Below are 284,892 nucleotides of genomic sequence, written 5' to 3'. Positions count from 1 at the left end.
AGTGCGCACAGCGAGCAACAAGAGTAGCACCACGAATATCATTCCTAGGGAACTACACTCAGCATCCCAGCATCAAGCCGTGATAGCTTTGAACTGTCAGTGAACACCTGGCCTTTATCCCAATTGATTCTGTGAATCTGTTAGCAACTTGTGAACTAAGGTAATTGATTCCTCACATTACACCCTTTCAGCTTACGAAAGGTTTCATAGGAACACTCTACTATTGGATAGCGGAAAAAACCCGTAATTATTTATATACTTATACTTTTTAAACTCAGCTGTCTGAACTATGCATTAATTATGCATGTAGATATAGGCTAGGGAAAATATAACGAAAATTCCATATCTTCTCGAAATTAAAAAATAATAAGCAATATCTTACATCAGCCTTCTATTACTTAATGCTTACATCATTGTTAAAATCATATCCTAAATCGACAGCCATTGCAACACAATGAGCTTCTCCACAGAGACAGCACCAGGGCAAGTGAGAGCCAGATGGGCACTGGATGACTGTGACTCACGGAGGAAAAATAACTAAATATGGGAAAGGATATCCTAAGAGACCGAGAAGCACCATCATATGCATTCTTTGGGCAAACTTGCCAGAAGGAGCACAAGAAGTACCCAGTCACCTTCTCAGAGTTTTCCAAAAGTCCTCAGAGAGATGGAGGACCATGTCTTGCACTGTAAAGCTGTGCAAAACTTGTTTTTAAACTGTATAGTGTCTTTTGTGTATAGTTAACATACTACCAAATGTGTCTTTAGCTACCCCTGTCCTGGTGGTATTTTCAATAGCTACTAACCTTGCCTAGTACATTATGGAGGTTGTAAATTGGCAGAGAAATTTAAAGTAGGTTCTTGTTGGTGCACAGCAAAAATCAGTTATATATAGAAATGGTATCTTATTATCTTCAGTTGTCTCTGTTGCATCCTATATGAATTGTTGTTCTCTTAACTGAATACCACTTTGTAACTGTAAATATAAAAAGTTGCAGTTAACTTTGTTGACATTCTAAATCCTGCTAATACAATTTTCTTATTAAAAAAAATCATACCCTAAACCAATATTTTACTTTAGATAATGTTATCTGCTGCATGAAATAGTTATTCTTTTAAAATTTATTTTTAAGAAATAATTTATGTCACATGTAGTTACTTAAACCCTTAGGAGTTACTTCTTTCTTAAGTAGAAGCATGCCTTTTACAGTGAGACAGTTCGTGATTTGTTCTTTGAGAGCTTTATTTTAATAAGGTTCTCCTGTAACTGGATGATGACAAAGTTTGGGTTTATTGGGATTATTTTTCAGCAACCAATCAGCCAGCCAAATCTATGGAAAAAAGAAAAAAAAACCCTTACATTAATTAATGATTACATATTTCTTCAATATATACTATTTCAATTTAAAACAGTTTCCAAAATCACTTTAAGAATAATAAGAAAATGAGCATTAAAAATTGAAACAGGTGGCTTCCCTGGTGGTGCAGTGGGTAAGAATCCACCTGCTAATGCAGGGGACACGGGTTTGAAACCTGGTCCGGGAAGATCCCACATGCTGCGGAGCAACTAAGCTCGTGTGCCACAACTACTGAGCCTGTACTCTAGAGCCCGTGAGCCACAACTACTGAAGCCCATGTGCCTAGAGCCTGTGCTCTGTAAAAAGAGAAGCCACCACAATGAGAAGCCCGCCCACCACAAGGAAGAGTAGCCCCCACTCGCCGCAACTAGAGAAATCCTGTGTGCAACAACAAAGAGCCAACACGGCCAAAAATAAATTAATTAATTTAAAAAAATTGAAACAATAAGTTTTACATTATGCAATACTGTCAAGTATAGATCCAAACTGGAAAGGAAGGTAAAACTATGTCCATTCACAAATGACATGACCCTATTATATATAGGCAGATCTCCATCAGTTTACTGCACTTTGCAGATAGTGCATTTTTTTTTGTACAAATTGAAGATTTTTGATCACTCTGCATTGAGCAAGAGCAAGATTACTGGCACCATTTTTCTAACAGTATTTGCTCACTTTGTGTCTCCATGTCATATTTTGCTAATTCTCACAATATTTCAAACATTTCCATTATTATTATATTTGTTATAGTGGTCTATGATCAGGGATCTTTAATGTTACTATTGCAAAAAATTATGACTCACTGAAGGTTCAGATGATGGCTAGCATTTTTTAGCAATAAGGTATTGTTGCACACTTAATTGACTACAGAATAGTGTAACCATAACTTTTATACCCATTGGGAAACCAAAAAATTTGTATGACTTGCTTTACTGCAATACTTGCTTAATTGTGGTGGTCTGGAACCTAACCCACAACATCTCCATGGTATGCCTGTATTAAAAAATCCCAAAGAATCAAAGAAAGCTACTAGTGCTAATAAATTAATGTGGCAAAGTTGTAGGTTATAAGATCAATACACAAAAATCAGTTGTGTTTCCATATATCAGCAATGAATGATTCAAAAAGGAAATTAGGAAATCACATTCATTTATAATGGATTTGAAAAAAATATCTAGGAATAAATTTAACCAACTTGTGTCCTGAAAATTATAAAACATTGCCAAAAGAAATTTAAAAACCTAAATAAATGGAAAGACATCCCATGTCCATGGATAGATTTAATAACATTCAGATGCTAAGATGTCAATATTACTCAAAGTGATCTATAGATTCAACACAATCCCCATCAAATTTCCAACAGTTGTTTTTGCAGAAAAGGAAAAGACAATCCTCAAATTCATACAGAATTTCAAGGAGCTCCAAATAGCCAAAACAATCATGAAAAAAGAAAAAAATCAAGTTGTAGAATTTGTTCTTCCCAATTTCAATATCTTCTATAAAGCTACAGTAATCAAAACAGTGTGGCATATAGATATACATCTAGATCAATGGAATAGAATTGAGAGCCAGAAATAAACCCATATATATATGGTCAACTGATTTTTGACAATGGTATCAAGTCCATTCAGTGGAGAAGATATAGTTTCTTCAACAGATGGTACTAAGAAACTGGATTTCCACATGCGAAAGAATGAAGTTGGACCCCCTATCTCACACCATACATGCCGTGCAGCATGGTCAAAAAAGATAAAATAAAATAAAATAATAAAATGTATGGTATTGGCACAAAAACAGACACATAGATCAATGGAAAAGAACAGACAGCCCAGAAATGAACCCACACTTATATAGTCAATCAATCTATGCCAAAGGAGACAGGAAATACAATGGGGAAAAGACAGTCTCTTCAATAAATGGTTTTAGGAAAATTGAACAGCTACATGCAAAAGAATCGAACTGGACTACTCTCTCACACCATATACAAAAACAAACTAAAAATGGAATAAAGAATTAAATGCAGACAGGAAACCATAAAATTCCTAGAAGAAAACACAGGCATTATGCACTTTGAAATCAGTCTTAGCAATATATTTTTGAAAAATTTTATTAAACTATAGTTGATTCACAATATTGTATTTTTAGAAATATATTTTTGAATATATCTCCTCAGTCAAGGGAAACAAAAGCAAAAAAACCCAAATGGGACGACATAAAACTAAAACACTTCTGAACAGTGAAGGAAACTATCAACAAAATGAAAAGGCAGCCTACTGAATGGGAGGAGGTATTTGCAAACAATATACCTGATAAGAGGTTAATATTCAATATATACAACTGACTCATATAACTCAACATCAAAAAAACAAAAAATGAATTTAAAAATGGGCAGAGAACCTGAATAGACATTTTTCTGAGGAAGACAAACAGATGGCCAACAGACACATGCAAAGATGCTCAACATCGCTAATCATGAAGGAAATGCAAATCAAAACCACAAGGAGATACTACCTCACATCAATTAGAATGGCTATCATCAAAAAGAAAAAATAACAAATGTTGGCAAGGATATGGGGAAAAGGGAACCCTGGTGCACTGTTGGTGGGAATATAAATAATTGATACAGCCACTACAGAAAGCAATATGGAGGTTCCTCAAAAAGTTAGAATCACAACTACCATATGATCTAGCAATTCCGCTTCTGGGTACTTTTCTGAAGAAAACAAAAACACTAATTTGAAAACATATATGCACCCCTATGTTGATTGCAGTATTATTTACAATAGCCAAGATAGGGAAGCAACCTAAGTCAATATACGAACAGATTAAAAAGATGGGATAGAGGGCAGACAGCAGAAGCATGAAGAACTACAATCCTTCAGCCTGTGGAACAAAAACCACATTCACAGAAATATACACAAGATGAAAAGGCAGAGGGCTACGTACCAGATGAAGGAACAAGATAAAACCCCCAAAAAACAACTACATGGAGATAGGCAACCTTCCAGAAAAAGAATTCAGAATAATGATAGTGAAGATGATCCAGGACCTCAGAAAAAGAATGGAGGCAAATATCGAGAATATGCAAAAAAAGTTTAACAAAAATCTAGAAGAATTAATGTACAAACAAACACAGATGAACAATACAAAAACTGAAATGAAAACTAAACTAGGGCTTCCCTGGTGGCACAGTGGTTGAGAGTCTGCCTGCCAATGCAGGGGACACAGGATCGTGCCCCAGTCCAGGAATATCCCACATGCCGTGGAGCAGCTGGGCCCGTGAGCCATGGCTGCTGAGCCTGTGCATGTGGAGCCTGTGCTCCGCAACAGGAGAGGCCACAACATTGAGTGGCCCGCGTACTGCCAAAAAAAAAAAAAAACTACACTAGAAGGAATCAATAGCAGAATAACTGAGGCAGAAGAACGAATAAGTGACCTGAAAGACAGAATGGTGGAATTCACTGCTGCGCAACAGAAGAAAGAAGAAAGAATGAAAAGAAATGAAGACAGCCTAAGAGACTTCTGGGACAACATTAAACACAACAACATTTGCATTATTGGGGTCCCAGAAGGAGAAGAGAGAGAGAAAGGACCCGAGAAAATATTTGAAGAGATTATAGTCAAAAACTTCCCTAACACGGGAAAGGAAATAGCCACCCAAGTCCAGGAACCACAGAGACTCCCATACAGGATAAACCCAAGGAGAAACATGCAGAGACACGTAGTAATCAAATTGGCAAAAATTAAAGACAATGAAAAATTATTGAAAGCAGCAAGGGAAAAACGACAAGTAACATACAAGGGAACTCCCATAAGGTTAAGGTGATTTCTCAGCAGAAACCCTACAAGCCAGAATGGAGTGGCATGATATACTTAAAGTGATGAAAGGGAAGAACCTACAACCAAGATTACTCTACCTGGCAAGGATCTCATTCATATTCTATGGAGAAATCAAAAGCTTTACAGACAAGCAAAAGCTAAGAGGATTCAGCATCACCAAACCAGCTCTACAACAAATGCTAAAGGAACTTCTCTAAGTGGGAAACCCAAGAGAAGAAAAGGACCTACAAAAACAAACCCAAAACAATTAAGAAAACAGTAATAGGAACATACATATCGATAATTACCTTAAACGTGAATGGATTAAATGCTCCAACCAAAAGATACAGGCTTGCTGAATGGATACAAAAACAAGACCCATATATATGCTGTCTACAAGATACCCACTTCAGACCTAGGGACACATACAGACTGAAAGTGAGGGGATGGTAAAAGATATTCCATGCAAATGGAAATCAAAAGAAAGCTGGAGTAGCAATACTCATATCAGATAAAATAGACTTTAAAATAAAGAATGTTACAAGAGACAAGGAAGGACGCTATATAATGATCAAGGGATCAATCCAAGAAGAAGATATAACAATTATAAATGTATATGCACCCAACATAGGAGCACCTCAATACATAAGGCAACTGCTAACAGCTTTAAAAGAGGAAATCGACAGTAACACAATAATAGTGGGGGACTTTAACACCTCACTTACACCAATGGACAGATCATCCAAACAGAAAATTAATAAGGAAACAGAAGCTTTAAATGACACAATAGACCAGATAGATTTAATTGATATTTATAGGACATTCCATCCAAAAACAGCAGATTACACTTTCTTCTCAAGTGCACACGGAACATTCTCCAGGAGGGATCACATCTTGGGTCACAAATCAAGCCTCAGCAAATTAAGAAAATTGAAATCATATCAGGCATCTTTTCTGACCACAACGCTATCATATTAGAAATCAATTACAGGGAAAAAAATGTAAAAAACACAAACACATGGAGGCTAAACGATACGTTACTAAACAACCAAGAGATCACTGAAGAAATCAAAGAGGAAATCAAAAAATACCTAGAGACAAATGAGAATGAAAACACGATGATCCAAAACTTATGGGATGCAGCAAAAGCAGTTCTAAGAGGGAAGTTTATAGCTATACAAGCCTACCTCAAGAAACAAGAAACAACTCAAATAAACAATCTAACCTTATACCTAAAGGAACTAGAGAAAGAAGAACAAACAAAACCCAAAGTTAGCAGAAGCAGAGAAATCATAAAGATCAGAGCAGGGCTTCCCTGGTGGTGCAGTGGTTGAGAGTCTGCCTGCCGATGCAGGGGACATGGGTTCGTGACCCAGTCCGGGAAGATCCCACATGCCACGGAGGAGCTGGGCCTGTGAGCCATGGCTGCTGAGCCTGCTCGTCCGGAGCCTGTGCTCCGCAACGGGAGGGCCACAACAGTGAGAGGTCTGCATACCGCAAAAAAAAGAAAAGAAAAGAAAAGAAAAATCTTCCAACAAATAGAAGTCCAGGACCAAATGGCTTCACAGGTGAATTCTATCAAACATTTAGAGAAGAGCTAACACCCATCCTTCTCAAACTCTTCCAAAAAATTGCAGAGGAAGGAACACTCCCAAACTCATTCTATGAGGCCACCATCACCCTGACCAAAACCAGACAAAGATAGTACAAAAAAAATTACAGACCAATATTACTCATGAATATAGATGCAAAAATCCTCAACAAAATACTATCAAACAGAATCCAACAACTCATTAAAAGAATCATACACCATGTTCAAGCGGGATTTTTCTCAGGGATGCAAGGATTTTTCAATATACACAAATCAGTCATTGTGATACACCATATTAACAAATGGAAGAAGAAATACCATATGATCATCTCAATAGATGCAGAAAAAGCTTTTGACAAAATTCAACACCCATTTATGATAAAAACTCTCCAGAAAGTGGGCATAGAGGGAACCCACCTCAACATAATAAAGGCCATATACAACAAACCCACAGCAAACATCATTCTCAATGCTGAAAAACTGAAAGCATTTCCTCTAAGATCAGGAACAAGACAAGGATGTCCAATCTCACACTCTTATTCAACATAGTTTTGGAAGTCCTAACCACGGCAATCAGAGAAGAAAAAGAAATAAAAGAATTACAAATTGGAAAAGAAGAAGTAAAACAGATGACATACTATACAAATAGAATCCTAGAGATGCCACCAGAAAACTACTAGAGCTGATCAATGAATTTGGTAAAGTTGTAGGATACAAAATTAATGCACAGGAATCTCTTCCTTTCCTATACACTAATGTTAAAAAAATCTGAAAGAGAAATTAAGGAAGCACTGCTATTCACCATTGCAACAAAAAGAATAAAATACCTAGGAAGAAACCTACCTAGGGAGACAAAAGACGTGTATGCAGAAAACTATGACACTGATGAAAGAAATTAAAGATGATACAAACAGATGGAGAGATATACCATGTTCTTGGATTGGAAGAATCAATATTGTGAAAATGACTGTACTACCCAAAGCAATCTGCAGATTCAATGCAATCCCTATCAAATTACCAATGGCATTTTTCACAGAACTAGAACAAAAAATCTTAAAATTTATATGGAGACACGAAAGACCCCGAATAGCCAAAGTGGTCTTGAGGGAAAAAAACAGAGCTGGAGGAATCAGACTCCCTGACTTCAGACTATACTACAAAGCTATAGTAATCAAGACAATATGGTACTGGCAGAAAAACAGAAGTGTAGATCAATGGAACAGGATAGAAAGCCCAGAGATAAACCCACGCACTTATGGTCAACTAATCTATGACAAAGGAGCCAAGGATATACAATGGAGAAAAGACAGTCTCTTCAATAAGTGGTGCTGCGAAAACTGGACCGCTACATGTAAAAGAATGAAATTAGAACACTCCCTAACACCATACACAAAAGTAAACTCAAAATGGATTAGAGACCTAAATGTAAGACCGGACACTATAAAACTCTTAGAGGAAAACATAGGAAGAACACTCTTTGACATAAATCACAGCAAGACCTTTTTTGATCCACCTCCTAGAGTAATGGAAATAAAATCAAAAATAAACAAATGGGACCTAATGTAACTTCAAAGCCTTTGCACAGCAAAGGAAACGGTAAACAAGACGAAAGACAGCCCTCATAATGGGAGAAAATACTTGAAAACGAATCAATGGAAAATACTTGCAAATGAATCAATGGAATCAATCTCCAAAATATATAAACAGCTCATGCAGCTCAATATTAAAAAAACAAACAACCCAATCCCAAAATGGGCAGAAGACCTAAATAGACATTTCTCCAAAGAAGACATACAGATAGCCAAGAGGCACATGAAAAGCTGCTCAACATCACTAATTATTAGAGAAATTCAAATCAAAACTACAATGAGGTATCACCTCACACCAGTTAGAATGGGCATCATCAGAAAATCTACAAACAACAAATGCTGGACAGGGTGTGGAGTAAAAGGAACCCTCGGGCTTCCCTGGTGGCGCAGTGGTTGACAGTCCGCCTGCCAATGCAGGGGACACGGGTTCATGCCCCTGTCTGGGAGGATCCCACATGCAAAAGAGCGGCTGGGCCCGTGAGCCATGGCTGCTGAGCCTGCGCGTCCCGAGCCTGTGCTCTGCAACGGGAGAGGCCACAGCAGTGAGAGGTCCGCGTACCAAAAAGAAAAAAAAAAAAAAATCTACAAACAATAAATGCTGGAGAGGGTGTGAAGAAAAGGGAACCCTCTTGCACTGTTGGTGGGAATGTAAATTGATATGGCCACTACGGAGAACAGTATGGAGGTTCCTTAAAAAACTAAAAATAGAATTACCATATGATCCAGCAATGCCACTAATGGGCATATACCCAGAGAAAACCGTAATTCAAAAAGACACATGCACCCCAATGTTCACTGCAGCACTATTTACAATAGCCAGGTCATGGAAGCAACCTAAATGCCCATCGACAGATGAATGGATAAAGAAGATGTGGTACATATATACAATGGAATATTACTCAGCCATAAAAAGAACAAAATTGGGTCTTTTGTTGAGATGTGGATGGATCTAGCGACTGTCATACAGAGTGAAGTAAGTCAGAAAACCAAATATCGTATATTAATGCATATATGTGGAAGCTAGAAAAATGGTACAGTTGAACTGGTTTGCAGGGCAGAAATTGAGACACAGATGTAGAGAACAAACGTATGGACACCAAGGCAGGAAAGCGGTGGGTGGTGGGGGTGTGGGTGTGCTGAATTGGGTGATTGGGATTGACATGTATACACTGATGTGTATAAAATTGATGACTAATAAGAACCTGCTGTATAAAAAAATTAATAAAATAAATTCAAAAATTCAAAAAAAATGATGTGACATATGTACACACACACACACACACACAATGGAATATTACTCAACTGTAAAAAAAGAAAATTTGTCATTTGCAACAAGATGGATAAACCTAGAAGGTATTATACTAGTGAAATAAATCAGAGAAAGATAAATACCATATGATTTCACTTATGTGTGGAATCTAAAAACCAAAACAAATGAATAAATATAACAAAACAGAGTCATAGATAGAACAAAGAGGTGATTGCCGGAGAGAAGTGGGGTTGGGAATAAGTGAAAGAGGAGAGGGATATTAAGAGATATAAACTTCCAGTTACAAAATAAATGTCACAGGGATGAAATGTACCGCATGGGGAATATAGTCAACAACATTTCAATAACTTTGTATGGTGACAGGTGGTAACTAGACTTAATCATAGTGATCATTCTGTACTGTACAGAAATATCAAATCACTATGTCGTGCACCTGGAACTAATATAGTGTTGTAGATTAATTATAATTCAGTAATAAAAAAGGAATTCATACAAAACTCCAACAGATAACTGGACAAAAGATAAACAGATAATTCACAAAGGAGGAAATACAACTAAACATAGAGGGAAATGTTTAACCTCACCATTGTGTGAGGTTAAAACAACTGAATGGAAGTTAAAACAATTGAATTACCATCTTTAATCTATTTTTCCTCTCATCAAATCAGTCCCACTCCCACTCCAGTGTTTTTAACTTAATAAATAAATTTATTTAAAAAAAAAGAAAGCAATGTAAGAGTATGTATTGTGACTGAAAATATTCACATTAGAAATTATAATGCAAAACAAAATTAAGAAAATTCTGAAAAAAAAGAGTAATTGAAAGGTTTAGAACTGACTTTGAAATATATTACAAACCTATGACTTAAAGCAATGTGGTACTTACAAATGAACAGATGAAATTAACAAACCAAAAAAAAAAAAAAGAGAAACCCACTAAATGCATGTAAGAACTTAGTATATATTAACAGTGGGTTTTTAAATCGATGAAGAAAATACATACTGTTCAATAAATGGTTTTTGTCAATTGAGTAACCAAGTGGAAAATAAAATAAAATGTGGCTCTCTACCTCACTCCCTATAGCAAAAAAATATTCCAGATGACCAAAGACATATACGTGGGGGGAGAAAAAGGAAATATTAAAAAGTACTAGAAGGCAGAATGAGAGAATGTTACTTATAATCTTGAAACAGAAAACCTTCTTCAAATATAACAGAAACCTGGAAGGCATAAAAGAGCTCAACAAATATAGTACAAAAATATTAAAATATATCCTGGAAGTAGTATTAAACTGAGAAAATCTAGTAACCAACAAAATATGTTGGTTAAAATATGTTTAATTTCTTAAACATAGAGAGTACCAATACAGTAAGAAAAAGACCTAGACGATCAAGCGCTGGCAAATGGACAAAGGCCTGGGGTAGGAAGTTCACAGAAAAGGAAATGCAAATGGCTTTAAGTAGCATATACTAAAAGATACTCAAACTCACTCCTAACAAAAGAAATACAAATTAAGTTACGAGATAACCACTTTTCACCTGAGATTGGTAAAAAAAAAAAATAAAACCCACAAAACTTGAAAAAACATCAGGTACTCTCATTCACTTTTTAAATTTTAATTAATAATTTATTTTTGGCTACATTGGGTCTTTGTTGCTGCATGCGGTCTTCTCATTGTGGTGGCTTCTCTTATTGCGGAGCCTAGGCTCTAGGCACGCAGGCTTCAGTAGTTGTAGCTCACGGGCTCTAGAGTTCAGGCTTCAGTAATGGTGGCACATGCGCTCAGCAGTTGTGGCTCATGGGCTGTAGAGTGCAGGCTCAGTAGTTGTGGCTCTCGGGCTTAGTTGCTCCACAGCATGTGGGATCTTCCTGGACCAGGGCTCGAACCTGTGTCCCCTGCATTGGCAGATGGATTCTTAACCACTGCGCCACCAGGGGACTCAGGGAAGTCCCCTCTCATTCATTTTTGATCAGAGTATAAAATGGTACAACCACTACAAAAGGTAATTTGGCAATATTTATCCAAATTAAAAATGCACACATCGGGCTTCCCTGGTGGCGCACTGGTTGAGAGTCCGCCTGCCGATGCAGGGGACGCGGGTTTGTGCCCCGGTCCGGGAGGATCCCACATGCCGCGGAGCGGCTGGGCCCGTGAGCCATGGCTGCTGAGCCTGCGGGTCTGGAGCCTGTGCTCCGCAGCAGGAGAGGCCACAACAGTGAGAGGCCCGTGTACTGAAAAAAAAAAAAAAAAAAAAGCACATATCAAAAACATCAAAATAACATTCTTTTTGACTTAGTATTTTCATTTGTAGAAATTTATTCTACAAATAAATGGTATGCTGACAAATGAATGAAGATATTCACTGTAGCAGTTTATAATAACAAAAGAGTGGAAACAACCTGAACAACCATCCATATGTGACTAATTAATAAATTGTAGGGAATTCCCTGGTGGTCCAGTGGTTAGGACTCCGCCCTTCCACTGAAGGGGGCATGGGTTCGATTCCTGGTCAGGGAACTAAGATCCCACAAGCTGCATGGCCAAAAAAAAATTTTAAAATTTGTAGAAAATCCATAAAACAGAATGCCATAAGCTGTTCTTTTAAAATGGGGCAATTTTGTTTATGGTGCTATTTAATAATTTATAATACATATTAAGTATATAAGGTAAAAAGCATCAAATAGTGTGTTTAGTAGCTAGCATTTGTATCTATATGTGTTTTTAAGTACATATAAATAATAAGTATTTTATTTTATGCTTATATATGTATAGAGTTTCTCTGAAAGGATATACTAGAAGCTGGTAACAATAATTAACTCCAAGGAACAACTGGGTAGCTGAGGAAGAGGAATGGAAAGGAGAGTTACTTTTCACTATATATCCTTTTGGAACTTTTAAATTTTATACCATATTCCAACATTGCTTATTCAAAAAATTAAACAGCTTAAAAAATAAGTAAGTTTTTTAAGGGATAAAATTTTTTTTTAATTTCATGTTTTGAATTATAATTTGACTTTTTGATCTCTTTCCAAATGAAATAATCTCAATGTGTGAAAAGTGTTATACTCAGAGATGTTTATTGTTACAGTATTTATAATAGCAAACAACTCAAACAGCAAAAGAATGGTAAAGGTAACAAAAGAAACATCATGTAACTATTAAAATAATCTCTATAAGATATATACTTAAATATACCAATATTTATGGGATATGTGTTTATATGTAGTGATATAAAAAAATAAAATCTGGGCAAAGAAAAAAAAAACAGGACTAGTTTTTTTGAAACTAAACAGGATTAGTTTCATTGGAGATATAGGCTTTAAAAACCAAACCAAACCAAACCAAACCAAAACCAGTAATAGCAGCAGCTAATGTTTGAGCACTTACGCACCAAGCACTTTAAGAATTTTACATGCACTAATACATTTAATCCTAACAATATCCCTACTAGGTAGACAGTTGCCAATATACCTACATCTTATTGATGAGAATAAAGAGACTCAGAGAGAGGTTAGGTGTCTAGAGTCAGAGCTGAATCTAAGCAAGATGACTTGGGAGACCATGTTTAGGAAATGGAACCAGGAGTATCTTTTTCTTCTCTTCTTTACATTTTTCAGTAGTTTCAGGTTTCTTACTAAATGAAAATATACTATTTTCACAATGAAAAAAGACATATTAAAGAAATAACCTGTCAATCTTTTTCTTTTTGGTAAAAGTGGTAATGTTAGTGGGAAAGATTAAATCTTTTGTCTTCCAAAGGGGATTCCCTTTGAGAATGCTAACAAAGGCTAGAGATATTGTTTTGGTACGGCTGGTATTAAAATAACCTTCCTTGATTATCTCAGATGGGTGGGAGTATCTATAAAGAAGGACCCCGGCTGACACTTGGCCCTGGACAATCATCCTAGGTCCTCATACTCAACCGTTCTTCCCCCTGAATGAGCAATGTTGAGGCCTCTAGGTATGTGAATAAATGTTTTCTGTTAAAAAAATTTAGATTGCAAAAAAAAAAAAAAAAAAAAAAAATTTAGATAGCATGAGAAACAAAAATGTTGAACACAATTCAAGTAAATAATTTTATCATTTGATTATATAAATTATATACAAAAACAATGCTCAGCAATGAAAGGATGCAATGACTGAAAATGTACTTAGGAAGAATTTTTTTTTAAGAGTTAAAACACAGCAAGAAAATAAGTACAACTGACCCTTGAGCAACATAGGTTTGAACTGCGGGGGGTCCACTTACACGCAGATTTTTTTCCAATAGTAAATACTACAGTACTACACAATCCACGACTGGCTGAACTCAGGATGCAGAATCACAGATACAGAGGAAATGAGGATACGAGGGTCTACTATAAGTTTTATGTCAGATTTTTGACGGCACAAAGGGTCAGTGCCCCTAACCCCGACTCTCAAGGGTCAACTATAATCAAAAGTTATACAAAATGAAGTATCTAAAATGTATATATAAAGTTTTTTTAAATGACTCTCAATATGTTTCAAAGAATATAATATTTTAACTATGAAAACTATAGACAATATTGTTCAGTATGAATAAAAAGATTTCTTACAAAAGGATCTGCTGGTTTTTGCTTACAAAGCTCTGAAAGTCCTTTAAGCAGAGTTGGCATTACGTGCACATTTAAATAGTCCTTAGCAGCTTGTCCAACTGGAATGGGCTCAACAATCACTGCAAATACAAATGATTAAAGCTAATATAAATGATGAAATATTACACAATCATTAAAAAGGACACCTTCAAATAAATTTTAACAGCATGAGAAATACTTAAGAGTTATTTTTTTAAAAAAAGGAAACAGAACTATATACCTAATATTTTGTTCAAAAACACACAAGCACACACATACAGAAAATAATAAGACTCATAAGACTGGCAAAAAAAAAACCATCAAAATGCTGACAGTGCTCATACATAAGATTCCGATGATATTTTCAACAATCTCCTTTTCCGCATTTACATTTCCATGTTTTTTACAGTAAATACATAATGGACAATATTATGAAAAAGAAAAATATGAAGAATGTGTATAATCTAGGAGATTAATTCATCACAAAAATTAACTCCTGTCAACAAAATGGTAGGCATTTTGCAAAGTGTTACAGATAAACAGTGAATAATACATGCTTCTTGCTCTCTTACAGACTACTGAATATACACATAAAACCTATTTCTATAATAGTCTGAATATTCCTGCTGTTATTTTTCAGGTTTTAAAATAAATAATGTAAGATTTAGGGAAATTTTAGTGTTTTCAGCTTTTTTGAACACTATGTAGGTGAACCAGACTTGCAGTACAACAAAAAATATATTTCTACCAGAAAGAAATGTGTAACTCTTCATAGGTCTTTTGAGGTTGATCTCCATCAATGTGCTTTTTTTTTTTTAATAAAATTTTTAATTTATTTTTGGCTGAGCTACGTTTTCATTGCTGGGCGCAGGCCTTTTCCAGTTGTGGCAAGTGGAACTACTCTTCGTTGTGGTGAACGGGCTTCTCACTGTGGTGGCCTCTCTTGTTGCAGAGCATGGGCTCTAGGTGCTCAGGCTTCAGTAGTTGTGGCTCGCAGGCTCAGTAGCTGTGGCTCACGGGCTTAGTTGCTCCGTGGCATGTGGGATCTTCCCAGACCAGGGCTTGAACCCATGTCCCCTGCATTGGCAGGCAGATTCTTAACCACTGCGCCACGAAGGAAGTCCCAATGTGCTACTTTTGATAAAGATAAGAAAGCAAAGCGACTAGTCTCATGTGTTCAGATCTAAATCCTCACTGACTGAAGGCAAAGGAAGGTGGGAGGATAATTTCTGTATGACTGTATGTATATGTGTATAGGCTCAGTCTCAATGAGACAAAGACTAACAATGGGAGTCATTTGCCAGGATGCCATGAAGAGCTGGGAGAAGTCTCACAGGTATTGGGTAACAGGCTCCTTTCCTATTAGTCTCATGATAGTACCCTTTATTACACTGATTACTGTAATAATTTTGTTTCATTTTGATGATATAAATATTTGTCATCTGTCTCTTCTACTCTGTAAGACCATGTTAAGACAATGTTTATCATGTTCACTGGCCCCAGTTCCTTTTATATTATTTTAAACATGAAAATCTGAAAAAAAATAAAAATAAATTAAAAAATAAAAATGAAAATCTGATTATATCGCTTTCATCCTTAAAATGCTTCACTGATTCCTTCTTTTTCTGTTTTTTTTCTTTTTTTTTGTGCAATACGCAAGCCTCTCACTGTTGTGGCCTCTCCCGTTGCGGAGCACAGGCTCCAGACCCGCAGGCTCAGCGGCCATGGCTCATGGGCCCAGCCGCTCCGCGGCATGTGGGAACCTCCCAGACCAGGGCACGAACCCGCGTCCCCTGCATTGGCAGGCGGACTCTCAACCACTGCGCCACCAGGGAAGCCCCTGGTTTTTTTTTATACAGCACGTTCTTATTAGGTATCCATTTTATACATAGTAGTGTATACATGTCAATCCCAATCGCCCAGTTCATCACACCACCACACCCCCCGCCACTTTCCCCCCTTGGTGTCCATACATTTGTTCTCTACATCTGTGTCTCAATTTCTGCCCTGCAAACCAGTTCATCTGTACCATTTTTCTAGGTTCCACATATATGCGTTAATATACGATATTTTTCTCTTCCTGACTTACTTCACTCTGTGTGACAGTCTCTAGATGCATCCACGTCTCAATAAGTGACTCAATTTCGTTCCTTTTTATGGCTGAGTAATATTCCATTTTATATATGTACCACATCTTCTTTATCCATTCATCTGTCGATGGGCATTTAGGTTGCTTCCATGACCTGGCTATTGTAAATAGTGCTGCAGTGAATATTGGGGTGCATGTGCCTTTTTGAATTACGGTTTTCTCTGGGTATATGCACAGTAGTGGGATTGCTGGATCATATGGTAATTCTATTTTTAGTTTTTTAAGGAACCTCCATAATGTTCTCCATAGTGGCCATATCAAATTACATTCCCACCAAGAGTGCAAGAGGGTTCCCTTTCCTCCACACCCTCCCCAGCATTTGTTGTTTGTAGATTTTCTGATGATGCCCTATCTAACTGGTGTGAGGTCTTACCTCATTGTAGTTTTGATTTGCATTTCGCTAATAACTAGTAATGCTGAGCAGCTTTTCATGTGCTTCTTGGCCATCTGTATGTCTTCTTTAGAGAAATGTATATTTAGGTCTTCTGCCCATTTTTGGATTGGGTTGTTGTTTTTTTAATATTGAGCTGCATGAGCTGTTTATATATTTTGGAGATTAATCCTTTGTCCATCGATTCATTTGCAAATATTTTCTCCCATTCTGAGGGTTGTCTTTTCATCTTGTTTGTAGTTTACTTTGCTGTGCAAAAGCTTTGAAGTTTCATTAGGTCCCATTTGTTTATTTTTGATTTTATTTCCATTACTCTAGGAGGTGGATCAAAAAAGGTCTTGCTGTGATTTATGTCAAAGAGTGTTCTTCCTATGTTTTCCTCTAAGAGTTTTATAGTGTCCAGTCTTACATTTAGGCCTCGAATCCATTTTGAGTTTATTTTTGTGTATGGTGTTAGGGAGTGTTCTAATTTCATTCTTTTACATGTAGCTGTCCAGTTTTCGCAGCACCACTTATTGAAGAGATAGTCTTTTCTCCATTGTATATCCTTGGCTCCTTTGTCATAGATTAGTTGACTATAGGTGTGTGGGTTTATCTCTGGGCTTTCTATCCTGTTCCATTGATCTACACTTCTGTTTTTCTGCCAGTACCATATTGTCTTGATTACTGTAGCTTTGTAGTATAGTCTGAAGTCAGGGAGTCTGATTCCTCCAGCTCCAGCTCCGTTTTTTTCCCTCAAGACTGCTTTGGCTATTCGGGGTCTTTTGTGTCTCCATATAAATTTTAAGATTTTTTGTTCTAGTTCTGTGAAAAATGCCATTGGTAATTTGATAGGGATTGCATTGAATCTGCAGATTGCTTTGGGTAGTACAGTCATTTTCACAATATTGATTCTTCCAATCCAAGAACATGGTATATCTCTCCATCTGTTTGTATCATCTTTAATTTCTTTCATCAGTGTCTTATAGTTTCCTGCATATACATCTTTTGTCTCCCTAGGTAGGTTTCTTCCTAGGTATTTTATTCTTTTTGTTGCAATGGTGAATAGCAGTGCTTCCTTAATTTCTCTTTCAGATTTTTTTAACATTAGTGTATAGGAAAGGAAGAGATTCCTGTGCATTAATTTTGTATCCTACAACTTTACCAAATTCATTGATCAGCTCTAGTAGTTTTCTGGTGGCATCTCTAGGATTCTATTTGTATAGTATGTCATCTGTTTTACTTCTTCTTTTCCAATTTGTAATTCTTTTATTTCTTTTTCTTCTCTGATTGCCGTGGTTAGGACTTCCAAAACTATGTTGAATAAGAGTGTGAGATTGGACATCCTTGTCTTGTTCCTGATCTTAGAGGAAATGCTTTCAGTTTTTCAGCATTGAGAATGATGTTTGCTGTGGGTTTGTTGTATATGGCCTTTATTATGTTGAGGTGGGTTCCCTCTATGCCCACTTTCTGGAGAGTTTTTATCATAAATGGGTGTTGAATTTTGTCAAAAGCTTTTTCTGCATCTATTGAGATGATCATATGGTATTTCTTCTTCCATTTGTTAATATGGTGTATCACAATGACTGATTTGTGTATATTGAAAAATCCTTGCATCCCTGAGAAAAATCCCGCTTGAACATGGTGTATGATTCTTTTAATGAGTTGTTGGATTCTGTTTGATAGTATTTTGTTGAGGATTTTTGCATCTATATTCATGAGTAATATTGGTCTGTAATTTTTTTTGTACTATCTTTGTCTGGATTTGGTATCAGGGTGATGGTGGCCTCATAGAATGAGTTTGGGAGTGTTCCTTCCTCTGCAATTTTTTGGAAGAGTTTGAGACGGATGTTAGCTCTTCTCTAAATGTTTGATAGAATTCACCTGTGAAGCCATTTGGTCCTGGACTTTTGTTTGTTGGAAGATTTTTCTTTTTTTCTTTTTCTTTTTTTTGCGGTATGCAGGCCTCTCACTGTTGTGGCCCTCCCGTTGCGGAGCGCAGGCTCAGGACAAGCAGGCTCAGCGGCCATGGCTCACAGGCCCAGCTGCTCCGTGGCATGTGGGATCTTCCCAGACTGGGGCACGAACCTGTGTCCCCTGCATCAGCAGGCGGACTCTCAACGACTGTGCCACCAGGGAAGCCCTGTTGGAAGATTTTTAATCACAGTTTCTATTTCATTACTTGTGATTGGTCTGTTCATATTTTCTATTTCTTCCTGGTTCAGTCTTGGAAGGTTATACCTTTCTAACAATTTGTCCATTTCTTCCAGGTTGTCCATTTTATTGCCATAGAGTTGCTTGTAGTAGTCTCTTAGGATGCTTTGTATTTCTGTGGTGTCTGTTGTAACCTCCTTTTTCATTTCTAACTTTATTGAGTCCTCGCCCTCTTTTTCTTGATGAGTCTGGCTAATGGCTTGTCAATTTTGTTTATCTTCTCAAGAAGCAGCTTTTAGTTTTATTGATCTTTGCTATTGTTTTCTTTGTTTCTATTACATTTACTTCTGCTCTGATTTTTTTTTTTGCCGGCCTCTCACTGTTGTGGCCTCTCCTGCTGCGGAGCACAGGCTCCAGACGTGCAGGCTCAGCGGCCATGGCTCACAGGCCCAGCCAGTCCGCAGAGTGTGGGATCTTCCCGGACCGGGTCACGAACTCATGTCCCCTGCATTGGCAGGCAGACTCTCAACCACTGCACCACCAGGGAAGCCCTGCTCTGATCTTTATGATTTCTCTGCTTCTGCTAACTTTGGGTTTTGTTTGTTTTTCTTTCTCTAGTTCCTTTATGTATAAGGTTAGATTGTTTGAGATGTTTCTTGTCTCTTGAGGTAGGCTTGTATAGCTATAAACTTCCCTCTTAGAACTGCTTTTGCTGCATCCCATAGGTTTTGGATCGGCGTGTTTTCATTCTCATTTGTCTCTAGGTATTTTTTGATTTCCTCTTTGATTTCTTCAGTGATCTCTTGGTTGTTTAGTAACGTATCGTTTAGCCTCCATGTGTTTGTGTTTTTTACATTTTTTTCCCTGCAACTGATTTCTAATATGATAGCGTTGTGGTCAGAAAAGATGCTTGATATGATTTCAATTTTCTTAATTTGCTGAGGCTTGATTTGTGACCCAAGATGTGATCCCTCCTGGAGAATGTTCCGTGTGCACTTGAGAAGAAAGTGTAATCTGCTGTTTTTGGATGGAATGTCCTATAAATATCAATTAAATCTATCTGGTCTATTGTGTCATTTAAAGCTTCTGTTTCCTTATTAATTTTCTGTTTGGATGATCTGTCCATTGGTGTGAGGTGTTAAAGTCCCCCACTATTATTGTGTTACTGTCGATTTCCTCTTTTATAGCTGTTAGCAGTTGCCTTATGTATTGAGGTGCTCCTATGTTGGGTGCATATACATTTATAATTGTTATATCTTCTTCTTGGATTGATCCCTTGATCATTATATAGTGTCCTTCCTTGTCTCTTGTAACATTCTTTATTTTAAAGTCTATTTTATCTGATATGAGTATTGCTACTCCAGCTTTCTTTTGATTTCCATTTGCATGGAATATCTTTTACCATCCCCTCACTTTCAGTCTGTATGTGTCCCTAGGTCTGAAGTGGGTATCTTGTAGACAGCATATATATGGGTCTTGTTTTTGTATCCATTCAGCAAGCCTGTATCTTTTGGTTGGAGCATTTAATCCATTCACGTTTAAGGTAATTATCGATATGTATGTTCCAATTACTGTTTTCTTAATTGTTTTGGGTTTGTTTTTGTAGGTCCTTTTCTTCTCTTGGGTTTCCCACTTAGAGAAGTTCCTTTAGCATTTGTTGTAGAGCTGGTTTGGTGATGCTGAATCCTCTTAGCTTTTGCTTGTCTGTAAAGCTTTTGATTTCTCCATAGAATATGAATGAGATCCTTGCCAGGTAGAGTAATCTTGGTTGTAGGTTCTTCCCTTTCATCACTTTAAGTATATCATGCCACTCCATTCTGGCTTGTAGGGTTTCTGCTGAGAAATCACCTTAACCTTATGGGAGTTCCCTTGTATGTTACTTGTCGTTTTTCCCTTGCTGCTTTCAATAATTTTTCATTGTCTTTAATTTTTGCCAATTTGATTACTACGTGTCTCTGCGTGTTTCTCCTTGGGTTTATCCTGTACGGGACTCTCTGCAGTTCCTGGACTTGGGTGGCTATTTCCTTTCCCGTGTTAGGGAAGTTTTTGACTATAATCTCTTCAAATATTTTCTCGGGTCCCTTCTCTCTCTCTTCCCCTTCTGGGACCCCTATAATGCAAATGTTGTTGTGTTTAATGTTGTCCCAGAAGTCTCTTAGGCTGTCTTCATTTCTTTTCATTCTTTCTTCTTTCTTCTGTTGCGCAGCAGTGAATTCCACCATTCTTCCAGGTCACTTATCCGTTCTTCTGCCTCAGTTATTCTGCTATTGATTCCTTCTAGTGTAGTTTTCATTTCAGTTATTGTATTGTTTACCTGTGTTTGTTTGTACTTTAATTCTTCTAGGTCTTTGTTAAACATTTCTTGTGCCTTCTTGATCTTTGCCTCCATTCTTTTTCCGAGGTCCTGGATCATCTTCACTATTATTATTCTGAATTCTTTTTCTGGAAGGTTGCCTAACTCCACTTCATTTAGTTGCTTTTCTGGGGTGTTATCTTGTTTCTTTATCTGGTACATAGCCCTCTGCCTTTTCATCTTTTCTTTCTGTGAATGTGGTTTTTGTTCCACAGGCTGCAGGACTGTAGTTCTTCTTGCTTCTCGCTTCATTGATTCCTTACTGCACTTATATTCAAGACAGAATTCCATACGTTGGCCCACTGACTACACTATGTGTCCTCTATTTACCTCTTCAACCTCATCTTAGTGTCTCTTCCTCCAAATCTTTCAGTTTATATATGTGCCATGTACCATATTCTTTCCTGCTCATCACTTGAGCACTTGCTGTTCTTCTCCTAGAATGTTCTTCCCTTTCTCTGGTTAACCACTATTTATCCTTTGGATCTCAACTAAAATGTCACTCCTCAGTCGGGCCTGTCTTGTTACCAGTCTCTCATGATACCCTCTAATTGCCGTATAGTACTTACCACACAATAACTATGCAACTCTTAGATAATAACTATGCAATTATATAGGTAATTATTGTTTAGTGGCTATCTTTTGAACACTAAACTATAAACTCCATGGGAGCAGAAACCTCATCTATTTTTTATAATTTTATTTTTTAAAGTTTTATTGAGGTATAATTCCCTTATCATGATATTCTTCCACTGAAGTATACAACTTATTTATTTATTTTTTTTGCGGTACGCGAGCCTCTCACTGCTGTGGCCTCTCCCGTCGCGGAGCACAGGCTCCGGACGCGCACACCCAGCGACCACGGCTCACGGGCCAAGCCGCTCCACAGCATGTGGGATCCTCTTGGACCGGGGCACGAACCCGTGTCCCCTGCATTGACAGGCGGACTCCCAACCACTACACCACCGGGGAAGCCCCTATACAACTTATTTAATAAACTTATAATTGTGTGATCCTCACCGCAGTCCAGTTTTAGAAAACTTCCATCATCGCAAAAATGTTTCCTTGTATTCATTTGCAATTCACCACTACCACTCCCACCCCCAGCCCTTGGCAACCACGAAGCTTCTTTCTCTTCCTAAAAACATCTTTTCTGGACATTTCCGATAAATGGATCATATAATATATGGTCTTTTGTGCCTGGATTCTTCTACTTTGCATAATGTTTTGAGGTTCACCCATGTTGTAGCATGTATCAGGAGTCTGTTCCTTTTAATTGTTGAGTAGTATTCCATTGTATGGCTGTATGGCTATACTAAATGCTGTTTATCCATTGGTGAACAGTTGGATTGTTTCCAGTTTGGTGCTGTATTAAATAATGCCACCATGAATATTCACATGTGTTTAAGTAGAGTTATGTTTTCATTTTTCTTGTGTGGGTACATGCTGCCAGGTGTAGAACTGGTAGTGGAGTTACATGTCACGTAGATGTGTTAACATTTTAAGAAATCACCAAACTGTTTCCCAAAGTGGCTGTACCATTTTACAATAATGTATGGAGAATGCCAGTATCTCTATACCCTTGCCATTGATTATAGCATTCTAGTGGGTATGCAGGTGGTATCTCATTGTTTCATTTGCATTTCCCCGATGATTATGTTGAGCACTTTTTCATGTGCTTATTAGCCATTCATCTTCTTTTGTGAAATGCCTATTCAATTCTTTTGCCCAGTTTTTAATTCAGTTGTTTGTCTTAGTATTGAATTGTAAACGTTCTTTATATATTCTGGATACAAGTGCTTTACCTGATATATCATTTGCAAATATTTTCTCCCAGTCTGTCGTTATCTTTTCATACTTTTTAAATATATATATATATTTATTTATTTATTTTTGGCTGCATTGGGTCTTCGTTGCCGCGTGTGGGTTTTCTTTAGTTGTGGCGAGCGGGGTGCTACTCTTCACTGCGGTGCACACGCTTCTCATTGCAGTGGCTTCTGTTGTTGCAGAGCACGGGCTCTAGGCGTGTGGGCTTCACATGGGCTCAGTATTTGTGGCTCACGGGCTATAGCGTGCAGGTTCAGTAGTTGTGGTGCACGGGGTTAGTTGCTCCATGGCATGTGGGATCTTCCTGGACCAGGGATAGAACCCGTGTCCCCTGCATTGTCAGGTGGATTCTTAACCACTGTGCCACTAGGGAAGTCCCCTTTTCATACTCTTAATGATGGCTTTTAAAGAAGAAAAGCTTTGAATTTTAATGTAGTCCAATTTATCAATATTTTCCTTTATAGATCATACTTTTGATGTCATATTTAAGAGCTTTGTCCAACTCAAGGTAATGAAGATTTTTTATATTTTCTTCTAGATGTTTTCAGCTCTTATGTTTAGGTTGATGATCCATGTTGAGTTAAATTTTGTGTGTGGTGTGAACCAAGGGTCTAAGTTGTTTTGTTTGTTTTTGCATGCGGATATCCAGTTGTCTCTGCACCATTCGTTGAAGAGCCCACCCTCTCTCCATCAAATTTTCTACATACTTTTGTCGAACATCAATTGTACATAAATGTAAGAATCTAATTCTAGATTCTCATTTCTGCTTCATTGATCTTTATGTCTACCCTTATGTCAGGACCATACTGCCTTAATTATTGTGGTTTCATAATAGGTTTTGAAATCAGGTTAGTGGAGGTCCTCCAACTTTGTTCTTTGTTTTCAGAATTGTTTTAGCTCTTCTAGATCCTTTGCAATTCCATATAAATTTTAGAATCAGCTTGTCAATTTCTACATAAAAGCATTCATAGATTTTTATAGGGATTGTATTAAATTTATCAATCAATTTGGAGAGAACTGCCATCTTGACAATATTGACTCTTCCAGGAACAAGTGATGTCTATTTATTTAGATATTCTTGAATTTCTCTCAGCAACATTTTGTGCTTTTCAGTGCACAAGAATTTCACTTCTTTTGTTAAATTTATTATTAAATATCTTATTTTTGATGCTACTGTGAATAAAACTGTTTCCTTAACTTCATTTTTGGATTGTTTGTTTCTGTTTTTGCTGACCATTTATTATCTGTCTCTGACCACTTATTATTTGGAAGTTGGAGGACTTCCACTAACCTGATTTCAAAACCTATTATGAAACCACAATAATTAAGACTGTATGGTACTGACATAAGGATAGACAATAAAGATCAACGAAGCAGAACTGAGAATCTAGAATTAGATTCTTACATTTATGGCCAACTGATTTTCGACAATAGGGCTGGATGAATTAATGAGAAACTAAAAAGGGTTTTCATGTTTCTTACATAGATAAACTTTCAATGTACTTTTAAAAGCTTTTTCATGGCATAATTTATATACTGCATTGTATATTTATTTTTATAGACTTTTAAAATAGAGTCTTCTTGAAAAGAGCAGAGACATCTTATTCATCTTTGTATTTCTGGCACACAGTAGTTAACTCAATAAATTTGTTGAATGAATGGAACATAGCAAAGCTTTGAATCAGCCATCCCTATTAAAAGGGAAGGGAAGAGCACTAGCTTTTTCAAGGATTAGGAATATGTTTTAGAATATCTTTGTAACTTGCTTTAGTGACTCCTCATCATATAGGGTTTTGCATATAGTTCCTGACTGACTGCTAAGCAAGAGGGAGCTCATATCATCAACTCTGAGAACTTTCTCTCAAGAACTTCACATTCTCATAGCAAGAGATCTGCAAGGTAGTAGGTAATAAATCATTTATCTTTATCCTACAACTGCTGCTTCTCAAATGTCTAACTGTATCTAGAGGATTAATTAATGGGTAAAATCAATCTAAAATAACAGTTTAGGGATATAACCCTATGAGTAAGAAGTGCTTCCAAAAATATCTTCTACTTAAGATAAATGAGCTTTTAACTCTATTTTAGTTAAAAGCTAAGGAGGAAAAGTCTAATTCACTAGTAGGACTAAATCTAAAGATCTACCACATTAAAAAGACATCTCATGTTTAAGATGTGCTCCAAAATAATATGGAAGCAGGAAAAGTAGGAGCAGGGGTTATAGATGAAATAATACTGAACTAAACCAACTATACTTCAATTAGAGAAAAAAGAGACTGACCAAAATTGTTGAAGCTGGGTGATGGGTTCATTAGGAGTTTATTATACCATGCTATCTACTTTTGTGTAAATATTCCACAATAAACAGTTCCAACGAAAAAAATATCTTAATGGGATGGATACGACAGAAACTTCTGTCACAGAAATAAAGTATGTAGTAGGCAAATCCTTTTTGTGTACAGATATCTTTAAAACAGTTTTTGTTCAAAAATCTGAACTTTTAAATCTCCAAGACAATTTTCAATTTTCTTTGAATAAATCTTCAGCAGAAAATACTGAGGAACAGGTCTAAATTACTTAGAGAAAAAAAAAAAAGCCAAAAAAATTCAAAATTGCCCAATGCTTAGACTTTTCTTTATAATGAAAATCACCAAAACTCCTTTCTGCTCTAAAAATATTACTGAAAATAAACTAAAAACCTCAGTGCTGCTCCTTATTATACCCACTTATAAAAGGTTTATAACTTTCATAACAGGTTGGAAACAAAAAGAGGGCCTGAGAACTATTAATTTCATAAAACCATGAGTTTGTTAGACAAACAGTAAACTGTTAGAGAAAATGGCAAATCAGTCATAATTTCCAAAGAAGATTCTTTTTCAAGTGTAACAAATTTGACTGATGCATTTAGGGATAACTAAAAGGAATTACAACACAGAAGAAGAAAAACCCAAGAGAAAAGAAAGAAAAAAAAGTAAACTCTTCTCAAAATATTCCCTAGAGGTCACAATTTAGTTCTGAGAAAAATGTTTTCTACTCTTGGCTTCAAGTTAAGTAACTACAATTTGACAATATGACAGAATATACTGGAGAAAAACCCTGTTATCTTCCTTCCCAGCTTCATCTCCAAAATAAAAGAGAAAGCAAACAAGTAGATGCAACTAATTACTCATCTGTAACTCACCTGCAGGAAACATGAATCGCATTTCTCTTTCTGCTGCAGCAAAATCATTACTTCCATGAAGTGCATTCCTTAGCTCATCTGTGCCATAAATTGCCCTTAGACTAAAAGCAAGTTAGAGATGATGACCATCCAATCTGACATACTTTCTTTACTTTTTACATATGCATTCTATTTAGGAATTTTACAGAAGCATCGCCACTTCTCACATATGGAGGTCTTAATCTATTTTGAATTTAAGCATAAATCTATCTACATGAGGGTCAAGTATATTTAAATCTGTGGGAGGGATACACTGGAAAAATAAGAGTTACCTGGGTGAAAAAGAGGTGTTGTTTTGTGACAACTGAAAAAGCAATGCATTTTCAAAGTGCAAGAACTCAATGCCCTCTGGTTTCCAGACATTAATGATAATGCTGAAAATCTGAGTTTCTGGTCCTGCGTTACCAATATTCTATAAAATACCATACCAATTTTCCCATGAAAAATCCTACACCAGTGGCAGTTTAATTCAAGGATGAGAGAAAAATAAGGCTAGTCAACCATAAATCAAAATTCTCTGAGACCTTTTGTGGTATTTGATATTAAAATACACATTTAAGTAGTTAAAACACAAAATGGACCTCCCCCACCCAGCCCTCCACCACCACCAAAAAAAATCAGGTTATTTAGGAAAACTTTCAAATTAAAGGAAATTCCTATTACAATGAAATCAGATTTTTTTTTTCATTTTCATAGTTGGATTCCATTTCTCCCCCAGGAAAGTTACCTGTCTGGGTGTGTCTCCTTAGCTACTAAGCTATTACTTGGTCCCAAGAGTTCTTTCCAGTAAGAGATGGCTTTAAATCTAGCTAATATCATGGCAACAAGTGGTCCAGAACTCATGTAAGCTGTTAAATTGGGGAAAAACATTTTCCCATACTGTTCCACATAAAAGTTACTACAGTGCTCAGGGCTGAGACGCAGTTTTCTTCTCTAAAAGAGAAACAAAATCAACAAAAGCATTATTGACAGTTCAATAATACCTCATTAAGTCATTAATAACTTGAAATTAGTACCAATCTGACCACAAATTTGAGATTTATTTTTGTATTATGAACGAAGGGCAAGATAAGAAAATTAAATGTAGGCTGTAAATAAGAATTATTTAACCTACTTAAGAAAAACTATTCCTGTTGGGCAGCCTCTTTCAACATATGGTATGTTAATGACAAATTCATCATATCTCCTTCTTAAAGTAAAAACACGCCAATCATCAATATTCTGTTAATACATACTTTATATAAAGCAACAAAATTGAAGGGCTTCCCTGGTGGCGCAGTGGTTGAGAGTCCGCCTGCCGATGCAGGGGACACGGGTTCGTGCCCCGGTCCGGGAAGAGCCCACATGCCGCGGAGTGGCTGGGCTCATGAGCCATGGCTGCTGAGCCTGCGCGTCCGGAGCCTGTGCTCCGCAACGGGAGAGGCCACAACAGTGAGAGACCCGCGTACCGCAAAAAAAAAAAAAAAAAGTAACAAAATTGGACTTTAGAATATTCCAAATTCATCTTTCCCTATCTATTTGTGATATTTTCCTATTCATTGTGAAATTTTCCTACATATTTTCCTACATATTTAGAAATAGTACGCAGTATAATGATGCAGTAAACAAGTTTTTCACTTAAACATGAAAGTTGTATATTCTTTATTCTGGTTCTGCCATAAATATGTTGATTCACTATGATCTTAAGAATAATTAGTTAGCATTAAGTTTGTTAATTTGAAAGAATATGAAATGTTTGGGACAAATAAATGTTAATTTTGTTCACAAATGAGAAACTATATGAATTAATTATTAAATTTTAAAAACCATAGAAGCTGAGTCAGTCATTCTTCCAATTAGAAAGCATCACATTTTCCCTAAGAGCAACTCTTTGAGTATATCTCATTTATTTATTTATTTTTGGCTGCGTTCGGTCTTCGTTGCTGCACACGGGCTTTTCTCTAGTTGTGGCAAGAGGGGGTTACTCTTTGTCGCCACGCACGGGCTTCTCATTGCAGTGGCTTCTCTTGTTGAGAAGGCTCTAGGCACATGGGCTTCAGGAGTTGTGGCAGGTGGGCTCAGTAGTTGTGGCTCGCGGGCTCTAGAGTGCAGGCTCAGTAGTTGTGGTGCACGGGCTTAGTTGCTCCGTGGCATGTGGGATCTTCCCAGACCAGGGCTCGAACTCGTGTCCCCTGCATCGGCAGGCGGGTTCTTAACCACTGTGCCACCAGGGAGGTCCCTTGAGTACATTTTTTAAAAAATAACTCCATTACTACTGTTTATCAAATTCACTACAGGTGGATCAGGAGGGAAAGGGCTCAAAATAGAATACAGGGATTCAAAGTAGACATCAAGGAAAACTTGCTGCAGTAAGGATGATGAGACATGGAGATAAATTACTAGGGGAAGGCTAAAAATCTCCAAGATTAAGGCAGATATCTATCTTTCTAAAATGGGTTAGAGGGCTTCCCTGGTGGCGCAGTGGTTAAGAATCTGCCTGCCGATGCAGGAGACATGGGTTTGAGCCCTGGTCTGGGAAGATCCCACATGCCACAGAGCAACGAAGCCCGTGCGCCACAACTACTGAGCCTGCGCTCTAGAGCCCGTGAGCTACAACCACTGAGCCTGTGCTCTAGAGTCCGTGAGCCACAACTACTGAGACTGTGTGCCACAACTACTGAAGCCCACGTGCCTAGAGCCCATGCTCCGCAATGAGAAGCCACTGCAATGAGAAGCCCGTGTACTGCAACAAAGAGTAGCCCCCGCTCGCCGCAACTAAAGAATAGCCCAAGCGCAGCAATGAAGGCCCAATGCAGCCAAAAATAAATAAATAAATAAATAAATTTAACTAACTAAATAAAATAAAATGGGTTAGATTTTCCTGAGAGTACAGTGTGAATTTTACCAAGTGACCTACCTCTTAAAGTCCCTTCCAAAACTATCATGTGTCTTCAAGTTTCAGAAACTTGATAAAATTGCTTGGTTTGTAGAGAGGGATCTAAACTGCCCAGAGCAAGAATCTTGTAGAGATGCTTACTAGGTAAGTCAGCAATGCTATGAACAGGCTCTACTGGACAAACATAACATTCTCACTAGTCAAGGATCAGTTACAGTACTGTAAAAAAAAAAAAAAAAAAAAAGGTGCTGACATCTATTCTCATATTAAAATTCATACAGTCAAGAAATAGAAGAAATTTGAGAAGTTATAACAGTGCCTGATTTAGTATAATCCTTGATTCTATTATTTAAAATTAAGATATGCCAGTATTTGTGATTCTTATGCATATTGATTTGAGTGGTTTTTTTCCTGCACTGTAAGCCCTTATCTGCCATTATACCCCTTAACAAGCAAGGGAAGCTATATTCTGCAGGTATGCTAGCTAATGCAGCGTAATTTTAAAAATTAAGGGCTCATCTTAAACTAAAGTTGATACTGAATCAGTGATTCCATCAGTTGCTTTAAAATTAGATCAGATAAACTATTTTGAAATTTAGATTAATATTTTCACAAAGAGGGAATTCCCTGGCAGTCCAGTGGTTAGGAGTCTGTGCTTTCACTGCCAAGGGCATGGGTTCAATCCCTGGTAGGGGAACTAAGATCCCGCAGCCGCGGCCAAAAAATGAATAGAAATCAACAACAACAAATATTTTCACAAAGAGGAGTTATTAGTTTGTAACACAGGAAAGGCTGCCACCTACTGAAAGAATACATCATATTTTAGGAGTTTTTTCCTAGATGGAACAAGAAAGCCTCAAGTTCAAGGAACTCCCACCTATAATAGAGCCTACTTTTAAAGCATACAATACAAAGGACAAATGATTCCACTGACATGAGACACCTGGAATAGCAAAGTCATAGAGACAGAAAGTAGAATAGTAGTTACCAGGGGTAAGGAGAGGGCTGAACAGGTAGTTAGTGTTTAATGGGTACAGAGTTTCAGTTTGAGATGACGAAAAAGTTCTAGAGATGGATAGTGGTGATGGCTGCACAACAGTGTGAAGGTACTTAATTCCCCTGAAATGTACGCTTAAAAATGGTTAAAAAGGTAAATTTTATGTTGTGTATATTTTATCACAATTAAAACAAAAAAGAAGCATACAATATACCAAGGCGTTCTTTGGTTTGAAACTTCTTGCTGACTAGGGAAAGTGTTAAATATTAGCATTTACACTAAGTTTTTTTTTCTAACACTGTTTTAATTTATAGTTATCATTAACTCCTTAATTATTAAGTTTTTCACTAATTCTTTTCAAAATATGGATTTAAAAGACAAATTGGAAACTTTATATTATTTGTATACTTTGTTTCTTTCTCAAATTAATGAGTAACATACTTACAGGGCTAAAAAATTCAAAGCAATATAAAAAGGTTTATATGAAAAATCTCATTCCCATCCCTGTCCTAACCCAGCCTGTTCTTCCTCGCCCTCAATATGCAACCATTTTTTAATGGTTATTTATCTCCTAGTTTCATTTTGCAAATACCGGCAAACATGTATATTACTTTTTCTCTATCATAGAAAGTAGCTACACATTGTTCTGCATCTTGCTTTTTTCCATAAAAGGACACAGAGAGGTTTATAATTAGTTGCATAGTATTCAATTTGGTGGCTCGCCAGGGTCAATTTAACCAATCTTCTAATGCTGGGTTGTTTTTAATCTTTTGCCTGTAAATAAATAATGCTGCAAAAAATAACCTAGATATAGGTCACTTCATATTAATACATGGGTTATAGGAGAGATTCCCAGAAGAGTACTGCTGGGTTTAAGGGTATATGCATCTGTAATACTGATAGATAACTGCCAGATCCCCTTCCATAGGGGTTATGTCATTTACTTTTATATTCTTGCCAGATGGTATCTCAGCGTCATTTTAATTTGCTTTATTCCTGCTTAGAGATTGAGCATCTTTTCCTATGTTTCAGAAGCATTTGTTTTTTTTTCTGTGACCATCCACATGTACTGCCCATTTTCAACTGAATTTTTATCCTGTTCTAGCAGCTTTTTATATACTAGGGAGATTAGCCTTTGTGATATGAATTACAAATCTTCTTCCCAAGTCTTGTCATTTGTGTTTTGACTTTGCTTATTATGTTTATTTGGCCATGTGCAAGTTTTTTATATTTATACTTTTTTTTTTTTTTTGCGGTACGCGGGCCTCTCACTGTTGTGGCCTCTCCCGTTGCGGAGCACAGGTTCCGGACGCACAGGCTCAGCGGCCATGGCTCACGGACCCAGCCGCTCCACGGCATGTGGCATCTCCCCGGACCGGGGCACGAACCCATGTCCCCTGCATCAGCAGGCGGACTCTCAACCACTGCGCCACCAGGGAAGCCCCTATATTTATACTTTTATCAATCTTTTCCTTTACGGTACCTAGACTTTATTTTTTTTAAAGTAAATTTATTTATTTATTTATGTCTGTGTTGGGTCTTCATTGCTGCACATGGGCTTTCTCTAGCTGCGGCGAGTGGGGGCTATGCTTCGTTGCAGTGCATGGGCTTCTCACTGCGGTGGCTTCTCTTGTTGCGGAGCACAGGCTCTAGGCACACGGACTTCAGTAGTTGTGGCTCGTGGGCTCAGTAGTTGGGGCTCGCGGGCTCTAGAGTGCAGGCTCAGTAGTTGTGTCGCATGGGTTTAGTGGCTCCGCAGCACGTGGGATCTTCCCGGACCAGGGCTCAAACCCATGTCCCCTGCATTGGCAGGTGGATTCTTAACCACTGCGCCACCAGGGAAGCCCAAGTTTTCTCCTTTTTCTATTTTCTAAAAGATTCAATAGGCAATATGACACTGTATATTTATTAGAGAATAAAAAACTGAAATTTCAAATAAGAATGGTAGAGAAAAAAGGAAGATTAAAAATATTCCATTCTAAAGACGCAGACATAGAGAATGGACTTGAGGACATGGGGAGGGGAAAGGGTAAGTTGGGTCGAAGTGAGAGAGTGGCATGGACATATATACACTACCAAATGTAAAACAGATAGCTAGTGGGAAGCAGCTGCATAGCACAGGGAGATCAGCTCAGTGCTCTGTGACCTAGAGGGGTGGGATAGGGAGGATGGGAGAAAGACACAAGAGGGAGGAGATATGGGAATATATGTATATGTATAGCTGATTCACTTTGTTATAAAGCAGACACTAACACACCATTGTAAAGCAATTATACTCCAATAAAGATGTTTAAAAAAAATTCCATTCTATTTAAGTTTTTTTAAATTTGATAATGTTTAACAACACTCTATATTCATTTTCAAAACTACCAACTGCAGAACAAGTATAAGGCTTAAAACATTAAAAGTTTGTAAATAACTGGAAAAAAAAAAACCAACCAAAAAAACACCCAACAGGGGCTTCCCTGGTGGCGCAGTGTTTGAGAGTCCGCCTGCCGATGCAGGGGACACGGGTTCGTGCCCCAGTCTGGGAAGATCCCACATGCCACGGATCGGCTGGGCCCGTGAGCCATGGCCGCTGAGCCTGCGCGTAAAAACACCGAACAGTCAAGAGAAGACCAAGTAAATAGACTGTGGCTCATCTGTACAGAAGAGTATTACACAGAAGTTAGGAAGAATGAGATAGATTCACATGTAATGATCTGGAATGCTATCTGAGGGACTCTGTAAAGGGGGTCAAGGGAAGGGGACTGTCCTACTTTATGGGGGAAAAATGTTTGTAAATGCATAAAAAAAATCCTGGAAGAACAGGAAAGTGTTAAGTGGTTGCCTCTCTCTGGAGTTTAGGACTTGAGCTGGGAGAGGAGAGATGGAAGAAAAAGAAATTTTACTTCTCATTTTATATTCTTTTGAAATGTGAAAAAACTTTTGTAATATTATCACATATAACTTTTATACTTATAAGAATAAACCTAAATTTCATGCTAAATACTAAGGATATAAATGGGCTGACACATTTACATAAACATTTTTAAAAGGTAAAATCAAAGGTAATCTTGGACTTCCCTGGTGGTGCAGTGGTTAAGAATCCGCCTGCCAAGGCAGGGGTCACAGGTTCGAGCCCTGGTCGGGGAAGATCCCACATGCCGCGGAGCATCTAGGCCCGTGCGCCACAACTACTGAGCCTGTGCTCTAGAGCCCACAAGCCACAACTACTGAAGCCTGCGTGCCCAGAGCCCGTGCTCCGCAACAAGAGGAGCCACCGCAATGAGAAGCCCACGCACTGCGACGAAGAGTAGCCCCTGCTCACTGCAACTAGAGAAAGCCCGTGTGCAGCAACAAAGACCCAATGCAGCCCAAAATAAAAATAAATAATAATAAATTAATTTAAAAAAATAAGGTAATCTAAAATAACAGTTTAGGGATATAACCCTATGCCTAAGAAGAGTTTCCAAATATATCTTCTACTTAAGTGAATTTTAAATTCTATTTTAGTTAAAAGCTAAGGAGGAAAAGCCTAATTCACTAGAGAGAAAAAAAACATGATGATCCTGCCCAGAAGTTACCTGAACAATGGTGAATCCAGATCTGAGAATAATATCTTGTATCTCCTCCTCTTTGTCAACAATATCTGGTTTGATAATGGCCAGAGTCTTTTCTACATAGATCTGAGGTGGGGGCATTGATAGCTCCATTCTGGCTTTTCAGTGTACAATTTAAGAGATTCTTGACTGGTATCAACTGTAATGACAGGCACCCCCCACCAACCCAAATTTAATGTAATTGTGACTAAAGAGCATTATCAGGTGCTTAATTTTATTAATTTATAAAGCTGGAAACTGTCATACCTTTTTCAACAAGAAGCGTCTCAATAATACGATTTCTACTCTGCTTCTAAGTCCTGCGGTGGGTTTTCCTAAGCACTTTCATGGAGGTGGAGAGACCAAGGAGCAAGGCGAAAGCCTAGACCCTTGGGACCCAGGAGGAGACTAGGTCTGCAACCCTCCGCGCCGCTCACCGGCCCGCGCCACCCCCCCTCCCCCGCCCCCCGGGGAAGCTTAGCGTCAGGCCCGGTTGGAAAGGAGAATCCCTGACCCTCTGTGGGCTGCACCCCCAGATTCCTTCCGAATCCGACCCTCATCTGGGCACTCACCTCAGCCCGGGCTCCTGGAGAGTCACCACATGTTGTTGCTAGGAGACCGGAAACCCAGCTTAGAGACGGTGGCTGCAGAGGCCCAATTCCAGCAGAGCGCTTGGCAGCCCTTGGCTAGCTCAAGAAAGGGAACCAGCCACAGGCATTTTTATTCCCCTTGCACATCTTAAAAGCAATAGACGTTTTCTAACATTTTCCTCATAATTTATCTTACTTCATCCTCCTAGCCATTCGAAGGACACTTCAATTATCTCCACTTTATAAATGATGAGACAAATCATACACACTTTACCTCGTCCTACCCCAGCCCCTTCCAGACAGTGTATGTAAGAAAACCCACGTTAAATACCTTCCTTATTTCACCAGATAATGCTATCCCCTCTATTCCCAGCTTCTGTAAACATTAAAAGGCAATCTTTGACTTGTGAAATAACATTTATTTAAAGAGCAGTAAAAGAAGTTTCATCTATTTACCTCTAAATTAAGCCTATGAAACAAAGACATGGGCAATATATATGGCATAACCCCAAATCTCAGCTTTCTGTGTTTTCTTTATATTATGTCCACGGGCACCTTTAATTCTTTGGTTGTAAGTTAAGGCATTATTCTTATTGGAAAAGAAAACAGAGAAGTGGTAAACAAGTACTGGGATCTTCTCTAGGTCAGAGTCTCAATGAAAGATCCAAATTCCAGAAAAGTTCAGGGTAGCAGCTCCAAGTTAGCAAAATAGGTTTTCCATCATCCATGGGGCTTGTTAGTTCTCATTCCAGACTATTTAAGACTCTTCTTTCGTCTAACCAAATACTCAGCACCTACAGGGTCAAGGCAGACAACAAGCTATGAATCTTTATGGAGGTTTGAAAGCAGTTTTATTTCTTTCTCCGCAGAGATTCAACTACACTTTTTTTCTTTAAAGTAAGAAGCTGCCCAGAAAAGAAACCCTCAAATGTCTTCTTCTGGCTACCATATCTTACCTTCTATAGATGGGACAATGTGAACATATATTAATACCAACAGGTACAGCAACCAAAAAATGGACAGTGACTCCAGCCTCTGGTTTGCATGTTCAGCCCTCTGACTTGAGGCTCTGGAAGCAGATGCGCCCATTATTTATCTATCCCCAGGTCTCTTAAGAGCTCTTCACTGCTGCCTGCCTTCCTAGACTATTTTATTTCACTATCTATTAAAGCTGGTCCCACAGAGGCTCAGAGTTTTCCAAACCAGCAGGTACAATGTCAGTCCGCCAGGTCCTTGAATCACCTCTGAACATAAACTCTGGGAACGCAAGGTCACTTCAACACCACCCTTATTCTCACAGACTTTCTAAAATCAGATTCCAGAAACTACATTCCTTTTTCTTGCAGCTCTCTACCTACAGTACCTGAATCTGTTCCAAGACTTCTCGCTGCATCTCCACAGCCATACGGTACACCTGATGATCAGAGTCATTGTACATCACAGCATTCTGGAACATCAGCATCAGGTCCCTCTGGAACTGAGCCACGGTGCGAATACGTCCCTTAGACAGGTTCCTTTTCAGGCTAGTTAAGTCCATGGGTCTACAGGTGGCCAAGAGAAACCAGAGGAAATCAAACCTTCATGTGGAACATGTGGTGACCTAACATGCTCTCCTGAAGAACTAACCAGCTCTTAATGAAAACAGTAGTAAAGATAACAATCCCCATCAGATAATAAAATAGCAATAGCAGCTAACATACGACTGCTTACAATAAGCCAAGTGCTATGCTAGATACTTTCTATATGAACTCACTTGATCCTCTCAATAAACCTATATGGTAGGTACCATTGTCACAATTGGCAATGAGGAAACTGAAATCAAAGAAGTTAGGTACTTGCCCAAAGTCACACAGCTTAGTTTCCAATTCAGAAACAGCCTGACTCCAGAGCCCACAGGCTCAGCCATTTCACTTTACAATTGGAGGTATCAAAGTTATAAAGAGCTCCAATGATCAGTTTGTCACAGGGTAGTTACTGACCGATTGTTTACAATGTGTAGTCATATACTACGTATTTAATCAACTGTTTTTACTGTATCATCAAAAGCTCAGAGGTTTTTTTTCTTCTTTCATGGAGATGAAAAGAGAATCAAGTGAATATTAAGGTAAATATTATATAATGCAACACAGAGAGTGGGTATATAAAAGGCGGCACAGCAGCGTAGAAAGAGGACTGAACTGGGAGGTAAGACTCTGGGGTTTAGTTCTAGCTCTGCTATTCACTGTTGATCACAGACAAGTCATGACCACCTCTGAGTCTTAGTTTCCTCATCTACAGAATTAAGGAGTCTGTCTCCAAAGGTTCTTTTCTGATCTTTTATACACTACTAACACACACTGGTTTATGACAGCATTTTAGATGAACTATGCTATAAAAATCCAAAATACTGCAATCAACCAGTGTTTATAACATCCATTTGGATTACCATCTTTGCCTTAGCATACCTATAACTGCCTGAATGAATACAGTGTTCCTTTTAAAGTTTTGCTCTGAAATAACAGTGCCAAAAACTACCAAAGGCAAATGTAAGATTATAATAAATGGATCATACTACTTAAAAGTCAATACTGATAAAAGCCTCTTTATCCTTTTGTTCCCTATATTCTCAAATGAGGACTGAGCTTACCTTACAAAACTTTATAAACTTGTTCAGCTGTAAAATATATCTTGAGCTTAAGTAATGTAAATGAAATAAAGAAATAATCTAACAGATGTGAAATAAAGTATGAAAAGACAGATATAAAAGCAACCAACCTTTCTTGACCCCATTTCCACTGACCTTTTCACCACATCCTTGTATCCTGGGGCCTGCCTTTCTGACACAGGCTTCAGAAACAGACTGCTGAACCTGTTAAGGGACAAACCCAGAGAGGATGAAGAAACCCTGGAAAGTCACCCTAAATGAGAAGTGTGGCTGTGAATACCAAGAGTGGCTTGGAGTCCTACCTGTGACTGGCTATCATCTTCCAGACTGGCAGGAGAGTCTTCTTAAATAGCAAGTGATCCTGAACAGGGTCACTATGGCCTAGATCAGACCTATAGGATAAAGCAGAGCAGAAAACAAACAGTAACTTCACAAATGGTATTCTGTTCCCCCTAGATGCTTGATAAGGTTTCCTCAACACATAGTGCTCCTAGTTAACATCTGAAGGAAATAACACCACAGGAATGAAAACATGCTTTCACAAAGGACCCCAGACTCTATAAATATTCTCTTACTGATCAGTATTATCAAATGAAGTGGTTAAATTCTTGTAAAGTGTACTAAAAATAGGCAACTGCCTTTGCCTTTTGGAATCTTGCTGATTTGCCCTTTAGCACCTGTGACTTTAAAGAACTGGTCTATAAAAGTAGTCTTTGTTCACTGATGTCTCCCAAGTTCCTGGTACATACTAGGTGCTCAAATAAGTATTTGATAAATGAATCTGGTCCTGTTTTTTTATGCAGAAATATGCCACATTAAGAAGTATATCTCCCATACTTCCAGAGGAAAAAATACTTGGTTTCATATCCCAAGGAATTCTCTTACACTTCATCTGAATGCTATGCAATTTAAATACTTTTCCTTTTCACTCTCCTCTGTATAGTAATCTTTAAAATACCAAGAAAAATCCATTTCTCCTCATGGTCCTTCCTTCTCTGGGCTAAACTGCCTAATTTATTTAGTTTTTCTTTAGAGGTGCAACTGCTCAATGTTTTATTTCATTTTATAATTTTCCCAGTTGGCAAGTTTTCTATTTACCCCAAAGTTAAACATCATGTTACACTTCACACTTTATACACTGCATTATTCTCTCTAAATAGGCTCTCTTCACACCTAAGGTTTCACACCCTCATTTTGCTTTATGTACCACATTGTGTGCATCCATTTGAGCACAACTCATACCTTATCATTCTCCAATTTGAACAGCTCCACGTAACTATTCATTTTCATGATGCACTATCTCACCTGTATCTAAGTTACATACCACAAAAATCAATTTTTCCTTAAGCCCAGAACCCTATAAGAACAAGGGACTTAAAGCCCAAAGCAAACCTCTTCCTTTGTCTCTGATCAGTCAGTCAGAATAAACAATAGGTCCTTGGTACTGATGCAATTTTGTTCATATAGCCACAGAACAGGTATTTATTGTTTCCATTATGTGAAAGGTACTACAATAGGTTTTGTAACTTCATAATCAATCACCTTTGCAATATTTTAAGAAACAATCCCTTGCTTACCTTTATTTCCATCTATTTGGAAATGCATGCCAAGCAACTACAAGTGAAAGTGTGGGAGTGGAAAGGATATGCACTTAGACTGGTACTCCAAAGGTTCTACTTTACTCCTGAGAGTCAGTACAGACTAAGGAAGAAGCCAGAAAAGAGGGGCCTAGGGAATGTCTATCTTTCAAAGTAGTTTTAAGGTTCCCTAGTAGCACAAATAGCACAAGAACTCAAATGCCTATCTCCCCTTAAGCGATCTAGCCAAGCAGACTCAATTACTAATATCTACTGCTTTCTAATAAAGATTTCATGTTTAACCTAAATTCTAAGATAAGAGTGTGGTGTTTGCGTTTCAAGATGCTGAAATGTCATGAGATAAAACATCCCAGATTATTAAAGATTTCCCGTTTTGGGGATAGTCATCATATGCCATCTGCTCATACTCACAAACGGAGTTATAGAAAAGCAAAGGAAGCAATTCTTCAACAAGCTAGGTTTTTAGCTGCATTCTATTTGTGTAACAAAAATTTGTAATCTGCTATTTACAAAAATATATATGCATGGTTCAGTTGTATACCTTAAACAAAAGAAGGCTAAAATAATTACTGGTTTGCCTCCCCACAGATAATGTGGGTGGATCTGGGATACATCAAAGAAAAAAAAACAGTTCATACTATCTTCTCTCAAAACTTAGACACAAAACTAGGCCCAGAAAATGAACTATTTGTTACATAACAAAAATAACTTTGTTTTTCTGATTTAAAAAGAAATTCACTTTACTGAAAAAAATTAAGATTCTAAAATGTGACCTCTGGCCCCATAGTTATTTATGTTAAAATCAGATAATTATATAAACAATTTCCCAAGATGTGTGAAAAAGGAACAAGGGCGATAATAACTTAAAAATAATTTTTAATTTCAAGTTAGTAGGAGATGTTTTAGTATTTTTAAAAGTATAGTTTGTATAATAGTAGACTTGAGTGACAATCTGACTCAGCAACGTTTCCTGAATAAATACAGAGAAAAGGATTACTTATGAAAGAGATTCTTAATGTTGATAAAACAGTCTTGTTTTATAAGATGAAAGCATATAGACTGCTATTTATACAGTAAAATTATATTTAATTATATTACTAGTGTTTTCGAGCTCTAATTCTCTACTTTTCAATTTACAAAAGTAATCAATGTCCGTGGCAACAAATTCAAGTAGGCGTAAACAGATGTAAAAGTATTAATCCTAACAACATGGGATAAAAGTCTATACTTACAGCTTTGAGGAGGTAGCATGGCTGAAAAGGATATCCACCAGAGGAGTCTCCTGGATGCTGAAGCTATCATCACACTCACCTGAAGAACGCTGGTCTTCCATCTCTGACACATACCCTTCACTCTGGTCCTGCTCTTTGGATTCTTGCTGAACCTCCCCCTGGGAATGCCAGGAAACAAAGGAAAGTTTAGAAAGAGATTTACTGTCTTCAAGGTAATTTTTCTTGCATGGGGTAAATGAAGGCTGATCTTAAGGTAAGAATAGGCCAGTTATATAAAGCTATAGAATAAGTTGGAGAAAGGTGACTTAACTAGACCTAAGACAAAGAATTCTTAGAGAACTCTGACTCTGTATCCCAAGAAAAAATGAAAAAGCAATATACTCTATTATAGATAGATGTTGTTTTCTTTTAAAACTGTCATTATTACTTGTGGCCCTGGAGCTAACTAGTCTAGCTGGCCAGATAATATTAATGATAATGGTATTCTAAATTTTACTGATTGCTTACTATGAGCCAGGGACTATGCTAAGTGCTGCACGTGAATTATCTCATTTAAAACTCACAGTACACCTGTAAGGTAGAGCACTATTATTCCATTTCAGCAGAGAAAACTGAGGTTCTAAAATGTTCACTAGGGCTTCCCTGGTGGCGCAGTGGTTGAGAGTCCGCCTGCCGATGCAGGGGACACGGGTTCATGCCCCGGTCCGTGAGGATCCCACAAGCCGCGGAGCGGCTGGGCCCGTGAGCCATGGCCGATGGGCCTGCACGTCTGGAGCCTGTGCTCCACAACAGGAGAGGCCACAACAGTGAGAGGCCCACATACCACAAAAAAAAAAAAAAAGTTCACTAACCTGCCTAAGCCTACACAGCTAACTGATGCTAAAACCAGGATTTAGACCCAGGTAACTGAACTCTCTGGAGTTAGCCTATGTTCTCTAACCATTCTGCCTGCCTCTTTGTGCAGAGGACTGATCAGACAGCTGGTTTAAGTTATTCACTTACCTCTTCACTCGCTGTGGGTTGTTCCTGAAGTGCCCAAATATCTGAGGGAGGTGGAGCCACCTCTGGCCTTCCATTTTCTCCCAGTAATGACTTCTCAGTTACCAAGGGGTCTACCTTGGCTGAAAGCTCTTCAGGCTCTTTGCAGGGCTCCCCCTCTCCTTCAGTAGCTTCAATTCCCCTCGCCTCTTGTTGTCTGGTGCCAGATGAAGGGCAGCAGCCTTCACCTGATTCTTTTTTGCTAATGCACAACGGCTCCATTAAATAGACTACCTGCAATCATAGTTTACTGTTAGATGTATAAGAACACCAGTGGAAATCATCATCTACATATCAATAATGCCACATCATAACACTACTACCACTGTGACTAAGTTTGAGATGGTAAGGGTTAATTGATTCATTCAGTCATTTTAAATTTATCAAATATCTTATATACACAGGTACTGGGCTAATTGGTTGGGACCTAACAGTAAACAAGATAGACATGATTCTTGCCTCAAGGAGCTTATGTTCTAATTTTTCACCTCAAGTGTCAACTCAAATCAACTGGTAACGACTGTCTAAAAAACTGCTGAAAACTTTGTCTGCCACAAACAATGCAGATAGAATTGGCAATATGTGAACAACTGGCAAGACCAGATTCTTGCTGGTCTTGACCTAGGTTCTACTGAATATGTAGAGTTGCCACATAAATATAAACTCTCTGTCCAACTCTTTATTTCTGGTCCTCAGCCCTTCACTAGGGAAATACGAACACTGCAAAATATTGCCTGGAAGTCTTAACATTATAAGCTTCAAGGGGAGTTTGGGCAAGTGTCACCTCCCATGACTCTGAAAGAATGAATTACAAGGATACTCCTAAAGACAGGCCTATATACAGAAATCCCACTTCCTCTGATCAGGCTCCTAATGACTGGGATCTTAGAACATTCAGTCAAAAAGTACATATTTGGCACATGTTTTGTATCAGCACCAAGTGCTGGAGACACAGAAATGAACTCAGTTCCCGCCTATGTGGACCTTATATTTTAGTAAACAATAATGAGAGCGGTAGATATATGGGTAAACATTCTCTTAGGAAGTTGAGATTCTTCCCACCTTTGGAAATAATGGCTCCCCATTACCTCAGAGATAAAGTGGAGGAGGTTCTGGCGGCTGACTTGCTCCGCCTCTTCCTGAGATTCCTCACTGCCACCATCCCCCACAAGCAGCTCACGAGGTTCTCTCCCTGGGCTGCTTTCCTCTAGTTCCTCAGCCCCTGGCTCCTCAGTTTCCCTCCAGCTGCCCAAATCAAGATCCAAACTGGAGTCCCATGAGCTGAAGAGTGACCTGCAATCGTTGCTCAACTCAGAGTCATTGGGATAGTCTTGTTCAGAATCCAACCAAACCCATTCATGCCTCATCTGTAAATACACAGAAAAAAATGCATTAAATTCACTCAAATCAGTATTCCTAAGGCATTTCCATCTCCCAATTTTGGTAGAAAGATAAGGGGTCAGAAATTTTTTTCGACTCAACATTAGGAAGAGTAAAAACTAGCTGAAGGGAGACATCAAGAGAAAAAGTGATCCGTCATTGGGAATAAAGAAAAAGCCCTATGTCAAGCAGTATAATAGAATTATCACCCAATAATTATTTGTTGTTAGATTTCCTCATACTCTAAAAGAGAAAAAACTGGAGCACTGCTAGCTGAAATGAATGCCTCTATCCCAAACCACCCTTAAACTCAACTGCAAGGCAACAATTTTGATGGACAAGGGATCTTTTCCTCAGCATACAGACATTTTTAACCTATCAACCATTAAATCCTCAATGCATACTAAGATACCTGTGGCATCCTTCTGGTCATATCCAGCTCTCACTTCTCAGAAAGAGAACTGCAAATCAAGTTTTAAAAATATCTTTCCTTGCTTTCAGTACACTGCACTCCTGGTTTTCTTAGTCCTTCATCCTCTCCCTTTTACTACTTTAATACATCCATCTTCTATGTTCTTGTTTGGGCCTCTGCTTCCTTAATATGTCCTTAAAAAAATGTAGCTACTTTGAGGTTTCAACTTTGATCTTTATTAAGGTGGCTTCCAAATCTCTCCACCTTTACTTTTTATATGCATTCTGGTCTCATTTCTCCATGTACCCAAAGGTCAACTCCCTTAGGTGCCCTACCATCTCCTTCAACTCAACACTTATAAAACTAAAATCACTTTTCTTTCTGAACATCTCCCAATAATTTGCTTCTCCCCAAATTCCTTATGCCGATCATCAACACTATTTTCTTAGTCCTATTTTGACTCTTTCTTCTCTTATATTCAGTAAACAAGTCCACTTGCCAATTTTCTTCCACAATAATTTTTCTTAATGCCCATCCTTTACATCTGAATAAATGTGATAGCCTCCTGGTCAGTTTCTCTATTCTTAATCCAACCTGCTCTGAATAGTCTCCCTATTCAATGCTTTACAATAGCTATCACCTCAAATTTCTCAATCTGTCACTCAAAGCCCTCCATAAATCAAGCTCTATTTTGTCCCCTTAGCCTGGTACCTGTAATTCACTATTCTTTAATATGATTCCTAATTACATTAGTCTCCTTATTTCCCCCACCTCAGATGCCTATACCTTAATTTAGCTTGCTAAGCTTGTAAATCACGTTCTCTACCAACCCAAAATCTACATCCTTTAATGGACCTCTTCCTCCACAAACTTCTCCAACTTTTAGGGCTCCGTTGCTTATATCACATGCACGTTTGCAGACTGCTTTGGGAATGTACTGTAATTGTATTTAATTTTCTAACTCCTGGATTGATTGAACTATCACTCACAAAGACGGTATCTTCTACTTCCTTAGGATCCTAGCAAGCTTTATAGTTTTACTTAAGCCAAAAAGATCCGTGACTTACAATCATAAAGTTCTATATCTTTCTCAAGAAGGCTCAAAATACTAGACAATACCCTATTAATCTCCATCTCTTTTTAATAAAAAGCTCACTAGTTCACTTCACTGATTTAGTTTTTATTTAGTAACAGAAGTTGGAATAAACTCAGGTGATAAACTTGATAACAGAGTTTAGCCTTCAAATAGTAATGTTATGAATTCTAAAATACACAAGAACCCTACACACAGAAAGGAATAATAATATACTATTCAAGAAATACCATGTGCAAAGACAGCATAAGTAAAAAAAATGCCGAGGATAAAGATGCTACCTATATCCATGCTTTAATCTTCTTTAAGCAATGACATAAACAGAGAACTCTGAAAACCTTAAGTTTTACCAAACATTGAAGAAAGGCTGAATAAGGCAGTACTTACAGCACAATGCAGTACTTTTAAACATTATAAACTCAATCTTGGTTACTTACCTTCTCTGACCTGTAGTAGAACAGTTCATATTATAAGACCACTTTCCCCCCAACAATCTCGTTCCCACAAATGACGAAAGTTTCTATACAGAAGAAATCACAAGTTTCACACACACATTCACACACTCAAAGAACACACCAAAGGCTAGTTTTCTTTTCTTTCAGAGTTTATTGTGTACACATACACTTCACAGGTTTTGTTTTTTTTTTAAGTCTGTACACTTCACAAGACAGTACAAACTAGCTACAATCTGCTAGCAACACATCAGGACATTAACACATCCCATAATTTTTGCCCTAAAACAGGCAATTGTGCTACTCCAGCTCTCTGAGAGAGATTTTTCCAGCTCATGTCATGTGGCCCAGACACCTCCTCTTCTGTAACTTCCACTTCTGGAACTTCCACAAGCCCAAGCTCTATCTTTACTTCTATTTCATGTTCAGCTCAGTGCAGATACTCTGAGGCTTCACTTTTTCATCTTCATATCTGCTTCAATGGCACAGCGGCGCCCCCTCGTTCCCCCATCCTAGATGACAGGCAGACAAAGAAAGGGAGCATGAGTGAGTTAGCTATGAGGTAAGAGAAAAGGTGCAACAAGAATGCTGGGGATTTGGTTTTGGGGGGGAAGTGGGGGGAGAATCAGCAGAAAAATCCAGGAAATGAGGGGCATTTATCTGTCTTCCCACAGAGTGGGCTAAAAAGCACCTGGTAGTAGTGTGTGAGAGGAAATGTAGGACAGAGTACCTTGCTTCTGCCCACCATAGAGGTCACTGGAGTTCACCTGGGGTCCCACAGAATGACTATCAGTCATCCCACCCGGGCCCCAAATCATGTGCAAAGGAACAGGAAGAGTAAAAGATGGGTGGGAGAGTCAGAAAGGGCAGTGGATAGTGAGATTCTTGGCTAACATACCTGTCCAGCTGTTGATCCCTATAAGAAAGGCCTTTCCTGCAGACTGACCCTGGCACTAGTTCCCTAGCACCTCCTGAGTTGTTTTCCGTGAGATCAGGACAATCAGAAGGCTTCTTTCCATCTGCTGCTCTCTCCCTGCAGCCCAGCTCCTTCCTCTTGTGCAATACTTTGCTGTCTTCAATAGATAAAAGATTCTATTAACCAGCCTTGCAACAACCAGCCAATTGCTTGGGGATTCAGAGTCACTGTTGCAGGCCAGTAGGAAAGAATGGAGATTACGGACTGTGGTACGGACTAAGGCCTGTAGGTAAGATGAGCTAGTGAACACTTTTGCTGGGCCAGGCCATTTTTACATTTCTAACATGCAAGGACTCTAAAATTCTTAGATCTCATGAACACAAGTTGCCTTTGAGGCAACAGTAAGTATAAAAATACCACCCTTGCATTTGTATAACACTTCCTTTTTTTTTTCAAGCCATTTTATCCTCATTTTATCCTCACAACATCCCTGTGAGGTACGCTGGACAGGCACCTCATTATATTACCTCCAGCACACAGATGAGGAAAACAAAGCTCCAAGAGATAATCCAGAGTTTTAAGATCATGTGGTTTTCTAGGCTGATATCCTTCCATTACATCATGACTTAGTGCCTCATAATGAACAACAGAGAGTCAGAGTATTGTTCAAATCACAGAGGAAAAGATTAGAAGTCTTTAGGCTAGCTTTACTAAGCTTATCTCTAATTCCACCAGCCACTACTGTTATGTAGTGGTCACTGTTACTGAGATCTTTATCTTAAATTTTACTGAATGTTTGTGTATCAGTCATCACTCTTGCAACTTAGTATTAGAGGAAAAGAAAAAACCCATGTGCTGAGTATCTGTAGGTATGAGGAACACTTTTTAAAAGCCAGCTAGCAGTTGCTGCTCTGAGCAATCTTCTATTTGTAAGAAAAGAACTGTCAAAAGGTGCAGTCAAGAAATGAGGAGAAGGTGCATCCTAGATCCTTACCAATAATACCTCATTTCAGCTCAGTGAAGTCATAAATGGTCCCTACCCAGCCCACACACACACACATGCAGAAAGACAGGAGTGCAGAAGAGAGAGTTTCTTATTCGATGACTTGAATAAACAGAAGTTTAAGACATTGCCACAGTCTGCATGTTCGATTTCCCTCTGCCACCCACCCCCAGCAAGAGCTGAGAAACTTTGTGGCAACACCACCCCTTGCAGCCATTCAATACTTACAAAGAGAGAGAGAAGGAAGGCAGGAGAGCCCATGGGGACACTGTCCTGTTAGAGGACAAACAAACACTGATCAGGTTCCACGGAAACTCTCAGCTGCAAGCACCCCAAACCTCAGGACAGAGACACAAGCACCACACACACAAAGACAAAAATTTTTAAACTCAAGAATAAGAGGAAAGAGATCCAAAAGCAATCTGGCCATTATGCCTCTGGAATAGGAACTGATGGTCCCCAAATGCTGCAAGCTATGTCATTTCTCCCACCTTGTGAGCACTCTCCGAGAGGAGATAATAATTCATGCACTCAGCTCACAATTTCTCCCATGTGACTGGGTCTTCCAGTCACAGCAGGTTTCTTCAGTGTTTGGATGGGAGCAAACAACTACCATTTTAAAATCTTTATGTCTGTATACCATTGGAATGTAGAAGCCTGGAAGTACCAAGTAGTAACATAAGGTTCCTTGGATGCTTCAAACTTCTATCACTGGAACACTGGCACACAGGCTCTTCCTTGGTCTCCTCACCTTCTCTGAAGAATCCTGTTTGCGGGTAGAATCTCTCCCTCGAAGACTTTTAGCACTGATCCCAGATTCAGATGTCTGCATAATCAACTGTGTGGCCAGGAATTGCTGTAGGGAGAAGAAACAGAGTTGGCCCTAGAGACCTGATCCATCAAGGAAGAATGAAGACACCTTAGGCTTTGTAAATAGGAGTACAGTACTGTTCTGCAAACAACATTCAAATACGTCTTGAATGATTAGGAGTTTTAGCACATTAGGTTTTAGTTCTAGTTGTGCATGCTAAGGAATCGGAAAATGCCAAATAGCTCTAATTTTTTGTTGTTGTTATAATATAGCATCAAAATCTCTATGCTCTTACTCTATAGCACAGGGAATCAGTATCTTGTAATAATCTATAATGGAAAAGAATCTGAAAAGAATATACATAAAAAATTGGGGTGGCCAAAAAGTTCGTTAGGATTTTTTTCTGTAAAATGTTATCTGAAAAACCTTAACTTTTTAGCCAACCCCATAGATATAAAACTGAATCACTTTGCTGTCCACTTGAGACGAACACAACACTGTAAATTAACTATATTTCAATTTTTAAAAAAATCCTAAAAAACAAATCTCTATGCTCTAAGAATGAGAGAGAATAAAACTAGATGAACCAAAGCAATTTAAGTAATCAGTAAGCAATTTAAGTTGACTGGCAGACTGCAGAGATAGACAACATCCCTCCAAGTTCAATATCCCAAAGGGTGCCTGGTAATGTAACTACAGGATAGAAGGAGGTTCCCTGCAATGAAAAGGATCGTCTACCATGTACACAATTCATATCACTTAAAAATATACATTCACCATTTCACAAAAATTTTATTAAAAAACTTCAGGAAACAAGATATTTGCCCAAGAAAGGCAGAATATTCTCTCACAACTCTTTTACCAAACCAGCATGAGAAAATCATCATGAATCCAGCAAGAACAAAATTGTATCTTCCTGTGTCCCTGATGGCTATTCCAAGCAAAAACCACAACACCTCTTCCTAACATCAATACAAATCCTTCTCTTGAGTATTTTAAAATTCTCAGGATCCTCAAAGTACCTGGATCTGCTCCAAGACATCTCGCTGCATTTCTACTGCCATGTGATAGACATCGTGGTCTGAGCTATTATACATCACAGCATTCTGGAACATCAGCATAATGTCACGCTGAAATTCAGCTGTGCTGCGGATCAGTCCATTTTCAATGTTTTTCTTAATAGTTGACAAATCCATAGGCCTAAAAAACAAAGCAGGAGGAAATGGGAGCATAGAGGGGAAAAGGACTCCACTGATCTCTGAATATACTATTACCGTATGCATTTCCTCATATATACCATTAGTCCCAGCTACCAGGACTCAAACACCAAGCCCTAAAACAAGTACTTAACCCCAAAACCAAATTCAGCCTATATAATAAGTACTGAGAAAGGTAATAAAGGGGGTTAATTCTTTTAGACTCAGTGATCCAGTCAGTGAAAAAATTAGTTTAGCACTTGGTCATACTTACATCAAAAACATCTGCTTTAAACTTTGTCTAAACCAAAAGTCCACTAAGGGGCTTCCCTGGTGGCGCAGTGGTTGGGAGTCCGCCTGCCGATATGGGGGACACGGGTTCATGCCCCGGTCCGGGAGGATCCCACATGCTGCAGAGCGGCTGGGCCCGTGGGCCATGGCCACTGGGCCTGCACATCCGGAGCCTGTGCTCTGCGGCGGGAGAGGCCACGGCGGTGAGAGGCCCGCATACCGCAAAAAAAAAAAAAAAGTCCACTAAGACTGGACAACTTACAATTCAGGCCTAGTCAGCGTGCTGAATGGATCATGGCTTACCTCTGTACAATGCTGTGGTAGCCAGGTGCTATGTCATCTGTAACAGGCTGCAGGAAGACATTAGCATACCTGTCCAAAAAGAATATGGTGCAATTACTGACTTATCCTCCAAGAAGCACAGGTGAGGGAACTTGATCTAAGCGGCTGAAGGTTTAAGAGCCAATGCCATCAGTCCTGTATAAGCATACTCAGACTTTTTTCTAATTATCAACAATGAAGAGGAGCAGGAGAAAATGTTCCTACTACTTGGTAAAGCCCACTCACCTATGATTAGCTGCGGCTCTCCATACAAGCATGATGGCTTTCTTCCAGATTTTCTGTGCCTGAATAGCTTCCTGATCCTCACTACAGACAGAGCTGAAATAAAAGAAATATGGGAGTCCCACTTGGCATAAGTCCAAAAAAAATGTGTCTTAATTACTTCTTGTCAGATGTTTGTTCCAGGCCAAGAAACAGAAGATGAAAAAGTAAGACTAAAGAAAAGATCCTCTCCTACTTCTCACCTTCACTGCCTTGACCTCAAAGAAAGAATCGCAGATACTCACAATTGTGAAGAAGCAGGGCTGCTGGGGATGGAGTCTGCCAGTGTGTGGGACTGCAGCGTAGCATTGTGTATGCTAAAGCCATCGTCACTCTCACTCACAGGGGGCTCATTATCCATTTCTGACAAATAGCCTTCTCCTTGATCTTCTTCCTTAGGCTCCTCTAGGCTGGCCGCTTCACTGACTCCATCTTCTTCCTCATCCTCACCTGGGGCATCCTTAGACATAGTGTGCTCCAGTCAACAAATGGAAAGGAGAGCAAAGCTATCCAGCAAAGCATCATTAAACATGATCTGTCTTTTGGGTTAGATCAGTTCTAGAAAATGACCTCACACTGTTTCCTGACTGAGCTCTCTATCACTTATACTATCATCTACTTAAAGATACTGACTGATCAAGTAACTTAGAACCTGGACAAAGAATAAGACCCAGGATCTTTTTAAAAGGAAGAAAAAAAAAGCTACTTACTTAAGACTAAGCTAAGAGGCGTTCCTTCTTTCCCCTTGCTCTTGAGAGGAACTCTGACCCTGGGTACAAAGTTATCAAAAATAGTTTTTATTTTGTGTCTCATCTGATGGAGCAAGCTCACATCGCATTAAGTCTGTTTGTTACTACTGCTTTAGTAATTCTAATAAGAAAACTTTGGATGACTTTCTCTGAATAGTATAATTAATAATCTGATTTCTATATGCTCTCCCTGGCTCTGATATCCCTACTCACTCCAAATCACTCTGGATGTATCAAAGCTTCTTTGTGCATTATATGCAAAGAAAGGTCTGTGTGATATTCACAAACTCTTTCAATTAGGAAGCACCTGTTGCCATAGTACTCCCACTATGCCTAACTGTCCACTGCAGCTTTTCCCCATGCAACTCCTTAACCAGTCTCATCTCAGAGAATAATGATGTGAGTTTACTGAAATTCATTAAAAGGTAGTGCTATAGGGAAATCTAGTCACACAGCAAGAGGAATAAAGAAAAGTCTGAAATACCTTTATCTGGCTTCCAAAAATAGTCCCTGATTCTTCTTTCAATGAGTCTGCAGAGGAGAGAAAGACTACCTGAAGATTTTTCCACCTTAGCCTTCCCCTTCCTATGGACAATAGTCCCCTGCAGCTCTCCTTTCCATGCTGACCTATTCTACCTCCTCTACTTGCCCACAACCCACAAATCCCTCAGAAGCCAAAGCAAATGATTTAAAGTTAGTTATAGAGTACATATTTCCTGGCTTTATTATTTACCTGACATTTCAAACTTGTGCTGAGTCTCTGACTCTAAAGGATCTTCAATGGGATTTGAGCCATGTGATGGAGACAACATGCTTTCAGGGGATGCCTGAAGACCAAAAAGAACAAATACCTTAAGTCCTGGTAAATCACTACAGCTTATACATTATTCTTCAATGATAATGAGACTATACAAGAAATTCTAAGTCCTCCTACCCATGTAATATGATTCTAATGGTCACCTTAATAGAACAGGGTTAAGTATATATAGCACTGATCATACCTATGGGCTTTGGACACAGCAACATGTCAGAACTCAGGCATGCAACAGGAAAACCAAAGGCCTAAAATGTCACTTCTTACCTAAGATATAACCCTCCACCCCCTGCCCCCATCCCCCAAGCCCCTGATGTTAAATACCTCTGTCTTCACTGTTGAAATTGGAGTTTCATCGCCTCTCCTACTGGAAGCATCTGCTTCAGTAATTTCTCCAGTTGCAGTACTTCTGGGTTCCTCATCTAAGTCCTGACTCCTGAGTTCTGGTGGCTCCATACTCGTGGCTGGAACAACTCCAGATACTATTTCAGCCCCTGAAATGCCTTGCTCTGGTTCTGCAGGTTCCATTTTGATCTCAACACTGGGTTCCCTGATGTCCACCAGTTCATGGATTCCTTTGCTTTCTGTTTCTTCAAAGTCCAGCCTCTCTTGCTTGACCGTCATCTGTGGTGCAGGGAGAGGTACTGGCTTGTCCCGTTCCTGCTGCATAGGGTGCTCCCAGGGGCCAGGCAGGGATTGGGGATCATCATTCTCTTCACAGAATGACAGTGCTGCTTCCACTGCTGCCACATCCAGCACTTCAGGATGATCATCTACCTGTCCCATAATACAAACACTGTTGAAGCCACAAAAAGAAGCCCAAGTCCCTCAATTCATTAGCACCAAATGAGATGGCCTGAATCTGAAGCTTCTCTCTCCATCTTCTCCATGTAGCAGAAGCAACCAATGGACAGGTACCTGTCTGGTGCAAACCAGTAACATAGGAAAGGCTGCGTAGATGACTAGTATGTCAGCATCAAAGGGCTTTGGGACTACAGAGATAGAGATGGGAAGAAGCAGGAGAGTTGTTTATGTAATTCTTACTACAAGAAGCAAGGAGAGGCTGAGGAGAGAAGCCTATGTAGGACCCATGAGACATTCTCTGGGGCTTTGCTGAATAGTTACCTTGTCCTCAATGATGGCAATGATGTCCCCAACAGTCTCAAAGTCTAGTTCTTCACCTGTGTAAGACACAGCAATATCCATCTTCTCAGCCAGATCTAAATCTTCCTTCCCATCAATGCTAGGAGCCTTTGATCCTCCAGGGGCCTCTGCTACCCCTGACCGGAAACACTCTTCTTTGATAGAATTGATGATCATGGAGATTTCACTGCTATCCATGGAGACAGTCACAGTATGTGGATCCCCCACAGCCTCCATGGGAACACAGGTATCAGGCTGACTCACTGAATAACAGGAAAAGAAAACCATCTCAGAAGCTTATTTGGTACCAACTGCCCACCTGGAGATCACACCAAAGCTGTGGACAGATGTCAAGCACCCATACACTTAAGCTCAGTAAAAGTTATCTTACATCTGCCCATGTTTTCTTCTCCTCAATTTTATCTAGAAAGGTGAAAACACATTCTCAAGCCCATTCATATATGTACACTTAGCCCTTTTGCCCCAACACATAAATGCCCACCCACTTCTTCTCACATCCTTGTTTTTGTAAGAATAAAGATGCACATGTCCACAGAGAACAGAAGCTGATGCTCTTGGTCGCCTTTCTCTAACTGAAGCTCAAAATGAAATTTTGGATCTAGTTGCTGCTCAGGGCGTGGGTCAAGGACGCACCTGGAGCTACACTCTCAGGAGTGGAGACAGCCGGAGCAGAGGATGGTGCTGGCAGCGCAGGCATCATGACAATGGTAGCTTGGGACACAGACTCTACAGGGGGTGGCACAATTTTAACTGGAGGTTCACTGGCAACAGTAGTGAAGGAAGCAAGAGGTGTGGTGAACTGTGTAGGACCAGCTTCTAAAAGCCGGGAAAGAGTGGGAGCACCTAACAGACAAAGAGGTACACAAACGAGGTAAGAAGAAAGCACATGAGCAAGAAGCAAACAATAGCCACTTTAAGACTCAAACCAAGAAAATTTTTAGTCTCAAAGGATGAAAGTAACTCCTGTTAAATAAGCTCATTATCTATATCCTTATTTTTTCAAACCTTACTTAAGATCTTCTGCCAAGTTAGGAATGACTCAAAGCACTAGAATACATAACTCACACGAAAAATGAGTGATAATTTAAAAAAAAAGGTATGAATAAATCTGTCCCTTCTGCTGAAGTTAAGCATGCTATAAACCACCCAAATTTAACACCACTCAAATACTAAAATCAAATGTTTGGCAATTTTTAAAACTCTTTTTTGCTTTACGTTTTCTACCTCATTTAATTCTCACTACATCCTTGTGAAGTATATATATTGCAATTAATTAAGAGGAAACTGAGGCTTAAGAATTAAGTTACCTATCCAAGGTCACAAAACCAGTGTGTGGCAGGCCTGAGACTCTTTAAGTCTAGTGTTCTAGTTCCAAATCTTATCTGCCTATGCTATAGTCTCAGGTATCCCTAGCACCCTTTTGTGATTTTTGCACCTTCACCATTAACTTCACTATTCCTCTCATTCAGTATCTACGCTGTGGTCATCCAGGACAATCAGTATTTTGAAGATGACATGGATTTACAATTTCGAGCACCACGTGGTTTAACAGGTAAAGTAGCTCCAAGGTTGGGCTTTAAATCTAGGATTCACAGTTGATTAATAACAAAGGCTAGAAACCAAGGGCAGTCAATGCCATGTTCAACATCTCTAAAATAAAGTCGACAACGGAAAAGTAGTGACTTACCTGAGGCAGCTGGGGAGGCTGCAACAGTGTTGGGTGTTTGCTGCATCTCCCCACCATGTATCATGGGAAGGACCCCGCCTACCTCCAGGAGGACACCTGTACTGTTCAGGTGGCCAGAAGCCACAGCCATTTCACTCTCATTGACCTACCAGGGAAGAATAGAGGTGAAGGCTACACTCAAGCTTTCCTTTATTACCACTTCCCAAAAAAGCTCCAGCAGTTGGCCAAACTTCATGAAACTAAAAGTTAATATCCAAAGAAAATGATTTCAGACCCAAGGGAAACTCTGATTTTCAAAACTTATTGACAAGAGTTCTCTGGAGAAGAGAACCAAAATAATTATGGCTTCAGATACCTCAGGACCCAAGGATACTATCAACTATTTTGTTTTGTTGTGTTTTTAAATTAACATTTAACTAGGAGATCTCTTCCTCTTTTGAACTTTTTTTTCCATGTTATATTTTAGGTCCCAGGCACTCCCTTCCAAATTACTTAATCACCACAGCTCTCAAACACCCACAGAAGTCTCCATACCAGTCTGGGGCTAGTAGGCAGGAGGCTGCCCTTCTTCAAGAGCTCTGACAGCAGAGGGGAGGGGGGTGGAGTTGCTTTCTGTCCAAGCATCTTTTTCTGGGGTGAATCATCTGTTACTGGGGTCATGGGGGCTTCTAAGGGTGCAGAGCCTGGAGGAAGGGTGTCAGGAATTCCAGGAAACGAGGTGACTGGGGTACTCGGCAAAGTCCCAGGGGTTACCTAAGAGACAACAGAGAACCTTTATCTGACTTCTCAAACTCAGGAAGGTTCCCTACTCATCTGGATGGGTTAGTGTGTCTACCTATTACTTTATTAGTCCTGAGTGGAACTGCCCAGAAACCCTCTACCCGTCTTGCTCTCAACCACACCTTTCTTCCCCACAATTTTTTCTCTTCTACTCACTCAAACCCGAAGTGACTCAATCATTCCACCCAATTTGCCTTTTATAAACTCCTTACCCACTACCAATATTATATTTACATAGAAATCAGCCTATATTTCAGCAGGAATTTCGTAAGACCAGTACACTTACAAGTAATTCCTTAAGTTAGTCTTTTACCTATCTCTAAAAATGTCAAAAGCCTCAATGTTTTTAGGTCCATTCTTATCTTAGAGCACAGAACATGGTAAATTATGTCTTTAGAATTCAGACCAAGAGAGGAAATTGCCTCTAAGCCAAAAGTGGTTTCCTCATCACTCAGCTCTCTGCTGGCTTACTGCCCCTTTGCTGATCAATTCCTGTGGATGGAAATATACTCACCCCAGAGGTGGCCTCTTCCATAGTGGTTGCAGTCAAGTCGGCAAGTGGATAATCACCTCCTGGGGAGGCAGAATCTATAGGAGAGCGAACCATCACAGTAGGTAACCTCCGAGGGGGTGTTTTTACTGCTTGACGGGCTAGAACATACAAAAGAACAATTTCTGTCTTCAAGATTAAATAAATAAAGCTAGACTCTGCTATTATATAGTAAAGGACAAATAGGGATGTTACATTACTAAGGCAGCATTAAGAATCTGGATTAGAAAGCTTTCTTTACAAGTTTTTAGCCTAATTTTTCCTATGAGCAATTCTCACCCTAAGCAAACTTGTGTACCCTAAAGGTCCTTGGAGTAGGAAAGTAGTTTAAACATCCCTCAATATCCTCTTCAACAACTTAAGATTCTGCTTTTAACAAGAGGGAAAGACCTCAATGGCTCAAAGCATGTATTCCTAGAATTACAAATGCTGAAGTTCCTCCCCTTATCCAATGACTAAGTTATTCTCAATCTTTTTACAGGCTTTGACTTCTAAAACCTTGTTTACGTTCAATATGTTATTATCAGGCTTTTGTGTCTTAAAAGAACACAAGGTCTAGTGAGATCTCATCAGAGCTCACTTTCTAAGAGTTTCTTCCTGGACATAAAGGGACGTTTTTATTCTAGTAAAAGAGAAGATGACAGAGAAAAGCATGCAATTGGAATTAGTAGATTCTGTGTTAACAAACAGTCTTCAACTGTCATCGTCAGGCAGTAGTGTATAGTCAAATTGTTAAACAGTCACTAGGTTCACCTTACCCTGATAAGCCGCATCCGTAGCCTTCCTCTTTACTTCAGCCTCCTCTTCCTCCAATTTCTTTTTCCTAAAGAGGAAAATAAGGGTTAGATCCTAGCCGGCTGTAGCTCCTTCACAGTGCCCTCACAGGGAAGTTTTTTTGCCAGGCTAGCACTTTCTAGAGGAAAAACCTAAAAAATAAATAGGGAATTTTGAGTATACTGCCTAACTACCAAGTTCTTTACCCAGGCAAACTAGAGCCACTTTTAAGTTAGAACTAAGTTATGTTCTCACACTGAAATATTCTATCACATTACCTTCTAGGACTCACTACCCCCTCCCAGCCACCAGGCCACTCTGCAGCTTTCCCTTTCCAGAATCTCTCAAGTCTAAAGGGATGGCAGACGTAGGAAATAAGCCAGATTACTTAAGAAGTAAAGAGGATAAAAAGAGAAAAAGGAGTACAGATGGAAGAACAGTATAATATAACCCACATCGCAATGTCATTGCAAAGCTCATCCAGTCTGCTGTCCATGTGCCCAGCTTGAATTAGTTCTGCATCTCTTTTCAGCCGTCTGTAGGATGAGAGGTAGGTAGACTGGGTTTTTTAATCTATTTAAAAAATTCTGACTAGTATAAGCCAGGCCGATTTGTCTCTCCCAACCATTTTGCATTCTCTGATAAGTACCTATATTTTTCCTGGGTTTCCTTTATCACTTTCTTTAGTTCCTCAACTCGCTCAGCAGTCAGTTTCCGAACAATGACATCTTCAACGGTTTCTACCACTTCTCCCTTTTCACCCCGTTTCCGTCTATGGAAAAATTTAAAAAACAAACAAAAACAAAACAAAAAAAACACATTTGAATAAGAGAACATTTTTTCCTACTCCCACTTGCTTTCTTTGAGCCTTCTCCAACATCTAACCAGAGATAATTTCTAACTTTTATCACACCATGATATAAACTAAAAAAACCAGACTTCCACAGTAAATATTCTCCACTAAAGAGATTTGGCTCAAGTGCCTGGCTTTGTACTCACTTTGGGGTCTCAGTGGTCTCTAGGAGCTCCGAGTACTGGGAAGCACAATGCTATGGAAAAAAGTGAAAATATGATGAGTAAACCTAAAAAGAAATGACCTTTCAAAGTTTCAACATATTAGACTAAGGTTTAGACAGGGGAGCTATATTTAAGGTAGGAGTAGCTTCTAGGAGGACAAATTACTTTGCAATCAAATTAGTTCAAAATAATCAATACCATAACACAGAAAAGGGAGTCTTCTGGCCAGGAGTTTGTCTATTTGAGGAAAGACAAGCTAAGAGCCAATATTTATACTTAATATCTACTGAGTAGTTACCGTATGCAAGGCACTGTGCTAAATGCTTTCTAGGTATTACCTCAACTAAATACTTTCAACAATCCTGAATCAACTTTTATCCCTATTTTACAAATCAGAAAACTGAGGCTCATGGTTCAAAGTTTTCAAGTGGAGTCATATTAAACCCAGATCCATCTAATGTACAAGACTGGTCTTTTAACTATTATGCTACACTGACAAGAATAGTTTGTAATAGTGTGGGCATACTGGATGGATCTGCAAATATTGAGAAAAAGGAAAAGTATTCTCAAACTATTCTTCATGGTACAAAAGCCTTGTGATTAAAATGGTAGGACCTGGTCACACCGGTCAGAATGGCCATCATTAAAAAGTCTACAAATAATAAATGTTGGAGAGGGTGTGGAGAAAAAGAGAACCCTCTAACACTGTTGGTGGGAATGTAAATTGGTGCGGCCACTGAAGAAAACAGCACAGAGATTCCTCAAAAAACAAAAAATAAAACTACTATATGATCCAGCAATCCCACTCCAGAGCATATATCCAGACAAAACTATAATTTGAAAAGATACATGCAACCCTATGTTCATAGCAGCACTATTTACAATAGCCAAGCTAAGACATGGAAACAACCTAAATATCCATCGACAAGTGAATGAATAAAGAAGATATTCACAGACATAGAGAACAGACTTGTGGTTACCAAGGAGAAGGGGGTGTGGGGGAGGAAAGGATGGGGAGTTTGGGATTAGCAGATGCAAACTATTATATACAGGATGGATAAACAACAAGGTGCTTTTGTATAGCACAGGGAACAATATTCAATATCCTGTGATAAACCATAATGGAAAAGAATATGAAAAAGAATATATGCATGTATAACTGAATCACTTTGCTGTACAGCAGAAATTAACACAACATTGTAAGTCAACTATACTTCAATAAAATTTAAAAAAGAAATAAACGTAAGAACAAATAAATAAGATACTTAAAAGACCAAAAACAAAAAAGGCAGGACCTGGAAGGGAACCCACTTCACACCTCAAAAAGTACTCTAAAAGAACGTTTACTTGGGAACTTACTTTTTGAGAGAACCAGTCTGGAGGGCGGCCAGGTTCTGCAAAGGGCTTGATTGCTCTGCTAACTGATACCCTACAAAATTAGAAAAGCCTTATCACATACCAAATTGAAAAAAAAAGAGAGAAGGTATACTGAGAGTTCAAGGTTTAGAGTACAAACTTTGGAGTAAAAAACTGTCACTGGGAAATATTCTGCAATATGTGACTATGGAAAATGACACAGCTACTGAAAAGTCATTTTAGAGGGAAAGCGTCATTGCTAAACAGTTTTCCTACATGATGTATTTCCTGAGTGAAGTGAAGCTATTAGGACCTAGTAAAGTACCATTTCTGTTCATTTGGGAAAATATTTTTATGTTGATCTTGGTTCTTTCAGAAAACATCTGTCATTTGGGAAGCAACCTATAAAATATTCCAGCCCCCAAAAGTTATCTTTTGATCTATTAATACAACTCTTAGGAATATAAGAAAATAACAAAAGAAGCAAGCACCAGGAAGAAAGCACCATGTAGACTTGACCAGACTGATGAACAGTTAGGTTTTTCCTAAATGCCTGCAAGAGGATGTTTAACTTATGGCACTTCATCTCTAGAAAATATTAAACAACCCATAAAAATAACTATGAAATATAAAATATATGGTGATACAGAATGTATTTATAACATAATATTAACTGAAAAAAGGTGACACAATTTTCTGCTATGATGCACTCGTATGACTTTTTTAAAAGTTACAGGTATAAAGACAAAGGAAGAAACAGGCAAAAATGAAAATAGACTGAAATGGTTTGATGCAAGAGCGTGAAGGGGCTTCAACTGTGTCTATTTCTTTAAAAAGATCTGAAGGAAACATGACAAAATATTAAGATTTCTTAAATGCAGGTACCAGATACATGGGCACTCTATTACTCTCCCTACTTTTCAATGTGGCTGAAGTATTTCACAACTTTAAAAACAAAAAAGTTTTGAATTTTGTGTTGGGATAATGGTTTCAGAGTTTTTTCTTTTATAAAAAATTTACTTTATCCCTGGTGGCGCAGTGGTTGAGAGTCCGCCTGCTGATGCAGGGGACACGGGTTCGTGCCCCGGTCCGGGAAGATCCCACATGCCGCGGAGCAGCTGGGCCCGTGAGCCATGGCCGCTGAGCCTGAGCATCCGGAGCCTGTGCTCCACAACGGGAGAGGCCGCAACAGTGAGAGGCCCGCGTACCACAAAAAAAAAAAAAAATTTACTTTAACATTGTTATATGGATAGCTATCAGCAAAAAATAAAGTTTGATCCGTAAATTACACCTTTCTTTATACCAAGAAAAGCCCCCAAATCGAGCAAAGATTTATATATTTTAAAAAATATAACCATAAAAGTACTAGAAGAAATCAAAGGAGATTTTATAACCTCAGACTAGGGAAGAACTTTCTAATTATGTCACAAAATCCAGGAGCTATAAGAGAAAATTATTAATAGACTACATTTTAAAACTCTTCATGTAAAAATATTACATTAAGCAAAGCCAAATAGCAAAGTGGTTTAAAAAAATGCACCTCAAAATAGACAAATGGCTAATCTCCCTAATATATAAGGAGCCACCCCACCCCCCCACCCCCAGTCAAAGAGAAAGACTAATAGTCAAATAGAAAAACAGGAAAAAGCAGTTTACAGAAAAGGAAATAAAAGTGGCTCTTCAACACAAGAAGATATTTAACTTCACTCATCACAGGATAGATGCAAATGAAAGATATGAGAACTATTTCAAAGTTTGATCTTATACCGTCAAAGATCAAAAATATATAACACCACATTCTGTGAACCAGGCCATAGAAAAACAGGTACTATGACATATTACCAATGGGAGTATAAATTGAAACAAATCTCTGAGTAGGGCAATTTGAAATACTTACCAAATTTTATAAACATATATATTCTTTGACTCAATAATTCTACTTTCAGTTTATCTTAGATACAATTCATACATAACTACTCAAGGCTATATTTATATGAGCAAATGTCCATCAACAGAGTTCTAGTTAAATAAATTATGGTACTGCATAAAATATCATGCAGCTGTTAAAAAAAATGAGCTAGATATTCATATTAAGATATACAAGGGTCTATAAGATACAGTACTAAGTTAAAGAAAAAGTAGCAGTGACAAGGTAAAGAACACTGTGCATAATATATAACCAGTTGTGTTTAAAAAAGAGAGGGGAAAAGAAAATATTTATTTGTTCATGTATACAAATTTAATGGCAGAGAAACACACAAGAAACTGCTAACCCTGGGAGATAAGATACAGTGATGGGAGGAAAACACTGTGTACCACTTTAATTTTTATTTATTTCTTCACTTATTTTTGGCTTCTTTCGGTCTTCATTGCTGCACGCGGGCTTTCTCTAGCTGCGGCGAGTGGGGGCTACTCTTCGTTGCAGTGCACAGGCTTCTCACTGCAGTGGCTTCTCTTGTTGCGGAGCATGGGCTCTAGGTGTGCGGTTTTCAGTAGTTGTGGCACACGGTCTCAGTAGTTGTGGCTCACGGGCTCTAGAGCACAGGCTCAGTAGTTGTGGTGCACAGGCTTAGTTGCTCCGCGCCATGTGGGATCTTCCCGGACCAGGGCTCAAACCCGTGTCCCCTGCATTGGCAGGTGGATTCTTAACCAGTGAGCCACCAGGGAAGTCCCAACCATTTTGAATTTTGAACCTTATGACTTAAGTACCTCCTCAAAATATAAATACAATTTAAAATTTTTAAGTTTTACTTGTGTTCTATTTTTTATATAAAAATATAAGAAAATATACAGATTAGATTCTACTTCAATTCAGTTTACTTGGTATTTCGTTTAAAAATGAGTTCAGTTTATATTTGAGTTATATTTAAGTTCAATCTGAGATTTACCAAATTAGTGTGCTTCGTTTTGTCGCAGGATTTACCAGCTCGAGAACAGTTGCTACCTGGAAGATCCTGGTTTCATCTTTGAAAACTTATTTGAAAAATACATAAAGGGGCTTCCCTGGCGGCGCAATGGTTGAGAGTCCGCCTGCCAATGCAGGGGACACGGGTTCGTGCCCCGGTCCGGGAAGATCCCACATGCCGTGGAGCGGCTCGACCCATGAGCCATGGCCGCTGAGCCTGCGCGTCCGGACCCTGTACTCCGCAACGGGAGAGGCCACAACAGTGAGAGGCCCGCATACCGAAAAAACAAACAAACAAAAAACATAAAATTGTTTAAGTGTTAAGTGTGACCAGCAATGGTGCTTTGGTAAACTCATTTGAATGGTTAAAGTAGTAGAGATATACCACACAAATGCAAATTTGTATATTAAGTAATCTGAACACTTAAGACAATTAAAAGGTGTCCTTAGATCCTGAGGGAAAAAAGAGGGGGGAAAAAAAGGACTAATGTTAAAAATGAAAGCGTATGTCCTGGTAGCAAAAAAGATTGGAAACCACACACAGTCCTATTTTCTGGTACTTAAAAGAAATACTGAGTGCTAAAACAATTCAATAGGGAAAGAATAATGTTTTCAACAAATACTGAGTCCTGGGACAGTTGCATACCTACATGCAAAAGAGACTCCTGCTTTACAACCTACACAAAAATTAACTCAAAATGGATCAAAGACCTAAATGTGGAGAGTTGAAAGTTGTTAGAAGAAAATATAGACATAAACAGTTTCTTAGCTACGACACCAAAAGCACAAGCAACAGAAGAAAAAATAAACTCATATCAAAACTAACAACTTTTGTGCTGTAGGCAATACCAACAGATATCAACAATACCAAAGAAAGGCACCACACAAAACAGGAGAAATATTTGCAAATCATCTATCTAACAAGGGATTTATGTCCAGAATATATAAAGAATCTTAAAACTCAATAATGAAAAATAATCCAAGGGATCTGAGCAGACATTTTTACAAAAAAGACATACAAATGGCCAATAAGAACCTGAAAACATGCTCAACAACACTACTGGTCATCAGGGAAATGCAAATCAAAACCACAATGAGATACCATTTCATACTCATTAGTACAGCTATAACGAAAAAAGAAAACAATAAATGTTGTCAAGCATGCAGAGAAATTGGGGCCCTCATTTATTGCTGGTGGGAATGTCAAACAGAGGGGCCACTTCCTAGTTTGGCAGCTCCTCAAAAAGTTGAATAGAGAATTACAATATGATCTAGCAATTCCACTCTTTCAAGACAACTGGAAACATATCTGCACAAAATCTTGTACACAAATGTTCATAGCAGCATTAATTATAACAGTCAGAAAAATGGAAACAACCCAAATGTTCATCAACTGACAAATGGTAAACAAAATGTGGCATACCCACACAAGGGACTATTAGTTAATCAAAACAAGGAATAAAGGGGACTTCTCCGGTGGTCCAGTGGCTAAGAATCTGCCTTCCAATGCAGGGGACAAGGGTTTGATCCCTGGTCAGGGAACTAAGATCCCATGTGCTGCAAGGGAACTAAGATCCCATGTGCTGCGGGACAACTAAACCCGCGCGCCACAACGAAAGATCCCGCATGCTGCAACTAAGACCTAATGCAGCCAAATAATATTAAAAAAAAAAAAAAAAAAGGAATAAAGTACTGATACATACTCCAACATGAATGAACCTTGAAAGCACTATGCTAAGTGAAAGAAGCCAGTCACAGACAACCACAAACTATATGATTCTATCTACATGAAATGTCCAAAGTAAGTTATCTATAGAGAGACAAAGTAGATGAGTGGTTGGTGGGGAAGGGGGAGGGGAGATGTTAGAGAGGTAAAGAGGAGACTGTAGAATAACTGCTAAGGGATAAGAGGCTTCTTTCAGGGGTATTTAAAATGTTCTAAAATTAGACTCTAGTGACGGTCTTACAATTCCAAATATACTAAATTCTGTGAATATACTTGGTTAATTTTATGGTAAGTGAACTATATCTCAATAAAGCTGTTAAAAAACAAATGTTGCTTAAAGGTTAACTTATGGAATCCACCGGTATAAAAAAAAAAAATACCCGACAGTTTCTAATCCCCAAGAAAGCAGATACCTTACCAATTTTGATCTCCACTCCTCATAACGGAAGACGCTAAACACAGCTTCTCTCGGATGGACCATGGCTCTGTAGGGCCAGTACTCAGCAGCTTATGTTCTGAAAGGAGAGAAGACTTGGAGACAACCACTGAGACACTAATTCTAAGCCCCAAAGGGAGGACTAAAAGCCTAACACAGAACATCCCAACCTGTAAGGACAAAGTGAGCCACTATCACCAAATCTTGATTTTCACCTCTCTAGTAAACACCACCACTAGGGTGACGCCTATTCATTGCATGAGAACTCCACTGAGTATATGGCAAAACATTTTTTCTTCAAATGCCATGGTTACTCTATTTTTTTTTTTAAAAGAAAGTCATTAATTTATCGCAGTTCTCCCCAGAGACCCAGTTTTAAGAATGCTTTACTCCAGGGACTTCCCTGGCGGTCCAGTGGTTAAGACTCTGTACTTCCACTGCAGGAGACAAGGGTTGGATCCCGGATGGGGGGGAACCAAGACTCTGCATGCCCCGCGGCGTAGCCAAACAAGAATGCTTTATTCCAATTTGGACGCAAGGGCTATTTCCCAGGATTCCGAGCGGCCAACCCCCACACCCAACCCTGCACTGCCCCACCTCCTTCTTAGCATAAACTTGTTTACTTCTCTCAGGAACACCCACTACCCTTTAGCTGCTGCGCCTAAAAAACCTTTTCACTCCGTGAAACAGGGGGAAATGGCTGAGATGCACGAAATGCAATTTCCCCCCAGTGGCAGAAAAAGCTCACGGTTAAGATACCCCATTTCTCTGTGAGTACAGGCCTCACAAACGTTCGTCAGAAAACGACTCTTTGAGACGCCGGCCATTCCATAAAGCTGTTGTGTGGACAACATGTCTGCCCACACGTCCGAGCCTCTGAGGAACCTTTTTTCCTCTCACTCCGCGGAGCGCCCAAACATACAAGAACTCCCTGAGGTGCTTCTCTCAAAACTCCGCGGCCTTACTGAAACACAAGACTCTACGCTTCTAGGCCCCCAACCATTGGCCTTCACAACGCCGGTCGAGGACAGGTCTTTGACGGCCCTGGGCCCTCAGGCAAATCATTGCTCCTACTCTCTAAGAGCGTGACAGAAATCTGTTGCCTGGCCTTGGCTCTACAAACACCTTCCACACAAGAGCAGCGCAATTACTTACTGCCCGTTCCGGTCGCCATCTTGGCCCCGAAGTCTCAAACCCCTGAAGGAAGACCGTCTGGTAGGGCTAAAGCCCGCGGGATTCTGGGAAATCGAGTTCCGGTGTTTGTTCGCGGTGCGTCATGGGAAATGTAGTCCCCACCCCACCCCACCCCACCCCACCCCAGGATGAACAAGCGCCCTAAACTAGGTCTCCTGTGAGGGGATGGCGACTGAAGCCTAAGGATTGCCTTTAGGCTTCTTAGAAAAGAAATGCCTAGGGTTCAAGAAAAACTGATAAACCGGAGTTCCGGTGGGCCCAACTCCAAACTCCGACAGTTGGTAACCCGTCCTGCATTAGAGCAGAGAGGTCAAGCCGTAGCAGTTTCCCGGTCTCGCCCGCCCCCTTGCGCCGATTGGTAGGTGCAGATTTCGCTATCTGATTCGCTGAACGAAAGCAGCGCGTAATTTAAAACATTGTATCAGTAACAAAGGTGCACCTCGTGGGCGGAGTTGTGCTCTCAGGCTAGGAAAGTCCAGGTTCGGCCGCGGAGTGAGAGTGAGACGGTACCGTAGAAGTGTGGCGTCTTCGGGTGAGTGTGCGGCTGTGCTTGAGCCCAGCTGAGGTACTTGCTTTTGCCCTGGCGGATTCGGCTTTCAGAAAGCGGAACTGCCGCCATCCCTTTTTTTCTTAATACCACTGTCCTCACTGTGGGCCTGGGGGGCGAGGTTGGAGCAGGAGCCTAGGGCTACTGACACCGCCTCCACGACACCGTTGAGCGAGGCACCCTACTTGGAGCGTGGCCTTATGCTTTCGGAGCCGGATATCTGTTCATTCCTGTTCGCAGTCCGAAATGCTGCCTCAGATTGGATTAAATGATTAACTCTTTCTCTCATTCCCTTCCCCTTTGCTGGTAGTTTAAGGGAAAAGGGAGTAAGAATTCAGGCAGCGAGACTAGATTGTCCTGGGGCCAGGGAATTGTTTCTTACCCAGAATTTGCCGCCCCTTTTATCCCTTAAGGTTCTCCTCTCTACCCACTCTCGTCTCTTTTTAGACCTAAACTGCCCCTGCTGAAATGTCGCAAGGGATCCTTTCTCCACCAGCCGGCTTGCTGTCGGATGAGGAGGTCGTAGTCTCCCCCATGTTTGAGTCCACAGCTGCAGATTTGGGATCTGTGGTACGCAAGGACCTGCTGTCAGACTGCTCTGTCATCTCCACCTCCCTGGAAGACAAGCAGCAGGTAAAGGAGTTGAAGAGTGGCTTGGGCACAGAAAGTGATATCCTTAGCCTACTAGTTGTCCATACAGAGTAGCATGAGATAAAAAATCCAGCAATCCTAGGGTTTGAGGGATCAACTCAAAATTAAGAGCATGACAAGTAAAAAATGTACAGTTGTGTGTCCATAAGAAAACTATTAATTGCATTGCATTAACGAAACATCCTCAAATGCATACTCTCAGTTAATCCTATGAGGGAAGGCAATTGTTGTGTCTTCTTCGCCATGAGTCCCAGACATTTTAAATAATTTGCACAAGGTCATATTGCCATTAAGTAGGTGGAATGTAAATTCAGGTTTTAATATCAACCACAGCTTCCATTTAAGGAGCTTTTCTTTCTGCTGAGCTGAGGTTTCTCAGCTGCAGCATTATTGATATTTGGGGCCAGATAATTCTTTGTTATACAGGGCCGTCCTGTGCGTTGTAAGACGTTAAGCAGCATTCCTGGCCTCTACCCACTAGATGTCAGTAGCTGCTTACCATTTGTGACAACCGGGAAACCTGTCCTGACATTACTAAATGTCCCTTGAAAGGGAAATGGCCATGGTTGAGAACAACTCTACTCAGAAGTCTCCCCTTTTGTAGAAGTTTCATGAGAGCAGGAGCCTTGTTAATGTTCTTCACTGTGGACTACCAGAGCTCTTAGAATTTCTGGGCCAGAGTAGACAGATCTCTAAATATCTGTTGAATGAACGTGGTGGGTGCTATTATTAACCCCACTCTACAGATGAGGAAACTGAGGTGAAAAGAATTTAAAGAACTTGTTCAAGATCTCATAGTTACTAAATGATGAAATTGGGACTCAAATTCAGGTATGTCTGCCTTCAGGGTGCTTAACTACTGTCTTTTGCTATATCACACACTGATTTTCATACCAGTTAACTAGTTCTGACTCAGATACTCTGTGGTAAGCCAAGTTTTCAGGATAGTGAAGAGACAAGGAAGGGTGATTAAGTACTGAAAAACTCCATGTGGGTTGGAATGATTATGGAACCCAAGTAATAGCACAGAGTCATATGAGGTGGAATAGAGGTAGTGTTAGCATGATTCCCAGGAAATATGCTATATTTGCCCATCTGCTCAGAAGTAACTGTTGAGATTAATCTGTGATATTGGCCTGGAATTCTGCCACAGGTTCCATCTGAAGATAGTACAGAGAAGGTGAAAGTATACCTGAGGGTCAGGCCCTTGTTATCTTCAGAGTTAGAACGACAGGAGGATCAGGTAAGTTTCTGAGGAGGGAGGATTCAAGGTGGAATGATACAGCACAGTAGAGGTTCCCAGGAATGTTTCCTTCTGTGACAACTGTGTTTTCCCCCTTCTCAGGGTTGTGTCCGTATTGAGAATATAGAGACCCTTGCCCTACAGGCACCCAAGGACTCTTTTGCCCAGAAGAGCAATGAGCGAGGAATTGGACAGGCCACCCACAGATTCACCTTTTCCCAGGTATGGAGTTACTGACATGTGAACAAGGAACCAATACCTAGGGGCAACTTTATTCCCTCTTTAGAAGGAAAGCTTTTTACTTGACTGTGACTCCTTATATATGCAGGTCTACAATCTGGGGGACCCTTGTTATGTGCTAGTCAGTGTGTCGAGTACTGTATGTGCATTAATTCCCAACAACTCTATTGTTATTATTATCATCATTGTCCCTAATTTCCTGGTAAGGATACTGTGGCTCGGTGAGTATAATGTTGCTGAAGCCATGTAGCTAGTCATTGGTAGAGTTAGGACTTGAGTGTAGATCCATCTATCTCCCAAGCCCATGCTTGTGACCATTATGTTGTTCCATTTTGTGTGCAGCATTGGACTTAGTGGATAGCATTCCATAAGTATTTGTTGATTTGGATGAAAAATGGACTGGCAGAGAGTATTTAGGCAGCAGCTGGCAGCAATGCAGGAAGAAGTTGCTTGAGTAGTCTCCAGAGCCAACCACCCAGGAAGGGATGTATCTCTACTGGCTCTGCACAGAGAAAAGTGGGAAACGAAGGATGGGCCTCTGAGAAATTGGGTATGTCTCTAGATCTTTGGGCCAGAAGTGGGCCAGGAATGTTTCTTCAACCTGACTGTGAAGGAGATGGTCAAGGATGTACTTAAAGGACAGAACTGGCTCATCTATACATATGGAGTCACCAACTCAGGGAAAACCCACACAATTCAAGGTGAGTAATAGGCCTCACAGAACTGCTGACTGTCTTTGCCTTTTGATGCTCTGAGTTGGGGAACAGCACTTACTACAGCTGTCCACCTTTCACATGCCTCCAGGTACCATCAAGGATGGTGGGATCCTGCCCCGGTCCCTGGCTCTGATTTTCAATAGTCTCCAAGGCCAACTTCATCCAACACCTGATCTGAAGCCTGTGCTCTCCAACGAGGTAATGTGGCTAGACAGCAAGCAGATCCGGCAGGAGGAATTGAAGAAACTAGCCCTGCTAAATGGAGGCCTCCAAGAGGTAAAGTGTTGGTGTTCACAGAGGCAGGGATGGGGGACAAAATCTCCAGAAAGTTTTGTGCTTATGTTATCCCTGGACTCCTCCAGGAGGAGCTGTCCACCTCCTTGAAGAAGAATGTCTACATTGAAAGTCGGATGGGTACCAGCACCAGCTTTGACAGTGGCATTGCTGGGCTCTCCTCCACCAGTCAGTTTACCAGCAGTAGCCAGCTGGATGGTATGTACCATGACTGGGCTCTGTGCCAAGTAACAGTAGGAACTTATTCTCTACTCCCCAAAACTTCCAGGGGTACAGACCAGAGGTTGCAACCTGAGCTTCACCTTCTGAGGCCCCTGCAGGCCAAAGGGGAGATGGACTACTCTTGAGTTGATGCTCTGTACATTGGCTTCTTCCCCAGAAACGAGTCACCAATGGGCACAGCCAGACACTGCCCCAGTAAGTGTCCCTGCAGATGTTCGCTTCTCCATCTGGATCTCCTTCTTTGAGATCTACAATGAACTGCTTTATGACCTGTTAGAACCACATAGCCAGCAGCGCAAGAGGCAGACACTGCGGCTGTGTGAGGATCAGAATGGCAATCCCTACGTGAAAGGTATGGGAAAGCAGGGAGGCTGGCATGAACCCTGGAGGGGACCTTGGGAGAGACTAGGAAAAGAGTTAGGTGCTTCCCTCTTATGTATGCCCTTCTTTCCTTGGCCTCTCAGATCTCAATTGGATTCACGTTCAGGATGCTGAGGAGGCCTGGAAACTCCTGAAAGTGGGTCGTAAAAACCAGAGCTTTGCCAGCACCCACCTGAACCAGAACTCCAGCCGCAGGTTGGTGGGTTATGAGTCAGCCTTTCTTTCAGTGTGTTCCAGAAAACATTAGTCCTCCACCTGGTCACAGAAGATATGCAGTGACTTTTCTCTCTTTCTTAACTTCCAGTCATAGCATCTTCTCAGTCCGGATCCTGCACCTTCAGGGGGAAGGGGATATAATCCCCAAGATTAGCGAGTAAGTTTTTCCATTTAGAAATTTGGGTTCTTGGCCATAAATGGTAATTGGGGGAGGGGACGAGAGTGGTCCTCAGGGGAATTACTTCCGTTAGATTCATGCTCTCCTTCCTTGGGTACAGAGATTCTTCATGGGTCCTCCCCTCCCTAAAACTATACAAAGGGCTAGAAAGCTCATAACATGTGGGATCCTTATGTCAGATCCTGTCCATCATTCAAGGTTATCACTCTGTGATCTGGCTGGTTCTGAGCGCTGCAAAGATCAAAAGAGTGGTGAGCGCCTGAAGGAAGCGGGAAACATTAACACTTCTCTGCACACCTTGGGCCGCTGTATTACTGCCCTGCGCCAAAACCAGCAGAACCGGTAAGCTTTTCACTGCAAGCCAGGATGGCCTGGAGCTCTGCAGTTTGCTAAGAGACTTCCTGGTCATCACTGGGGCTAGTGCTAGGATACCCCCAAGGGCTGGAGTTCTGCTCACAGCTCTATTCTCTGATTCCCTGCCAGGTCAAAGCAGAACCTGGTTCCCTTCCGTGACAGCAAGTTGACTCGAGTGTTCCAAGGCTTCTTCACAGGCCGAGGCCGCTCCTGCATGATTGTCAATGTGAATCCCTGTGCATCTACCTATGATGAGACCCTTCATGTGGCCAAGTTCTCAGCCATTACTAGCCAGGTGAGAAGCTATAGGTGTGATGACTGTGCTCACTTTGGGCTGGTACCTGTACTTAAGGAAGCTACTAGGGACTAGTAATGGATTCAGTTAAGATTTTTCCCCCTCACTAGCTTGTGCATGCTCCACCTGTGCAACTGGGATTCCCATCGCTACATTCATTCATCAAGGAACACAGTCTGCGGGCATCTCCCAGCTTAGAGACTGGAGCTAAAACAGACCCATGCCTTGATGATGATATTGAAAATGAAGTTGACATCTCCACATATGGCAAGGAGGTGAGAATGCAAGAAAGCTTTGGTGCAGCAGCTTGATGGCGATACATTTTCCATGCTACCTTCCAGGTGGGCCTGTGCCTTTTTAGGGCATGGGCTTCTAGTGACCTCTGACCTGTGTTTCCCTCCTAGGAGCTTCTACAGGTGGTGGGAGCCATGAAAGCACTGCTTTTGAAAGAACGGCAGGAAAAGTTGAGGCTGGAGATGCAGCTCCGTGATGAAATTTGCAATGAGATGGTGGAACAGATGCAACAGCGGGAACAGTGGTGCAGGTACCAGCTGAGTAACCCCTCTTGTTCTGTCACTTAGACCTGATGGTGGGAAGCAGAGACTAGGATGGAGTAGTGCCTCAAGATCTGCTCTCCAAGCTCACTCCTCAGAATCTTCACTCACTTCTCTCTTCTCCTCTGACAGTGAACATTTGGACACCCAAAAGGAACTACTAGAGGAAATGTATGAAGAGAAACTAACGATCCTCAAGGAATCACTGACAAGTTTTTACCAAGAAGAACTTCAGGTGAGTTGCCCTAAATCAGTCCCAACTAGCTGCTCAGATTCCCATCGCTACTTGCCTGAGATAAACAGATTATATAAACTCTCATAGGGGTAGGAATATGTAATTCACCTTTCTATAGTCTCCTTAGTGCTTTGTACTTGTCAGTCTATGTTTGATTAATTGATTAAGAGTTTGATTGGCCAGGAAATGGTGTAAGTGCTAACAAACAGGATTTTGAGGCCCATGTATCACGGAAATTTTTGTTCATTGTTCAGTCATCTATTCCTGTAGGGTTCGTCTGACTCTGAATGGAATTGTGCTCTCTGCTTCCTTCTTAGGAGCGGGATGAGAAGATTGAAGAGCTAGAAGCTCTCTTGAAGGAAGCCAGACAGCAGCCAGTGGCCCATCAACAATCAGTGTCAGAACTGTCCCTACGGCGGTCACAAAGGTTGGCGGCTTCTGCCTCCACCCAGCAGCTCCAGGAGATTAAAGCTAAACTGCAACAATGCAAAGCAGAGCTAAACTCCACCACTGAAGGTGAGGAAGGAGACAGGGCAGGAAGCATAAGTTTCAGGGAAAAGCTGTTCTTCAAACTTGGGCCTTCTGGTGCCAGCTCCAACATAATTTCCTTAACTCCAAGCTACATCCCCCTGACCTTTCATCCTAGGATGCACACAGCATCACTTGTTATGTTTGCTGCAAGCTACTGTTAATTCAGTTAAAGAGATAAGTCCAAGGCTAGAAAGCCTACACATGTAAGGTTTTTGTTTCCTTCTCTCAGAGCTGCAGAAATATCAGAAAATGTTAGAACCACCACCCTCAGCCAAGCCCTTCATCGTTGATGTGGACAAGAAGTTAGAGGAGGGCCAGAAGGTAATTACCTTTCTCTGTTACCAAAGCTCTCACCTAAGGCAATTTCCAACACTATATCCCTGGTTCATATGAGGACAAGATGTTTTCTCTGCAGTCCTAGAGAATGGCTACCTCATTCAAATGACTAGCCTTTCTAGTTTTACTTCTCTTCAAATGGTTCTCCGACTCCTCCAGATCACTGGTTGATCTTGGCCACAATTTGGTTCCTACTCCTCCTTTTTCAGAATATAAGGCTGCTGCGGACAGAGCTTCAGAAACTTGGTGAGTCTCTCCAGTCAGCAGAAAGAGCCTGTTGCCACAGCACTGGAGCAGGAAAACTTCGCCAAGCCTTGGCCACATGTGATGACATCTTAATCAAACAGGTTAGGGAAGCCTATATACTACTTTCTCCCATCAGCCCACTTCAGAGTATACGTGAGAAAGAGAAAGGTAAAGATTTTTAGGCTAATCTTATAGTGAGGGGAGTTTCTCTTCCTTGCAAAATAACCATTCACTAAGTACAAGGCATTATGTTAAGTAATTTGTAGGCTTTTTCTGTTATATAACAACCCTAGAGAGGTAGATACTATCATATTTCATCCAAGATGCTTAGATTATAAGAAACAATTAATTGTAAGACAAAACACTAACAATTAAGCTATGACACTGTCATCAGTAAATGCATCCTGATTCCAGATGTATTCAAATGTGAAAAAAAAAACACCATCCTAGGCTTATTTGATACCTAGGAACTGAGGCTCTTGGAGGTTAGGTAAAATCATTCAAGCTCATACCACCTGATGTGTTAGAAAAGGTCCTTCTATTCAGTGCTATTTGTTTGGGTCTTAAAGAAAATACCCTCCTATTCAGTTAAAAGCTCTGACCATAAAGAGTTAATCTTTGTAAAAAGCAGTTTTAGTAACTAGTAGTGGATAGTGTGTATTACCTTGCCCTCCTGTTTCTCTAATAGATTAGACAGAAATGTTTTCTATAACTTTGTTGATCTTCCTTAGGATCAGACCCTGGCTGAGCTGCAGAATAACATGATGCTAGTAAAACTGGACCTTCGGAAGAAGGCAGCATGCATCGCGGAGCAGTATCATACTGTGCTGAAACTCCAAGGCCAGGCTTCTACCAAAAAGCGCCTCGGTGCCAACCAGGAAAACCAGCAACCAAACCAACAGCCCCCAGGGAAGAAACCATTTCTTCGTAACTTACTGCCCCGAACACCCACCTGCCAAAGCTCAACAGACTACAGCCCTTATGCCCGGATCCTGCGCTCACGGTGCTCCCCTTTACTCAAATCTGGGCCTTTTGGCAAAAAATACTAAGGTTGTGAGGAGAGAGCATTGCCCTGAGGTGGGTCAGCTGCTCAGCTTAAGAAATAGGTTTCTTTAAAGCTTTACTATATATATACCTGGAACTCTATCCAGAATGCAATATTCAGACATTAGTTTTTCTCCCTTTTGTAATATAATCACCTATGTATTCTTACACTTTTTTACTTATATGGTTTCTATGCACACAAAAGTTATATTAAAATAAAGATATTGTTCACATTTTAAATTTGAATTCTAAATTTAGCATAATCATTGAAGTAAATTATAAAAGGGGCAGAAAAATTGAAAATCAAGTATCATTCGGGCCCCTGGGAACTTTGCACAGGAATGGCAGTGCAGACCAGCAACTGGTGCACAGCTAACCCAAGAAAGCTTGGCAAGAAATTAATTCAAGGGACATTAGATATTCTAAACCTTCCTTAATATAAAATGAAGTGTCACCAATAAAGATGTTAAAAAAACCAAAAAACAAAAACAGGTTAATTAACTAAATGATTAAAAGGTTAATAAAAAAGTTATTCATAAAAAAATAAAATAAAATGAAGTGTCATACATTAGGAGATGAATGGGTAACAAACTTGTTTTGGAACAAAAATAAAGGAAGGCTGGGCCCTGAGCTCAGAATAACCCATAGCATCTACTGTACAAATTCATTACAGCAGGCATTATAGTCATGGCATATTACCTCCTACTGAATGCACAAGCACAGGCCTGAAACTCCCAAGAGCATAGCAAGAATGATTACTTTTACCTTGTCTAATAGATGAAGGCTAGAGAAAAAACATTCTTGTGGAGATGGGGGGGGGCATGTGGGGGGGAGACAATTATGGCAAAATATTTATTAAAACAGACCGACTCTAAGAGTTTATTTTTATCTGTACAATCACAGAAGTTATCACACCCAAATGTCCATGAAACTCTCTGTAACCCTGCCTCCTTGCTGTGCTTTAGTAGGTGTATAGCTAACTCTATAGACATCTTTTCCCCTTAGTAGGGCCATCAGCAGTTCCACACTCAGTGAGAGTCCTTTTGCCCCTTCTTTTGTTCAACTCTAGTAAGTTACTTCCAATTTGAAAGCTTCTAGGAGATGCCTCAAAACCAAAACGCCAGGGCTTCCCTGGTGGCGCAGTGGTTGAGAGTCCGCCTGCTGATGCAGGGGACACGGGTTCGTGCCCCAGTCCGGGAAGATCCCGCATGCCGCAGAGTGGCTGGGCCCGTGAGCCATGGCCACTGAGCCTGCGCGTCTGGAGCCTGTGCTCCACAACAGGAGAGGCCACAGCAGTGAGGGGCCTGCATCCTGCAAAAAAAAAAACAAAAACAAAAAACGGCAGAATGTCTTCCCAGTAAGAAAAAAAGTATACCTTCACCCCATTTAAACTTAATCTCTGATATCAGAATAGTCATGCTCAGCAAATCAAAGAATGATGAGTCATGTCTATCCAGTGCCCTGACCTTCCTAGGGTATCCAGTGCCCTACTATCAGCAGAGGGTAGAGTTGCAAGCTTTTCTCCCTTCTTTCTTCCTTGCCTCTCTAAAGAAATCTCCCACTCCCAGCAGCATTTAAACTTTGTCCCTGTAGCCTTGCCTGTGCTAAAGTGCTGTTAAAGGGATGTTTTGGGGGGGCAAAAAGGTCTGGGGAAAAAGGCCAAGATCTATAGCCACTCTGAACAGAAGGGAGATAGAAGTGCTTCAAACTGGCAAAGACAGACTCTGTTCCTGCCAGGATTCTTCTGTCAGTCTACTGTGCAGGTGATTCTATAAACTCCCCAAGGAGCTGTTTCCATGTGTACAAACAAAAAGAACTAAGGTCCTTGGAAGAATAGACGTGGCTGTTCTTTACATGGAGGTAAGGCTTAATATGGGTCTGGCAATGTTCTGGCTTGAAAGTAGCCAACTATGGTGTTACTGAAGACAGGTTGAGTGGAGAAACTCTGCGTGTGGGAGTGTTGTTAGCAGACAGTGAAGCAGGGAGGAAAAAGGGGGCAGGCATCTCGGTGGAGGGAGTCTCGCCTTGGTTCCGAAGCTGTAGGATTTGCCGGAGCAAGGCCTTACCTTCTTCCCGGGTCTGAAACAAAGTCAGGCAAATGTGTCAAAATATGTCCAAGGCTTTTCTCAAAAACAGTTTCTAAAATACTGACATACAAAAAAAAAAAAAAAAAAAGAAACAAAGAATAAAATACTGACATACAAAGTTCCACAGAACAAGGTAGCCTTTCCAGTCACCCTGTTTTATTTTTTTTTTAATCTTTATTGGAGTATAATTGCTTCACAATACTGTGTTAGTTTCTATTGCACACCAAAGTGAGTCAGCCATATGCATACATATGTCCCCATATCCCCTCCCTCTTGAGCCACGGCAATCAGAGAAGAAAAAGAAATAAAAGGAATACAAATTGGAAGAGAAGAAGTAAAACTGTCACTGTTTGCAGATGACGTGATACTATACATAGAGAATCCTAAAGATGCTACCAGAAAACTACTAGAACTAATCAATTAATTTGGTAAGGTTGCAGGATACAAAATTAATGCACAGAAATCTCTGGCATTCCAATACACCAACAATGAAAAATCAGAGAAATTAAGGAAACAACCCCATTTGCCATCGCACAAAAAGAATAAAATACCTAGGAATAAACCTGCCTAAGGAGGTGAAAGACTTGTACTCAGAAAACTATTAAACACTGATGAAAGAAATCAAAGATGACTTAAACAGATGGAGAAATAGACCATGTTCTTGGATTGGAAGAATCAATATTGTGAAAATGACTATACTACCCAAAGCAATCTACAGATTGAATGCAAACCACTCACCCTCTTAACCACCTTCCACTTTCCACCCCCAGATCATAGTAAAGTCATGTGCTAGAACCTAAAATCCAAACCTTTTACTAAAGAACCGATACTCACATCATTGAATGCACAGCACTTTTGGGCACAAGCTGAAGCTTCATCCCACAGCTTGCACTTAAAATAATACTGGGCCAGATAGCGGAAAGCAGTGCTCTCCTCCAAGTGTTCCACTATTTCCTAGATAAGGAAATCAGGAATGACTGAGGTGACAAGAATAAGATCAGCGACCCAATTCTCATGCTCATGACACATACCCCACACGAATAGATATCTTGGATATATTTGATGTAACATTGGGCTGCCTGTTCTGACTCAGTCAACTGTTCATGAAGCCTACAAAAGAAATTGGTCTTTAAGTATAAATCATATCTCAAAGCAAGCTAGTGATAAAAAGTAAAAGCACACAGTTAAGATAAAAAAATGATAATACATAGACAAGTACGAATTTTGACATAAATGACACAGTGGGACCCAGAATAGTATTAGTGCCCAGAGGTGGTGGTTACTTCATCAAAGCTTAGAATCATTACTCTGCTACTGGTGATGGAGGAAAAGTTAGTAAACACTTAAGCTGGATAATATACCATTGCAAAAATTCCCTGGTAATACCCTGAGTGAGATTAAAAAAGATACCAAGCAATTCAGATTTTTTGTAAGAATCCAGAAAAGAACTGGCAGGAATGAAATTGCATTTAAGAACCTCTTTCCTTATCATTTCTGAGTTATTCCTTATTTTCCTGGGCCTTATCAGGAGGAGATTAGTACCTAGTTTTCCTAGACTGCTCTGACATAAAAATTTCATTTCTTTCAATTCATTCTTGAATTTTCCAAATAGGAAAACAATTCCTCTTCAAAGAGAAGTAGCATTCTTTTGAGTCGAGATGGCTAAATTTCCAGATCAGTAATCATACACTGTGCTACATCCCCTCATTCATGTAGATGATGGATGGGAAGCTCTAGAATGTGCAGGACCCACCTCACCAGAGAAGCCAACAGAAATATCACTAGCATGTCACTCTTTCACTCACTTTGCCAGTTTCACCAGAGCCATCTTTTCCACATCTCCCACGGCGTAAGCTCTCCAATAGCACTGTCAAAAAAATAAATAAACCGGTCACTTCAACCACTGCCCCATGTGCCATGACTAATCACATAGAGACTCAGGTCCTGCAAGCCTCCCAGAAGTTCAGACTTGGAGAATACAAAGCATTTTTACTAGATCTGATAGGTCCAGGCTACATACTAACATTCCCACTAATGATGTCAGCCCAACTTTGCTTTATACACCCTATGTGCCTATAAATATTCAGACTTCCCTATGTAGATAGATCTACATGAAGGAAAATTAAGCACAGATAGCTCAACCCCTCATCCAAACAGCAGATTTCCACACAAACTCTTCAGGACCCAATTTCAGATACCTTTTTGGCTTCCACTAGTTGATTGAGTTTCTCATAACATTCTCCTAAAGCGACCAGCATACGAGAATCATTGGGCCTGAGAGGGAAGAGAAATAGGAAATCCAAGCAAAAACTGAAGTCCTCCCTTGAGGAACCACCACCACTATTTCAAAGCTATGAAGGGAATGGGCTTTAATCCAATACTTCATGTAATTATATTATTTTGTGTTCACAATTATACAATTAACACGTTAGTAGAATACACTACATAAAAATGACCAAACAACATATGGCATGTTTAAACTCAGGTCTCTAAGAGTCAAAACCATTCACTGTGATTCTTCAATAGCTATCAAAAGAGAAAGAAGAGTGTCAGCCCTTCCCACAACAAACACATCATCAAGTGGCCCGACTTACCGAAGCTGGTGGGCCCGTCTATAATAATAAAGGCAATAAAATGGCATCTTAAGGATTTCATAGGTCTGCCCAAGGCCATACCAGGCTCTGTAGTCCCGCTTATTGACCTCAATAGCATGCCTAAGAAATGGAAGAGAGACTGGTAAGAGAGCAGAATCAAAGTTAGCGACTTGCAGGCTCAATAGAGACTCCTAAAATCACAACAATCTGCTCCATCTCCCCCTCCAACTAAATGCTCACCTATAAGCCTGAATAGCAGCAGATGTGTTCTTCATTTCCATGTACTCATGTCCCATCAGCGTCCAGGCACCAAGATACCGAGGATTCAATTTCAGTGCTCTCTGGAAATACAAGGCTGCTTTCTCATGCTGAGAACGCAAACTATAATAATTGCCTAATTGAAAGACAAACAAACAAAATATATAAATAACTAGAAAGGCAAAAATAAGTCACTAAAATAGGCAGCATTCCACAGAGTAGGCATGAACCATAACCCATTCCCCCGAAGTCCTTGCAGAAAAGCCAAATTCTACATATGGGCAACATCATCATTCCCTTGGAAAATATATTTTATCTATTACACATTCTGGTGTTTTTAAAAAAAAAGTTTCCTAACACCACAAAGATTTTCTTCATTTTATTTCCTCTCAATATAGCACTTATACATATATTTCCTTAAAGAAGGGTAGGAAATTCCTAGAGTATGCTTTAGATTGGTGGTTTTCCAACTATCTTCCTAGGTTTCTAAGGAGGTACCTAAAGGATTAAAAAGGTAGCACTCTGAACTCCCCTCTTCCACAAGAATCAAGGAAGTTCTATTATCATTGGTCTTAAAAAGAATATATGAAAGATTTTAAGATTCTATAAAAACTTTTATTTGAAGAAAGGGAATAAAGGCCATCTTTCTTATACTAACTAGTAAATGGATAAACGAAATGTAGTATATATCCAGACAACAAAATACTTCTCAGCAGTAAAAAGAGAAGAACTACTGACATATGTTGCAACATGGACAAACCTCGAAAAAGAGCTCAGTGAAAAAAGCTAGACAATAAGACTAAATATTTCAAGATTCCACTTATATGAAATTTCCAGAAAATGCAAAACTATATAGATAGAAGGCAGATCTGCTGGGGATTGGGAGTAGGGCTGACTGCAAATAGACCCAAGGGAACTTTTTGGGATGATGGAGTGTTCTAAACTGGATTATGATTATGGTTACACAACTGTATAAATTAGCAAAAACTCAGTGAACTGTAAGCTTAAGATAAGTAAATTTTATGTTATGTAAATTATCCCTCAATAAAGCTATTTTTAATATATACCAATAAAATGGACAACCTAGAAGAAATGGACATATTCCTAGAAATGTATAAGCTCCCAAGATTAAATCAGGAATAAGTAGAAAATATGAACAGACCAATTACCAGTAATGAAAATGAATCAGTAATAAAACAACTCCCAACAAAAAAAGTCCAGAACCAGATGGCTTCACAGGTGAATTTTACCAAACATTTAGATAAGAGCTAACACTTATCTTTTCCAAATTATTCCAAAAAATTGCAGAGCAAGAAATGTTTCCAAACTCATTCTACAAAGCCAGCATCACCCTGATACCAAAACCAAAGATACCACAAAAAAAGAAAATTACAGGCCAATATCACTAATGAACATAGATGAAAAAATCCTCAATAAAGTATTAGCAAACTGAATCCAACAATACATTAAAAGGATCATACATCATGATCAAGTGGGATTTATCCCAGGGATGCAAGGATGGTTCAATATCTGCAAATCAATCAATGTGATACACCACACTAACAAAACGAAGAATAAAAATTATATGATCATCTTGATACAGAAAAAGCTTTTGACAAAATTCAACATGCATTTATGATAAAAACTCTCCACAAAGTAGGTATAGAGGGAACATCAACATAATAAAGGCCATATATGATAAGCCCACAGCTAACATCATACTCAAAGGTGAAAAGCTAAAAACTTTTCCTCTAAGATCAGGAAAAAAATCAAGGATGCCCACTTTTGTGACTTTTTTCAATGTAGTACTCAAAGTCTTAGCCACAGCAATCGGATAAGAAAAAGAAATAAAAGGAATCCAAATTAGAAAGGAAGAAGTAAAACTGCCACTGTTTACAGATGACATGATTCTATACATAGAAAATCCTAAAGATGTCACCAAAAAATTACTAGAGCTCATCAATGAATTCAGTAAAGTTGCACACTACAAAATTAATACAGAAATCTGTTGCATTTCTATACACTAATGACAAACTACCAGAAAGAGAAATTAATGAAACAATCCCATTTACAATCACACCCAAAAAAATAAAATACCTAGGAGTAAATCCAATTAAGGAGTTAAAAGACTGGTACTCAGAAAACTATAATACACTGATGAAAGAAAATGAAGACACAAACAGAAAGATACACTTTGTTTATGGATTTGAACCATTAATATTATTAAAATGACCATACTACCCAAGACAATCTACAGATTCAATGCAATCCCTAACAAAATACCAACGGTGGGACTTCCCTGGTGGTCCAGTGGTTAAGACTCTGTGCTCCCAATTCAGGGGGCCCAGATTTAATCCCTGGTCAGGGAACGAGATCCCGCATGCCACAACTAAAGATCCCACATGCCACAACTAAAGATCCCGCATGCTGCAACAAAGACGCCACACGCGGCAATGAATATTCTGTGTGCTGCAACTAAGACCCAGTGCAGCCAAATAAATAAATAAATATTTTTAAAAAAATACCAATGGGATTTTTCACAGAACCAGAACAAATAATCCCAAAATTTGTACGGGAACACAAAAGACCTTGAACAGACAAAACAATCTTGAGAAAGAAGAACAAAACAGGAAGCATCACATTCCCTGACTTCAGACTATACTACTAAGCTACAGTGATCAAAACAGTATGGTACTGGTCCAGAAACTCACGCACTTATGGTTAATTAATCATGACAAAGGAGGCAAGAATATACAATGGGGAAAAGACTGCCTCCAATAAGTGATGCTGGGAAAACTGGACAGCTACATGTAACAGAATGAAATTAGAACATTTTCTCATACCATATAAAAAAATAAACTCAAAATGGATTAAAGATCTAAATGTAAGAACAGAAACCATTAAAACTCCTAGGAGAAAACAGAGGCAAAACACTCTTTGACAGGAATCATAGCAATATTTTTTTGGATCCATCACCTAAGGCAAAGAAACAAAAGCAAAAATAAACAAATGTGATCTAATTAGATTGAAAAGCTTTTGCACAGCAAACAAAACAATCAACAAAACGAAAAGACAGGGACTTCCCTGGTGGCACAGTGGTTAAGAATCCACCTGCCAATGCAGGAGACATGGGTTTGATCCTACATGCCGTGGAGCAACTAAACCCATGCACCACAACAACTGAGCCCGTGCTCTAGAGCCCACAAGCCCAAGTACTGAAGCCTGCGCGCCTAGAGCCCGTGCTCCACAACAAGAGAAGCCACCACAATGAGAAGCCTGTGAACCGCAACGAAGAGTAGCCCCTGCTTGTCACAACTAGAGAAAGCCTATGCACAGCAACAAAAACCCAATGCAGCCAAAAATAAATTAATTAATTAAAACAAAACAAAACAAAACAAAAAGACAGCTTACTGAATGGGAGAAAATATTTGCAAATGATATCCAAAATATATAAACAGTTCATACAACTTAATATCAAAAAAACAAACAACCCAGTCAAGAAATGGTCAGAAGACTTGATAGACATTTTTCCAAAGAAGACGTACAGATGGCCAATAGGCACATGAAAAGATGCTCAATATCATTAATCATCAGAAAAGCAAATCATGGGGCTTCCCTGGTGGCGCAGTGGTTAAGAATCCGCCTGCCAATGCAGGGGACACGGGTTTGAGCCCTGGTCCAGGAAGATCCCACATGCCGCAGAGCAGCTAAGCCCGTGTGCCACAACTATTGGCCCTGCGCTCTAGAGTCCATGAGCCACAACTACTGAGACCATGAGCCACAACTACTGAAGCCCGCGTGCCTAGAACCCGTGTTCTGCAACAAGAGAAGCCACCGCAATAAGAAGCCCACACACCACAACAAAGAGTAGCCCCCAACTAAAAGAAAGCCTAACTAAAAGAAAGCCCATGTGCAGCAACTCCTAGAAGAAAACCGCAACTAAAAGAAAGCCCACGTGCAGTAACAAGGACCCTACACAGCCAAAAATAAATAAATTTTTTTTTAAAAAAAAAGAAAAGCAAATCAAAACCACAATGAGATATCACCTCACAACTGTCAGAATGGCTATCAACAAAAAGACCACAAATAACAAATGTTAGTGAGGATGTGGAGAGAAGGGAACATTTGTACACTGTTGGTAGGAATGTTAATTGGTGCAGCCACTAGGGAGAACAGTATGGAGGTTCCTCAAAAACCTGAAAATAGAACTACGATATGATCTAACAATTCCACTTCTGGGTATATATTCAAGGAAAACAAAAACACAAATTTGAAAAGATACATGCACCCCAATGTTCACAGCAATATTATTTACAATAGCCAAGATATGGAAGTAACCTAAGTGTCCATCAACAGAGGAATGGATAAAGAAGATGTGGTATACATACATAATGGACTACTACTCAGCCATTAAAAAGAATGAAATTTTGCCATTTGCAACAACATGGATGGATCTGGAAGGTATTATGCTTAGTGAAATGTCAATTTGAGAAAGACAAACTATCTATTATCACTTATACATGGAATCTAAAAAATAAAACAAATGAATGAATATAACAGAACAGAAACAGACTCACAGATATAGAGAACAAACTAGTGGTTACCTATGGGGAGAGGGAAGTGGGGAGGGCAAGATAGGCATAGGGGATTAAGAGGTACAAACTACTACGTGTAAAATAAATAAGCTACAAGGAAATATTGTACAGCACAGGGAATATGGCCAATATTTTATAGAACTTTAAACGGAGTATAATCTATAAAAAACTTGAATCACTATGTTGTACACCTGAAACTAATACTGTAAATCAACTATACCTCAACTTTTAAAAAAAAAAGAGGGCTTCCCTGGTGGCGCAGTCGTTAAGAATCTGCCTGCCAATGCAGGGGACACGGGTTCGAGCCCTGGTCCGGGAAGATCCCACATGTCATGGAGCAACTAAGCCCGCAAGCCACAACTACTGAGCCCGCGTGCTTAGAGCCCATGCTCCACAACAAGAGAAGTGAGCGCACCGCAACAGAGTAGCCCCCGCTCGCCACAACTAGAGAAAACCCGCGTGCAGCAGCAAAGACCCAATGCAGTCAAAAATTAAATAAATGAATAAATTCATTTAAAAAAATAAATAAATAAAAATAATAAAAGTAGAAAAAACAATTTGAGATATACCAAGACTCTGAGGGATTTTTCATGAGATATTGTTGAGTGAGAAAAGTAAAATACAGAGAAATGTGTGTAATATGATCCTATTTTTGTAAGCAAACAGCCCATTAAACCCTGCATATGTGTATGTGTATGTGTATGTTTCATGTGGTATGGGACATGCTAACACAAGTATGTTAAAGGAGGAAAGGTGCAGTGAGGGAAAAAAAACCTGCACTTTAAAAAAGTTTCCGTTATGTATAAATTGCATGTGCATAAACTAGATAAAAAGATGGATTTAAATGTATATATACTAATTTACAGAGATAATGATATACTGTCAAATGGAAAAAGCAAATTGCAGAGAAATTATACAATTCCACTTTGGTAAAAAACAAGTAATAAGATTTCTATATATGTGTTTGTCTTTGCTTTTAATTTGTCTAGATTCAGCTGTCAGTTTGATTCAGGAGAAATTATTTATAACAATTGTCTGTATCACCTAAGATCATTCAAGTTCACATTCACCTGGGAAAAAAGCAAGATGGAGGGCTTTATGTCCTATAAAAGGATACCTTTGCTTCTGCCACTGACTCAGACCCAGAGACAGAGGAATAAGCAAACTCTAGGCAGATTGTCCAAAGGTTAACTTCTGTAATAGAATAGGAGAAGTGAAGTAGTGGTAGCAAGGGTATAAGCTTTAGCTGCTAAAGGAGTCAGGATGAAAAGGAGGTGTTAAGGAAGTCAGAACAGGCAAGTTCTGGGCAAAGATTAAGTAGATGAGATTTTCTGACCAGTTGGAACAGCTAAAATGTACTGAATGATTACAATGTGCTGGGCAACTTACATTGTTAAAAGTGCTTTTTATATGTTAATTTACTTACTCCTCACAACTAATACATGGGAGAATGTTCTACTGTTATTATCCCTTTATGGATGAGGAAAGTATAGCACACAGAAGTTAAATCCAATGTCACACAGCTAGTTAGTAACAAAACCAAGATTTAAACTTGGGCAGTTTTGTTCCAGAGTCCAAATCTTAACCATGCTATACTGTAATATATACATATATAAATACATATACGTATTTGTTTGTGTGTATGTGTGTGTGTGTGTGTGTGTGTGTGTGTGTGTGTGTAAAGCTGCCTCTCAGAGACTGGGACTCCAGAAAAGATGCAGAGGAAGCATTCAATTCACATCAAGACATAACTGCAGAAGCAAGGACTAAACAAGTAGGAGATTCTTGCCATCACTCTATTCTTAAGTTGTTTCATTCTCTTTCAGGTCTTCAGTTTCTTCTCGTCTCTCTCCACCCTTCTTTCTCCTTTGTGAAAGCTGAAATATATTTTTTGTCATATCTAATGTTCCTTTTTCTTGATTTTTAAGATAGGTGGGCTGAATTCAACAAACATTTATTGACCATAAGTCAGGAACTTCGCTAGGCATTACAGATACACTGAAGAACAAACAGTTCATTAAGAAGTTTACCAATCAAACGATTATTTAAAAAACCAGATGGGAATTCCCTGGCAGTCCAGTGGTTAGGACTCCGCACTCTCACTGCCAAGGGCCAGTGTTCAAACCCTGGTCCGGGAAATAAGATCCTGCAAGCCACGAGGCATGGCCAAAAAATAAATAAATACATAAAATAAAAAAAAAACAGAAACTCCTAAAGCATTACTCTTCATATGTACGTATCCTTTGATTTTGTTTTGTTTGGTTTATTTTTTGCGGTACGCGGGCCTCTCACTGCTGTGGCCTCTCCTGTTGCGGCGCACAGGCTCCGGATGCGCAGGCTCAGCGGTCATGGCTCACAGGCCCAGCCACCCCACGGGATGTGGGATCTTCCCGGACCGGGGCACAAACCTGTGTCCCCTGCATCGCCAGGCGGACTCTCAACCACTGCACCACCAGGGAAGCCCATATCCTTTGATTTTAACTGGCTTTAAGTTAGTAAGCTAAAAAAGGAACAGTTCATTATCTCCCCTACCTCTATTTCCTTTCTTCAGGTGAAGGACACTGTTATCAATCTGGTTACCCATTCACCAATTCCTGTAAGTTCTACTTCCTAAATATCTTCTAAATCTAATCGTCTCTCTTCATTCCTCCTGCCAATACCTCAGCTTGGGCTCTCATCATCTCTAGACTGGATTATTGCAAAAGCCTCCTTGTTGGTCTTGCCCTTTTTCTAATCCTCCCAGCACACTGTCTCCTGTTATCATTTGAAAATGAAAATCTAAAAACATTTATCATTCTCTGGTTTAAAATCCTTCAGAAGACTTCTCCTGCCTTAAGAATAAAATCCAAACTTTTAGTAAGGCACAAAAGGCTCTTCAAGATCTGGCCCCGTTCATACATTCCCTCCTCCCACACCATGCTTCAGGACACTAAACTATTTCAGGATCACTGTCTGTTTCACACTTCAATGCCTCTGCACTGCAATACCCTTCCCAAGTCAATCCATCTCCTCCTTTAGTGAACTCTTTCTCTCCTGCCCATCCTTCAGGTATCACCTTCTCAAGAAGCCTTCCCTCATCAGACTGGATTAGCTACTTTTCCTACATACTCTCTTAGCATCCTATGTTTACTTCAATCATAACCCTCAACCCACTATATTATAGTTGTTTCTTACTGGTCTTCCTCAGTAGGTAATGAGGTAGATACTGCAACACAAACCACCTATCTGGCACTCAGAAGATGTTCAAAAGATGTTTTCTGAATAAACTGGAGTTCCATCCTCACTTTAACAGACTTTATACTTCATTCTCAATGCTCTGATATTGAAAAGATTATTTGTTCCTCTTACCTATGTTCCCATAGGATTTTTCTTTTTTTAATATTTATTTCCCATACTACACTACAACTTCCTAAAGGGCTGGAAATATTTATTGAATGACTGAATTGAAATTCTATCAGTTTACTAACAACATCCTAACATACAAATGTATGTTCTCAATGCAGTGTCACCAAAGACCCAGGAACAGGGTCTTTCATCTCCAGGAAACTTAGGCTTTCAATCACAACCAACCAAGTTTACTTTTATCCAAGAGTGGCCATTCATCTATTTATGTCAACTGATTATCAGGTCACAGTAGTGTGGCCAAGTACATAGGGTCATGGTTCTCAACCAAGGATGATTCTGACCCCAAGAGGTTATTTGGCTTTATCTGCACAACTGGGGGAAGGAGGTTACTGACATCTAGTGGGTAGAGCTGGGTATACTTCTAACACCCTGCAATGTATAGGACAGACCCCCACAAAAGAAATTATCAGCCAAAAATGTCAATAGAGCCAAGAGTGAGACACCCTGATACAGAAAAAGATACACTCTCATCTCTTTTCATAGGATTGGAAATTCTTACAAACATTTTAGTAATATTAGTAAGTTTAAAATACACAGGCTTTTTTTTTTTTAAATACACAGGACCTCCCTGGTGGTCCAGTGGTAAAGAATCTGCCTTCCAATGCAGGGGACATGGGTTCGATCCCTGGTCAGGGAACTAAGATCCCACATGACATGGGGCAACTAAGCCGTGCGCCACAACTACTGAGCCTGCATGCTGCAAACTAGAGTCCACGCACTCTGGAGCCCGCACGCCACAACTACAGAGCCCATGCACTCTGGAGCCCACGCACCACAGCTAGAGAGAAGCCCGCGTGCCACAGCAAAGAGCCCACGCCGCAAAAGAAGATCCTGCATGCCTCAACAAAGACCCCGCGTGTCGCAGCAAAGAGCCCACACCGCAACAGAAGATCCTGCATGCCTCAACAAGGACCCTGCGTGTCGCAACTAAGACCCGACACAGCTAAAAAATAAATAAATAGGGGCTTCCTTGGTGGCGCAGTGGTTGAGAGTCCGCCTGCCAATGCAGGGGACACGGGTTTGTGCCCCAGTCCGGGAGGATCCCACATGCCGCAGAGCGGCTGGGCCCGTGGGCCATGGCCGCTGAGCCTATGCATCCGGAGCCTGTGCTCCACAACAGGAGAGGCCACAACAGTGAGAGGCCCGCATACCGCAAAAAATAATAATAAACAAATAAAATAATAATTTTAAAATACAGGGACTTCCCTGGTGGTGCAGTGGTTAAGAATCCGCCTGCCAATGCAGGGGACACGGGTTCAAGCCCTGGTCCAGGAAGATCCCACATCCGCCGAGCAACTAAGCCTGTGCGCCACAACTACTGAAGCCCACGTGCCTAGAGCCCGTGCTCTGCAACAAGAGAAGCCACCACAATGGGAAGCCCACGCACCACAACGAAGAATAGCCCCCGCTCACCACAACTAGAGAAAGCCCGCGTGCAGCAACAAAGACCCAACGCAGCCAAAAATAAAATAGATAAAATAAATTTACTAAAATAAAAAACCCACATATATATATAAAAAATACACACGTTTTTGATCCAGCCTTTCAAGGAACTAATTATACAGAAATAGTTGCATAAACATGCAAAAATAAATATATACATACAAAGATGTTTCCTGAAGCAATTTTTATGTTAACGAACACTAGCCACAACTTATACAACAGAAAACGATTAAATAAAAATAATGGCACATCTTTATAATAAAATACTAAATAGCCATCAAAAATAATACAATACAACTCTACATGTACTAGCATGGAAAGATGGAAAAGATATATTGTTAGGTTAAAAAAAAGGACATTACAAAGCAGTGTGTATAATGATACAGTTTTTGCAAGCAAACCATACACACACACATACACCATTTATAGTACTCACACAGAAAAATATTCTGGAGTCATATCCACCAATCTTGGGGATGGGATTACAGTGATCCTTCACATTCTATTGTATATAATTTTGTTACCTTTTTTTTTTTTTATAATTTATTTTATTTATTTATTTTTGGCTGCGTTGGGTCTTCGTTGCTGTGCACGGCATTTCTCTAGTTGTGGTGAGCGGGGGCTACTCTTTGTTGTGGTGCGTGGGCTCCTCATTACGGTGGCTTCTCTGTTGTGGAGCACGGGCTCTAGGCACGTGGGCTCAGTAGTTGTGGCACATGGGCTCTAGAGCACAGGCTCAGTAGTTGTGGAGCAAGGGCCCAGTTGCTCCGCGGCATGTGGGATATTCCTGGACCAGGGCTCGAACCCGTGTCCCCTGCATTGGCAGGCGGATTCTTAACCACTGCACCACCAAGGAAGTCCCAATTTTGTTACCTTTGACACTTATTTTTTTTGGCTGTGCTGTGAGGCATGCAGGAATGCAGGATCCCAGTTCCCCGACCAGGCATCGAACCCATGTCCCCTGCAGTGGGTGCACGGAGTCCTAACCACTGGACCGCCAGGGAATTCCCTTTTTTTCTTTTGACACTTTTATATTATTGTTATTTTTACATTTGGATTACTCACAATAAAGATAAAAAAAGAAAAAAGATGGTGACTCTTACCAATTACACAGCATGTTTCTACACGATATTTATCAATCTCACAGAGGTTGTGAGCCAGATAACTCAACTCAGATTTCATGCTCTGAAAGAAAAGAAAGACGATCTAAGGATGAAAAAGGAACCCCTACATAATTGTTCTTGTAGCTAATGCTACTAGGTGACAATCCAACCCAGGAGATCAAAGCACAAAAGAGCTTAAGTCCAAGCAAAGGAAGGAGCTCACCCTGACATAAAGAAGGTTGGAGAATGTGTCCATATTTTCAATCCTGTAAGGGTCTTGTTTCCTTAGCTCATTAAAAATAGAGAGGGCTTTGTCGATATCTGCAGAAAGAAGACAGAGAGTTCAGAAAACAACACAGCACTACCTTCAGGGTTTGATGGTATTTCGTTGTCCTTATTCACTCACCTCTGATATTGTGATAGGCAACTGCAATTTGGGAAACAATATATGAGCTCTTAGAGAAGCCCACATCAATGAGATTCTGATACTTTTGCAGGGCCTCCTCTATCAACTGCAACTCTGTGTATATATGAGCCAGAAAAAACTCTTTCATCCAGGTGTCTGGCAAAGACAGGAACTTCAGCTGGCAGCAGGAGAGAGAGGAACACACTTAATATACTTTGACCTCTCTCCCAAATGAACATCAAGGAACTATATTGTCTAAAAGAATTTAACACCAAAATTTTATTAGAGTACCTAATAATGAACACAGGGCAGTTCAATTAAGTGAACAGGACTTACAAGCACAATAGGGAGGAATAGGGAGGAATGGTCTAGCTGGGGACAGCTTCAAAGAAACGACAGGATTTGAGGCGAGCCTTGGAGGATGGGTAGAAACTGAATAGAAAAAGGGAGAGGAAGACAAAAAAGACAACGTTCTAGGTAAGGACAATAAAAATAGAGGAAAAACAGTCATAATGAGTGTGGGTAAATAGAATGAGGCAACTAGCTCAGTTTGAGGGGAGGCTATGTGTTGGGAAGAAGTGGAAAAATAAGACTGAACTGATAGGGTGGGTCCTATGCTGCAACAGGAAATGGGATGCAACAGGAAACCACTGCAATTTTTGACAGGAGAATGACATGATGACATGGGTGCTTTAAGAATAAGTTTGGAAACAGTATGTCAGATGGCTTGGAAATGGGAGTATAAAAATGGGAAAGCTAGATAGAAAGTATTTATTACTTTTAAGTAATCCAAATTTGAGATGATAACCAAGACAGCAAAGGAAACCAAGAGAAAGAGATGCAGACAAGAAGGTAACCATGGCAATGTCTGGCGACTGACTAGATAAAGGGAAATAAGAGAAAGGGAAGAGACAAAATATGACTCTGAGGAGTCAAGACTGGGTGCATCCTGAGAAACAGAGATACAACTGAGAGTCCATCAAGTTGGGAGGAAGAAAGAGAATTTGGTAGGCAAGATGAGAAATTTGGTTTTGCATATTCTGAGTTCAGAGATAAAACAAACTTTTAATGAAAGTCTAGTAGGCAGTTAGAGATAGGTAAATACAAGTAAACCAAGATTGAGATTTCAGACACAAATGTAGCAGCATGTATCACTATTGGGGAAAATCAACCAGCCCTTGGTCCTTTAGAGCCTACAAAAGGAAGTGTGTTGTTGCTTCTATTAACTACTGAATAACAGCAAAATAAACTTTGTAGACAATGTTCTCTAACAATGACTAATAAAACAATGCAGTTTATAAAGCAATTTCATATACATTATTTCATTAATTAACAAATCTCTAAATCTCAACAGAGACCTATGAGAGCTCAGAAGAAACATTAAAAATGTTTTTAACTCAATTCTTGATATCAGAGAAATCATTCCTATAGCATCTTTGGAATTAGTAGAGAAACTATAATAACATTTAGTCTATAAAACAAGTTACAGTAAAACTTGAATGTGAAAACATGAATATGAAAAGATACTCTAAGTCAACTGAATGCAAATGCAACAGCAACTACCAAACAAGATCTAGACATCAGTCTTTCAAATAAAGACCTAAATCCCAACAAGAAGAGCAAGGAGCAAAGTACTATAGTACTTTCTGTGTGAGTACTATAAATGGAGAAGGAGCAAAGAGGTAGCTATAATGAAAGGTTTAGCAAAACTTTCTCCCCCTACCCCATTATTAAAGAATTACATAAGACTTGAAGCAGAAGATTTTTCACATAGCTCATCTCAATTTACCATCTCCTTGTCTGTAATCAAGTTACAGAGCTCTAGCCAGGCTCCCCAATGCAAAGGCAAAACATGAGTAGCCTCCACAAACACATCAATGGCCTCTTTCACCAAGTCCAGCTTTCGAAGCACCACACCATACCTAGGAAAGAAGGGAACGATCACAGAAGTTAACAACATCTCCCCTCTACTCAGAAGAATATCTCACATAAGTTCCAAATTACTATAACACTTACAGATAAAGGCCAAATCCATCAAGCTCCCGAGCCTGGTGTTTTTTGCTGAGCTCCACTCTCAATTCTCTGAGAGCCTCATTTTTCACTTGACCTTTCTCCAGTGGGCCTAGGAAAGAAACAGAGTTTCTGATCTAAGGGTAGACTGCTGTTTTTCATTTCATAGACCTAGATATTCCCTTTGGCATCAACCAAAGTTACACCTGGAACTTCCAGCAAACACTCACAAGTGGCCAATGACATCTTTTTTTTTTTTTTTTTGCAGTACATGGGCCTCTCACTGTTGTGGCCTCTCCCGTTGCGGAGCACAGGCTCCAGACGCGCAGCCTCAGTGGCCATGGCTAACGGGCCTAGCCGCTTCGCGGCATGTGGGATCTTCCCGGACTAGGGCACAAACCCATGTCCCCTGCACTGGCAGGTGGACTCCCAACCACTGCGCCACCAGGGAAGCCCCCTCCAATGACATCTTACACAGTCCATTTACTTTATTATAGAAACTGCAACTGATAAGTGGTCTGCAGTCATATTTTGTTAGGCCCACACAGGTTTTTAAAAATCTGAATTAATTGTCAATGCTGAAAACTCAGAAGCCTCAACTAAAAATCTAAATTTCCAGGTTCAGGTTGCAGGGAACAGGTTAGGGCCAGCGGAAGAAAGCCCCTGACAACACCAGGCCCACATTCCCATAGGGCAACCCTCAGAGGGAGTTGGGTGACAACCAGCCAGTTGTGCTCTCCAATTTGCAAACTCCTCCTCAGTGGACTCCTCCTCAGTCCACTTCCCATGTTTATATTACCTGCCTGGCTCCTATAGGCATTATAGAGTTTGTTTTAGTCCAAAAGGTAAGAGAAAGAAATTCATACCTAGGCTATCAACTGTTTCATCATCCTTCTTCTTTTCTCCAGACTGTAAGAGAAAATCAATAAATAGGTCTTTTTTCCGCTTATTCTGAAACCTGTAGCAGCCTGATTCAACCAAAAAGTCCAACCAAAATGACATCTACTATTGGTCACTAATTTTAAACAACTATTCGGGGGCTCCCACTGGCCAAATCTGGAATAATCTGAGTACCAAAATGATAAAGTGAAATAATGAATTATAAACAATTAAAAATACAGGAATTCTTGAGTCCATACTGATACTAGATAAATGCATAAATAAGTGGAGAAGGGGAAGACAGACTCTTGCTTAGAATTTACTACTCAAGAGAGTGCTGGAGTAGAAAATCATCATTTTGCAACATTTTAATAAAGAATACTTCAGGCAAAAATTAACAATGAATTTCTTGACTAATGGTTATTTAGGTTTTTAATTTTTTTGTCTATTACAAAAAACCCTTCAATGAACAGCCCTGTACATATATATATCCTTGTGCACACACTGAAGTATTTCTATTGGACAAGCTAAGTTTCTTAAGGAAGAATTGTTTGGGCATAGTATTTCAAATTGACATAATCTGCCCAGAGCAGCGGCCCACACATGTCGGGGCGTGGGTTTCATCTCCCCATACCAAGGAGTGGGTGGTGGGCTGAGGCCCCAGTGGTTCTGGGTGCCAAATCTCACCCACAGGCACGCCAACCAAACCAACGCCAAACTACTTTTACTCCTGAAACAGAGTGTCTACTGCCCCATACCTTTGTCAATAATGAATATTACCAATATTTTTATATTTTCTTTCGTACTATCATTTTTTTTACTTTACTTATGATGTCTTCTTTATTATTGCTAAGTATTTATAAAGTACATTCACCAAGTAGACTTTTGCTAAACTATTTGAAGATTAAACTTTTGCTACTGGGATTCTAAATATGGATGTTTCACTGACAGCAGAATGACATCTTAAAATGGCCCTCACCAGATATCTAGAATACATGTACAGGAAATAGGCTTTCTTGCTATTGCAGCCATGCAGGAAATGTGCTGCCCGATCATACTCTTTAACGTCAAAGTAGGCCTTGGCCAGGGTGTAAGCATCCATATCCTGAGCATCCTCCTAAAAAAGAGACAAGTTAATGTAAGTGGTTAGGAACAGGATAACAAAAGTTCAAATCCAAGAATATTCATTAATTTCAAGATGTAAGAAAAGATAATTATTTTCCTCCTCCCAAAAACCTAATACTTATTTATTAGTTTATGAAGTAAGGTCACAGAACATTTTTTCAAAATAAAACCTTGGGGACAATATTAAAATTTAAAAAACTAAACCAATGCACTCAGAAACTTTTATTGTTTCTGCAAATGTTGTGGGAAATTGCATATGCTTTAGTGTTAGGGACTTGGATTTAAATTCTGACTGCTTGATTTCCTGGTTTCAAGACATTAGTAGGGAACTTACTTAGCTTCTCTGAGTATTCACTTCTTCATCTGTAAAATGGAGCCAGTAATACGGATTTGATATGAGGAAAAAGTGAGAAAGTCATAAAAAATGTCTAGCATTAATATGTGACATGCCTTTCCTTCGGCAGACTTTTAAATTTCCACATAAATGCAACATGCTGTGGAATTACTTATACTTTTTGTATTTCAACAAAGTTTTGACATGTTAGTATTGTAAAAACCAAAAAAACACAGCTATAATTCTCTATGTAAAAAAAAAAAATGAAATGATGCACATTTGAGGTAAAAACATACAATCCCCGCAAATTCTAAGGATAAGTTGATTAAAACTTTAGTAATTTCATTCTCCTCATCCTTCATGTCCAAATATTACCAGCACAAAACTGGAACCAAAATTATGTTCAATATTTTCTTCATTGGATGAAAATGTCCTAAATATGGCCATTCAGCTTAGGATTGTGGTGGCCCTTTTCACGTACACTCACCATTTACTTATTTCTTCTCCTGCCTCTCTCACCTGCATTGTATCTTTTGGATTAAGGAACATTCATTGTTTTTAAGTGTGTGTGTGTGTGTGTGTGTGTGTGTGTGTGTGTGTGTGTGTGTGTGTATGTGTGTGTGTGTGTGTGTGTGGTTGGTGGGGGTGGTAATCAAGAAATGGCATCTTCAGGAAAAATAAAATGGATTATGATAAAGATCTTTCAGATGACACAGACTATGTAAACATATATACTATAGATCATACATAAAATGTATTCCTATCTCATTTAATTGTCTCAATATCCCCACAAAGTAAATACTATTATCCACAGATGGGGAAAACTGTGGCTCAGGAGGTTAATTAAGTTGCCAAAAGTCACTAGTATGGCTGAGATTTGAACCCAGAGCTGTCATCCAAAATCAGTTTCGTGCTGTTGTACTGGGCTGGCCAAAAAGTCCATTCGGTTTTTTCCATTAGATGGCTCTAGTAGTGCTTAGTTGTCTTTAACTTCATTTGAAACAATTTTGTTAGAGTGTATTGTGACAGCTGTCACATCAGGGTTTTTTTTTTTTAATATTTATTTATTATTTATTTTTGGCTGTGTTGGGTCTTCGTTTCTTTTTTTTTTTTGCGGTACGCGGGCCTCTCACTGTTGTGGCCTCTCGCGTTGTGGAGCACAGGCTCCGGACGCGCAGGCTCAGCGGCCATGGCTCACGGGACCAGCCGCTCCGCGGCATGTGGGATCTTCCCAGACCAGGGTACAAACCCGTGTCCCCTACATCCGCAGGCAAACTCTCAACCACTGCGCCACCAGGGAAGCCCGGGTCTTCGTTTCTGTGCGAGGGCTTTCTCTAGGTGCGGCAAGCAGGGGCCACTCTTCATCGCGGTGTGCGGGCCTCTCACTAACGCGGCCTCTCTTGTTGCGGAACACAGGCTCCAGACACACAGGCTCCAGACCCGCAGGCTCAGTAGTTGTGGCTCACGGGCCTAGTTGCTCCGCGGCATGTGGGATCCTCCCAGACCAGGGCTCGAACCCGTGTCTCCTGCATTGGCAGGCAGACTCTCAACCACTGCGCCACCAGGGAAGCCCTCAGGGTTAATTTTTTTAAAAACTTATCAAAACTGGTGAACTTCTGTGTAGCCATTTTAATATTGAAGATAGAAGGAAAAAAGCAACATTTTCCGCATATTATGCTTTATTATTTCAAGAAAGGTAAAAATGCAACTGAAACGCAAAAAAAGATTTGTGCAGTGTATGGAGACGGTGCTGTGACTGATCGAACGTGTCAAAAGTGGTCTGCAAAGTTTCGCGCAGGAGATTTCTCACTGGATGAGGCAGCATGGTTGGGTAGACCAGTTGAAGCTGACAGCAATCAAATTGAGATGTTAATTGAGAACAAGCAACGTTATACCATGCAGGAGATAGCTGATATACTCAAAATATCCAAATCAAGAGTTGAAAATCATTTGCACCAGCCTGGTTATATGAATTGCTTTGATGTTTGGGTTACACGTAAGTTAAGCGGAAAAAAACCTTCTTGACTGTTTTTCCGCATGTGTTTTTCTCTCTTAAATGCAATGAAAACGTTCCGTTTTTAAAACAATTGTGACGGGCAATGAAAAGTGTATAGATACTGTACAATAATGTGGAACAGAAGAGATCGTGAAGCAAGCGAAATGAACCACCATCAACCACACCAAAGGCCGGTTTTCATCCAAAGAAGGTGATGTTGTGTATATGGTGCAATTGGAAAGGCGTCCTCTATTATGAGCTCCTTCCGGAAAACCAAACAATTAATTCCAACGAGTACTGCTCCCAATTAGACCAACTGAAACAGCACTTGATGAAAAGCCTCCAGAATTAGTCAACAGAATACGCATAATCTCCCATCAGGATAACGGACAACTGCATGTTTCTTTGATGACCAGGCAAAAACTGTTACAGCTTGGCTGGGAAGTTCTGATTCAACTGCTGTATTCACCAGACATTGCACCTTTGGATTTCCATTTATTTAGGTCTTTACAAAATTCTCTTAATGGAAAAAATTTCAATTCCCTGGAAGACTGTAAAAGGTACCTAGAACAGTTCTTTGCTCAAAAAGACAAAAAGTTTTGGGGGCTTCCCTGGTGGCGCAATGGTTGAGAGTCCACCTGCCGATGCAGGAGACACGGGTTCGTGCCCCGGTCCGGGAAGATCCCACATGCCGCGGAGCGACTGGGCCCGTGGGCCATGGCCGCTAAGCCTGCGCGTCCGGAGCCTGTGCTCCGCAACGGGAGAGGCCACAGCAGTGAGAGGCCCGCGTACCGCAAAAAAAAAAAAGATTAAAAAAAAAGATAAAAACTTTTGGTAAGATGGAATTATGAAGTTGCCTGAAAAATGTGAGGAGGTAGTGGAACAGTGAATACGTTGTTCAATAAACTTCTTGGTGAAAATGCGTGATTTGTATTTTTATTTTAAAACCGAAGGAACTTTTTGGCCAATCCAATAAAAACCTTTGACGCTTCTCCCCGTTATGAATACTATCTAGGTTGAGCTAGAAAACCTAAAAGGCTGAAATCTTAAGCAAGGATTGTTTACTAATCTCTCCAGCTTAAGTAAGAGCACCACTAAGTCTTTCAAAACTCAGCAAAAACATACAGATAAAATCGCTTAAAACACCCAGCTCTTTGAATGCTTGAATTTCCCCTAGGATGTTAAGCAGTATGCTCCCTTCCGGTGACAGAGCACTCAGTATCTCTTCTGATGATGGGGAGCACTCAATGTGAAGACGTGCTTACCTCTGTAATAGGCGGCGGCGGCTGCAGCTCGGACAGAGGCAACGCCGGGAGGGAGAAGGCCAACTCCGCAGACCTGGAACACCCACACAAACTGAATCAGCTAAAGACTCCCAAGGCCGAGGATCCAAGCCCGGTCCCCTCGGACTCCGACATCTTACCATTTGCTACTGTGCAGTAGGCCCCGCTCCCGGGTAAGGCCCGCGATAAGTAGCAGCTGCTTTTTAATTTCCCGCAAATTTGAGAAATCGCCGCTCGATGACAGGGCGGGGACCACGGCAGCCGACACTGACACCGGGACTACAGAAGAGCTGGCAGCCATTTTCCTGTCTTGGCCACCCCAGCCAATCACCAGCGAAAATACTAGCTGCCCCTCCGCACCAAAAAAGTCTGTCTGTTATTGGCACGCTCTTGCTCCAGAGAAACCAATCAGAAATCTTCCTTCTCGTAACGTCAGTAAGAGGCGGGGAGGGAAGAGGCAATTACTTCTCCGATTGGCGAAGAACTAGTGGGGCGCGAAAGTTAGAACAAGAAAGAGGGGGGATAGCCACGACTTCTGGGCGGGGCAGAGAGGAATGAGTGATTGGGAAGGTGGCTTGGGAAACTAGGGTTGGGAATAGGGGCAAGAGAGTGCAGAATGATGTGATTGGACGAAAGATAAGAGTGTAGTTCTTGGGTAGATTCTGTGCCGCTGGATGACATAGTGGTGTATGTGTGTAGCAAGGATGTCTGGTATCCTCTAGATTTTTTCTTAAAGAAGTAAATTGTATGGCCACAGGTGGAGAATTCTTCCTCTTTACCCACCTTTTTCTTACCCCGGGGGAGTGGGGAGAGTAACTAACATTTATTGAGGGCTTACCTTATGACAGGTTCTGTACTTTTACATACATAATCGGGTTTAACCATTAAAACAGCTCTACGATATTGTATCATCCCAGTTTTATAGGTGAAGAAAACGAAAGCTCAGAGAGTTTGCATCACTCTTCCAAGGAGAGTGTTTAGATTATAACCCAGCTCTGACTCCAAAACCCAGAGTTCTTAAACACTACATGAACATTTTCAACCTGTTTTGTTTTTAACCCTTTCATAGTAATATATGGTTTTACCAACTCCCTTGGGAATGTTTTGAACCCATTCTTTGGGTGTTATATAGAAGTGATTTTAAGTAAATCATGTTGTTTAGATTAACATGTATTATTAAAGATTGTATTCTAAAGTCGACTTTATCGCAACATACTATACAGTGCATGAAGGCAAAATTCTACTTTTTTCTTGTTTCATAAGTGTTGCACACTTTGTATTTGTTTTAAATTTATAATTTAAGAAAAAATGATTTGTTAGCAAATACAAAAATTACAGTATATCATACATCTACTCATGTGTATCTATGTATATATATTTGTATATATATACTGAATATAAACTGAATAAATACTGACACATAGAATGAAATGTAACTGTTTATGGCATTATAGATAGATAATGCTTTTATGACTTGTTTAGAATTCTTATATTTGCCCTTTAAAATGTTATTGTTTATTTTTATAATTGTCTATAATTTTATAGTTTTTGTTTTGTTTTTAAATAACAAGAAAATAGAGATGATTTCAATATGCTTTTGGCAAGCACTTATTTACAAACAACACATTTTTAGTGTAGCCAGTCTTTTGTCCCAATGAATGAAAAGATAAATTGGATATAATTGTCACACAATTTTTAAAAATAAATTTATTTATTTATTTATTTATTTATGGCTATATCGGGCCTTTGTTGCTGCGCACGGGATCTTCTCTAATTGCGTCGAGCGGGGGCTACTCCTCGTTGTAGTGCGCGGGCTTCTCATTGTGGTGGCTTCTCTTGTTGCAGAGCACAGGCTCTAGGTGCATGGGCTTCAGTAGTTGTGGCACGTGGGCTCTAGTAGTTGTGGTGCTCGGGCTTAATTGCTCCACGGCATGTGAGATCTTCCCAGACCAGGTATCGAACCCGTGTCCCCTGACTTGGCAGGCAGATTCTGAACCACTGAGCCACCAGGGAAGCCCATTGTGGGTAAATTTTTAAAGTATATATGACTTAAAATAAAACACTACAACAGTCAAATCCACCACGGAGGCTTCCAGCGTTCAGCTGAGTAATACAGCTGACCCTTAAACAACATGGGTTAGAACTGTGAAGATCCACTTATATGAAGATTTTTTCAATAAATACGTATACGTGGGCTTCCCTGGTCTGGGAAGATCCCACATGCCGTGGAGCAACTAAGCCCGTGCACCACAACTACTGAGCCTGTGCTCTAGAGCCCGTGAGCCACAACTACTGAGCCCATGTGCCACAACTACTGAAGCTCGTGCGCCTAGAGCCCGTGCTCCACAACAAGAGAAGCCACCACAATGAGAAGCCTGCGCACCGTAACGAAGAGTAGTCCCTGCTCTCTGCAACTAGAGAAAGCCCGCGCGCAGCAATGAAGACCCAACGCAGCCAAAAAAAAAAAAAGAAGTTATACTCAGACTTTTGACTGGGGGGCGGGGGCTGGCACTCCTAAATCCCATGTCGTTCAGACGTCAACTGTAAACTGTTTCATGTTCCTCTGATCACCAAGAACCACTTCACATTCATTCTTTCATTCACTCAAGACCCAAACTGTTTCCTTTTATCAGGAGAAAATATTTTAATAATTATCTTATTTGTTAAATGTTTAAAAAATGAAAGCCATAATCACCACCTTTAATGATGTGGACTGCCCAACACGTTTGTGAACTCCTTATCTCTACTTCCTTGCCTTTCCAACACCACCAATCTCAGCCCAGTTCAAAGGTGTTTTATTTCCAAGCTGACATCAGTCCTCCTTTTACATTTCTTCTCTCTCCAGGGGTACAATGATGGTAATAATGAGTTCTTTACTGGGAAGCAGTTGAGTGGAGAGCTGTAGAATGTGGGCCCTAAGCCATATTACCTAGGTTCAAGCCCTAACTCCACCATTACCAGTATTCCCAAGATCTTGAGAATATCATTTATTCTATGTCCTTTAGGTCATTCAATGATAAAATGAGGACCATAACAATAATTCCTGCTATTCAGTTGGGGTAAGAACTGAATGAGATAATCCATGTAATATAGTTAGAGCAATTGTTAACACAATGAGCACTGGATACATGTAAGATATTCTTGAACACTTACTCTCTGCTGGGATCTTTGCATATCAGATCACTAATTTGCAGGACAACCCTGCAAAGCAGTTTACAGGTATGATACATTTATATCAGATACAGTATATAAGTATGCTTATACATAACATACAGTATATAAGAACAGTTTAAAGAATAATACTAAGGGACTTCCTTGGTGGTCCAGTGGGTAAGACTCTGTGCTCCCAATGCAGAGACCCGAGTTCGATCCCTGGTCAGGGAACTAGATCCCACGTGCATGCCAAAACTGAGAGTTTGCATGCCCCAACTAAAAGATCCAGCATGCTGCAATGAAGACCCAGCGCAGCCAAAAAAGAAAGGGAGGGAAGGAAGGAAGGAAGAAAGGGAGGGAGGGAGGGAGGAAGGGAGGAAATTAAAAGAGCACACATGACCCACTACTTCGATTAAGAATAGAACAGGGCTTCCCTGGTGGCACAGTGGTTGAGTCCCCCTTCCGATGCAGGGGACACGGGTTCATGCCCCGGTTCAGGAAGATCCCACATGCTGCGGAGCGACTGGGTCCGTGGGCCATGGCCGCTAAGCCTGCGCGTCCAGAGCCTGTGCTCCGCAACGGGAGAGGCCACAACAGTGAGAGGCCCCTGTACCGCCAAAAAAAAAAAGGAATAGAACATTACCAGTTCCTAAGCAACCTAAATGTCCATTGAAAGAGGAATGGATAAAGAGGATGTGGTACATATATACAATGGAATAAATTAGTCATAAAAAAGAACAAAATAATGCCATTTGCAGCAACATGGATGGACCTAGAGATTGTCATACTGAGTGAAGTAAGTCAGACACAGAAAGACAAATATCGTATGATATCACTCATATGTGGAATCTAAAAAACGGATACAAAAATGAACTGACTTACAAAACAGAAGTAGAGTCACAAATGTAGAAAACAAACTTATGGTCACCAGGGGATAAGGGGAGAAGGGATAAGTTGGGAGATTGGGATTGACATATACACACTACTATATATAAAACAGATAGCTACTAATAAGAACGTGCCGTATAGCACAGGGAACTCTACTCAATGCTCTGTAATGGCCTATATAGGAAAAGAATCTAAAAATGGATATATGTATAACTGATTCACTTTGCTGTACACCTAAAACTAACACAACATTGTAAATCAACTATACACCAATAAAAAAAATTTTTTAAAGAACATTACCAGTTCTTTATTTTTATTTATTTATTTATAAAAAATTTTTTTAAACCAGAACACTTAATGCATGACTAACCGTTGAAACCCATAAGATGAACTGTATGCTGCAACAGCTGCCCTCTTGGGTTTAGGTGTTGCTCCTTCACAGAATCCATGCCTGAATCCACAGCATACAATTTTTAGGTGCCTCATTCACTGGTCAAGGCGATATTTTGCCTTTTAGCCTTGGCACTCCATTATACTTTCTCTTCCTCTTGGCCAGGTAGCCACATTTGCCACAGGTTGACTTCTGAAGGTGGGAGGCGGCAAAATGTATGCACCTTACTGTGACGCTTTCTCAATGATGACATTCCCTTCCTCACCTCTTCTGTGGCCAAGACCAAAGAGATTACCAGTTCTTTAGAAGCCCCTCCAGTGACACTATCCTTCCTCCTCCCCTCCCTTCCCTTTGCTCTTTCTCTTTTCCTTTCCTCCCTCTGTACATTCTTTCGTCCATTCTCCTCCTTTTAAAGAATTCCCTCTTTTTTTTTTCTTTCCGCACTCTGCTATTTCACAGCTATGAAACCTAGAGCAACATACTTAATTCTTATGAACTTCAGTATCCTTATCTATAAAATGGGAATAATAAGAACAATACCTACCTTACAGGCTCGTGGTAAAATTTAATGAGATAGTGTTTGTGTGAGGGTTAAATGAGATAATCTATGTGAAACCTTAGCACAGACCTTGGCATATGGTTGGAAGTCAATAAATAGTTGTTTATATATTTATTATCATTTTAAAATCATTTCTTCTCTGATGGAAGAATTCTGTGGTATAATGGAAATAGGCCTTTGGAGTCATAGAGACCTGGGTTCAAATTGTGGTTCCATTATATACCAGCAGTGGCTTAATGAAAGTCACTAAACCTCTCCATCTATAAAATGGGGGTGATGATACTAATGGTCAGTAATTGACCACACAGGGTTGTTGTGAGGATCAGAAGAAATGACACATAAAGTACCCAGTAATCAGTTAAAACCTTTCCCTTCCTCTCTCCTTTTCTTCCTCTTTCTTTGATAAATTTTCTTCCCAACAGGGGTATTAAAAGCAGCTGTGTGCTTGTGCAGTTTCTCCTAAACTCTGGATTCAGCTCGGCAAGTGTTTAACAAGCACCCACTAGGTGGCTACAAACACCTTCCTGGCTGGTGTGCTGTTATGCCTAGGACACTAATCCCCTTTGAGAAAATGAAGTTCTAGGATCATCTCTATTCCTGGGTCTGGACCCCTGGGATAATTTTTTCAATAATTTCTAAAAAGAAGAAAGAATAAGAAGTTGCTGAATACAACTCTAGGCCCTAACCCCAAGCTTGTCACACACGACAGCTTCAGTAACAACTTTATCCAGTCATGTGCTGTCCCAACTAACATTCTCCAGCTGCCCTAGGGGTTTGTAATACAGTGAAGGTTGACACACCTGAGGCCTTTCCCAGAATAAACTCCATTGTCTTCTCCTACTATGATCCCAGCTCTGGCCAACAGATAGAGCCATTTCCTCCCTCCCTTCTCTTCAAACTGCCTAAGCAGAAAAGATGTTGCTCAAAAGATTTGTGGTCCAGGAATGGGAGAACTGTGGCCATCACCAGACACCAGAGCTAAAGAAGGGTGAGGGCTGACTACTACCAGGAAGAATCTATTACATCTAAACTGGTGAGGACAGAAAGAACAGTCAGTTCCCATCAGGGTTTCAGCCCTACGGATATCTGGAACCGTTTAGTTTTTTGTTGGGGCTGGGAGAGGGCTGTCCTGTGCATTTTAAGATGTTTAACATCCCTAGCTGCTAGCCTCTAGATGCCAGTAGCATTCCCCTCCCCAACCAAAAATGCCTGTGACAACCAAAAATGTCTCAGACATTGCCAAACGTCCCCTGTGGGGCAGAATCACTCCTAGTTGAGAACCACTGGTTTGCAGCCACTAATAGTGTTGGGGCAATGGTCTACATAGAATAGACTCCTGGGGACCTTCAGGGGATGTACTCTGAGGGCCACCTGCCCTGACAGCCCAGTTTCCAATGCTTGGGAGTTGGGGGAAGGCCCTTAAAACAAGGAAACTAGCCCTCACCTGTTGAGTAAGAAAAGCTAAGGGGGTCACAAAGAGAAGGGAAGAGAGCAAATGTGGAGTTGAAACCCTCGTGGTTAGGATTAGACTGTGAGGTGTGGTTTTTTTATTTTTAATTAATTATTTAATTATTTATTTATTTATGGCTGCGTTGGGTCTTCGTTGCTGCGCGCGGGCTTTCTCTAGATGCAGCGAGCAGGGGCTACTCTTCGTTGTGGTGCAAGGGCTTCTCCTTGTGGTGGCTTCTCTTGGTGCGGAGCACAGGCTCTAAGCGCGCGGGCTTCAGTAGTTGTGGCACGTGGGCTCAGTAGTTGTGGCACACGGGCTTAGTTGCTCCACGGCATGTGGGATCTTCCCAGACCAGGGCTCGAACCCGTGACCCCTGCATTGGCAGGCGGATTCTTAATCTCTGCGCCACCAAGGAAGTCCCTATTTTTAAAAAATATTTATTTTATTTATTTGGCTGCGCCGGGTCTTAGTTGCGGCAGGTGGGCTCCTTAGTTGTGGCATGCAAACTCCTAGCTGCAGCATGCACGTGGGATCCATTTCCCTGACCAGGGATCGAAACCGGGCCCCCTATATTGGGAGCATGGAGTCCCAACAACTGCGCCACCAGGGAAGTCCCCAGGTGTGGTTTATTTTAATCTCTAAAGATAAAGAAACTGAGGCTCAGCGATCAAGCAACTTGCCTAAGGTCAAACACCTAGGAAGTGATAGAACTAGATTTCAAACCCAGGACTGTCTCCAAAGCCTTATGCTGCAACTTTGGGACTCCTGGAGCCTTATTTATTCATTCATTCATCCATCTGTTCATTTAACAGCTACTTAGTTTCCACTATGTGCCAAGCTCTGGGAATAGAGTGATAAACAAGATAGTCAGTCCCTACATTCATGGACCATGTTGTCTAATGGGAGATAAAAATGACAAAGAAACAATCATACAAGGAATTAGTCAACAACAGTTATAAGAGCAGTGAAGGAAGCACTTAGGGAACTAGACCTGTGCTAGACTATGGCCAAAGATGGCTCTAAGTCCTTCTATCCCTAGATACATGCCCTTTTACAAGGTGACTTTTCATCAAGAAGTGAGTCTATTTCTCTGCTGTTGAATTTGTGCTGGCCCTATGACTTTCTTTAACCTATTGGTAAAACAAATGCAGTAGAAGTGACATTATATGACTTCTGGGGACCTTCAAGGGATGTACTCTGAGGGCCACCTGCCCTGAAAGCCCAGTTTCCAATGCTTGAGAGTTGGAGGAGGCATCAAGGGACCTTACAGCTTCTACTCTCACCCTCTTGCTGCCCTGAAGCCACCATGTAAGGAAGCCCCAGGTTAGCCTCCTAGCTGTCTCAGGCATTCTAGCTGTCCCAGCTGTTTCCACCATTTTGGCTGAGGCTCCTTACAATGAGCAAGGCTATCTAGGAACAGCTAGCAGCCAGTCAACCCAACAACTGACAGCGGCTGCAGAGGTCACCCAGGCAAGACTGAGCCCAGTCAAACTGCAGAATCATGAGCAAATGGTTAAGGGAAGTTTGTTATCCAAAGACAGAAATCCAGTTGAAGGTCCTAACCTGATCTGGGGGTGGGGAGTGGGTCAGGGGAGGCTTCCTTGAAGACATAGGTTCAAGCTGAGACCTGGAGAATAAGTGGGAGTCAGCCTGGTAGAGCATGGGGGAAGAGTATCCAGGCAGCAGAGACCACCATTTGAAGGCCTTGAGCTAAAAATGGAACTGTGTTTGTCTGAGGTCCTACGCAGGGAATGGTGGCACGAGATGGTCTAAAGAGAGAGGCAAGCCCAGCATTGCAGGCAATGACCAGTGAGTGAAGTGCTTTACTTACCACCCACCACCCATCTCCATCTCCATCCTGGACCGACTTTTTATCACATTCTGAATACATCCATGGGCTGTGTCAAGCATGTAAATTTCATCCACTGTGTATGTCAAAGAATTAAAAAGTTGAAAATACAGATGCACATTAACCTGCCTCCCAGAAGCTTGCAAAAGGTTGAGTCACAGTCTTCTGGGGATGAATGATATGAAGATGACAAGGCAGCCTGAGCACATGGTAAAAAATGTATTTTTAATAGCTGCGATGACCGTCTAAGCTATTATGGCCCCATCTTCACTGATCTCAGCTCATACTTAAATGGAAATTTACTTGAAAAGCCCTTTCTTTGTATAATGGGAAGGCAGGCTTGTCCAATTCCATTTCCCCAAGGTAATAGCTCCAGGATGTAATGGGACGCCTCGCTACCAGCCCTGCTCATCGGGGGCTCAGAGCCTGGGTACCCCCCCTTCTCAGTGTTCTTTATCCCTATTACTCAATAAGGTCCCCCCTAAGGATGCCTCACCTCCAAGGTCAATGCTGAGAACTGTTAGGAGGAGGGAGAATTGACTGGGCTGATATCACTGTGTTGCTCATTCTCTTTGCGATGGGGGAAGATGATACAGCGGGAGCTCCTTCTGCAGGGGCAAAGAGCTAAGCCTGATCACAGCAGGCTTCCCATCAGGCAGGCTTCCCTCAGGACAACCACAGGACCCCACACCCAGGCTGTTCATTGGTTCCAGCCACCCGAGGGAGGAGGGCAGGAGTGGGGTGGCTCTGTCCTTATCCAACCTAGCAACTCCTGCTTTCTCTCCTATCCCAAGAGGGTCCCACTGCGAAGCACTACAGAAGAGGGGATCATTCACTTTTTTTTTTTTTTTTTTTTGCGGTACGCGGGCCTCTCACTGTTGTGGCGTCTCCCGTTGCGGAGCACAGGCTCCAGACGCACAGGCTCAGCGGCCATGGCTCACGGGCCCAGCCGCTCGGCGGCATGTGACATCCTCCCGGACCGGGGCATGAACCCGTGTCCCCTGCATTGGTAGGCGGACTCTCAACCACTGCGCCACCAGGGAAGCCCCAATTCACATTTTTTTCACTACAAAAGTGAATATTTACTTAGGATAATAAAATAAATCATACAAAATTACACATTAAAAAAAATGACAGGGATTTACTTGGCGATCCAGTGGTTTAAGACTCCACGCTGCCATTGCAGGAGGCGCTTGTTCGAGCCCAGATTGGGGAACTAAGATCCGCGTGCCGCGTAGTGCGGCCAAAAAAAAAAAAACTGACAAATCCCATAAGCATTACAAAATCCGAGGGGGGGAAACATGTTTTTATTAATTAACTTCCTGACATACCTCCATAATACATTTTTTCCTACATTTTAGCCTGCAATTTTTTTTCTTCAAATTTGAACCCTTTCACTTTACCAACCCTGACTTACAAGAGCTTCCTTTTGTTTTTCTTGCTCTTGTTTTTTTTGTTAAGGTATAAGAAACATACAATAAAATGTGAAAAGTACCCATTTTCACATGTGAAAAGTAATTTGATCTTAAGTGTACAATTCAAGGTTTGTTTGTTTTCTACATATGCACACACTCATAAAACCACCACCCAGATCAAGGTAAAGAACATTTCTGACAGGTGTTTACTCTTAATCCAGTTCTATTACCAATACCTTTTTTTTTTAATTGACTGAGGTTCAGGTATTAGGCTATGAGCTTTATGAAACATGATATCATTTGATCCTCATAACAAAGTACCACTATCATCTCCATTTTACAGATGAAGAAACTGAGGCTTCAAGAATTTAAATGCCTTGCAAAAGGTCACCCACAGAAGCAGGGGCCAATGTGGCACTCAAACCCGGATCTGCCAGACTCCAAGGCTCATGTGCCTAACCACTGCTATAGCAGGGGGCATCTACTGGCATCATTTCAAAGTAACCTACTGCCTCCCCCATTTTTGTTTTATTTTACTTATGTTCTCCAGGAACCTCTGGGCTTCCCTTTAAAACTTGGATGGAACAAGCTCCACTTTCAGCATACCCCCTCCTGTGAGCTCATTGCCTGGCACCCGCCCCCTGAGGAAGATATCAGAGGACCCTCTACCAGCCCACTGTTTCTGGCAGCACAGTGACCACTCCACTGAGCTTGCGGCCCCTCCTGAGAAAACAGCTCCATTCTCACACTTCCCAGGGTCCATGAGTGTGGAAAGCACAGCTCAGACCCGAGAATGCTCTTTATCTGGAGTTGGAATGGAAAAGTCACTCAGTCTTTGAACAAGTCCTGCTTCAGCCACTTCCTAGTCAAGTAACCATGAGCAAGTTGTTTTATCTCATAGAATGAGAGTTTCCTCAACTGGAGTAGGAGGGTACTAAGAGAAGCTCGCTCATAAAGTTGTTCTGAGGATGAGATGAGATCATGCCATGCAGACAGTCATTCCACAAAGATTGTTGCATTTCCAACAGGCAGGGGGTCCAGTGTCCCTTCACACTTGCCACATTACCTGCTGGGTCCAGGTCAGGAAAGGATCAATCACAATAAAATTACAGAGTGGTGGCAAATAAAAATAAGAAGTAAGGGAGAAGAAGGGAGCCAGGAAGATGAAAGATCTGGGCAGAGAGAGGGTGAAGTACAAGCTGAGAGTCTTGAGCTGGCACCTCAGACTCAGGAAGGAGCCCTCCCTGGGGCAGCCTGGCACTGAGCATTTAGGCCTTCCCTGTCTTTGGATAGCCTCCCAGACAGCTCACAGCTTGCACCTGCCTACTCCAAGGCCCACCTGGTTGTTGGAGGCTAATGAAATCCCCCTTTCTCGCTTCCTTCCTGCTTTGCCCTCCAAGCTAAGGCTGGTCCCAAGCTGACCCAAATCCAGTAAACATATCTCCACGGTGTTGACCTCATGCTGAGGAGGCATCTGGCTCAGTCCCAGCTCTTTCTGCCAGGGGACACACAGAGACATGCATCCCATCCTCTAACACCCTCCCCCTGCACCCCCCCTCAACACTCGCAACCTGGGCAAGAGAAATGCATCTTCTCTGCTGCCTCTCTAATTTGAGAAGGTAGACAAGAAGGCTAAACCCACTCCCACCTACACGGTCTGAAGAAGACTCATGAGTGCCCATTCGTTGAGCAGCACTAGGGGCCAGGGGACGGGGGTACGCACTTGCCCTAGCGCACTTGCCTTAGTAAGTGCTAACTGCTATGCCTAAATTTCTCTAACCCGTACAACCCGGGGAGAGAAGTGTTATTTCCTCCTTTTTACCCATGAGGAAACAGGGTCTGAAAAGTTAACAGTGTGGCACAAGGTCAGTGGGTGGCCAAGCCAGAATCCAAACTCAGGTTTATCTCTAAAACCTAGTTGTTTTAACTCATACATTTCGATCTAAATTAACTTTTTGTAGTAAATGCTAATGTTCCCAGATCAGAGTTGAAAAAACTAAGTCTCAGAGAAATTTAGCAACTCACCTGCAATCACACAATTATTCCTTTGCCCCATAACTCTGCAATTACATGATGATACCTTTGCCCCATTAACTCTCATTTGCTAATCTCCTGCATCCCTGTTGACTGCCCTCATGGAACCTGTCATTTCTTGCCTCAGGTTGGAGATGACTGGGTGAGCATCCTTCCTCCCAGTCTGCCACCCAAGGTGCCTAGTGAGTGCCTAGCTGTTGGCCTCCATGCTTAGTCAGTCCTTGCTACTTGAAATTGATCCCAAATGGCTGCCAGAGCCTCTCCTCAGCCTCTGCCTCTGAGGGTCCCTTGGGCCCAAAGAAGTGTGATGACCTCAGATTGGGCCAAAGGCAATAACAAGGAGCTGCCGGCATCAAGCCTGGGGTAGCAGACAGAAGGCCCCAGAGCAAGTCTGATTTAATCCTGTAATGGAAGGTGACTCAGATAAGGCTTTTATCAACCCTTCCTAGGCTGTGGGGAAAAAAGGACCACCCCAGAGTCATGGAGAGATGCTTTCCACTGTCCTAGGGCTGCCCAAGGGTCCCTGAAGGCCTGGCCCCACTGGAAGGACCAGGGGAAAGCAGAGGTATCAAGGGGCACTTGGAGGAATTTGTCTCAAATTTTCAGGACTGAGGGAACAGGAGGGAGAGGAGGAGACTTGGGAATTCATATGTTCAGGCAGAGAGGATATTAAACCCTAACACTTAAAATAATAACAATAACAATAATAACCGCTATAATTTATTAGGCATTGTACTAGGCTTTTAAATGCTTATGCAGTAGGTACCATTATCATCCTTATTATAGAAGAGAAAATCAGACTGAGGAAGGTAAGTCACACAGTTACTAAAACGGGAGAGCTGGGACTTCCACCTAAATCTGCCTGATTCCAATGCCCTCTGGCCTCACCATGACGCAGATGGATGGTACACAATCACTCTTACTCACACACGTCTTCACTCCTGGAACCTTTGTTTGTCAGCACCTCAGGCACTTCGCCTCTTCCTGGAAGAATTCCAGGAAGCTTTATGTAACCACAAGCTGCAGCCTCCCCAACACCATAAAGGGGAGAAAATACAGGATAAAGCTAGGTGAGATGACCAATCAGGAGCAGAAAGGCTACACAGCCCCCACCTCTGAACCCCCAGGGGCAGCCATACCAAAGGCAAAGTGGTATCTGGCCTTCTGCCAACTGCTTTCTCTGTCCCTCGGCCCCTCCCCCAGCCCTAAGCTCCCTACCCTCACTTCTCATTTTTTTTTCCTAGATCAACTTTACTTTCCAAGCCCCTACTCCACTCATCTTGTTCATTCAGGAACACTTCTAAGTACTCATTGTTAGCAATAGACTAGGGATTCACCTCCCTTGCCAGAGAGAAACACATACAATGCAATATTAATAGCAATAATAGCTAACACTTACTGAGCACTTACTATATGCCAGTCACTTTTCTTTCAATTTGAGCTTGAAAATGTAGGCAGAACAAGCAGTAGCTTTTATGTCAATTACAAGGAGACTAAGTCAGACAAGGGGAGGAATCTAATGTTCCATAAGCTTTCTCTGCATGGAGGCCCAGTACCCTCAGGAGACAGAGGAGCATGGTAACAAAGATCATGGACTCTGGGCTCAGGCCACCTCGGGTCTGAGGTCAGCTCCATTACTGGCTAGCTATGGATTTGTAGACAAGCTAATTCTCTGAGTCTCAGTTTCTTCCTTGATAAAATGTAAATAATAGTACTTATCTCCTAAGGCTGTTGAGAGGATTAAAGAAATGATGTTTGTAAAGTGTTTAGCAAACTCCCTAACCCATAATAATCAATCAATTTTTAGCAATTATTACTTATTAAAATAGTGTTAGGATGAAATAGCTAAATTGCAAACTTTTTTAAAGCTCTTCAGACCTAAGCAGGATTTTTTTTTTTTAATTGCATGGTTGTAGTTGATTGGACTTAAAACTACCGTGCTCCTTGGGACTAAGAGGTCAAGGGCTTTCCACATCATTCTGCCTGCTGTTTGGAAGCATACTTGGCAGGAGCTGTTGTAACAGAAGTGGTTTGGGGCAAGCACCTATAGATCTAATTTTCTGGGCTTGAGCAGAAATTACCACTGGGAGAGCCGCAGGGGCAGCATTTTTGGATTTGTTTGCTTCATACATTAGTTTGCTAGAGCTGCCTAGCAAACTAATGTGGTAACAAAGTACTACAAAATGGGTGGCTTAACCAACAGAAATTCATTGCATCACAGTTCTGGAGGCTGGATGTCCAAAATCAAGGTTTGAGCAGAGTTGGTTTCCTCGACGGCTGTGAGAGAGAATCTGTTCCAGGCCTCTCCCCTAGCCGGTGGTTTGCTGGCCATCTTTGGTGTTCTTGGCTTATAGTATCACCACCTTGATCTCTGCCTTCACCTTCACACGACATTCTCCCTGTGCGCTTGTCTATGTCCAGTTTTTGTCTTTTTATAAGGACACTAGAGGTACTGGATTCGAAGCCCACCCTTCTCCAGTTTGACCTCATCTTTTTTTTTAATTGAGGTGTAGTTGATTTACAATGTTTCTGTAACAGCAAAGTGATTCCGTAAGTTATTACAAGATATTGAATATAGGTCCCTGTGCTATACAGTAGGTCCTTGTTGCTTATCTATTTTATATTATATATACTAGTGTAGATCTATTAATCCCAAATTCCTAATTTATCCTTGCCCCCCCTTCCCCCTTCGGTAACCATAGGTTTGTTTTCTGTGTCTGAGTCTATTTCTGTTTTGTAAATAAGTTCACTTGTATCAATTTTTTAGATTACACATATAAGTGAGATCATATGAAATTTGTCTTTCTCTGTCTGAATTACTTCACTTAGTATGATCATCTTTAGGTCCATCCATGTTGCTGCAAATACCATTACTTCATTCTTTTTTATGGCTGGGTAAAAATCCACTGTGTGCATGTGTATATATATATATATATATATATATATATATATATATATGTATAAAACACATCTTCTTTAGCCATTCATCTGTAGATGGACATTTAGTTTGCTTCCATGTCTTGGCTATTGTAGTCCTCATCTTAACCATATCTGAAATGGCCCTGTTTCCAACTAAGGTCACATTCTGAGGTACTGGAGGTTAGGATTTCAACATATAAATTTGGGGGGATGGTGCAATTCAACCCATATCATGTTAGAATTTCTTGACTAAGCTCATGACTTTAAACTCTGGAAAAAAATTTAAGAATTTGTGGGTGTTCATGTTGACCTTCTAAGTCCATGAACCCCTCCTCTCCACCCTTCTCATCTACCTACTTTTCAATACTTCTACCCCAGAATTAGAGTCCTCTTCAAAATCACCATTTTACTTTCCAAAGCTTTCAAACTCCTTTTCAGTCTGTGATGACCATACTGAGGGCTCAGTAATTATCCAAAAATTATTTGTCGAATAGGCACTAAGCTCTATGAAAACCACAGCAATCAAGACCCAGTACCTGTCCTCACAAAGCTACTGAGTAGATAGCAGAGCATTTACTTTAATTTTAATTTAATTTTAGAGCATTTTCCTTTTTAAAAAATAAATTTTATTTATTTATTTATGGCTGCTTTGGGTCTTTGTTGCTGCACGTGGGCTTTCTATAGTTGCAGCGAGCGGAGGCTACTCTTCGTTGCAGTGCGCAGGCTTCTCATTGTGGTGGCTTCTCTTGTTGCGGAGCACAGGCTCTAGGCACGTGGGCTTCAGTAGTTGTGGCACGTGGGCTCAGTAGTTGTGGCACGTGGGCTTAGTTGCTCCGTGGCATGTGGGATCTTCCTGGACCAGGACTCAAACCCATGTCCCCTGCATTGGCAGGCGGATTCTTAACCACTGAACCACCAGTGAAGCCCAGAAAAGTAGACAAGGGGGCACCTGGATTTGAACAGGGGACCTCTTGATCTGCAGTCAAATGCTCTACCACTGAGCTATACCTCCTCTCATTTTCCTTTAAAATCTGGCTCCAGCACCAACTTTTGTCACATTTTCATAATCATTGTAGCTAATAAAACATTTATGGCTTTTAATCTGTATGCCAGGCAGCAGGCAAAGAATTTGCATTCACTACTTCATTTAATACTTGGATCAATGATATGAAGTGGGTACATTATTATCCCCACTTTACTGACGGGGATAATAGACATTTATAATTATATACTCTCAGATAGCTTTTCCCTGTTTATTTTTTTTTACAATTTTCTTCCTTTTTTTTTTTTTTTGGCCACACCATGCGGCTTAGTTCCCCAACCAGGGATTGAACCCAGGCCCTCAGCAGTGAAAGTGTGAAGTCCTAACGACTGGACCGCCAGGGAATTGCCTTCCCTGTTTCTTTAATTAGCTCAGTGTAAGTCCTCTAACCCCACCCATCCTTAGGTCCTCAATATCCCTTTAGACAAAGTGAGAGAGTGGCATGGACATATATACACTACCAAACGTAAAATAGATAGCTAGTGGGAAGCAGACGCATAGCACAGGGAGATCAGCTCGGTGGTTTGTGACCACATAGAGGGGTGGGATAGGGAGGGTGGGAGGGAGGGAGACGCAAGAGGGAAGAGATATGGGAACATATGTGTATGTATAACTGATTCATTATGTTATAAAGCAGAAACTAACACACCATTGTAAAGCAATTATACTCCAATAAAGATGTAAAAAAAAATCCCTTTAGAAACTACATGATCATATAATATAATTTTTTTGAGAACTTCCAGGTGCTGTTGCAAATCAAACATTTTGAGCCTTTCCATATAATGACAAAATATTCAAGAAAACATGGGGGAAAAAAGTTTCTCAACTAGTTTGTTGATAATTTGATTCATAACTGGTTTTACTGATTTGTGCTTACTAGTTAACTGAGGTATGGGTGTGTTTTGAGTATATAAGCTCATTTGTAAGAAAACCATTCAAGTTTTTAAAGAAGTGTGTTTTACCTTATAAAGGGACAACATTGCCCTTATCCTAGAATAGTCTCTTTGGGTTGCAAGGAAAAGAGAGGCACTCATGCTAGTGTAAGAAAAGGTGAGTACTAATGGTTGGGTGTGTATACTGCATAGACTTCAAGGACAGGAAATTAGCATGGCTAGGCCTTATGGAACTGAAAAAATCATCAGGAACAAGTCCATTTCCATCATTTTCACATAGACTAAAGCTAAATGGCTTCTTCTTTGTATATGTCTCTGTACTTCTCCGTATCAGTTTCCTCAGCTCATCCATCAGCTGTACTAGTTCTGGAGTCTACATGATGCCCCACAATTGACTGCTTCAGTTCCCAAAAGAGGAATCTGATTTGTCTAGCTTAGGTTAAGTGTTCACTTGTGGTCCAACCAACAAATGGCCAAGGGGACAGGGTCATATGGCACAAACATGGCTGCCCAGGTCTAGCTATTTGGCAAGAACTATGATTGGGAACAGTTCCTAGAGAAGTGGACCATAGATGACAAACCAAAGTATGAATACTAGAGAGTTCTGAAGACTATAATGACCTAGTTGACCAGACTCCCTATTTTGTTCCAAAATATTAGTTGGCAGATAAATTTGTGAACAATTCTAACATGGCTACCATTTCTTAAGCTCTCACCTTAGTATCTTATTTAACTTCACAACCCTTCCAGATAGGCATTATCATTCCTGTCTTACAGATGAGAAATCTGAGGCTCAGCAAGATTAAGTGAGAAGTAGTCACATCACGGTGAGCTAGGATTGGAACCTGAGTCTATTTGACTCCAAATCCTGTACTCTTAACTTCTAGGAGTAGGAGACTTATGCTATTACAGTAAAAAGCAGTTTTTTAGCTACTGTTCTAGCTTAAAACCATAACCTCAAATATATTTGTAAGGTCTACAAACGTCTTTAAATTGCATTTACATCAATGACTCATATGAGTCCCTAGCAACCTGTGCAGTAGTCAGGGCAAGCTCAAATGAAGTGCCTCGAATTCTTCTTATCACATTGTAGATTCACCTTGCCTGTTGGACCAGTGAGTGAGAAGTAGTAATCAGACAGCTGACTTGGCAGCTACAATCCACAGAAGATGTGTACATCGAATGTTAGATGTGAGCAAATGCTTCTAAATCAATTGGACCGCCCTAGAGATTTGGCTGGCAATGAATGAGAGTGTGAGGTGCTTTTGACACACGCATCCAGCATATGATTTGAGCGAAAATGTCCAAGGGCAAGGTGGGACTCCCAGCCCCAGGCTCTAGACTGTGGTAGCTGAAGACCTAATCTGCTGTCTGCAACTGGATTGCATCAAGGGCAGTTTCTGGTCTCCTGGTTCTCCCGAGTCATTGGGAGTTGTGTGGGTTAAGAAGCTCCTCTCCCCAACTCCCACCCCCACCTTTAAACACACTTCTCTAGCAAAGTTTGGTCTCTGTAGCCCCTTTGCCGGTAATAGGAGATGGTACTTCTCCCCCACCCACCAAGTTCAGAAAGGAAGGCACAACAAGATTTCTTGTTCACTGAGAAAACTACCTCCTTTACATTTGGCTTCTTTTCCATTGAGATCAAAAGTTGCAAATCAATCAGGAGAAAACTGCCCTCGGGACTGTTGAGCAGACATTTTCACTCAAATCAGATGCTGCATGTGTGTGTCAAAAGCATCTCATACTCTCATTCATTGCCAGCCAAGTCTCTAGGGAGGTCCAATTGATTTAGAAGCATTCACTGCACACATCTGTGGATTGTAGCTGCCAGGCCAGCCATCTGATTACTACTTCTCACTCACTGGTCCAATGGGCAAGGTGAATCTACAATGTGATAAGAAGAATTCGATGGAATGAAAGACAGAGCAGCTGTCCTCCACACTCCAGGATCAGCAAGCTGAGAAAACTGAAGGTACTAAAAATTAACCAGGTTTTGAAGCTATCATTGAACATTTACCACATACCAAGGGTTTGGCATACATTAGTTCATTTAATCATCAAAACAACTCTGGTAACTAGATGTTATTAATATCTTCATTTACAGGTGTAAACAATATTTTAGCTATGGAAAGCAGAATTTCTTAAACATAATAAATTATGAATAGGCTTTATGAGTGGATCATCATCTCTAAAACTAATTTCTCTCACAAAAGGGACCTGGGAAGAGCTCTCTGGGCAGGGTGGTTAAATGGTTATCACTTTTACTGCTTTGCCCCACTATCATCTTCTGTAAAAAAAAAACTTTAAGTGCACTTCTGTAGTCAGACAGATCTGGATTCCAATCACGGCTCTTAGAGTAATCAGGAAAGTGAACTCACTCTTAGTATTTCAAACAGAGGGAATTTATTTATTTAGTTAGTTAGTTAAAAAATAAAAAGAACTTTATTATTACCTGTTACATCTCCTATATTCCCCTCCTACCCCCTCCAAACAGAGGGAATTTAATACTGTGGCCACTCAGGTAATGGAAGAACCGAGAAGCCAAACAGGGGAAAGTGAGGTGACCCAGAGATTAGCAAGAGCAGGAAACCGCTACCATCCCTGGTCTGGAGTCCAAAGTAAGGGAGATAGAGCCCAGAAGCTGCCAAGGCTGAGGGTCCCCTGTTTCCTCCTGTCCTCAGCCCCCTAATCTCGAGCCAGTGGCTCCCATTGGCCAAAGCCAAACAAAATTCAGCGACAAGGAAGCCTGGGAAATGTTGCCTGCTCGGAGGTGGGTTTGGGGTAGAGGGGTCAGGGGAACCCATTTGTGACACGGAGTATCATAAGGGGAGCAATGGATATGAGGGCAAACAGGCAAATGATGGACCCGGTTCTTGCTAGTATCAAATTCCACCTTTATAAAACAATTTCTGTCTTACAGTGTTGTTGTGAGAATTAAAGGAGCAAATCTAAAAGAAGTGCACAGTCCCTGGCACATAGTTTGGAGGCAGCTCTAACTAATTTTCCCCAGACAGGAAAACAAGATTCAGACAGATGAGGTGATTTGCTTAAAGAAAGAGCCTGGGGTTTCTTTGGCGGAAACTGGTGTGATCTTGGGCCCGTCACTTTATTTCTTTGAGCCTCAATTTCCTTACTCTACCAACTCACTGGGCTGCTGAGGAGATTAATTCTGTCTGCAAATATTGATATTTACTAAGCACCTACCATGTGCCAGGCTCTGTGAGTGCAGATAAACAAGGCAGACTCACACAGTCCCTGCCCTCCTGCAGTTTACAGTCTGGTTGGGGAAAAGACATGATAAGAAAGTTGTACAGACCACCATGAAATGACGCTGTGATAAAGGCCATGAAGAAGTCAGTACTGGAAGGGTGGATTACATCGTGGCCTGGCCTAGTCTGGGAAGGTCAACTTGGCTTCCTTGTGACTAAAGTCAGTGGGAGGGGGCCTGGTGAGGAGCCAGCCACCGTGCCCCCTGCCTCCCCAGGGTCAGGCTACAAAACTCGCCTGAGAGGACATCCCGCATCCCACGTCCGGCATTCCCCCACCATTCGCAGGGGCTCCGGGCGGCGTAGGCCCTTCACAGCAAGGCACCGCGTCCCTCGCGGGGCCGCCCAACCTAGGCGCATCAGTTCCCGCGCTCGGCGGCCCCGCGTCCCGGGCAGCCGCTGATAGTGCGCTAATGCGTATCGAATTTTTGTTGAATTCAGCCTGCGGCCCGCGCAGAGAGCGTGGCAACAGCGCTGCCAGAGCTTCTTAATTCCCTTTGCTTCGATCCCGCCGTTAATGACATAACCTTCTCCTCTAATTAACTGACAACTGCATTAGGCGACGCGCCTCCTCCGCACGCCGCCTGCGGCTTCCCCACCGCGGAGACCGAGCCGGGGCAGAATCCGCGCCGGGTTTCACTCGAACTAAACGGGGAGACCTGCTATGGGGGTGGGGAGGTGGGGGGATAGTGTTTCAGGATAGGACGCCCCAGCCGCCCTTATCACTCAAAAACGTATGCTGTTGTTTATGTTGTTGTTTACTGTGTGCTAACATTGGGCCAAACACTTAACATGCTTTAGCTTACTGATTCGCTACCACGACCCAGGAAGCAGATAAATTGGGGTTCACAGGTGAAGGAACATAGGCGATAACCAAGGATTGTAGCAAGCGAGTGAGGGAGGCAGGACTCCCACCCCTCCTACCCAAGCTTGTGCCCTTAACTCCTAGGCTACCTACCCTCCAACATGTAATTTAGACTACACTAAATATGAAATATAGTAAAGGCGAAGTGCTGAGCAGACTAGCTGACACATAACAAGCACTCAATCAATTTTGGTGGCAGGATAACTTATTGAAATGCTAATTTCCATCTATCCTCTTCTGCCTCCCCTCTCCCGGTTGGCCATTTCAATCAAGTGGTCCCGGCAGCCGAGGAAGCAGAGGCAGCTGCCTGTGGTCTCTTGCCAAACACAGGAGACCCAAACTTTGTACTCTGTAGAATTTACAAAGGGTTTCTCCTCCCTATCCCTCATTCAGGCACATGCACATTACATGCTGGAACCAGAGCAGGACTTAACTTCAGTTTCATTTGTAAAACAGAAGTGTTACCTTTAGCTCTAAGATACATTTTTCCAAGCCCTACTACCTGCAAGCATGATATACTAGGGGTTTTGTGGCAATGGTATTCATCTGGGCAGGACATGTTCACATGCATTACAGATTACTGAAATGATCCGGCTGTCATTCACTGTTCTCTCTTCACCTTGGTTTCTGTGCCTTTATTTTCATTTTGTTGTATTGTGTATTTTTTATAAGCCACCTGAAATCTCTTCTGGGCTGAAGGAGAATATGAAAAAAATACATTTAAAAATTAAACACTCATTTTCCCAGTCAGCCACTCAAGTATTAGCCTAACTTTTCCCCTCTGCACAGAGGGAATTGCGGTTTTTTTCTCTGTGACTTGGCTCTCTGTGTTGAATCCCCTGTTTGCGTTCAAAGGGAAAATTAATGAGGTAACTTCTCAATGCCTCAGTTTTATCATCCTAGAAGGGAGAATGGTCTCTATTTTACATGGTGGCTGTTGAGTGACAAGGAGCTATTTTTGCGGCGGTCCTGCGGGACACACAGCTAATGAATTTGCAGGGGTGCTGCTAAAGCAGCGTTCCATAGAGAAAACTTACAGAAATGGGAAGAGTAGCAAGTGTGCGGCGAACCACTGTTGCCTATTGAATTCTGGCATGACTGTGTCGGACCCTGGCGAGGGACCCACAGCCTTGGGCTAAGCGGCAGGGTTAGGGAAGCCCAGACCCCTCTGGGTATGAAGGGTTCCGATATAACTGTAATATGACAGAGTAGAGCCTTCCTGGTTATAATTAAACTGGTGTATGTAAAGACGCTTCAGTTACTCAAGCATTATACAAAGGAAGATGTAATGGTGATAACAGTCCTATGTTGCCATGCATACCATACTCCTACACGTCTTTAACACCGCTCCATGTTGGGAGTTTCTGGGGCCATTTTCTATCTAGCATAGTACACGGTTTCTCAAACTCTAATGAGCATGCCAGTCGCCCAGGGCTTAATTAAAATGTAGATTGTGACTTCAGTAGGTCTGGGCAGGGCCTGAGATTGTGCATTTCTGTTAGCATCCCAGATGATTCTGAAGCTGCTTCTCTAAAGAAGGTATCAAGCATTGTTCTGTTTGCTCTGTCGCAGGAGCACACCTCATAGCCTTTAAACTCGGCCATCTTTGCCTGGTGTGCTGGCATCTGTTTAGGGTTGCCAGATGAGATGTGTGTGTCCCAAACATACTTGGCTAGAAATGATTCCTTGTTTATCTGAAAGTCAAATGTAACTGGGCTTCTGGCTAAATCTGGCCACTCTAAGGCCCCACGAGCCTCTTCCCGCTTCTAGTTTGCTTCCTCTAATCTCTTGTGGGAGGGAGGGTTGAAAACAACTTGAAATTACAGAGCTGCCAAGAGTAATAAGTCCTCAGTTATTTTCTACCTACACTTGCAAAAAAAAAAAAAAAAAAAATTAAACAGATGGTACTTCCCTGGTGGCACAGTGGTTAAGAATCGCCTGCCAATGCAGGGGACACGGGTTCAAGCCCTGGTCCAGGAAGATCCCACATGACGCAGAGCAGCTAAGCCCATGCGCCACAACTGCTGAGCCTGCGCTCTAGAGCCCATGCTCCGCAACAAGACAGGCCACTGCAATGAGAAGCCCACGCACTGCAACAAAGTGTATCCCTCACTTGCCACAACTAGAGAAAGCCCACGTGCAGCAAAGAAGACCCAATACAGCCAAAAATAAATAAATTAATTTTAAAAAATTAAACAGATGAAATAGCAATGTAAGTGTCTGGCCAATATTCATTAAGTTGAATTGGCATTTGAAAGTGAGGAAACTGAGGCTGGGAGAGGTTCACAGAAGTGTTCCAGCATGGCAACAAGAGAAACGTCTCTGTCTATGCTTCATCTAGCACCTCCTCTCTTTCCTTCTACTTGCTGGGAGTCACCTTCCCACCTCAAGCTCCTGAGATCTCATACTGTCCACTTCCTGCAGGAGAAAACTGGATTTAACAAGTCCCTGACACCCAACACTGAAGTAAATATTAGATCAGTATATCCCCAGACAGCCATTTCTTCTCCCTCTCTGACAAACCTACCAGACACAGCTTTTTGGCAATAGGGCCCATGATTTTTTAGATCAAGAGACTGAAGCTTGGCAAGATTAAGCAATTTGCTTGAATTCATCCAGCTGATAAGTAGTTTTGCTGAGATGCAAAGGCTGAATCCACTTTCCATTGTGCTCTTTTCACTACAACACGCTTCCATTGAACAGCTAGAGAGCTGCGTTCCCTAAAACACTCCTGGCATGCAATTCCTGAAGAATTAAGTGTATTTGATTTGGCCTAAGAGGGGGTTCATTTCTGGGCTCCTTCACCACATCTCCCTCTCTTCTCCTATGTGCGGGAGGGGAGTGGAGGGTAGGCAACCAGCCTGAATTAGATGGTCTCTTTCAGAAGACACAAGGAGGCTTTGTGATGGAGGCTCTTAAAGGGCACAGGCAGACTCTGCCTGGGGCAAAGTTGGGGAATGAGGCAAGTCTCTTAAATGCCAGGCCCACCACCACTGAGAGGGAGCCATGAGACATGGAGAAATGAGACTGCCTCTCTTCTGATATCCCACAATATAATACGCTCATCTCTCAGGCTTTCCTCCCTTCCTAAGAAACACTTCTATGCCCATTTCTATCTGTTGAGCTTCTCTTTGTCCCTTGAGGTTTCTACTCAAACACTGCCTCCTCCATGAAGTCCCCCACAATGAATTAACTGCCTCTTCCTCAGGAGTCTCACAGACCCTTAGATCACATGCACTTTCACAACAAGCACAAATCCTGCTTCAAAAACACTTGCCAGTGATTAGCTGTGTGACCTTGGGCAATAATTCATTTCTGGACATCTGTTTCTCCATCTGTAAAATGGGGATAATAGTGTATGCCCTCAGAGGGCTGTAAGGAAGTTTAAATTGGATTACTTACGCATGTGAGACAAAGAAAAAATATTAACTATATATATTCATGGTGTAAATCTCTCCTCTGAGGATCATGTTGTGAGAAGAGATTCTGTGGAGATGGCTGCTTTGTGTATACAATACAGGGAGACAGATGGGGAAAGAGCATTTCAAGTTTTGCTGTGTACTTTTTTCAAAAGACTGTGCAATAGTTATTAAAATTTTTTTTCAAATATTATGGATGCCAGATGATACCATGAGGAGACAAGCCCATGAGGCAACTCAGCTTTAAAAAGGATACACATGCAAAGCTCTCAGTGCGATGTTCAACACATATCAAGTACTCAAAAAATGATGTCTCTATTATTTGTTTATCTCCACCACAAAACTTGTCTTCATTTCTACGCCAACCTACTGCCTGCCATACCCAGTCCACAGTAGGTGCAGCAGGAAGGAGTCTCCACGGGAACCCCAAAGCCAGCCAAAGTCTGGGAAGACCGGACTCTTGGAATGAACACCCTGACACTTCAGTTGACCACAGCAACTGGTAAATCAGCATGGGGGCGGGGAGGGAGGGAGCAGCTATTTGCTGGTATCCCTCTGTGGGGGATAGGCTATCCCTTCCTGCTTGTCACTGTTCCAGGCCAGACAGACTCACTTCATCCTCTCACCCACACACTGATCTCTGCACCCTGGGACATCACCAAGGGGTCCAGAGGCCACGGAGCTCCCCATGGCCAGGGACACCAAGCATGCCAAGCCAGAATTCTGCACACCAGTTTCCCAGGACTCCTGCCTGATCCACAGGGCCTGGCTTTCACAACAGTAGCTCTGCAGTTGGGTGTGTCCCCAGAGGAGAACCCTCCCCCTGGACAGTGTGGTAGGGAGTTGAGTGACAGGAAGACCTGACAACACCTCCCCTCAAAGAACTTCAGTCACAGCAGACTACTTGTCATCCTCCCAGCACTCCCTGCCCTTTCTAGTCTGCATTTGCCCACTCTGATTTTTGGGGTGCCCTTCCCCAAATTTCTGCCTGATAAACCCTACTCATGCCAGGTCCAGTCCAAATACCTTCTCCTTGGGGCTTCCCTGGTGGCGCAGTGGTTGAGAGTCCGCCTGCCGATGCAGGGGACACGGGTTCGTGCCCTGGTCCGGGAAGATCCCACATGCTGCGGAGTAGCTAGGCCCATGAGCCATGGCCGCTGAGCCTGTGCGTCTGGAGCCTGTGCTCCGCAGCAACGGGAGAGGCCACAACAGTGAGAGGCCCACGTACCGCAAAAGAAAAAAAAAAAACAAATACCTTCTCTTCTAGGAAGTCATGCTTGTAGCTTAAAAGAGCTCTCTGAACCCACACTCCTCATCACGGCCTCTGTTGAAATTTAGGTAGTGGTGTCTCACCCCAACACTGGACAGACGTGACGTGGATCAAAGATTGCTCCTGGGAGTCAGGGAGGTTGAGGTTTGATTCCTAGATCAGCCACTTGTTAGCCCTGTAACCTTGGACAAGCTGCTTAGCTTGGCTATATCCCCTTGTAAAACAAGGAAAATAAAAGAGGATACTTCCGAAAAGTAAATGAGACAATGCTCTTTAAGCCATTAGCCTGGTGCTTGGCACACATTAAACTCTTAATAAATGTTAGTTATTATTATTGTCTCCTTCACCCCCACAACTCTCACAGTATGTCAGATAAGCCCTGACCAGCTCAGCACCTGAGGGTGGAATTTTATTGGACCAAGTCTCCCATGTGAATAGGCATCCTCCTGAGAGAAGCAAAGATGCTGAAAAGAGACTGGAATTTCTGAGAACCCAAGATTCCATGAGAGGAAATGAGAGTGAGAGCCTATGACTGTTGGTAAGAGGGGCTATAGAGGCAAAGATGGAGGGTTATCAGCCAAGGAAGTGGCTGTGCTTTTGTTGGGGAGAACAAACCTTTTCTTCTACCCTCTTAGGGTCAGTAACTGGAGGCCTGTGAATTAAGCTAACAAAAAACATATTAACAGGAGATAAGGCACAATTTTTATTAATATTTACCTGCATGTGAGTTTACAGAAAAGAATATAGGACTTGGGGTTGGACTAGGGGCCTTATATACCCTTTTAACAAAGGATAGAGGGTTTGGGCCCCAAGGAACAATAAATTGTGCAGAAGTGACTAGGAAATCTATGGGGGAAACTAATGGAAGATAAGGGCTATTTTAGTAAGGTCTGTCTATGCAAACTTATTTTGGTGTTGACTCCTCATCTCCATTTATGCCCCTTCAGGCACGTAAGGCGAGGGCATAGAACTCTTCCTGTTGGTTCTTAATTGCCTTCAGGTAAAAATAATCCTTATGCCAAAGTGGCATATTTTGGAGTGGCATATTCTGATCCCCTTCACTTTGCCTTACTCTTCAACTGTTGGGACCAGAAATCTAGCAAGCCCCACAGCAGCAAAGCCTCCTTCTGCAGCCATAAAGAACTCCATCTAGCTCTCAGGATGGTTCTCAGACCCAAAGGAGCCACAACAGGGCCTATGTTCCTACATTCCTATCCCTGAGGGCATCCAAGAAGGAAGCTCAGAGAAGACACTCCTAGACCAGGAAGGAAGCCACAAAAGAAGAAAAGCTGGACCTTGGGTGATTAAGATCTACCTTAATTCCCTGCCAAGAGTCTATGCTCTTGGAGTCCTGCTGAGACGCACTGCCTTCTCTGAGAACTGCCCTCCACTAACAGGCCTGGGGCCCTGTAATTACTTTAGTAGCATGTGGATCTATGTTTCTTTTACCCAGCTGATAAGCCTGGGATGGACACTTAACCCAGGAAAGCCAATCTAGAACCTGTGCACAGACAATCAGATTTTCCATGAATTTGGAATTGGGATGGGAGGTCATTTAGTTGAAAATGCTGGCCCTGGAAGGTCATGCAAAGGAAGTAGGTCTACAGAAAGAATGAAGTAGATGGCCCAAGATGTCTCGGTCTTCAACAGACAGGGCTCAAGACTGGTTCCTGACTTTCCAGTCCTATCCCCGGCAAGGGCCCAGCTGAACTTCCTGGGATTCAGTTGCATGACATTCCCTTTTTACTAAGTAATTCCAATGTTTCTGTTACTTGCAGCCAAAAGACCCTTGACTAAGACACTGACTGTCTCTGATTCCATGCCTGGTCCAAGGTCCCTCAGAGTCTGAGCTACAGACCCAGAGCTCTGATTTCCATCCTGGAGTTCAGAGCTTGAATAGCGAGTCTCCCAGAAGCAGCCCCACCCAGAATTCAGCCCACAATTGGAGGCAGAGCCAGCACCATCACTCACCACTGTTCCAGGCCAGGGAGCAGAATACATAGTACCCACAGATCCCCTCCTAGAAGTAATAATAGTAATAGCTGCCATTTACTGAGTGTTCATCCTGTATCAGGCACTATGTTAAGTGTTGTAATTATTTCCAGTCTTCAAACAACCCTGATTGTTTTAAATATTTTTACTGTTATCTAATGTAAATATACGTGGAGATCAAAATGAGCATACATTCCTCATGCTTATAAGCTTTTATAGAAATAAGAAGCCAAAAAAATTGCCAACCAAAACCATTTAAATTGATATAAACATCAGTTGATATTGCTAATTTGTTTTTTGACTGAAATTAAATTGCTGATGTTGTATTTATTAAAAACAAAAGCAAAACAAAAACTGCAACCCTTTAAGTACTCCTACTGGGATCCCTACTGGAGATAAGGAAATGGTGGCTCAGAGGGATAAAGAATATTTGCCAAGGTCAAACAGCTGAGTGTTAAAATCAACCAGGAAAACTGAAAAGTCCCAAGTGCCTAAAGCTGAGGTCTAGCTGCCAAAGTCCTGGGCTGCCCCTTCACCAAAATGGCAGCTCATGAATGCACAGGAACAGACCTTGAAAAATACAGCCTGTTACAGAGCATTGCTAAGGTTTGTTGAATGAATACATGATTGAATGGGTGAATTGGAAGATAGTTGTTTAAAAGACAGTCTGCTCCAACCTGGCCATGCAGAGACCTGTAATTGAGCGCTCTCTGCTTATCACTGCTGCCAGCAGCCCTTCCCACCTCATTACCCAGAAACTAGTCTAATGGCATTAACCGTCCCGGCCAGCCAGGATACCATTAAAAGCTTCAGTCCAGCCACTGTGTGCCCCCACCCCGAGTCTTGGCTCTGGGCCCTAGGCTGGGAGAGTGGTCTGGTTGTTTACCAGGAATTTGGACCTTCTTCAGAGAAAAGCACAGATGACCTATTAGTCTAATTCAAGCACTTAGCAAGGAATGACTGTACCATTCACCCCCCCGCCAGCCCCAGGATAATGGAGCCAAAGCAAATGGAGAGGGCTTGACGGTTCAGAGATCTTCCTGGGAGGGGAGGAAGGGGAAGGTCCACCCAGTGCTGCACTGAAGTTTGCAGGACAGCAGGTTGGCTGGGCACTTCCTCGGCAGGGTGGGGTATGTGGATACAAGAATGTTTAGGGGGTGCTTTCCCTACTCCACCCACCACTCGGGCAGCTCTTCGGCACATCCTACCCCCAGTCACCTCCTCACTGCCTTAAAACTTGGCTCAGAGAAAAATAGGAAGATAACCAAATACCTATCAATTCAGAACCAGTTAAATAAACTATGTATGTAGGAATATGCATTCATACAAGTCCATGTTATGCAGCTGATAAAAAGGACGATGTATTCTGAGCTCTACTCATGGATGTTGAAAAGTGTCTGTGACTTACACTTTGATAAGCAGTCTCTGACCTCACATATATAAAATTATACATACCCATAGTTTCTCAAGTGCACAGATGTACAGGGAGTAGTTTGGAAGTTTGAGAATGGGATTTTAAAGATTTTAATTTTCTTCTTTATAACTATCTGTACTGTCCAAATTCTCTACAAAAACCATATGCTGTAACTGCTAACTTTTTTGAGTTCTATTTATCAGGCACAATGCTTTCACATGGATTATCTCATTCCTTGTGAGGTAGGTGTTTCACCTTTTCATGTTACAGATGTAGATAGTGAGCCCCAAAGAGGTTAAGGCCAAGGTCACATAGCTAGTGAAGAATTAAATGAATTATGAATGTATTTGCACACAGTAGGGGCACAGTAGTACTTGGCACACAGTAGGGGCTCAGTAAATGAGGGTTATTATTACAATTATTGTACAGTACTCATCACACTGCACTGTTCTTATTGACTGCCTTGTCAGTTCCCCTGCTCTGATATGTAAAAGGCTTGAAAATAGGATCTGCAAATAGCATTACCTTGGAATCTCCCACACCCAGCACAGTGTCTTGGAGAGCCAGCACTCATCAGATGCTTTTGGAAAGAGTGAGTGAATGAATTAACAGACAAATTTCCACAGCTCTATAAATATATTTTCCCAATACTTTGCATGGGTAGCTGTTTCCTTATCCCAACTGGATTGCACATGAGTTCAAGAACCAGTCTCTCCTTTCCTCCGGCCCCCATTATGGTATGGAGCAGACCGATAACACAAGCAGGTGCTCAAACGCTGTGGTTGACTATGGACCCTCCCCCTTCAGCTGCTGTGGCAGATCCCATGCAGCATGCCCAAAATGGCTGGAGCTGGAACAGGTACCCAGTCCACAGCCTCACATAAGTTATTTTTCTTCCAACTCCATGTCAAGTACACAGAGAGGCTGAGAGACTTGCCTGGGGGGTCACATAGCATCTGGTGGCAGGGTTGCTGTGTCTCCTAGATCACCTGGCCTGTGCTCTTGTGTCTGTAACACCCCTAGTTCTATATAAATTCACAGCATGAGACAACGGGAAAAGAGAAAAGTTTTAAGTTAAAATGTTTAATCATGATCCAAGAGGCTAAGGGGACTTTGGGACAGTAGCAGGAAGAAAGCAAGGCCCATATGCTCTAGCTCGTGATGCTCAAATGTTCTGCAGGATCCCTGGGAAGGCAGTAGGTTCCCATTCCCCATTCAGAGGAGGAGACAAGGGGCCAAGAGTCTTGCTCCAGCTTTCCTCACCATGAGGAATGTCTTTCTAGGTTGCTTCAGAACACCCAGCCCTGCCTACCTGGAGAATGCAAGAGAGCGTGACTGATTTGTTAGAGCCTGGGTGATGCTGGTGGGCAGAAGAAAGGGGTAAGGAGAGAGCCTGGTAGAGCTGGACATCACCAGAAGATATGGCTAAAGTCCTAAGGAGGGGCAGCCTGAGTCAGAAGTGAAGGGAATGACCCTGGCAGTCCAGTGGTTAGGACTCCGAGCTTTCACTGCCAAGGGACCAGTTCAATCCCTGGTCGGGGAACTAAGATCCCAAAAGCCAAGCGGCACGGCCAAAAACAACAACAACAACAACACAAAACAAAAAAAGAAGTGAAGGGAATGAGAACTAGGCTAGTCAGCTTCTACTGTGGCCTAATCTGGAGTCAACTGGAGGTGTGGGGTAACGTCAGGGTTGCCATGTTGTATACCAAACCTCCTTCTTGATGCTGTCCTTTCCTCAACCCTTGCAGGCTGCAGGTCAGCTGGGTGTGGTAAAGGAGAAGAGGGCCCCCAGGGAAGTCCAGCTACCAGAGGCTCAGGAGCAGAATCAAGGTAAGTGTACAGGAGAAAAGAGAGGGCACCCAGGGCTGTGGCCTCAGAGCAGGGTTTTTGTTCTGTGGAAAAAATAAAATGGAGTCAGCTCCACCCTTTTCACCACCTTAGCCTCAGTCAAGGCCTGTCCTCCTCCCCTGAGGTGTCTGCTAGAGGTCTAAAATATTCATGACCACAAGGAGTTCACCGCCCCCATCCAATCTCTTGCCTGCCTTGTCTGGGTTTCCCCCAGCTGGTCCAGTAAAGGTAGGAGGAGTGTATCAGAGGAGGCCCTACCTGGCGTTCCATCATGGAAAAGGTAGAGGCTGTCCAGTCCTGGGAGAAGAGTTGGCTGTGAAAACGCATCTTAGCTGCAATGGCCTCCACTGAGGAGAGGAGAGAAGGAAGACTGAAAGCAGGCAGATGTTGGAGATCTCTCAGGCTCCCAAAGAAGGAAAGGGAATGTCTCAGGGACCCTGGGATATGCAAGGGTGGGTGAGTGGCAGCTGGGAATGGGATATTATCTCATTCTGCTTGCTATTCCTTGAGCTGAAGAGTGTCCCTAGGGCCCAGGCAAGTGAAGAGGCAGCATGGCCGGGGATGGGGGTGGGTCACTAATAGAATGGGACAAGGCAGAAAGGCTCAGGTTGGGGAGATGTAAGCCTATGCTGAGAAGGGGGCTGCTCCGTCTGCAGGAGATGGATGGAACCAGTGGACCACAGAGCGGACCCTTTCCCTCTCCCTGGGTCAAGCTGAGCCAGCCACGGGGGCTGGGAGCAGGTGGAGAGCACTCACTGAGGCAGGGGTTTCGGGAGAAGGACTCTTCCAGCTGCTCACACTCCTCCTGCAGATTGCCACTGCCTCGGCAGGTGCAGCTTAAGGCAACACTGGCATTGACGTTGCTGACAAAGTTGGGAGTCATGGCAGTCCCTATGGGGTGAAAAGAGGATTGTCAGTGCCTAAGCCAACCCTACCTTCAGCTCCCATCCTCTCCCACCTGTCTCAGGACCACTCCATGGGGGTTCAGTCTCCAGAGCATTTTCACCCCCCCCCAGGCTGGCCAACCTGTAGGCTTCCTAAACATGCCCCCCAGCCTCACCAATCAGCCCCATGTATGCTCGCAGACATTTGGACTGCTCTGTTGCACAGGTCCCTAGGATGTCCATGGGATGGCAGTGGGTCTGAAAATCCGCCAGGCGCGATCTGGAAGAAGGGAAATTTTAAGAGTCCCTGTTGATGGTGTGGCCTGCAGCCTTCACCTTGCCACAGTGTCACCTTGCTGCCCCTTTAGTTGAGATGCCCATCTTCATGCCTAATCTGCCTCTGCCTTTTTCAGAGCCTGGCCCATGGCGTCCTCCTCAGTGAAGCCTGCTCCTGTCACAATTAAATGCACCATCACCCCAGCCTCCACAGCATATCACTCTAAATTTGGGCTCCACAATCCCTAATTATGAGATCTCAGGCAGTTTCTTCAGTTTCAATTTCCTTGACAGTAAATAGAGATGAAAATAACACTACCTTGAGGATTTTTGTGAGGATGAAGTAAGAGAATACATGTATAGCATTTAACACAGTGCCTGGTATACAGTGAGTGTTCAGTAAATGTTAGATATTATTATTTTTAACACTCATCCTACAATAGGTAAAGCTGGTTATCTTCAGGGGATGGAACGATGAGTATATTTTTGTGTGTATATTTGTGCACTTTTCCTTATATTTTGCTTTGTGTTAGATTGGTGGTTTACTTATCTGTCATCCCCACGCAGTTGCAAACTCCTTGAAGGAAGGGACAGTATCTTAGTCATCTAGCCCAGCACTTGTTATGTAACAGTAATAGTAATATTGGGTTGGCCAAAAAGTTCGTTCGGGTTTTTCCATTAAAAACCCAAATGAACTTTTTGGCCAACCCATAGCTCCCAGCATAATAACAGGCAGCATAACAGAGCCTCTAGGAGCACAGGCTCTAGGCCAGACTACCTATGAAGGAAATCCAAACCTCATTAACAAACCTGACTTACTACCTAGGTGAATTTGAGCAAGTTATTTAAACTTTCTCTGCTGTGGTTTCTTCATTTGTAAACTTAGGATGATAAAAAAAAATAGTAATAATAGCAACTATCTTATAGGGTTCTTGTGAAGCTTAGATAAATTAATAGATGTTAAGTACTTAAAATAGTACTTAGCCCATAGTAAGTAAGTACTCAGTAAGTGTTAGTATTATGATTTTTGAGAGCTCCATGTAATATCTTACAGAAGAGGAAGTGGGACTCAGAGAGGGAAAGTAACTTGCCCAAGGTTATACAGAGAAGTAAGTGGTAGAACCAGGTTGCAAAACAAGGTTGGGGTCTGATTTTGTTTACCTGGAGAGAAAAAAGACTGGAAGGAAATGCTCCCCAAATTATGGTAGATTACCTCCAGGTGACAGGTTTTGAGTGATATTTTAACACAGTTTTATATTTCCTAAAGTTTTTACACTCTCTCTATATAATTTTATTTTATTTTATTTTTTTATAAAAGAGTTTCAGAAAGTATCCAGGGTAGCTACATGGTAAAGTCGGTTCACGGTGCCTTGCGGAGGGGTGGGGGGGGGAGGGTGGTTCAGACCCAGCCCTGCCCAGGAAGGAGGCGCCGAAGGAGTGGTGTCCACCCCGTCTGCCCGCACCCAGCAGCCGGCACCTGCACAGCGGGTCGGACAGGCATATGTGCCACAGCTCCAGGCAGTTGGGGGCCTCCGATGGCAGTGAGCAGCTGGGGGCGATGGTGTTGCGCCGGCGCTGCCCGCAACCCTGGTCGGTGGGCGCGCACGGGCACAGCAGCAGGCCCTGAGCGTGGGGCTCCGACGCCTTCTCGAAAAAGGAGCGCAGCTGCCTTTGGCAAGTGTGGCGCTGGCAGCGGGACCCGGAGCACGCCTCCCCGTACGCCTTGCGCAGCCGGTCACACTTGTCATTAAGAGTGCACAGCATGGCGAACTTGAGGCAGAGGTCCGAGTCTGGGGGGAGAGGGGCACCAAGTCAGCAGTCCTCTCTGCAGACGTGCAGCCCAGCCTCCCCAGGAATCCCGGCAACCCTCTGATTTCACAAGGACGGTAGTGTGAAGGCACTCCTGTCAGGGAGGACTGCACCGAATAAGGCCTTTCCCTCTACCCACAAACAGTATCAGGTATTCGTGAGCCTCTCCCATCCTGCTCCTCAGCTTGCCTAGGTTTAAAAAAAAAAAAAAAAAAAGCCATATACATCTAATCAAACCCTTTCCTCAATCCTATGCAATGAGTGAGATCCCATGGTGGAAATTGTAACCAAGAGGCCCTACAACATTCTAAAGTACTTTCTGGGGAATTCCCTGGCAGTCCAGTGGTTAGGGCTCCCCATTTTCACTTTGCATCCCTGGTAGGGGAACTAGGTTGCATCCCTGGTAGGGGAACTAGGATCCTGCAATCCTCCTGGCACAGAAAAGTACTTTCTGGATTGTCCACAGCAGATGCAACCAAATTCTATTTAGGATTTTGGTTCTGCATCTGTCTATTCTGCCCATCTTTCATTGACTGATGCATGCATAAAACCCCCCATACTCTGAGTCTTGGGAAATTATGGTGATAGTTCTATTAACAGAATATTCCAGCAGTCAGAACAATGGAATAACTGGAATAGGTTATTCCCAGATTCCCTGTAACCTAGAGTTTGTAATACATAAATCTATGCTTTTCTCTCAAAATTCTAATACACAGTACTGACTGTACAACAAAGCTCACATCTTTCTCAAAAAGAGAGTGCATGTGTGTGTTCCTTTCCAATTAATACAACAGCCTCACTTTCCTGAAAAACATGCATCATATTAGTCCTTGCCAGACAGATGGCTCCCCACCCTGAGTCACCCCTGAGGAGTCACGCTCTCTCTCACCATTTTCCCTGCCCAACACCTCGCCCATCCCATTAGAATGGTTGAAAACAAGCAATTTCCTAGTCTTCAGGGACAAAAAGCTACTTTCCTGGCTGCCTCGAATTAGGGTAAATACTCCATTTCAGCACTTTTTTTTTCTGGGACTGCTGCCACTCCCACCAAAGCCTTTGTAGAGATCCACCTTTTGGAACCAGGGCGCTCTAATGGGCTCTCTTGGAATATCTCCCTAATAACTATTGCTCTGTGTTAACTCGTGAGACCAGATCATGCGGCATAGCTCAGACTCTCACCCTGAGAGTGCTTCTTTAGTTACCTGGCAGGCCACAACTCTCTCCCTTCATTCTCCCAGCTTGTGTTCCCCACCAGCCACCCTTCCCTCAGGGTCCAGGCCCTCCCATACCCCAGCCCCAGCTTGCCTTCCACACCTGGTTTGAGCATGTTCAGTTTGCTGAAATTCATTTTCCAGGGTTTTCTGGTCACTGTATCTTCATAGGGAGAGACATCCAGCTCATAGTCACCTAGAGACAAGGTGGGGAGCACCAGAATCCTGAGGATGGGGCTGGGGGTGGGAGCAGGAGGGGTTGAAGCTGCTGGAGAAAAAGAAGTAGCACAGTCTCTACCTAAATAGCTGCATGCTGGGCAGAGGAGAGAAAAAGAACAGGGCCATAAAGGTATAGGCTAGGCTTGACAAATAAACTGGGTTTAATGATAAGAATAATAAAGCTACTGTTTGCTGAGCACACTGTTTACTGGGCACTATGGTGCAAGTGGAAAAAAATATATATATATACATACAATTTCACTTAGTCTTCATAGAAGTCTTTGGGTAGGTAAAAGGAAACTGAGGATAAGAGAGGTTGATTCACTTGCTCAAGTTCACATAAGCTAGTAAATGGAGCCGGGATTTGAAACCTGGATTACCTGATTTCAGAGTCTCTGCTCCTAACTACTACCAGTATCACCTGTGGGCACATAAGCAGGCAAGGGGACTCTGTCTTGTTTCCTCTTGCTATTGGAGAAGGGGCAGTAGTGGACTCTGTTCCAGGCCTGACCACTTGGCTATGGAGATGCATTGCATGCTGAGGTGATGCAAATGAGACTAGATCTGGAACTGAACCTGACTGAGAAAAGCAGAGAAGGGAGAGAAATTATCTGAAAGGAAACACATCTCTTTCAAACACCCCATGGGGCTGTGGGCTCCTTAAGACCTTATAAAATCACTAGGTCTTATAAAATCACTGCATATACAACATTGTTAACCAACTGTACTTCAGTTAAAAAAACAAGATCACTGCATAGCTCATACACATGGTAGGTGCTCAATAAATGTTAAAGACAGAGGTGAGCTTGCAGGGATGTCACCCAATAGGCCTTTGTGAATATGTCTTTAGGCGGGAAGGGATATAGATGATATCAAGCCAACAGGAAAGGATGGTTTGGATGCTTAGGAAGACCTGGGAGCTCCCAAAGGAAAAGAGGTGGAGACAAGAGGATTCAGGGAGAAGTCTCAGTGGAAGTTCTAAAAGAGAAGTGATTAGGATGAGGAGTGGAAATCAGGGAACAAAGAGAGTTTGTTTCCAATTGCTTACTGTCGGAGGATTATACAACCTCACCTGTTGCCTTGTGACTTTTAGGCCACCTATGAGAGGACTGTACTTTCCCACGCTACTGTAAGGCTTGGCCATGTGACTTGCTTTGGCCTGTGGATTGTGAGCTAAAGAGGCATAATCACCTCTAAGTTTCAAGAACTATCATGTGGTCCTGCTTGGCTCTTTTCCATCTACCATCCTGGATCCTCAAATGAAGAAGGCAAGTGGAGCAAAGACAAAGCCAACTCATGGGACTTCCCTGGTGGCGCAGTGGTTAAGAATCCTCCTGCCAATGCAGAGGACACGGGTTCGATCCCTGGTCCAGGAAGGTCCCACGTGCCGTGGAGCAACTAAGCCCGTGCGCCACAACTACTGAGCCTGTGCTCTAGAGCCCGCGAGCCACAACCACTGAAGCCCGCATGCCTAGAGCCCGTGCTCCGCAACAAGAGAAGCCAGCGCAATGAGAAGCCCGCGCACTGCAACGAAGACCCAATGCAGTCAAAAATAGATAAATAAATAAATAACAAAATTGTCCTCCAAAGCCAACTCATGGAAGCCCACAGCAAATGTGTAACATGAACAAAAGATATATTTTTGTTGGTGAAAGCCAGAGATTTGGGGTTGGTTGCATAATTTAGCAAATTCTTATTAAAAATGTAATTGGTCATATAATGGAATCTAAAAAAATAAAATGGTTCTGATGCACCTAGGAGCAGGACAGGAATAAAGACGCAGACATAGAGAGTGGACTTGAGGACACAGGGAGGAGGAAGGGTAATCTGTGATGCAGTGAGAGAGTAGCATTGACACATATACACTACCAAATGTAAAATAGATAGCTAGTGGGAAGCAGCTGCATAGCACAGGGAGATCAGCTCGGTGCTTTGTGACCACCTAGAGGGTTGGGACAGGGAGGGTGGGAGGGAGATGCAAGAGGGAGGGGATATGGGGATATATGTATACATATAGATGATTCATTTTGTTATACAGCAGAAACTAACATAACATTGTAAAGCAATTATACTCCAATAAAGATGTTAAAAAATGTGATTGGTATCTAGAAATGGAGTGCTGAAGTAACAAAAAAGGATCTAAAATAAATGGTATTGGCTTTGGGACTAGGTAGTGGGTGGTGAATAAGCTGTTACTGGGGGCTGGGAAGATGGCAGCCCTCATTATGCAGTGGCAAAGCATTTGGTAAAATTGTTGCCTGCAATAACTTGGAAGGAAGATGATGTACTGAGTGAGCTTGTGCTTTAAGGGGAAGAAGCTGAGAAGCTGAAGATTACTAATATGTCTTGAATGCTGATAGCCACACTTGGCATGGTACTACGAGAAAGATATACACACAGAGAACTGACCAGTTTACACACAGAGAGGAAACAGAAAAGAAAGAATACAGAAATTCTAGGACCTGCAAAATTAAGAAATGCTACTCCTCATATTCAAATAGTAAAAGGTAAAATTGAAAAATGCATTGAGTAATAAGGTCAATTACAACTCAGCCCTGGGCCAGAGACCAATTCAAGTTTGTGGCTATCATGCCCTTTGTGGAGATCTCTCACTGATTAAGACAGTATCCGATAAATCCTGCCTGTTGGACAAATGTTCTCAGGGAAAAAATACTAAGATAGTGGCTCTCCCACAGAAGCTTGATAAGGGCAAGGTACCTCTAATTAGGTCTCAAAAGAGATATATGTCTTGAAAGGGATTATAGGAAAGGCTACTGGCACATGAGGTGACAGAAATCAGACATAAAACGCAATTATGTTTTGAGAGAGTTGTACTGCTAAGAGCCACCAGCCTGGATTAAAAGAGACTCTAACTATTTGAAACTTAAGATGCTCCAACGTTCCTCAGGTAGGAAGCAAGTGGAGAATGCTACTCAATCCCTAAGGAGGTCATAGTCTCCAATGCCCTTTCCAGATGTAGCCCAAGAAAATAATGGGAAACGAAGGACCTCCCAGGGGGCTGGGAAACTCCTGGGCTTTTGCTCCCCAGTGAGCAAAAGCAGGGCCTTTAATTAAAGAGCAATCCCTACTCCCAGGGAAGACAGCCCTTGCAACAATTGTGTGGCAGGACTTCAGAACTGCTATGAATCAATGTCTGCTGTGTGCTTCCCATTACTCCTCTTTCTACCTGAGAGTTTGTTGTGCTTCTCCTGTCCGCATTCCATTACTATATATTGAGTATAGATGGGAAAAGGATGACTTTTTAAAAAAATTTATTTATCTGTATTTTTGGCTGTGTTGGGTCTTCATTGCTGTGTGCGGGCTTTCTCTAGTTGCAGCGAGGGGGGGCTACTAATTATTGCGGTGCACGAGCTCCTCATTGTCGTGGCTTCTCGTTGCAGAGCATGGGCTCTAGGCGCACGGGCTTCAGTAGTGTGGCACGCGGGCTCTAGAGTGCAGGTTCAGTAGTTGTGGCACATGGGCTTAGTTGCTCTGTGGCATGTGGGATCTTCCCAGACCAGGGCTCAAACCTCTGTCCCCTGCATTGGCAGGTGGATTCTTAACCACTGCGCCACCAGGGAAGCCCAGCAGATGACTTGTTAGTGCATAGGTTTCTAGATTAAGAGAAACCACATCCAGACCTGATATAGAAATTATCACAAGATCCTAGACTTGGAGCCTGATGTCCTGCTTAGATAGAATTCTTAGGCACCTTCCTTAGAAAGTGAGTAGGTATATTTTGCTTGTGAAAGGGAGGGAAATGAATGTTTTGACCAACTGGTGGACTATGGTAGATTGCATTATTGTTTACAATTATTTTTGTCCTCCCTGTAAGACTATACATCCTCAGTTATTGCCATGTGATTTTCAGTGTGCCCTGTGGGAGGAATATACTTCCCCTTCCCACTGATGTCAGGTATGACCACGTGATTTGCTTTGTCAATGGAATGTGAGCAGAAGTATTTTATGTAACATCTGAGCAGAAGCTTTTAAAGGCATCAAATGGTTCTGCCATTGTTCATTTCCCTCTGCCATGAGAAGGGAACATCTCAGGTAGAGGCTGTACTGGATCCCAGAATGAAGAGGACACATGACACAGCCAAGACAGAACATGAGCAAGAACTTAACCTTTGTTTTACAAGACCCTGTTGCGTTACTGCAGCACAGTCTAGTAAAAGCTGACTGATACGGAAGGGGATCTCCAGAGTCAGAGGAAGCTCCTCTCTTTGGCTCTTCCAGTGCCTTCCGTCTTTTATCATCTCTTGTCTGGTTAATGAATATCCTCTCTGTTAAAGGCTGGACCAGGACACTGCCTCCCAGGCTCTCTGAACCTATGGATTATGTTGTATTTGCAGCCTGTTTATGAGTTAAGACCATTTCCCTCCATTTCGTCTCCATATCTGTCTGTTCCAGGAGCTCCCCATGTTGGGCCTTAGCCTGGTTCAGAGACCTTCCAAGAGGCAGCTACATGTTTCCAGATTTAAAAAAAAGGGGAAAGTAGTGAGAAGGGAGGGCAGTACTGTGGGGCCCAAAAGCGTACTGCCAATTCCTCCTTCCATTTCTTACTGACGTCAAATGCAGAGCTTCATTATCATCCCTGTCAGAATCTACCATGCGGCCCATATCCAGCAGGATTAAAAAACAACTCCCAAGAGCCATCTTCCCTAGCTTAGCCCGCTCTAGGATGGGGGCCTCACCAAGGCTACGGGCAGGGTGAACGGTCCAGTAGATGTCCAGGCAGGTAGCTTGGTTCTTCATGCGCCGATGGCATGTGCAGCTCATCAGAGAACTATTCCTGAGTTGCTGTGCTGCCTCCATGCAGTCCTCAGGGACTGAAGGCTCCTCTGCAGGTGATGAGGTGCTTATACTAGAGGCACAGGAATTCAAGTAGTGGTAGGTAGCATTGCAAGTGGGATCGGCCTGGCACTTCCTCCTGGCCTGGATACAGCTGTTCACGAGCCGGCCTTCTGTGGGGAGGTGGTCCCCTGTGGAGGGAGAGAGATCATATAAGGTCAGAGTAGCTGTCTGGGAGAACCTAGTAATAAGGTAGGGTGGAGGGATTCTGGATGAAATCTTTAGCAGTAAAGTCTTGGGGCGGCACAAAGGCCTTTAGCGGGGAGAAAGAAGTCCAGTAGGAGTAGAGGGTCTGCAGCTGTCACAATATGGACAGAAGAGATCAGGCTCAAGAAGAGAGGGGGGTTTGATGAAGACAAACTGTTCAGCCTCCTGGGAGGGGGAGGGGGACATTATTTGAAGCTGAGCCTGATGGCCCAGCCAGGCACTGGGAAGAGGGCCCTGAGCAGAGCTATGCCATGGACAGGGATAGCATCATAACCAGAGAGCTGAAAATGTGCATGGGAGTGCTAAATGACACTTAGCAACAACTCTGAGTCTTCCATTAAAAGTCACTTAAGGGGGGCTTCCCTGGTGGCACAGTGGTTGGGAGTCCGCCTGCCGATTCAGGGGACACGGGGTCATGCCCCGGTCCGGGAAGATCCCGCATGCTGTGGAGCGGCTGGGCTCGTGAGCCATGGCCGCTGAGCCTGCGCGTCCGGAGCCTATGCTCCGCGATGGGAGAGGCCACAACAGTGAGAGGCCCGCATACCGCAAAAAAAAAAAAAAAAAAAGTCACTTAAGGGGAATTCTCTGGCGGGCCAGTGGTTAGGACTCGGCACTTTCACTGCCGGGGCCCAGGTTTGATCCGTGGTCAGGGAATGAAAATCCTACAAGCTGCGCAGTGCAGCAAAAAAAAAAAAAGTCACTTAAAAATACCTTACAGTGGGAACTGGTTGGGGTTGGGGTGGGGGGCTTTTACAGATTCTGTCACTCACTCAGGAATATCAAGGTTGGTTATAGTTCAGTTCTGGAGAAAGGACTTAGGGTCCCTATCAAGTGGTAATAGCACACCATCACCCCCCAGTTTTTCAAGGCAGAACATCTAGGAGTCATTCTGAATTCTTCTCTTTCCTTCACATTCTATGTTCAATCCAGTAAGTCCTGTCAACTCCACTACATATCTGGAATCTGTCCACTTCTTTCCACAGCTATCACCACCTCCTTAGCTCAAGCCACCATCAACTCTTGTCTGAACTAGTTGAGAGTCCTTATTGGTCTCAGTGATTCCACCTTCCAAATTCATTCTACCATACCATTCAGCCATCTTTTTTTGTTTTCCAGCTTTATGGAGATATAATTGACATACAACATTGTTTAAGCTTTAGGTATACAACATGATGATTTATGTATATATTGTAAAATGTTACCATAGTAAGATTAGACGTGTTAACAATAAGATGTGTTAAAATTAACACATCCTTCACTTCACATAATTACCTTTCTTTTTGTTGTTGCATTCATCTTTTTTAAGAATTTTTTTAGGTTGGAAAACATTTTTATTGGGGTAAAATTCATGCCTGGTGATCATTCTGAAATGTATAGAAATAGCAAATCACTATGTTGTACACCAGGAACATAGTACTGTAGGTCAATTATACTTCAAAAACAAACTCATAGGAAAAGAAATCAGATTTGCAGTTACCAGAGGCAGAGGGTGGGGAGGGAGAACTGGATGAAGGTAGTCAAAAGGCACACACTTTATTTTTTTTATTATTTTTTTAAACATCTTTATTGGAGTATAATTGCTTTACAATGGTGTGTTAGTTTTTGCTTTATAATAAAGTGAATCAGTTATACATATACATATGTTCCCATATCTCTTCCCTCTTGCATATCCCTCCCTCCCACCCTCCCTATCCCACCCCTCTAGGTGGTCACAAAGCACCGAGCTGATCTCCCTGTGCCATGCAGCTGCTTCCCACTAGCTATCTATTTTACGTTTGGTAGTGTATATATGTTCATGCTACTCTCTCACTTTGTCACAGCTTACCCTTCCCCCTCCCCATATCCTCAAGTCCATTCTCTAGTAGGTCTGTGTCTTTATTCCCGTCTTACCCCTAGGTTCTTCATGACCTTTTTTTTTTTTTCCTTAGATTCCATATATATGTGTTAGCATACGGTATTTTGTTTTTCTCTTTCTGACTTACTTCACTCTGTATGACAGACTCTAGGTCCATCCACCTCACAACAAATAACTCAATTTCGTTTCTTTTTATACAAACTTCATTTTAAAAAGAAAAAGAGAAAGAAAAAAATTCATGCAACATAAAATTAATTATCTTAAAGGGTACAGTTAAGTGGCATTTAGTACATTCACCATGCTATACGACCATCACTTCTAATTCCAATTCATTTTCATCACCCTAATAGGAAGCCCATACCCATTAAACAGTCACTCTCCATCCTCCCTTTCCCCTAGTCTCTGGCAACCACTAGTCTGCTTTCTGTCTCTACACATTTACCTATTCTAGTATTTCATGTAAATAGAGCCATAAAATATATACTCTTTTGTATCTAGCTTCTTTCACCTAACATGCTGTTTCCAAGGTTCATCCACATTGTGGCATATATCAATATTTCATTCTTTCTTATGAATATTTCATTGTATGGATATACCATATTTTGTTTACCTAAATGTTAGTTGATGTACATTTGGGTTGTTTCCACCTTTTGGTTATTGTGAACAGTGCTAAGTGAAGAATCATGTACAAGTATTTGCTTGAATACCTGTATTCATTTCTCTTGGGTGTATACGCAGGAGTGGAATTGCTGGGTCATATGTTAATTCTATGTTTAACTTTTTGATGAACCATCAAATTGTTTTCCACAGTGGTTGTCCCATTTTACATTCCTATTAGCAATGCATGAGGGTGGTTCCAATTTCTCTACATACTTGCCAACTCGTGTTTTCTGTTTTTTGCTCTGTTTTTATAGCCATCCTTGTGGGTGTGAGGTAGTATCTCACTGTGGTTTTCACTTGCATTTCTCTAATAACTAATGATATTGAGCATATTTTCATGTGTTTGTTAGCCATTTGTATATCATGTTTGGTAATAAATTAATTAAAGTATAACATATAGAAAAATACATAAATCAAAAATATATAGTTTAATTTCAAATTATATACACCTGTGTAACCAGATCCCCAGGTAAAGAACCAGAACATTACCAGCACCCCAGAATCCATCTGCCAGTCACCATCTTCCCAATGAAGTAAATATAATACAATATCCTGATTTCTAACATTAGCAATTTGTTTTGCCTGTTTTTCAATCATACAACATGTGCTTTTGGTGTTTTGGCTTCTTTTGCTCAATATTACGTTTCTAAAATTCACCCACACTGATATGTATAGTCGTAAATAGCTTATTTTCACTGCTGTATAGCAATCCATTGTGTGAATATAACATAATTCTAATACTGACTAGCATTATATGGGATCAGCTCTTAAAAACTGTAAATCAGATGATCTCATTTCTCTGCTTAAATCCCTCCAACAGCTTCCATTGAACTTAGGTTAAGATCTAGTTTATGTGCCTTGGTTTACAAAACCTTGTAAAAACCTGGTCCCTGCCCACCTCTCTAATCTTACCTCCTGCTCTCTCTTCCTCTCCCACTTCCCTCCATCTGCACTGGCCTTCTTTCTGTTTTGAATGCTCTTCCACCTGATCTTCACATGGCATGTCATCTCACAAAGGCCATCCCCAACCAACCAATGTAAAATAGCCCCCCAGCTACTCTAACACACTGTTGTTCCAATTCTCTGCATAGCACTTATCACCACTTGATTTTTTTTTATTTTTATGGGGTTTTTTTTTGCGGTACGCGGGCCCCTCACAGCTGTGGCCTCTCCCGTTGTGGAGCACAGGCTCCGGCCGCGCAGGCTCAGCGGCCATGGCTTACAGGCCCAGCTGCTCCGCGGCACGCAGGATCCTCCCGGACCGGGGCACGAACTTGCGTCCCCTGCATCGGCAGGCGGACTCTCAACCACTGCACCACCAGGGAAGCCCAACCACTTGATATTTTTTTACTTCATTTTTTACTATCTCCCCAGCTAGACTTCCATGTCTATCTTATCACTACTCTGTTGCCAGTGCCTAGAACAGGGCTTGTTCTTTGTAAGTGCCTACTAATATTTTAAAAATGACCACATAACAGAGACATTTTATGAGCCACCCTGATAACTTCTCTGGGCCCCTTCTCTCTACTTATAATCAAAGAGTCCCAAAATTAGGAGGGGCCTCTGAGTTTAGGTAGTCCAACCTTCTCTTCCAATCACATAATAATCAATTAGATTACTTATTAAAATGCAGATTTCTGAGCCCTAGCACGAACTACCAAATCAGAACCTCTGGTGATAAAGCCTGGGAATCTGAATTTTAGTAAGTTTACTGGAGAGAATGATGTAACCTAAAGTTTGAGAATTGGTGCCATATCCAATGTGTAAAAAAAGACAGGATCAGTAGTACTGATTTTTCCTTTTGCTTCAGGTTCCAATACGCCTCAGCATGGCATTATTACTCTTTTAATTTAAAATTTTGGTATTTTGTTCATAATGGATTTTTGGTATTAATTTTGATTTTTAAAAAGGGGGTTGGATTAAACCAGAGTTTCTCAATGCACGGGATGGGGAAGAGAGAGGATGGGCCCATTTGGGGGGTGTATCAGAATTTCCAAAGGGAACGTGTGGTTCAAAAAAGCATATTTACAGACCTACTAGAGAATGGACTTGAGGATACGGGGAGGGGGAAGGGTAAGCTGGGACAAAGTGAGAGAGTGGCATGGACATATATACACTACCAAATGTAAAACAGATAGCTAGCGGGAAGCAGCCGCATAGCACAGGGAGATCAGCTTGGTGCTTTGTGCCCACCTAGAGGAGTGGGATAGGGAGGGTGGGAGGGAGGGAGACGCAAGAGGGAAGAGATATGGGGACATATGTATATGTATAACTGATTCACTATGTTATAAAGCAGAAACTAACACACCATTGTAAAGCAATTATACTCCAATAAAGATGTTAAAAAAATCACATAAAAAAGCATATTTGACAATTTCATATGTGGAAGATGAACAAAAAAACTTTTTTTAATGCAACTAGTTTTTTTATTAAACTATTTTATATTGGAGTACAGTTGATTAACAATGTGTTAGTTTCAGGTGTACAGCAAAGTGATTCAGTTATACATATACATGTATCTATTCTTTTTCAAATTCTTTTCCTATTTAGGCTGTTAAATAATATTGAGCAGAGTTCCCTGTGCTATACAGTAGGTCCTTGTTGGCTATCCATTTTAAATATAGCAGTGTGCACATGTCAATCCCAAACTCCCTAACTATTCCTCCCTCCAACCCTTCCTACCTGCTAACCATGAGGTCGTTCTCTAAGTCTATGAGTCTGTTTCTGTTCTGTAAGTTCATTTGTATCATTAAAAAAATTCTGAAATTTCAAAATTTATTTAAGGAAGACATGAGATTTTTATCTTTATCAAAAGGGGACATGGATTTAAACAGTTTGAGAAATGCTGAATGTTTAAGATGTTACTTCTGGTAGGTACCCAGAAAGTGCTTGCTGAAAGAAATGTAGCAGGTCCAAGTCTCATTGCTTTAACTGGACTAAATATTGAGTCGTAACAATTTTCAAAAGTAAACCTCTCTCATTTCTAAGCTGACAGTTCACCAAGTGTGAGTAGTAGTAGATTTAAGGGCATTGCAGCTCAACAAAAGAAGGTGGGGGTCACGTTAAGTTTCATCATTAACAGGTGGTAACTTGTTCCACTAAATTGGTCATGAGGAAGGTATTTAAAATTTACCCCTGATCCTGACATACAGCCATACTGTTAGGGTTAGTGAAATATCCTGGGCAGTCCAATCAGATCAGTAAAGTCTTGCTGCTCTGATTTACTAATGAAGTCAGTCTGGACAGACCAGTACTTTCCTTCCTTCCTTCTATATCTGTCTCTCAGCCAAGATTGCACTTCTGCAGTCCTACTTTGTGGACTGAGGTCATGTGTAGATATGTGGTCTCTGACTCACGATTCCCTCCAGGCAGGCTCTGGACAGGAGCCCCACAATGAGATTCCATGCACCCATCCCACTCCCAAAGGCCACGTGCATGCTCCTTGGGGGGATGGCATAGTTCTAAAACCCGGCCTTTAACTATGTATTCCACAAAACACCTATTGTGGATTTATAACAGGGCAAGGCACTGTTGCTGGGCAGCTTGCACGGAAAGGCCATCTTGCCCACTAGTGAGTTTTCCCCTCCAATTTAAATAATAATAAAGTATATCCTGAAGAGAGGGTTTGTTGATGGTGAGCAATACTCTCAATCACACAACCAAATAATGATGGTGGCAAGTTTTGGGAAGCAGTTTTCAACCTTAATTTGTGACGTCAGTTGTGTTTGTTTGTTTGTTTTTTCCATGAAAGTGCAGAGTGCTAACCACTGGACGGCCAGGGAGTTCCCAATGACAAGTCAGCCCTAACAAATACTTCTCCAGCTTCACCAGTACCTAGTATCCACTTCCGCAGTCCTTACATGGGGTGGAAGAGGTGAAGCCCATGTGGAGCAAAAGGCAGTCCTGCTTCTGACTCTCCCCGCCCCCTAGAGATGCTGTAGTGGTAGTGGCCTAGCTGCTGGCTGTTCTGTGACTGTACAGACGCACTTCAAACGGGGGAAGAGGGGGAACGAGGAGCGAAGAGATGCTTGGGTGCCCTGGTCATGGCTGGCACTCAATCTACAAGTTAAGTCACTGGACGAGGTGTGGAACCCAGCCCCTTCCTGACACCCTGGGCTTCCTCCTCCAGTTCCCCAGGCTCGGACAGACGGACGCCCCGCACCAGGCAGCAGTGTGGGGCCTGAGACCTCTCTGGGCACTGGTGCCGTGACCCCACCTACATGGTCACCACCACCACTCACCACCACCCCAGCCCCCGCCCCAGCCGGAGTGGACTCCGCGGACGCACAGACGACACTCACCCGCTCGGAGCAGCAGCGGCAGCAGCAGCAGGAGTGCAGGCAGCATTGGTCGTGGGCTCGGGGGGCGCGCCATTGGCGGGGTGCGCTAGCCGACTGTCGGCGTCCCACGGCGCTCTGCCTGCACCAGGCGCTGAGCGCCCTCTCCCCTCGCGCTGGAGCTCTGCGAGCGGGGCTCCTCCGCTGGCGCCTCCCACCACCGCCTCCTGCCCCGCCTCGCGCGCGCGGCGCCAACACGCTCCCACCAGGGTCCCGGGCGCCGCCCTCCAACTCCAAAGTGGACGGACGCACCACGCCGACTCTCCTCCTGGACCGGCAGGGCTGGGGTGAGGGCGAGCGAGGGCACGCGATCCGGAGCGGCCGGTCTTTGGCTCTGAAGAGTGCTCCACCCCAGCCGGCCCACATGCTGTCAGCCGCCAACTTCGTTTAGAGGAGGACTTCTACCCAAGACAGTGTGGAAACTGTCAATGGAAACTCGCCATCTCTGGGGTCCAGATATTTATTAAGAAAAAAAGCATCCTGTCTCACTTTCCGGAACCCCCTCTACCACCAAGGAACAACCAACCCAAATGAAATAACAAAACTTGAACAAACGCACAAGGGCACTTACATTTCAAGTATATTTTTTCTTTTAGAATTTGCACATCTGTGATTTCATTTCGCCTCGTAAATATCTTCAAGGGTGAGATTCGGTTGTTGTTATTAACCCCAAGATTCTGCAAAGATGGATCCCAGACAGGTGAAATGGCTTTGCTGGGAACAAACCTGAGGCCAGATCCCAGGACCTTTGCTAGACTAGACTCCTCCAAAATTCAGCCCCTTCAGTGTCATGAGGGAGGATGGAAGGATCAAACTTCCCTCAGACTAAATTGTGGAGATCTCCCTGGACAAAAGATCACTGAGAAAGGTGGCTAGAGAGACCATTTAGGAGCCTCATCATTTTCAGATTATGGTTAAGAGACCAAGCTACTCTACCAACATTAAATACTTAGGAGAACCCAGGACTTCTACATATAAAGATAAGGGTATTTATTAGACTAATTTATTGAGTTGATTCCCACCTGCTCCCAGGATAAAGACAGAGGCAGAATGACTTGGTAGAATGAGAACTAAACAGTACTTAGAGAAGACGGTAATGAAAGGAATTGGAGGGTTTCCTCCCCTAACCTTCCAGCCAAGCCCTCTCCTACTTCCACAGCCCACCTGGCAGAGGGCCAGGAGGGAGGGTACTGAGAAATGCAATATAGACCTCTGAGATTTATTGGCTGCTGCTTCTGAATATGGCCATCCTGCTGTGGCCTCTGGGGGGCATTTGCCGATGTAATCAGCCCAGAAAGACAGTCATTCCAGCCAGGGTGTAAATCACCCTTCACAAAGCTAGGAGAGAGACATGTGGTCCTAGATAAGGAAGGAGACTGATGCGGCCTCTTGTGCCCTTTTCTCCCTTCTCCTGCCCAGGGGGAGCTGATTCCTGAGCTGTAATGCACTTTAAATGGAGTTTGTGCTTCATTTTAATCTATATCTGCCCTGCCAGTCTTACAGGAGAGCTGTGAAAGTGAACATCTGGCTACTCAGCTTTTGTACAGGGCCTGTTTCCCCCCAGTTCCACCTCTGTGTACCTTTCCCAAGTCCTTCCCTCCAGTAAGATTAGAAAACCTGTGGCTGGGGAGCTGACAGCCCCCACTTTCCACTTCACTCTGGCAATAGTTTCAAAATGGGATTTACAAGGCAAAAGGTAACAATTTCAGGTGGTTGGGATGCTAGGAAAGGGTGCTATGAATCAACAAAGATGTGGGGTGTTCAAGGGGTGTCACTTCTGCTTACTCCTTCAACAACCAAGGCAAATCAAGTTTGGGGTAGGAGGGTAACTTTGGAAAAGGCATTTGCTCAGGGTGCCTACTCAGTGGGTCCACTCAGTGCTCTCCCCACGAAATGGACCAGGAAGGCAGGAACAAGGTCAAGCCAATGGGCTGAAAGCAATATCCAATTCCACCTGTAAAAGGCCAGCCTCTTTTTGAGAGTAAATGAGATACTTGGAGCATATTCCTGTCTGGGCACTGCGCTGGTGAGCTTGACATCACTGGGCCTTTAATGAGGATTGGTAACCAAGACTAGTGGAGGGTTGTGGAAGCCTCTGCAAATACATATGACTCCAAGACTAATATTGACAGATCCTCCAGCACACTGTCTCCCCACCAACCATGTCCTCTGTGACTTGCCAACACCTGCTAGATAAGCAGCATTGTCATTGGGAACCTTGTGGGTAATGACAAATGAGCCAATACTTTCTACAAAGATGTTACTCAGCCATCATTCAATTCAATAATGTCTTTTGAGATTGATTATGGGTTCAGCTTTGTGCCAGGTGCAGAAATGATTGAGACACAAACTGCCCTGGGAGGCCTTACAAACCACTGATTGGGGCTCAAAGGTCCAAAGACTCTGTACCTAACTCCACTTTCATTTGTAATCTTGGTTTTCTGCCTTCTATCAAGCCCTCTCTCACCGTTGAGCTTTCATTCCTGTTGCTATCCTTAGCTAATCCAGGTGTTAGCAGTTTAGTGAAAAACAGTTAAGAGAACAAGCTTTACAGACTACCTGGTTTCAGATGCCATTTCCAACACATGCTGGGTAATCTCGGGCATGTCACTTAATTTTTCTGTGCTTCAGTTTCTTCATCTGTAAAATTAATAGCAGCATTCACTTCATATAACCATTGTGAGGATTAAACAAGTATACGCTGAGTAAAGGGTTTAGCTTAGTGCCTGACACATAGTGAACACAGAATGATATCACCCCAGGAGGCAGGCAGGAGTTCATTGTTCTATGAACTCAGCCACCCCCTACCACCAGACCTACTGCTTTGGAGCTAAGGCTAGTTCTTCTTCCTTTTGCTGAATATGCTAGTGGGCCGGAGTGCTTGTAGGGATGGGAACAAAAAGAATCATTTTCTACCTTGTCAGTTTCTTGAGGGCAGGAACTGTGTCCTATTATTGAATGCCTGTGGTACTTAGAATTGACATCCCTAGAGAGGAACTGGTGTTTCCCTAACATTTGCCTGAACTGAGTGGGGAAAGAAAATCGTCCACGTCTCCCACTTTATATGCCTGGTAAGGAAAGGGAAATGCTTTCCTCTCTGTAGCAGAGGTCAGCCAGGTCCTGGGGCTGAGAATCAAGCAGGAAGCAGTATTCAGACCAAAAGGTTTCCATTCTTTATTACTTGACTTCATGATGAACGAATACCAGTCAGTGCAAGGACACCAGAGCAGAGCTAACCCCCTATATAGCCTCGTGTGGAGGTTCCTGGGCTGGGGTCTTAGTGTCTGCCCTTAGCCTCATTTCGCAAACCCCAGCAACCCTATGGCCCTGACTTCTCAAGAACCGACAACTGAGGCTCTTACACATGTAACACCTGATACAGTGCCAACTTAGAAAGACAGATTGTTCATTGATGAGGATTTGGTAACAGCAAAATCTATTAACGGTACAGACTCTAGAGCCATCTCGGCCTGGGTTCAAATCCCAATTCTGCCATTAATTAACTGTGGGATTTTAAACAAGTTACTTGGGCTTCCCTGGTGGCTCAGTGGTTAAGAATCCACCTGCCAATGCAGGGGACATGGGTTTGAGCCCTGGTCCAGGAAGATCCCACATGCCGCGGAGCAACTAAGCCCGTGCACCAAACTACTGAGCCTATGCTCTAGAGTCCGCGTGCCACAACTACTGAAGCCTGCGTGCCCAGAGCCCATGCTCCACAACAAGAGAAGCCACCGCAATGAGAAGCCTGCACACCGCAACGAAGAGTAGCCCCCCGCTCGCTGCAACTAGAGAGAGCCCGCATGCAGCAACAAAGACCCAATGCAGCCAAAAATAAATTAATTAAATAAATTAAAAAAAAAAAGTTACTCAATCCCTCTGTTCCTCAATTTCTTTATTGGTAAAACATGCATAATAGTGAATACTTGCCTCACAGGATTGTTGTGAAAATGAGTTTATATATAAAATGAGTTCATGAAGTCTTGCATGCAGTAAACAACTGAAAAGTTGTTAGCTACTATTATTATTGTTCCTGAAAATAACATGAATTAAGTGATGCGGTACCTATACAATGGGAAGATATTACAAGAAACTATATGGGAAAATGTTGCCTTTTAGGCAAATATAATTTTCCACAAAGTAGATAGCTGATTAAGCCCTAGTTTTATGTGTTGCAACTCAGAATTTCCATTTAAGATTACTGAAATGTGAACACTTGTACACCAGTCTCTTCCCAGGTAGTGACTTGCTTCCACCTTTTTGGGGAGAATTATCAGGAAATGACCCACTAGGTTAGGCAGTGAGTCAGGGACCCCTCATCACACTTGGAAGTGGAGGTGCTTCCACCAGTTTCCTGCTCAGGCAACTAGAAGTTCCTGCTTGGTGGGGGGAAGTGTGTGGAGTGGGACAGGGAAGCAGCATCTTTCCCTCAGCTATTTCCACCTAATGTAGCAGAAGCTTTTCTTTCCTTTTTACCCCCGGCCCTTCTGAGCTCTGAGCTCAAGGGCTTAGGCAGGTCAGAGAGGGAGCCTCCCTCTGGACAGACATGCTCCAGCTAGGAGTGGAGGCTGCAGGCTGCAGTGGCTGGCTTAGAGAATACAGCAGTGCCCTCTGCTGTGAGGCAAGCATGCAGCATTCCGGGAGAACAGCACTTGCAAACCTTGCAAAAATCAATCCAGTCACTCTGGCATACTGTTGGGCTGCCCTATGGCTAATGCCCTCCTTCCCTCCCACTCACTTTTAAAAAGTCTCCCTGCTCCAGAACCTGGGAAGATATCATTTTTGTCTCCATTCTATGTCAGTCTAGGCTTCAGAGCCCTTTGTCCTTTTCTAGTCCTGAGCTATCACTACTACTAGGTTAATGCCAGAGAAGACAATGTTCAATTAATTCCACGGCCACCCAGGCCAAGTAGGGCTGTACCTTACTACACAGACAAAAGCCTACTCATCTTAAAGAGCTCTAAGAAAGGAAAGCCTGGGATAATACTGAAGAATGCAATTTAAAATATCTTTCTGAAGTCTAACTGATCTTGCTTGGTACTTTTCTTTTATTCCTATTTTCATATAGCACGGATCTCTACTTCCAACCATCCTAAATCCTAAACTTGTCTATGTGAGACATGAAGTGGAGTGGAGAAAAAAACTTTGGAAAATGGGAAAAGTCAAAACTCCATTGAGGCTGTAGATAAGGAACCTTTTGAGCCCAACTCAGACCTATCCCTTGGCCTTAGAGAATGGCAATTATTTTGGTTTTCTGAGCCTTGATACCATTGAGTGTTGAGTCTGGGGCACACTTTTAGGCAACTCATACTATGGAATGGTCTAGGAAAGGAAAGCCTGGAACATTGCTGAAGAATGAAATTTAAAAGGTTTTCCTTAATTCCAGAGCTGTGGTTCTCAAGCCTTTCATGTATCAGAATCAACTGAAAAGGAGATTTTTTAAAACCCAGATTTCTGGGCCCTAACCTCAGATGTTCTGATTTAGTAGGTCTGGAGTGGGCTGTGAAAATTTGCATTTCAAGCAAGTTCAGATGATGCTGATGGACCAGGGCCCAAACTTTGAGAACCATGGTCTGGTGAAAAGCACCTAGGCCTTAGCTATGAATAGAGATGGCTACATCTTTGTCCGAAGGAGTTTAATGTGGTGATTACTTCCTTATACACATCTTCTAGGAACAGACTGGGCTCACAATCGCATTTCTCATTCTTCAATGTTTATTTTCCCATTTTAAAAAAAGGTGAGAGAGGGAAACAAAGAAGGAAAATATAGAGAAAGAAGATGGGCAACTCTCTCTCGCATAGCCAGAAGCCCATGGGGAAAAAGATGTGGCTGACCTCTGAGGAGACTCAAGCAGTTAGGAAGAGGAATCCAACAGCTCCCTGAAGCAACACAAATCTCTATGCAACCCAAGGCTCCAGCCTTATAGAGCCAGCTCTAGGACTTCCCACCAGCCAGGAGCTCTACTGACACCTAACCAGTCCCCAGGCCTGGGATTTCAGTAGTTTGGCAGCCTGTTGGTTTGCTGACATCTTTTAACATCTTGGGTTTAGCTGCATAGAAGATGGCCTCTTTCTGCTTAGGGTTTCTACAGTGTCTTTTGGTGAGTCCTAAGCAGCCAGTGGGTGATCTGATATCATGGGCTCACATCCTTCACCAGCAAGGCAATCTGTTCCTGCAGCTGCCGCTCCCCTTCCCATGCTTTGCTCTGGTTTCGACACCTCAGCAGCTCAGTCTTATGGTCCTGGTGATGCATAGGGCAGTAGCTCTGTGGTTCACACAGCTCCTGAAAGGCAGGGGACAGAGTAAGGGATCCTCTTGATGATGCAGTCTGCCTACTAGGTATAATAGAGATGCTGCAAGTAGTGGCTAAGAAGAAGCAGCAGTTTCTTCTCAGAGGGCTTTGCAGGACCTGGGAGCTGCATGCTAAAGTAGGCTTCCCCGAGTTTGGGCTCCCCCATTGCCCCATGTGCCCCATCCTTTACCATATATTCTGGAAAGAAGTCTCTGTAGCCCCCTTTGAGGATATACAGCTCTGGGTAGTACAGTGCAGGATACTGGTTCACAGCCCTGTCCTCTTGTCTCAGAGAGCGGTACCTTTAGAGAAAATCCAGGGATGGGTGGGGTGGAAAGAAGCAAGTTCAGGATTCCATGGGCTATACACTGGGGAAGGGGAGGACTTTTGCTAACCCTCAAAAGGAACTCCAGATCTATTTTTGCAAAACAAGGTCCAAGTAGCACCATTCTTTCTCCTCTGCTCCATTGGTACCTAATTCCCAATTCTTTTTCCTTCACTGCTTCCAATCTTTGAATTGTAGAAACCCCTTTCCTCCACCTCCTTAACATTCTTCAAACTTCAGTGAAAAGTATTCATTGATTCAGTCTCTGTCTGAACTGACCTGGGAAGGTTCTCTGGCTGTAAGTCCCTACTCAAGATCCATTTCCATCACCCACCCTACCCTGTGTAGACACTCACATGCGGGGACCCCTCTCTGAGGAGAATTCACAGTGGAACACAATGATTATTCTTTTCTGAGTATCCAAAGGGACAATGGGTTTCTTCAGAAAGAAGTTATACAGTTCTTCTTGACTGTACAAGTTTAAAGCTCCCTGTAAAAGAATTTTATTAAGTATTTCCTTAAGGATCTGTGAACAGGGCCAACACTTAGAAATAACTGGAATACCATCTTGAAATATTTGGTTCAGGAAGGCTAGACTATAAGTACTTTCAGAGAGGCAATCTACCTGTATCTACCCCCAGGGCCTGGCATGGAGCTTGGTATGTAGTAGGTGCTCAATAAATGTTTATAGAATGGAGCTGCCTGAAGTGTAGGGATCATTGTGAGGAATGTCTGTAAGCATTAAGTGTTTGCAAAGTGCTTCTCAGTCCTTGGATGAATGTTTTTACTTCCAGGTAGGAGCTCTTGGCTCCTATAGAAAGACGGGAGATTGGTCTAAGAGGGAAAGGGAAAGTAAATTGCTCAAAGTACACAGAATTAGAACAGGAATGAGGACTGAGCCTTGATGTGCTCCAAATATATAATATCTGCCCTGGTTCTAGAGTTCACAGGACCCTTTGTCCAGACTTCTCAATAAAGAGCTATCCCCAGCCCCTTCCCTACTAAGTCCTCAATGTAACCTTACCTGGATGTGTCCTCCCAGGTACTCATATGGATAGCGGCAATCGATGATATAAAATATCTCTATCAGACCCTGGAACTTCCCCAAAAGCAAGGCAGCCACCTGCACAGAAACTATGATTGAATATCCTGCTTCTTCTGAGGGAGAGAAGAGCCAGTCACACAGTTCCTGATTTGCACAGCATTCCACTGTACGCCCAGCCTCCAAAGTCCCCCTATGGTTGAAATACGGCAGTGATGCAGCCCCACCCCACATGAGAGGATAAAATAGGAAATGGCCTTTTTGGAGAACCAAAATAGCTGGTATTACCAGGACATCAGGGAAAACCACACTCAGGCTACTTATTTGGAGGCAGGCATGGCTGCAGTCAGCCTCTGAGAAGATACCCAAGGACTTCTGTAAGGGCACAGGTAGCAGCTAGAGCTCCTGATTTTACAAGAAGAAATGAGAAATGATTCCCCACCCTCCGCTGTAAAATTAGAAAGCAAGTTTCCCAAAAGGGATATGGAAGGAAAGGGGTGATATCCAGAAGAGGAAACTTAAGCTCGTGTAGTTATGTCAATTGGTTCAACCTTTCTGGAGGGGACTTTGTAAATACTTATAAAAATAAATACAATTACACTTTCAACAATTTCTTTTCTAACATCTTAAGTAAACAGAAAAGTACATAAAGATAGGGCACAATAATATTCATCTCACCATTGTTTCATATTATCAAAATACTATGAATAGCTTAAATACTCAATAAAAGGGGTTTAGTTAAATAAATTAGACATTATCAGTATAACAGAATATTACATAGCCATTAAAAGGATAATATAGATATCTTTTTATTGCTATAGAAAGATGTTTACAATGTCTTACTAAGCTAATTGCAAAATTACATGTTTATTATGATCCTATTTTTATAAAACTTATGCCAGAATAAAATGTGTAAGGCCATAAGGAAAGTATTATTAGTGCTTATTTCTGGTGGTGAGGTTATGGGTAGAGTGACCAAATAATTACTGCACAAACTGGGACACTTTTGAGAGTGAAAGAGAATACTATTAATAATTACCCTACACTAATAGGCATAAACGGGATTGCAACATGTAAACCAGGATGTAAGTTCAGCCTAACTGGGTGATTTTTACTTTTTTCCTTTCCCCGTCCTCCTTCCTTCCTTTCTTTCATAACAATTATATATCATTTGTTTAATTAAAAACAAAGGTGCATATAAAAGAGAGTCCTTTAACACAGCTTCAGTTGAATAAAGAGCCTATATGAGTGAACACAGAAATAAATACAAATGGAAGTGGGGATTTTAGGGACAGAACAGACCAGATGGTAGCTTATGTAACCAGTTACCATCTCCAGAAATCTGCTTACTGTTTCTGGGTTGACGTACTTCAGATCTTGGTGTCTCCCTGACACGGTCGGCAGTGCACATACCTAGAAATACCCAAGAGCTGAAATAATAGCAAGTTCTCTATACCCAAGTTTGAGATCATGACCCATATATTGTCCTTTCCAAATGACATTTAAAACCTCAGATGCCTTCAGAAATCAATGCTCTCTATAACATGCATATGCAGCAATTTCATTTCTAAGAACTGATCCTAAGGAAATAATTACGGATAGGTACAAAGTTTTAGATTTAGCTACAAATATGTCCACCTTGGTATAGTGCATAAGGAAAAATTGTAGAAGTAAATATCCTACAAGAAAGGATTTATCAAGAAATTATGGGCAGCCAAAAAAGAAAGAAAGAAGTACTGTGCTGCTATTAAAAGTGATGAAATGATGAAGCAGAACTGTTTACTGACATGAAAAGATGTTCCTGATACATCAAATGAGAGGGAATAAAAACCTCAGCAGATCACAAAACAAACATAGAAAAACAAAAAATGTATTTGTGTACATGAATGTGTGTTTGTGAAAATACATAGAAAAAAGTCTGCAGGAATATACACCAAGAAAATATTAAATAAAAGCAACAATACTATGACAAGATTTGGGGTAGATTTCATTTTCCATCTTTTCTGTAGTGACCAAGTATGATTTACATAATTTTCAAATATATTAAAAAAAAAAAAAGTAGAAAGCCTCATACTTGGGACTTCCCTGGCAGTCCAGTGGTTAAGACTCCACGCTTCCACTGCAGGGGGGACAGGTTCGACCCCTGGTTGGGAAACTAAGATCCTGAATGCTGCACAGTACAGCTAAAAAAAAAAGAAAGCCTCTTCTTATCTTCCCCACTGCTCTGGATATTCCCAGAATGAATAAGGAATCCTTTCTCATGAAAGGTTTAGGGCCTAGATCTACCACTACAGCAATTTCAGGTTATCAGTGAGTACTTGGTGAAGATGCATAATTAATTAAACCTAGTGTCCTCTGCAAGCAGAGAAGATTCAGATCCAAAATACAGGATGAAATATAGGATTGGTGTAACCAAACTCACCTTGGAGAAATCACCAATCAGAGGCCCCTGGTTAGAATCTTCCTCCAGCATCTGAGTCATATTAATGTCACAGAGGGAGACCATTTTCTTTATACCTAAACCCTGAAGACAACAAGATTCCCCCCACCCCCAGTCCTCATATTAAAGGTTTAAAAACCATGGGATGGAAGGAGTAGAGGGAGACATTAAAAATATGCATACTCTTTGATCTAATAATTCCACTTGTTTTACTAAGAAAATAAACATATGTACAAAGATTTGGCTGTAAGGATGTTTACAACAGAGAAAAATTTCTAATAAATGATCAATAACAGGATCTTGATTAAACAAATCATATCCACACACTACAGATTACTATTAAGGAATAAAAAGTATATTGTAAATTTCAGTGACATGAAAATATGACATGATATCATTAAATAGGTTAGAAAACATGTACTTTATAATGCCACTTTAATAAAAGAAAAAACATTTGCATTAAAAAATGTCTGAAAGACTATACATCTAGTATTAACAGTAATTATCTCTGGTCTGTGGGATTATGGGCATTTCGCAACGGCTTCTTTTTGCTTACCTGCATTTTCCATTTTTCTGTAACGTCATACACTGATTTTATAAAATAGCCAAATGTATTGAGATTTTTTTTAAAGATAGGGATAGGGAATGAGGGCTAAGTTTTTCAGAATTTGCTTCCCACCAAACAAGTGTGCTCTAGGATGCTATTTCTCTCAGAATGCATATAAAACAACAATAAATGTCCTTACCAATCAAAGTTCCCTTGTACTTTCTCAGATCTTAAAAAAGAGGGTTGGGAAGACAATACAATGACATCATTTCCAAAATTATACTATAATATAACATATTTATTATTAAATATTTTATATATGGATGCAGATGTAGAAAAGAAAACAGGAAGATGGAAAGAAGAGATAAAAGTAAAAGTAATGAAGAAGACCAAAAGATGTACTAAAGCAATCCCCATGCCAGAAAAGTGGAGAAAACGAGATAGAAGATTAAAGAGACTGTCTTCTTAAAAAGTTTCTTACCTTCCTGAGCTCTTTGTGGCTAGAACAATATTTCTTTTTTACTTTATCTGGTATTGTGTTGTCCTTGAATTTTACCATCTGCTTCAGTCCTGGACTGTTCAAACTGTCTGGCAACGAAGAGGAGCGATACAGGCAGCTCCTGTTCACAGATGCCTGTTTGGAAATATGAAACCCCAAGGTTCTTCCTCCTTAAAGTGTGTCTGCAGGCCAGCATTGTGAACATCTCCTGGGAGCTTGTTAGAAATGCAGAATCCCAGATGTTAGGCTTCAGCCCAGACCTGCTAAGTTAAAATCTGCACTCTAACAAGATGCCCAGGTGATTCCTAGGAACACTCAAGTTTGAGAAACAATGCCCCAGGTAAGCAACCTGTCTTCCCCTCCTCATTAACATCTTTCTCCTCAGACTGCATGATGTTCCATCTCTCCTAGATGTTTTAAATCCAGCCAAATTCTCGACCTGACCATCTTATATATAACAATTCTTGTAGAAGAAAGCAAATGCAAGCTTAGTTCCTCCAGTCATATGATAGTTTCTCTATGGGATCCTAAGACCCTGACAATCAAAAAACAATTTTTCTTTTCCAGCTGTGTTGGGTCTTCTTGCTGCAAGCGGGCTTTCTCTAATTGCGGTGTGTGCTACTCTTCGTTGCAGTGCGCAGGCTTCTCATTGCAGGGGCTTCTCTTGCTGCAGAGCACAGGCTCTAGGCACACGGGCTTCAGTAGTTGCAGCACATGGGCTCAGTACGCAGGCTTCAGTGGCATGTAACTGTGGCATGCAAACTCAGTAGTTGGGGCGCGCGGGCTTCAGTAGTTGTGGCACGAGGGCTCAGTAGTTGTAGCTCGTGTGCTTTAGAGCACAGGATCAGTAACTGTGGCACACGGGCTTAGTTGCTCTGCAGCATGTGGGATCTTCCCGGACCAGGGATCGAACCCATGTCCCTTCCATTGGCAGGCGGATTCTTTTTTTTTTTTTTTTTTTTTTGCAATATGCAGGCCTCTCACTGTTGTGGCCTCTCCCGTTGCAGAGCACAGGCTCTGGACGCGCAGGCTCAGCGGCCATGACTCACAGGCCGAGCCGCTCCACGGCATGTGGGATCTTCCCGGACCGGGGCACAAACCCGTGTCCCGTGCATTGGCAGGCGGACTCAACCACTGCGCCACCAGGGAAGCCCTGCAGGCGGATTCTTAACCACTGTGCCACCAAGGAAGTCTAAGATCCTGACAATCAAGATTTAAGAACCCCGACAAAACCGAAGATGACAAGCCAAAAAAGTTAGCCTGGGTGAAAAAGTACTAAGAAGCAAGAGTATATAGTTGTCCCTTGGTATCTGTGAGAGACTGGTTCCAGGACTACTACAGATACCAAAATCTAGGGGCGCTCAAGTCCCTTACTTAAAACCATGTAGTATCTGTATATAATCTATGAACATCCTCCTGTATACTGTATTTTATTTATTTATTTTTTGGCCATGCTGCACGGCATGTGGGATCTTAGTTCCCTGACCAGGGATCGAACCCATGCCCCCTGCAGTGGAAGTGTGGAGTCTTAACCACTGAACTGCCAGGGAAGTCCTTCCTGTATATTTTAAATCATCTCTAGATTATAATACAGCTAATACCTATACCTATACCTAATACCTATAATACCTAATACAATGTAAATGTTATGTAAATAGTTTCCTGTGTGGGCAAATTCAAGCTTACTTTTTGGAACTTTCTGGGAAAAAAATTTTTTTTTTTTAATATTTTCAATCTGTGGAGTGAGAGAGAAAAAATGTCATTCAGCCTTCTTAAAGGGGATGAATGGGGAAGAAATATAGCAAAATAAGCAGCATGCAAGGAAAAAGAAAACACTAGAATCTAATATCAGGATGACCATTACAGGATTGATACTATGAAGCCCATCAGGAAAAAAGTAGATTAAATACCATGAAGAACTAGTTTGGGAGTTGCTGGCCCAGGAATAGACTTAATACAGGAGGATGGACTAATTGTCTCTTTGAAAGGCATGATATGTGTGTTATATACCCAGAGGCAGGGGGATATATTAAAAGACCTCTGATGGCAAGTTTCAACTAATTCAAGATTCTTATCCTCTGTTTCCTTCTTTATACACTCACCTCACTAATTGCCATGGATTGATTTAGGAGGGTGCTAGACCTCCTAAATAAGAGATAAGAGAGCCAAAATTAGAACACATATTGGTAATAAATGGTTTCTAGGAGAAGAAAACATGAACATCAGTATTTTACTTTACAATAACTATATCTACACTACAGTGTTTGTCACACCCATGGTCCTAAGGAAAACTCCATTGTTCATGGTACCAGTTGAAGGTACAGTTCACATTTGATATACCAACATTCTATACCTACCTTTTCCTTTGGACCCCTGCCAGTCATCTCCCTATGTCTCCACAACCCTACTCCAAGCCACTGGTGACTGGACCATATTGCTGACTGAACACTCCTATTTAGTGGTCAAGAATATGTAAACATAACCTGGGCCAATCAGGTTCCCTCTCTGATAGTCTAACTTGGAAAATATCAAAATAATTAGGCAGCAGCAGAAGCCAAAGCTTTATTGAAAGGAAGAAGCCAAGAGATATAGTCAAAGGCCATGACGCCAATGAATGGATGGATGAACCAAAGGTATGGTGGTAGAGGAAATGTGGTGAAGAACTGAGGAGTAGGCTACCCAGCCTCCATGACAGACTTCCCTTCATATAACTTCAGTTTTGCCCTGAGAAGAATGCAGGAGGAAGCCAGATCAGAATTTCAAATTTGCTGGCCTTAGTGCAATCTTTGTTTCTTTTAACCAAAAGAGCCTCTCTAGAACACACTGTAATTATTAAGCTAAGGGCTCATTTTAAAGAGTTTGAATTAATTATCTACTAAGTGAAATGTATCTATGTATTAGTATTACATCTAAGAAATCTTTGCCTAACACAAGGTCACAAACATTTTCCTCCTGTTTTTTCCTTCAGTTGTTTTACAGTTTTAGGTTTTATATTTAGGCCCATGATCCATTTTGTGCTAATTTCTATATATGGTGTGAAGTATAGATTGAAGTATTTGTTTTTCAGATGGATTTTCAATTGCTCCAGCACAACTTGTTGAAAAGACTATGCTTTCTCCATTTAATTGCTTTTGTGTCTTGGTTTATTATCAATTGACCATATATGCATGAGTCTGTTTCTCGAATATCTATTCTGTTGCACTGAAGCTTTAGGTTTTTGGTAGCTATTATGATGGTGATAACGAAGGTGATAAACATCTCTTTGGGTTTCATATTGTCCAAGGACAAGAAGCCAGAAATAAATGATAGCAAAAAACTACTTTAACAAACAGAAACAGCCACTACTGTTTTGACAGATACTTTCCAATACATTTATATAAAAACAAATGGCAACTTATTGCAAGGAGTATAAGTGGTAGGTCATAGAGGAATGATGATGATGACACTTTAGATTTGTCTAGCCAGTTAGAAGTTTCCCAGTTACCAGAAGCTAGTGAGGGGAGATCCCAGGACCAGCTGTCTTAGATCTACCAACTAATGACTTTCATTGTTTAAGGAATCAATGAACACTTTCCAAATCTGGGAGTTTTAAAGCATTGCAAAGGCCAGAAAGGAGAAAAGTTCAATTCTACTTGCAGATTTTATTAAAATGTTAAATTAGATAATTATTACTTTGTAAACTGAGGAGGCATCATCATTTCCTCATGGCTTATATGCTCTTCAGCACACATAGTCTTGGCTTCTGTCTGTACCGCTCTACTGCTCTTGTCAAGGTTATCAACAATCTTCTTGTTGTCACATCAGACGGTCACTTCTTTAGCCATGTATCATCCTGAATTTCACAGTGCCTTCCACTGACTTGGCTAATCCCTTATTTAGCTTCAATGGCACAGCCTAGTTTCTTAGTTTAGTCCTAGTATAGACAACTGTTTACTAAAAGAACTGTGATGCTTCTACCTCTCTGTTGCTCCTTCTCAGTCTTCTTTGTCAAGCTTCCTCACCTACCAAACCTCTAACAGATGTTGGATTCAGGGCTAGGACCGGGCCCTTTTTCAATCTCCTCACTCTTGCCACAGGTGACTTTTTTCTACCCATGAATTTAAACTTTCCCTCTATGCTGATGACTCTCAAATTTTTCTCTCAAGACTTCTGCTCTTACTTCCAGACTTCCACATTCACATACCTGTTTGACAATTTTTAAGTACATACCAGGTGACACAGCAGTGAATCAGAGAGTGGAAGAGACAAACAAATAAATATACTCTGTACTTTCATGTAGTGAAAAGTGCTGTAAGTAAAAAATAAAGAAGGATAAAAGACAGGAAAAATATTGGGGTTAGAAGTTTGTCGGGAAAGGCCTTTCTGTTAAGGTGACATATGTGGAGATAAGAGACCGAAATGAGGGAGAAAATCATGTTTGCCCAGGGGAAGAGTGTTTCAGGCTGAAGGAACAACAAATGCCGTGGTGAGAATAGCAAGGCCAGTGATGGCCTCATTTAGTATGGTTCCATTTTTAGAAAGCTCAAAAACTGAAGCAATACTATAAACCAAATAGATCTAACAGACATCTGTAGAATACTGTACCCAACAAACAGTAGAATATACATTCTTCTCAAATACACATGGAACATTCTCCAGGATAGACTATATACTGGGACATAAAACAAGCCTCAATAAATTTTAAAGGATTGAAGTGATACAAAGTATGTTCTCTGATCACAATGGAATAGTTAGAAATTTATAATAGAAAAAAATCTGGAAAACTCACAAATATGTAGAAATTAACACACTCCTAAATAACCAGTGGGTCAAAAAAGATCACAAGGGAAATCAGAAAATACTTTGAGATGAATGAGAATGAAGATATAACATACAAAAACTTAGGTAAAAATGCAACTAAACCAGTGCTTAGATGAAATTTATAGCTGTAAATATCTATAATAAAAAAGAAGGAAGAATTCAAGTCAATGACCTAACCTCCACTAAAGAAGAAACTAAATCCAAAGCAAGCAGAAGGAAGGAAATAAGACAGATTAGAGCAAAACTCAGTGAAGTAGAAAATAGAAAAACAATAGAGAAAAACAACAGAACCAAAAGTTGTTTCTTTGAAAAAATCAACAAAATTGATAAACCTTTAGCTAGACTGACCAGGAAAAAAAGAGAAAAGACTCAAATTACTAAAATCACAAATGAAAGAGAGGACATTACAACCAATCATATAGAAGTCCCCTTCTATATGTGGTCTTCCTGGTGGGGACTTCCCTGGTGGGACTTCCCTGGTGGTCCAGTAGGTAAGACTCTGTGCTCCCAATGCAGGGCACCCAGGTTTGATCCCTGGTTGGGGAACTAGATCCTACATGCATGCCGCAACTAAGAGCCCGCATGCCACAACTGAAAGATCCCACATGCCTCAACTAAGACCTGGCTCAGCCAAAATAAATTAATTAATTAATTAATTTTTTAAAATCATAATGGTATACTATGAACAATTATATTCTAATGAATGAGAAAACTTAGATTAAACAGGAAAATTCCTAAAAAGGCAAAAACTATTGTCAAGAAAAAAAACAGAAAATCTGACTAGACCTGCAAAAAATAAAGAGATTAAATTAGTAATTTTAAAATTTCTCACAGGGACTTCCCTGGAGGTCCAGTAGTTAAGACTCCACGTCTCCAGTGCAGGTGGCATGGGTTCAATCCCTGGTCAGGGAACTAAGGTCTCGCATGCCATGCGGCGCAGCCAAAAAATAAAATAAAATAGTTAAAAACAACGACGACAAAACAAAACTTCTCACAAAGAAAAGCTCAGGGACTTCCCTGGTGGCCCAGTGGTTAAGAATCCTGCTGCCAAACTGAAGGAGAAAAAACATATGATCATCTCAACAGATGCAGAGAAAGCTTTCGACAAAATTCAACACCCATTTATGATAAAAACCCTCCAGAAAGTAGGCATTGAGGGAAATTTCCTCAACATAATAAAGGCCTTATATGACAAACCCACAACCAACATCGTCCTCAATGGTGAAAAACTGAAAGCATTTCCACTAAGATCAGGAAGAAGACAAGGTTGCCCACTCTCACCACTATTACTCAACATAGTTCTGGAAGTTTTAGCCACAGCAATCAGAGAAGAAAAGGAAATAAAAAGAATCCAAATCGGAAAAGAAGAAGTAAAGCTGTCACTGTTTGCAGAGGACATGATACTTTACATAGAGAATCCTAAAGATGCTACCAGAAAACTACTAGAGCTAATCAATGAATTTGGTAAAGTAGCAGGATACAAAATTAATGCACAGAAATCTCTGGCATTCCTATACACTAATGATGAAAAATCTGAAAGTGAAATTAAGAAAACACTCCCATTTACCATTGCAACAAAAAGAATAAAATATCTGGGAATAAACCTACCTAAGGAGACAAAAGACCTGTATGCAGAAAATTATAAGACACTGATGAAAGAAATTAAAGATGATACAAATAGATGGAGAGATATACCATGTTCTTGGATTGGAAGAATCAACATTGTGAAAATAACTGTACTACCCAAAGCAAGCTACAGATTCAATGCAATCCCTATCAAACTACCAGTGGCATTTTTCACAGAACTAGAACAAAAAATTTCACAATTTGTATGGAAACACAAAAGACCCCAAATAGCTAAAACAATCTTGAGAAAGAAAAACAGAGCTGGAGGAATCAGGCTCCCTGACTTCAGACTACACTACAAAGTAACCAAGACAGTATGATACTGGCACAAAAACAGAAATATAGATCAATGGAACAGGACAGAAAGCCCAGAGATAAACCCACACACATATGGTCACCTTATCTTTGATAAAGGAGGCAAGAATATACAGTGGAGAAAAGACAGTCTCTTCAATAAGTGGTGCTGGGAAAACTGGACAGCTACATGTAAAAGAATGAAATTAGAACACTCCCTAACACCATACACAAAAATAAACTCAAAATGGATTAGAGACCTAAATGTAAGACTGGACACTATAAAACTCTTAGAGGAAAACATAGGAAGAACACCTAGAGTCCATGCTCTTCAACAAGAGAAGCCACCCAGTGAGAAGCCCAAGCATGCAACAAAGAGTAGTCCCCGCTCGCCACAACTAGAGAAAGCTGCGTACGGGCACGAAGACCCAACGCAGCCACGAACAAACAAACAAATTAATTAATTAATTTAAAAGAAACTGAGGCATAGCAAGATCATATGACTCACCCATACAGGTAAAAGTGGCAGAGTCAAGCTATGAACCCAGGCAGTCTGGCTCTAGAGTCCATACTTTTTAGCCCAATATGCTCTATTGACTCCCATGCTCTTGACTTTTCCCTCTAACCCCAAATAATCTCAAAGTCATCCTTCAATCAGGATTGGGAATGGTGGTCAGAAAAACATAATACCCAAGGCTAATTAACCCTAATTTTCTTTCAAGAAGAATATATTCAAATATACTTTGTGAAATAAGAAAATATATAAAATGACTTATTACAAAGCTACAGTAATTGGAACTATGGTTCTGTAAAGATACACCTAGACCAACGGAATAGAATAGGGAGTCCAGAAATAAACCCTCACATACACAGTCAAATGATTTTTGACAATGGTGCCAAGACCTTTCAATCAGGAAAAGACAGGCTTTTCAACAAATAGGGCCGGAAAAACTGGATACTCACATGCAAGAGAATGAAATTTGACCCTTACCTTACACCATAAGCAAAACTTAATTCAAAATGGAACAAGACCCAAATTTAAGAGTTAAAACTATACAACTCTACAAAGAATTTCTGTGTGGGGTGATGAAAATAAAATTGACACCTCTGTGCCCTAGATCTCTCCTTTCTGATCCTTGAATGATGTTATTCCTGTTATGTATCTACCTCATTAGACTCTTTCGTGGCTATTACTCCTTCTTCACAAACTTTCTCTCTGCTTTTAAACTTGGAGTCACTAGCCTTCATTTTTTCCTCTATGCAGATGGTTCTGAAACGTACATTTCCAGCCCTGATGGTTCCAATTCCTCATTCAGTATTTCCATTTAAGCTTCCTGTTACTGTCTCTAACTGAAATGTCCAAAACTGAACACATCTTATTCCCTTTGAATTCACGTTTCTTTTCAAATTCATTACAGTGTCACCATTTCTCCAGTTACTCAGATTGAAGTTAAAAGTAGTACCATCCCAAACTCCTAGGTCCCTTTTTCCTATCACTCTGCCATTCACTGCACTTTTGACAATCATTATCTTGTTTATTGACTTACTTGCATTATCTATCTTCTTGACTAGAAAAAATACAAATAGGAACTACATGAAAATTAGGAATCTTGTCCATCTTAATCATGACTCTGTTCTTAGTTCTAGCACAGCACCTGGTGCATACCAGCTTCCTAATAAATACTTACTGAATATTGTTAACAGCTTATACTAGTTTTTATTAACAATAATAAAGTAGGTATATTATTACAAACTGCTTTTAATACTTTATCATATTAACAATGATTCTCTTGTGGAAGTGTTTATTATCATTATGCTCTCCATTTTATATTTGAGAAACTCAGCCTTAGAGTGGTTAAGTGTCTTGTTCATGGTCATAACACTACATAAGAGAATAAGGACCAGAATCCAAGGGTTCTAACTCAGCTATATCATATTACCTTGTAAAATGAATAAGTTTAAAAAACACACCCCCTGGACTTCCCTGGCAGTCCAGTGGTTAAGACTCCATGTTTCCATGTTTCCAATGCAGGGGGTGCAGGTTCAATCCCTGGTTGGGGAAGATCCCCCATGCCACAAGGCAAGCCAAAACAAAAAACACATATTTGTTTCAAAGAAATGGAGTTGATTCAGAAAATCTAACTGCCTCAGAAACTATCTTTGATATTTCAGTACATCGCCAATAAGCTACAGGCTTCAGATATTCCTCTCAATGATATGGGGAGGATAAAAGACAAAAATATATATTGTAAAATACTTAAAAAATCATGCTAAGTATATCCCATCTATTACTATTATTCTGGAGGCATCACTTACACAAGATTACATTGATGGTGATCTACTCAAACTGCTAACGAACCTTCTCACCCAGCAGTAATAACAGTCCCATGATGACCTGATACCCTATCAGTCAGGTAGCCCTTAGAGTATAGAGACCATGTCTTCTTGATCTCTGCAGACCTACCACATAGTACAGTGGCTGCAACATATTAGATACACAATATTATTTATTCAAGAATGAAAGAATTTAGGACTTCCCTGGTGGTCCAGTGGTTAAGAATCCACCTTCCAATGCAGGGGACGCAGGTTTGATCCCTGGTTGGAGAACTAAGATCCCACATGCCGCAGGGCAATTAAGCCCATGCACCGCAACTACAGAGCCCACATGGTCTGGAGCCTGTGCACCACAACTAGAGAGAAGCCCGCATGCCATAACTAGAAAGAAACCCACCCGCCACAATGAAAGATTCCGCGTGCTGCAACTAAGACCCAACGCAGCCAAAAACTTAATTAATTAAAAAGAATGAAGGAATTTGAAAAATGCAAAAACACCATCAGAGAGTACTTTACCTTGGCCTCTTCTTGATCTTCCAGAGAAAACTCCATCAATTCATCTGAAATCTCCTCTGTCTGGTTTTCTCCTAGCTCTGGATTTTTATCTAATTTTGAAACTGTAGTAATAGGACTGTCCAGATGTTTCATTTCACTTTCCACCAAGTTTCCATTGTCCTACGAATTATATTGACAATATTAAAAACTATCCAGGACCCTTACCTTACACCATATACAGATATTAACTCAAAATGAATCAAAGACCTAAATGTAAGAGCTAAAACTATAAAACTCTTAGAAGAAAATAGGAGGAAAGCTTTACAACCTTGGATTTGGCAATGATTTCTTGGATATTACACAAAACCACAAGCAACAAAAGAAAAAATAGATAAACTGGATTTCATCAAAATTAAAAACTTTTGTGCATCGAAGAATACTATCAAAAAAGTGAAAAGGCAACCCATAGGATAAAATATTTGCAAATCACATGAATACTATCAAAAAAGTGAAAAGGCAACCCATAGGATAAAATATTTGCAAATCACATATCTGATAAGGGATTAAATTCAGAATATATAAAGAACTCCCACAACTCAACAACAATAACAACAATAACAACAATAGCAACAATAACAACAGAAGGAAACAGGACTTGAATAGACATTTCTCCACAGATATACAAATGACCAATCAGCACATGAAAAGATACACAACATAACTAGTCATTAGGGAAATGCAAATCAAAACCACAATGAGATACTACTTTGTACCCATTAGGATAGCTACTATTAAACAAACAAACAAACAAAAAACCCCAGAAAATAAGTGTTGGCAAGGATATGGAGAAATTGGAACCCTTGTACATTGCTGTGGGAAATGTCAAATGGTGCAGTCGCTATGGATAACGGTATGGTGGTTCCCCAAAAAAATCAAACATAGAATTACCGTATATGACCAGTAATTCCATTTCTTGGTATATACCCCAAAGAATGAAAGCAGGGGTTTGAAGATATTTTTATACGAATGTGCACAGCAGCATTATTCACAATAGCCAAAAGGTGTAAACAACTCAAATGTCCATCAACAGATTAATGGATAAACAAAATGCAGTGTATTCATATGACAGAATATCATCCAGCCATAAAAAGGAATGAAATTCTGATGCATGCTACAATACGGATGAACCTTGAAGACATTATGCTAAGTGAGATAAGCCAGAAACAAAAGGACAAATATTATATGATTCTACTTACATGAAGTACCTAGAGTAGTCAAATTCACAGAGACAGAAAAGAGACTAGAGGTTACCAGAGGGAGAAAAGCGCAGTTATTATTTAATGGGTAGACAGCTTCTGTTTTGAAGGATGAAAAAATGCTGAAATGGATAGTGCTGATAGTTGTACAACATTGTGAACGTACTTAATGCCACTGGGTTGTACACAAAAATATGGTTTAGATGGTAAATGTTATGTATATTTTACTACATTAAAAAACATCACACACACATATACAGAAGATTATGTAGTAATTTACCATGCTCCACGTCTTCCCCTATTCCAAGGAATCAAAAATCTGAAACATGATCAGCTTCATCTACTTAGCATGGGATATGTTAAAATGGCTTTCCCAAAGTGTTGAGATTAGAATCCAAATCTCTGGAGTATCTTAAGTCCATAGTCTATTAAAAACAAGTGATGCTGTACACCTGAAACTAACACAACCTTGTAAATCAACTGTACTTCAATTTAAAAAAGAAGAAAAAATCACAACAAGTGAGTGCCTGGGTAACTTAAGACTCCAGTAGCAAAATGGACAAAGGACACAATCACTAGAGAAAATATATATGGCTAATAGTCACATGAAATCATTACTAATTATTTTTAACATAAAATAAAACATTTTACCCATCTAATTAGCAATTTTTTTTTTTTTTTTTTTTTTTGCGGTACGCTGGCCTCTCACTGCTGTGGCCTCTCCCGTTGCGGAGCACAGGCTCCGGATGCGCAGGCTCAGCGGCCATGGCTCACGGGCCCAGCCGCTCTGCGGCATGTGGGATCTTCCCGGACCGGGACACAAACCCATGTCCCCGGCATTGGCAGGCGGACTCTCAACCACTGCGCCACCAGGGAAGCCCTAATTAGCAATTTTTTTAAAGTGATAACAAATTATCCAAATGAGCCATGGATTGCTCCTGAAAACATAAATTCTTAGAACTTTTTTTGGAAAGGAATTTGGCAATATGTATCAAAAATCTTAAAAAATATTTAAACCCTTTAATCCAGTAATTATGTTGTCTTGGTACTAATCCTAAATAAAAAAATTTTTAACATAGGCAAAAATTTGTGCTCAAGAACTTACATGATAGCATTATTTGTAAAAGCAAAATGTGGATACTCCTAAGTGTCCAACAATCGGGAAGTATTGTACGTAGGTGTTAGAATAAAAGCATCCCTTAAAAAGTAACGTTTACTAAGAGTTGTAATATTAACTTAAAATAACAGGATATGAAGTTATATATATGATATGACCTCAACTTTGTAAAACTGTACACATGGTTAAAAGATTGAAAGAAATGAGGTAAAATGTTAATAGTGGTTTTTCTCTATGAGGTAGCTATTTTCTTTTTTATATTTTCCTTTATTTATTTATTTTTTTAACATCTTTATTGGAGTATAATTGCTTTACAATGGTGTGTTAGTTTCTGCTTTATAACAAAGTGAATCAGTTATACATATACATATGTTCCCATATCTCTTCCCTCTTGCGTCTCCCTCCCTCCCACCCTCCCTATCCCACCCCTCTAGGTGGTCATAAAGCACCGAGCTGATCTCCCTGTGCTATGCCGCTGCTTCCCACTAGCTATCTATTTTACATTTGGTAGTGTATATATGTCCATGTCACTCTCTCACTTTGTCCCAGCTTACCCTTCCTCCTCCCCGTATCCTCAAGTCCATTCTCTAGTAGGTCTGTGTCTTTATTCCCATCTTACCCCTAGGTACTTCATGACCATTTTTTTTTTTCTTAGATTCCATATATATGTGTTAGCGTACAGTATTGGTTTTTCTCCTTCTGACTTACTTCACTCTGTATGACAGACTCTAGGTCCATCCACGTCACTACAAATAACTCAATTTCGTTTCTTTTTATGGCTGAGTAATATTCCATTGTATATATGTGCCACATCTTCTTTATCCATTCATCTGTTGATGGACACTTAGGTTGCTTCCATGTCCTGGCTATTGTAAATAGAGCTGCAATGAACATTTTGGTACATGACTCTTTTTGAATTATGGTTTTCTCAGGGTATATGCCCAGCAGTGGGATTGCTGGGTTGTATGGTAGTTCTATTTGTAGTTTTCTAAGGAACTTCCATACTGTTCTCCACAGTGGCTGTATCAATTTACATCCCCACTATCTGTGAAAGAGTGTTCCCTTTTCTCCACACCCTCTCCAGCATTTATTGTTTGTAGATATTTTGATGATGGCCATTCTGACCAGTGTGAGATGATATCTCATTGTAGTTTATTTTTATACCATTTTCACAATGGGCACATAGTACTTTTAAAACCAGGGAAGGGGGGGCGGAAACACTTAAAGAATAAAGGGGAAATTTTTTAAAAGGCCTAAGAATTTTTTCTTCTCCTTAAATTTAAATGAATAAAAAGATCAGAGGATATCTCCTCCCTTTCCCTGCTCAAAGGTTACTTCTCCAACCTCTTTTCTCACCCAAGTCAGCTTTGAAAAATTCAAAGGGACATAAATCCAGATCTATCATCCTCTACCCCACAATACCTCAGTTGACTCTTGAGGAAGATGTCCAGTGACTCACCAGCAGAAAAAGAGGAGACCTCAGGTTCCTGGGTACCCACCACTCCAAGGGCTTTGAAGTGCTGTTTTCCTGCATAAGAAAAACTACATTGGCTGGAGGAAGAGAAGTGTCAGCAGACCCTGCCAAAAACATTTCATCTGATGAAGCCATGAATAATCCTTACAAAACACAGTATATGTAACCAAGGTTGACCACGTACCCTGAAAATACAAATTATGGTTTGGATTTGTTATGGTGTGTAGATCTGCTCTGGAGCGTACTAATTTTATGATCACAAGCCAAATGAAGGGAGGAAAAAGGGAGCCTGACAGGGGAAGGAATGATGAGATTTTTAAAAAGTGATTATAAAGGGAGATTAGAAGGACTGTAATTCAAGAAAAAGCTGATTAGAACAGCCAAAAACATGGGCATAACTTAGGCAATGTGAGCAAAGAAGAACAGCAGCTATCTTTTATAGATACTGACCTGGCGGAAAGGATGGGAGGCAGGGAAAAGAAAAAAGATGGCTAGAAAATGGGATTAGTTGAAGGGATTAGTTAGAGAATTATCTTAGCGATTAGGTAGCTTTGGAGAGGCCAGTTTCAACTTGGAACTGAAGGATGGTCTGAGACTCAGAGGAAAAAGGACAATGACTTCCTCAGAATAGGGGCTAAGAAGCTGGGCTAAGGGGGAAATAAGAAGAAATTAAGAAACCTAGACTTGTATATGAAGCCATGCAAAGAATATGTGAACAAGTTATGTAAGTTATCCCTATCTGTTTAAAAAAGAAAAAAAGTCCTAAATTCCTTACACTGCAATCAACTGAACATGAGTAATAATGATGAACTGCTGTGGAAGACTTGGAGCTAGGATCAAACCTTAAAGGGTAAAAACAAAACAAACCATAAAGAATTTTTTTTCCATAGTGATGCAATTTGCTTGTCTAGCATACTGAGGCACAAACAGCTCTAGGTCTCATAATGATACTGATGAGTTAGTTGTTCCACTCAAAGGAAGAAAACTGCTAATGGATCTAGGTTTCCATTAAAAGACTCACATTCTCTTTATTTGCGGATGAGCTACATATTGCATCTTTCTTCCTGTGGCCATGGTCCAAAGCATTCGGAGTGCTACAAAGCAGCTGTGCCTACAAGAGATTGTTTTCTGAGAACATCCAGCATCCTCAAGCCACAGGTAAGCTGGAAGCCCTCTGCTTCCCACCTGACAAACTCAGACCCAAGAAAGATGAGTTACTCACTGGGCTGCATTTTACAAGGTGTTGGTGATAATTCCTGTAGATAAAAAAAACTGCCAGTCAGTTAAACCCCAAATAGGATTTGGTTATTCTTCAGTGGCTTGGGACATCCCACTTTTCCTTTCTTCCATTCTAGGAGACCTGTACCTAGTTGATATGTCTTTTCCAATAACAATATGTAGGGTGTTCTCTGTGGTAAATATCAAGACATTGAGTGACATCCTGGGGATAAGGACCTCATTTCACTGGCATAACCATATATATAGATATGCATCAAAGATGATGAGTTTGTCCTACATCTTATGCAGACACAATTTACAATTTACTAATTTTTCAGCATTGACTATTGGGAGTTAATATTTATTTTTTTATGAATTTCTATCCTCCCTTTCCAGATTTTATCTAGTTTACCTGGGTTAGGACATATAAACAATTCAAAGAAAATACAGGCAATATAAAGTAAAATTTTCACATGTATTGATTAAAAATACTCATGGAAAGCCTTCCCTAGTGCATGAAAGTGGCACCTAATTCATCTAAACATCGAAGAATAATACTATAAAAAGATTAAAACAGTCAAATGGAAAATTTATGATAAATTTAAGAAGTTGAATTAAAATTACTTTTCAGTCCTGAGTACTCTGATTGAACATTTTAAGATCTCCAACACGGGACTTCCCTGGTGGCTCAGTGGTTAAGAATCCGCCTGCCAATTCAGGGGACACGGGTTCGATCCTTGGTCCAGGAAGATCCCACATGCTGCGGAACAACAAAGCCTGTGCGCCACAACTACTGAACCTGCACTCTAGAGCCCACGAGCCACAACTACTGAGCCCGTATGCCACAGCTACTGAAGTCCATGTGCCTAGAGCCCGTGCTCCACAACAAGAGAAGCCACGACAATGAGAAGCTCATGCACCACAACGAAGAGTAGCCCCCGCTCGCCGCAACTAGAGAAAGCCCGCGCGCAGCAACGAAGACCCAATGCAGCCAAAAGTTAATTAATTAATAGATTAATTTTAAAAAAAAAGATCTCCAACAAAGAATCTTCAACAGTAATAATAATAAACATTATAAAATGTATGGTATGCATTAGATACACATTTTCATTTAATCCTCACAGCAGCCATTTATGTAAAGTGCTATTATTATCTCCATTATTATTATTTCTTTATTACAAATAAAGAAACTGAGGTCCATTGAAATTAAGAAACTTGTCAGAGTCAGCTGGTGAAGTAGTAGTAAGCCACTGGAATTCAGACACTCTGATTCCAGAGCCTGCACTCTACACTTTCAACCACTAAGATATATATACTCCATCTAAGTGCAGTATACCATTCTCCTCCATTCTAAAGACAATGCTGATTGTATGTGATGGTTAAAATGAATAGCCTTAAAAAAAAAAAAAAAAAATGAATAGCCTTCATTTTCACAACACAATTTAGATCTTGGAAACTTAAAAACATTTCAAGGGAAGAATCTAGGCCCCCAAGTCCACTTACATCTAAAGTGAAACATTCTCTACTCTACAGAGTCTGCATAGGATAAAATCCCCAGGCCAGTGTTGAAAAGGCTTTAGCATGGGGTTCATTTCGCAAAAGAACTTACATCCCAGCTAACTGTATTTCCTCAGGTCCTGTAGAATCCAAGTGACCTGCAATCAGATGTGAAGAGTTATTCTTGTCCATGCATTTTGTCTTTCCTTCTCATTTTCTTCATTACCAGTGAGCCATATTAATTTCAAAAGCTGCTCTTGTGAACACAAAGGCTCTTGATAGGTACCAGTTTCATGGTACAAGGTACCATGGTATAAGGTACAAGTTCATGGAAACTTAAGAATTTACATGTGTCACGGAAAGAAAAAATTCTGATTAGCAGTGCATTATGCTAAACTACAGAGATTTCTTCCATGAGTAGAAAGGAAAGCTTATCACTCAGGAAATGTGAAATCAGAACAAATACTAAAATGGTTGACTAGTAAAACACATTCCTTTGGGGTACACACCCTATAAAAACACATAAGAATTAGTTGACAAAGTATTTCTTTATGTTGGTTTCTTTGCCTCTGCTGAGATTAGACTAGGGCATAAACTTTTCATCTTTAACTACCACTTTCATTCCCACAATCAGTCAACAAAATATTCCTTCTTGTCTAACTTTCTCAATGAAAAGTGACTCCTATTGGGGTCAATTCTCTTCCCATTGGCTGAATCATTCTCCTCAAAAATCCTCTAGGTACTCAAAGAATTCCATCTTCAAGGTTCTCTATTTACTTTTACCACCTTCCATCTCTATCCTACTACTCTGTCCTCACCCCTAACAGTTATTCCTTCCCTTGAGGCTTTTACCTCCCTTTTCCCTACCAGTTTCATCAAGGTCTGAAGAAGTGGTAAACTGAGTGGCAGACATCTCCCCGCTGCTAAGATTCGAAAGATTAAGGCAACGTTTTGGGGTTTCTCTGTTGAGACATAATAATACATCAAGATTCCCATTAGGTTGTAATATCCTTAAAAGGCAAAGATCACATTATCCTCTTCATTTGAAACACCCCTCAATGACTATCACATAATCTGAGCAGTGTCCAAATAAAGCTAATTGTTTTTTGGAAGTATTTCAGATTAGGCTGAGAAAAATCTCCCACCTTTTCTCTACTCTAATAATCTGTACGTCATTTTCTCCTCACCAACATATTGAGACAAGGGAATTTTTAAAAATTGGCTGAGGTGGGTCTTGACCACACATCTTTTGCCCTGAGCAACTTAACAACACAGATTTGATTTCTCCCTGGAGTCTCCAGTACTTCTCTGATCTGTGATTCTCCAACTTTGTTGATTAGCTGACGCATGAGGGCATAGCATGACCAGAATTTGAAGTACAGTAACAGTAACGTTAACAGTAGTACTAATAAGTGGAAACTCATATAATGCAATAAAGTTTTCAAAGACTTTTCCCAGACATCACATCAGTTGATTCTCACAAGATCCTAGTAAGATATTATGTCACAGCAAAGAAGCCTGAGACTCAAAACGGTCACATGGCTAGTCAAGGGCAGAGCTAAGACTTAAACCCTGATCTCTGAGCCAGGATAATTTTTAAAAACCCAAAAACTGTTTAGAAGAGCAAAGGAGATAAGGTGTGAAAAGAAAAAGTGGATTTACCCAGACAAAATGCTTAGGTTTGCAGAATCACCAAAAAGTTTCTTCTCCACTGGGGTTCTAGGGAGATCTGAACTGATGGAAAAGGAAGTATCTCTCTCCAGGAGCAGGTTTAATATCTTCCTCTGATTGGACCTAAAACTAGGTCCTGAGCCAGGGCTTCCCTCCTCTCTTGTAGATGAAAAGAATTCTGCAGACATGGTTTCCGAGTTCTCACTAAGAAAAAATAAAACGTAGCTAAGAGAGGGAGAACGTCATCTACACAGGTACATCACAGATGGTCTAGCTGTCAGAACCTCCTCCACCCTTTCCAGCAGCGACCAAGCGGATCAATATTAAGGAGGGGGCATTCCTAAACGGTGAACCACATCTTGGCTTGAAGATTAAATAGCACTTGCCGAAGCGGCTTGGCCTTTCCAGCGGAACCTGAACTGACCGAAAGGCAACCTCAGGACCTTCAAGATGGAATGAAAAGAGGACCTGGACTTGTTAGGAGCCACATAGCTCGTGACTCCTGACAGGAAGGAACTCGGGTCTCCTAACTCGCGATAATGCCTGTTGTGTCCCCCTAACCTCTGTTTGCGAGGCCCGTGATTCCAAGGAGGACACAGCTCTGGGCTTACCTCAGGTTTGAGTCTGAGACTTCCCTTCAGGAGGAAGAGAAGTAGGCAGGGAATCACACACAAGCGAAGACTCTAGCAGAATTCAAGGAAATCTGGGGAAAGGAGGCGATTTAACCAGACGACAGCTATGCCTCTCGACCAGATAGGCTGGAGTCTGCCTTCTCCGCTTCTCTCACCGGACTGTCGAAGTTACAGCCTCAGAGCAAGATCAACAGCCATAGGCCTTCACCATTCAAACCTTCCGCCCGCCCAATAACCTATCCCGCTCGCCTCTAAGCTGCGCCAGCCAATCTCCGCGCACCCGCCTAGACAACCCCGCCCCCCCACACCTCGGCCAATCGTTTGCCTCGTACAGCACCCGGGGGCGTGAACTGTTCCGGAAGGAGCGAGATTTGCCCCGCCCCGCAGCCCAGCGGGCTGCCGACTGGCCCACCAGCTTTCGGCAAGGCCCGAGTTAAACCCCGCCCCACAGGGAGTTTGGCGCCTCATTGGCTCTCCCTCTGGCCTATCACCACACCCTTTCTGAGCTCTCCTTTCCTTCAGCCCCTCCAACCCCGGGACATTTAAATTGCTAGCGACGACCACTCCCTAGGGTAATACCTGGAGAAATTAATTTAGGTGGGAGGGTGCTTTAAACGTTTTTTGTTTTTGGTTTTTTCCCTTGCTTCTTTCTCGTATCGTTACGTGGACCTTTCCCTCTTAGTTTTGCTAGCCTTCCCCTGTAGATGGAACATTTGCCGCCCGTGTGGCAGATGTTGCGGCGAGACAGGTGCGTGTATTTATGATGAGTAGCACTGGCCCCTTCCAAGAGCTTTCCTGGGTCGGTGTCCCTTTTAAGCGCGCAGCATCTGAGACGCTAGGTTATATGCGGTAAAGGGAATTCCTTTTCAAGGAAAGTAGGAGAGTTGAATCATCTCTTGGCGTAATCCTTATCACAGTCCAGAGGATACCAAACTTTGGTTGTTTATGGAAATTTGAACATTGACTAGGTGATACTAAGAATTTATTCTTAATGTTGGGGATTTGCTTTTAAATAATCCTGTGGGAGTGGTGGTGAGTATAGGTGAAACAAGATTGGCCGTGAGTATTGGGTGATGGGTAGCTAGGGGGTACATGATATCAGTGCTCTCAAAGTTTTATCCGCATACTAATCACCTGCGGATCTTGTTAAAATACATATTCTGATTCAGTAGATCTGGGTAAGAATTCAAGATTCTGAACGTCTAACAAGCTCCCAGCTGATGCTAATGCAGCTGGTACTGGGACCATACTTTGAGTTGCAGGAGATTATGCTGTTCTCTTTGTATATTTGAAATTTTCCATAAAAATGTTTAAAACAACCTTGGAAGCTCTTTAAAATACATGTTCCCAAAGTGATAATTCAGTAGGTCTAGAGTAGGGCTCAGGAATTATCAAGGCCCCCAGGTGCTACCCAGACAGATGGCTTGCAGACCACACTTTGAGAAACGAATTAGAAATGCAGCCTTAATCTTTGAGAGACAGTAAGTGAGAAATACAACCTTTATCTGGTGTCAGGATCTTGGTAGTGGTAGTGGCTGAGAGTAGCTGGGTTTTATCCTAATACCCTTTTCATCTGTAGAATCTGCTTCCCCAGAAAGGAGGTGCGTGAAGAGCCTTTATCCTCTAGGATAGAGATGGTGAGTGTGGGAGTCAGTACAGAGCCCTGCCATGCCAGGTGAGTTTGACAATCAGGCTGGGGATTAACGGAATGTGGGAAGAGTTGGTTTCCGCTTTGATGACCATCATCACACTTCATGGGACGACTGTCTACTTCCTCACAGGTGGGAGGTAGAGACAGATGCAATTGTCCTACAGCGGCGGCAAAAGCAGATAGATTATGGCAAGCGCACACCTGGTTACCAGTGCTTTCTGCAGCAGGTCCCCAAGTGAGTGCAGTTGTGGGTAGTTACAACAAGAGTGTCAACCACGTGGCTTTTGTTCACTATCAGATAATGGAAAGATACTAGAATCTGAATGCTCCCACAAAGTTGTAGCATTACTAAAATAAATTTTCCAGCAGTCTAGCCCCCCAGATAAGTTTCCAAGTGTTTTTTTTTCAAATGGAACAAGTTATACGTGGGCCATAAGACTTTTTAAAGCTCTATCCATGTTTGCTAATGAAAATTTTTTTTCTTCCATCCATTTTCACCTCATGCCTCCATCTGACTTGGCTTATTACAACATACTTGCCTAATTACATGTAAGCTTACATGCATACATACAAACTAATGTATGAAAAGGTAGAATGTACTTTAAAGAGACGTCAAATATTTTCTTTTATATCTCTCTTGACTTCTGAGGGAGTTGGAATATCTAATTTACCCTTCCCAGAAGAAAGAATATTAGGGAATTGGGAATTTTGATGTTTAATCTAATTTAAAGATTTTCTTTGGATTGTGGGCATTGATCTTACCTCATTATCAGAGAATCCCTAATGAGTCTCCTAATTCATCATGATAAGCAGTGAGCTGTGCCCCTTCACCTTGACCTCAGTCTGACATATATGTTGTTGCCAGGGCACAGCGACAGCCAGGACTTCACCCTCAAACACCAAACAAGAACAGGAGGTACAGCCGTCGCTCCTGGGATGCCCAGATCAGGCAGTGGAGAAGAGCCCTACATTCCTGGGACCCCCCCAGCCAGCCTCTGCAGGCTGAGGGGTGTGTGCACTACTATTCCTTGTTCCTTCCCTGAGTGGTGGACTAAGCCCTACCTCTCCCCACTTTGCAGAGGTTTAGCTTTCACTGGCTGAAAAGGGAGAGTCTGAATGAGCTGCACGTTCCTCTGACTCTGCTGCCTTCTTAGGTGGGGAATGGACAATCTCTTAGAGCCAATGGATTCTACCCCTTTGGATGACTGGCTCAAGACCCTGGAACCCTCAGAGAATCTGGATGGAGAACAGAAGGGAGCCCAGGTAGTATCCTCTGCTAAAACCCACTGGAGCAGGGTCAGAGATGGGATCTGGCCCAAGAGGTCACAGTTATGATGGGGTTCAAGGTAGTAGCCCAAGAACAAAAGAAGGGAAATGGGACAGAAAGAAAAAATTGCGGGACGTGAGTAAAAAACCTTGAACCAAAAGTGGCATAAAGAAATCTAGTTATAGTTAGTAATGGGGGACAGGTTGGGCTGCACTGGGGGCGCTGTTTTATACGTGATGAAATGGGTGTCATCTTCCTTTGAAAGGAGACATGAAACCTGAGTTGCAGGGTTTAGTTGTTTTAAGTGTCTCAGTTTCTTTCAGTGTTTTCCAAATGCGCCAATGCTAACTTAACTTCTTATTCTCAATCACTTAACTTTAGTAAGCATGGTATTTTGTTATTAAATAAAAAGGGTGATCACCAAGTGGTGAAGACCAAGGGCTTTAGAACCTCAGACTGCTTTTTTTTAACTTTTTATTTTATATTGGAGTATAGTTGGTTAACAATGTTATGAGTCAGATTGCTTTTTAATACTGCTTTTGTCCACCACACGGGCAGTCACTTAACCTCTCCTGCTGTTTAATCCAACAAATAAGGAGATTTTTTCTCATTTGATGATTGTAAACAAAAATGAGAATACATATTTAAAGTATGCAGCACGGTGCCTGGCACGTAAGTGCTCCATAGCAGCAATTATTGGAAACCATGTCTCCTACACTTCACGGCCCCTGTCCCTTCTTTTGCCAAGGGGAAATGTGCAGGGCAAACAAATGTGCAGTGTATCTCCCATCCCCCCCCCCCATTTTCTTGATACTACCTCACTTTCCCTCTACTCTTCTTTTCCAGTTTGCAGGTTTGGTGGCTCCTGTCTCCTCCCTTCCCTGGTTCTGTGAGGAAGATCCCCACCACTGGCTCTACCTTCTAGCCGATCACAATTACTTATCTGTCCCAGACTTGAGTGGGACACAAAATATTTAGGGAAAACATATCTTTCACGGGACTCGTTGCTGAATGTAATAGTGAAGATTACTTGCACTACTTCTACTTAACAATCGATTAAAAAAGATCTAAAACTCTGTCCTACAAAGAGATCATAACACGAAGGCATTGTTTAAAACCTCTCCTCTTCCCATATTTTACCCTCTCTCTAAACCTTCTTTGCTGGCTGAGACTCAAATTTACATAAGAGCCAGAAACCACCTAGCTGTTCCACAACCTCTTCACGTGCTAACGGCTACATTCAGTCTCTTCAAAAAGGACTTAAACTTTGGCTGAGGTGGGAGGTGGTGGTAGTGGTGGAAATTTAATAAAAGGTGGTTTCCTCTTCCTGAAGAGGAAGTATAGCGCCATCAACATCTTTTCCCCAGCTGCTTGTTTCCTCCCTCCCTTTTTGTCTTAAGGAAAGTGGTCCAGCTGTAACCACCGAACTCCCCCCTCCCCCACGCAAGCAACTGAACCGCCTATGATGTCATAATCACAATCCCATTACCTCATCCTGCTGGGGTGGGGGGGGCGTAGAGGGAGGAGAAGGAGTGAACCGCCCTGGGCCCTCGTCAGATTTACGGTGTTTGGGGTGACGGCTAATTACAGAACCAAGTGGGAACGGCCCCGCAACCGTTGTAAATCCTGGGTTTATAACGTTCGAGCCCATCCGGCAGCTGGAAGAGGGGCTCCCGGGACTCAGAGCAGGCCCTAATCGGCGCTTGGACTACACTTCCCAGAAACCTTCACGCCGCGGACGGGTCCTCTGCTGGGGGAAGGGGGATTCCTTCAGAGTGGCGGCCTTAGAGGGTAGGAGAGCAGGTGAGAGGAATCCTGGCTAATTCCGTTACGCGCCGGAACCGAGTTGGGGGCTGTACAGGGGCCGATGTAGTAACAGAGGGCAGGGGCGATGTCTTTGTTTACCTTCGACCGACACGGCCTCCCCCGGGGGTTTTGAGATTTGCCTCCAACTGGGCCAGTCCACCTTCTGCAATATTTTGCAGGGGGTGACTCGCTAGGGAGGAAACCACCCTCATCGCTAAATTAAAGAGCCGGGCGTCTTCCTGACTGTGCTCTCCAAGAAAGACTTTGCGAGAGAAACGACGCGGGTCTCGAGCCTCCGCGGACGGTTCAGAGGCGTTCTGCGAACCGGAGCGATCTCTCTACTCTCCTCAGGGGCCCGTTGGTTCGGGCCGGCGCCTTTTAAGGGCACCGTGGGGCGAACCGAGCGCTCAGAGCTGCTCCGGCCGCGGCCCTGGGAGCAGGAGGAGCCGCGGTAGGTGGGAGAGGGCAGGTGGCGCTGGGGCCTCGGGGCGGGCACCTAGACCGTCCCTCCCTCCTTCCCTCTTTCCCCTCCCCCAGCCCGTCCACCCTCGAGGCACGGCCTCGCTGGCCGCCTCCGCTGGGAGAGCACGGGACCTGGTGGGGGAGGGGGTGGCGGAGCGCTAAGTCCCAGACCCTCTCCATACCCTGCGTCCTGAGTTCGCTTCCCGCGGCCAGATGATGGAAGCTGATTGGGAAGAGACGAGCGACAGCCCCCCGCAAGCGTGCCCCGGCGCCCCCCGCCCCCCAGGGGCCAGCGGACGCCCCATGCCCCACCCCGCGGGGACAGGCAGGGCAACCAAGGGAGAGGTTGAAGATTGGAGGGGGGGGCTAGCCTTTTGCTTCTTCAGTGGGGTGGGGGGAGGGGTGATCCCCACTTGTCAGCCCTATCCCCTCAGTGCCATATGGAGGAAGAGCAGTCAGGTCCCCACATACCTGTTCATGTACCTTCATGCCTCCCTCATGTTTTCCTTCAGTCTCCCCCAGAGCTGTGGGACTGGGACCTGGGGGGAAGGTCCCCAGGGGTTTGTGACTCTCCTCTCCCTTGGCCTGACTTGATCCTAGGTTATCGAGGTTTCAGCACAACCTCAGCATCCCTGAAACCGTAATGTCAGGGGTTACTGCCACCCAGTGGGGTGGGGGTCCAGCCTTTATTTGCCGGGGGGGTGGTGCTGATGGTGGAGAGAAAGCCTGGATTGAGAGTTGGGCCTGGTGGGGTTTGGGGGAGGGCCTAGCGGCCTGCTGCTCTGTGTAGGGCTGAGCCCCCGTGCCAGTTGTTAAGCTGAGAAGTTTTAACTTGCTTAGTGAACGTTCAGGGCTGTCTCTGCCCCTCAGATACACAAAATGGAAGGGAAAGGAAGGCGGCAAGAGAGGGCTTCTTATACTTTTTCCTCTGCCTGCTTGAGAAAGAGGAGGCCCCTCGCGGAGCTGGTTTGCCTTCTTTTGTGTCCTGGTTTGATTCCTTATGGCTTCCGTTCTGTTCCCCCTCTCAGCCTGGCCTGTTTTAGGAAACTCAGACTGAGAGTATCAGTTGCGTGGTGGTAGCTGCATTGTTCCAATTACCGCCGTGTGTGGCCACATCCCAACAATTAAAATGCAGAAAAACACAAAATCACTCTCTTCACTTGATCCCAGAGAGGGCTGGAAGTTTGCTGTTTGGCCAGATGCCTCATGAAAAGCTTGAAAGAGTTTGCTTCACTCCCTGCTCCTCATGGCTGGTCAGCCTGAGGCCTGGGGTCTCTGAGGGTAAAAGCCTACAGTTAGGTTCCCTCTCTGGTTGATCTTTGAGGGCAGAGTTAAGAAACCAAGAGCAGAAGTGATATAAGCTTTAGCTTCTACAAGAACAGGGGAAGCAGCTGAAGGGAGCACTCAGGAAGCTGGAACTTTGTTCAAGGTGGTAATGATGATTATGCATGAAAATGTTATTTAACTATAGTGATGATTGACTTCCACAACGTTTTTCCCTGAACTCCAAGTACGCCGAGGTGTATTTCTTTGCTTTTCCTTGTGGTCTGCCTCCCTCTGAGGTGGGAATTGGGTAGAGAGGATTCCCTCTTTTTTTTTTGCCAAGGTAGAAAGTTATCTGCCCTCAAGGTCAAGCCTTTTGGGCTTCTCTTGGTATGCAGGTGAGGGAGGTTGACATCCAGCCAAATAGATGAACGCAATTGCCTTCTTCATCCTAATATTATCACTTGTGGCATTCTGAGGCTTTGTAGAGCAACAAATAGGAGGGGTGAGAAATGGCAGTCTTTGTGAACTCCTGATTTGTAGAGGGCAGGTGGTATACTTTTTACATTTTGATATTTGTGTTATATTGTCCCAGTGACATATATTTTTTAATAAATTATTTATTATTTATTTTTGGCTGCGTTGGGTCTTTGTTGCTGCGCGCTGGCTTTTCTCTAGTTGCAGCGAGTGGGGGCTACTCTTCGTTGCCGTGCGCAGGCTTCTCATTGCGGTGGCTTCTCTTGTTGCGGATCTCTGGCTCTAGGTGCGCGGGCTTCAGTAGTTGTGGCTCGTAGGCTCTAGAGCGCAGGCTCAGTAGTTGTGGTGCACGGGCTTAGTTGCTCCGCGGCATGTGGGATCTTCCCGGAACAGGGCTCGAACCCGTGTCCCCTGCAGGTAGATTCTTAACCACTGCGCCACCAGGGAAGCCCCCAGTGACATAGTAAGATTATTCTGCCCATTTTTCCTATGGGTAAACTGAGGCAAAGAAAAGTTTGATGATTTGCCAAGACCATCACACCAAATCGGATCTAGATTTGATTTCTTGATAGTTCTCTCTGCTAGCAAATGCTACTACCACTGTCTGGTGTGCTGTTTGCCTGCTGGTCATTCTGGGAATAGGCAGAACAGTATGGAAATGTTAGGTTAACTTCCCCTCCTCCCTTGAGCGAGGCCCCTCAGGCAATTTTGTGGGCTTGAAGCCTGTCCTCTGATAGAAATAGTTTGCTTCTACTATAATTGACCATGAGAAGGAGTCTTGATTAATTGTATTCATGGTCTTTGAGTCAAATCAGGCTAAAAACTTAGTCAAATGAAGTCAGAGTTGTTGTTTTTAAACTCTATAGAGTTGAAATGTAAATGGAATTACCTCGGTAGCATTTCCTTATCCTCTTATAAGAGAATATGTACAGTATCTGTTGGAGAACAATAATATAATATCAGCTGTTCAGGCTAAAGGAGAACATAATACCTTGTTTATTCTGATTGGTTTGAAGCAGAAAGTCATTCCTACAACCACTGTACCGTTCTGTTCCCTATTACTCTTTCTGTAGTTTAGGAAAAGGTTACCTCTCTTTGCTTATGACTGGAAGATAAAGAAAATATTGGACTAATCAGGATGGAAATAACAATTTGGGCATCTCTCTCATTTGAGCTATTTTCTAAGTGGTGCTAGTATTCTGGGTAGGCAGAGCAGAGCATGAACCAGGTTAGGAGTGGCAAATAGGTTTCAACTTGCTTGCCAACTCCATTTCATTTTACTGGTTATCCGGAGTGTCAGGTTGAGAATGTTTCTGAGGCTATGTTTAGGCTTAGCAGGAAAAAGCTGTGATCAATTAATGATGTCTGCCAGAGGCCTGACATAGGGATGCTGTGGTATGTGTGCCATACATTTTCCATCTCTGGACTAGATACATCTCTAATATCACTTGGGGCTGGTCCCTCTGTAATTGGCAGACTCAGCAGGCATGACTGGAGAGGGAAGTCCCAATGGTGCTAGAATGGTGCTGCAGTGGCAGAAGACGGCTCACGAGTGAGGTCTGGAAGAACAACAGGGAAGACATCCATCATTTGCTCCAAAGTGTGCAAGTCAGATTCCGGGGAGAATCATGATAACCCTGATCACTGAGCAGCTACAGAAGCAGACTCTGGATGAGCTGAAATGCACACGCTTCAGCATCAGTCTGGTAAAAGACCAGTCTTCCTGCTTCTCTACGACCCCCTCCCCCTTTTTTCGGAGGCTGTTTGTTGTTACTACTTCACCCTTGTCCTGTGCCGTGTGAATCATGGTACTTGTATTGCAAGAGCCCACTAAAGGCTCAAAACCCAGCCCAAAAGGAAGGGGGCAGAGATTTTCTTCACTGTTATAAAAGGGACACCAAAATTTGGGTGGAAAAGGGTTTGAGATACTGGAAGACGTGGATTATTTTACTCACTAACTTTGGGAGGACAAGAAGAAGAGAACACTTAGGAGTTCCTAACATCCCTGTAGCCCATGAATTGCAGGGGTGAGCTGAAGAGGGCTTCCTGGAACTCTGTTCTGATCCTGAATCATGATGGATATTTTCTGTCTCTTAGCCTTTGCCTGATCATGTAGACATCTCCAACTGTGGGAATCCTTTCCAGCTTGTGTCTGGTAAGACATGATGTGTATATTTGTGTGTATGCCCATGCCTCTATCCATGCATTTCTTTCATTGGTTTTCAGTAACCAGGACTAGCTAGCCTGCATCCACAATTTTCTTGCCAGGGTCACCTTCTGAGATTGGCGCTTGTCTCCATTTTACTGCACCAGCATGGAAGTTACTTGTTTAGTTTGGTCTTATTCTAGTCTTGTTTTTTTTTTTTTTTTTTTTTTTGCGGTACGCGGGCCTCTTACTGTTGTGGCCTCTCCCGTTGCGGAGCACAGGCTCCGGACGTGCAGGCTCAGCGGCCATGGCTCACGGGCCTAGCCACTCCACGGCATGTGGGATCCTCCCGGACCGGGGCACGAACCCGTGTCCCCTGCGTCAGCAGGCAGACTCTCAACCACTGCACCACCAGGGTAGCCCCTGTAGGAACTTTTATAATCTAATTTTTTGTGTAGGCAGTACATTCCCATTTCCAAAATTTTTAAACAGCAAAAACATTATACTGAAAAAAGTCCCCCTTCCTCTCCTCTCTCCTCTGCACCCAGCTCCCATCACCTCCCTAAAAGTAACTACTGTTATTAGTTTCTTGTCTATCCAACCAGAGTTTCTTTATACAGATAGAAGCAAATATAAATGTAAATGTTTTTATTCCCATGCTTTTAACACAAAAGGTTGCATTCTGTATATTTGGCACTTTTTTTTTTTTAAACTAATCATAATATGGCTAGAAGATCTTTCCCTATAAGTATGTTCCTTGTGGGTGGCGAGACACAAAGGAACACGAGCAGTCTTAGGGTTTTTCCCAAGCATGGGTTCCATTGGCAAAGGCCTTCCCCACCCTACTTGCCCTCCCTAGAAATACAAATGATCTCTTACCTGCTTGATCACCTACCTCCTGTCTTGGTGCTTTGACACATAGGAAAGGGAAAGGCTAAGGACGGAGAGCATAGGCCTGCTTTTCACAACTCCGGGCTGGGGGATGCGGGAGCAAAGTAGAGCTCGGTGGAGTAGAGTGAGGGATGAGCATGGCTCTCACACGTTCGCTTCTCTTGACTCATTCCACCTTTGACGGGGAGCAGCAGGCAGTATATGAGACTATATTTTAAGTTTCAGGTGGTTCCTCATACTGGAGGCAATATAGTATGCTGTTAAAAGGCAGCTTTAGCATCAGACAAATCTGGTTTTGAACCCTGCTTTTGGTCATTTGATTCCTGAATGACTTTTGGCAAGTTACTGGACTTCTCTCATCTGTGAAATGGGGGTAGTAATAATAGTACCTAACTCATGAAGTTTTTGGGAAACCTCACATAAAGTGCTCATCACATTGTATGGCACATAGTAAGCTCTTAAAAATATATTAGCTATCATTAATATTATTTTTATTATGAATGCCTTCCAGAAGGTGCTTCCTGGAGGGGCCTGCCCCACTGTTCCTGTGCTGAGTTCCAGGACAGCCTCAATCTCAGCCTCCACCCCTCAGGCTTGAGCCTGCACCTCAGACCACCTAGCCCAGGAAATTCCCCACAGGAGCAGCCCCTCTCCCAAGTCCTAAGCCCTGAGCCTCCAGACCCAGAAAAGCTTCCTGTGCCCCCTGCCCCTCCATCTAAGAGGCACTGCCGCTCACTCTCAGTTCCCGTGGACCTGTCTCGCTGGCAGCCGGTGTGGCGGCCCGCCCCCTCCAAGCTGTGGACTCCCATCAAGCACCGGGGCAGTGGTGGAGGGGGTGGGCCGCAGGTGCCTCACCAGAGCCCCCCAAAGCGGGTCTCCAGCCTCAGGTTCCTCCAAGCTCCCAGTGCCTCTTCTCAATGTGCCCCACCCCACAGACCCTACAGCCCCCCTTTCTTCAGCCTGGCCCTGGCCCAAGATTCTTCTCGTCCCTCTGCCACCTCCCCCCAAAGTGGCTCCTGGGAGAGTGATGCTGAGTCCCTGTCACCTTGCCCACCCCAGCGTCGCTTCTCCCTGTCACCCAGCCTGGGCCCACAGGCAAGCCGCTTCTTGCCCTCTGCCCGGAGCTCCCCCGCATCCTCCCCAGAGCTGCCCTGGAGACCTCGAGGCCTGCGCAATCTTCCCCGAAGCCGCTCACAGCCTTGTGATCTTGATGCCCGCAAAGCTGGAGTCAAGCGGCGCCATGAGGAGGACCCTCGGCGGCTGCGGCCTTCCTTGGACTTTGACAAGATGAATCAGGTGGGACCAGTAGGACTAGGGAAGCTTGGATGGGAGTAGGGGGACTGTTCCATTTGCACCTGTGAGTTGTCCTCTAGCTCCAGGCCCTCCTGGCAGGGCCTCCCTTGGAGCTCCTTTCTGTCTGAGCTTTTGCTGAGAGTGATCTACCATCCCGATTTGCCCAGGATTATTCTGGTTTTATCATTGAAAGTCCCATGTCCTGTGAAATTTCTCAGTCCTGAGGGTTCCAGAGAAACTTGGGGTGAGACCCATGTTAAACCTTCCAACAGAGATCCCAGATTGTCCTGCTAGAGACACTTTCCGTCCTCTCTGAGAATGCATGAGCCACAAAAGCCCCATCATCAGTGCCCCACCCCTCCTCATGCAAGGCTGGTTTTGTCACTTGCCCTTTACTGCTTCATGTGGGTCTGTAAGGGCTTAACCAAAACAGGCTCTGCATCATTCATCTGCTCAACAAATGGTTTTTTGACTTCCCAGTGTGAGTGCAGTTGTTGTAGGCAGTTGCCCACTTTTTTCATATTCTTCCTTCCAGACCACTGGGTCATAAAACTTTCTGAGGACTTATTCATAGAGTCATTCATTCAACCAGTCAGCAAGCAGTGTTGGATGCCTACTATGTACCAGGCTCTGACTAGGCACTGGCAATACAGGAGTGAGACAAGCAGACAGTATTCCTGTCCATATGAAGTTTATAAACATGCTTCTAATCTTGAATCTGATCGAAACTATGGGCACTTTCCTCAAAGAAATGTGCACATACACTGAATTTTCAAAATTTTATCAGGGAGTTCACGACCTCACCCTAACAGAAAGGACTCCTGCTTTCAAGGATAACTAAGAGAGGGGTACTTTGAAATCCAACTTGGGCCAGGGTTCTCTGGGAAATTAGCATCTTTCTTTGCCTTAATTTTGTTTGTTTGTTTGACAGAAACCATACTCAGGAGGTCTCTGTCTCCAAGAAACAGCCCGGGAAGGCAGCAGTATCTCTCCACCGTGGTTCATGGCCTGTAGCCCCTCACACCTCTCTGCTTCCTGCAGCCCCATTGGGGATTCCTCCCAGGTGCTGAGTGAAAGCGAAGAGGAGGAGGAGGGGTCCGTGCGGTGGGGCCGGCAGGCGCTGAGCAAGCGGACATTGTGCCAGCAGGACTTTGGGGACCTGGACTTGAATCTCATTGAGGAGAACTAAAACTGAGAGGCTACTTCCTGGGGCCACACAGACTGACTCTCTTATGGCTACTAACAAGTGTCGAGGTCCCAAGGCCGGGGGCCCAGCCTGGGAATGGGGGTGAGTGGAGGGCTCCGACTCAGGGCAGCCGGAAATCTTCTCACTCCAGGAAGCTCGACCATGCCGAGAGACTGGCTGGGACAAGATAAACGGAGCTGGTGGCGGGAGGGACAGCCCCAGAGCAGGCCCTTACCATGGCGGTCCTGAGTGTGAGTATCCCTGCCACCGAGAAAGCAATGGGCAGGGAAGGAAGGGGTCTCCTGACCCCAGCTCGGGGAATTTCACTAGCCCCTTTGCTTCAAAGGGCACTTGTGTCTTAGAATTTGGCCAGGGTGGGGGGTTCATTCAGCCTCCTCTGAGAAATTGTGTGAGAGTGTGTGCGTGCATGAGAGTGCTCGAGGAAAGGTGTGTTTGGGTAGCCTTAGGGAAGGAAGGCAGTTGCTCCTTAACGGCAGAGCACCATGGATCTTGGGTTTTTACGGGATAGCAGGCTTGTTCAAGGAGTCAAGGTTCTAAGGAGCTCGGGAACCAGGCTCGTAATCCATTAGCACCAATGGCTCTGCAGAGGATTCTGTTTTGGGGTACAGCAGGGTCTTTTAAGTGCTATGACCTCAGCTAATGGTCTTTCCCTCAGGCCCACACCTCCCGTAGATAGATCTAGTATTTGCTGGAGAGGGCTCTCCACACTGATTCTGAGCTGGCCTTTTTTCTCGCCAGATTGCCTAGGCTGTGTACAACCTGCCTGTCTCACTCTCTAAGTAGATGCAGGCATATGTGGGCAACTGAGGCAGGGCTGAAGGGCTCCATCTCTTTTTTTCCTTCCCTACTGATGGGACCTTTTCCCCCTTACCCTCTGCCCTTCGAGGGTCAGGAACAAGGAAGGAAGGCCCTATATTGAGGCTGACCTGCAGCAAGTAGTGTTCAGTCCCCAGCAGGCACCCCAGCACTAACTTTAGAGAAACCTATTGTTAAAAGATCCAGGCCCAGCCTCTTTTCTGACCTGCTTGAGAAAGAGGAAGGGGATGTCAGCATATACTAGTTTGCTTGTCTTCCACTCCTGCTAGGAAATGTTTGTCTCTAATTGGTCCTTAGAGACCTCAGGGAGGTTGAGGCTCACCGAAGGACTGGCTGAGGATGTGTAAAGCAAAGACTTTGAGAAGCAGCTGGGAGTTTGTTGTTGGATTGAATTTCTTTTTTTGTTTCACAGCCACAACTTGAGCCTGGGCAATGGGTCTCAGTGGCCATGGTGGTGGGTTTAAGGACTGTAGAAGCCCTGTAAGGCTGGCTCCAGTAGAGATGCCTACTGAAGCTGCTGCCACAATAGCTTGTGAGGCTTTGTCCAGCTTTGCTTAGACCCTGCGGTACCAAATTGGACCTGCCCTTCCTGTTTATTGGGAGAAGGGCATTTTTCCAGGGTTTTGAAGGAACCAGTTGCTCATGTTAGGGAAGAAGACCAAAGTCTGTGTGTTTTCTTCCTCGTGGAATTGAACCTGTCATTTTCTCGGTCTGCCACATGTTGGATAGGAGCATCAGCGAGGCCCTAGCCTCCTCGCCTCCACTCCAGAGGAGGTGGCTGTTTCTTTTTCAGCCTCCAGCCCTCAGAGGTTCTACCCTTCCAGGGCTCCTTCACTTCTCCTGCTAGTTACCAAATGTTACCAGTGAGCTACTAGGTCTGTAGGGGCTTGAGAGAGAGGCTTTCTGGAGAATCTAAGGAAACCATGAGCCCAGGAGTTGCCCATCCTTGGTTTCATCCCTCCCCTGGCTCTTTTCCCTCTTTAGGCCATAATTTCCCTGGTGCCAGCTTCTTTTCCTCCTGGGGCATCCTCATCCCTGTGCTCTCTGCTACACAGGGGCTGTGCCAGCTTACAATAGGCCACTGGTAATGCCAGTGGGGTCTCTGCAGACCCAAAGCTTAAGAAGTGAGGGCAATAATTCTGCCTCCACCCTGAGTTCCCCAAAGCTCTAGGGCACCATCCTTAGGGGAGAAGATCTGTAGATGCCATATATGAATTCCATTACTTTAAGATCTGGAAAGTTAAACTAGCTGGAGCTATCATCTTGCTTCCCAATCTAAGTACCTGTGGCCCTGGGACAAGCCTTTTCGAGAAGTGGTTTATTTTGCTTTACACAGTAGATCTGTTCCAACAGTTCTGTGTAAACCAAATGCTGTTTTCCAATGCATTTGGACTGCTGACCATTTAAAAGCAGCCTGTGATTGCTTCTTTTGTAAAGCAAGCAACCTCCCTCTACTTTAGCTGTTTTGACTCTTTGGATTTTCACATATTGGGCTTACCCAGAGTGGAGCACACCTCTGCCGGGCTGTGGTTGACCCTGGGTAGACATCTGCATCTGTGTTGTGTGTGTGGTATGGCTGACCAGTAGGTGAGTATTCCTGCGTGTGTGAGTGAAGCCACTCCCAGGCTGGTGCTCTCCTCCTGTGCCCGGTGACTGCCCAGTGGCAGCTCCAGCTGCCCTTCACTCCCACCTGCTGCCAAAGTCCCTGTGCTAATGGGATTACAAATACAAAAAGTGGAAAAAAATTTTTTCGTAAACTTTGTTTTATATTTTAAAAAAATCCATAAGTCTGTGTATGTTAAACATGAGGTCCTGCCTCTGTGGCTGTGTTTGAAAAAATAAAGTTTTATTAGAATAATCCATTTTCCCAAGCAACCTTGTGTACTACAGTGTCTTCTTCCTCTCTTCACAAAGAAAGGCAAGGAGGAAGCGGGGAGAAGGCCGCCTAACTGTTCCAGCCCCTTCTTCTATGACATGGCTGGGCCTTTGCCCCTTGAGGGCAGTATTTGGTCGCTGGGCCCTTTGCGCCACAGTAGTTATATCCTATGCCCAGCTTCTGTTAAGGCCTTGGTTATTTCTGGCAGTCTGATTTGATCTCTTGTTCCCTGGTACTTATACCCATCTCCTCTTCCCTCCTGCCACTCACTTCCAGCAGGGTGAAGTCAAGTATTAATACATTCTTGCTCCCTGAGAAATGCTTGATGGTACAGTTAGAAACTTGTCTAGATTGGTTTGTAGGCTTTGGGAAGTGGGGAGAAGGCATGATAGGAGCCTTGACCAGGAATGTCTTTTCAGAGTTTTCACATGTTCTGTCCTGGAGAGATGGAGATAAAGTCATCAGAATTCAGATTCCAAAGACCTAGGCAATTTCTCCATCCTGAAAATACTGATTTTGGAAAATTATCCTAGCAGCAGAGCTTCTCTTTTGCTCTAGAAGGTGGTATTTTCCCTAATGCTTCAATGTGGAATGTTCATTTGCTGAAAGAAGCTGTATGGCTCGCTCTCTCTCTCTCTTTAGACATTTCTAGTCCATCCTTTCTTCTCCCTACGTTAGCATTCTTCCAATGTGTGTGGGTGAAATATAGTTGCTTAGAGAGCCAGGCAGGAGCCTCTTGTCCCTAAGGCATAGCCTTTCTTTTACCAGTTGTGGTGCTGACTTGCCAGGCAGCAAGAAGAGTCAAGTTGCTTAGCCTCCAACCCAGTTTCCTGCTTCAAATTGGTGGCACTCATCAATGAATACCAATGAAGTGTGCAAGAGGACAGGATTGGCTTGATTACCTGGAGCAGGAACTTTGAGGGGATGAAAAAAACACTCTAAAAAGAGTGGGAGTTGTCACCTGCCCTGGAAACAAAGGAAGAAGGGCTTTGAGGGGGTAGGACAATAGCATGTGGTTAAAGAATCTCAGAATTATAGATTCGTTCTTTCTTCAGAACTGCTGTTTTGTTTCACCTACTGTTTGAGCAGGGGTAAAGCCTGAACATCTAAAATTACTTCCCTCTGCTTTTTTTCCTTTCTGTTCAGTTTTTTTGTTGGGTTTTTCTACTGTTTATTTTCTGTGAAGGCAAATGTGATTTTATTTTCCATTCCTGAAGTATAGGAAAGAATATAAACTTCATGAGGGCAAAGGTTTTGTTTTTATTCAGTGTTGTGTCCCAACACTTTGAAGTTACTGGCATATGAAAACTATCTGCCATATTTGTTGAATTAATTTTTTTACCTTTGCCTTCCCATCCCTGGGCTTAGGCACATTTCTGTGTCAGTGCTGTGAGAAGCCAGCTTTGGACAGTGGGACAGTAATTAGAGCTCCATATGGGAGAAAATCCCAGCAGTGAATTTTAATGGACAAGCTGCAAGGCAGCTAGGTCATGTATGGATTCACCCCTGTTTCTCTCCTACCAACTACAATTTTTGGGCTGTGTGCTTTAAGAGGTGTCTCTTGGTGCAGAAGAACATTGAGTCAGGCCTCAGGTTAGCTATGGGAAATGGAAGTTATAATGAATAGAGAGAAAAAAATCCAAGGAAAAGTTTCCTTGGTGCTCCACAGGGTTAGTTCTAGAGTGAATTCCCTGGATGTTGTACTTTGACTGAAGTCAATAATTGGTACCTCCCTATTGCCCCCAACTTTTGCTAGAAGACAAGTAGGTCAAGGGTAAAGAAGGCTATGGACAGATTTCTGGGTAGGCACATAAGTCTTGAAAAAACTCTACTGCTCTTAACTGTCTGTAGGTCAGAGCAGTGAAAAAAAATGGGCACTTTTACGGTAGTAATCATGCATTAATACTGGACCTTTTTCTGGTTTATATCTGTTTCCACATATACTCTGCATCCATAGGCCATGGAACTTGTGCTAGTCTCTAACATGACCAACGTTAATGACTTAGGTTTCTCATTGCCCAGTGTGAATAAAAATCTAGGCAAAAAAATCTCTGTATCTCCCCTTCTCTACAGCCCCTTTTCTAACAGGAGTATCAGTCTTCCACGCCTGTGAATTCAGATAGGAGTGGTGAGGTTTTCTTTGTCCCCAGCCCCACTACTTCCATGGTAAGATGTATATACTTCTGGTCTCTTTCCAATTCCCCTGAAAGTTGAATTGAGAAACACCTGGACTTCATAACGTTGGCTGATTTGGAAGGGGAAGAAGCTCCATGGGGTTATGTCAAAATACTGAGATGTTGGAAGCATGCTGGCCTTCAGCCAATGTAAAGGGTGGCATTATTACATACAATGAGTGTGTGACACATTGGTCAATTGGAAAGGAACCTATGAAGTATTGGTAATATAGAATGGGATGGTACCATGTTATGGACCAGTGAGAAGAAAGATAATTGTGTCCCATGGACCAATGGGAAGAAAGTTTCCTAAAAGATAATGACAGGAGGGGTAGTGCCTATTTTCAAGTTCGGAAATCAATGGGGTATTGGGGCACTAACTTTTTAGCTCAAAATATCAACTCTCTAGGTAATTTGCCCCTCAGGCCCCCAGTCCAGTAAAAGTCTTTGGTGTCCGAGGAGGGTAAGCCAAAGCCTTCTCAGATAAAGGGGCCCCGTGAAGGAAATATGGCACCAGGATGGTGCCACGGGGGACTGAAGGACCCGCCCACTTCCCCACCCCGGCCGAAACTGCAATTCCCCTCCCTGCCGCAGGGGGCACTGCAGGCCCCGGGGAGGTTGGGGAGGAGCGCTGCGAGGGGCCCGGAGCTGCCGTCCCGCTCCGGAGCGCGGGGGGCGCTGTGCGGGGCCCGGGTTGCAGCTCCGCTCCCGGCCACGGGGGGCGCTGCGCGGCGCCGGTGGTTGGTGGTGGCTGTTTGGGGGGGGGAGCCGCGGCCGCGGGTGGTGCGGAGGGAGGCCTTGCGGGCGGATCGGGAGCTCGGCGGCGGAGGTGGTGGGAGGCGGCGGGCGGGAGCGCGGGTCTGGCCGGCCCTGGCGATGGCGGACGCGGCGGCCTCCCCGGTGGGCAAGCGGCTGCTGCTTCTGTTCGCGGACACCGCGGCCTCGTCCTCGGCCTCGGTCCCCGCGGCGGCGGCGGCGGCGGGTGGAGATCCGGGGCCTGCGCTGCGCACTCGGGCCTGGCGGGCCGGCACGGTGCGGGCCATGAGCGGGGCGGTGCCCCAGGACTTAGCGGTGAGTGGCGGCCGAGGCGGGCACTCGAGGCCGGGGTTGCACGGCCTGCGGGCGGCCTCCCCGGGGGCCTTTGTGAGGGGGCGGTGGGGTGGGGGTGACCCAGTTCCGCGCCCCCAGATCTCCTCAGCGCCCCCCGCCGGCATCTCAGCACCCCGAGCTCTGGCCAGCATGGCTTCCGCGTCGGGGTTCGCGCCCCGGTTTACCCCGGGGGGCGGCCGGGGCACTAGGAGCTACTGCCTCCGCCCGGCAGGCCCCGCCTCCTGAGCGACCCCTTTCTCAGCGTTTCCCCCCCACCCGCCAAACACGCCTTCGGAGCAGGCTCTCACACCCTGGGCTCCCGGGCCCCCTCAGAGTTCGGCCGGTGCTGCCGTTGCCTCCTTGAAGACGCGGACCTGTAGTCCCCAGCCTCTCCCGGGAGACCTGCGCCCTGTTCCCTTCTTCCCGGAGCCCCGAGTGGGGCGGGAATGTGGGCACTTGTAGGAGACGGAGAGGCTGCAGTTGGAGCTGCTCGGGGCTGTTTTAGCTGGCAGTTACTTCCTCCTTGTCTGAGCCGGGCTCGGCCTGGCGGTCTCCAGAAAGGCCAGCTCTCAGGATTCTCTTCAGGCTCCTCTCTCTGCGCTTCTGGGTGACAGGAGCTGCTGTTGTAGCTGTTTTTGATAAGTTTGAGATCTGTCTTGGCAGCCGAATGGGGCTGTTGGGTGGTACTTTTTTGCTCGTAGCTGGGCTACTCCCCCAAACCTTGGGAGAGGTTTTGTTTTGAAACTTTGTGTTGGGGCTCGGCCGATTTTGAATACTTGTCTTGGTGTATGTTGTGATTAAAGTTGTTCAGTAATAGAACTTAACTAGCATTTGGGATCATGTTGTGTTATTTTTGTTAATGTGGCGGCAAAATACTGCCTTTGAGCTTTGGCAAACCTCTTTAGTTCCTCATTCTGATAACGGCCCTAGCTTCTCTGTTGAGATAAGGCTGTGAAAAATAGGGGGATTCTTTTGGATTGTGATAGATGTTCAGGCAGAAGGAAAATTTTCTTGATGAACTTGTTTCTGCAGATATTTTATTCGCTGTAAACAGGAACTCATAAGATTTGATATTAATATTGCAGGTTTCTGATGCTCGTTTTTCTACCTATTGATCAGTGGTGTTAGGCTTTTTAAATTTTCTTCCTGATACGCAAGCTTTATGGGTTGTTTTGCTTGTGGCTGGCTTAGGCTTCTGCTACTTGAGTTCGTTCACTTTGATCTTTCTCCATGCTCTATGAGAAAAAGGCTGCTTGGACATTTATGAGGCTTCAGTGGGGCGAATTTGTAGAGATAACAGGAACATAGTGGGGTGAGGATGATTATTAAGAAAGGGGATTTGGATTTAAATTCCTTTGCGCTTTCTTTAGAAGATTGCTTTTTATAGGCTTGGACGGGAGAGAGGTGTCCCTCTCAGATCCAGTAATTTACTCTACCCCCTTAAATGCAAAACTTAAGTAAGATCCACCATTATATGCATATTTTGACCAAAGGCTTAGTCTGTCCTAGAGTTTCAGTCAAAGTTTTATGTTCTAGTTGTTTCCTCCATCAGATGAATTGCTAATGAGCTCTGCACCTGAAATGGCTACCCATTCACTTTGTTGTTTGCTGGGCTCCCTAAGGGCAGAGGTTTTTGAAGCTCACTGAGATGCTGGACACCTAGTAAGCTAAATACTGAGTAGTTCTACCACTGCCCTTGGAATTGGTTTCTCAAACCAAGTAAAAAGTTGCAGTGATTCTTGGAAATTAAAGCAAAGTGTATATTACAACTGTGTTGAGGTCTTGCATAGAGCTTTATGCATATAAAAACAAAGGCAGTTTTGGTTTTAAGAATACTCTTACGCTTGTCTTGTGTGTATAATCAAGGGACATAGGTGAGAAAACAGCCACAACAAAACTCAGAGCCTTTAAAATTTTTTACCATCTTGCAAAATTGCTCAAGAATTGCTGTTGTGATGATGAGGTTCTGTTAATGACAATAATTAACATAGGATCAAAACTGGCCGTTTGTTTTCCTTTTTCATTAAAGAGATTTCCTTTGGACCCTAGGCATGTGGGCCTTTCCAATTTGCACCACACACCCGTAGTAAACACAACTGTCTTCCAATCAAAAGTGTTCTTCCTGTACTCAAGGGTGGAGTTTGCAAGCAGCTGGCCTGTGATTGGGCAGATTTTCATTCAGTTATGTTTAAGATGTTTTCAGGCATGCTTAGTTTTGAGTAATGCATGGCAGGGCGCCCCCTGTTAAGGATGAGTAATTGAGGGTTGAATGAATGAGTTTTTGAAGTGATTGAAAACACTTTGCAATTTTAGGCTCCATTAATATCCTCTTTCTAGATACTTTTAGATCCAGAAATCTTCCAAAATGTAGTCCTGATCCATTAATGAACGCTTTTTTTTGGAAAACAGTTCCAAAGCCATAAGTCAGGATCTTGTTGATCAAGAGTTTTGTTGAAAACGGTTTGTTAGGTGGGCATCTTCCTCACCAAAGCTATGCTGACAAATAACTGAGATTTTTAGATTAAGTGGATAAACAGCTTTTTTTCCCCCTCATGGAATAGTAGCTTTATTTGTATTTCAAAATAGGCCTGTTATGCGATAAAAAAAAAAAAAAAGTCTAGTTTCAAAATTAGTTTAATGGATTTTTGTGCCTTTACCTCTAACTTCTTTTCTAACTCTGTGTCCTCCTTGTGTTTCTGGTTCATTATTAGTCTATGTAAGTGGCAGAGACCTTGGGACCGTCACATATATACGTATGGTAAATAAACACACAAACCAAAAATAGTGGATTTTTCTTTTTTTGTTATAAAAGCAAAACTTGCGTTTTGCAGAATGTCAAACAGCCAAGCATAAACACGGGAAAGCCAACAGTCTCCATCCTTTACCAGCTTCCACTTATCAAAGAAGCTTTGTGCGCCTTTCTCAATACTGGTACAAAAAAGTATGAAAACATTTATATCTCTACAAAAGGTTGCTTTTTTTTTTTTTTAGCAAATGGTATCATACTGCACAATATCTGTAGCCTGCTTTTTTTCTTTTTTCCATTTAACATTAGACCATGGGCATCAGTACCTGTAGCTCTTACTCATCCTTTTAGATAACTACATTATATTCCATAGAATGGATGTATCCTTTATGATGGGCATTCAAGGTATTTTAAAATTTGGGGCACTTAACAAACAATGCTGCAGTTAATATACTTGTACATATATCTTTGTGTAATCATGGTTTTATTTCCGTAGTTTAGCTATCCAGGATTGTTGGGTTAAGGAGTACATGTATATATTTTTATTTTGTTAGGTAATGCCAGGTTATTTTCCTATGAGATTTTAGCTTTTCATACTCCCACCAGCATTCAGGCAATGCTTGTTTCCCTTCATCCTTGCCATCACTGGTGTCATTGGCCTTTGTTGTTTTTGGCAATCTGATGGGCGAAAAATAGTATCTAGCATTTCATGACTACTGATCTTTTTCTATGTTTATTGGCCTCTTACATTTTTTATGAGTTATTTATGCCAATCTTTTGCGTATTTGAAAAAATGGAAGTTTTCTTATTCTGTACAAGTTCTGTGCATATTTAGCACATTAACCCCTTTACCTGTCAAGTGTGTATTTTCTCTCATTTGTCTTTTAACTGTTTATGGGTTGCTTTGCTGCACAGAAAAATAAAATGTTTGTATCATCAGATCTCTTAGACCTTTCTTAATGGCTTCTAAGAAGGATTTAATTGCTTGGGAAGAGGACCTCCCCCTGCCACCTTGAGCCTATATAAATATTTTTCAGCTTTTCTTTCTAGTGTTTCATTTATTTTTACCTTTAGATCTCTGGTCCATCTGGAATATTTTTGTAAGTGGCATGTGTGATGGACAATCTAACTTTTCCTACTGAGTAGTAACCAATTGGGGCAGCACCAACTTTATTAAATAAACCATCCTTTTCTTTCTGTATGATAGAATTAAATGATGCTTTTAGTAGCACTGATTTGTTTTGAATGTGTATCTTACCTATCTCAGCTGTCCAGAACTTGCAACAGGAGTAAAAGCATATCTGCCGTAATTTTTTTAATCCCTTAATCTTTTATCTTTATCTGGGGGAAAGGTGGTCTCTAAAATACTCCTTTTCTTTGATTTGAGATAATGTAATAATTGTGGCAGTATCCAGGCTAGTACCATGTTTCTTCCATCTGGGAGTCTTCTAAGAGGAGTGGAAGCCTACCCGCCTTTTTTTTTTAACCTCCTCCTCCAATGTTTCTTCTTTGTTTCAGATTAGGTGGACTTTAAAATACCTCTCTACTTTGTTTCTATATAATGTAATAATTATAGTCAGGTTTCCAGTGTACAATCCAATATAATTTATTCTCAACCTGTGTTCAAACACAGAATTTAAGCCCTAATTGAAATAGGAGATTATGGCTTTTAATGATTATCCTTAAGTGTCCTTTTCTTGCATATAATTCCAAAATTAAATAAAAATCTGAATAATATTATAGTATCATATGCTGTTTATTAAAGTCAATAGAATATGTTTTGTGGATCAGTGTGTGGTTTAGAGAACTTTAAATAAAAATGAGATTGTACAAAAGAATATATAACGTTTAAGTGTGAGGTCCTCTACTCACGCTTTTCACCTGCACTCTCCTCTTACAGCAGGAGGTCTATTTTTGAAACATTGAGCCACTGTTGAGGTTTTCAGGCACTCAAGTGCTTCATATAGTTGTTTTCTAAAGTTTGTCTTATTTTATGTGTGCATGTAATTTTTAATACCTCTATCTTATTGTCTTTACATTCTCTTTGTTTCAAGACTATACCATATGTCCACCAGTGATCACACTGTACACTGGTCATTTTGTCCAGCAGCCTCTCCCTTTACTACACAATCAGATTTTTCTTGTTAATTTATGCATTTGTTTCTTAGAGTTGTTTCACTAACTCCCCACCTGCCAAGGGCTCATTCCCTCCTTTAGTAATCACTTGCCTAGTTCATTTATTCACTCATTCATTCATTCATTCATTCATTTATGGCTGTGTTGGGTCTTCGTTGCTGCGCGCGGGCTTTCTCTAGCTGCAGCGAGCGGGGGCTACTCTTCCTTGTGGTGCATGGGCTTCTCGTTGCGGTGGCATCTCTTGTTGGGGAGCACAGGCTCTAGGCGCGAGGGCTTCAGTAGTTGCAGCACAAGGGCTCAGTAGTTGTGGCTCGTGGGCTCTAGAGCGCAGGCTCAGTAGTTGTGGCCCACGGGCTTAGTTGCTCCTGTAAGTAACATGGTGTTTTCTGTTAGTGATTTTCTCAGCAACAGCTGGAATGGGTTCCTGTAGGCTTTGCTTCCACAAGGCCTGGGGGACACAACACCTGTTGCTGCTTCTCAGTTTTCCGCTGCCTTTGACAGGTTGGTGGTTTTTAAGCCCTCCCCACCCCACTATCCCTACTGCCAAAGTATCTTTTACCCTTGTTCTGTAGTTGGGTAAAACCTGCCTGATTGTTTAGTAGTGACTCATACTGCTAACTCTCTCAGTTTTACAAAGGCAGGAGTTCTGGGGGTTTTTTATGTGACTTCACGGGTAATCAGGCTCTAGGGGACTGATTCCCACTAACCAAACTGGAGACTGATTTGTAAATCCACATGTAAGGTTATTAACCTACAGTAGGAGATAAACCTATCCAGAGATCTGCACAGAACCCCCTCCTGGTCTCCTCAAGAGACCAAATTACAGATAAGACAGATCCTTGTCATGCACAGAATCAGACAAGGAAAGTAGGGTGTTGCCAAAAGAATATTTACAGTGAGCAGTCCTGATTTGGTGATCCTCTGCTTTCCTAGTACTTTCTGGCTTCCATTGTTTTATTCCGCCTTTACACTTTACTTTTGATTTTGTCATCCATTGAAATCCTATAAAGAGAAAAGAAAGCCTGTCCATTCTAGGTTCTTTCACCTTTATAAAGCCTTTCTAAATCCCCAGAGTGTTTTTTGCTTTGCTCCTTTATCACTTTGTGGATACCTCTTTTGGAATATTTATCACAGTTTTTTTTTTATATAGATACATAACAATGTATATAGCTTATCTCCCCTACTAGATTCTAAGTTCATCAAGAACAGGGAACACATGCATTTTTTACTATTATTTTACAATCCTTCTCTGACCACCTTATCTTAAGAAATAGCATATTTAGAAGTCAGTATTAGGTTAATTTTCACTTCTGATTTATTATGGATTTTCTACTCTGTGGCCCCCAGTTATAAGGTATTTATACTTGATCTTTAAGGTTTTTTCTTTTGTATATTTTTACTGATATTGACTACCAATTTTTTTCTTTACATGTTTGGATTTATATTTGGGACCCCCATCCAAAGTACATTGTCCATTGGTTTTTGTGATTTAAATCTGAGTTGCTGGATTAGAAGCATTAGATGTTTTGTTTTTCTGATTCTCAAGTAATACACGCCTAGTATACAAAATGTAGAAATTATTTTAATAAAAATATAAGTAAAAAAAATAGCCCCTATAGTGTCATAACCCATTAAAAACTGCTATGTTTTGATACATATTCTAATCTTTTTTTAGAATTGCTAAAAGTTGAATTCGTACTGTATTTTCAGTTCTGAGTTTTGCTTTTCACTTAATGTGGCAATTATTTTCCTATATTACCAAAAACTTTGGTATTATAGGTGATTTTAATTTTCTTTGTGCTTTTCTGTATTTTCCACAGATAACATGTGCTTCAGGTGCTTTCGTACCTGAAAGGGAAACAATTCTCTCTAAGAAAATCTTATAATTTATTTAACCTGGATAATTTATTTAATTGTTCTTCTTTCATTGGATATTGAAATTGCTTCAGATTTTAAGCTTTATTAATAATTCATTGATGACCGTTTTTTGTGAATAAAGCCTTTTCTGTTTTTAGGGTGATTTCCTAGGATTATTGCCAGGAGTGGTATTATGGAAACACAGAGTATACACATATTTAAGATTCTTGATATATGACAATTTTTTTTTCTTTTAAGTCATACCAGTTTATATTTTGACCAGTAGTATGAGTTTGCTTACGGAATGCATGTTTATCAGGAGCCCAAGATCTGCTAGGCATTTTACTTTATTTCGTTTAATCCTGCCATAATTCTTTGAGGTACTTACTGTCCGTATTAATAGGCAAAGGAAGTAAGGCTCAAAGAGGCTAAAGTAACCTGCTCCCAGTTACACAGATAAGGGATGTTGGGATGCAAATCCAGATCTTTGTGATACCTCTACCCCTGAGAGCATATATATCTATATGCTTGAGTTTTTATTCAGGTTATTCCTGTGGTACTCAAGTACTTAACATTTAATTTATTGAGGTTGTTAGAAAGTAGGGGAAAAAAATGGGAGTAATTGTTAGAAATCTCTCTCTTGATCAAAGGAACCATAGAGGGAAAATTATTTTTTGCTTGAAAACAGCAGTGTTCTAGACATGCATCATTCCCCACTGTGGCTGTCAAGATGTACCAGTTTTGTAATATCATTTGTAACAGAGTTCATATTTTGTTTAGAATGTAGTTAGAAAAACTGGAAAAGAAAATTTGGGAACCTTGGAAGTTAGTCTTCCATTTTCCTTACCCTCTCACAATCATCACCATATCCTGTTATTTTTATCTCTAATTTCTCAAATATGTTTTTCATTTACACAGTCTTATTGGTTTAGGCCTTTTACATCTTTTACCTGGGTTTTTATCACTTTATAATTGGTCTCCCTGCCTGCAGTTTCTTGCCTCTATGAGTTCCCTTCCAACTGATCCCAAAGTTAATTCTTTCCTTTAAAAAAAAAAGTTATTATATAAATAATATGTTTAAAAACAAAAAAGAAGGAACATTTACTGGTAAGGCTAAAATACTATTACCTCTCCTATCCTAATCCTTCTCTAGAACACTCAGTCTGCTCTTAGTTTCTCTGCCTTTGCACCTGCTGGAAAGTCTTTCTCTCCCTTCTCTGCCAGAAGAATATAGTTTGTCCTTTGAGATGCAGCTTGTATACTACTACCTCTTCTGTGAAACCTTTCTAGTTTACCATGGCAGACGCCTTCTCTAGCGTGTTCAGTCTTTATTATTGCCCTTATTACATAACTCTTTAATAATTTCTGTACCTCTCTGTTGGCTCATCTAGGGTTTTATTCCCTCCTGCTGAGTGCTTCCTTATTCACCTTGATACCCTTAGCCCTGGCAAGTGCCGTACACGTGCGCACACACATATATTTTTGAGGCGTTCTATTTTTGTTGAGTGAGTGAATAAATGAATAATTTTATTAATTGTAGTAAGAATGGCCTTAGGGAGAACCAGAATCCAAACTGATTATTACATGATTATGTGATAAACATGGAGGTCTATATTACTCAGATTACTATCATTTGATTTTTTTCAAACTTAGGTTAACTTATTTGATTTTTTTAAAATTTTATTTCATTTTAATGTCACTCAAATGAATGTACATCACATATAGACCATAAAAGAGATTTTGAAATGAAAGCAGGAGTTTTACCGCTAACTCTTCTTAACTAAGGAAATATTTTACACATCTAGTCCTTGGGTTCTAGCTGTACAATGTATAGTAGTATTTGCTGCTTTTACTCTAATAGTAGAAATTTTTAAAAGACTTAAAAAAAAATCAACTCAAAGTTTTAGTTCTGTTCTGTCCAGATTATCAACCTGCCTTGGCCATCTCTAACTCAGTCCAACCACCACCATTGATTTTTGTTAGTTTATATCCCTTCTTTCTGTCCTGTGACCTGGCCACTACCATTTTAAGAGTTCATGTTCTGTGTGCTTTGACCTGAAATGATTCTTCACCTTATATGTTCTAACTCCCTCCATCTCTAGCTAGGAGGTGAAGCACAGTGCTAGGGCCAGAAACAAGCCTTAATGCTGGTAGAACATGTTTACATATATCCATATTCCGTATTGCTCTCAAAACATATTTGTATTATTAGCCTAGAGCTGTTGCTTGATCCTAGAACATATAGCACTGTGGTTGTCAAGTTCAACACTTTATTCCTTTGCCCAGGCAGGTTAGGAAATAATTGCCCTTAAATTAGGTGAAATATGACTTTCAAATATTTCAGCTTTTCCATGGTGTTTTCAGATGTGTGATGATAGGATTCCTGAATATTAACTTTTTAAATGTTCAAGTTCTTATCTACAAAGAATTAAAATCGTTACAGCTTTCGTACAGTGATTTTTTAGTGTGTTCTTATATTTGTGTGTTGGTATGACTTAGAATTTTGTGACTCGTATGTTGATTTTTTTTTTTTTTTTTTTTTGCGTTACGCGGGCCTCTCACCGCTGTGGCCTCTCCCACCGCGGAGCACAGGCCCGGCGGCCATGGCTCACGGGCCCTGCCGCTCCGCGGCATGCGGGACCCTTCCGGATCGGGGCACGAACCCGCGCCCCCCGCATCGGCAGGCGGACTCCCAACCACTGTGCCACCAGGGAAGCCCTCGTATGTTGATTTTTAAAGTGGTTGGCAGATTAGAACTATAGCATGGCACCTACCTGTCAGGCACCATGAAGCCTCAACCTCCGGTTTTCTAAGTAATGCCCAGTAGAGTACCGTGTCACTCAGGGTCAGACTCCGCCTGGGGCTTCAACAGTCTCTGCTCCTTTTCATGGCTTGCAAGGTCTTGTCTGTCTTTCAGCTATTGCCTCCTCCAGACATCAGTTATGGCACCACTGAACAGTAATGGGACCACTGTTCTCCTAGTCTCGGGTTCAAAATCCAAGTCATTTTTCAATTTTTCCTTACCCTTATATCCAGCCAATCATCATGCTTGATGATAGGACTCATCGATTCTCACGAGCACTAGTAACTTCCTTCCTAGTCTCACTGCTCCCACTCTAGGTCATGTAAGAACACCCCGTTCCCCACCCCACCCCCAACTCTAAACCATCTACATCCACTGAGTAGCTGAGTTGTCCTAAAACCAACTGTTTTGTTCAATTTTGACCTCAGTCAGAAACCTTTTAATGGCAGTTGCACATATACACACCCACACACACACATACACACATCTCCCATTGGCAGCTGGATGAACCCAAATTTTATCCCAGTATTCGGGGTCTTCCACATTGACTCTTAGTCTTTTTAGTCTCATTTCCCACTCCTTCCCCAGTGTGTTATAGCTCCTGGCCATCCTAGAACTTGACTGGGACTTTTTTTTTTCCTTAACCTCAGCCCATATCAGTCCCTTTGCACACCTGAAGTGATCTCTCCTGCCTCTGAACATCCCCTATACTTTATTTTATTTCTGTTTATCTTATGGCATGTTATTGCCCAAGTAGTGCTTTGCGGTTGACCAAAGTGCTTTTGAATCCATTACTTTATTTAATCTTCACAACCACTCTGAGGGTAAGTAAGACAGGTGTGTCTTATCACAAGTGAGGAAACCAAGACTTGAGGAGGGGAGAGTGATTTGCTCAAGTTTTGTGATTAGTAGAGGGTGGGGCTAAGACTGAAATCCAAGCCTCCCGGAACATAATCCCCAAGCTCTGTCCATTACTACCTTTCCTGGTGCCTGAGTCTGCACTTAAATGTAAGTTTGAATACATCTTTTTCCAGTTATCAGTAAGTTACTTAAAGTTGTGTTTGATTCCCCTAGAACATATGTGAATATATGAGTGAGCCCATTCATACGTTAAATGTATTGCAGTTTAATGTTCTTTCCCGTTCACATGTTAAAGGTATTGCAGTAAAATCATGCTTCCCCTTTCTGAGCCTTATTTTCCCATCATTTTTTTTTTTAAGTAGAAATGAAGGTTACTTGGTATATTATAAATAATAAAATATTGTTATAATATAAATAATAAAACTGGAGCTTTGTATAATGATTTTAATTTCTGGAATAGCTTTTCCAGCAGTGCACTTCAATTCAGAAGTATTTATTACCTGTGAAGAGATTAAGCCTAATGCTAGGCTACTGAGTGGTTCCACACTTTTCAAGTATAAGTATCGTAAATTTTCATATAGTTGTAACTCTAATTTTTAGCTTGACTGGATGGGAACTAATATACTGACAAAAGTTGTTGTGACTTCAGTAACAATTCTAATGGATTTGAACTTTATTCATTATATGATCTACATATATTTGAAAAATGATGGTGACACATGTACCAGACCTCTAGTATTTAGTCTACAGGAAATGCTTAGTACCCTTAGTACTTAAGATATTCCTGGTAACTCTGTGATTCCTAGTTGGGAATGACTGCTGTGGGGATTCTGATGTTGTCCTACATCACTCATTGCTGCCTTAGGGAGTGTCATGTGAGAAATTTCTTGTAGAGCCAAGTAGTTGGAAAAGTGTTGCTTCTCTGAGAAACTGGTTTGTGTTCTACTTTTTGCCAGTGATGAATATGCCACTGACCTCTCCATTTTCAGATTGGCCTTTAGGAAGCTCAGAGCCAAGTCAGTCAATCAATCAATCAATCATTCATCATATGTCACTCAGTCATACAGCTGTATAGATCCCTATTGCCTGCTTAAGTTTTCCCTCTTTTTACACTTTAACAATTGTTACAACAATTGTTGTAGTTTGCTTAGCCCTGGTTTTTTAATTGATATTTTAGCATCTTATTGTATGTTTCCCAAAAGCCAACTAAAATTCTTTGAAAATGAAGTGGGATATATATACTCCAGCCTTTATTTTGTAACCAGCTATATTTTAGGCACTAGATATATCTGTTCTAAATATTGATACCTATATGCCTATGTATTGCTTTTATTGCTGTGTAGAACATGCTCCAATGTCAGAATTTATATGGAAAAGTTAAACCTAAGCATACTATTTATTAGAAAAATGTAGTTTCATTTAATATGAATTGCTTTCAAAAACTCTTTAAAGATTCTACTTAAGTATATCTGAAAAGGTGGAGTATCTTTTCTGGGAGGAAGCAAAGCATTGTGACAACGGTGTGCCTCTGCTAGCAGATAAGAGATCACTCCTGGCAGTCAGTGGTACTTTAAAAATCCACACTTGGGACTGGGAGTTGTTGTTTTTTTTTTAATTGTTTATCCTTTTGCATTGTGTACCGTGTATATATAACCTATTAAAAATTAATTTTAAAAGTTCACAGTCGGGCTTCTCTGGTGGCGCAGTGGTTGAGAGTCTGCCTGCCGATGCAGGGGACACGGGTTCATGCCCCGGTCCAGGAAGATCCCACATGCCGCGGAGCAGCTGGGCCCGTGAGCTGTGGCCACTGAGCCTGTGCGTCAGGAGCCTGTGCTCTGCAACGGGAGAGGCCGCAACAGTGAGAGGCCCACGTACCGCAAAAAAAAAAAAAAAAAAAGTTCACAGTCATTTTCAGTAGAAGTATAAAAAATTTCTCTTCCTACCTGTTAGACTGTGAGCTCCTTGAAACCAGGAAGTGTGCTAGATTCCCCTCTGTATTCCTGAACCTAGCATAGTGCCTTATACATAGTAAGCCCCCAGCTAGTGTGCTTAGATGTGAATTGGAAACTAAGAGTTGTAAATCTCAGTAGGATCACAGCTAGAAATTACTAACTGTAGATAACTCACGCCCCCTTAAATCTGTACGCTCTTTTCCGAGTGAGGATGAGACCAACTTCCTGGCTCTGAAGTAAGATTGGTTTTTACTGAAATCCATTAAAAGAACTTAAAAACAAGGTAGTAGAATTTTACCTAGTCAGTTTTTCAAAACAGGGGGTTTGTGTTTGTTTTTATATTATAGTGTGGGATTTTTCCAAATGTGACCTCAAGATGGCTTTTTATCTCTTTTTCCAGATCTTTGTAGAATTTGATGGCTGTAGCTGGAAGCAACACTCCTGGGTTAAAGTTCATGCTGAAGAAGTTATTGTACTTTTGCTGGAAGGGTCTCTAGTATGGGCACCCCGGAAGGACCCAGTCCTTGTCCAGGGCACTCGAGTCTCAATTGCACAATGGCCAGCCCTGGTGAGTGACTTTTATTGGCTAGGAACATATTTGGGCTTTATTCCTATTCTATATGGTATTTACCCAATAGCTGAACTCTTTAGAATTCCCAAAACTCCCAGGGCTTTGTCCTTAACACACTTTGATTCTGAAGTTATCAGAGCAAAAACTGGGAGAGATCTTTTCTCCTGTGTCTTCCCATACTTTTTGTATTAGATAATATTTGATACTTTGTTTCTAAATAATTTTTTACCTTTTCTTTTCTCATAGTTATGTAATGAAACAATGTTTGTAATCCTTAAAGTCTTTTTCTTCCATAGAAACAATTTTATTTTTTTCCAGCTTTTTTGAGATAGAATTGACATATATAACATTTTGTAAGTTTGTGTACAATGTGATGATTTTTTATATATAGTGAAATGATTGTCACAATAAAGTTAATTAACACATCCATTGTCTCACATAGGTTTTTATGTATGTGGTAAGAACTTTTTTTTTTTAACTTTGCAGAACACTTTAATAATCTCAATAAGGTATAATAATCTCACTGTTTTATAGAGTACTTTCCTACATATTATCTAATTTGCTTCTCACAACACATATGTGGTAAGAACTTTTAAGATTTGCTCTCTTAGCAACTTCCAAGTATACAGTACAGCATTATTAACTATAGTCACCATGCTATACGTTAGCTCCCCACAGCTTACTCATCTTATTATTGCAGTTTATATCCTTTGACTACCTTCATCCATTTCCCCCACTTCCCCCACCCCTGGCAACCACCAGTATATTCTCTATGTCTGATTTCAGTTGTTTTGGATTCCACATGTAATTGAAATCAGACCATATTTGTCTTTCTCTGACTTATTTCACTTAGCATAATGCCCTGGAGATTCAGCTGTTGTTGTAAATAGCAGGATTTCCTCCTTTTTTGTGGCTCAGTAATATTTCATTGTGTATAATATTCGTGTGTGTGTGTGTGTGTGTGTGTACACCACATTTTCTTTATCCATTCATCCATCACTGGACACTTAGGTTGTTTCCATGTCATCGCTATTGTAAATACTGCTGCAGTGAACATGGGGTTGCAGATATCTCTTCAAGATATGATTTCATTTCCTTTGGATAAATACCCAGAAGCGGGGTTGTTGAATCATATGGTAGTTCTATTTTTAATTTGGGGGGGAACCTCCATACTGTTTTCCATAGTAGCTGCACCAATTTACATTCCCACTGATGGTGCACAGGAGTTCCCCCTCTCTACATCCTTGCCAGCACTTGTCATCTTTGTCTTTGATAATAGCCATTCTAATAGGTGTGAGGTGATTACTCATTGTGGTTTTGATTTGCATTTCCCTGATGATTAGTGCAGTTGAGCCCCTTTTCATGTACCTGTTGGCCATTCATCTATCTTTGGAAAAATGTCTATTCAGGTGATTTGCCCATTTTTAAATCAGATTATTTGTGGGGGGGGGGTTGTTTTGTTTTTAGCATTTTAAATTAATACCCATTTATTAATTGGGTAAGTTAGAAGTACAGACACTTTGTGTCCTACTTCTTAGCTCAGAATCTTACAAGGCAAAAATTGGTGTTTGCAATGCTATGTTCTCATCTATAGTAGGTAGTCCTCTTCTAACCTCCATGTTTATGGCAGAATTCAGTTCCAGTCTCCTTGCTGGCTGTCAGCTGGGGATATTTGTGGGGGTTTTTGGCTCTTGAGTTGTATGAGGTTTTTTTTTTTTTTTTTTTTTTGAGGTTTTTTTTGATATATTTTGAATATTAACCTTTTATCAAATATATGATTTGCACATATTTTCTCCCATTCCTTATGTTGCATTTTCATTTTGTTGATCATTTTTTTGCCTTGTAGAAACTTTTAAGTTTGAGGTAGTCCCACTTGTTTATTTTTGCTTTTGTTGGTTATGTAGCATGGCTTGTGGGATCTTAGTTCCCCGACCAGGGATTGAACCTAGGCCCACAGCAGTGAAAGTATGGAGTCTTAACCACTGGACCACCAGGGAATTCCCTAAAGTTTTTTGTTGTTGTTTTTTTTAATTATTAAGTTTTGTTTTCTGAAGTCAGACAAAATAGTGCTGTAAAATTTAATTCTGAGAGTATCCATTTGTTTCTATCTGTTCTTTTAGCAAAGTGTAGACATAAATAGATTTTTTAAAAAAATCTAATTCTCCTGTTATTAACCAAATTAAATAATATTCAAAACAAAACTTCTTAACCTATTGATTATACATATCATCACTTACTGAACTGTCTTTTTTCATTTGTTTTTAAGACCACTTTCTAGTTGAACTTTTAGAAGAAGCTCAAATGGATCTGGGTCCCTGGGTGACTTTAGTAGGCAGTTTATTTACGAAACAGTAATGTGAATTTGCCCATGCATATTTATACCACTGATCATTTTAGAAATCTCATTAAGGTTTCAGAAGTTCCAGAGATGATAATGGTGTGACTCTTCATTCTGGAAACTTACTGTAATTTAGCCCTCTTGGAGCCTGACAAGATTAGTCAGATCGCTAGAGAGAATGAGGAATTTCCCGTTCTTCTTGTCCTTTTTAGCTGTAAATAAGAGTATTGGACTGACTTTATGCTCTGGTTGGCTTCATATGATTATTTGAGGGGCAGATGCTAGGTTGGGAATGTCTCTGAGGACTTATGCTTTAGCTTATCTATATTTACTGGGGTGAAAGATACATTAATAATGGATATTTTCTCTGCAGTTAGATATTCAGTTGAATTGTTATTTATTTCCTTTTCCAAGTTCTAATCAATTTCTTGTCATTGTACTTACAGACTTTCACTCCCCTAGTAGATAAACTCGGTTTGGGTTCTGTGGTTCCAGTTGAATACCTTCTGGATCGAGAGCTTCGTTTCCTGTCAGATGCTAATGGGTTGCATTTGTTCCAGGTACTTAACACTTGGTCTAGTCCTAAACTTATTTCTCTCCTTGCTAATTTCTCTGTTGATTATAAATAGGGTGCTTACCCTCCTTTTTTATTTCAGATAATATTTTTAATATCGTTATAAAATTACAGAGAATGGTGGGAATCTTAGATTAAAATTTTAATATTATTTCTCAACAGTCTCGACTGTTTCTCAGCCTCAACGATATTGACATTTTTGGTCAGTATTCTTTTTCATAGGGGGCTATCCTGTGTATTGTTTGATGTCTAACAGCATCCCTGGCCTCTACCTACTAGATGCCAGCACTGAGTTGTGATAGGCAGAAATGTTTCCCAACACTGCCAGTTGTTCCAGAGGGGGCAAAATCAGCCCAGATGAGAACAATGGAGTAAAACAATTCCATGGATGCCACAGTTGATGGTGTATGCTTTCAAAGAGATGGAATAATAGAAAAAGCAACATTTTAGGGAGGATAAAACATCAGTTTAATCTTGGAAAGGCTGGGTTGAGGGGCCCACAGAACACCCCATGATTATCTCAGAGGTCAAATGTATTGGTCTGGCTACCATCAGTCTGCACAGGTGGCAGTATAAGTCAATTAATTATATTGTCCCCTTTTCTTTTAACCTTGAATCAAGTTCTTCCTCCCAGTAATTCCATGTACCTTTTAAAGTTTCTTTGCTCTCTTGAAAAGTATATTTGGTAGCTGAGGCTTCTTTCCTCCTCTACACACCCCCACCCAACCCTGAAACCACTTAAGACCACAACTCTAAGGGTTTCCTCAGAAGAGGTGGCTTCCCAGAGGTGGCTGCTTCTATAACTTGAGTCTAAGAGGTCCTATACTTACGTCTGTGGCAGGGAAGCTGGGAATTTGGGCTGGTTCCAAGCAACATTAAATATTGAAGAGCTTAGGTATATTTTTAGTTACAAAAAAAGGGATAAGTTAGTAGTTTAAACAAACTAGTGTCTGAGTTAGCGTTTCAGAATTTATGGAGGACAATATTTATTTCTCACTTGTAAGGGTTACTGTCTGAAGGTTAAAAATTAGGAGACTTCCGGGCTTCCCTGGTGGCGCAGTGGTTGAGAGTCCGCCTGCCAATGCAGGGGACACGGGTCGTGCCCCGGTCCGGGAGGATTCCACATGCCGCGGAGAGGCTAGGCCTGTGAGCCATGGCCACTGAGCCTGCATGTCCGGAGCCTGTGCTCCACAGTGGGAGAGGCCACAACAGTGAGAGGCCCGCATACCGCAAAAAAAAAAAAAAAAAAAAATTAGGAGACTTCCAAGAGTTTTGCTGTCTTATTGAGGCAGCCAAGAGCAGTATTTCCTGAACTGTGTTCTGTGTAATATTAATGATTTTTTTGTTGTTGATATGTCTTCCTCCCTCATTAGGCCTCACACCCTCTCATCAATCTTGCTTTATTCATCTCGTAATCCTAGTGCTTATATGAATAGGCACTCAGTGAATGTCGGATAAGTATCAAAATAAACAAAAAGATTTACATGGAATAAAATGTTTTGTGGTCAAATAAGTTTAGAAACGCTGACCTAAACATGTTTTTTTCCTACATGTCTTCTCAGAGCCTTTAATATACTGTTGTATGTAGAAAGATACAGTATGCAGTTGACCCTTGAACAACACGGATTTGAACTACACGGGTCCACTTATATGTGGATTTTTTTCAGTAAATACAGTACCTATAAATTAATACGAATTTTTTTCACATTATCTTTTCATTTTTGATATCTAGTGTTACTAATACTTATAACATCTAGTGTTTTGTATTATATGAGGCAGTCTTGATGTAGTGTACTGACAGATGATTCATCTTGTAAACAGACATCATAAACTTAGGGTATCAATAAATACAGGACTTCCCTGGTGGCGCAGTGGTTAAGAATCCACCTGCCAGTGCAGGGGACGCGGGTTCAATCCCTGATCCGGGAAGATCCCACATGCCGCAGAGCATCTAAGCTCATGTGCCACAAGTACTGAGCCTGCGCTCTAGAGCCTACGAGCCACAACTACTGAAGCCCGCGCGCCTTGAGCCGGTGCTCTGCAACAAGAGAAGCCACTGCAATGAGAAGCCCGCACACAGCAACGAAGAGTAGCCCCGCTCGCCACAACTAGAGAAATCCCGCGTGCAGCAACGAAGACCCAATGCAGCCAAAAATAAATAAATAAATAAATTTATTAAAAAAGAAAAGAAAAGGCAAACCACAAACTGGTAGAACCAATAAACGTCGGGAAAATATTTTTTTTAAAAAAAGTTATATGCAGATTTTTGACTGCATGGGGTGGGGAAGCAGTTGGTGTCCCTAACCCCCCCCCACCTTGTTCAATGGGGGTATAATATTTCCTAAACCTAAATGATCCTAGCATCCTTAACTTTTTTTGGGGGGCCCACACCACTTGGCTTGTGGGACTTTTGTTCCCTAACTGGGGATCAAACCTGGGCCCTTAGCAGTGAGAGCTTGGAGTCCTAACCACTGGACCACTAGGGAATTCCCCTAGCATCCTTAACTTTTGTAGAGCATCTTGTGAGACTAGGTTTCTATGGAACATTCTCTGGCAAATGCTGATGTAGAGCTCCTCAGGGGTATAATTTTTCTCTTCTGGTTAGATATTATTGGTACTTACTTCAATATTCCGTTTTTTCTTCTTTTATCTTTATCAGATGGGAACAGATAGCCAAAACCAGATTCTTTTGGAACATGCTGCTCTGAGAGAAACAGTTAATGCTTTGATCAGTGACCAAAAGCTGCAAGAGATATTTAGCCGAGGTAAGAACAGGTGGTCCTCTGTCCCTGAATTCTGAATCAGGTGTATGGTCAGTGTTGAAAGTGATAGAATGAGGGGGACACCATGCAACTCTCAACATTTGTGCTTGTCTTCTTTTTGTGGGTGGTGTCAAGAGTAACTCCAGTTAGCTGGATCTCTAGAATAGATTGGAAAAACAAGATCTCACTCAGACCACTATTTCCTTTTTGTATTACATTTCGTAATATGCAATTTTGTCTTTCTTTTTTTCATTTCTTAAATATTTATTAAGTACTAACCTCGTACTAGACACAATGTTAAGGTACTGAGGATATAACCATGAACTGGAAAGTCTCTGCCCTTGTTGAGCATTACTGTCTATAAGGTATGCTCTAAAGACTGTTAACAACAACAAATAACAACTTAGAGTGTAAGGTATGTTCATAAAGGAAGGTGTCCACAGACTCATTCACATTAACAGCATGTAAATTTTTAAGAATGAAAACAAAAAAGAATTACTAGCTTTTATTAGCTTTTTCAGTTCACATACAGATTTTGCCCAAGATTCTACGCAAAAGGTAGACTGTTGCCTCATTTATCCTTCCCTTCATGTTGTACATCTACTCTACGTCCTTTCTGACCCTCGTGATAATCATGCTTTTCAGTGAAATAGGATCCTTGGTTCTCTTTTGTCAAACTAAATCTAAATAGGTAAAGGTAAGAAAACTTGCCTCTTTGGGAAAGGAAAGTATCAGGGTAAAATGTTTAATAATCAAGGAAAGGTATGGAAGAGGAAAGAATGTGAGGAAAAATAGCAGAGAGAAAAAAATCAAGTGGACAGAATGAGAGGTAGAGATGTTTATGAGTATGTATAGAAAATTTAAGCTTAATTGTAGCTCTGAAAGATAATAATTTAAAATAAGCAGTGATTTAGCTATCTAGTCTCAAATGTATAAGATATGTAGGAGAGAGAAACTGTCCTTCTTGGAGGGCCAGTTGAAATTGCAGGGTAACATTACCTGCTGCTAAAGTAATATCTTTGAAACTCTGTGTTCCTAGGAAGACAGGTGCTATATTTGTTCAGACTATTATTAGTGCAGAGGCTGGAGACCTCATAAATTGAACTCTCCACCTACTGTAATGAAAGTCAGATAGCAAAGTGTAAATGGTTATATATCATTCCTATGGTAACATAACAAAATAGTACATTCAACTTACTGGCCTCCCACTTTTTTAATGTATATGTCAGATAGATCTGAGTAGATTTTCACATTACCTATAGTTTTTGATTTGTAAGTTTCTTTTCTCTTCCCTGTATTACTTTCTAGAATTGGAAGATTGAGATAAGGTAGAATCGGAGGCCTGGGACATTCTAAGAAATCTCCAAATAAACAATTTACAAAAGTCTCTGGGAAAAACTATGTTTTGTTTTTAAATTGCTGTGTATGGTAAATCTGAAATTGCTCATTTATTCAACTCCATACAAGAAGATTAAAAGTGCCAAGTATTTACACTATATAATTTTCTTTCTGTTTTTAGAAACAATCATGAAATACAGCTTAGCCAAAAATACTCAATACTGACTAATCTCTCCTTTAGGTCCCTACAGCGTTCAAGGTCACAGGGTCAAAGTATACCAGCCAGAGGGAGAAGAAAGTTGGCTCTGTGGTGTTGTAAGCCATCAAGACTCCATCACCCGTCTTATGGAGGTGTCTGTAACTGAGGTGAGGCTCTGTGTTATTTTGTCTGAGGTCCATCCAGCCCCTTACCCAGGGTGGTGTAGGAAAAGGGAGCACTTCATTACATGTAAGAAGACTTGGGTTCCATCTCTGGCTTTGTCACTGTTTTTTTTTTTTTAATTTATTTTTGGCTGCGTTGGGTCTTCGTTGCTGCGCATGGGCTTTCTCTAGTTGCAGTGAGCGGGGGCTACTCTTCGTTGCAGTATGTGAGCTTCTCGTTGCCGTGGCTTCTCTCGTTGCGGGGCACGGGCTGTAGGCGTGCAGGCTTCAGTAGTCGTGGCACTCAGGCTCAGTAGTTGTGGATCGCGGGATCTAGAGCGCAGACTCAGTAGCTGTGGCACACGGGCTTACTGGCTCTGTGGCACGTGGGATCTTCCCGGACCAGGGATTGAACGTGTGTCCCCTGCATTGGCAGGCGGATTCTTAACCACTGTGCCACCAGGGAAGTCCCCCCTGGTTTTATCACTTATTGATTCTATCACCTTGAGAAAGACTGTTCAACTTTCTTAACCTCAGTGTTCTCATTTGTAAATTAGAGTTAATTAGGTAACCACCCCCTGACCTCACAGCATATTTTTTGGGAACTAAGATAATGTATTTGAAAGTGCTTTGAATTCTATGAAAGGGTATACAAATGTGAAGTGGTATTATCATTATTTTATCGTATTCAGAAGGTTTAGTATTTAAAAATCTAATCAGTTAGCATTTGCTTCTATAATACTTATGCCACTCCCCCTTAGATACTGAAAAATGAATTGTTTCTAAAGCAATAAATAGAAAAAAACATAGCATCTAGAGCTACCTGGAGAATTGTCTCTCAAAACAACAAGAATATTTGGGGACTTCCCTGATGGTGCAGTGGTTAAGACTGCTTCCACTGCAGGGGGTGCAGGTTTGATCCCCGGTTGGGGAACTGAGATCCCACGTGCTGTACAGTGCAGCCAAAAACAAAAACAATAGCAGAGTATTTTGAGGCAAACACGTATGTATTTATGATATCTTTGAATTGGTTTCAGACTTGCCCTCAGCAGTCACATGTAATGTAAACATAAATGATTTTAGTTATTTCTTTATTGAATTTTATTTATTAAATTATTCAGTCCTCATTTACAAATTTCAAATGATACACATATATATAAAATAGATATTGAAAGCCATCCCTTCCCCTAGGCAAATGTTACTCCCCACAGTGGTAATCACCATTAACAGTTTGGTGTATATTCCATATGCTTCCAAATATCTTGTGTGTGTGTGTATGATATTTATATATTGTCCATTTAGGAGACAGCTATATAAATCATACTTTTTTAACAAATGGGATCATATGATACATATAGTTCTTTGATTTACCTTTTTTACTTAATTTTAGATTGTCAGCATCTTTGTGTGTAAATATATATAGAAATCTATCAATACTTCGTCCTTTTAAAATAGATGCATACTATTCACTGAATGGATGTATCATAACTAATTTAATTTAAAATTGATGGACGTTTAAATAATTTGTATTATTTTCACTAATACGAATAATGCTGCAGTGAATATCCTTGGGCATATATCATTGTATACTGTTTCACATTATTTATTGGAACAAATTCCTAAGTGTGTAATTGCTAGGTCAAAGAATATGCACATTAAATCTGACGATGTCTGTCAAATTGGCCCCTCCCAAAACCTTTTGTTTTTTAATAGTAGAGTGGTGCTTTTAATGATTACTGGTTCTGAAGGTTTTTTGTTTTTTTAATTTCAGAATAGGAAGGTTTTAGAGATGCAGAATTTGAAATTCATATCCCTAAAAGGGGGCACTTGGGCATTGAATGAAATTTTTTCATTCATTCGTTTAACAAATATTTGGGTGATTACCATATTCTAGACCTTGTTTCAGATGTTGTTATTCTGGCAGTGAATGAAATAGTAGAGATCCCTGTTCATGGAGCTTTCATTCTAGCAGGGGAGTAGAAACAAATAGAGATAATTACATAGATTAGAAAAATACATAATTATGTCTTTGGTGGACAAGGCATTAAATCTTTTTCTTCCTTTTTTCATATTTTCTTCTATCCCGCTCCTACTGTAGAGTGGTGAGATCAAGTCCGTAGATCCCAGACTGATCCATGTGATGCTGGTGGATAATTCAGCGCCTCAGAGCGAGGTACAGTAATGAACTGAGTCTCTGAGCAGACTCATGAGCTTGCGTTATCTTGTTACATAGACTTCCTTATGTGTGTGTTATCCACGGATACCCTTTGGGTTTCATCTCTGACCACTGTACATTTCTTGCTCTCTCCACGGTCTTGTCCAGTTGAGGGAGGATAATCTCAAGAAAGAGACCTAGTCTGAGCAAACCCTTTTCATCATGGCTATGTTGCCTAGCTGTTTTAAAATCCATGGCCTATTTTTTTCTTACATTTTTTCAGGACAGATATATTTGAAAGATACAGTAGACAAAGCGGTAATAAGCAGTAGAAATATTCATGACCTACCCAGTAATAAGAAATGGAGGAGAAGCTACATCCTCTTTTTCTTTCCATTAGGCGGTAGTGAGCTCCAAGGAAATCTGAAATTCCGTATCCCAAGAAGAGTCAAATCAAACTGGTGTGTAGTTCAGTGCTCAGCACACAGTGGATTACTCCATAATTACTGTGAATCAGGCCAACTCTTGGTTCATTGAGAATTAACATAACCCATAAAAAGATACATTATATATCAGTGCCTGAACCAATCAAGGAATCCTGTATGAGTTTCCTTCAGTAGGACATTGACTTGGACAGCCTTCTGTCCATATATTCCTCATAGTCTTTTAGCACCTGCGTAGTATTGCTCTCTTGGCTACTCCTGCTGAGTATACAGTTCTTCCTCATCTTCTTTATCCAGTCATTTTTGGCTTGATAAAACAAGATTAGGGTAGGAAAAGAAGAATCAGGGTTACATTTAATAGTTCTTTACTACATATTATATTATTACAAATAGGATAAGTCTCTTGACTGTGTTTACGTGGCTGAAAAACACTTGTTATTTTGATGCCATATTGGGTCCCTCTTTTATTTCCTTCTTTATTTCATTCATTCTTTAAGCACCTATTATATGTCAGGTACTGTTTAGCTGCCCAGGTATAGCTAGAGAGTACTGGTCTCAGTGTCCTAGTCTTTCTACTCACATGTGAGTAGCTCACTGTAAGTAGGGCATACATGTAAATTGTTGATCAGGGAGATTGCTCTGAGCCAGGCTCTGTAAGTTGGCCGAATGAGTTAAAGGTGAGATCTGTGGTTTTCAGCAACAGATGTTGATTCTTCCCTTCTCAGCTTTGCCATGATGTGACTATCTTCTTAGCTAGCAAAGTACAATTATTGACAGTTCTGCCAAGTTTTGCAGTAACCCTTCTTAGAGATCCATGGTTACCTCATCTCCTTAAAAGAGTGAGCAAGAAAGAAAGGAGAGATTTCACTGATTGTACTTCCGTACTTCACAGCACTGAAAACTGGGTGATGATGGAGGTTGAAGAAAGGGTAAAAAGGTTTTAAAAGGATCACATGAAAGCAATTCTTTTTTTTTTTTTGAAAGCAGTTCTTAACAAACAGAAACAGTTCTTGAACGAAAGATTTAGAAACTTAGATTAATATTACCAAAGGCATGGGAGAAACAAATAAATCTTGAGCTTTGTTTAAGGTTTGTAGAAGGAAATTAAGGGAGAAAAGACAGAAATGAAGGCAGCAAAAAAAAAGAAGAAAAAAAAACTAGAACTGGCAAGAAGAAATGTAAAATTTGAAAAAATTTCAGTTATAACAGCTATAATAATGATTACAACAAAGATAGATCTGCACAAAGAATCTATAAGTATTTAAGGGCAGTAAGACTAGAGTAATCAAGTTGGTAAATAATAATGGCCAAATAACTATGTCTCTAGCTTATTGCCACCCCAACGTGTTATCTGAATAAAACTGTCTGAAAGTTAGCTAAATGAAGCTAAAATGAAAACTTGCTTCATGATGGGATACGAATCTAAGACTGTTCCAGATATAAGTTGCTTGAGAGAATGTTAGCTCTGTCCCAAGCCCCTGTCCTCTTGTCCTTCTCAGGGAAAGAGTTTTTATTCAGAGATAGGAATTGCCCCCTTTTAATTCTGTGTCTTTTAAAGTTGTCTGACCTCTCAAATAAGGCACAGATAAGATTTCATGTGATAGGCTAAAATTACTGGAAGAGCTAAGAGATTTGGTTGTTTGGTTATGGTAGCCTGCCTTTTTAGCTTTTCCCTGTCTAATGCTTTGAAATAAGCTCTGGAGATTGTTTGTGTCTTTATAGTGTCCATAAGAGCAATTCAGACTTGTTTCTGTTGGGCTCACTTTTGCTCTGGTCACAGACTCATGGTTTTCCTATTGTTAAGTTGTCACCAGTTTTTAATGACTTCTGGATAGAAGAGATTTTATTTTTCAATAGTTGAAATGCCAGTTTCTGTCAAACAAGGAGATAAATATAAAAGTAAAGCAGATTTTGTTTTTCATCAAGAGGCAAATAAGTTCCCAGCCTAGCAGTCTATTTTGTAAAAGAAATTCCACAAATTTTTAAAATCCTAAAAAAAGTCCAGTTGAGGAAGTAGTGGATTTTATTTAAGGGAAGGTTTGCCAAGTGAGTTAACTTCTTAGTAACCATTATCTTGAATATGTGTGCATAAATTGAATCACAGGAAGATTGGAGCTTTTTAACAAAAGGGGATGTCTTAGAGCTGGCATTGGAATTTGGCAATCTGTACCTGCTTTGATTGTCTGCTTCTAGAGATGGGAAAGAGCTAATGGTTTATGGTTTTCACAGGATGGAAAGTCCCTTGTAATAAATCTTTTTTGAATTTTGTTTTGTAGGGGGGTACGTTAAAAGCAGTAAAATCTTCCAAAGGAAAGAAGAAGAGAGAGAGCATAGAGGGGAAAGATGGCCGGAGGAGGAAAAGTGCTTCGGACTCTGGGTGTGACCCTGCATCAAAGAAATTAAAAGGAGACAGGGGTGAAGTAGACAGTAATGGGAGCGATGGAGGTGAGGCAAGCCGAGGGCCCTGGAAAGGAGGGAATGCCAGTGGAGAGCCAGGGCTGGATCAGAGAGCCAAGCAGCCACCGACTACATTTGTCCCCCAGATTAACCGCAACATTCGCTTTGCCACTTACACCAAAGAAAACGGCAGGACTCTGGTGGTGCAGGATGAGCCCATAGGTGGGGACACACCTGTACCTTTCACTCCATATTCTACAGCCACAGGTCAGACACCTTTGGCCCCAGAGGTGGGTGGAGCCGAAAATAAAGAGGCAGGAAAAACACTGGAACAAGTTGGCCAGGGTATGGTGGCTTCAGCAGCTGTGGTCACTACCGCCAGCTCCACCCCAACCACGGTGAGGATCTCAGACACTGGCCTTGCAGCAGGGACTGGGCCGGAAAAACAGAAAGGCAGCTGGTCGCAGGCCCCAGGAGAGGTGAGTTGTTTCAGGGGCAGATTTGCAAGATTTGGGTTCACTCTTTCACCCTACTTTGTTCTTAACACATTAAAAAAGCATCTCAAATGCCACAGGGAAGGAGTATTTCTGAGATGTGCTTAAATTGTATTCTGTGGATAGTCCTTTACTGCTCGTTGGGCAAATGCATATATCTTTAAAACTTTATCAGCTCTTAAAAGTCACCTGAACAATTGGGCTGATCAAAAACTGATTATACAGCCCAATTTAATGAGTTGTTAAAATAGATCTAATGGGGAATCTTTTTAATTCAGTTATCTATTTAGTTCATGTAGTGGTTGAGCCTCAACCAGGCCTATGAGAGGCAAGGTTAATGAATTATAGTGTTGGCAACAGTGAACACTGTAATTAAGGCTATGTGAAAGCTACTATTACCCAAACCCCTGTTTTCAGTTCATCATTTTATATATTTTCCTTTGAGACTGGGCTGCTTTCTTTGATTTCATATGACCATGGAAGGTTGGTTTTTTCTTCCCCCTAAGTTAATCTTTTAAGTCTTACCTGGAAATTTTGATGGAATTATTTCATCATTTCATATATTTTCCTTTGAGGCTGGGCTGCTTTCTTTGATTTGATATGACCATGGAAGGTTGGGTGTTTTTTCCCCTAAATTAATCTTGTAAGCCTTACCTGGAAATTTTGATGGAATTAATCACAGTAGTATCTAGTTTACTATGTTCTTTATCTTACATGCATGTATTGTTGCTGAAAAGGAACTTTTGTTAAATACAAGTTAACATCAAGTTGGCTCCCCAGTCAAATTTGAAAGAGTGTCAAAATCAGTTATAGTCTTTTGGTTCTTATTTTGGTCACCAAAGTATGATTTATGATGCTAGTCATATTTTTTTCAAACTGGCTGTTAATTCAAGCTGGAATATGAAATACAAATAAAATACTAATTTTTTTTAAAGTTATGTATGGGAAACTACTGTGTGCTAAGTACTGTATATTATAAACAAAGAATTGAAATCCTGCTTGACGGAGCTCACATCCTAAAATGGAATCATTTTATAACAGTGTATAACAGTGCCATATAAAACATGGCATATACATTTCATCTGACTTCTTCCCCTCCCTAGCAAATGCAGTTTGTTAATCTCTAGTGTGCAGGGTTGGGGAGGGAGGTGAAGTGCCCAGGCAGAAGAGAAGGCCTGTAAATGCAAATTTCGCACTCTTCATGTTTTGTTCTCTGTTAGTTTGCCAGCATTCCAGCATTACCAGATCCCCAACTAGCTAGTTGATTAAAATCAAATCCATGTCAAAGGCAGAGTAGATGTAAATGAGGATTACAAAATAGACCAAATACTACACTCTGCAAGAAGAGATCCACTGAATGCTGTTGTTCTTGGAGTGGCAAAGCTGAATAAATGAAATGTGGATCAAAGGGCATTTTCCAAACAGGTTTGAGAAATTTCTGTGACTGTATCTGTAACTTTGCTAATGTGTTAGCCTAGGTATTCTCTTGGAATATGATTTAAAAGTACAGAAATGGGTATTTCCATCATGAAATAGGGACACAGCCCTCCAGGAAACTTCTTTCCCTAAAACGTGTGTTAAAATCAGTTTGTCATCACTTTCTTATAAGAAGAGGATTTGAAATTTAATCATTTGAAGAAAATGAAAGACCATCCAAATTATTTTTCATTCATGTGTGTATTTATTTTTAAAGAGTAACTTTAGTAGTGAAACCTGAGATCCTTATGCTTATTCCTTGCAGTCATGCAGGTGTCAAGGCTCCTGGCCAAATTCTGGCAGTGAAACAACAGCATAGCATCAGTGCTGTGTCTGTCTATTCTCTTTATTTGGAGGAGTTTAAGTCTGGTTGCCGGTTAGTGGGAAGGAAAAGAAGAATGAACTAAGTTTTTGACTGTTAAATGCACTGAAGCAGTCTCTGTAGCAGATGTCAGCTGGAGGCAAGCCACAGGTGGTCTGCCTGGTTCTCATGCCTCTTTGCCACCCCAAAGAAAGTCCTAATGTAGACTCCTCTTGCGTATTTAAAGGAAACCTTAAATATATTGAAACTCCCCCCACCTTTTTTATAAATTTATTTATTTTATTTTATTTTTGGCTGCGTTGGGTCTTCGTTGCTGCTCTCTGGCTTTCTTTAGTTGTGGCGAGCAGGGGCTACTCTTTGTTGCGGTGCATGGGCTTCTCATGGCGGTGGCTTCTCTTGTTGCGGATCACGGGCTCTAGGCACGCAGGCTCAGTAGTTGTGGCGCGCAGGCTCAGTAGTTGTGGCACACAGGCTTAGTTGCTCTGCGGCATGTGGGATCTTCCTGGACCAGGACTCGAACCCGTGTCCCCTGCATTTGCAGGCGGATTCTTAACCACTGCGCCACCAGGGAAGCCCCCCGCCTTTTTTTAACAACACCCTTTCATTTATCTGGCATAAATTTTTTTAAATTATGGTAAAGTAACACATAACATAAAATTTACCACTCACACCATTTGAAGTATACAGTACTGTGGCATTATACATTCACAGTGTTATGCAACCATCACCACTATCTAGTTAAAGAAATTTTCTTCTCCCCAAAAAGAAACTCCATATCCATTAAGCAGTCATGGAATAATTTTTATTTCCAAGTATTACATAAGTGCTCATACCTACCTGTGGATATTTCTCTGTATTACGCACATATATGGGTGTGTAATATACCATATGAAAGTGATTCTAGCCCTTCTTTATGTATACATCCTTCTTTATTCAAATGCAGAAGTTAGCATTTTTAAGGTATCAAAAAAAAGAAAGTGTTTTTTCATTCTCCAATTTGTTATGCTGAATGCTTTTATTTGGTGGGTGTATCAGTGTCTACAGTTTTCCACTTTGGAGACTTGTTAGATCCTAATGATAACAGAAGGGTTCAGTAACTGGTGTGCCTTCTTTAATTTAGCACCTTTAGGTCTAACTTTAATTGAAACAGATACTTCAACTTTTAGGTTGACTTGGACCCATAAATAAAAATAAATGGCCAAATTCCAAAAGGGTCCATCTTGGTGAGTTTCAGACTAATAAAGAAAATACTTTTCCTTAGTGTACAGTGGGCTTGTCATAGGGCTGAAGTCGCTTTTGTAAGATGGGCAATTTGCAATGGCTTAAATAAACTGAAACTTTAACCATAGCCCCTAAGGTCTTTGAGATAGATGAATATTACAGGGTCACTAGTAATATTTCACTATATTTCAGAGTAAAAGCTGGTGTCCATTGGGGAGCCCTTTTCTTCAGTTCCTGGTGGAGTCTTCATTTCTAAATAGATACTTAGAAGCCTACACAGCCTCCAAGTGCTCTGACAACCAGTTGGCTAACAACCAAGGGAATGGCAGGATATCATTCATCCTGCCATCTCTAGCTTACCTTGCTAAAGATCCCCCTGTGCTGTCTGTGGCAATTTTCTTCCCTGGTGAAATATAGGTATAAGAACAGTTTTCCTGGAATTGTAGGAGAGAAAAGTTGATTGACCCACAGGAAATGTTGGCCTAGGTCCAAGAAGATATCTTAAGGTTGTCAAGAGAAGCCAGCATCACTAACTCAGGCTATCTTCTCTCTTTTCAGAATTCAAGAAATTCTGTTCTGGCCTCTTCTGGATTTGGAGCATCTCTCCCGAGTTCATCACAAGCTTTGACTTTTGGAAGTGGAAGGAGCCAGTCCAATGGGGTTCTAGCTACAGAGAACAAACCTTTGGGCTTCTCTTTTGGCTGTAGCTCTGCACCAGAGTCTCAGAAAGACTCTGATCTCTCCAAAAACTTGTTTTTTCAATGCATGTCCCAAACTTTACCCACCAGTAACTACTTCACTACTGTTTCAGAGAGTTTGGCTGATGATTCCTCCAGTCGAGACTCATTCAAACAAAGCCTTGAGAGCCTATGTAAAGGAAGATCCGCTCTTGGAGCAGACACTAAATCAGGCTCTAAGGCTGGAAGCTCTGTGGATCGGAAAGTGCCTGCAGAGTCCATGCCCACCCTCACGCCAGCCTTCCCACGGAGCCTCCTAAATGCCCGCACCCCAGACAGTCATGAAAATCTATTTTTACAGCCCCCTAAACTGTCCCGAGAAGAGCCTCCTAACCCTTTCTTGGCATTTGTGGAGAAAGTTGAACATAGCCCTTTCAGCAGCTTTGCATCTCAGGCATCAGGTAGCTCTTCCTCTGCTACCACTGTCACCTCCAAGGCAGCACCCAGCTGGCCCGAGTCTCACTCCTCTACAGATTCAGCATCTTTAGCAAAGAAGAAAACCCTTTTCATCACAACTGACTCCTCCAAACTGGTGTCTGGTGTTCTGGGCTCAGCTCTTACCACTGGGGGGCCAAGCCTCTCTGCCATGGGGAATGGCCGGTCCAGTTCACCCACCAGCAGCCTCACCCAGCCCATTGAGATGCCTACTCTATCCTCTAGCCCCACAGAGGAGAGACCAACTGTGGGGCCTGGGCAGCAGGACAATCCTCTCCTTAAAACCTTTAGTAACGTCTTTGGCAGACACTCAGGCAGCTTTCTGTCCTCCCCAGCAGATTTTTCACAGGAGAACAAAGCTCCTTTTGAAGCTGTGAAAAGGTTCTCACTGGATGAGCGAAGCTTGGCTTGCAGACAAGACTCGGACTCCAGTACCAATAGCGACCTGTCAGATTTGAGCGACTCTGAGGAGCAGCTGCAAGCCAAGACCGGCCTAAAGGGGATTCCGGAGCACCTGATGGGGAAGCTGGGCCCCAATGGGGAGCGCAGTGCTGAGCTGCTGCTGGGAAAAGGCAAAGGGAAGCAGGCCCCCAAAGGCCGGCCTCGGACTGCCCCCTTGAAAGGTGATCCTGCTGGGCTTATACGTGGGCTTGGCTCTGGCACTAGCTTTAAATGCTTGTTGTGCTCTTGGGCAGCAGAGGCCCTCTCTTTGATGGAAAGTTCTATAATCTCATAGAATTACATAGTCAAAAGGGCACAGTAGGGGCCCCTCATCAGACCTTCTGGTTCAGGGCAGGATTGATCTATACCAGTACTGTAAGAGGGGTATGTGTCCTGTGTAATGATAATCCCAAAAAGTCTTGATAGTCTGTTATTTTTGGTCAGGAACTCTTTTCTTGTGTATTTCTCTTGCCTTTGGCCCTTCCTCTTTTATTTACTTAGGCAAGTTACTCAGTACTAGTCTTCATTCTCACATCGCAGCCTTTTTTTTTTTTTTTTTTTGTGGTACGCGGGCCTCTCACTCTTGTGGCCCTCTCGTGTTGCGGACCACAGGCTCCGGACACGCAGGCTCAGCGGCCCATGGCTCACGGGCCCAGCCGCTCCGCGGCATGTGGGATCTTCCCGGACCGGGGCACGAACCCGTGTCCCCTGCATCAGCAGGTGGACTCTCAACCACTGCGCCACCAGGGAAGCCCTACATCGCAGCCTTTAGTAGAGTTGATGAAGCAAAGCGAACCACTCCTCAGTTTGCTCCTCTCTGTCACATATATATGGTTTTAACACCTCTTCCAAAAGCCATTAACTCCTATGGAGTGAGGTTATGGTCCAAAATTGTATAAGGGCAAGTGTCTAAGAGAAAGTCTGATGGTAAAAGTCGCCATTCTTGTTAGGATTTGGTATCCCATGGGAACCCCAAGAGTTCTTGATTAGTAGAACAGTCATATCCTGAGGGGCTAGTGGCAAGAGGCTTCTGCTGTCTTGAGTTTTCCTCACCCATGCTCAGAGTTGTTTTGTTGTCATGGGGTACTTCCCACAAATTCTCCATGGTCTTTAACTCCTAGTTGAAGCCTTTGTTCCCTGTGCTCCTTTTCTGTCAAGGATAGACCTGATGGGCTCATGCCCATTCAGTGCAAGGAGGAGTGACTCAGGTCAGGACAAGTGACTGTTCCCAGGAGGATTATGTTATTGAGTCTCATTTAAACCTTTCATGACCAACCATTTCTCCCCCTCCCTTGCCACAGTTGGCCAGTCAGTGCTGAAAGATGTGAGCAAAGTGAAGAAGCTGAAGCAGTCCGGAGAGCCCTTCCTGCAGGATGGGTCGTGCATCAATGTAGCCCCTCATCTGCACAAGTGTCGTGAGTGCCGCCTGGAGCGGTATCGGAAGTTTAAGGAACAAGAGCAAGATGATTCCACTGTGGCTTGCCGCTTCTTTCACTTCCGGAGGTACCCAGACTCCTCTCTTCATCTCCTTCCCAGTTTCGTTAGTGACACTTAACTTCCACTCTTTCTCTGAATCGGTAAACATATCTCACCATCTTTTTACTGTTTTCCTAAATTGCATTGCTCTTAGAGTCTGTGCTAAGGTTCTGCCATCCCATTAGTGGCCACTTAGTTGTTTGGATTGTGAAATGATACGTGACTTTGTCCTTAGAGAACTGAAATTGAACAATCTTACCTGCTGCCCCCTGAGCTGTGTTGAGTTATTCCTAACTTGGGTTGCATTTGAAACCAGTGGTGTGAGCAGAAGGATGCCATTTTGTGTCATAGATCTGCCTGACCACTTATTCCTCTTTAGTGCTAGAGTAACTTGAGTCCACTACGGAGAAGGGGAAGTAAGATTAGGAGATAATGTGAAATAGAGATAACTGTTGAAATCCTAGGAATATCCCTTGCTTTTACCAAACAACAGGTATTTAGTCACTTTTCTTCTGCTTGATAAACTTAGAAGAGGAATTTCTTCTAAGCAATCATTCAAGTGTCCTTAGTTTTTTAAATAAAGAAATCCAGGTGGTTTATCCATGTGGCATGGATTCACTTATTCAGCAAATATTTATTGAGCACTTAATGTGTGCCAGCCATTGTTGTGGGCATTGAGGATTAAACAGTACATAAAACCATCAAATTCCTGCCCTCAGGAGGCTTGTTGGGGACGCAGAGAGTAAATAAGAAAAAAAAAAGGTTAAATATATAGTATGTCAGTCTGTAATAACTGTGAGGAAGAAAAAGGAGGGAAAGAGGATTGAAGTGTGGGGAGGCTAGAGAGTCTACAGTTTATTTATTTATTTTTATATCTTTTTTTTTTTGCGGTACGCGGGCCTCTCACTCTTGTGGCCCTCTCCCGTTGCGGACCACAGGCTCCGGACACGCAGGCTCAGCGGCCATGACTCATGGGCCCAGCCGCTCCGCGGCATGTGGGATCCTCCCGGACCGGGGCACAAACTCGTGTCCCCTGCATCGGCAGGCGGACTCTCAACCACTGCGCCACCAGGGAAGCCCTATTTTTATATCTTTATTGGAGGAAGCTACAGTTAAATAGGATGGCTTGATGGGGGAATTCCCTGGTGGTCCAGTGGTTAGGACTCCTCGCTTCCACTGCAGGGAGCACAGGTTCGATCCCTGGTTGGGGAACTAAGATCCCACATGCCATGTGGCAAGGCCAAAAAAAAAAAAGGATAACTTGAGAAAGTGAGTTTTGAGTAAAGACCTGAAGGAGGTGAGGGGAGTGAGCCACGCATTTTTCTGGGAGACGAGTATTCGAGATAGAGGGCACAGCAACAGCAACTGTCTTGAGACTGGAATATTTCTAATGTGTTCATGGAGCTAGGGTGGGTAAAAGAGAGTAAGCAAGGGGGGGAAAAGAGTGAAGTCAAAGAGTTAATGATAGGTCCAGATTGTAAAGGGCTACTCTTAAGGGCCCTGGCTTTTATGCTGAAGAAGCAGTTGTTGGAGATTTTGAGCTGATGAGTAACACTGATGAATGTTTTAAAGGATCACTGTGACTACCTTCTTGAGAGTAGATTATATTGAGGCAAAAGCAGGGAGAAATTAGGAGAATATTGGAATTACCCAGGTGAGAAATGATGGTGGCTTAGTGTAGGGAGGTATTAATAGAGGTGATGAGAAGTGGTTAAATTAAGGATATATTTTGAAGGTAGAGCCACATGATTTTCTGATGGATTGCATGTGGATATGAAAGAAGAGTCAAAGATGATTTTATGGCTTCTGGCCTGAAAACTGGAAGAATGGAATTGCCATTTACTGGTAAGGTGATTTCTTAGGGAAAAGTGGGTTTGAGGAGGAAAATGGGGAGTTTTAATTAGTTGATTTATTTTTATTTTTTTATTTTGGGTTGTGTTGGGTCTTTGTTGCGGTGTGCGGGCTTCTCATTGTGGTGGCTTCTCTTGTTGTGGAGCACGGGCTCTAGGTGCATGGGCTTCAGTAGTTGCAGCACGTGGCTTCAGTAGTTGTGGTGCGTGGGCTCAGTAGTTGTGTCTCACGGGCTTAGTTGTTCCGCAGTATGTGGGGTCTGCCTGGACCAGGGATCGAACCGATGTCCCCTGTATTGGCAGGAGGATTCTTAACCACTGCGCCACCAAGGAAGTGCAGGAGTTTTAATTTAGATATGTTAAATTAGAGATTCCTATTAGATTTCCAAGTAGAGATGTTGAAAGGGCAGCTGGGGAATTCCCTGGTGGTCCCATGGTTAGGACTCTGCCTTCTCATTACCAAGGGCCCGGATTCAATCCCTGGTCAAGGAATTAAGATCCCACAGCTGCATGGTGCGCCCAAAAAGAAAAAAAAAGAAGAAAGAAAGAGCAGCTGGATATACAACTCCAGAGTTGAGGGAAGAAGTCCAAGCTGGAGATAAAAACGTGGATGTTACTGGGTATTTAAAGCTGTGAGTCTAACTGAGATCACTTAAGGAGTCAAAGTCTAGGCAGAGAAGAGAAGTAGTCCAAGGACTGAGTTCTGAAGCTCTCCAGCATTTAGAGATGGGAAAGATGAAGAGGAACTAGTAAAGGAGGCTGAGAAAGAACAGCCAGTGAGGTATCCTGGCAGACAACTGAAGAAAGTATTTCCGGGAAGGAATTATGAACTCCGGCAAATGTTGGTGATTGGGTGGGGTCAGTTAAGGACTGAAAATGACCATTGGATTTAACAAGGGGGAATGACCTTGTCAAAAACAGTTTTGGGGGCTTCCCTGGTGGCGCAGTGGTTGAGAGTCCGCCTGCCGATGCAGGGGACACGGGTTCGTGCCCCGGTCCAAGAAGATCCCACATGCCGCGGAGTGGCTGGGCCTGTGAGCCATGGCTGCTGAGCCTGCGCGTCCGGATCCTGTGCTCTGCAATGGGAGAGGCCACAACAGTGAGAGGCCCGCGTACCACACACACAAAAAAAAACAGTTTTGGGGCTTCCCTGGTGGTCCAGTGGTTAAGACTCCACACTTCCACTGCATGGGGCGCCGGTTCGATCCCTGATCAGGGAACTAAGATCCCACATGCCGCGTGGCATGGCAAAAAAAAACAAAACCAATTTTGGTAGATTGGTAGGAGAAAGCCTGAATGACGTGGATTAAGAGAAAATAAAAGGAAAAGGAGCTGGTGACTGTCAGTATAGACAACTTTTTTTTTTTTTTTTTTTTTTTTTGCGGTACGCAGGCCTCTCACTGTTGTGGCCTCTCCCACCCTAGCCCTAGACAACTCTTTTAAGAAACTGCTCCTGGGCTTCCCTGGTGGCGCTGTGGTTGAGAGTCCGCCTGCCGATGCAGGGGACACGGGTTCGTGCCCTGGTCCGGGAAAATCCCACATGCCGTGGAGCGGCTGGGCCTGTGAGCCATGGCCGCTGAGCCTGCGCGTCCGGAGCCTGTGCTCCGCAACGGGAGAGGCCACAACAGTGAGAGGCCCGCGTACCGCAAAAAAAAAAAAAAAAAAAAAGGAAACTGCTCTTACAAACATAAATGGAGGAGGTGGGTGTGGGATCAAGGGGATTTTTGAGATAGCATGTTCAAATACTGACAAGAGTGATTCAGTAGAGAGGAAGATAGATGATGTGGAAGAGAGAATTAGTGGAGGGATGCCTATGCAAGAGGATAGGATGTAGAACATAGGTGGAGAGGTTGGTCTTCACTGGTACCTAGTTCATCCATAGTAGCAGAAGATGAAATGGAGTACATGGGGCCAGTGACAAGAACGTGTGGTAGCGTGGTGGTGGGAGCTTGTGGGAATTCTCTTCTGGCTCCTTGCGGAATTTTTTCAGTGAAATACTTAGCAAGGTCCTTGTGGGGAAAGTAATACCGGAGGTTTAAAAAGAAGGAGAAGATATTAAATAGGCATCTAGGAGAGGGAGCACGCTAGGAAACTGTATTGTGGCTGCCAGGCAATATTAAGGGTTCACATGAGTAGACATGAATTTTAAGTGTGACAGTGAGCATAGCTCTGTATTTTTCTCTGGTCAGATTCAGTGCTGTGGGTGCTGGTGTGGAACAGGTGGTTGGAGAAACTGGTGGACATTTCTGGGGACAGCTTTTTAAAGAACCCAGACCTACTAGGTGTGAACAAGCCTTCCTATTAGTGCATACTGTGTTGGTCTAATACAGTGAAATTTCTGAACTCAGTCTGATTCCTGTTATGTGTCATTTAATTTCTTTTAGGTCCTAGGATTTTAAGTGTGTGTTGGTTTGCATGGTTGCTATTTACTATGTATTTGACTGTGTACCTTCCTGTCTCAGGTTGATCTTCACTCGAAAGGGGGTACTCCGAGTGGAGGGGTTTCTGAGTCCCCAGCAAAGTGACCCTGATGCCATGAACCTGTGGATTCCCTCTTCCTCCCTAGCAGAAGGAATAGACCTCGAAACCTCAAAATACATTCTTGCCAACGTTGGAGACCAGTTCTGCCAGCTTGTGATGTCTGAGAAGGAGGCCATGATGATGGTGGAGCCACACCGTAAGGCACCCTCTTGCTTGTCTTCCAGTCAGTTCTAGTTGGAAACTCATTTTCTTTTGCTTAAAGGGAGGTGTGGAAGGAGTGGCAGGTGGCATTTTCTATAGATGAATTAAGGCCGATAAAACTTCTCTTTGTAGTAAACTAAATAGCTGAAGCCACACCTGTATCCAACAGTCCTCATTCTTTTAGTCTTTGGCAGTTAAAAAACTAAAAATTCCTTCCCTGTTTGTCTTTCATTGTTGTAGCACAGTTGTCATAATTTGCATTTTGATCCCTGTTTGGGTTTGATTCACGCCGAATATTTTCAGTTTGCTTTGAACTAATCTGTGTTAGTAAGTGATAGTTGATGGTTTGTGAATAGATGAAGTGCTACTGGTTGTTGTGTTTCATACCTAGAACCCACATTTTTCAGACATTTATGATATTTCCATGTCTATGAGATACTGTACCCTATTTCTAGACCAAGGAATATTATACTATGAAATTATGCCCTACACTTTAAGAAAAGAATCCTCTTGTTTCAAAATTCCCCAAATTGAAAATTTTATAGTATCTTAAATGACAACACGTGGCATTCATTCTCATTGACACTTGTTCAGAAATATTAGAAATTCCATGTATTTTGTTTCTCTTACAATTACAGAAATACAGACTTCATGAACCTTTGAGTTTAATTGCTAGACAAAACACTTGAGTAGAAATCAGTGGGTCTGGGATCTTTTGCTGTTGCTCAGGATGGTCAGTGCCAACAGTATTCCTCTTTTTCCACCAGAGAAAGTGGCATGGAAGCGAGCAGTGCGTGGTGTACGGGAGATGTGTGATGTATGTGAAACAACTCTCTTCAACATCCACTGGGTTTGTCGCAAGTGCGGATTTGGGGTCTGCCTTGACTGTTACAGGCTCAGGAAAAGCCGACCACGCAGTGGTGAGCAAATGTTGTCCTGTGTAGTTCTAAAGGTAAACTGTCAGTGGAGGTGTGGACTTGGAAATTGAAGCAGAAATGGGTTTGCGCCTCCTCTTTAGCTGTTTAGCTTCATTTATGTTTTGTCACATTGTGAGGTCTTAAAATTGCCAACACTCCAGCCTGACTGGGAAGGTTAAAACAAGCCAAGAGTAAATCTTCGTCTTCCCTGGTTTTGTTTTTTTTAATAACATCTTTTTTTGAGATATAATTCATATGCTGTAAAATTCACCCTTTTAAAGTGTACAGTTCAAAGGTTTTTAGTATCTTCTCAAGGTTATATAGTCATCACCATAGTATAGTATATTCTCAAGGTTATATAGTAATTTCATTTTCACTGCTCCAAAAAGAAACTTCACACCCATTAGCTGTCACTCCCCATTCCTCCCCCTCCTTAGGCCTTGGTAACCACTAATCTACATACTGTCTATATAGATTTGCCTATTCTGTACATGTCATATAAATGGAATCATACAATATTTGGCCTTCTGTGACTGGCCTCTTTCACTTAGCATACTGTTTCAAAGTTTCATCCATGTTATAGTGCCTAATTCATTCCTTTGTATTGCCAGGTAATATTCCATTGTGTGATATACTACATTTTCTTCATCCATTCATCAGTCGATGGACATGTAGGTTGTTTCTACTTTGGGCTGTTATGAATAATGCCACTAGGAACATTTGTGTACAAGTTTTTGTATGAACATATGTTTTCATTTTTTTTGAGGATATACCTAGTAGTGGAACTGATGGGGCATATGGCAGTTCTATTTTTAACCCTTTCAGAAACTGCCAAACTGTATTCCAAAGTAGCTGCACCATTTTATAATTCCACCAGCAATGTACAAGGATTTCAGTTTTTCCACATCCTTGTCAACACTTGTTATTAAATGTCTTTAATTGTAGCCATCATAGTGGCTATGAAGTAGTATATCATTGTGTGTGTGTGTGTTTAATAAATTTATTTATTTATTTATTTATTTATGGCTGCATTGGGTCTTCATTGCTGCACACGGGCTTTCTCTAGTTGCGGCGAGTGGGGGCTACTCTTTGTTGTGGTGCGCGGGCTTCTCATTGTGGTTGCTTCTCTTGTTGCGGATCATGGGCTCTAGGCGCGCAGGCTTCAGTAGTTGTGGAGTGTGGGCTTCAGTAGTTATGGCTTGCGGGCTCTGGAGCACAGGCTCAGTAGTTGCAGCGCACAGGCTTAGTTGCTCCATGGCATGTGGGATCTTCCTGGACCAGGGCTCGAACCCATGTCCCCTGCATTGGCAGGCAGATTCTTAACCACTGCACCACCAGGGAAGTCCCTCACAGTGTGGTTTTGACTTGCATTTCCCAGATAACTACTGATGTTGAGCATCTTTTCATATGCTTATTGGCCCTATGTTTATCTTCTTTGGAAAAATGTCTATTCAAATCCTTTGCTTCACTTTGTTTTTGCTTTACCTTATTGCCCACCACGTCCTCATTCTTCCCTCTTCTAAGATACAGTGTAACCATTGTAACGGTGGTTTTAGAGCTTAGGCTACTGGGATCTGAATCCTACTTGCACACGTTATTATACCAACTATGGTATCTTGGGTTAGCTACTTAAACCCTCAGAACCTCAGTTTCCTTGTCTATAAAACAAAGATAATATGAGTATGTCCCTCACAGCATTGTTTTGAGGATTAAATGAGATGATGTATGTAAAGTGGTTAACACAGGGCCTGACATCCACTAGGTTCTACATGTTAATGGAGCTAAGATCTTCCATTTTCGCCCATGAAAGATAAACTTCTGCACAAATTGCCCTCCTGCCATAAACAACAAGGAAACCAGACAAAATATATGAAACCACAATTTCAGATATTAGACAGCAGGCAGTTTGAGTCTGTGTTCCCTAAGAAAAGGGAAGAAACAAGGTGAATCTTACAGTTGCCCCAGTTTACTGCTTGGAGGCAGTTTCCATCCTGTACCACAGGGAAAGGCAACTAAAATAGAGTTTGGCAATCTCATGAGTTGAGACAGAGATCAGAATCTGCAAAGAGTAAGGTAGTGTACTAAAGAGGTTACAACTACACAGAGAGAACACCAGAGATCTGTGGAGAAATCGTCTAAATTTTTTTTGTCTTATAGTGATCTGCACATGCATAATGTGAAACTTTCCTCAAGGCAATCAACTGAGTAGCATACAGAACTGACAGTTTGTATTCCCACCAGCCAGAGTGGAGAGACACTGGATAGAGTTCAAAAGAGTCACACCCTTAGTAGTAAGACTAATGTCCCAGAATACAGGCTGCTCTGGAGCTGCCATAATGAAGTGTTAAGCAAGCCTTGGAAGGATCAAATTCATCTACAAGTTACTTAGTTATATGCCACACTAAAACCAAACATTCTTTAAAGGATTACAACAAAATCCAGTACTCTGAACATAATACTCACAAAGCTCTGCATTCAATGAAGAATGGTCAGGTATACAGAAAAGCAGAATAATATGACCAATAATCTGGAAAAAAGAAAAAAAAAAAGATCTGTAGAACAAATCCAGAAATGACAGTAGTGATGAAATTATTGTACAAGGACCTAAAACGGCTATTATAAAACTTTTAAATATGCTTGGACATAAAGGAAAACATAATGAGAAAAACAGAAGACCTGTAAAAGACCCAAATGAAACTTCTTGAGATGAAAAATATCTCCCCCCAAAAAATACACTAGGTGGCAGATTAGATACTGCAGAAGAAACAGTGAGCTTGAAGACAGCAATAGAAACTATAAAAACTAAGCACAGAGAGAAGAAAGAAATTTATAAGTTGAAGAGTGGCTTATTGAACTACAGGATATATTGGGCAGTCTCCAAAACTTATAAATGGAGTTCCAGAAAGAGGGCAGGAGGGCAGAGACAGAAAAAATATTTGAACAAATAAAGCCAAAAATTTTCCAAATTTGATGAAAAAGCTATAACACCACAAATCCAACAATAATCCTCAAACAGAAAATACGTTAAGAAAACCACACCGGGGCTTCCCTGGTGGCTCAGTGGTTGAGAGTCCGCCTGCCGATGCAGGGGACGTGGGTTCGTGCCCCGTTCCGGGAGGATCCCACATGCCGCGGAGCGACTGGGCCCGTGAGCCATGGCCGCTGAGCCGGCGTGAACGGAGCGTGTGCTCCGCAACGGGAGAGGGGCCCGCGTACCACAAAAAAATAAAAAATAAAAATAATAAATGGAGAGATGTACTGTATTCACGGATAGAAGATTGAATATTAAGATGTCAGTTCTTCCAAATTGATCTATAATTAAGTGCAATTCCAATGAAAATCCCAACAGGCCTTTTTGTAGAAATTGACAAGTTGTTTCTAAAATTTATATGAAATACAAATTACCTAGAATAACCAAAATTTTGAAAAAGAAGAATGAAGTTGGAGGATTTATACTGCTTCATTTTAAGACTTTGTATAAAGCTACAGTAATCAAGACACTATGGTTAGCACAACAGAACAGAGTCTAGAAGTAAACCCACTCATATACATTCAACTGATTAGCTGCAAAGGTGCCAAGCTAATTGAATGGGAAAAGATAGTCCTTTCACAAATGGTACTTAAATAACTGTATATACATATTCAAATAATCAAATGAACTATTTTTATTCACATTATATACAAAAAATTAACTCTAATAAATCATAGACCTAAACATAAAAGTTAAAACTCTAAAACCTCTAGGAAAAAAATAGAAGACCTTTGTGTCCTTGGGTTAGATAAATATTTCTTAGATAAGACACAAAAAAACAAAAGAAAAATTAATATCATCAAATTTGAAAACTGCTCTTCGAAAGACATTAAGTAAATGAAAAGGCAAGCCACATAGTGGGAGAAAAGATTTGCTGATCACATATTTGCTAAAGAACTTGCATCCATAATAAAGACCTCTTAAAATTCAATAACAAGAAGACAAAAAACCCAGTTGTTTTTTTTTTTACTTTTTAAATTTATTTATTTTTGGCTGAGTTGGGTCTTTGTTGCTGCTCTCAGGCTTTCTCTAGCTGCGGAGAGTGGGGGCTACTGTTCGTTGCGGTGCACGGGCTTCTCATTGCGGTGGCTTCTCTTGTTGCGGAGCACAGGCTCTAGGTACGTGGGCTTCAGTAGCTGTGGCACGCGGGCTCAGTAGTTGTGGTGCATGGGCTTAGTTGCTCTGCAGCATGTGGGATCTTCCCGGACCAGGGCTCAAACTCGTGTCCCCTGCGTTGGCAGGCGGATTCTTAACCACTGTGCCACCAGGGAAGTCCCCACCAAAACCCAGGTTTTAAATGGGCAAAATATTTGAACAGGTACTTCATCAAAGAAGATAGATCAATGGAAAATAAACACATGGGAAAAAGCTATCATTACTTACTAGGGAAATACAAATTAAAACCATAATGAGAAACCACCAACCCCACTAGGATGGCTAAAATTTTTAAAACTGAGAGTACAAAAGTGCTGTCAAGGATATGGAGCAACTAAAACTTATTAAACTTGGCTGATAGTAATGCAATTTGGTACCATCACTTTGGAAAACAGTATAGCCATTTCTTTATAAATTTAGACATAAACTAGCATTCCACTTCTAGGTATTTCCAAGAGAAATGAAAATATGTCCACACAAAGGCTTGTACTTGAATGTTTGTAGCACTTTATTCATAATAGCCAATAATGGGAAACAATCCAACTATTTACCAGCTGATAAGTGGGTAAACACAATAAGGTACATCCATGCTATGGAACAGCACTCAGACATAAAAAGATATGAATTACTGATAAATGCAACAATATGGATGAATCTGAAAATCACTGCTAAATGAAAGAAGCCCAACACAAATGACAAATGACATACCATATGTTTCCAGTGATATGAAATTCTAGAAGAAGCAAAATTTTAGTGTTAGAAAGTTGGTTGTTGGTGGCCAGGGGTTGAGGAAACGGTATTGACTGTAAAGTGCTGAAGGGAACTTTATGAAGGGATAGAAAAGTTCTAAATCCTGAATGTAGTACTGTTTCTACAACTATATACATTTGTCTAAATTCATTGAAGTGTACACTTTAAATTGTTGAATTAATTTTATGTAAATTATACCTCAGTGTAGCAGTATTTTTTAAAGTTAGCTGTTATCTTCTTTGACCCATGAAAAAATTGGCCTGTAAAGTCTGAAACTCTGACTTACTGAGAGAGATACATCTTGTGACCCTCATAAAATAAGTAAAGTCATTTCATTTCTGTTTCAGAGACAGAAGAGATAGGTGATGAAGAGGTTTTCTCCTGGTTGAAGTGTGCAAAGGGGCAGTCCCATGAACCAGAGAATCTCATGCCCACACAGATCATCCCTGGCACAGGTAAAGGAATTCCTTCTTTAGATTTGGTGGGGGAAAAAAGATGTTTTTAATTGAGCTGTAATTTACATACCATAATATTTGGTAAAATGGTTTATCTCAGCTTGACTCTTTTTAAGCCTCACTAGATTTCCCTGAGAATTTGAATCTTCAGAAATGTTAGATTGTATGCAGCCACTGCACCCACTTTGCCTCACCTTTGTGGGTGGAGGGGTTGGTTGCTTTTCAGATGTCATTTTACATTCCTATGGTCGGCAGGACCAGGATAGCAAAAGTCAGTCTGGGAAGTCCCTGGTGGTCCAGTGGTTAAGACGCTGTGCTCTCACTGCCGAGGGCCCGGGTTTAGTCCCTGGTCGGGGAGCTAAGATCTCACAAGCCGTGTGGCCCAGCAAAAAAAAAAAAGAAAGAAAGAAAAAGCCAGTCCCCTGGCTTCCAGAAAGACCTTTGGTTCTAGGTTTATAAAAATCCAGCTGAAGCTAATCAAAGCTCTTGAATCCATGAAGAAGGCAGCTTAACAGTAGAAATGAATGGTCTTGTGGCAGCTTACTTCATTGATTCCTCCAGATAGACTGTTTCCAGCTTCCACAGTTCCATTAACATGCACACACTGAAGTTGGTGAATCCTCTGCCTATATTCTTCTCCACTTTGGGGAGCCATCCCCTGGATCTTTATAACCCAGTGCATCTGAGCAGAAGAGCTCCCTGAGTGCAGTGGTCAGATGCCTGCTCCCTGCTGATCTAAGCATTGGTTAAATGTTTGTGTAAAGTTTACATTGGTCTATTTTTTTTTTTTAGGTATAACTTACAGTAAATCTCAAGTATACAATTCAAAATGTTTACATATGCTTGAACAACAGGGAATCTACCCCTAGAGTTTCTGCTAAAGGACACCTTGTTAACGTTTACTAGAGGAGGGAGGGAGTGTAGCTTAGTGGTTAAGCGTGCACAGAACTTTAGTGCTAGATAGACATGGGTTAAAGTCTCGGTACTTTCATTTACCAACTTTATGTACTTAAGCAAATAACCTAACTTCTCTGAGTCTCAGTTTCATCATCAAAAATTGAGGGTACTGGGCTTCCCTGGTGGCGCAGTGGTTAAGAATCCGCCTGCCAATACAGGGGACAAGGGTTCAAGCCCTGGTCCGGGAAGATCCCACATGCCGCGGAGCAACTAAGCCCATGCGCCACAACTACTGAGCCTGCGCTCTAGAGCCCGCGAGCCACAACTACTGAGCCCGCGTGCCACAACTACTGAAGCCCACGCGCCTAGAGCCCATGCTCCACAAGAGAAGCCACTGCAATGAGAAGCCCGCACACCGCAACGAAGAGTAACCCCCACTCACTGCAACCAGAGAAAGCCCACACACAGCAACGAAGACCCAACGCACCCAAAAATAAAAAATAAATAAAATTTAAAAAAAAAAAACTTTAAAAAAAAATTGAGGGTACAAGCTGCTACCTCATTGACTTGTGGTAAAGCTTGAGAGAGATAATGTAAATAAGGTCTTTAGCACAGTACCTGGCACATACAATTATTCTAAGGTTAATTGTTATTTTTTTTCCAGCTCTTTACAATATTGGAGACATGGTACATGCTGCCCGGGGCAAGTGGGGAATTAAAGCAAACTGCCCTTGTATTAGCCGGCAGAACAAATCTGTGTTGAGACCTGCTGTCACTAATGGGATGTCACAGGTAAAGTGGTGTGTATAGGTACAACTGAGAGAAACTCAAGTTCTTTGTACCAGGAAGTGCCTCATTTTCACCTCTGTTGTCCCAGGCTACTGTCAGATTCCTGGGGAATTAGGGGATGGGGAGGCCTGTCTAGAGAGAGCCCCAGAAGTTACTCAAGGGATTTAAATTCCCCCTGACTGGTATGAGTTTCTCTTCATGTGTCTTTAAAACCAATTCAGGCTTGTTTGATAAATAGCACAAAGAGATTCTTTGCATCTTGTCAAGATTTGTACCTTAGGTTCCTTGTGTAGGTGAAGAGTACAGAAAAGGTAATTAGGAATACAGTCCTATTTGTGTGCATGGTCCCTGCCTTGTCATGTTAGGTACTGAGGAAAGAAATATGAATATTAGCCTGCTGATCTGGGATCATTCTACCCTGAAAGCAGTCCTAAGCCTTCACAGAGAGGCAGTGATTTTCTCATTGCTTTGTCAGAGGTGGAGGTCATTCTGGTGTGATGGTGACTATTTTGAATAAGAGGCTATTTTAAAAAAATAAAAAAAACACACACACACCTCTTACATTCGGAGGGCTTTCCAGGAATGCTACACATGATCAATAAGAGGTACAGGGATTAATGCTGAGAGATCTCAAAATATCTTTTCAGTAGAGTTGACATATTAGAGCAAATCATCTGGAAAATTCAATAATAGAATAATAACCATTTTATTGAGCATGTATGTGTGCCAGACACTATTCTGAGCTCTTTGCATATATCAGTACTATCTCATTTAATCCTCAGAACAGCTCTATGCGGTCAAGTTCTAATCACCAATTTGCCAGTGCAGAATTTGAGCCTCAGGCATGCCAAACAAAAACACTGTTTTATTTTCAAGTCTTGTTCACTGCTCTTTCCACAGAACCTAGCATAGTTTCTGTCACATTGTAGGACTCAACAAATATATGTTAAATTAATGAATGAGTGAAATAGCAGTTTATGGGACAGTTGCTTTCCCAGACCTGTTTAGTGTCAGCTGTCATTACTATTTGCATTGTGTTTTTTCTACACAAGGACAACACTTTAACCATGTTGGCGTTCTGTGCTATAGCTTCCTAGCATAAACCCTAGTGCCTCTTCTGGAAATGAAACCACCTTCTCAGGTGGAGGAGGAACTGCATCGGTAACACAACCAGAGACTGACCATGTTGCCAAAGCCGACAGTACTGACATCAGATCTGACGAGCCTCTGAAAGCAGACAGTTCGGCGTCAAATAGCAATAGTGAGCTAAAAGCCATCAGGCCCCCTTGCCCTGACACAGGCCCACCTTCCTCTGCCCTGCACTGGTTGGCGGATTTAGCAACTCAGAAGGCTAAGGAAGAAACAAAAGGTGAGATTAACACAAGCCTCTGCCCTGCCTGTGGGTGGAACACTTGAGTTATTCTGGGATTCTTCAAACTCACACATTACCATCCACATTTTTGAAACATGCCACTTGCTTTCTCTGGCTGATCATGTAAAATGAGGGAATCTCTTTCCACTTCTTTCTAGAAGTGGAGCTTTCTAAAAAAGGCACATGCCTGGGTTCTACCCCAAACCTCTTTAGTCAGAATCAATATAAGATTTTTAACAAGCTTCCCAAATGGCCCTGATAGCCAGTATTACTAGCCAGGAGGGCTACACTTGGTTTTCAGTGGGCACAAAATCACCTGGGGAATCGTTAAAAATGCAGATTCCTGTGCCCCACCAGAACTATTAAGTGAAAATCTCTTGGAGTAAGACCGAGAATCTCCATTTTTAACAAGCACTCCAGGTGATTCTAATACAAGTATTCTGGAGACCCACTTGAAGCAACACTGTCTTAGAAAGTGAGGGAGACGAAAGATGGATGGGAACAAAAGGAAGTTTGAAATCCAGATCTGGAAAAGAAAGGAAGAAGTAGGAGAGCTTCTCCTTGGCCATGAGACCTGCCATAGTCATAGCTCGTCAGGCTTGGCCCAGACAAACCGTACGTAGTTTGGGGGGCAGGGGAGGGGAAAGTCTTTCCTCTTTCCCACTTGGCTGATTTTTAGGAGTCAGTTGCCTGCTGGGTATTCCTTGTGCCTAATGCTATTCCTGGTTATGTTCTTACAGAAGCAGGGTCCCTGAGGTCGGTGCTCAATAAAGAGTCTCATTCACCCTTTGGGCTGGACTCATTCAACTCCACTGCAAAGGTCTCTCCGTTGACTCCAAAGCTTTTTAACAGTCTGTTACTGGGTCCCACTGCCTCCAACAACAAAACTGAAGGCTCTAGCCTTCGAGACCTCCTCCACTCCGGGCCCGGAAAGCTTCCTCAAACCCCCTTGGACACAGGCATACCCTTCCCCCCGGTCTTCTCTACATCCTCAGCAGTAAGTGTCCTCTCTACAACTCTAGCCTTTGCTGCTTTTCCATGAAAGAACCATCAGAGATCTGATAACTGGGTTAGAGGGTATATGACTGACTTGTGTCCTCCACATTATCAGTCCAGCTGACAAGATCTTTCTTTATATTAAATTTTGGGAATGTTTGAGATCCTTTTAAGTAGTAAACCTTTTGTGCCATGTTAGGAAGTCAGTAGAAACTGAGACTGAAGTTTTTCAATCATCAGCAGAAATCACTTTATTTTCTTGACAATAACAGACATTAAATTTTTTTTAAACGTAGGCAGTACATTCATATTGTACTCTCTTGGGTATCTAATAGACGCCTCAAACCTAACACCTCTAAAACCACACTCCTGTTCTTCTGCCTGTGAGCCTGCATCTCCTTTATTTTTTGCTTCTCTTGGTCAGTGGCTTCCAATTGCTCGGCGAAAAATCTTGGAGTCTTTTGGGACTCCCCTCTCACATTTCGTATCTAATCTGTTAGCATAACCTTTCAGTTTGATCATCAGAATGTATTCAGAGTGCACCCATTTCTCATCAGCTCCGCTGCTTCCTCTCTAGTCTGAGTCAACATCCTCTCTTGCCTGAATTTTTGTAGTAAACTCCTTAGAGGTCCTCTGTATTTCTTCCCTTTCTACACAGAGCAGCTAGAGTGGTCCTTTTAAGATATGTCACATTATATCACCTCTGCCTAAAGTCTTTCAAGGGCTTCCAATTTCATAATGAAAGCAGAGTCCTTTCAGTGGACTATAATGTTCCAGCCCTATCTTCCCCTCACTTCCCTGACTTCAACTACCACTCTCCCTCTTGTTCACTCTGCTCTGGCCACACCCACCTTCTTGCTGTTTCTTGAACATGGCCAGGCATGCTCTTTCTTCAGAGCCTTTGCACTTGTCCTTTTCTCCACCGAGAACTCTCTTTCCCATGTCACAACATGGCCTGCTTCTTAATCAACTTCCTCTCCTCCCTCCTGAAATGTCACCTCTTCAGTAAGCCTTCTTCTTAGATCACCCTTTTTAAAAGTCCATTTTACTCCCATCCTCCACTCATGTCTGTTTCCCCTGCACTTTTTTTAAAAAATTTATTTATTTATTTATTTTTGGCTGCATTGGGTCTTCGTTGCTGCACGCGGGCTTTCTCTAGTTGTGGCAAGTGGGGGCTACTCTTCCTTGCGGTGCGTAGGCTTCTCATTGCAGTGGCTTCTCGTTGCGGAGCACGGGCTCTAGGTGCACGGGCTTCAGTAGTTGTGGCATCTGAGCTCAGTAGTTGTGGCTCACGGGCTCTAGAGCGCAGGCTCAGTAGTATGGCACACGGACTTAGTTGCTCCGTGGCATGTGGGATCTTCCCGGACCAGCGCTCGAATCCGTGTCCCCTGCATTGGCAGGCAGATTCTTAACCGGTGAGCCACCAGGGAAGCCCTGCACTTTTTCCATAACACTTATTACCGTCTGACTTGCTGTGTTTTATTTATTTTCTGCCTTACCTCCACTTAAAGGCATTTTTGTCTGTTTTTTGTTTTTTTGGTTTTTTGGGTTTTTTGTGCTGCACAGCTTTCAGGATCTTAGTTCCCCAACCAGGGATCGAACCCAGGTCCCCAGCAGTGGAAGCAGAGTCCTAACCACTAGACTGCCAGGGAATTCCCCATTTTTGTCTGTTTTATTCACTACTATATCCCTAGTGCCACAATGTTTGATACATAAGTATTTAGTAAGCATTTACTGAACTAATTAATTCAAAACGTACAAAATTTAAATTTTAAAAATACAGTGAAAAGTCTCCTTCCCACTGTTGCCTCCCTTTCTGTAGGTGACCATTGTTTCATGATTGCCCTTTCAGTGATATTAAAATATGTATATAGTTCCCCCCCTTTTTACACAGATGTTTTTATACATTGCTTTTGTATTTTCAGTTTATATATTCCAGAGAGCATTTCAAACAAGTACACAAATATGTTTCTCATTCTATTTTATGACTAATGACTGAAATTTGATGAACTGTGGGTGGTTGAGCCTTGTACAATGTGGGTTATTTGTTTCTCTTTTGGATAAATGACCAAAAAAATTACTTTGAGCTCTGTCTTATTTGTACTGCTCCAACTCCCAGTTCTCCTTTTTCTTTTTAAATTTTCCCAGGATGTTATATGATTACATGTACTCTGTAGAGATCATGATTAGTGATACTTCAGACATTGTGTTATCAAGTTTACAAAAGCCCTCCCCTTCCTTCACTTCTATGACCTTAGGTATGTCACTTTCATCTCTGGGCCTGAGCTTTCCCACCAGCTGAAACAAATGAGAGATTCTTGGTAGGGGACGGATTGGGGAGTAGGAGACTGCTTTCAGAATATACAGTTATCTTGGGTACTCTGGTACAACTGTTTATTGGGGTACACTCCCTGGTAAAAAAAATCACTGCCTTGATAAGTCACCTCAGTTACTTAATTGAAGTATATCCCTTGGGCATGCTGGCCAAAAAAAATGTGTAACCCTCAAAATAAATGATCTTTCTCACTCAGTTACAGCATTTTGTGATCCCTGCAGTCTACGTGCATATGCTTAAAACGGGGCTGAATGCCAAAGATATTTCTTAAGTCTCAAATCTCCTGCAGTAGAGGGGACCTTTCTGTACTTTTTTTTCATAAATATAAAGCAAAATATGAAGGCTAGGGAAATGTAAGATAGTGACTTAATAGGCTCCCCCCTCCAACTACAAAAGACTTTACAATTAACTTTTATGAAATTTAATCAGGTAGATCAGAACTCCGTGTGAATATAACTGTGAGACTGTTTTTGAATACTCTACTGATGGTGCCTCAGTCATACTAACCTGATGGGTTTGTGTCTGGCAGGGAGTGAAGAACAAGGCCAGCCTCCCCAACTTCCTTGACCACATCATTGCCTCAGTGGTAGAAAATAAGAAAACCTCAGATGCTGCAAAGCGGGCCTGTAACTTGACTGACACCCAAAAGGAAGTGAAGGAGATGGTGATGGGGTTAAATGTGCTGGACCCCCATACCTCTCACTCCTGGCTCTGTGATGGAAGACTTCTGTGTCTCCATGACCCCAGCAACAAAAACAATTGGAAGATCTTCCGGGAGTGTTGGAAGCAAGGCCAGGTAAGCAAGAATAAGCAGATCCCAGGGTCGGCTGTCTGCCTGCCCACTATAGCTACCAGGATAGTTTCAATTCTCTCTGGGAGACACTTTGCTAAGGAGATTTAGACATATACTAAGTTTGTTATAGACAGCCTTGCTACTTCGAGTTTTCTTGGATTTTTAAAAGTCAGAAGATTCCTAAAAATACATTGTGGATCTTTTTATTTCTCAGCTGTGTAGCTCTGTGTTCTTAAAAGGGCAGTTGAAATTCCTGTGAGGTTGTGATCTGGCATTAATGACACCTTTAGAGGAAAATCCGTAAGTGTGATATGGGGTGAGGCGAAAATGGGTGGAAGTGGGTGGTACTCTTCTAGGTAAATGTTTCAAGACCATACAAGTCTGTGTGATAGTGTGATAACACTTCCTGATTTTTATACATTAGCAGGTGTGAGGAAGGGGGGGGAGGTTGTAGAATTGTCTGGAGAGTTTTTCATTCGAGATGTGAGGACGTATTCTCAGAATTTGCATTTGTCAGCTTTTCATCCTCTCACCTCAAAATAGTGGTAGATACCAGGGCAGCAGAAGTGATTTTTGTGGAATGTGCCCCCCACCCCACCCCCCGCAGTGAGAATCAAGTGTAATAACAGAGTAGAAGTAGCTGACATTGTTGAAATCCACAGATTGTGAAACTGGGAGGGAATAATAAATCATTGTGGAGAAGAGGTTGTCCCCAGGAAACCCTCCTATTCTGTCCCTTAGCCCTGAGCTAAGTATTTCCTAAGTGACTCTGATTGAGATACTTTTGTTTCCACAGCCAGTGCTGGTATCAGGGGTACATAAAAAACTCAAGTCTGAACTCTGGAAGCCAGAAGCCTTTAGCCAGGAATTTGGAGACCAGGATGTGGACTTGGTGAACTGCAGGAACTGTGCTATAATTTCCGATGTGAAAGTTCGGGATTTCTGGGATGGCTTCGAGATCATATGCAGTAAGTAGCTTTGATATCTGGTTCAGTAAAAGCAGACTGAAAAGTAAGCATCTATATGCCCAGCCCTACCGCTGAAATAACAAATTACATCCTCTTAACAGGAGGAACATTCTATCCTGGTGCCAACCAGGTAGCTCTCATGGCAATCACATGGCTCCCAGAGCATACCTGGCCTTAAGCACATGATCACATGGGATGTGTGGAGCACTTTCACTTTGAGATGGAAAAATTTATCATGTACTAAAGCAGTGGCTAAGGAAAACAAAGCCCGCCTTATCCATTATGGGGGTTTACAAGTCTGAAAATAAGAGTTTAGTCTTCTAAACCTTTTAGTCACTGGAGAATCAGGCAGCAGCCAACCCAGCAGATATTTGTAGGAGTGCTTTCTGTCTTCCAGAGCGATTAAGGTCAGAAGATGGGCAGCCAATGGTGCTCAAACTCAAGGACTGGCCTCCTGGGGAAGATTTTCGGGACATGATGCCGACAAGGTTAGTGAACTACAGTGAGTCGTCTTGAGAGACTTGTGCTTTGCTAAAGCTGTCACAAAGTAATCACAGAAAAGTGAACTCCACCTCTTTTCCTTTTTCCCCTATAACAAGCTAAGTCATCTTTCATGCTTTTTTTTTTTATAGGTTTGAAGATCTGATGGAGAACCTTCCTCTGCCAGAATATACCAAACGAGATGGCAGACTCAATCTAGCCTCTAGGCTACCCAGCTACTTTGTAAGGCCCGATTTGGGCCCCAAGATGTACAATGCCTACGGTATGAGGGAGAGGCCATAATTGACCTTTTTGGACACTACTGTTTCCATTTCACCTATAGAGGGAGATTTGTAATCAAGATCATGTGTAGAGGGCAAAGTGACAGGAGCTGAAGAAGTTGACAGTATCCAGGATGGTTTAGAATATGTTTGCTTTTGCCACTGATTTGCATAATAGCCCTTTGGGCCCAGTACTGTATATGTATGTATGTGTGTATATATATACACACACACAGTAATTAGAAAGTTTCCTCTCAAAGGTTCCATCCAAGAGACTTCCCTGGTGGTCCAGTGGTTAAGACACTGTGTTTCCACTGCAGGGGGTGAGGGTTCTATCCCTGGTCAGGGAACTAAGATCCCGCATGCCGCACGGCACAACCAAAGATCCTTAGCTTTTAAGAGACTTGACAAGATAAGAGTGAAGACGTCTGAGTACCATGCTACCCAACCAGCTCTTTGTGAAGTCACAATAATGTCCTAAATCACTGTGAAAGCCAAGCTTCATTTGAGTGTCCATAATGCCCATATCTGTTTTGCTTCTGAAGGGGAGAGATCATTTAGGAGGGTGGAATTGGATCAATGGCCAAAGCTAATGATAGTGTCAACTGAGCTTGAAATCAGTTTTAAAACACTAGAAAAGAGACGAGGAGAATTATTTATTGATAAATAGATATGTCATTCTCCCAATGTTACACATTTAAGAATATCTTCGAGTATGTTTTCACTTGTAGGGTCTATATGGATTCTTCAGAATATTGCCCTTTTAGGAATTCCCTGGCTGTCCAGTGGTTAGGACTCCACGCTTTCACTGCCGAGGGCGCAGGTTCAATCCCTGGTCGGGGAGCTAAGATCCTACAAGCCTTGCGGTGCAGCCAAAAAAGAAAAAAAAACAACATAATATTGCCCTTTCACCTTGCATATCTTCCTTTTACCTTCAGGCTTGATAACAGCAGAAGACAGAAGAGTTGGCACAACAAATCTTCACTTAGATGTGTCCGATGCAGTTAATGTGATGGTGTATGTTGGGATCCCCATCGGGGAGGGTGCTCATGATGAAGGTATGATTTCTAGAACCCAGTGCTTCAGCAGGGTGAGGTTTAGCCTCAGGAGTAAAATGGTGTGTCTTTCTCCTCAGTCAGGGCCAGTGGGTTTTTCTTAAATCTCTGCCAGGCATGATGCATAGTAGGTGCCCAGACAAAGGGGTGATTGCAGCAGAGAAGAGTGGTACTTGTGTATCTTTGACCAGAGTTATTCCCTCTCTGGGAATGCTGCCCTTTAATACTGAGTATGTAGCATCACAAAGAGGAGTAAAGAAGAAAGGACAGGGCTTCCCTGGTGGCGCAGTGGTTGAGAGGCCGCCTGCCGATGAAGGGGACACAGGTTCGTGCCCCGGTCCGGGAAGATCCCACATGCTGCAGAGCGGCTGGGCCCGTGAGCCATGGCCGCTGAGCCTGTGCGTCCGGAGCCTGAGCTCCGCAAGAGGAGAGGCCACAACAGTGAGAGACCCACATACCACACAAAACAAAAACAAAAACAAAAAAAAAGAAGAAAGTTCAAACTGGCCTACTTGGTCCATCACCCAGTTCAGCTGTGGGGTAATAGGTGATAAAGCCAGGTCATTTGCACAGAGATGAAGCATAAAAGTGATATTTTGCTGCATTGCACTCTCCGCTATCTCAGTGTAGAATTAATGTGTGTTAATTACGGAAGTTTTAGAAAACAAAATTTTAAAGAAGAAAACTCAAAATCTCAAAGTTCAGGGATAATCAATATCATTACTTTGGTATATTTCCTGCCACACATTTGCTTTTGATGCTACACATCTGCACATCTTTCCATTAGGCTGTCATTTAAAGCATCATAACAGACAAGGATTAGAAGCCAAGCCTCTTAATTTGCCAGAGAAGCTTTACTCTTCATGGCCTTAAATCCACAGAATCCTAGAGTTTGAAGAGGTCTTGAGAAAGTATACAGTCCACCTACTTACAGCAGGAAATAACCTGCAATTTGAACATAAAATATGGCTACACAGTTTGAGCAGGAAATATGTTTTAAAGGGACACTATATCTCCAAAAAATGCTGAGTCTCTGTTAAGTATGGAAGATTAGGGTCGCTCTTCCCATGTGTAGGAAACTTAGACCAATGTGAGTTTTGATTCTTTGATTCTACCTTATATCACTCCAGAGAGATAGAGAATAGTAGAGACTAAACTTGTTTGAATTGGACATTTTGCTTCACTCAGAGGTACTGAAATGGCTGGTTATGTTGAAAAGTGCCACTTTGCTCTTTTCAGAGGTGCTCAAGACAATTGATGAGGGAGATGCTGATGAGGTGACAAAGCAAAGGATTCATGATGGAAAGGAGAAACCTGGTGCTTTGTGGCACATCTATGCAGCCAAGGATGCGGAGAAGATCCGGGAGCTGCTCCGAAAGGTGTGTCCCTGGGTGGGCTCCCAGCTCACAGACAAAGGGTCTGGGGATGCTGAGACAGCCTGCCTAGGGTTTCTCACGCGGAGTCCCTTGGCATTAAAGACCTGTGCCCTCTGTCAAAATGCCCCATAGGGCTGAATCCACACTTAGAGGATATTGAATAAAGTAGAAACTTTGGCCCACCAGTGATGTTACTGCAGCAAGTTGGATTTATCCTGTTAATAATCTTTATGTATTTATTGATTTTTCCATCTTTGGGTTTTGATCATGGTTTCATGATCAGGTTGGAGAAGAGCAAGGCCAAGAGAATCCCCCTGATCATGATCCAATTCATGACCAAAGTTGGTACTTGGACCAGACCCTACGTAAGCGACTCTATGAGGAATATGGTGTGCAAGGCTGGGCCATTGTTCAGTTCCTGGGAGATGCCGTCTTCATACCTGCTGGAGCCCCACACCAGGTATGTTCCAACTTGGGGGTAGGGCTGGCTCCACAATTCCCATAGTTTCCTTATATCTGTGTTTCTTGCTAATCTGGCAATAGATATAAACGGCTGGGTTAGACTGATTGCTCTTCAAGTGCAACTTATTTTTTGATTTTTAATTTTCTTCCATGTAATTTTATTTTTTATATATATATATTTTTAATTAATTTATTTATTGGCTGCGTTGCGTTTTTGTTGCTGCGCACGGGCTTTCTCTAGTTGTGGTGAGCAGGGGCTACTCTTCGTTGCGGTGCACGAGCTTCTCATTGCGGCGCTTCTCTTGTTGCGGAGCACAGGCTCTAGGCACGCGGGCTTCAGTAGTTGTGGCCTGCGGGCTCAGAAGTTATGGCTCACGGGCCCAGTTGTTCTGCCGCGTGTGAGATGCTCCCAGACCAGGGCTCGAATCCCTGTCCTCTGCATTGGCAGATGGATTCTTAACCACTGCGCCACCAGGGAAGTCCCCCTTCCATGTAATTTTAAATGCTTATTTAAAGATTTTTAAATAAGGGAGACTATTAAAGAAAAGGTGAGTCTCTGTTCAGCTACCTATGCCATATCCCTTTTCAGTCCCCTTGTCCTGCCTTCTCCAGAAAGTAGCCTACTGTTAACAGTTTGGTGTGTATTTTTCCAGATCCTTTTCTGTGCAAATACTAACGTTTTCATCTATAAATGTATACTTACAGTCTTTCTGCATTTGTTGTCTTTATGAAAATGGAATATCATAAGTATTTCTAAAGTGTTTTTTTAAATGATATGATGGACAGTTTCCACCTGTTGCTGACTCTCTAGTGCCTGATGTTTGCCTCTGTACTTTTCCTCTCCCAGGTGCACAATCTATACAGTTGCATAAAAGTAGCAGAAGACTTTGTATCTCCAGAGCATGTAAAGCACTGTTTCCGCCTGACTCAGGAATTCAGGCATCTCTCTAACACTCATACAAACCATGAGGATAAACTGCAGGTAAAGAACTCCTCCTCCACCCCAACGCTGTCTTCTCATCTCCTACTAGGCTACATACACAGGAGGCACATTCTGCTTTCTGAGGATATTACCTGGGCAGTATAACTGCAGAGAGATGATTAAGGGACCCATGTCTGGGGTATGGAGTCCTCCCTCCAGGAAGTATTTAATCAGTCCTCTTCAGGTTTGCTTTTAGAGAATATGAATCTTTTAACCTAGTCACTTCCAGTGTTACAATCTTCTATTTCTCTGCCCCTGGAAGATACAGTGTATCCGTGTTAGTAACTGACTAGACTGACTTCCTCGGTCAGGTGGGAAAAGCACTGTGGCAATGTGTTCTAAACCTCTTTCCCCAAAGCTTCTTCTCACAGCAAATTTCTGTGCAAACTCAATTCCTTAGAGCCCTGCTAGGGACTGTAATCCATGTCCCTAAGAGTTGTTTCCCACTTGTAGATCTAAGCTGGACAATCAGATTAGGTTTTCCTCTGCTCAGAAATGGATTGGAACTTGAAGGGCAGAATTTCATTGTTAATATACTTGGATGCTTTAATAACATTAAAAAAGAAAAAGAATGTAAGGAAGCAAGATTTCCCAGGCAGAACTTCAGCATCTGAATAGGCGTTCTTCCAGCCTCTCACATATGACCTGTTTTCCTCCATCGTGCCTGTGACTCAGGTGTATTTTCTTTGGTCAGTGTCCCATGAGGTTGTAGATTTTTCTTGGTTGCTGGTAGATTTAATCACCTTTAACCCTGAACTTGATCTGTTTTGCTGTTCCTTTTTCAAAATTTTGGAATATTTCAACCATAAAGTTCTTATACAAAGTACCATCACATTGATAAATAGATAACATTGATATTATAGATATATAATGCAAGTATTCAGGCATACATATTTCAGACCCCACCTCCATTAGGTCTCTACTTGTTACATGTCACCTCCCAATCCTCTGTCACTGCTTTATTTTCTTCTGTAGTATTTTTCACCATCTAACATACTATGTATTTTATGTTTGTTTCTATCCCTACTAGGACATAAGCTGTTTAAACTCCATGAAGGCAGGGATTTTACTGTTTTATTCACTGCTTTTCCCTAGCACATAGTAGGTACTCAGTAAATATTTATTGAATTAATACAAAAAATGTAATAGAGAACAGCAAAGGGGGCTTTTGTGCCCATAACTCAGCTTAAGAAATACAGCATCATATACGTACCACATACACAATATATACATATTCAACAACTACATTATTGAAGCCTCCATGTACTCTTTTCCATTCTACCTCCTCAGAAATAATCACAGTGTTGGTTTAAAACCGTCTTTATCCTGTTCACTTTATTTTAATAACTTTTACTTCACATGTGTGTTCCTTTTTGACAAATTAGAAAATATGTATAAGCACAAAAGGGAAAAATACCCAATAAATCCTACCTGCCCACTATTGTTTTAGTGCATTCTTATTAGCTACAGGACCTCAGGTAAGATTCTTAACCATGGAACCTCAGTTCTCATCTGTAAAATGGGGATAATAATAGAATCTGCCTCATAGTATTATGGTAAGGATTAAATGAAAGTCCACATAAAGAGCTTAACAGTAGTTCCCAGCATATAGAGGATGGTGATTACATAGCCTTTCAAATGATGAAATCATTCTTTTTTGAATATAGACTATATATCTTGTGTGACTTGTAAATCATCTTTTGGGATTGATTTAGGAAGCATGCAGTCCTGGTTGAGGGCTTTCGTCACTAATCAGAAGGCTTTTAGTCAGTGTAGGACATAACATTTTCATTTGCAGAACACAGTCTGGCTGCCATAAACTGACTGTGCTGATTGCTCTCTCCAGGTGAAGAACATCATTTATCACGCAGTGAAAGATGCTGTTGGCACCCTCAAGGCTCATGAATCCAAGCTGGCAAGGTCTTAGGCGTGGAGAAATTCCAAACTCGCCTGTGAAGCAGGTCTTTCACTCACAACACATACAGGGAACAGCAGGGTTCTCTGCTGGAGCAGAGGTCCTTCACTTGGAGCCAGTGTGGTCAGTATTACAAACTCTCCAGCCACTCTTTGCTGCCTCAACACTGAAGGTTGACACAGGAGAGTCGCACTGTTCACACACACAGTTTCAGACTCCAAGCCAAGGGTGCCACATCCCCATCCTGTGGCCTTTTGGGACTCTGAATTGCCTGAATATCGCTGGGCTTTCCTGCACATTCTCATGATTTGAGATTCGTGGAAACCAGGAATGTGGGCACACCTTTCTTTTCTTTTTCTCTTGTGCCTAGTTAAGTGGGAATGTGTTTGGAGGTAGGGGGAATCACGTAACTGGTACAAGTGGGGGCTAATTGCTTAAACACGCCTGGTGGAAGCCTGATGGTGTCTCTGCACATGACCTCTGACACACCCCATCCCGGGAGCCGGGTGAAGCCTTTCCCCACCATCTCTCCTGTAAACAGTGGAGTCTTGAAGGACCCAGGGGGAATCCACTGCTTTTCCCAAGGGGCTCCAGGATTAGGAAATGTGTGTATTTAGTGAAAAATAGGTTTGTAGTGAAATAGTTACTATTTCATGAAAGTAGATATTTTTAGAACTTTTGAAATACCACAATTGTTTTCCTGGATTATGAGGAAAGGCACATTATGTTTAGTCTTCCTTTCGATAAAACTCTTTGAAGAAATAAGATTTTTAGAAATCAACGGCCCATTATAGCACAAAAATCAGCCAAAGCAGAATTTTAAAGAATTGGCTTTGTAGGATTCCTTTAGTTTCTCCCCATCCCATCTCAGTCCTATCTTGAGGGAACAGCCATCTTGAGAAAGAACTTTGTCATGTCTGTGCTGTTGGTGTGTTCCACGCATACACACACTGGTGACTCCAGGACCCATTTCCATCGATTACCAGCGTTCCCTTGGGACTCCTCTTACAGTTCCAAATGCGAAGGAAAGTTTGCTTTCCTACATGAGGCTTTTTGTTTTGGGGGTTTTTTTGTCCGGAAATATTTTCAGCAAAACTTTCCAACTCAGTGGAGTTTTATTAAGAATTTATTTGAAAATGATGGAATTCATTGGCCCATAGGTACATTGGAAAATGTATCTATCTTCCCGGCTGTACTGTAGTGCCCTGCAGGCTTGTTTATATGTTCACAGTTACATTTTTTTTTTTTAATAAAAGTCATTTACTGTAGAATACTTTTAATTTCACTTTCTGTATTTTAATTTTGTTGAAGGGCTGATTGGGATTTCCATGTTCTTATTAAAAATCTAACAAATCTGTTTGTAGTGGACTAAATTCTTCCTGTGCCAGCCATTCTAAAAAGCAGGGCCAGGTTGAGGATGGGGTTGGAGGTGGAGGATGGTTAATTTTCATATCATCATTACATTGTTGCATCCGATTATTACTCTTTCCTTCCCGAATGTGTCCAATTGGGAGAGGGAAGTGCCAGGTCATTGTGGTTTGAGGGCTTGGGGATGAAGGGAAGGTGCTACATGAGTTAGAGGGTAGGAGCAAAGATGGGCTTTCCATAGTTTATGCTCTATGGGAAAGCTGGGTTCCTACCTTCCTGAACAGTCTGGGGGGAAAAGGACATGGGAAGTGGCCAGAGCAAGGTTTTTGGCAATCAGTGACAAAAGTTCATCAAAACAAGAGGCCTGGCTGTCCATGTATGAAATTAAAGTGGCTTGAAGGGTGAGGACAGACTACGTTCCAATTAGAAAAGGCCTTTTGAAGAGGAAGTTGTAAAGAATAGCAAGAGGGATCATCAGAAGCTGCTTCTCTGGATCCTGTTGGAAAAACATCTTCTGAAGTGTTTCAGCCTGGAAATACAATTATCCGGGTAGAAATAGACCATTGTGTGGTTCAAGGATACTGAGCTTGAATAGGACCATAAATGAAATACAGAGTTCTGAGCATGTCCTTTCAGCCTGGATGGGCATGGGTTGATGCTATGGTCATCAGAGGATTACACCTCGACATAAAGAATGCAGAAGCTTTGAAATGGCACAGGAAAGGAAAGCAGTGGGGGAAGGGGGGTTGCAGAGGTTGCTGGAGCTTTGTTGCTTTGGTGAAAATCAGGAGGCAGGCTAGCCTACATTCTGGATATAAATGTCTTCAGAATTAGGGCATCCACTGCCGCCAGTGCTTGCTGATGGGGATGGAATTGGAGCCCCTGGATTCATCTCCTACCTGGACCCCAGGCCTCTCTACCAGCCTCTGTTTACCAAGAGGCACTCCCCTGCCCCAGGGTATCCACCTTGAGAGCACAGGGCTCAGTTCCCTTACAAAACTGAAAAAGCAGATCAGATTGGGAACGGGGTTAGGTCCTTTTCCAACTGGAGTGATTGGTGATGGTGGGGTGGACAGATGCCCCTGTACCTTTGACTTCAGGACTTCCTGGGTGGGTGTCTTGACGGCCTGTGATGGGGGAGGAGGGTTTGATAGTCAGCAGTTGGGAGAAGTAGCCCATTTAGTAGACTTCCTGAGCTCCTATCTTAGCAGCATGACTTTGTGGTTCTGTGACCCTTGGCAAGTTATTGAACCTCCCTAAAGCTTCCCATTTTCTTATCTTCAAAATGAGAATAACTATAACCTCTACCTTACAGGATGGTCACTGAAATAATGCATGTGAAGCTCTTAGCACGGGCCTGGCACACAGTAAGCACTCAATAAGTCATAGCTATTATTCCTCGTGGGATGTTCTTTCAGACTGTTGTGGGCAGGGCAGGAGGAGGGCTAGGATGTCAGGATGGAACCATGAAGGCCTCTGAGGACCTCAACCCAGGGCTTGGAACCCAAGAAAGGTGAACAAGCGATTAGAAAAAGGCAGGTCAAAGGCGCATGCCCGGCGACAGCAGGTGCAGGGGGCGCGCCGCCGTCGCGGCCTCCCCTTTAAGAGCCGCCACCGCCCACGGCACGCCGCTGCGGCAAGGACCTCCCCTTTAACGGCGGCGGCTCGGCGCTCCGCGGCCCCCGCGGCGGCTGCTGCTGCGGGTGCTGCTGCTAGTGCGGCTCCTGCTGCCGCCGCTGCTCGGCCTCCAGCAGCTGCATCCTCGGCCCGGGCCGGGTTCCCGCCCTGCGACCCGCCCGGCCTCGCCATGGTGTCCTGGATCATCTCTCGCCTGGTGGTGTGAGTGCGGCGGCGGCGGCGGCGGCGGGGCGCGGCCGGTTGGGAGGGGGATGGGGGCTAGGGATGGGAGGTGAGGGGTATTGAAGCCCGGCATGGACCACTCCGTGGCTTCATACAGCAGAGTCACCTAAAGGCACATCGTCCCTATTTGGGGTCCCCAGAGACGTGGAGGTGTGGGACCTGGAGGAGGGGGAACTGTTAGAGGAGCATGGCAGACCTGGCTTCCCACCCCTTTTATTTTTAATTTCCCTGTTTCTTCGCCCTCCCTCACCCCAGGGGCTGGGCAGCACGGCTTGATTTATCAGGGGAGGCGGCTTGTCCCCTCCCCCACGTCGCAGATCTGACTGGAGGAGCTCCTCAAACCTGGGCCCTCATCTCCCTTGGGGAGAGGGCTAATGGAAGAGCCCGGGGAGCAAGGCAGGGCCTCCTCATTCCATAGCTTAGGGCCGTGGCAGCCTTGGCCTCCCCAAAGGGCCGGGTTTCTCCTGCCTCTTCCACTGACTGTCAGGAGACTGGGGGGTGAGGGCACATGCTCTGAAGACCCCCCAGGGAGAACGGGATATGGGAAGCAGAGATGCTTGGAGGACAAAGTGTGGGAGGTAACTGGGAGAGGATGTGTGTGGCCAGCCTGGAATTGTGAAAGCCGCGGAGGGGAGGGTGTTAGGTGGCCTTCATTTCAGGCTGCCAGCTACGTTCCTCCCACCTCCCCCAGGCTGCAGGAGGGCACCCTCTCCCACAACCGGGGACTTTGTCCTTGAGGATTCCGCCCCCCCACCCCATCTCCAAAGCCTGTTTCTCAGAAGTGTCCTGCCTCAGTGAGGCAAGTCCATGGGGGAACAGGCAGTACCACACATTGTCAAGGGGCTGGGCCTGGCAGGGGCTCCACATGGGCCTCAGCCAACCCCTCCCTGCCCCAGCTCAGGTCCCTGCCCCTAAGCCTCTACCTTGGGGGACTGACACCCCAGAATCCCCTCCCTGCTGTCATGTGCTTGTGTTCTGGCTTCCTCTAGACCCACCAGAGTCTCCCTCCTGCCTCTCCCGCATCCCACCCCAGAGGGAATCCAGGGGCCTCAGACCTCCCTGTGACCTTCCCAGTGTCTGCTTCTCTCGTGTGAATGAGCTCGCTGAGCGGCATCGGTCCTCTCCTTCCCTCACCTGTGTCCTGTATGTGATCTCTGATGGGATCAACACCGGACTCCACTCTAGCCAGGACCTCCAGCCCAGCACACTACCCTGAGCCTGTTCCCAAAAGTGTTTACATGGGGGAATAAACCTCTCTCAGGGCCTCCTGCCCCTGTGCCCTCTGCTCCCCAGGCCCCAAGGGCTACAGTGGTACCTCTGACTGCCAGGTAGAGTGCCCTGTTAGGTGGCCCTACCCAGCTTGGCTCTGCAACAGGGAGGTAGAGGGTAAGGGCAGATGGGTATGAATGGGAGTGGTGTCAAGAAGGAAGACAACCCTGTGGCAGTGACCAGACCCCCACCCCTGATATGCTTATGCACAAACAAGGATCAGGGCTGAAGAGGCCACAGCAGACCCTCTGGCCTCTGGGTCTTTCTGTGCCTCGGGGGCTGGAGAAAAACTGAATAAAGGGTTACAGAGGAATTCCCTGGCGTCCAGTGGTTAGGGCTCGGTACCCTCACTGCCGGGGGCCCAGGTTTGATCTCTGGTTGGGGAACTAAGATCCCACACGCTGTGCGGCACAGCCAAAAAAAAAAGGGGCCGGGGGGGTGTTATGGGGCATCACCCTAGCTGGCTGGGGCTTCCATGCTTGTGTATCACCTCAGGCTTGCCTGCTTTGACCTAAACCCCTGACCTGAGTTCATCAGTCCAGCTGATGTGGCACTCTGGAGTTCTGTCCATTCTCCCCTTACCTACCCAGGAACTGATGCAGAGCTGGGAGGGAGAGGCTACTGCTCTTGGCCGAGGGGCCCAGTAACCATGCCTGCCTCCCTAGGCTCATCTTTGGCACCCTGTACCCAGCCTATTCTTCCTACAAGGCCGTGAAGACAAAAAACGTGAAGGAATATGTGAGTGTATGACCCTTTATCTCCCACCCAACCCACGTGGCAGAGATCAGGGAGGACACTGGGTCACATGACAGTGGGCATGACTTTGTACTAATGCTGTCAGCACTAATGAGACCTGGTTCAGGGGAGGTTCCTGTGTGTTCCTTTCCTCCAGGCCTGGTGTGATACGCAGGCAAAGTTGAGGTCCTGAGCGTCCCCCACAGCACCTCCAGCATGGTTGGCAGGCAAAGGTGGGGTCCTGGGTGTTCCCCCAAGGCCCCAGCCAACACCACCCTCTGTACCTTCAGGTGAAATGGATGATGTACTGGATCGTCTTTGCCTTCTTCACCACTGCCGAGACACTCACAGATATTGTGCTCTCCTGGTGAGATCTAGTGTCCCCTCCCTGCATCCTCAGGGACCAGGGCCTCTGACTTTTTCTTCATAGCCAGTCAAACAGAAGACTGAGACCCAGGGTGGAATCCCCCAACAGTTCCATGGGGTCCTGGGTGTCCCCTCCCCCCAATCCCCATCCAGGCCTGGCTTGATCAGCAGAATAAGAACAGATATAACCCTCACATTTCTTTCTGGTGGTAGCCAAATCACCACAATAGAATTCAGGAAACCTGCTTCTGCCGGACTTGCCGTGACCTTGGCAGGTCACAGTTTCCTAGGCCTCAGTTTCCCTATTTGTAAAATAGGCGTATGACTCATTCTTATAAACATTGGATGCTTGTATTTCAAAGGCTTTTTCTAGGCACTACTAGACTATGTATATGTCCTTTGAGGACACGGAATGCCCTAATCATCTGTATATTCACAGCAGGAGCTCAAAAATGTTTACTGAATGAGCAAATGCCTCTTGGAAGAGAGGACTAATGTAGCACGGTACACTGGAAGTCCAAAGAAAAGAGTTTTACAGAGGCAGAGGACAAAACATCCTTGCATTTGTAGATTTCAAGGGCTTATGGCCTTTGAGAAAAACAGTTTTAGAAGAGGAAGTTGAATGGGGTCAAATTAGGAAAGAGTAATGGGTTAAAAATTGAGAACAGTGAGTGTAGGTGCCTCTTGACACAAGCAAAGGAGGGAGCTTTGATGAGGATGGAGGAGACCTGAAGGAGTGTGTGGCCTGGGAAAGAGCCTTGGGGAATGGAGAACGATCCTTAAAAGCAGGGGCCATGCCATGGCATCATGGGGTGGATCCAGAGCACAACTGGAGAAGCCCGGCTTCTTCATGGGAGGAAGGGCAGGAAGAGAATGGGGTGAGGACCCAAGAGTGCACCTGGAAGTTCAGGGATCTCGCCATGGTGTTGACCCCAGGACAGAGGAGTGGGTAGTCTTCTGTCAGAAGAGGGTGAGGAGAGCCACTGCTGCGGGGAATTCCTGCGGGATCACCTCTCACCTTCCCACTTGGAGTCTCAGTTGAGCCTCGCCTTGACCAGTCTCCTGAGCCACATGGGGACCTCAGTGCACTAAGGGGTGGGGGGCCAGCCAGGGTCATGCAGAGAGTCGGCGCACCTCCTGACTCCCTGCCCCAGGCTCCGCCGCTTGCCTCTCTCCACCCAACAGGTTTCCATTCTACTTTGAGCTCAAGATTGCTTTTGTGATATGGCTGCTGTCCCCTTATACCAAAGGCTCCAGCGTGCTCTACCGCAAGTTTGTGCACCCAACACTGTCCAACAAGGAGAAGGTCTGTTGGGACGAGGGAAGCTCCCTTCCCATCTGCCCCAGGTCAAGGCAGCCCAGTGCCTGTAACCACGTGCATTCGTGGCTCTCCCTATGGGTGATCTGGCAGGGCCCTGGCCTCCTGGGGCAAACAGTGCCTTTGTCCAGGTGTGAACAAGGGCAGGGCAGGGCCTGGCCAGCAGGGCCCACCCCTCACCTCTTCCTGCTTCCCCTCCGACCCCTCAGGAGATCGACGAGTACATCACACAGGCCCGAGACAAGAGCTATGAGACCATGATGAGGGTGGGCAAGAGGGGTCTGAACCTGGCCGCTAATGCCGCGGTCACGGCTGCTGCCAAGGTGAGATGGGGGCAGACCCAGCTCCCAGGGCCCCACTTTGCTCATCTCATCCCCCTGGCCAAGCCCCTTTGCATCCACCAGGTCCTCAGGTGTGTGAAGGTTTGGGGTCTTGTGCAGCTTAGGGTTCCAGTCCTGCCTCTAACACCCTCCAGCTAAGGAACTTCCACTCAACGGGCCAGTTTCCTCATCTGTCCAAAGGGAAAGCATGGCCCCAGCCTGTCAGTGCTGCCATAGGACGGGGTGAGGACACTGCGGGGAGAGCACTGAGCCCAGTGGCTGCCCAGTGCCCCACGGTGACCTCTATCTCCACCCCGCCCCTTCCTCCGGTTCTCCCGGTGCGTGGTGGTGACCCTAGGGCCAGGGGGTGCTGTCAGAGAAGCTCCGAAGCTTCAGCATGCAGGACCTGACCCTGATCCGGGACGAGGATGCGCTGCCCCTGCAGGGGCCCGACGGCCGCCTCAGACCCAGCCCTGGCAGCCTTCTGGACACCATTGAGGACTTAGGTACAGACCAGGCCCAGGGCTGGGCATGGGGCACAGGGGCAAGGAGGCCAGGTGGGAGAAAGGCCAGACCACTGTTCTCCTTTCCTCCCCGAACCAGGAGATGACCCTGCCGTGAGTTTAAGGTCAGGCACGAACCAGGCAGATCCCCGGACAGAGATCTCTGAGGATGACACGGGAGACAAGGCCCCTAAGAGGGCCAAATCCATCAAAAAAGTGCCCAAAGCTGAGGTGAGAGCTGGGCCAGAGCTTGGGGAAATGGCGAGGGGTTGCAACTCCAGGCTGAGCCTTCTGTCTTCCTGTCTCCTTCCCACAGCCACTGGCTTCCAAGACGCTGAAGACCCGGCCCAAGAAGAAGATCTCCGCGGGGGGTGACTCCGCTTGAGGCCCCGGCACGCACCCCCCGCCCCAGGCTGCAGAGCCCCAGCTCCACACTGTGCCAGCAGCCCTCATTCTCAGGCCCTAGGGCCTCTCAGATGGCTGGTTCTGGTGCCTGCCCAGTGGCCCCTCCCCCGGAAGGGCTTGGAAAAGAGGAGGGAGGCCCTGCTGTGGGGGCTGAGGGTAGAGGCTGGACCAGGAGCTGAGGACTGAGCCACTCAAGGAGGTGTGGGCTCCTTAGAGCCTGAGCGCTCTTCTCCCCGCTCCAGCCCTGCCCCCGCCCACCCAGTGCCTTGCTGAAGACCATGGCCATTCCCTTGTCTGAAGTCCTGACATGGTCCCACCGCTCTCCCTGGGTCGGGGTCGGGGGCCAGTCACAGCCCAGAATGACCAGAGACAGGCCTGAAGGCCCTGGGAGAGAGGGAGGGAGTGGGGAAGGCCTCGGAGAACCTGGGCAGGGGCTCTGGGCCTGAAGCTGTGAATAGAGGACACGGGCCTAGTGTGCACTCAAATGACCAGGAGGGCCAGGCCAGAGCTGCAGCTGAGGGCCTTGGGTAGGACTGTGTGCTACATGCGCCCACTGAAAAGAGCTGGGGCTCCAGGGGTGTGCGTGTGAGAGTGTACGTGTGTGTGCATCTTTCTGGGTCTAGAGCTGGGGGGTTTTGAGTAAAGGACTTTCCCTCTAGCAGTAACCTCCCCCCACCCTCAGCCCTCCCTCCTACTCTCTGAGCCTCAGAGGACCCCAGCTCATGAGAGAGTAGGGCTCTGAGGGGCCTCTCACCTCCTCTGCCCTTGATCCTCTCCCCTTTGCCTCCTCCCATTCCTGCCCTGCCCTTGGACTAGGCTCCACCCCTCAGAGCCCTCAGTAGAGGCCCTTGCTGAGCTGGTTCCTTTCCTCCTCACCTGGGGGCCCATCTTCCTTCGCCCTAGGGTCCTCGTCTTATGCCAAGCAAACTAGGCCCCATGTAAGCAGACCCCCGTCAGAGCCCAGCCTTTGCCCCACACTTTGCCCCAGCTTCTGCCGTGGCTTCAGTCAGGGCTAGGAGGAATGTATGAAGAAGAAAAAGATATTAGGAGCCAGGGGGCTCCCAAATCCATGGAAAGAGGGTGCCCAATGGACCTTTCGCACTGGATGAGCCAATAAACCAAATTCTGGCACCTCATTTATTTTGGCCTCTGTGCTTTGTTCTTGTTCTACCAGTCCACAGGTGGGAAGGACTTCAAGTGAGAAGCAGGGCTCAGCTGTGGGATGGAGGGGGGAAGAGGCCAGACTGTGAACCCCAGGAGTTCTGATCTCCAAGGTAAGAGATAGGCTTGAGGCGGTTCAGTCTGGGAAGATGGTTTTGAGGTTCAAGGTAGAGCCAGGGGACTAGGCGGGGCCAGGACTTATGAAGAGCGAGCGACAACCCTCAGAGGTTGTCCTGTCCCTCAGAATCTTACCCTGAGACCCCTGCACATTCTGGTACCTCACAGAAAGTGCCAGGTGTAAGCTCTAGGGACAGAGATCATGATGAGGCCCCCAGGGAAGAGAGAATGGGATATGGGGGCTCCTGGTCAGAACCAGGAGATTGGATGCCCATAGTGCCTAGAAACGGTGAGCCAGACACTGAAAGGAGGAGATAGGTGGGATGAGGGGAGAGGTGGAGATGAGGAACCAGCCCCATGGTTCATGTCTGACCCTGGGGACAGGCAAGGAGGACAGGGAACCAAGCAAGGGCTGGGGCCAACGAGGCATGCCCATGTGGCCTGAGGAGGGAGGGGTCGAGCCCTGAGCTGCTGGGCTGGGGTGGAGGAGAGAAGGAGGAGGGGGGCTGTAGCACTTGGAGTCTGAGTTCTGGGGAGGTAGACCCAAGGTCTCCAGGGGTGGAGGGGCACAGCTGGTGGGGACGAGATCCTGAGGTAGAAGCCAGGAGAAGGAAAGGATGACAGAGGATCAGAGGCAGCGTTGGAAGAGACGAAGGAAAAGAGTAGAGAGGGAGGGAAGGAGGAGGGGGAGGGTGAAGGAAGCAAGAGAAATAGCGGCTCAGCCTTGCGGAAGGAAAACAGAGGAAGCATAGCCGCCGGGGATGGGGTAGGGAGTATGAGTGGGGACCTAACTCCAGGCCCTGGACCCCAAGGTTGGCAAAATGTCCCTACATCAGACTTTCCTCTCCCTTCCCTGGCATCACAAGGCCATGTCCTTCTGCCACACTTGAGCCAGTTGGCCAAGAACCTCCTGAACTGAGGTGGCAGTGGAGGTGGGGTGTGAGATGCCCTTTTCATCTTTCCTGGATTCTTCCAGTCAATAGACCTTTGAATGGCATTCCTTTCACCATTGACCTCTGGGCAATTTGGCCCCTTTCTCTATCAGAAAGGAGAGGAAGTGTCAGGGTAGAATTCAGGGGAGAGACACCCTTGTTCTAGAAAGATCTCCAGAGAGTAAGATGCTGCAGTCTCCTGCTAGCAGCTACCATATGGCCAGGAAAGCAGGTTAGGCCTTCTCTAACCTTAATCTCATTTGCTGCATATCACACACACACACACACATTCACACACACTCAGATAACACACTTCCATCCACAGTGACCAGTGGCTAAGGAGGTCACTGCCAGATTCCACATTGCCAGGCTCTCCGTGCACATCTGGGTTTCCCTGTGTCAACAGAAACATGCTCCGATTTCCAAGTTCATTGGTCCGTTGCCATGGAAACATTCAACCTCCTAGAACTAGGCACAGGGCCTGACCCCTGTGGTGCAGGGTAGGAGAGGAGAGATGGAGAGTGACAAACAGAATGTGGGGGAGGAGGCTGGGGAGACACATCTGGGTATATGTGACCCCTTGCTGTCTCGTCCCCTGGGACCACCTACCCTCTCCCCTCTGCCTCAATAGATCTCTCTAGGCCAGGGGAGTGGGGAAGAGAAGTCATAACAGGTGTATGGCTAGAGCTATGTGGAGAGTGCTTGATCATTGCCTGGATTCCCACTGGGCATTAAGAGAGATTAGCTCTGGAGCGGGGGCTGAGGTCTAGCCCTGTGACCCATGCCCAGACCATCTTGGGGACACTGGGCAGCCCTCCAGGCCTGAGGTCCTTGGCTAAAATGGCCTCAGGCCTGAAGCTGCTTCAGCTGGCTCCCCCTCCCTTTCTTGTGTGTGCCCCACACCCAGAGAACCTGCTTAAAATGGGATTTCCAGGCTGTGATGTCAGAGGAAAGGTAGCTGCCGCTCCAGCCTATGCCAGCTCTTCCTTGACCGGTAGAGCTGAGCCCAGCCTTGCTCAGCCTGGAGGAAAGGGTGTTAGGTAGAGGAAGGAGGGGCTCTGGGGGCTCTGGTCCCCATATATGTGGCATTCTGGATAATAGGGAGAGACTGTTTCCAGGCCTAAAGGTACTGCTGGCTTCCCCACTGCCTTAAATATCAGCCAGTACGTGATCATCTGCCTCACAAATTGCCCCCAGTTTTTCACTCTCTGAGCTGGGTCAGGCCTGCATGGAGGAGGAGAGCACCTCAAGTCTTAGAGCCATTTGGTTTCTACCTGAGAGCTTGTCGCTTATCTAGGCTGCAGGCAGCGATGGGTGGGAGGGATGCCTGCAAGGAGGAAAAGAGCCCACTAGATGGCGCAGCTCGCTCCCACTGTGGGATTCCCTGGCCCCTGCCGGGGACAGTCTTACATTCAGCAGTCAGTCTGCTGAGTAGGATGCTTTATACCCCACTCCCTGGAGTTGGAGGTTCATGAAGAAAGCATCCTTGTGGGTAGATAGGACAGCTGTGGATTCTCAATCACTTCCTAACCCCAGTTTGTGTGCACAGGAGATGGTCAGACCCAGTGGGCAGGTATTCCCTTTGGGCGAGGATCTGGCACCTCCTGGGAGCAGGGAAATTGCCAAGCTGACCCTGGGAGGGCCCTACAGCCCAAGGAACCCAACCTGGGCTCTGAAATGGCATCTAGAGAGGATGCTGGAGCTGATTTCAGGGTCAGGTCTGAAGAGGGACCCAAGAGGTGGCAAGGGGTAGGGAATTTGGGAGGGACGGGTTGGGCGGGAGAGAGGAACGCTAACCTAGCTGCAGGATTCCCTGGATATGATCTCCTGGATGGCCACAGTGGCAGTCCCAGGCCTGCCCCCAGGTGTCCCTGTCCCCTTCCCCTTCCCTTATTTTCATCTGGGGTACTGTAGGGATGAAAAAGGAGACAAAGACCCTAATCTCCAAACCCTGGAATCCCAAAGTACTTTTCCAGCAGCCAGGGCCGAGACGCCTCAATGACCTACCTTTGCCTGACCTCTTTCCCAAACTGACCCCACCAGCCCTGAATACCTAATGTATTACCCTCTCCTTTTGTCCCAGCCAGATGAGTGATCAATAAATAATGCTGCTTGAAATATTAATGGCAAGTTTTACACCAGCATCCCTTAGCTGTGCCTGTCATTGGGGAACTCACTAGAGAGCTGACAGAGAAATGCATGGCCCCCCAGAGAGCTCTCTCCTTTTCCCATCAAGAGAAGGTCTTTCTTTGCCAAGATTTCGACCTGTTCCTATCTCAGCCAGATCATGATTCATTGCCATTTGGTTAGAAGAGGACAGATCCCCCAGAGACCAACTCAGCCAGCTTCCCAGGAAAGGATGGAGTAAGTTAAACCAAGCAGAGACCCTTCTTGATTCCTTTGTCTCCTCTGATGCAACTGAGATCCCATTTCCTCTCTTCTATGTCCATCTTGGACCTGCCAGGTCCAGCTTTCTGAGTGGTGACTCAGGAGGAGATCTGAGGCTTCCCTCCTCCCCCTGCCTCAACTATTTAGAGCCTGAGCAGAAGGGACTCACATGCTCCCAGACTTCTCTGGCCCAGTCATTCTCATCTGGCTCTGTTCTCCCTGGAAGAAGAGGACGAGGAGGAGATGGGAGCTCTTGGCCCTCTTGAGCCCACCTGGTGGGCTCCCGGGGCCAGCGTCCTCCTTGGGGAAGCCAGGCCCACTCAAATCTTTTAACACGCAGTGCCTTCTGCCCGAGCACTCTTGGTCTCCTGCTTCACTTGGTCAGCTCCTGCATGTGCTCCAATTCTCAGCTTAGATGTGACACCACACTCAGTCCAGGCCCCTGTGGCCTTCTGTTCTCTTCCCTGACAGCATACATCACCCTGTTTGGTCATTGCCTGTTTCCCCACTGGACTGAAAGCCAGGGCATAGGGGATGGGTCTACCTGGTCCACCAGCATCTAGTACAGGGCCTGGCACACTATAAGAACTCAGCACATTTTTCTGGAATGTTCGAATGATATCCATGCAGTATTCTTCTGCTCCTGGAAAAACACCAACCTTCCAACCTCAGCATCTCTCTGCTGAGCTGTTTGCCTGCACCTGAGGATGGGTGTCTGCATTAAACAGCGGCTGCCCAGATCACCTACCCTCGCCTGGACTCCCCCCCTGCATGTGCTCATGCTCACTTGCTCTGCTTTTCTCTCCCTCACACACACAGATGGGAGTCAGCTTTCCAGCCACATTCAGTTCTCACTTTAATTCAAAAGCTAAATTGGGAAGAAGAGCAGCTTCACACTCCCAATTTAGCCTGGGAGAGAAAAAGGGAGACAGCCTGGATGTTACCAGGGAAAGGAGAAAGTCTGGGTCTGGGGTGGGTAGTGGTGGCAAAAGTACCCAGAGCCCAGGAGAAGACCGTGAGACCCCTGCCACCCAGCTCCTAAAAATAAACCATCCAGAGTTATGACCCCAGAGTGACCCCTGTAAAGCCTCTTTCTAATACCAGTGCAGCCATTCTGGGCATTACCCCAGTCTAGGGGTGGGATTAGAGGAGGTAGAAGAGACTTGAGTTAAGAAAACTATCCAAAGAGGGAGATGCTGCTGCTTTGGTCACTGGTAGTAGGAAACCAGAAAATCCTTCTTAAATCTAACTTTAATCCCTCTGGTAATTGCTGAGATGAGATGAATGATGAAGAGAAACAGAATCCATAAACAGTTACTTGCTCACTAATATTCATTATTCACAATAGTCAAAAGGTAGAAACAACCCCAATGTCCATCAACAGATGAGAGGATAAACAAAACAAAATGTGGTACATACATACAATGGAATATTATTCATTTCTTAGAAAGAAATGAAATTCCGATGCATGCTACAACACGGATGAACCCTGAAAACATTATGCTAAGCCAGGCATAAAAGGACAAATATTATGGACAAATATCTTCACTTACATGAGGTACCTAGAAGAGGCAGATTTAGAGAGACAAAAACTATAACAGAGGTTACCAGGGGCCAGAGGGGAGGGAACAGGATGGGGAATTACTGTTTCATGGGTACAGAGTTTCTGTTCGGGATGATAAAAAAAAGTTCTGCACATGGATACTGGTGATGGTTGCACAACATTGCAAATGTACTTAATGCCACTGAATAGGACACTTAAAATGGTTAAAATGGTAAATTTTATGTTATGTATATTTTACTGCAATATATTTTTGAAAAAAACAATGAGTCCGATGTCAGCCTAAAGACATCGTCATCCCGCCATGATGGCTCTCTCTGTGGCTTGACCAGAGGGAAACTGGGTCCTTTCCGTTCCAAAGATCCCCTCCCTTTGCTGATAGGAACAGAAGTGCAGCCTCTGCCCAAGTGAAGCTCTTCTCCCTCGTTCTGGGTGCCAGCTTCCTCTTCAGTCACTCATTTTGACTTTGCCCTAAAACAGCGTTCCTCATAATATGGGTAGACCAGATAGGGTGATGATTAGAGGAGGAAAAAGAGAGGACTCTTCCATCCAGCCTCTCTAACTATCCTATTGCCTCCATACCATGGGAAATGGATGCACTTTGGGCTGAGATGCCTGTCAGTAAATTGGGGTGTCAGTTTTTCTTGCTCTCTGCCTCTGACTCGGAGGCCCCTGAAGAGAGTCTCTGTGATAGCTGGTGCCGATGCACCCAGACCTCACCCTCTCTCCTGGATGACTGCATGGTTTCCTGGCTGGTCTCACCACCATTCCTCCCCCACCCAGCCTCCTGGGATTATTTTAAAATGGTGAGTCGGCTCTCTGACTGACTGGGAACCACGTCAGTGGGTGGGAGCTGGATTAGGGGCTCCCACAGTCACTGTGCTTCCCCCATGATAGCACATATCACACTGTTAAAATTGCTTGTTTACTTGTCTGTCACCCTTACTGGGCTATGACCTGCAAAAAAGGGAGAACCCTCCTTACTTCTCCTTATATCTTTTTTTTTTTTCCTTATATCTGTAATGCCTAGAGTGGAGCAGATATGTGATAAGTAATCGTTGAATGAATGAAGTGAAATGATGTGTTCACGTGTCTGCTTCCCCTATTCGATTTGACTCAAGAACCCCGGTAAGATGAAAGCTTTGTCTGATTCATTCTGGGGCCCCAGAAAACAGTTCTTGGGATGAGCTGGGGTTCAGCTAGAGGGTTCTAGACTGTCTGGATTGGAATCCTGGCTCTACCACTGCCGGGCTCTCTGACCTTGAGCAAGTCGCCTGCCCTCTCTGAACCTGTTTCCTCTTCAGTGAAATGGGGATGAGAATGGAACCTACTTCATAAGGCATTGTGAGGACAAATGCCTGTCAAGTGTTTAGCACGGAGGCTGTCACATCGTAAATGTGTCTTGGGGGTGGGGTGGGGATAGAGAATGCATCTAGAGATTAAGGAAAATCAGAGGAAACGAGCACCACCACTGATTTCAGCATCCTGGTGTTTAGAGGGAGGGGACGGTGAGGAGGCCAGTACCAGAGTGGGGTAACCCCAGGGGCTACCTGTCCCCGCTCCCTGCCCTCCCCCCAGGTCTGCAGAGTCCAAGCTCACCCACCACGAAGCTGAGCAGCCCTGGCGCTGGGTGGTGGTGAGGGGCCAGAAATAACCGCAGTTGCTATTCCTGCCTTTCTGGGCTGGATGGGAACGCTGCCTTTCTAATCTAAAGGCTGCTCTAGACTTCCTGCACATCAGTGGGCTCTTATGTAACACTCCCCTCCCTCTGCCTGCCCAACGAGCTTCCAGAGATTTCTGCAGCCAGCTTTGCTGCACACTCAGCTGGGGGTGCGGGGAGCAAGGAAGCCACCGCAGGATGGATTGTCCTCTAAGCCCAGGATCTTGCTGGCCCTGAGCCTGGGAGAGGGGCCACTCAGCACAGGGCAGAGGGACTGATGTCCAGGGACAGCGGCCTCTTTCTGCATCTGCAGGATACTCTGGGGCAGAGAGGACCAGGAGAGCAGGCCTAAACGATAAAGGTCGTCTATCTTGACCCACTCCCTCCCTCTTCCCTCAATGGCCCCTCTGAGCCACCTCCGTGACTTCCACTTCAGGCCTTACCTAACTTTGTCCGGCACATGACCCCTCAGGCAGACTCTGAGGACAGCAGCCCAGACCCCAACTCTCGCAGGCAGACCCCCACCTGGGCCAGTCCTCCATGGGCTCTTCCCTGCAGCCCTGGATGCCATCTGGAGGGCGCATGCCAGGCACCTCTTCAGAGCCCAGTGGACGCCCCTCTTCCTCAGGCCTCAGCATCACTCTGCATGGGCCTATCTCAGAACTTGCCCTTCTCCACCTATCCTAGGACTCAGGGTCTCCTCTGGCACCTGGTTTCCTGTCTGTAATTGGAGAAGATGAGATGGTTTCACTCTACAACACTCTGGGATGATTCTCTCTCATTTCCCCCCTTCCTCCATGTCTCCACTTCTCCCCACCCTCTCAGTGCACCCTCTGTCCCACCCCATACCTGGCCTCTTCAGGTTTCTTCTCTCTGCACCCAAAGACCCTCCCTGGGGTGGGAGCAGAGCTACCCCCAGACCCCTTGAAGGCCAGGCCCTCCACGTTTCCAGCGGAGCCGATCAGCCATCGGAAAGTGTGACAGGCACCCCAGACAGAACCAAAGCAAGAGTCACTTCCTGAGCCCTGGGCGGGCCACAGTGGTGGCAAACCACGATCTGAGCAGCACATGTGAGTGCTGACGTAGCCTGGGGCTGGGGAGGAGGAAGCGGCAATGGAAAAAGGGGCTTGTTTTACTCCGAGAGCTGCAGCCTGCTCAACCCTGGGTCAGGCATGATGGTTCCCACTGGCTTTCTCCTGCAGCCTCAGCTGCCCTGGACCAGCTCAGTTCTGCTCTCACCTCTGTGTCTTCCTCTTCTCTGGTTTGCAAGGAAGGTCTGAGCACAGATAGCAGCTCAGACCTGCAGAACCTCTGAGGGCCTCTCAAGTTTTCCAGGGTTTTTGGCATCAGTCACCCAGCAGGCAAGGTCTGAGAGTCCCAGACTCATCCCTGAGCCCCCCTGAGGCCCCGCTGACACCCGGGCCAGGGTGCTCAGGGCCTTCCTTCTCCCAACCTGGTTTCCTTTAGGCCCCAGACCTGTTGTCCCATCTGGGTTGTTGGTCACAAGTTGGGTGCTCACAAACCCTCCTTGGGAGGGGCCAAGTCTTTTCACCATGTCTCCTCCCCTCTCTGTCCCCCCAGTCACAGCGAACAAAAGTGTGCCATTGGCCAAAAGACAGACCAGAGGAGAATGGGGATAACACAGATGCTCCCAGCCCCACTGCTGAGAAGGCAGACCAGCAGTATAACCCTGTCCAGGAGGAGGCTTTCCGCCGGGCTTCTTTCTCACTCATGCCCCCTCACAGCGAGCGCGAAGGTGGGCAGTGCGTAGGGGCTCTGAGCCAGCTGTTGTCACTGTTTCTGGGTGGAAGCTGCCTTCCAGGGGCATATACCGTGGAGTCAGGACAGAGTTGAAAAGGCCACCTCCTCCTTAGCACTGTGTCTGATACACGCAATGGCCAATAAACCTCTTTTTAAAAGAATGAATGTTTTATTCAACTGTATCTCCTACTACTTCCCAATAGGAACGCTTTCTACTCCAGCGCATTTTTTCTAGACAGACCACACATGGACTCTCCTGGCCAACCCACCCCCAACCCCGGCCTGAAAGTGCCTCTCATCTCCTCACCACAAAGTTTGTTCCTCATCATGTTGTTTCTCCTCCAAAATATCATCCTTGTCCTTTTCCCAGCCCCCTATCCTCTATGTTCTGTAGCGTAACTGACTTTTGGTGGCTAACAGGGCTGCTGCCTATTCTTAATTCTCTTGTAACGTGGAATCCAGGCTTGCTTCTACCCAACTGTAAGCTTCTCAGTGGCAGGGGCCTATGCGTTAGGCCTTATTCCCAGGCCTTGCCCACAGAAAGTCCTCAAAAAAGTTTTTTGTTGTTGTGTATAATGGGTGTATTAATCAGAACCTGCTGTGTTGTAACAGAAACTGAAATAAGTTTTATTAAATAAAAAAGGAATACACTGACCTGTGTAACTAAAAGGCTCAGGCTGTATCCAGAGACTTACTCTCTATGTGTGAATCTATTTTCTAATTTCCTCTGCACTGGCTTCATTCTCAGGTAAGCTCTCCAGTCCTGATGGCAAGATGGCTTCCAGGCTTACATTCCATTGGCTTAGTACTACCTGGGTAAGAGAATTCTCCTTGTTCAAGAGTTCCAGAAAAAGTCCAAGAAGAGATTCTCATTAGCCTGGTTTGGGTCATGTGCCCATCCTGATTCAGTGGCTATGCCTAGGGAGATGGAATGCTCCTGGACTGCTGGATGGAAGCGTCCTAGACAGATGGCCAGGCAAGGGTGACATACCCTCTCCTAGAACTAGGATGGGGTTCTCTTCCCTCAACCACATGGATTGGGGTGGCTCTCCAGAGGAAATAGCTGGCAGGGAGTACTTAGGAAAAGAAAGGTTGGACATGCAAAGCAAAAGATGTAGATTGTTAGGATTTCGAGTGCCCAGCTTCAGTGAGGAGCTGAAGATACCGTAGGTCAGCTTACACATTAGAATCACAGGGGAACCAGTTTGCCCTGGCTGGGGGAGGAAGATGTGCTCTTGGAGTCTGGGCAGCTCCTGAGAGACAGAAGAAGGATCCTAGGACAAAGTGCCTGCTTAGTTCTGGCCCTCAGGAGCTCAGGAAGATTGTGATTCAGTTAGCCTAGGGTAAAACCTTTCTTTTTCAGAGCTCCACAGTGATTCTGCTGCACAGTCAAGGTTGAAATAATTCTGCTCTAGGAAATGATGTTCTACTGCCGCAAGAAGGATTCCGATTAGCTCTTCAGGACAATGTCCCCTGTGTTAGAATTGGAATGTTTCTCCTTCTCTGTACAACTTTTCAGAAAAGGGTCACTGGGGTTTGCTTGGAGGCTGAGGATGGGTGGGTGAGCTGTGGGTGACCCTGTGGGGGTCATGAATAACAATAGCCACTGTTTACTGAATGCCAACAGCAAGGCAGGCACTGTGCTTTATTTAGGACTTCACAGACAGCAGTCCACGTGAGTTTCAGTCTTCACAACAATCCTTCCATGTGGGCATCATTAACATTAGCTTTTTTTTTTTTTTTTTTTTGCGGTACGCGGGCCTCTCACTTTTGTGGCCTCTCGCGTTGCGGAGCACAGGCTCCGGATGCGCAGGCTCAGCGGCCATGGCTCACGGGCCCAGTCGCTCCGCGGCATGTGGGATCTTCCCGGACCGGGGCACGAACCTACGTCCCCTGCATCGGCAGGCGGACTCCCGACCACTGCGCCACCAGAGAAGCCCAACATTAGCTCTTTTTTACAGCTGAAGAAAGATACAAAAATCCTGGCCAAGGTACCCCACCAGGAAGTAGCAAAATGGGCATTCAGACACAAGACATCTGACCCTGACTGGCCTGACCTTTCTGCCCAGCAGGAGGCCTCAGAGAGGTGCCTCACTCTTGCTCCTCATGAACAACTCGGTAGGCGGTGGGAGTGGACACCCACCAGGCCCTAGCATTTGGAACGGGGAGTTCAGACCTAGAGCACAGAGAGGAGGGAGTCCTGGTTCACTGCCGGATTTCTTAAGCCGGTTTTTATAAGAAAGTGTGTTGAAGCCCAAGATAGCTACGCCCCCCCCCCCAATTTAAACCCTCCGACACCTACTTCCTGAGGCTGTTTAGGTTCAAGCAGACCCTAACCCGCCCCCTTCCCTCCCAGTATCGTCAGCAAGCTCCTTCCACACACACACTTTCTGCTTTCTTTTTAAATTCAGAAAAACACCACCTCCCCTGGATTCAGAGCTAGAGCAGAAGCCTTCCCCTACCGGAATCCCAGTTCTCTTTTGGTTGCGCACTTGATTGTGGGGAGGAGGGCGGGGACGAGACAGGGAGGGCTTCCTCGTTTGCGTCCCGCTCCTGGGAGACCTGCGGGAACCATTCCAGTCTACTCCCCTCTCCTCCCACCCTCGCCCTTGGCCTGGCTCGAGGAGGGGAGTGTTATCCCGCCCGGGATTTGGGCGCCTCGGCTGTGGCGGCTCCCCAGGGACTGCAGGGGTAGCCCAGGATGCGGCGCCTGCTCAGTTCGCGCTCACTGCGTCTAAGGCTCCCCCAGCCTGGCGCAGCGCCCAGCACAGAAGCCGGGAGGGGGAGCAAGACGGCGGCGGAAGAGCCCACTCGGCCAGGGGCCGGGGGAACCGAGGTGGAGGGACCTCCAGAGGGCAGCACCAACCCGCCAAGCAGGTCCTCTCTTCGAGCCAGCCTGGGGTCCCCAGACAGTCCACAGGGAAGCCTCCTTTTCAGATTCCCACACTTCCCGCCCCACCTCCACCTGTTCTGGATAAAGGTGGGACAGTCTCCCACCAACACAGGGACCACCAGCTCCTGGTGGGAACAGCACTCAGGTCTCTCCAGAAGCAATCAGCTTACCTTGTCCAACCACCCAAACGTGGGATCTTCCCCAGAGGGACCAGAGAACAGCCTTTTGGTTCGGGTGGCACAGAGGGATCCCCAAGCTCCAGCAGCCCCACCCCATTGGCAGATGGCGGAGAAACAGATGGCCCACCGTACCGCACAGGAAGGAACCCAGGAACCATCTGGCCGTTATTTCCTAGCCTCAGTTTCCCCCGCGACACTTGGAAAGGCACCATGCCATTGGTCGAGGCCTGGGGTCAGGGCCCCGCCTCTCCTGGGCGGCCTCTGCCCTGGCCAGCCCAGCAGCTCCTCCCCTTCGCTCCCGCCCGGCTCCCACGGTCCCAGAGGTAGGCGGGCGAGCCCTGGATCACGATGGCAGAACCCAGGTCCTACTCGCCCTCGCCCCCGCCCAGGGCCCGGGCTTTCCCAGCCCAGTCCCCGCCGGGAGCCTCGAAGCGCATAGAGCTACGCGCCTGGAACCCTCCCCGCCTGGGCGTCCCCAGCTCTTGCGCGCGCGTAGGGCTCCCGGCTCGGAACCAAGGAGGAGGGAGGGAGGCAGGGAACAGCAAGCAGCGACCCGGAAACGCCATATAAGGAGCAGGAAGGATCCCCCGCCGGAACAACCCTTATATGGGCAGCGCCTTATTTGGAGTGCCCAGATATGGCCCGGCTGTTTCCGGCTCCGGGAGGAGGGAAGAAGGCGGAGGGAAGGGGCGGGGGCAACGCCGGGAACTACGGAGCAGCTTCGGTCCGGGAGTCCTCAGCTGTGGCTTGAGCACTAAGCTTTCTCAAGGCCTGGGCACCCAGGGTGTGGGAGCCGGCGTCGGGCCCAGGGTGCGGGATGGCAGTGCCTATGGCTCTTGGAGAGGGGGCTTCACGTCACTCCGGGTCCTCCCGGCTGGTCTTGCCATATTAGGGCTTCCTGTTTCCCATTTATGGCCATGTACGTCACGAAGGAGGTGGGTCCATGTCGTTCCAGACCCTTCAAATAGAGGCGGATCCGGGGAGTCGCGAGAGATCCCAGCGCGCAGAACTCGGGGAGCCGCCGCCGCCAGCTGCCGCCGCCGCTGCCACCAGCTTCCGCCGCAGGACCGGCCCCTACCCCAGCCTCGGCAGCCGCGCCGCGTCTACACCGGCTGGCGGCGAGGGCGAGCCGGCAGACCCCACCTGCGCTCTCCACAGTGTGCCCCGCGCCCCGCATGTGACCTGGCCAGGCCCCCGAGAGGTGTCCCCCGCAGCTCCTGCCCCGGGCTGCGCCCACCCGCCCCAACACCAGCTCTCCAGCCCGCCAGTCCGGGATGGCGGCAGCCAAGGCCGAGATGCAGCTGATGTCCCCGCTGCAGATCTCTGACCCCTTTGGCTCCTTTCCTCATTCGCCCACCATGGACAACTACCCTAAGCTGGAGGAGATGATGCTGCTGAGCAATGGGGCTCCCCAGTTCCTCGGTGCCTCCGGGGCCCCGGAGGGCAGCGGCGGTAGCAGCAGCAGCAGCGGGGGCGGTGGAGGTGGAGGGGGCGGCAGCAACAGCAACAGCAGCGGCGGCGCCTTCAACCCTCAGGGGGAGGCGGGCGAGCAGCCCTACGAGCACCTGACCGCAGGTAAGCTGTGGCCTACGTCGAGGGCTAGCCCCTTCGCCACCATCCTGGCGTCTGGTCCTTCCCCACGGCCTTTGCAGCGCCCCTTCACCGCGGCAGTGCTTCTAGACTTCAGGGATGCAAGTGGGGTTTCCCTTCCATTCCTGTCATCCCCAAGGTCCTGTGTTAGAGGAATGCCTGGGGACATCCCCCCACCCCCTCCTCGTCCTTAACGGTGCACAGGGGAGCCAGCTTTTGTTTTGGATGGAGAGCTGTGGGGCTGCGGGGGTGGGGGGAGGGGGGAGGGCTTGTTTTGACGAGCAGGGCTGCGCCCCCTCCGCCTCCAGGAAGGCTAGCCTGCCGCCTGTCCCCAGGGAAGGACCGTGATCCTTGGCCAGGGATGTCTCGGCAGCCCCGGGTAGGGGTCGCGCACTAGCGGTGGCCGAGGGGGTGCTGGCGGGAATCCCTCGCCCTCGCAGCCGCTGCTGCGGAACGCTGGGAGCTGCAGTGGAGGGGGATTCTCCGTATTTGCGTCAGCTGTTGTTGAAATGGGTTCTGCCTCTGGATCGGGTCCAGGAACATTGCAATCTGCTGCTATCAATTATTAACCAGCTCAAGAGTCAATGGTAGCTGGCCCGACCTCTCGCCTGGCAGCGTGGGTCCTCCTCGCCCTCCAGTGATTGCTCTCCAGTAACCAGGCCTCCTCCCTCTCTCTCTCCTGCCAGAGTCTTTTCCTGACATCACTCTGAATAACGAGAAGGTTCTAGTGGAGACGAGTTACCCCAGCCAAACCACCCGGCTGCCCCCCATCACCTACACTGGCCGCTTCTCTCTGGAGCCTGCACCCAACAGTGGCAACACCTTATGGCCTGAGCCCCTTTTCAGCCTGGTCAGCGGCCTCGTTAGCATGACCAACCCCCCAGCCACCTCATCCTCAGCATCATCTCCAGCGGCCTCCTCCTCTGCCTCCCAGAGCCCACCCCTGAGCTGCGCAGTGCAGTCCAACGACAGCAGCCCTATTTACTCAGCGGCACCCACTTTCCCCACACCTAACACCGACATCTTCCCTGAGCCACAAGGTCAGGCCTTTCCAGGCTCAGCAGGCACCGCGCTTCAGTACCCACCTCCTGCCTACCCTGCTGCCAAGGGTGGCTTCCAGGTCCCCATGATCCCTGACTATCTGTTTCCACAACAGCAGGGGGACCTGGGCCTGGGCACCCCAGACCAGAAACCCTTCCAGGGCCTGGAGAGCCGTACCCAGCAGCCTTCGCTCACTCCACTCTCTACCATCAAGGCCTTTGCCACACAGTCGGGCTCCCAGGACCTGAAGGCCCTCAACACCACCTACCAGTCCCAGCTCATCAAACCCAGCCGCATGCGCAAGTACCCCAACCGACCCAGCAAGACTCCCCCACATGAACGCCCCTACGCCTGCCCCGTGGAGTCCTGTGACCGCCGCTTCTCTCGCTCAGACGAGCTCACCCGCCACATCCGCATCCACACCGGCCAGAAGCCCTTCCAGTGCCGCATCTGCATGCGCAACTTCAGCCGCAGCGACCACCTCACCACCCACATCCGCACCCACACAGGCGAGAAGCCATTCGCCTGTGACATCTGTGGGAGAAAGTTTGCCAGGAGTGATGAACGCAAGAGGCATACCAAAATCCACTTGCGGCAGAAGGACAAGAAAGCAGACAAAAGTGTGGCCTCTGCCGCTACCTCCTCTCTCCCTTCCTACCCATCCCCAGTGGCTACCTCTTACCCATCCCCAGCCACCACCTCATACCCATCACCCGTGCCCACCTCCTACTCCTCTCCCGGCTCCTCGACCTACCCATCGCCTGTGCACAGTGGTTTCCCGTCACCCTCCGTGGCTACCACATACTCCTCCGTTCCTCCTGCTTTCCCTGCCCAGGTCAGCAGCTTCCCTTCCTCAGCTGTCACCAACTCCTTCAGCGCCTCCACAGGGCTTTCGGACATGACGACCACGTTTTCTCCCAGGACAATTGAAATTTGCTGAAAGGAAAGGAAAAAGGGAGAAAATGAAACACAAGAGACTTAAAGGACGGGAGGAGGAGATGGCCGTAGGAGGGGGCTCCTCTTAAGTCAGATGGAGGTTCTCAGAGCCAAATCCTCCTCTGCTTGACCCCAGGGTCGCTGTGGAAGGTCTGTTGGCCAACAATTCTTTCTGTCCACTTCCCTTTCCTCCCCAGGACCTACTCCCTTTGACTTCAGCTGCCTGAAACAGCCATGTGCAAGGTCTTCACTTCTATCCAAAGAACTTGATTTGCATGGATTTTGGATATATCATTTCAGTATCATCTCCATCGTATGCCTGACCCCTTGCTCCCTTCAATGCTAGAAAATCAAGTTGGCAAAATGGGGTTTGGGCCCCTCAGAGTCCAGCCTTGTACTCTTGTACAGTGTCTGTGCCATGGATTTTGTTTTTCTTGGGGTACTCTTGATGTGAAATAATTTGCATACTCTATTGTATTATTTGGAATTAGATCCTCACTTTGGGGAAAAAAAAAAAAAAGAAAAGCCAAGCAAACCAATGGTGATCCTTTGTTTTGTGATGATGCTGTGACAATTAAGTTTGAAGCTTTTTTTGAAACAGCAATTCTCGGTATTAATCGGAGCATGTTTCAGAGTGTTGTTCTGTTAACCTTTTTGTAAATATTGCCCGACTGTACTCTCACATGTGGCAAAATATGGCTTGGTTTTTCTCCTTTTTTTGAAAGGTTTGGGTTTTTTTTTGTCCTTTTGGTTTAAAAAGTTTCACGTCTTGGTGCCTTTTGTGTGATGCGCCTTGCTGACGGCTTGACATGTGCAATTGTGAGGGATGTGCTCACCTCTAGCCTTAAGGGGGGCAAGGAGTGGTGATTCAGGGGAGGCTTTGGGAGCAAAATAAGGAAAAGGGCTGAGCTTGAGCTTCAGTTCTCCAGAATGTAAGAAAACAAAATCTAAAAATCAGAACTCTCAAAAGTCTATTTTTTTAACTGAAAATGTAAATTTATATATATATTCAGGAGTTGGAATGTTGTAGTTACCTACTGAGTAGGCGGCAATTTTTGTATGTTATGAACATGCAGTTCATTATTTTGTGGTTTTATTTTACTTTGTACTTGTGTTTGCTTAAACAAAGTGACTGTTTGGCTTATAAACACGTTGAATGCGCTTTACTGCCCATGGGATATGTGGTGTATATCCTTCAGAAAAATTAAAAGGAAAATAAAATAGCTGTGGTTGGGTGTGTTTCCTGGGCTAGGGGGAGGCCTCTGTAGTAGCCGTCTCTATCGAGGGGTTTGAGGGGCTTTTCCAGAGACAAGGATATTCCAACCAGAGACGTGCCCACTGTGTGTCACTGGAGTGAATTCTTTGAGAATTGGGTTTGGGTCTCCTCTTCTTGATACTGGGCCCATTCCTCAGTCTGGTGGGCTTCAGGCTTATCTTGGTTAGTGAAAGCTAAAAAAGGCCAGAGGTAGAGGTGGAACATGTGTGGCCAGAGGTAGCACCATTCTAGCCCCAAATGTCTGACCAGCCCTGCCTCCATCTCTACCCAGGGTAGGGAAATTCTGTGTTCTTGGGAATCCCTGCCCTATACACCTGGGGGAGATAACGGGTGGGCAGAGGGCTTTGGGAAACAGTAAAAGCTGGGGCTGCCTCAGACTCTTCCTCCCATCCTCCATGTCCCCAGAAGCCTGAGGGTATCGAAGAAGGTTAGAAGAGGCAAGGACCAGTTATCAAGCCAAGAATCCTTCCAGGAGAAAATCTCATTACTTGCCAGCTAGAGCTGTGATCCTTGGCAGCCTCCTGTGACACAGGGCAGAGGGGGCAGGAGGCTGGCCTGGTGTCTATTGTTCCACCTAGACTAAGTCTGTCCCCACTATGTAGGAGGCCTAAAGTGCTAGGTTCCTCTGGCCCCAGCCCCCAGAGGGTCCACACTCATAGCCAGAGCAATTCTCGTGGGCTTGTGAGCATCTGTCTATTCTGTGAGAGGCCTTGAGCTGGCCATGACAACAAGGCACATTGTCAGTTGGGGAGATAGAGATGAAGCCAAAAATTATAACATGGTGCTAGGTCATATAACATGGGCAAGCATGAGGCTCTCTGGGAGTACTGCGAAGGACACTCAACCCACCCAGGGGCTTAGGAAAGGTGGAAAAGTTGAGTTTGGCAGAGTAAGTGGAAGTCAGCCCGATTGGCTTGCTTTGTGTGTGAGACAGGGAGGATGGATGGATGGATTACTGAATGGAAGCACTACCTCCAACCCTGATATGAGTCTTCTGTGAATTGGTCAGACACCACCTTCCATTGGTCAGATGGGTGCAATAGATTTGGTGTCCTGGAATTCCCAAGCCTTGGCTCCCTTCCCAACTTCTGACCCCAAAATCAAGGACAATGAAGTATCCCCTCTATCCAGTATGGATATCAGGCCCTGAATGAAATCGAAGTCTAACCTATCTCCACACCTTCTCCTCCCCCAAGGGTCTCCCTGGTTACCAACCCACACCTCTCCCGGAGCCAGGGGAATTCCAGCAATCCCCTGGCATCAACCCAATTCTTTCTCTTCCATTCTACCCCTCAAGCACCAGCAGTGTTTGATCTCTGCCCTTTCCCATGACACCAGACTCCTCAGCCTGGAACACGGGGAACAAAGCCACCTTCTCTAGCAACGGGCACATCCCTGTAGCCTCCTGGCAAAATCACCACGTCCTGATGGGACAATATTTGCATTGGCACACCTCTTCCCAGCCCCACCTCCCCTCCCCATCTTACTCTAGGCCCAGGAAAACAAGTCTATGCCTGTTACACATTCTTAAGAATTTCTCATCACAGGCTCCCAAGAAAAAAAAACATGGCAAGAATAAAATATGAAAGAAGGAGCAAAGAGACTCACTCTGTTCCTTTAAAGCAAAGGGTCTCCTACATTGTTACAGTGCATCAGAATCAGATTCCTAGGCCCCATTCCCAGAGCATCTGATTCCTGAGGTCTGGAATGGGGTCCTGGAACTGGCCTTGATAACTAGCATGCCAGGTGATTCTGATGCAGATGCCAAGCCTGCCAGCTAATTATTATTAGTCCTGTCACCAGGGTTTCTTTAGGTTCTGACAGTTGAAATTTAAGTTTCTTTGCATGGTTTAAATAGGCCAAGACTCAATAATTGCCTGATATTAAGGTCCTATAGTATAAAGAAAAAGGAAAGTGTTCACTTTAACTCCTGCTCCTGTGAGGGAAATCTAAAACCAAGGGCACAGGGCAGTGCTGATAAAAACTCGCATCATCATAAAGGCTGAGGTTTGGGAAGGGACCCAGATAGTGTTGAACAATTGATTGCTACCTGGGGACATTGTCTAGGGCTTCAGGGATGTGGAGAGGGACAGAGAGGAATGGGGTGGAAGAGGAGAGAGGGCAAGGGAACTCGGCCAGCGAAGGACAGGTTTCAATTCTGAAGCAAAAGAAAACCAGGTCCTAAGGACTCTTGACCCTGACCTCTTAGTATCTGAGAGGTACTCTTTTCTCTTAAATTTCAGGAATGTTCAGCCTCATTCATTTTGAAAGATTCTAAGCACTCAGAAAGGCAGAGCTTAGCTTCTATTGTCAGGCTGGGTTTGAGGTGTGCTTCCTTCTACCTGCCCCCACTTACAGCTCCCACACCCCAGGAAGAAATGGAGTCAGGAACGGGTGCAATGGGGTCAGAGGGGTTCTCTCCAATGTTCCCCTCTCTCCTCTGCTGTTTTCCCTGGTGCAGCGACACATAATGCAACTTGAGAGGGGAAGATTGGGCAGAGTGAGATCCCAGTGGTCCTAAGGGGAATGAGACCAAGTCTAAAAGAAGCAGGTATTGAGCAAGTAAGATGTCAACATTCTACCCACACGCCTTTGGGTGCTAATAAGATTTTGCACCCAAATAGCAAATCTAGCCCTCCACTTCAGTGATTTTTCATCCCATCTCCCTTTTCCCATTACTAGAACCTAGGACAGCCTTTTGAGGCAAAGCTTACTCGATATGTTCTCTTAAGTCAAGTTGGTGGCTCAGCTTCTCAGATCCAAGTAAAACTATCTCATCTCCTTTTTCAGGAAGCCCTCCCATAAGTCCATTCTCCTCAGTACTTAGGTTGTTTATTATTGTTATTACTGCTATTATTATGACTTTATTGAGGTACACGTGATGTACATATAAAAGTACACAAAACTGATGTAAATACAATTGAGGTACATGTAAAGTGTACAATTTGGTGAGTCTTGACATGTGTACACAGGTTAAACCATCGCCACAATTAAGATAATGAACATATCCATCACCTTCAAAACTTTCCTCATACCCCTTGGACGTCTTTCCTTCTTCTACTTCTGTCCCCAGGCAACCGCTGATCTGTTTTCTGTCACTATATAGATCAGTTTGCATTTTCTGGAGTTTCATACAAGTTGAATAATTCCGTATGTACTCGTTTTGGTCTGGGTTCTCTCACTTAGCATTGTTATTTTGAGATTCATCCATGTTGTTGCATGTATAAATAGTTCACTCCTTTTTATTGCTGAGCAGTATTCCACTGCACAGCTATAGCACAAGTTGCTCACCTTCTCACCTGTGCATGGACGTTGGGGTTGGTTCCCTTTAGGGGCTATTGGAAATAAAGCTGCTTTGAGCATTTGAGTACAAGTCTTTTTGTGGATGTGGGCCCATTCACTCCAGAGCCCCCCCCCCCCGTTCTGGCACCTTCTTCCCACCACGTCCCCATTTACTCCCCTCTCTCTTACTCAAAGCAATAATCACCCCCTTCCCCCCCCACTCACAGAGTCAGGGCCCAGACTCCTAAAATTTTTTTGCTTCATTTAATCTTTCTGCATGGAAACTGAGCCATCCCCTTCATCATCTTTATTGCTCTATTTCAAACTCCGTCCCGTTTGTTTATATCTTCTTGGTAATACGTCTGGGGCTAAATAAGGTATGCTTGTTTATACGTCATTATTTATTCAGTTTGGCAAATATCCTTAAGTCCTCAGCAATACTTTTCTAAGGAGAAAAGGTGCCTGGTGGGTGGTGGGCCACACACTGATGAGGTGCTCGTACCTCAGAAGGAGGAAGGGGCTAAGATCAGATGGTGTGGGAAATTGTCCCGGGAGACTAGTCCTGAGAGGTTATCTGTACACGTTGCATTTTGTTACTATCTCCTGGGGGATCTTACCTGGATGGATTTTCTAGAACATGGGCCCCACTCACTCACTGGTTATCACAAACCCTATCTTACCACATTCCCACCCCTCAGTTCTGAGATAGTCTTGCAACTGCATCTTTTCTCTCTCCTCTTTGGGCCAAGGGAGCCTGGGACTGTGCAGCAGCCTGAGGGTGAAAAGGCAGTGGGGGTCAGAGGGTGGGTTCCCAACTCTGATAAACTGGCACTTGCTGCCTGCCTGGGTATATGTTGGGGTTGGTGTGGGGAGAGGGTGACTTGCTTTATTTTAGAAGATTATCCTTAACAGTTACCCTTTTCAGACAGACAATAACAAGTGTTGGTGATGTGAAAAAACTGGAACCCTCATACATTGCTGGTAGGCATGTAAAAAGGTGCCACTTTGGAAAACAGTTTAGCCATTTCTTATAAAGTTAAACATACACTTACCACACGACCCAGCAATTCCACTCCTGGCTATCTACCCAAGAGAAGTGAAAACATGTTTACACAAAGATATGGATGCAAGTATTCATAAGAACCAAAAAGTGTAAACAAGTCAAAACGTCTATTCAACTGGTGAATGGATAAATAAGGTGTGGCAGATCCAAACAACGAAAGACCACTCTGCAATCATCAAGGGACAAAATATGGATGTGTGCTACAACATGGATAAACCTTAAAGACATTATAATAAAAAAAGTTAGGTGCATATTGTATGGTTGCATTTATATGAAATGTCCAGAAAAGGCACATCTATAGACAGCAGATTAGTAGTTGCCAGGGGCTCGGGGTAAGAGTAGATCTTGAGGGACTTCCCTGGCTGTCCAGTGGTTAAGACTCTGTGCTTCCACTGCAGGGGATGCAAGTTTGATCCCTGGTGGGGGAACTAAGGTCCTGCATGCGGAGGGGCGCAGCCAAAAATAAATTAAAAAGAGAAAAAAAAGAGTAGATCTTGACTGCAAATCAGCTTCTTATTTTGGGGATGATGGAAATGTTCTAAAAATGAACTGTTACGTTTGAACAACTCCGGAAATTTACTAAAAGTCATTGAATTGTATTCTTAAAATGGACGAATTTTATGGTATGTAAATAAAGCTATTTTTAAACCCTTTATACCTCACTACATCTAGATTTTTAAAATCTTTTCCTTTCCTGTCTTCTAGTGCCCATTCCCCAGGTAGACTTCCCAGTGCTCATTCCGTCCTACAGACCTGTCCTCCCTCCCTGGGGGTGACCCTCTTGAGCCCTCTCTCCTGCTGGCTGCCCTGGCCTGGGCTCTGACCAGCCTCTCTGCTGGGAGAACATAGCCCTCTAAGACCATGATGCTGATTTGCAAACTAGAGTCCAAAGAGCAGGCCTGGGAATAGTGGGGAGGGAGGTCCTCCTAAGGCTCTCACTTGGGACTCATTTGGAGGGAGGGGGTTTAGTAAATCTGGGGAGGCAAATGCATGGAAACGAATCTGTGTTCTCCCAGCCCTGTGACCCAGGTAAATCAGGCTGCCCACCTGGGCCTGAGTGCCTCCTGAGTTCCCAGACAAACCCAGAAGTCGCCATTTCCACAGAACCATAAGTGGGTGCCCGCCTCAGAGAAAATTATCTCAGCCTCCTCAGAAGCTCATTTCTGCTCATAACCAACTTCTCATCCTAGAATCTTTTCAGATCCAAAGACCAAACTCCTGAGAACAAAACGGGGCCTCATTTATTGAACAAATTAATGAAGCACCTACTGGGGTTAAGTTGGTCCAGAGCATATGGAGGGGATCTGGGAGAACAAAAAACAAAACCATCCCAGCCTGCCAAACACCTTTGAATCTCTTTAGAACCAACTTTGAATTCCTTCAAACTGGCTTGTCAGAGAGAGTGAATCTCCAGCTGCCTTATCAAAACCAGTTTTCAAAAAAAATGTCATGAAGAACCTAGGGTTAAGACGGGAGTAAAGACACAGACGTACTAGAGAATGGACTTGAGGATATGGGGAGGGGGAAGGGTAAGCTGTGACAAAGCGAGAGAGAGGCATGGACATATATACACTACCAAACGTAAGGTAGATAGTTAGTGGGGAGCAGCCGCATAGCACAGGGAGATCAGCTCGGACCGCCTGGAGGGGTGGGTAGGGAGGGTGGGAGGGAGGGAGACGCAAGAGGGAAGAGATATGGGAACATATGTATATATGTAACTGATTCCTAAAAAAAAAAAAAATACTAAGTCTTGAAATAAGTAGTTAAAAAAAAAACGTTTTCAGGGCTTCCCTGGTGGCACAGTGGTTGAGAGTCCACCTGCTGATGCAGGGGACACGGCTTCGTGCCCCGGTTCGGGAAGATCCCACATGCTGCGGAGTGGCTGGGCCCGTGAGCCGTGGCCGCTGAACCTGCGTGTCTGGAGCCTGTGCTCCGCAACAGGAGAGGCCACAACAGTGAGAGGCCCGCGTACTGCAAAACAAACAAACAAACAAAAAAAACCAGTTTTCAGTCACCTCAACACCAATCATCCATCTTAAACTGTCTTCTCAGAACCACCTATTTAATACTCTAAGGTCCACCCGACCTGGCCCATTTGTAAGTCTTCTTAGATCAGTGATGAGGCCAAGCAGTGCTTTGGGGAGTGTTCTCAATATCCTATGAATGATGCAAATGCAAATTTGATTGCCCCAAGTCTCTATAAAACAGAAACTCTGGAGTGGTGACTGCTTCCGATCCCATTCCAGCGGCCTCAGAACAAAGTTTGTCCCCTCAAATTTGTGATGACTCCCCTGATTGTCTCCTCAGAGCCATCTTTCATTCTCTTCAGAGCCAGACTTCATTCTTGGCTACTGAAACTGCCAAGGTCCTTAGAATTTTCTTCTCAGAAGCATCTTGGTTCTATCCAGAAATAGTTTTTTTCAATCTCCTAGACCCAACTGTCAGGCTTCAAAAAGCAAGACTTCAAAAGTTATTCATCCATGGGCCTCAGGTTTCCCATCTGTTTAATGGGGAAAACTTCTTTTTCTTTAAAAAAAGAACATGATTTTTTTTCTGATTACAAAATATATATCAATTGTGAGAAATATAGAAACACCTTACCTTTTTCACACATGGTAGATTGAGGGATAGCCCGTGGATGCATGAAAGTCTCACACACTGATGGAGGGAGAATAAACTGGTATAAGCCTTCTTGAGGGCAATTCAACAACATGCACCAAAAGCCTTATAAAACTTCATGCCGGGGCTTCCCTGGTGGCGCAGTGGTTAAGAATCCGCCTGCCAATGCAGGGGACACGTGTTTGATCCCTGATCCAGGAAGATCCCACATGCCGAGGAGAAACTAAGCCCGTACGCCACAACTACTGAGCCTGCACTCTAGAGCCCACGAGCCACAACTACTGAGCCCATGCGCCTAGAGCCCGTGCTCTGCAACAAGGGAAACCACCGCAATGAGAAGCCCACACACCGCAAGGAAGAGCAGCCCCCACTCCCTGCAACTAGAGAAAGCCCACGTGCAGCAACGAAGACCCAATGCAGCCAAAAATGAATAAATAAATGTCTTAAAAAAAAAGTGCATGCCTTCTGACCTAGCAGTTCTTCCAGGATTGCTGTTAATTACAGTGTATTATTCGCAATGGAGAAAAACTGGCAACAACATAAATGTCCTATGGGTGATGGCTGAAGTAAATTGTTATATGATGGACTACTAGGCAGTCACTATAAATCATGTTCTAAAATAACTATTGACCTGAAAAAATACCCAAATATACTACTAAGTGGTAAATATATAAAACTCTATACGACATGTTTCCAGTTACATAAAATGCACACATGCACACATGCATACATCAAATGTTAATGTTATTTCTGATGGGATTATGGGAAATTTTAATTTCATTTCATGTACTTTTCTGTATTTTCCAAGTAAGCAAGTTTTTAAAAAATCATCAGAAGAAAGTATTTATGAAAGAAAAAGAAAAAATAAGATTAGGTAAGCAAATAATTATTTTCTAGAATCTGGTATGATGTAGTCATCTTTAGGAAATTCCTCTGATGGAGTATTTTCTCCCCCTGCACAGATGTGCTCCTTCAGTTGTAAGGTGTTAAGAGTGCTAAAAAGAAAAGAAGGGAAAGATTTTGTAGTGACTCAGAGCTCTAGGTTCTTTGCTGAGAGGACACAGGTTGGCTGTTTAATATTCCCTGTAGGTGGATTGTCCGTTGGGGCTGGCAAGATAGAAGCATCAGGGAGCTGCTGCTGGCTTCTATATTTGGGGGCTGTAGGTTTTTTAAAAGTCAAAAAGCAGTGTTGTTTTATTAGCTTGCCACCCTATTTCTCACAGGACTCTTGAGCTCTTGCCCCCATCACCAAATTATCTCTCCCCATTTCCAATACACAATTCATGCATACTACTAGGCTCCAAGTTTTTCTCTTAAACTTCTTTCTTTTGCTTATAACTGGGTTGGTGTTAACCAGGTGATCTTGTTGTTTATTCTTGGATCAGACTGTTTGCTTTGTTGTACCCCAGTTTAGCAGGCATATCTTGGGAGAGAGCCCAAGTCTGAGTAAATTTCTTAGGGCCACACGGAGCACTGGGCCATCCAAAGTCTATGCTGCTCCTCAGTTACTCAGTCAGTCTGTTATCCAAAACACATTCACCAAATGCTACCTGCTTTCTGTCATGCCCTGAGCATGCAGAGATAAACAAGATAGAGTCTGGGCCATCACAGAATTGGGTGGGGGGAGATTTAGAAATAAATAATTGCCTCACAGTGTGATAGAGGTGTGTATGGAGCAGGGAGTGACTAATCCTATGACGGAGGAGGCGAACAGGGTGTAGGAGGAAGATGGGGTGTTCACAGGAGAGGGATTTGCAGGCAGAGGCAATAACAAGTACAAAGGCAAGGAAGTCAAGGTGTTCAGGAACCTGTGAATTAATGGTGGTGTGGCCTGAGAGCAAGAAAAGGAGGGGGGCCAAGAAACGGGGCTGGAAAATCAGGTTGGGGCCAGAAGGCCAACAACTTAGTTTGACTGCGTTTCTGGGTGTTTGAAAGGCTGCACTGCTTCCTGCCTCCTTGGGAGGGTCCTGGTCCCCCTGCTCCATTTCCAATTTAGTTATTGCAATAATAATAATGATAAGAATAATTTGGTCACTTCAGATTTTACACATGCTCTTTAATTTCAGCTTTCAATAAAGCACGAGTGACCTCAAACTCAATTATTTGACCTTAGCCCATTTTCCTTTAAATAACATATAACTTTTAAATATGCCCCAATTTCATGGATAAATCAAGCCTCATTTTTATGTGTGTGTTTAAATTTTCAAACATTCACAAAAGTAGGAGGGAGTAGTGTAATGAACTTCTCTGTATCTAACCATCAGTTCAACACCTGTCAACTCACAGCTGGTCTTGACTCGTCTACACTGCCTTCTGCACTCCCTGCTACTACACACTGGATTGTTTTGAAGCAAATTCCAGACATTACCTAATTTCATCTGAAAATACTTCAGTATATATCTTTATGAGTATTTTTTAAGTTCCTTTGTTTGAATCAAGACCTGAAAAAGACCACATTTTTCATTTGTTGATATGTCTTTTAAGTTTCTTTTCATTCATATTAGTTTCCCTTGCTATTTATTTATTGAAGAAACCAAGTTACTTGTCCTGAAGAATTCCCCACTTTTAGATTTGACAGATTGCATTTTTTTCCCCTCATAATGTTATTTACTATGTCCTTCTATCCCGTGAATTTCCTATAAACTCGTTTTTTTAATATTTATTTTTATTTTTATCATTTATTTTTGGCTGCATTTGGTCTTCATTGCTGCATGCGGGCTTTCTCTAGTTGCAGCGAGTCTGGGTTACTGTTCGTTGTGGTGCGCGGGCTTCTCATTTCAGTGGCTTCTCTTGCTATGGAGCACAGGCTCTAGGTGTGTGGGCTTCAGTAGTTGTGGTGGGCAGGCTCTGTAGTTGTGGCTCGCGGGCTCTAGAGTGCAGGCTCAGTAGCTGCGGTGCACAGGCTTAGTTGCTCCGCAGCATGTGGGATCTTCCCGGACCAGGGCTCGAACCCGTGTCCCATTCATTGGCAGGCGGATTCTTAACCACTGTGCCATCAGGGAAGCCCCCAAACTCATTTGTATACCTAGAGGTTTGATCAAATTCAGGTTCACTTTTAAGGTCATGCTATGTACTTGCTTCTGCAATATATCAAGAGACACATAATTTTTGGTTTTCTCTCTCTCTTTTTAATTTTCTAGATATTATTTTTTAATTGAAAAATAATTCATATAACATAAAAATTACAGTGTAAAATTCAGTGGTTTTTAATATAGTCACGCTGTTGTACAACTACTGCCACTACCTAATTCCAGAACATTACCATCAACCCCTAAAGAAATCCTGTACCTGTTGGCAGTCACTCCGTGTTCCACCCACCCCCCAGCACCTGGCAACCACCAATCTACTTTCTGTCTGTATTTGCCTAGTCTGGACATTTCATGTAGATAAAACAATAAAATACGTGGCCTTTGGTATCTCAGTTCACTTAGCATTATATTTTTTTAGCATAATATTTTTAAGGTTTATCCATGTTGTAACATGTATCAGTACTTCATTCCCTTTTTCTTCTTTTGCGGTACGCAGGCCTCTCACTGTTGTGGCCTCTGCCGTCGCGGAGCACAGGCTCCGGACGCGCAGGCTCAGCGGCCATGGCTCACGGGCCTAGCCGCTCCACGGCATGTGGGATCCTCCCGGACCGGGGCACGAACCCGTGTCCCCTGCATCGGCAGGCGGACTCTCAACTACTGCACCACCAGGGAAGCCCCATTCCCCTTTTTCTGGCTGAATAATATTCCATTGTATGGATATACCACATTTTAAAAATCCACTTATCAGTTAATGGACATTTGGGTTGCTTCCATTTTGACTATTACAAATAATGCTGCAGCTACGGACATTATATACAGGTTTATATGTGAACATATGTTTTCTGTTGGGTGTCTCTCTTTTTGTGATGTTAAAATTAATTGATGAGTTCAAGTATTATTGATAT

General features: G+C 43.0%; 12 protein-coding genes, 1 long non-coding RNA gene and 2 other non-coding genes across 28 annotated transcripts in view; 7 read left to right on the top strand and 8 right to left on the bottom strand.

Moving 5' to 3' along the window:
* NME5 (NME/NM23 family member 5) overlaps positions 1-34,476 on the bottom strand; it is a 36,333-nt gene extending 1,857 nt beyond the window's left edge. The window contains exons 1-7 of one of the 2 annotated variants that reach the window (XM_004282078.4): positions 34,323-34,470; positions 34,018-34,139; positions 33,736-33,910; positions 27,025-27,230; positions 26,259-26,359; positions 14,207-14,325; positions 1-1,331 (exon numbers count right to left, since the gene is read on the bottom strand). The exon at positions 1-1,331 is cut by the window's left edge and continues 1,857 nt beyond it. In XM_004282078.4, the coding sequence (XP_004282126.1) occupies positions 1,248-1,331; positions 14,207-14,325; positions 26,259-26,359; positions 27,025-27,230; positions 33,736-33,864 (639 nt within the window). In that variant the 5' untranslated portion in view covers positions 33,865-33,910; positions 34,018-34,139; positions 34,323-34,470 and the 3' untranslated portion in view covers positions 1-1,247. Of the gene's footprint in view, positions 1,332-14,206; positions 14,326-26,258; positions 26,360-27,024; positions 27,231-33,735; positions 33,911-34,017; positions 34,140-34,322 lie in introns of both variants that reach the window. The other variant, XM_049707443.1, reaches the window with a different exon arrangement.
* Positions 34,477-34,739: 263 nt separating this feature from the next.
* Positions 34,740-39,956, bottom strand: LOC125963873 (bromodomain-containing protein 8-like). The gene is made up of 4 exons (XM_049707444.1): positions 37,287-39,956; positions 37,120-37,188; positions 35,704-35,881; positions 34,740-35,134 (listed from the first exon to the last, which is right to left on the bottom strand). The coding sequence occupies exons 1-4, from the start codon at positions 37,301-37,303 to the stop codon at positions 35,084-35,086; spliced, it is 315 nt and encodes a 104-aa protein (XP_049563401.1). The 5' UTR covers positions 37,304-39,956; the 3' UTR covers positions 34,740-35,083.
* A 4,367-nt stretch (positions 39,957-44,323) lies between these two features.
* BRD8 (bromodomain containing 8) lies at positions 44,324-64,255 on the bottom strand. 4 transcript variants are annotated; one of them, XR_007476295.1, is made up of 23 exons: positions 64,123-64,255; positions 62,950-63,046; positions 57,904-57,973; positions 56,527-56,576; positions 56,177-56,299; positions 55,983-56,063; positions 55,512-55,576; positions 54,718-54,854; positions 53,958-54,176; positions 53,424-53,568; positions 52,370-52,579; positions 51,698-51,978; positions 50,897-51,349; positions 50,492-50,585; positions 50,243-50,289; positions 49,255-49,469; positions 48,974-49,066; positions 48,710-48,778; positions 47,942-48,119; positions 46,860-46,991; positions 46,337-46,381; positions 45,088-45,262; positions 44,324-44,701 (listed from the first exon to the last, which is right to left on the bottom strand). XR_007476295.1 is itself a non-coding variant. In XM_049707441.1 (22 exons), the coding sequence occupies exons 1-22, from the start codon at positions 64,139-64,141 to the stop codon at positions 44,642-44,644; spliced, it is 2,856 nt and encodes a 951-aa protein (XP_049563398.1). In that variant the 5' UTR covers positions 64,142-64,255; the 3' UTR covers positions 44,324-44,641. The 4 variants fall into 4 exon arrangements, 2 of the variants coding, with proteins under 2 accessions (XP_049563398.1, XP_049563399.1); XR_007476296.1 differs by lacking the exon at positions 53,958-54,176 and having other exon boundaries at positions 46,860-46,964; XM_049707441.1 differs by lacking the exon at positions 45,088-45,262 and having other exon boundaries at positions 46,860-46,964.
* Positions 64,256-64,545: 290 nt separating this feature from the next.
* On the top strand, positions 64,546-73,002 carry KIF20A (kinesin family member 20A). The gene is made up of 19 exons (XM_004282076.3): positions 64,546-64,693; positions 65,156-65,341; positions 66,513-66,602; positions 66,705-66,824; positions 67,405-67,543; positions 67,647-67,834; positions 67,921-68,050; positions 68,232-68,426; positions 68,539-68,650; positions 68,760-68,828; positions 69,048-69,191; positions 69,333-69,498; positions 69,609-69,773; positions 69,903-70,042; positions 70,185-70,287; positions 70,605-70,803; positions 71,048-71,139; positions 71,364-71,501; positions 72,132-73,002. Exons 2-19 carry the CDS (start codon positions 65,177-65,179, stop codon positions 72,447-72,449), a joined length of 2,673 nt encoding a protein of 890 aa, XP_004282124.1. The 5' UTR covers positions 64,546-64,693; positions 65,156-65,176; the 3' UTR covers positions 72,450-73,002.
* A 293-nt stretch (positions 73,003-73,295) lies between these two features.
* Positions 73,296-96,296, bottom strand: CDC23 (cell division cycle 23). The gene is made up of 16 exons (XM_004282075.4): positions 96,103-96,296; positions 95,945-96,017; positions 92,204-92,341; positions 91,212-91,254; positions 90,352-90,457; positions 90,125-90,257; positions 88,336-88,513; positions 88,153-88,250; positions 87,930-88,011; positions 77,366-77,519; positions 77,126-77,245; positions 76,730-76,805; positions 76,337-76,398; positions 75,563-75,641; positions 75,366-75,485; positions 73,296-74,523 (listed from the first exon to the last, which is right to left on the bottom strand). The coding sequence occupies exons 1-16, from the start codon at positions 96,261-96,263 to the stop codon at positions 74,353-74,355; spliced, it is 1,794 nt and encodes a 597-aa protein (XP_004282123.1). The 5' UTR covers positions 96,264-96,296; the 3' UTR covers positions 73,296-74,352.
* Positions 91,826-91,947, bottom strand: LOC117197572 (small nucleolar RNA ACA64). Its single transcript, XR_004478251.1, has one exon. It is a non-coding gene; the product is annotated as a small nucleolar RNA ACA64 (small nucleolar RNA).
* Positions 96,297-111,560: 15,264 nt separating the features above from the next.
* TRNAC-GCA (transfer RNA cysteine (anticodon GCA)) lies at positions 111,561-111,632 on the bottom strand. The gene has a single exon. It is a non-coding gene; the product is annotated as a tRNA-Cys (tRNA).
* Positions 111,633-125,848: 14,216 nt separating this feature from the next.
* Positions 125,849-145,682, bottom strand: GFRA3 (GDNF family receptor alpha 3). The gene is made up of 9 exons (XM_004282074.2): positions 145,504-145,682; positions 142,909-143,621; positions 135,729-136,016; positions 130,916-131,008; positions 129,270-129,582; positions 127,693-127,796; positions 127,389-127,523; positions 126,891-126,979; positions 125,849-126,676 (listed from the first exon to the last, which is right to left on the bottom strand). Exons 2-9 carry the CDS (start codon positions 142,979-142,981, stop codon positions 126,587-126,589), a joined length of 1,185 nt encoding a protein of 394 aa, XP_004282122.1. The 5' UTR covers positions 142,982-143,621; positions 145,504-145,682; the 3' UTR covers positions 125,849-126,586.
* A 968-nt stretch (positions 145,683-146,650) lies between these two features.
* Positions 146,651-176,301, bottom strand: CDC25C (cell division cycle 25C). 3 transcript variants are annotated; one of them, XM_033409838.2, is made up of 16 exons: positions 176,237-176,301; positions 172,481-172,572; positions 171,861-172,073; positions 171,066-171,160; positions 170,311-170,356; positions 168,706-168,739; positions 168,505-168,594; positions 167,469-167,537; positions 163,658-163,816; positions 154,070-154,222; positions 153,024-153,125; positions 151,952-152,014; positions 150,584-150,682; positions 149,916-150,049; positions 149,425-149,536; positions 146,651-149,225 (listed from the first exon to the last, which is right to left on the bottom strand). In XM_033409838.2, the coding sequence occupies exons 3-16, from the start codon at positions 172,055-172,057 to the stop codon at positions 149,076-149,078; spliced, it is 1,503 nt and encodes a 500-aa protein (XP_033265729.1). In that variant the 5' UTR covers positions 172,058-172,073; positions 172,481-172,572; positions 176,237-176,301; the 3' UTR covers positions 146,651-149,075. The 3 variants fall into 3 exon arrangements, with proteins under 3 accessions (XP_033265729.1, XP_033265731.1, XP_033265732.1); XM_033409840.2 differs by lacking the exons at positions 168,505-168,594; positions 176,237-176,301 and having other exon boundaries at positions 172,481-172,759; XM_033409841.2 differs by lacking the exons at positions 171,861-172,073; positions 176,237-176,301 and having other exon boundaries at positions 172,481-172,759.
* On the top strand, positions 174,020-175,257 carry LOC101276467 (oocyte-specific histone RNA stem-loop-binding protein 2-like). Its single transcript, XM_033409849.2, has 3 exons — positions 174,020-174,176; positions 174,283-174,387; positions 175,018-175,257. The coding sequence occupies exons 1-3, from the start codon at positions 174,136-174,138 to the stop codon at positions 175,193-175,195; spliced, it is 324 nt and encodes a 107-aa protein (XP_033265740.2). The 5' UTR covers positions 174,020-174,135; the 3' UTR covers positions 175,196-175,257.
* A 633-nt stretch (positions 176,302-176,934) lies between the features above and the next one.
* Positions 176,935-187,655, top strand: FAM53C (family with sequence similarity 53 member C). 2 transcript variants are annotated; one of them, XM_004282069.3, is made up of 5 exons: positions 176,935-177,222; positions 180,904-181,133; positions 181,525-181,582; positions 182,976-183,760; positions 184,689-187,655. In XM_004282069.3, exons 2-5 carry the CDS (start codon positions 181,056-181,058, stop codon positions 184,944-184,946), a joined length of 1,179 nt encoding a protein of 392 aa, XP_004282117.1. In that variant the 5' UTR covers positions 176,935-177,222; positions 180,904-181,055; the 3' UTR covers positions 184,947-187,655. The 2 variants fall into 2 exon arrangements, with proteins under 2 accessions (XP_004282117.1, XP_004282116.1); XM_004282068.3 differs by lacking the exon at positions 176,935-177,222 and adding an exon at positions 177,425-177,676.
* Positions 187,656-190,517: 2,862 nt separating this feature from the next.
* KDM3B (lysine demethylase 3B) lies at positions 190,518-249,710 on the top strand. Of its 4 annotated transcripts, XM_004282066.4 has the most exons (24): positions 190,518-190,901; positions 203,675-203,842; positions 206,630-206,743; positions 209,417-209,522; positions 211,099-211,223; positions 213,316-213,390; positions 216,092-216,691; positions 220,284-221,520; positions 222,640-222,841; positions 227,127-227,341; positions 228,114-228,266; positions 233,547-233,654; positions 235,216-235,343; positions 236,430-236,709; positions 237,453-237,709; positions 240,573-240,839; positions 241,633-241,804; positions 242,202-242,292; positions 242,437-242,567; positions 243,504-243,623; positions 244,860-244,999; positions 245,280-245,456; positions 246,306-246,440; positions 248,287-249,710. In XM_004282066.4, the coding sequence occupies exons 1-24, from the start codon at positions 190,707-190,709 to the stop codon at positions 248,365-248,367; spliced, it is 5,277 nt and encodes a 1,758-aa protein (XP_004282114.1). In that variant the 5' UTR covers positions 190,518-190,706; the 3' UTR covers positions 248,368-249,710. The 4 variants fall into 4 exon arrangements, with proteins under 4 accessions (XP_004282114.1, XP_033265728.1, XP_033265726.1 ...); XM_033409835.2 differs by lacking the exon at positions 228,114-228,266 and having other exon boundaries at positions 190,645-190,901; XM_033409836.2 differs by lacking the exon at positions 216,092-216,691 and having other exon boundaries at positions 190,648-190,901.
* Positions 249,711-250,893: 1,183 nt separating this feature from the next.
* On the top strand, positions 250,894-257,635 carry REEP2 (receptor accessory protein 2). Of its 4 annotated transcripts, none has more exons than XM_033409846.2 (8): positions 250,894-251,090; positions 253,518-253,590; positions 253,878-253,954; positions 255,139-255,259; positions 255,481-255,594; positions 255,950-256,097; positions 256,195-256,325; positions 256,411-257,635. In XM_033409846.2, the coding sequence occupies exons 3-8, from the start codon at positions 253,887-253,889 to the stop codon at positions 256,477-256,479; spliced, it is 651 nt and encodes a 216-aa protein (XP_033265737.1). In that variant the 5' UTR covers positions 250,894-251,090; positions 253,518-253,590; positions 253,878-253,886; the 3' UTR covers positions 256,480-257,635. The 4 variants fall into 4 exon arrangements, with proteins under 4 accessions (XP_033265737.1, XP_012393003.1, XP_004282113.1 ...); XM_012537549.3 differs by lacking the exon at positions 250,894-251,090 and adding an exon at positions 251,140-251,562 and having other exon boundaries at positions 255,956-256,097; XM_004282065.3 differs by lacking the exon at positions 250,894-251,090 and adding an exon at positions 251,146-251,562.
* Positions 257,636-263,554: 5,919 nt separating this feature from the next.
* Positions 263,555-267,474, top strand: LOC117197560 (uncharacterized). The gene is made up of 3 exons (XR_004478231.2): positions 263,555-263,786; positions 266,828-266,895; positions 267,443-267,474. It is a non-coding gene; the product is annotated as an uncharacterized LOC117197560 (long non-coding RNA).
* A 2,393-nt stretch (positions 267,475-269,867) lies between these two features.
* Positions 269,868-273,941, top strand: EGR1 (early growth response 1). The gene is made up of 2 exons (XM_004282064.4): positions 269,868-270,726; positions 271,428-273,941. The coding sequence occupies exons 1-2, from the start codon at positions 270,426-270,428 to the stop codon at positions 272,720-272,722; spliced, it is 1,596 nt and encodes a 531-aa protein (XP_004282112.1). The 5' UTR covers positions 269,868-270,425; the 3' UTR covers positions 272,723-273,941.
* The last annotated feature ends 10,951 nt before the right edge of the window (positions 273,942-284,892 follow it).

This window comes from Orcinus orca, chromosome 3 (genome assembly GCF_937001465.1).
Source record: "Orcinus orca chromosome 3, mOrcOrc1.1, whole genome shotgun sequence".
In the NCBI taxonomy this organism is placed as follows: Eukaryota; Metazoa; Chordata; class Mammalia; order Artiodactyla; family Delphinidae; genus Orcinus; species Orcinus orca.
The sequence above is the reverse complement of the archived record's forward strand: the minus strand, read 5'-3'. Positions and strand labels throughout refer to the sequence as shown.

Excerpts from the sequence above, each read along its gene's own strand:
- REEP2 (XM_004282065.3), top strand. The coding sequence starts at position 251,531 with ATGGTGTCCTGGATCATCTCTCGCCTGGTGGT. Across the intron at positions 255,595-255,949 it reads CGGTCACGGCTGCTGCCAAG|GGCCAGGGGGTGCTGTCAGA; the intron begins GTGAGATGGGGG and ends TGGTGACCCTAG. Across the intron at positions 256,326-256,410 it reads AAAAAGTGCCCAAAGCTGAG|CCACTGGCTTCCAAGACGCT; the intron begins GTGAGAGCTGGG and ends TCCTTCCCACAG.
- CDC23 (XM_004282075.4), bottom strand. The coding sequence starts at position 96,263 with ATGGCTGCCAGCTCTTCTGTAGTCCCGGTGTCAGTGTCGGCTGCCGTG. Across the intron at positions 88,012-88,152 it reads CCAACCTTCTTTATGTCAGG|AGCATGAAATCTGAGTTGAG; the intron begins GTGAGCTCCTTC and ends CTTTTCTTTCAG. Across the intron at positions 75,642-76,336 it reads GCTCTGGTGAAACTGGCAAA|GCTTCATGAACAGTTGACTG; the intron begins GTGAGTGAAAGA and ends TTTCTTTTGTAG.
- EGR1 (XM_004282064.4), top strand. The coding sequence starts at position 270,426 with ATGGCGGCAGCCAAGGCCGAGATGCAGCTGATGTCCCCGCTGCAGATC. Across the intron at positions 270,727-271,427 it reads CTACGAGCACCTGACCGCAG|AGTCTTTTCCTGACATCACT; the intron begins GTAAGCTGTGGC and ends CTCTCCTGCCAG.
- CDC25C (XM_033409838.2), bottom strand. The coding sequence starts at position 172,057 with ATGTCTGCAGAATTCTTTTCATCTACAAGAGAGGAGGGAAGCCCTGGC. Across the intron at positions 168,595-168,705 it reads ACCTTGTAAAATGCAGCCCA|GCACAGCTGCTTTGTAGCAC; the intron begins GTGAGTAACTCA and ends AATCTCTTGTAG. Across the intron at positions 150,050-150,583 it reads ACCTGGGAGGACACATCCAG|GGAGCTTTAAACTTGTACAG; the intron begins GTAAGGTTACAT and ends ATTCTTTTACAG.
- LOC101276467 (XM_033409849.2), top strand. The coding sequence starts at position 174,136 with ATGGTGAGTGTGGGAGTCAGTACAGAGCCCTGCCATGCCAG. Across the intron at positions 174,177-174,282 it reads ACAGAGCCCTGCCATGCCAG|GTGGGAGGTAGAGACAGATG; the intron begins GTGAGTTTGACA and ends ACTTCCTCACAG. Across the intron at positions 174,388-175,017 it reads TTTCTGCAGCAGGTCCCCAA|GGCACAGCGACAGCCAGGAC; the intron begins GTGAGTGCAGTT and ends TGTTGTTGCCAG.
- BRD8 (XM_049707441.1), bottom strand. Across the intron at positions 48,120-48,709 it reads TACCACAGCATTGTACAGAG|GCCTATGGATTTGTCAACTA; the intron begins GTAAGCCATGAT and ends TTTGTTTTTTAG. Across the intron at positions 46,382-46,859 it reads AACAGGATTCTTCAGAGAAG|GACAGTGTCCCCATGGGCTC; the intron begins GTGAGGAGACCA and ends GTCCTCTAACAG.
- GFRA3 (XM_004282074.2), bottom strand. The coding sequence starts at position 142,981 with ATGGCGCGCCCCCCGAGCCCACGACCAATGCTGCCTGCACTCCTGCTG. Across the intron at positions 129,583-130,915 it reads ACTGAACATGCTCAAACCAG|ACTCGGACCTCTGCCTCAAG; the intron begins GTGTGGAAGGCA and ends CTCTCCCCCCAG. Across the intron at positions 127,797-129,269 it reads CTGTCCGACCCGCTGTGCAG|ATCGCGCCTGGCGGATTTTC; the intron begins GTGCCGGCTGCT and ends CCCTTCTTCCAG.
- LOC125963873 (XM_049707444.1), bottom strand. Across the intron at positions 35,882-37,119 it reads TACAAGGATGTGGTGAAAAG|ACCCATGGACTTAACTAGCC; the intron begins GTCAGTGGAAAT and ends GGCCACCTGTAG. Across the intron at positions 35,135-35,703 it reads AAGTCTTGGAACAGATTCAG|GTGCTGAGTATTTGGTTAGA; the intron begins GTACTGTAGGTA and ends TTGACCCTGTAG.
- KIF20A (XM_004282076.3), top strand. The coding sequence starts at position 65,177 with ATGTCGCAAGGGATCCTTTCTCCACCAGCCGGCTTGCTGTCGGATGAG. Across the intron at positions 68,427-68,538 it reads TGGCAATCCCTACGTGAAAG|ATCTCAATTGGATTCACGTT; the intron begins GTATGGGAAAGC and ends TTGGCCTCTCAG. Across the intron at positions 68,651-68,759 it reads AACCAGAACTCCAGCCGCAG|TCATAGCATCTTCTCAGTCC; the intron begins GTTGGTGGGTTA and ends CTTAACTTCCAG.
- KDM3B (XM_004282066.4), top strand. The coding sequence starts at position 190,707 with ATGGCGGACGCGGCGGCCTCCCCGGTGGGCAAGCGGCTGCTGCTTCTG. Across the intron at positions 235,344-236,429 it reads TCACTAATGGGATGTCACAG|CTTCCTAGCATAAACCCTAG; the intron begins GTAAAGTGGTGT and ends TCTGTGCTATAG. Across the intron at positions 242,293-242,436 it reads CGGGACATGATGCCGACAAG|GTTTGAAGATCTGATGGAGA; the intron begins GTTAGTGAACTA and ends TTTTTTTTATAG.
- FAM53C (XM_004282069.3), top strand. The coding sequence starts at position 181,056 with ATGATAACCCTGATCACTGAGCAGCTACAGAAGCAGACTCTGGATGAG. Across the intron at positions 181,583-182,975 it reads TCCTTTCCAGCTTGTGTCTG|AAGGTGCTTCCTGGAGGGGC; the intron begins GTAAGACATGAT and ends AATGCCTTCCAG. Across the intron at positions 183,761-184,688 it reads ACTTTGACAAGATGAATCAG|AAACCATACTCAGGAGGTCT; the intron begins GTGGGACCAGTA and ends TTTGTTTGACAG.